The sequence below is a fragment of the Dasypus novemcinctus genome, chromosome 5, assembly GCF_030445035.2.
Source record: "Dasypus novemcinctus isolate mDasNov1 chromosome 5, mDasNov1.1.hap2, whole genome shotgun sequence".
Taxonomy (NCBI): Eukaryota; Metazoa; Chordata; class Mammalia; order Cingulata; family Dasypodidae; genus Dasypus; species Dasypus novemcinctus.
In genome coordinates, this window is record NC_080677.1 from 46,454,279 (window position 1) to 46,742,636 (window position 288,358).

General features: G+C 34.9%; 2 pseudogenes; both read left to right on the plus strand.

Moving 5' to 3' along the window:
• Window positions 1-1,137: 1,137 nt before the first annotated feature.
• On the plus strand, window positions 1,138-152,274 carry LOC131273009 (RNA-binding protein 3 pseudogene; annotated as a pseudogene).
• A 38,401-nt stretch (window positions 152,275-190,675) lies between these two features.
• On the plus strand, window positions 190,676-194,781 carry LOC111762951 (serine/Arginine-related protein 53 pseudogene; annotated as a pseudogene).
• The last annotated feature ends 93,577 nt before the right edge of the window (window positions 194,782-288,358 follow it).

The following is a 288,358-nucleotide window of genomic DNA, read 5'->3' on the forward strand; positions in this document are numbered from 1 at the left end:
CCTAACATACAGGTCCCTCCCCTGTTCCTCATTGATTGGGTACTTCAGGGGTTACAGCCTATCAGAGGGATCTAAGTAACTTACCCTGTTCCCTCTCTGATTCCCTGTCCATGTTCTCTACACTCCAGCGGGCTGGGCTGGCTCAGCTCCCCTTTCACCCCTGGCTTGCTTTTCAAATTTGGTACCACTTCCACTACTGGCCCCACCCTCAGCGCTCATCATTGGCACTCCCTTATTTCAGCACCACTTTTGAAATTCTTGGCGTGCCAAAGCCACTGGAACCCTTACCCTACCTACTCAAACAGCACAGCCAGCTCCAGCTGCCCCTTTGTGAAAATTAAACTTAACCTTTTCCCACATAAGTACTTAAGGACCCTCACTTGAGTTTAAAACCATTTCATATTGCTAAGAGGAAAACAGCAAGTTTTGGAGTAAATTGAAAATTATGATTCCCTTTTTCATAGGGATAAAATTTTTTGACAAATTAACAAATAATTGTGATTTAATGTGCCAAGCACTATTCTGAATCTTACATGTATTAACTAATTTAATGCTCAAAATAATCCTATATCATAGCTATTCTTGTCATATCATATATGAGAATATTGAAAAGCAGAGAAGTTATAATAACTCGCTCAAGATGATATATTCAGTAAGCGTCAGAGCTAAACTTCAGATTTAGTCATTTTGCTTCAGAAATTGCAATCTTAAATTTCAAATATAATAGTGTCCCCTTCTTTAAACACACACACACACAAACACATACAAAAATATTTATTTTTATTTATATAGTAGTTACAGTGATGCCTTCCAATGGATACCCATATCCTAATTTGGGGCTGGCATTGTGACTTGCTATAACTAATAAAATTTATAGGAAATGAAATGTGAAATGTTACTTTTGAGACTGAGCTCTCAGAGACTTTCTGTGTTCACTCTCTTGGAATGTTTATATCATCACATAAAGAATTCTAGTCTAACTTATGTAGGATGAGAAGTCATGTTGAGAAGAACCAAGGCAGTTCAACTAACAGCGGCAGTCAACTTCCAGGCATGTGAATGAGGCTCTGTAGGACAAGTCAGCCCAAGCTGCCCTTCCAGCTGACCACAAATGCATGGGTGAGACCAGCCAGCACCATGTGGCGAACAGAGACACTATCTCAGACAAGTCCTATCCTTATTGCCAGCCCACAGAATTATGAGCATATAAATGGTTATCGATTTGAGCCATTATGTTTTGGGCTGGTTTGTTATGCAGCAAAAGATAGCTGCTGTGATAAACATTTGCCCTTACCTGGAGAAAGTAAGGAAATAAATACATCAGATTTTATACTCGATAAATCACGGAAGGGGAAATTATTCCGTATGTATATGGAAGAGGAATTTGTTAACATTTTAAACAAAGCAGGAAATCAGGAGAGAATGCTTCTTTTATCACCTATTTACTCCTGTCCTAGGGGTGGTAACTGGTAATTTTCTGAAGAATAAATGTGTCTGAGTTGACAACTTCCATTATCCCTCTTTGAAGCTATTGACACATACCAGTAGCCTTTGTGCCCATCTGCACTCCAGGGTAGATTCTGTCCTCTGTGAGTAAGGGAGCAACAAGTGGGAAGACCTGCTTTGGTTCAGTATCACCATTTTTGTGTGGGTGGCTTTGACTACTACAGTTTTTGATACTTGTTCAAAACAGAAAAGTCATGCTCTCTAGTAATGATAATGGTTAAAATTTTGTCCCTATTGTAGCATTGTTTTATTTCTCAATTGGTTCAGAAATATGAAATACTTTATTATTGTATAATTTGCAAATATGTTCTATGAATATCCTTAATATGAAAATTAGTACTGTCCTACTGGGCAAGATGGTATAATATTTTGTTAAATTCATTTTTCAAATATATCTAGGTAGGTCTTCATTTATTTTTCCCTGAAACTTTCAGTGGCCAAGAAAAATATCTAAGAAGATGATCCATTTACTCATATTCTGTTTATATATCAAGAATTTGATATTGTGAAAGAAACCATGGTTAAATAAGTGTTTATTCATTTCCGGTATGTTTTGTGCTCCCCTGGGAACAACACAGAATAGTAACCTAGACAGACGTAAGTAACTGATCTTCTGGATTGGTCATGCTTCTTCAATTTTGATTACTATATAAAGCTTCAGACTTTCCCAAAATATTTTAGCAACACCAGGTTCATTCATTTTAGAAAAGGATACTGTTTCAAGCGGAACTAAATGGAAATATTTGAGTTTACAGACATTCTATACTGTGACTTTTAAGTCACCAGGGAGATGGCTCAAAGCAATGTCTTACTAGTTAATCAAATTATAAACCACTGAATTGCACTTTCTTCCCAGAAAAGAAAAAGCATACAACACTATGATGAAATAGCGCACTTCCCCACTGAACTAGATACTATGTAAAACATATTTTGTCCTTTTATGTATATCTATATTCTAGAAAAGATGGCATAGCACGTTCAGTCAATGTCTCCTCTCTTGACACCTGATGGCTCCATGTAATTGCAATAGCAGAGGCTGAATTTAGAAAAACTTCTTGAGTCTTTGAATAGGAATTCTCACTTTAGAAAATAATGTAATCATCTAGTGTGATCAGACCAGGTAGTTATTTAACCCATCTTTAAATAAACACTTTTAGTAAAATCAATGTGTCAGCATCAAGTTAGAGTCTGCAAACAGATTGTTTGGCCCTATGATTACCAATTTTGAAATATCAGATTTTAAGGGACTGAATAACAGAATAGAACCACAAAGCAGCCATCTGGAAATCAGCGCAGCACAGAGTATAGTTTGAATCTACGAAGGCGGCAGCAGCAGATCCACCTACAGACCGAAATATCATTGTGGTAGTATATGTTGCAACACCTTGCAAAGTCTAGCACAGGCCCCTCCTGCACTACATATGTTCACAATGAAATTTGGTTTTAGGAAAGTATTCAAGCAGACTCTACCACTAGTATGTCATCCTCTTGGAGGCGAATATTCACTTAGGGTAATTAGCGTGAATGGTGAGATTTTAATCATTTTGTTCTCAACATAAATATTTGGCTGATTGATAAGAAAGGTATTTATTTTCTCTATACTTGGCTTTGCTTCCCAGGATTAGTACTGTGTGACAGATGGCTGATGTCATCTCTGCTTGGAAGAACTCAGTTGGCAATATTACTGTGGCATATTTCTGGGGACTTGTGATATGCTATGAGATGATGAAAAATAAAAGGGTCCAAAAGGGAATTCCCCAAAGCAAATATATATCTATGATTTGATACCTTATCTTACTAATTCATTCTAAAAAGAAGTATAACCCATTTAATTAGTGTTTGATTAATATATTCTGGTAAACATTAAAGGTACTGTTGAACATACTTTTTACACACTGTAGCTTACAATCTCACAGCCTCATTGGTTGTTTTTGTTTGTTTTGTCCCCCCTTTATGTAATATATGCAGATAGAGCAATCTAAGTGCTAACAACTTGTGTCTTCACATAAGATACCAACAACTATTGCAGCAAAAGAGGACCTGCTGGAGTGAGTTTGTGTCGAAAGTTGACTTCTATGAAATTCTCAATTATTGAGTCTAAACTGATACTTTCTATTTGGTCCAATGCACTTGTATTTGTTGTTGCTGTTAAAGGGTCCTTTATTATACCATTCACTCTACCTCTCCTCCCTCTTATGCTGCCTACAACCAATAAGTGATTCTGACAAAATGTTTGGCTTATCCTTTGATAAAGAGGTCAGAAAATGGGTGCAAAGATGGGAGATGGGAGAGAGAAGGCTGTGGGAAATGTCTTTTTAAATGTTTAGTGGGAAAGTTGAGTCTTTTAAGTAATAATAGATACAATTTATAAAGCACATATTATGTTCTAGGCATTATAAAAACAAACAGGTCATCAGTGAAAGCAACGGCCAGTTAATAAAATATTTTGTGAGGATAAACGGCATGTTGTAAGTTACACTTTGCTTGTTAACATTTATTGAATCCTCAGAACAAATCTATGAGGTAGGGGTTATTATTATTTCTGTGAGGAATTTGAGGCACAGAGCTCTAAAGTAACTTGGTTAAGTTCTCAGAACTGGTTTGTGGTGGAATTGGACTTCATACCCAGGCAATTTGGCTCCAGAATTTTTGCTTTCTTTTGATAGAGATAAGAAAACAAAGCATCCATGCCTCAGAAGAAGGGAAGAATATCAACTGTTAGTCTGTCTTCTACCAACAATTATTTATTTGGTTTAGTGTCTTATAGACCTTGAAAAGGGATTTTTAAAATTTGTCTCTTTTGTTGTCTCCATAATATAATAAGCTACCTTAAAAAATTGATAAAATACAAGCAATGACCATAACAGCAGGGAAAGAGATATTTAATAGATACAAAATAAAATTTAAAAAAATATTTAACAATATACAGATTTATAGAGAAGAAAATGAAAAATCAAAATAATAGGACTTGATTTCTTTAATAAAGTGATAATTTCTTTTCTGGAACTGCTGTTTGATTGGAGGTCTGTACATGTTGCATACATTTGGAATTTGGTCACAGCAGTATTTTTAATATTTGTGTATTTGTGGTTAATTTAAATAAACCTGAAAAGTTTCCTGAGTTTAAGATCAGATTTCCGCTAGTAATTCCTTTCCTAAAGACCTGTACAATCAGAAGTAGAAGATCAATGCTTTCCTTTTCCTTTTTTCTCCATGGTTTCAACCATTGGAATGCCTCTGAATTATTCCATTTGCTGCTATTATTTCATTTTCCCCAAGAATCTTTCAAATGACACATCCATAGGCATTCATTAAATGGGAAGTAATTATAATATCCTAAGTAATTTTTCTACTTTGAGGATGATTTTCTAAGATTTCATGTTCCCGACTTTGAAAACTCATGACAATTACTTAACATAATAATGTGACCCAAAATATCATGTTTAAAATATATCTTTTTAGATGTCATAAGGGTTTACTTTTTAAAAATTTATCTTCAAATTAAAAGCTAAGGAACATGTATAAATATGCATACATATTCTATAATCAGAAATATTACAGGTGATAATACTATAGGGAAAGGAGATGTTTAGCAGATACAGAATAGAGGTGGTGAATACCTTGATATAGATGCTTTTATCCCTAAGATTTAGTTTTCTTTACGTATTCAAAATGTATAGAACTAAAACATAGCCATTTCATTTATAAAAAAATGTTTTTATTTATTTTGTTTCTTTTTAAATATAGGGAATAAAATGAAATTGTCATATATGACATCATTAAGAAAAGTTTCATCTTTATCATTCGAAAAATATTGCAACCAATACATAATAATTAACCCATGATAATTACATGTAACTTGGAAGGCTTTGCCCATTACCCCAGCAAATTTGAACGAGGTCAGTCTTATAATGGCAGCATAAACCTGTCACATTTTACCTTACTATTATTCACTGTACATTGCAGACAACACCATGCACGGCAACTGAGAAATGGAGACTCACAGGAAAGCGTTGAAACTGATTTAATGGTGCTATGTGTTTCTTCTCTAAGTATGATTAAATAATCATAAGAACTCCTGTAAGGGCTAATCTGCTCTATTTTCCAGATTTTCACCTTGGGGACATATTGTCCCTTGTCACTGAAACCTCGGGGACAGAAGGGGACGCCACAGGGTGGCACAGCAGGAAGCTGAGGCACTGATGAAACAGTGTTCAGTTAATGAAGGCATGGCCCATGGCCTCTGCTGCTCTGCCATATGTCTGAAGAAATGCTAATGAGTACAATTCAAATACCTTTTTCATCTTAACTGTATGTAAATGTGTTTATAAATGCTCTCTTATAAATATACGATCATATTTTTAAAAGCCAAGTGCTAATGTTGCTTTCAACATCTATAATACACAATAATTAAAACTTAAGCAATTCTGCTTAATTATACCGTATGGGAAACTGTACAGTAATTTATAGAAATTAAGCAGAAAAACAGAGATCAACAGAAATAAAGCAGGAGTTGAACAACTGAATAATAAATCACTTTGATCACTAATTTACAGCAGCAAAATCACTGTAAGTAAAAGAATTCGATCCTAATTCTTAAACAGCTGACATGTGAAAAAGGTATCAGAAATTTGGGTATTCCTTGGAAGAGCACAGCTTGAACTGATTTTGTTATTGTGTACCCTATTACTTTTTAATACTGCTCCCCAAAATCAAGCAGGACTTTTTGTTGAAAACTTTCATTGTTTTAATTCTGATGTGCGATGGCCTTCCCCATTGTGTACACTTGCTCCAGCACTGTAGGTGGTTATTCTCTAGAGAACAGTCCTTTATGAATGACCTGGGCCTGAATGTGTCTGTAGCTCCTTAATAGATGTTCATTTGGAATAACCAGTTGGTTCTCAGTTTGAGATGCCTTGAACATTATACATTTTTAAACTACCCTAAAAGCTCACTTGGTTAGATCTATGAAACATCAGCTAAATGAATTCTAATCAATACAGATGGCAAATTCTCAGAAATTTTTCCTCCTAAAATTAAAAATTCTCAAGGTTATGGATTAAAATGAGATCAATACGTATATGTGCATATTAATTGAAATAAATATGCTGTTTGAATGGCAAACAGTTTAAAACTTTTCAGTGGGAGAAGTTTCTATTATCTGCTGTTTTCGTTTCTAAAACAAAAGTATTTTCTAAAATTCTTGTTTACTATGACTTTTCTTTTGTTAATAGAAATATTTAATTTTTTTACTAGTTCTCTTTTTCTGTAAGACTGTGGAATTTCTAGCCTACTTAGAACTTCCCCACTCAGAGGCTGTGAAATTAATATTTTATTTTATTGTCTTCCAATACTTTATAATTTCAATCTCAACATTTATAGCTTTAATCCATTCACTTTAAAAAATATGATGTGAGGTAGTAATCTAGTTTTATATTCTTTTAGATAGACAATTTTCAACTGCATTTATCCTATTCATGACTCACTAAATTTATATGTAAATTTTTATCATACATTAAATTCCCGTGTATACATTGATCTGTTTCTGAATTTTCTTTCACACTTCTCTCATGTACTTTCTTCTTTGTTATTAACTTAACTTTTTAATTTCAGAAGCTTTTTGGAATATTTTCATACACAACAGAACAAATCCCTCATTCCTTACTCTTACACATTTTTTAATCCAAAATTTTCCTGTTATTTCTTCCACATTCATTTTCCCATATGAAGCTTATGATTTCTACCTGCTCCATACCTACACTCCCAATTATAATATTTTGTTCATAAAGAGAATTGATGTAAGGTATATGTAAATTATAAATCAGAAAAAAACTAAGAATCACTCTAAACTTAAGACTTGCTTTAAGAGCTAGACAATTACCAAATTGCATTTATCTGTGTTACTCCTGTCTCAGAATATTGTCTTTACCTAAGAGGAAGCCAGTTTTTTTGAAGTTTTTATTTGTTATTCTCTTGCTTTATTTTAAATTTAGTGTCTAAGTATATGTAAATAATGTATAACTATTTGGAGGATAGTTAATATAGTATCCTATTTTATTAGTCTCCTTGGACTTAATGGATTCCATTAATATTGTGTATCTGAGATTCGTCAGCATAGTTGCATATAACCAGAGTTTATTCACTTCTACTGATGAATAATATATTATATGGAAATGTGACACTTTATTTTTCCATTATTTTAGAAGAAATTTGGGATAATTTTATGATTTTCTATTTGATCAGAGTTGCTACATATCTTGGGGTACAAGTGAGGTAATTTCTTTAAGGTTGTGAATACCTGGATGTGGATTTGCTGAATCATAGTATATGTGAATGTTTGACTTTACACACTAATGCTGCATTGTTTGCTAGTGTTTGTATCAAACATCAAGCCTTTACTATTGGGTATGCATGTATGTGTGTAATGTTTTGTTTCTTTCCTTGCAATATTATGTTTTAAATACATATGAAATTCTTTCCATTTCATTCACAAAATATACTAATCAGAAATTTTGATATAACCAATGTTTTTTAAAATGTTTAAGCATTATTTCATGATATAAACATAGCCTTGAACAAATTAACACCTGTAAACTATTTTCTCTTCTAGGAAATGGATAAACAATAAAATCTAATGTATTTAGTCATTGCTTAAATAAAATGAGACAGTTCAGGAGAGCACTTAACACAAGATCTGGATATAATGAATGATTAATAAATGCTCAGTGTTTAGTACTAATACTAGTGATGGTGGTGGGGGGGGAATCAACAGAATATGTTGAATAAAATCTCTGGACTTGTTTTTGTTCAAGGACTTGAGGGAAATAAACCACTTGTATAAGTTTATTTGATATTGTCAACACTGGGGTAGGTGACCTAAGATTAACATATATAATTTCTTTTTGTTAATCTCAAAAACTGCAAACCCATTCTCCAAAGAAAATGTAAATTCAATTACTATAGTTTTGCTATATTGTCTCAATCATAAAATATGACTATAATGTGTATCTGGATGTTCAAGAATTACGTAGACAGCTTTGGGTGGCTTTTCTAGTTCCTCCAAAAATCTGTTTGCTTTGTAGCCCAAAAAGTGTATCTGGTCAGGAAGACAAGAATATTTTTAGTCAAGTGTTCAGAATAACAGAATAACAATAGAGGTGGGGGATGACTGTTGAGTGCATACTAAAAAAAAAAAAAAAGACAAAGAGCCTCTTCAAAGTCTCAAAACAGGCTAAAGAATGAGTGATGAAAAGATGTTGAACTGATTTTGTAGATCTAGAAAATAAAGGTTAATGATGCTTCTCCAAATGGGCTTGGCCATAAATATATCAGGATGTATTTTAAAACAAGCTGATGCATTTTTATTGCTTACTATGCATATTGTATATTACTGTTTTTCCTTCATATCATCTCTGCTTTGCTTTAGACCTGTAGTAAGGGATTCTGATGCATAAGGCATCCAATCCTTTCTCCATCAAAATCCTCTCAGTTAAAGAAATGTCACTTGGTTAAGACAAAAAATTGACATAAGGGCAAATTCTCCTGATTACAGGGCAGAATACATTCAAGGACTAAAATGTCTTGAAATTTACTTCCCAGACAAGAATTGCAGGGAAGAAATGTGAAATGACCAGTGATAGAACTAAATATTGTTTACTGGTAAATCATTTGCATAATTTTTACATGTGAATATATTACTTATGAATATGTACTTTTCTCATATTATTGTTTTTTAATGAGTTTGATTTGGATTTTTAGCAACAAGAGACAGTGTCTCTCTTTCTACCTCTGTCTGGTACTGTTCCGGGTCACAACAGACTCTGTCAATGAATATTTCTTCTCATGGCCACTTAAAGATGGAAAAGTTATGCCTTTGTCCCGGGGTTTGTGAAAATGGCTCAGTGATGCAAAGCATATGGAAATGCTTCCAAAGGGCATGGCATAGCAGGCTTAGGAAGTGCAATCTGTCTTGAAGTTCTATAACTTACTAAGGAATAAAGGTCAATTGGGAAATTTGGATGTTTATCAGGAGAGCATTGAATAATTTACCTACGTGACCTAGGAAGTTGACTCCTAATACTTGGGCCTCAGGAAAGATCTGTGATTCTGCTTTTGAGAAAAGCAATCTTCCTATGGCTCATTTTCTGCCTGGTGAACTCCACTAGTTATCCCTTCACCCTGAAATATGAAAATACTTCAGTCCAGATGATGAACAAAGTAGAGGTATTGGGAGGGCAGTCCTCTCTTTGCCCAGGGATAGAATTTAGGCAAGCAACTCAAAAAAAACTTTGCTTTGGATTCCCAATAATAAAATATAAGCTATATAGAGTGCATGAGAGAAAAGTGGGGTATTTTGCCCACATCTAGGAGGGCACTGCTTTCTGGCCATTGAACCCAGCTATACAAAGAAAGGGGGTCCTTCTGCTCAGACATCTTCCTGGAAAGAATGCTGTCTTCTTCTTCGCATCACTCATTATTTTCTCACCCCATCCTCCCCAGGGCCCCATCTCCATCTTTTTAACTCTTATCTTTCCCTTCCAGACATAATCTCTCTTCCAACAATGAGCTAACACCTACCCTTACGTCACCTTGTCTTAAATTATAGCTCTCTTCAGTGTTGGGATAGGGGAAATTTGAAGCCCAAGTGTGGAATAGTCATACATGCAATCCTGTTTTGTTTTTCTTTTTCTGTACAATATGTTTTAGTTTTAATTTACTTATCTAAAAATGAAACAAAAACTCTTCCAAACAAACCAAAACAAACATATTTTGTAGAAAAGTAACTTCTGTCAAAAACCTTCCCCAAATCTACATAGAAAGTAACTAACTGCAGCTGCCCTGGCTGCTTGTTAACTTAAGTATGGGAGCTATTAGACTGGAGGACTGAAGGTTCAAATTCCTATTCACTTTCCAAGACAGCAGGGAAGGCAGATCACTCAATTTACTCAACTGTGAAAAAATTGAACAATCACTGTAAATAAGCGATCAACTTGAGTCTTTCATTACAGTTAGTTGTGAACAAAAGATACTTCAAGAAATGAAAAAAAAATTAAAACAGAAGAATAAGGAGTATTTCTATGGTTCATTTATGTGGCTAAGTCTATTTGTTTTTCATAGTTTTATAATAATATTTATCTATATATGAAGTCTCCTAGTATTTTATATTGTTTGTCATGAAATGGAATTCAAAAAATAAAAGTTAAAAAGATAGATTCATTGTAGATCTTTTTTAAAAATAATGTTAAAAATTGGAAATTAAGAGTTTAATATCCAGAATGTAAGCTCTGGAAAGAGATTGAAACTCCAAGTGTCAGAACTTTGTCTAGTTTAGAAAAATATGATTTGCCATAACAAGAAGGAATCACATGAGCATGCATTTTTTTAAACAAAAATAGGTCAAGCACATGAATATTATTGATAAAAAATTTAGTTTTGTAAGAATATGTGTGTTGATGCATGGATATATTTATATAAAACCATTTCTAAGGTATCAATATAAAAATGTACTCTAACCACATTATAAAATATTTTAATAGGGTTATATACCAGATTTGAAATTAAAACTTGAAATGCTAAGGAAGAAGCCAATTATTATCATTAGTTCAATTTTTTTCTTCCATGATTACTGTTTCTATTTTTTAAGTTTTTTTACTAACAATTTTATTTCAAATTCACAAAAATAAATAACAGAAAAAGGCAGCTCCGTGCCATTTGTTGGCCAGCTTGTAAAAGGAAGGAAAACAGACTGGTCTTTCCTGATTCTTTCCCAGGCATGGTAGACTTGGTTGGGCCCCATTAGCAGCTCCCTGCCACAGTTTTGACTACTTAAACAGGATAATATTAAAGTTTTAGAATAAATTAAACTAAAAATCAAAGAAGAGTTGTGAAATAAAACCATTAAGCAAGAGAGAGAAGTTGATCAACAGAGCAAAAGCATCGTTTAAAAAACATAAGCAGTTGCCTAGATATCAACAAAAGATAACAACCCACACTAAGAAACAGGAAGATATGGTTCATTCAAAGGAACAAGCCAAGAATCTAGATTAGATTCAAGATTTAAGACAATATATGATGTTCAAAGAAACCTCCTTAATCAATTTAAGACGATGAAGGAAAATAGGACCAAAGAGGTAAAGGATATTAAGATGACACTGCGTGAGCATAAACAACAATTTGAGAGCTAGAAAAATAAATAATGAAATGAATGAATGAAAGACACAATGGATGAAGGAAACAGACTTTGGCCCAGTGGTTAGGGCATCCCTCTACCACATGGGAGGCCCATGGTTCAAGCCCTGGGCCTCCTTGACCCGTGTGGAGCTGGCCCATGCGCAGTGCTGACGCGCGCAAGGAGTGCCGTACCACACAGGGGTGTCCCCCGCGTAGGGGAGCCCCACGCGCAAGGAGTGCACCCATAAGGAGAGCCGCCCAGCATGAAGGAGGGAGCAGCCTGCTGAGGAATGGCGCCGCCCACACTTCCCGTGCCGCTGACGACAACAGAAGAGGACAAAGAAACAAGACGCAGCAAAAAGACACAGAAAAAAAACCAAACAACCGGGGGAGGGGAGGGGAATTAAATAAATAAAAATAAATCTTTAAAAAAAAAGAAAAGAAAAGAAAGACACAATGGATGAGATTAAAAATACATTAGAGGCATATAATAGAAATGTTAGAAGAATGAATAAGTTGCTTCAAAGATAGGATATTTGAAATAGAAAAGATAGGAGAAGAGACAGAGAAAAGAATGTAAAAAATTGAACATAGACTCAGGAACTGAATGGGAATACAAAGCACACAACATATTTGTTATAGGTGTTCCAGAATTAGAAAAGAATGGAAAGGGGGTAGAAGGAATATCTGAGGACTACTGACTGAAAATTTTCCAACTCTTATGAAAGACACAAATATCAACATACAGGAAGGACAACAAACCACAAACAGAGTAAATCCTAATAGACTTACTCCAAGACATCTGCTATTCAGATTGCCAAAGGCCAAAGACAAAGAGAATTCTGAGATCATCAAGAGAAAAATAATGTATTACTTAAGAGGGAGACTTAATAAGGCTAAATGCCAATCTTTCTTCAGAAACCATAGAGGTGAGAAGGCAGTGGTATGATATATTTAACTGCCAGCCATGAATTCTTTATCCAGAAAAGCTATCCTTCAGAAATGAAGACAAGTTTAAAGTCTTTACAGACAAACAAAAACTGAGAGAGTATGTTACCAAGAGACCGAATCTACAAGAGATATTGAAAGGTTGTTTATATCTAGAAGAGATATAAAAGTTGTTTCCTGATAAGAAACTACAAAGGAGAGAACCCTGGAGAAGAGTGTAGAAATGAAGGACATAAGTAAGAGAAATCTAAATGGTTAAAAGAGAGACAATAGTAAGATAAAACAACAGAAAGTTAAGGGATAAAATGGATGGAATAAGTAATGCCTTTATAGTAACACTGAATGTTAATGGATTAAATTTCCCAATTAAAAGTCATAGACTGAAAGAATGGATAAAAAAAGAATTATCTAACTGTTGTCTACAAGAGACTGATGTTATACACAAGGACACAGGATGAAAGTGGAAATCTGGAAAAAGATATTCCAGGATAATAACAAAAAGAGCAGATGTGGTGATACCAATATCAGATAAAATAGATTTTAAATGAAAAACTGTTCCAATAGATGAAGTATGTTACTATATATTAACAAAAGGGACAATTTGCTAAGAATAAATGACAATAAAAAATATTTAGGCACCTAACATAAGTACCCCAAAATACATGAGACACACACTGGCAAAACTGAAGGGAGAAATAAATGTCTCTATAAAAATAGGTGGAGACTTCAACGCTCTACTCTTATCATTAGATAGAACATCTGGACAGAGGAAAATAAGGAAAACTAAGAACTTGAATAATGTGATAAGTGAACTACATCTAATAGACATTTATAGAACATTATATCCCAAAGCAAGTGCTCATGGATATGATATATTGGAACATAAGTCAGATCTCAATAAATTTAAAAACATGAAATTATAGAAAACACTTTCTCTGATCATAATAGAATTAAGTTGGAAATTAATAACAGGCAGAAAAAGGAAAATTCACAAATATACAGAAATTAAACAATACACTCTTAATCAGTGGGTTAAAGAAGAAATTACAAGTGAAATCAGTAAATACCACAGGAGAAATGAAAATGATAATACGACAATACCAAAACCTATGGGACACTGCAAAGGCAATACGGAGAGGGAAATTTATAGACTACAATGCTTAAATTATAAAAAGAAGAAAGAGCTACAATGAGATATCTTACTGCACACCTGGAGGATTTAGGGGGAAAAACAGACAAACCAGCAAGTCAATCTCAAAGCGAGCAGAAAGAAAGAAATATAAAGATTAGAGCAGAAATAAATGGAAAAAAACACAATAGAGAAAATCAATAGAACTACAAATTTGTTCTTTGAGAAAATCAACAGATCAATAAACTGTTAGCTAGATTAACAAAGAAAAAAAAAAGAGTGAAGTGGAAATAAATAAATTCAGAAATGAGAAAGGTAACAATACCACTGACCCAAAAGAGATAAAAGAGATAATAAGAGAATACTATGAAATGGTATGCCAACAAATAGGACAAGTTTGATGAAATGGACACATTTCTAGAAACACATGAACAAACCACACTGACCCTAGAAGAAATAGAAGACCTAAGCATGCAAATCACAATTAAAGAAATTGAAGCAGTCATCAAAAACCTTAAATTGAAATGTTCTGGACCAGATATTTCACAGATGAATTTTACCAGACATTCAAATACGATCCGATACCGATCATGCGCAAACTTTTAAAAAATTGAACAGAAAGGAATGCTACCAAACTCATCTTATGAAGCTAATATCACCCTAATACCAAAGTCAAAGAAAGATATTAATAAAAAAAGAAAATTATAGGCTAATATCTTTAATGACTATGAATACTGTTTCTATTTTAAGAGCATTTCATAAATATTTTCAATGGACTTATTTGTTCATATAGAATGGCAGTGCATGGGCCAGAAACATCAAAGAATAGACCATGTTTGGGAAAAGGTAATGATCAACAAGCTCAAATGATCAGTAATATTTAATGAACATCAAGTAAGTTTTGAGGAAGATTATAAGGTTCTATATTAGACACATTGGCCATATGTAAATAGAACATATTTTGTTAGCAAATTCTTTCAGTATTTTCTGAGATGTATAAGTGTATAAGTATATAAGATGTATAAGTGAGATGTGTGAAAACTACTTTTAAGCTCCCTCATATTAACAAGAGTAAAACTAACAGACATGCATATAGATAGTACATAGCAAAGACAGGATTAAATCCAAGTTTCTGTCAACTCTTATAGGTTAATGAATAGTGTTTCTTTCTCATTAAAGACTCATTAGAGACTATGTTTTCATTTCAACGGGCTGAAATGTTACTGAATTAGCCCAGTTAGGGACTAATATTGTTAGAAGAAGTAAGAAGCATCCTGTGTATAGTGAATGAATTAGAATAAGAACACTATGAAAGTTAATTTGAACTCAAATGGTCATCTTCATGATTTCTGAGCCCAAGTTTCCTCACGTCACTTTCTGTGCCATTAAGTATTTCCTTCTGTCTAACTTAATTGCAACAGAAGGCTAATAGCTGGACATCATGCAACCACTATTCTCTGTATATGCACTCTTTTATGTTATATATTTTAGGTAGTAGAAGCAAATATTAATTCATAAAAATAATGCTTTGTTTTCTATAACTGAATCCAACTTCCATTACAAACCCTCATTTCACCAGTTGAAAGAAATTCAATTTTAATAAATTTAGAGATTCTCCACATCGTTCCCATAGATTATTCTGAGGGAGTTGGGAAGTTACACAGTCCTAAACCTTAGGGAGACTAGTGGTTAAACCTAAAATCTTATTACTCATTTAGAAATACCAGAACCATCATTAACAATAAGTAGCATATATTATTTTTAGATTTATAAAATGGTGGTAAGAGAAAGATGTTTAATAATTAAAAAAAATTTATTGATTACTAATTATTTGGAAAAATTAATAATGAATTACCATTGAACAAAGAAAATACATGGTTTTCTGTAAGGCATGGTTCCTTAATAAAATTTTCCCTGAAGAAAATCCTCCACAGGCAGTGTTTTAATAAGATAGTGCCAAATCCTAGCCTTTATGACACTTGGGCTACAAATATCAGTCATCAGCCTTGCTAAATAAATAATGTACAAGAGACTATAAATTGAGACTAACTTTATATTAACTGCTTTTTGATATGGAACCTCAAATGGTCAATAAAAGGGAAATGTGAAATTTGCCCATATTTTCCTCCTCAATGAGAAATAGCTAACTATGAATGTGATGGGTTAGTATTTCAAAACATTAAGTTTTTTGGTCTTTATTATCCTTTAATCCTTCTTCTATCTGAGAAGTTAGACCATGAGATAATGTCTGTTTCAGTGGAAGCTTGTTAGAATTTAGAATAACAAAAGGGCTTTTGGTTGTCAATAATCTAGGTCCTGGATGGTACACAAATTCTTGAGAATACATGGTAACTCAGGTACCAGCCCAGATAAAGACCAGTGAAAAATGGGTAGGAAGATTACAGTAATATAGAAAATAGACTAATACAGAATAAGGGACTAATCCAAGTGGGCTTTGATCCTATTCAAAATATAGTAGGGATATGAGACCTAAAAACTCAAACAGAAATGGGAGATCTTAATACCAATGTGACTTGCTTTCCAATTTTCTGAGGAATGCCAAGGAAGTTGCCAAGACACCAGAACAGCAAAAGCTGCCTGGTGAGAACAGGAAGATGGGCTCCACAGCAGCCTCGTATAGTTTGCCCATATCCAAGCATGACAAGACAAGAGTGAATTATTATAATTTTATGCCCTAAAGAATAACATGTGAAACCTAAAGTTGCAGAATCAAGGGCATGAACTTGCATGACTCAGAGGTTGAAACATGAGTGCTAAGTGAGAAAGACTTAAAGCTAAAGGAGCCTAAAGGCTGATGTAACCAAAACCTGTGTTCACAGCCCAGACTGGAACACAGACTTTGAGCAGATCCAGTGGGAATAAATGATGGGTCTGGGCCAGATAATCCAGATATTGTTCTTGATAATGGTTCTGAGGTATTTACAATTCTCCATTCTTGCTGCATTTTAGGAAGCAGATTTTCTTTCTACTATTCACAAAGAAGTCCACTCATTGAGGAAAATGAGGATGTTTTAATCACAAAGGAATTTTGCGGTTAAGGGTGACAGAAACCTAAGCATATATTAAGTTTAAATACATTGTTTTCAAAATCCCTTTGTTACCTACATGCCCCTTAGAGGTCCACATTGTAGAAACCCTAAGGCTGAGCCTATTTGTAAAAACAGTAGCCTTGGTACTTTAAAGTTTTAGAATCTCCCAGCCAAGTCAAAATTTCATCTACATTAAATTTCTTAGAATTCAATCAAGTATCCTACATGTGGAATAAGATTTTAGGTTCAGCTACTATTCTTCTTTTATGTTGTTTGCATCACATGATAAAAAAATAAGTTCAAGAATTTGACAATCTGCATATTTAATGAACTGACCTTCTCTTTGAACTAGGAATTGTATATTAGCCGAATTGTGGAGACTCAAGTAAATATATGCAACTTTTAACATTCCTTTAGAGTTGTTATTATAGAATTGTACCATGAATCATGGTGGTCAGGAATTATTTTCTGATGGAGTGTCTATTACCTGCCCTGAATTGTTTAAACTATGCTTGTCTAGGTATATGCAATTATTTACACCCTTGCAATAGCAGTCAGGAAGCTTTTCATATGGCATTAATCATTTTCCAAAATTAGTCTGAAAGGAGTACCTGAACATATTGGCCAATCATTATAAATGAGAGTTAAATAATATTTTTACTAAAGCCCAAAACATTACTTTTTGAAAAATAGAGCCTAGTGTTCAGAAAAACTACCCCAAACATTTTTTCCAGAGGTTCCTACATTTACTTAATTAATACCAATTTTGTAAAAAGATACAGGAACTTTATTATGATCATTATCATTTATTTATTTTTTAAATGAGCCAATTTTATTGATAGGTATTAATTAACATACCATTCATCCAAAGTGTATTATCAATTGTATAATCACAGTTATGCATTTATCACTTCAATCATTATTAGAGCACTTCCATTATTTCAATAGTAAAAATAATAAACAAAAAAACAGACAAACAAGAAATTTCCTCACTTCTCAATCTCTCTATGCTTCTCCCTATAAATAGCTGATGTTTCTGGCTATTCTATCCAAAGTGTATAATCAATGGCTTTTAGTATAATCACAATGTTAAACATTCATCATCTCAAAAATTGTAGGACAATTTCATCACTCCTAAAAGAAAGACTCCACACCCCTTAGCATTCCTTCCTCAGACCTACATAATCTCTAATTTCCTTTCATTTTATAAATTGGTTTATATTTACATTTAATATAAATAAAATCATACAATATGTAGTACTCTGTATCTGGTCTCCTTCACTTAGGGAAATGTATTTTTTTTTGTCTGATATTAACATGTACTATTAACTTACATTTGTCCAGCTTCAAAGAAAAATGGTCTTATATATGCATTTCTACTCATATTCATATTTCATATAATATATTAATATTTATATTTAGCATAATATATTTAGTTCATCATAGATTAATCATACAATATTTGTCCTTTTGTGTCTGACTTGCTTCACTTAACATAATATCCTCCAAATTCATCCTTGTTGTCATATGTTTCACAATTTCATTTCTTCTTACCACTGCATAATATTCCATTGTGCACATATCCCACAATTTGTTTATCTATTCATCAGTTGATGGACACCTGGGTTGTTTCCAACTTTTGGCTATAGTGAATAATGCCACTATGAACATCAAAGTGCAGATATCTGTTTGTGTCACTGCTCTTAATTCTTCTGGGTATATACCTCTCAATGGTATTGCTGAGTCCCATGGCAAGTGTATATTCAACTTCCTTAGACTACAAAACAGTCCTCCACACTCGCTGTACCATTCTACATTCCCAATAAAAATCCCAGCAGCCTTTTTTGCAGAAATCTAAAAGCCAATAATCAAATCTATCTCTAAGAGTAAGGGGCCCTGAATAGCCAAAAATGTCTTAAAAAAGAAGAACGAATTTGGAGAACTCTCACTTCTTGACTTTAAAGCATATTGCTTAACAATAGTAGTAAAAACAGCATGATACTGGCATAAGGACAGACAGATTGACCAATGGAACTGAATTGAGAACTCAGAAATTGACCTTCACACAGTCAAGCGATTTCGACAAGGCTGTTAAGACCATCCAGCTGGTCCAGAACAGTCTATTCAACGAATGGAGCTGGGAGAACTGGATATCCATATCCAAAAGGAAGAAAGAAGACCCGCATCTCACCCCTTATCACTTTTTTACTTGTGTCTAAAATTAAACTGTATAACAATCATATTAAGTTTCTATCATAGTGGATATGGATAAATTTCAATCATTCTTTTAAAGCCCTTATGCCTTTCTATATAAAGACTGTTTCTCTTCCATATAAAGCTAGATTCTGGAAATTTAATAGATAGCTAATTATGCCTCAGTAGAATAGAAGTGACTTTTGAGAAAACAATAGGTTACACAAGAGTACTCTTTTCTAAAGGTAGGGACAACCAGTAATAAAGCAGGAATACAAATCAGGCTTTTCAACTAAAAATCATTAATGGTGTCTAAAATTCTGAAATCCAGAGTATATAAAACTGATTTTCAATAAACAACATAAAATATCTATTTTTTAAGTGGTTACTGTTTACCTTAAATGTGGGTGATAAGTTTAGATTCAAGAGGAATATACTAAAGCAGTTTTTCTCAGAATATGGAATTTTCTTCAATGATGAAATTTCAAAAGATGATTAGTGAGCATGAGAGAGACATCCAGCTGACTAAAATGGTGACACAAGATGCTCCAAGCTGCCATTTCCCCAATGAATCTTTGGATAACTAGCAAAAAATGGTGGTGCCATCTTCCTTGGCAATCTTTATTTTCCAGAGAATAAAGGGTTGCAGTAACTTGGCAAGTGCTAAATCAAGAAATGTAATTATATAGGTAAGAGAAACCTTTGCTAGCCCCTATCCTAGCTCCTCCCTGGTGCAGTGTGATGTTGGCCTAAACATTCCCATTGGGGGGTCCCTGGAGATGTTCTGAAGGGAACAGAGTAAACCCTATGTGGATACTGGAGTGACTTTATGTCAGTATCAAGCTATCTGATGGCAGCCTGAAAAGCAGAAAGAGGACACCCATCTTTGTTCACCATTCCAGAATTTGCCATGCAGGAAGAAGCAACTTGCAGATAGCTAAAACCATGTAATAAACAATTAAATTGAAGCAGCATTGAGAAAATGATTATTGACTTTAAGACATATAACAGAGTACACAGAATGGGAGAAAGTCTATCTCATAGGGTGCAGAGGGGGCAATCATTTTCCTGAAATGGGGGGATTCCTAAGGCCATGAAAGCAAGCCCAGGAAAAGGTATGGACCTAAAAAAGGTAGTGAGAATCCTGCACTTTCACTTTGGGCTGATCTTCTTGATAGGAGCACTAAACTGTAAAGGAGAGCACTTGCGATGGGAGGTTCATGTTGTAAACTTGGCTGGATAATGGTGCCAAGTTGTTTGGTCAAGCAAGCACTGGCCTAATTGTTACTTTGAGGACATTTTGTGGACTTGATTCATCAGTACATTGATTGCATCTATGGCTGATTATGTTTACAATCAACTGAGAAGATTGCCTTCAGGAGTGAGCAATGTCTCATCCAATCAGTTGAAGACCTTAAAAGAAGTAATTTCATTAACCAGAAGAGAGAATTCCCATCTCTACTTCAGAAAGCCAGCTTCTTCTGGGAGAATTCACTGAGGATTTTCACTGGGGCTCCTGGCTTTGTAGCATGCCCTATGGAATTTGGACTCATGTATCCCCATGGTTGCTTGAGACAAGTTTATAAAAAATCTCACATTATTTACAGATATTGCCTGATGATTCTATTTCCCTAGGGAATAATGACTCACATAGCACCAGACATATAAAGACAAATCTAAAAGACTGTGAAAGGTGTTTTTGCATAGGATTGTTTGTTCTTGTTAGCTCCTGGTACTCAAGGAAATCTGTCAAATTATTAGCTGGATAAAATCTTAAAGAAGAGACAGCTCAGAGGCATAGTCCCAGATTTAACACAATAAAATATTAAAATGTATAAATGTGTGCAAAAAACCACTACAAGACAAACAAAGAAATAGGAAATGATGGCCCACCCAAAGCAATAAGATTAAATGTTAAAATCAACCAATGAGGAAAACAGACTTTGGGACATAGCAGACAAAGACTTAAAAACTGATCTTCAATATACTCAAAAAGAAAAAGAAAAACACAGAGGAAAAAAATCTAAAGAATATCAGGAAAATGAAGAAAAAAATAAAATGAGACTCTCAATAAAAAAAGAGAAATTTTTGAAAGAAACCAAACAGAAAAAAATGGAGTTAAAGGCCAAATAATTGAAAATAAACATTCCATAGAGAGTTTGAAATACCAACTATAGAAGGCAGAAGAAAGAGTCAGTGAACTTGAAGACAAGACAATTTAAATTATTCAAGCAGAAAATCAGAAAGGAAAAAAGAAATGAACAAAACATACAATAACTGTTGGATGCCATCAAGCATACCATAAATGCACTATGAGAGAGAGTCACAAAAGGAGAAAAAAGAGAGAAAGCGGTAGAAGGAATATTCAAAGAAATATTGGCAGGAAATATCCCAGATTTATATGAACACTGATGAAACTCAACAAACTCTAAATAGCATAAACTCAAAGAAAATAACACTGAGATATATTGTAGTCATACTGCCCAATGCCAAAGACAAGGAGAGTGTTATGAATGCCAAAAGTGAAAATCAACACGTTATGCACAAGGAGTCCTAAAAAAATTAAGGTCAGATTTCTCTTCATAAACCATGGAAGCAAGAAGACAGTGGGAAGAAATTGTGAAATAAAATAATTTGCCAACCAAGAATTTTATATTCAGCAAGACTGTAAAAATGAGTGTGATATTAAGACATTGTCAGATAAACAAAAGCTGAGGGAGTTCATCACCCTCAAGCAATGCTAAGGGGAGTTCTTCACACTGAAAAAAAATAACAATAGAGTTGATTGAAGCAACATAAGAAAAATAATTTCTTCAGTAAATGTAACTATTAATATGTGGATAATTATATGCCAGAACTATTGTTGTTTTTTGCAAGTAACTCCAATTTTTTCTTCTTAAATGTTCTAAAATGCAAAGGCATAGAAAGTAATGGTAAATGTTTTTGACATCAATGTAAAAAGATGATCTATAGCAAGTACAACAAAAGCAAATGCTGACAGAGCAATATAGGAATAGTGACTGTGTATGTTATTGAAGTTAAGTTGGTATTAGGATGTCAAATTCAAGCCCCATGGTAACCAAGAAAAAAAATACAACTTTGAAAAACATATACACAATGCAAAAAAAAATCAAGTAAATATGAAATTAGGCATTAAGAGAAAAATTGAAGGTCAAAAATGGTAAAAGACTTATAAAACAAAATAGAAAAATGGCAGAAGAAAATCCAGTGTTACCAGTAGTTACTTAAACTGTAAATGTATTACAATCTTCAATTAAAAGGTAGAGATTGGCAGAATGGATAAAAAGTATTACCCTACTCTATGTTGTTTACAAGAGATGCACTTTAAATTCAAAGACACAAAGAAGTTGAAAGTGAAATGATGGGAAAAATAACCATGCAAATAATAATCAAAGAGAACTGGGGTAGATATTATATCAGCTAAAATAGATTTTAAGTCAAAAGTGTTATGAGGGACAAAGTTCTGATAAAGCTCAATATAACAAGAAGACATAACAATTATAAATATATATGCACCTAATGGCAAAGCACCAAAATATATGCAACATATATTGATAATTTGAAGGGAGAAATAGATGTTTTACATTAACAGTAGGAGACTTCAATATAGCACATTTAATGATGCATGTAACATCTAGACAGAATATCACTAAGAAAATAGAAGACTTTAATGATACCCTAAACCAACTAGACCCAAGAGCAGAATGCATAATCTTCTCTACGGTACATATGTCATTCTCCACAATATATATTATATGTTAGATCATAAAACGATGTTTCTTCTCTGACTACAATGTAAAGAAGGAGAAATCAATAATAGAGGAAGACATGGAAAATTCAAAAGCATGCTGTAATTAAACACTCTTAAGAAACCAATGGATCAAAGAAGAAATAACAAACAAAATTAGGAAATAACCTGAGATGAATAAAAATGAAAACACAACATACCATATTTTATGGGATACAGGAAACTTAGTACTTAGAGGGAAATACATAGCTAAATATTTACATTAAAAATGAAGAAAGATCTCAGAGCAGAGATCTGACCTCACAACTGGAGGAACTAAAAAAAAAAAAAAGAAAACTAACACTGAAGCAAGCAGGAGGAAGGAAATAAAGATTAGAAGAAAGATAAATTAAATAAAGAATTAAAAACAATAGCAAGAATTAATGAAACCAAAAGTTGATTATTTGAAAAGATCAATAGGATCAAGACTACACCAACAAAAAAAAAGAGGATGCAAAAACTGAAATAAAAAATGGAAAGGAGGACATTAATACTGACCCCACAGAAATTAGAAAGTATTATAAGAGGATACTATGAATAACTGTATGCTAACAAATGGGATAAAGTAAATGAAATGAACAAATTTCTAGAACACATAGACTATCTTTGTTGACTCAAAAGAAATGGAAAATCTCAATAGACCAATAGAAGGTTTTACTGGTAAATGTTATCTAACCTTCCAAGAATTAACTCCAATCCGGCTGAAATGCTTCCAAAACATTGGAGACAAGGGAATACTTCAAAATTCATTGTATGAGTCCAGTATCACTTTAATATCAAAGTCAGATAAAGATACTACAAGAAAAGAAAATTACAGATCAATATTCCTTGTGAAAATAGAGGTAAAAATTGTTATCAATATACTAGCAAAATATCCAGCATCCATGTGGAATCTGAGCCTCCTCTTGACATAGAGGTGCAATGGACACAACCAATCCAATGTCCACATAGAAGAGGTGGCATTGGATTGGGAAAAGTGGACATGGTGGCTGATGGGTATGGGGAAAGGCAGGAAGAGATGAGAGGTGGAGGCGTCTTTGGGACATGGAGCTGCCCTGGATGGTGCTTCAGGGGCAATCACCAGACATTGTAAATCCTCACAGGGCCCACTGGATGGAATGGAGGAGAGTATGGGCCATGATGTGGACCATTGACTATGAGGTGCAGAGGTGCCCAAAGATGTACTTACCAAATGCAATGGATGTGTCATGATGATGGGAACGAGTGTTGCTGGGGGGGGAGAGGTGGGGTGGGGGGGTGGGGTTGAATGGGACCTCACATATATATTTTTAATGTAATATTATTACAAAGTCAATAAAAAAAAGTAATAAAAAAATATACTAGCAAAATGAATCCAATAACACATTACAATAATTACATACTGTGATCAAGTGGGATTTATCCCAGGTATACAAGCATAGTTCAACATAAGAAAATCAATTAATGTAATACATCATATTAATAGAACAAAGAAAAAAAAAACACAATCATCAATTTACATAAAAAAGACATTTGAAAAAAAATCCTCTCCCCCTTCTTGATAAGAACATTTAGAAAACTAGGTATAGAAGAAAATATCCTCAACATAATAAAGTGTATTATGAGAAACCCACAGATAACATCATAGTCAATGGTAAAGATTCAAAGCTTTTCCTCTAAGATCAGGAGTAAGACAAGGATGCTCACTTTCACCATACACAGGAAGTTCAAGGAAGATCAGTTAGGTGTGAAAAAGAAATAAATGACCTACAAATTTGAGAGGAAAAAGTAATATTTTCCTGTTTTCAAATTACATGATCTTATATAGAGAAAATCCTGAAAATCCACAACAAAGTTATGATATCTAATAAACACATTCAGCGAAGTGCTAGGGCACAAGATCAACACACAAAAATCATTAGTGTTTTTGTAAACTTGTGATGAAAGATCTGAATAGGAAATAAAAATAAATACCATTTACGATAGCAACTAAGAGAATCAGATATCTAGGAATAAATTTAACCAAGGATGTAAAGAACTTGTACATGGAAAACTACAAAACGATGCTGAAAGAAATCAAAGAAGACTGATATATTTGGAATGACAGTCCATGTCCATGGATTGGAAGCCTAACTATTGATAAGGTGTCAATTCTACTCCCAATAATTGGCAGATTCAATGCCTTCTCTGCCAAAATTTCAACAGCTGCATTGGCAAAAATGGAAACACCAATCATCACATTTATACATAAGGATAGGGGCCTCTAAGACCAAAACCATCTTGACAAAGAAGAATGAAGCTCAAGGATTCACACTTTCATGTTTTAAAATTTATTCCAAATTACCTTAACCAAAACAGCTTAGTACTAGCTCAAGGACAGATATATAGACCAATGGAATTGAAATGAGAGTTTAGAAAAAAACCTATACATCTACTAATTTTTGACAAGCATGCCAGGTTCACTCAATTGCAAAAGAATAGTCTCTTCAAATCTTCAAGAGGTGGGAAAACTGGATATCCACATGCAAAAGAAAGAAGGTGGATCCTTATCTTACACCACCTAAAAAATAAACTCAAAATGGATCAAAGAAAACATAGAGAAGCATCTTCAGGACCTTGTTTTAGGAATGATTTCTTAGACTCCACACCAAAAGCATTAACAATAGAAGGAAACATAAATCAATGGGATTTCATAAATATTAAAATATTTTGTACATCAAAGAACGTTATCATAAAAGGCAAATTAAAGAATGAGTGATAATATTTGGAAATCACATATATAAGGGTTTAGTGTCTAGAATACATAAATAAGTGCTGCAACTTAATGAAAAGACAACCCAATTAATAAATGGGCAAAATATTTTAATAGATTTTTCTGCAAAGAAGATATACAAATGGCCAATAAGCACTAGCAAGATGCTTAGCATCATTAGCCATTAGGGAAATGCAAATGAAAACCACAATGAGATACCATTTACCACTAACTATAATGGCTACTATTAGAAAAAACAGGAATATCAGTTGTTGAAAAGTATGTGGAGAATAGAAATACAACTTTATTGTTGGTGGGAATGTAAAATGGTGCAGGCACTATGAAAAACTTTTTGGCAGTTCCTCAGAAAAGTTAAGATTAGAATTACCATATGATCTGGCAATCCCACTGCTAGGTATATACCCAAAAGAATTGAAATCAGGGATTCGGCATTATTTACAATTACTAAAAGATGGAAGGAACCCAAGTGTCCATCAATAGGTGAATGGATAAACAAAATGTCATACACATACACACAATAAAGTAATATCACTCCTCCATGAAATAAATGAACTTGTTATACATACTACAACATAGGTCAGTCTTGAAGATGAAATGAGGAGTGAAATTAGCCAGACACTAGGACCAATTTTTTATGACCTCATTTATATGAAATAATCAGAATTAGCAAATTCACACAGTCAGCTCTAGAATTCAGGTTTAGGGGCCAGGGTGGGTTTGAGAATGCAGAAAAAATGTTTATTTGGTCTAGAATTTCTCTTTGAGGTGATGGACAATTTAAGTAATGGTGATGGTAATTACCGCCACTGGAATGCATATTTGAAAGTGGTTAAAAAGTGAAACCATAGGTTGTATGTGCATTAACAGAATAAAAGTTTTATAAAACATAAATCTATATAACACAAATGGTGAACCTGAATGAAAACTATGGACTATAGTTAATAGTATAATAATCATAATTTTGTTCAATCAGTTTTAACAACAGTACCATACTAAGACAAAGTCTTAATAATAAATTGTGTGTGTGTGGTGAAGGTATATGGTAACCCTTTGCTTTCTGCATGACTTTTCTATAAATGTGCAATTTCTCTAAGAAAAAAAAAGCATGAGATAATTTTAGTGATAATGAATATGTTGTTATCTTGATTGTGGTGATGATAGTTTCACAAGTATAAATGTATGTCCAAACTTATCAAATTGTAATATATGACAATAAAGCTCATGAATTTTTTAAAAAAAGATAATTAGGGAAACAGTAATATCAACATCCAGTAAACTTAAGACAACCAAGCATCCTTTAAAATTTTTCTGAGAGAGCATATTTAAAAACAAACAAAACAATTAAAACAAGAATATGGTATTTTATCACCATGACAACAACAAAAAAGCATTACATTGCTGAAAATTTAGGTCATAGCCTCAGAGTAAATGATCATCCCAAATTAAATGACATAAATATTTGATGAATTATTAAACTGTTCTTATTTTTCTTATGTGATGTGTATTATTGAAAGTGTCAACAGTATGGAGAATGCTTTCACCAATTTTGAGAAATCTTTATACAAATTGATATGATAGTCATGGCTCAAAATTCAGACTTCACTTCCTATTAAACCTCATCACCAGAAAGCAACATATATGGACACACTATTATTGCCAGCTATACAGTGATAACTAAGCTAATCCTTGATTATTTGTCCTTGGCTTTCATTGATTAATAAAGGATGTTGTACACTTTTGTAAAATTACCAACAAGTAGAATGTCTATTATGGTATTTAACATCCGTATACTTTTGTAAAATTACCAACAAGTAGAATGTCTATTATGGTATTTAACATCCGTATACTTTTGTAAAATTACCAACAAGTAGAATGTCTATTATGGTATTTAACATCCGTATTTCAATTTGGTCATGTTATAGTTCTCTAAGTGTCAGAAAATAATGAAATGAAATATATTTTTTGTAAACTGAAAAATTTCAGCTTTGACCTTTTTTAATGAAAATTAAAATTAATGTTTACTGCAGGATGACAACTTTTCTTAATCTTAGTTTGGAAACATTGAATTGTGTTATTTTTAAGTAATTGAAATTTGATAATTTTATCATTTATCTATTAATAAAGTATAAGAACAACATTCATGTTTTTAGTCAGGCCTATAGAATAATATTAGTATAAATTAATAGTATTGTATATAAAATCAAGTTTACTATTTTAGTTTACAACTTTGAGTATGCACCTGAAATGAAGACGAGTTCAAAAAAGATTCATGAAGCTTTTAAATTTTGATTTAGAAATAAATTAGAAATTGAAAATTTATTGCCAACCAACTAAATAAGAGTATGTGATAATATTCTGATTTAAATCAGTATTTGTATTGTGAAACAGTAAACCTCTCCTTGTGAGTGTGTGCTGGTCTGTGTTTCCTTAACTGGCATCTTTACTTTCTCTCTTAAATCTGAGTTTATTTGCATTAAGCCAATGTGAGAGTAAACCTATTTTGAAACTGAAATTAATAAATTTGTGTATATTTTCAATATTCAAAACTACCATAGTAGAATTATTTTAAAAAATAAAATTACTGCAATCAATTTTAGTCTGATTCTTCAAAATGAAGTTAAATTTGCCCTTTGACAAAGTTGTCAAAGTACTAGTCTTTAAATTATGGAAAAGTTGGAAAAGTTTAGTGCCTCTCTCTGACCCCATCTCCCTTATCACACCATCAAAAAAAAAGGCCTATATTCTATTCATGTCTATAAAAAGTTATGTTCCTTGGAGGTTTGAAAGTTGAAAATGTTCTATTTTTATCATGGTTTAAATACAATTATATAGTAGGGTGGTGGTAGTGGCAATTAAAATCATTTATAGTCCTTGGTAGAGTAAATACAATTCAGAAAGTGAGGAAAGATAAGTAAAGGGTGATAAAATTAACTTTTAGAGAACAAAAATCTATTTGTTTTTGGAATAAGGTATTAGAGTTGGCATGTAAATGTCTTTTATAATTTTTTTGTAATTTAAGCCACAGAATTTTTAACAAATCAATTTTATTGATTATTAATAAAGCATAAATCCATCCAAAGTGTATGATCAGTTGTTTTTGCTGTAATCACATATATGTGCATTCATTACTTAACTCATTCTTAAAGCATTTTCATTACTCCAATAATAATAAACAAAAACAAACAAAACTTATCACCTCTCAATCTCTCTGTGCTATCCTTGCTGTACATAGCTGCTATTCTTTTTCCTTCTCTCTAGTCTGTTTATATTTATATTTTGTAAAAGAAGTCTCATATAGGCAATATCACCCTTATTCATATTTTACATGAGGTTTTACTATCTTACACAGTCCCACATTATAGGATTTAGCTTTTCTTCTAGTAATATACCTGACCTTAGATTTCCCTTTGAACCCTGTCATAAACATACTGCTAGTTAAAAACACCATGATATGCATTAACCATTTCTGTTCATTTCCAAAGATTTACAAACAACGTCTATACCAATTAACCCTCGGCTTTCCATTCTCTACCCTCCTCCTATTTTCTGGTGACGTATATTCTAATTATTAACCCCATGAGTTTATGCAAAATATTTAGTTCATAATAGTGCAGTCATACCTATTGTCCTTTTGTGTCTGGCTGGCTTCACTCAATGTAAGCCCTCCAGTTTCATCTATGTTATCATATGCTTCACAACTCCATTTCTTTTTACTGCTGCCTAATATTCTGTCATGTGTATATACTACAAATTGTTTATCCGCTCATCAGTTGATGGACACCTGGGTTGTTTCTAATTTTTGATAATCATGAATAATGCTGCTGTGAACATTGGCGTGTAGATGTCTCTTCATGTCTGCTCTCAGGAGTTCTGGGTTTATACCTAGTAATGATATTGCCAGGTCACATAGCAAGTCTATATTCAACTTCCTTAGGATCTGCCAAACAGTACTCCAGAGTGGCTGTACCTTTCTGCATTCCTACCAACAGTGAATAAGTGTTCTTACCTCTGCACATCTTCTCCAACATTTTCTGTTTTTTTCTGACTTCTTAATAGAGGCCAGTCAAAGAGGTGTGGAATGATATTTCTTTGTAGTTTTGATTTGAATTTCCCTAATCGCTAATGATGTTGAATATTTTTTCATGTGTTTCTTCACAATTGGTATTTCTTCTTTGGATAATTGTATTTTGCTCATTTTTTAATAGGGTTGGTTGTCTATTTATTGTTGAGTTTTATGATCCATGATATCTTTGTATATCATGGATATTAAACCCTTATCAGATATGTGATCGACAAATATTTTCTCCAATTGAATTGGCTGCCTTTTCACCCTACTGACAAAGTCCTTTGAGGTACAAAAGTGTTTAATTTTGAAGGCCCCATCTATCTATTTTTTCTTTTTTACTTGTGTTTTGGGTGTAAGGTTTAAGAAACTACTGCATACCACAAGATCATGAACATATATTCCTACATTTTCTTCTAGGAGTTTTATGGCTATTTCTTTTATATTTTGGCCCTTGATCCATTTTGAGTAATTTTTAAAAATAAAATGTGGAATAGGGGTCTTCTTTCTGCATTTGGATATGGATATCCAGGTTTCCCAGCACCTTTTACTGAATACACTGTCTGGCCCATTTGAGAGAGCTTGACTGCCTTGTCAAAAATCACTTGACTGTAGATATGAAGGTCTATTTATGAGATCTCAATATGGTTCCATTGGTCAATGTGTCTTTCTTTATGCCAGAACCATGCTGTTTTTACCATTGGATCTAAATAATAAGCTTTAAAATCTGGGATTGAGAGTCTTCCAACATTGTTCTTCTTCATCATCTTTTTGGCCATTCCTCTTCCAAATAAATTTGATAATTAGTTTTCCCCCTTCAAGTTACAAAATCTTAATTTTCTTTTTGTACTTTTCACATAAAACTAAACAACCTGCTGTGAGATGAGAGGAATTACTTTGCAAATACTTAGAATGCTATTATTTTGCAAATATCAATGTATAGAGAGATATATTCCCTCTATTATCCTATAGACTATGCTCATTAATTATAACCATTCTTCCTTAACAATATATTGAAAACTTTAATTTTATTCAGATACATTGATCAGCTTGTTCTGTAATTCATAATGCTTCTACTAATTATGAATTGAAATGTTATTCTGAAGTAGGTAAAAACTATTTTAAAACACAGCCATTTGAAGGTGAAATTTTTATTGCTAATTTAGTTGTTCACATACTTTTCTGTTCCCTCATACTCCCACTTTAACAGTTGAATCTTAGGCATAATATTAAGTTACATAGAAATGTTTTCTAAGTTGCTAAGTGCATCTCTGTGAATGTTGAAGATAGAATCTGCCTTCTAGTTGTTATCTATTTTTATCTTCCTCAATTATTTACTAATAGTTTGTTTTTAATGAGATGAGTTATATATTTTAATTATAAGGTAGTCTCCAATTCATTTTGGAAAGATGTTAGAGGTAAATAAATAGATATCCTAGTGTTGATAAGAAATTAATTACTCTGTATCTTGATCATTTTTTTCTCTGAGTGAGACTTCTGCAATTTAGACAGTGGTAGGTTAATTTCTCATGTAACTCAAGCCCTTAGGTTAAGGTTGTCTACTTGCTTGTTTGTTGTGGATAAATATCACACTATTAAGTGTGTTATGCCATTAAGTGTAAGTTTCTTTCACCCTTTTAATGCTCAAAGACACTATGAATTTTTACTTCCTTAAGAATGAGCAACCAAACTAGGAAGCATTATCCTTAGTCTTTAATCCATAAGTAATTTTATACCTCTCTTTTTTTAGGGAATTTACCCTGGAAAAAGAGAAAAGCCGCAAATTTGTGGTCAAGATAATCAAGCAGATAGGCACACTAATATCTCATCATAACCTTACATGCTTCCTATATCTACCTGCATAATATGTGACATAAACAGTTCCAATTTTTGTTTGCTCATTTGCTTACTTGCTTGTTGTTACTGTCTTTGTTGTTGCTGTATGACATCTGGGTCATGTGATTTTAAGGTCCCAAGCTTAACAACGTAAGATGTTGGTAGGAAGAATAGCAAGTGAATACTTCAACTATCTTCTTGACCTTTTCAAGTATTGGTTTAATTTCGACTGCTCTCACAAGTCTGTATTGCTCTCAAGATGTAGCAAAGGGGTGAAAACTAAAGTATGTTTTCTCTGGAAATCCTAATTCATTCTGAATCGACTCAGCCCCTTTTGTGTACTTTAAAGCAACATTGAGCTTTCCCCTGAGAGAAGGCTTTAAATTCTTACATAATTCCTGGCTTTCTCATCTTGAATGTAAAGATACTTTAGAGGAGCCATGTAGGGATTGGCGAAGCAAGTGGCATGATCCATATTCGGCAAGTTCACTTCTCTGGTACCTTAGAGGCCATTTTTACTGGTAAAAGAAAAAAATTACCATACATTTATTTATTTTTTTCCATTTTTATTTTCTGAGGTTCTTGGATTTAACTCATTTAGAGCCATTTTCTGCTACTATTCCTGAGAGTCATTGCTAAAACACAGTTCATTTTATTATAGAAACAGAGTAAGCTAATTATCTCCTGAGAACTTGCTATCATTTTAAGGATTATGCACAAGATGTTAACTAATCACACAGCTCCCAGATATTTGTAACATGCATTGTGACTCTGAGGTTGCATATAAATGAGTGCTAGGCATGACTCGTGATGTGTTGTTTTGGATGCTGCATGGAAGAAAAATGGTGCGTTATGCAGGTTTAAAGTCACAATATTTGATATATCTTTTTCAGATAGAATAGAAGGGTACAATATTTCATTACTGTCCTACATTCTATACCATTTGCTAAGAAATTATATTTATAATTTTGAAATAAGAGAAAAAATGTAACTACAATTTGCAAATATGATGCAAATTAATGCAAACTAGCATGAATTCATGTACATGTGTTAAGATAAAAATCCTTTTGAGATAGTATTTAAAAATAATATTGGTAATTGAGTGGAAAAATTTGTGGAATTTTTTCATGTTGAAGTCAATGTCATTGTCACTAGTCAAATGAAATTCATTAAAAATGTCCATAATTGTCAATTAAAATGAAAAATGTGCAGAACTGACACATTTGATTTGCAAAGCTATTAACAGGATATCATTATATCAAGGCTAGTTATTTTTTAATTTACAAATTTCTTTAAAAAGATGTCTAAATTCTCTGCATTTATTTAGTCATTATCTTTTCATACTTTAATACTTTACAGTCTCACATATCATAACCAGCTATTGAATTTACTCTGCTTAAAGTCCTAATAACCTTCATTGCCATATACAAGAGCAAATGAATCCATAATATTCACCTCCTGAGTCTGTCAGAAGTTTGACATGGTTACTTTCCTATCTTCACTGAAAACTTCTCCTCTCCAGATATTTGTATTATGATATTATCTTGCTTCTTTACCTGTAATTTCAAACCGTTTTTTTTCCTTTCTTACACATGCTTTATATTTTTCTTCCAGCTTACATTAGTTGTTTTCAAATGTTCTGTTCTTAAAACTTTCTTGCCTTTCTCTTAATATTTTCCTTTAACATGTTATTCTCTCCTTATTTTAGTTTCGTCTGATACTTTGTAACTCCAGTGGCAGTTTTCACATCAGAATTTGCAATCAAGTTAACTATGCACATTTCTTTCCTCTAATATTTTACATACACGGCAAATTCATGGATTCATTATTAAAAACAACAATGCACATATGCATAGGAATTTTTAATCTTTCAAAATGTTTTTATATTCCTTTTCTCTTTAGAAGGCAAGTCTTGTTTATCCTTTCTTTTTAAAATCTAAGGCACTAACTACACTAGCTTTCATGTAACACTTGTTCAATAAATACAGATGATAGAGAAACAAAGGAAAAATATTTTTTATTTTGAAAGAATTTGGCCCTGGTATTTGATGGGGTCTAAATCACTTTAGTCACTGCTTAAAGACCTACTTATGGCTTGGAAGAAATAAACACCTTTCTTAACAGTGAAATTTGTTATTCAGGAATCACAGAATTTAGGAAGAATTCAAATCTCTTAATTTAAAAGGTTATTTTTCTTGTATCTGAAATACATTTTGGATTATTTTTAAGTTCTTCATAATAAAAATAATTGTATTTTTCAAAATGAATTCAAAAATAATTTTAATTCTTTCATGAAACAATTAATCAATCATTAACCATATGAAAGCAAAATTCTGCCATGATCCAGGAATGCAATTCTTTTCTTGACTATCTCTAGACGTAGCATTTCTGTGATACATGTATACTGGTATCAAATAGGAAATATAACTAACAACATAATTTACAAATATGATGTTTAATTGTAGTTTAGTAAATACATTTAGAAAATAATAAAATAAGCATAATTTAAATGTTTTTATTTTATTTTGAAAGAAGCTTTAGATTACATCAAAAATATGGGGGATTCCCATATACCTCATTCCCCCCCCCCGCCACGCTTTCCCACATTAACAACGTCTTTCATTAGAGTGGTACAATTGTTACAATTCATGAGCACATGTTGAAGCATTGCTACTAACTTGGTCTATAGTTTACATTATAGTTTATACTTCGCACCACACAATTTTACAGGTTTTGAGAAAATGTCACAATCACCAACTCGCTCCTCATGGTAAGTGGGGGTGCAGGCCCTCCTCCCTCTGGGGTTCAGGCCGTTGGTCCTGGTCCTGGGAACCCCCAGCGGGCTGCTGAGGGAGAGCAGATGGCCCTACCCAGAGCTGGGGCAGAATATACGTGTATACTTCCTCTTTTACTCCTTAATTATGCAACGATCCCAAACGTATTTATTAAGAATAGTATGCAGGGTATATCTGGATCTGAGGTAATTATCTTCATTTCATGATCCTTTTATGTTCTCTGTGTTTAGCTTATCATGTTCCCAGAAATATATTTTTAGCATAAACTCTAAGGTTTTTAATATGTGTTCCTTATTTAAGATTCTCTTGTCATGCTCATGTTTTCATGAGGAAAATAGCAAAAATTCTTTCTCCTTTTAATGTCTCTGACATAGAGAATATGTAGAATTCATATTAGGTGCAACTAGCATTAGAAGACTGGTTCTTTTTTTAAAACACTTTATTTTGAAATAATTTCAAACTTACAGGGCAGTTGCAAAAATAATACAAACCCAATTCAGAGAGCACCAACATAGCCCCCCCTCCTGCCAGATATCCAGACCCACCAATTTCAACATTTTGCCACCTTTCGATATCATTCTTTCATCTGTCTCTATTTATATCTCTTCGTATTTTCTTAATATTTGAGAGCCAGGTACACACATTACATTCCTTGAGCACATAATACTTCCATGTACATTTCCTACAAACAAAGATAATCACCTTAAGTGCAATTATGATCTTCAAGAAATTTAACATTACTATAAAGATTAAATTCTATATTCCAACTTTTTCTTATGTCCTAGAATGCCCTTTTGAACCATTTCCCTTCATTCCTAAGTCCCATCCAGAATCATGTACTTGCTTTGAGTTGGGACGATTTATGATGTATACATTTCTGCAATTTAAAAAAAAGGATCTCTGTTCCTTAAAACAAACAAGGGTTCTTCTGAGAACATCAGTTACAAATGAAACAAAACAGAAAGTCTCTCATTAAATGTGCCCACATCTCCCTTCTTCCTTCAATACCCACAAAAAACTTTCCTAAATTCTGGGATTTAATTTCAGAATACCTATTTCAGAAATCTGATTTATATATTGTTTAAGGCATCTCACATTACTTCATCTCTTCTGTGCTAATTCTGTCCTCACTCATTGAAGCACTTCCTCCTATTCTAATTTTTCTTTCTGACTCTGACCCAACCTAGCAAGATTATGTCAAAAGAACACAAAAATGGCTTTTTGGTCAAGTTTCTTGTGTTTTCAGACAATTAGCTGACACTAACTCACTCCAAAGCATCTACTGGTTTTCGTAATTTCCTTAAATGATGGCCCCTGATTCTCCCACCTAAGCATGCACAGAAACAAGAGAAACTTGTTGGAAAGAAAGCGAAGGCAATCGACTTGCTCTGAGGCCCTCATCTCTAACATGCAGGTAATCCAAGTCAAGGGTCAAATCATAAGGGAAATGTCCCTCAGTTTTGACAGTGCAAATGGAATAGATTTTAACAAACTGGTTCGACTCTTAAAAAAGCATAAGGAGACCAGATGTGCATGTGTTTACCTTCATTTCCCGCTTCATGTCCTGAGGGAAAGAAAAGTCTCCTGTTAATGCCTTGGCTTCTACTAAATGAATAGCACTACTTTTGGAGAGAATCCTTTTTTTCTCCCATAAATAAACTAAGAAAAACACCTTTTGATTGAGAAAGAAGACCTGACCTGAGCTGTTTAAATATTTTTAAAAAATCTCCCCAAGCTGGTGTTGGCTAGACCCACGTGTGGAAACCAAGGACACACAGATCCCTGGGATATTCAATATTGTGCTGGGTGTATATCCACTTGCAAGGATTGCAGCACAATCTTAGAGCATCAGGAAGGAAATTTGCAGGGGAAACATTGAGTAATTTAACTGACAATTTTTAAAAACATTATTTTAAATTGAAATGAACATAACGTATTATGCCAGTGTTGATCCCTGTAACGGGGCACGGGTCAATCCCCACCCTCTTTTTAATTTAGGTAGAATGTGTAAGCAATAAAATCAAAGTTCTCTCTCCACAGATTTAAGGTACCCTCATGCCATTTCATAATGAAAGAACTGTCTTAGCTTCAGGACTAACTGACAAGCTGGCTTAAACAAGAGACATGTACTATCTCCTGGAGATTAGGAGTCTGAGTTCAAGGTGCCATCAGGGTCCGTGCTTCCTCTTAAAGGGAAGAATCGATTCCATGACCCTCCTCTGGATTCTTGGTGCAGCTGACCATCCATGGCATTCCTTGCCTTGGTGCAGCATAACTCAATCTCTGACAGCCACATGGCAGCCTCTTTCTCTGTCTCTAGCCCTCTGTATGTGTCCAAATTTCCTCTCCTTTTTTTTTTTAAGATTTATTTTATTTATTTCTCTGCCCTCCATCACCAGGTCCCCCTCTCTGTGTCAGCTTGCTGTATGTTCTTCTGTGTCTGCTTCTATTCTCATTAGGCAGCTCTGGGAACCAATCCTGGGACCTTGCAGAGTGGGAGAGAGGTGATTACTCTCTTGCACCACATCAGCTCCCTTTTTTGCCACTCTTATTTTCTCTCCTTTGTGCCCCTTGTTGGGTCATCTTGCTGTGCCAGCTTTCTGCGTTGGTGGGCAGGAAAGTGCAGTGCAGCTTTCCTGTGTGGGACAGCATTCTCACAGGGTGGCACTCCTGTGCGGGCTGCATTCCTGCGTGGGTCAACACTCTGCATGGACCAGCTCGCTATGTGGGCCAGCTTGCCTACTCCAGGAGACCCTGGCATCGAATCCTGGACCTCCTATATGTTAGATAGGAGCCCAGTTGGTTGAGTCACATCTGTTTTCCAAATTTCCTCTCCTAATAAGGACTCCAGTCATGTTGGATTTGGGCTCACTCTAATCCAGTTGTTCCACATCTTAACTAATAACATCTTCGCAGATCCTATTTACAAATAAATTCACATCCACAGAACTAAGGGTTAGAACTTGAACATTTCTTTTTGGAGGACACAATCCTATCTATAACAAGAACTATTTGGGTTCTGTGCAACTTTTCTCTGTTTTTCATGGTCCTTATTAAAATAGTTGGTATAAATGATCTGGGACTTTAGCTGTTCTTAGGGAAGGAGTGATTGGGCATGGTCAGGGCTCTGGAGGTCTGGGTGGCCTCCCCTGATGTCATCAGGCAGATGTATGTTGACATCTCTGCCTTTCCCCTGGGAGTGACCAGTATGACCATGAGGTCCATATGTCTATAGTAATGACGGAGCAGAAGACCTCTCATCCCTGCAATTCCAGAGTCTTATCCTGCCTCTGTCCTGGTGGGCTGTAAGCAGCAAGACCACATAATTACCATCCATATTGTGGCAGATTGAAGGGTGAAAGGGGAGTTATTTATAGTAATGCAGAGATAGCAGGAATGTCCTGAGCAAACTGGACCCAATTTTCACCATAGTTACAAGGGGAGTCAGAGGAGGATGAATTAAAATTTTAGCTAATTTACTATACCAATTTTAAGAGTGTTTCTGAATGTACATATGTAAAATTTACATATGTAAAATAGAGAGACCTGATTCTTCTCAAAGGATCAGTCCCCATAACATGCAGCAGAATGTCAACATTACATCAGACTTAATAAAGAGTGCAAGGCTTCAACATATTTAATGATTTTGTCAGAGGTATTTCAGTTTACTTCCCCAAGGCTTTGCTTTTACTACTATTTTATTCCCCCTTGACCATGAAGAATTTTTCAGTAAAAAATTTAGTATACATTGAAAAAATTATGGAAGGCAAAGATGACTCTTCTATGCTGCTCTGCATTTCCCAGACTAAATAACTCATTAATGTAGTCCTAGAATGATTGTGAAAGGGGTGGGTGGGTGGCAGGAACTGGTCATTTGAATTAACTCTCCAGTTATTTGGTTAAAAAGGAATAAAAAAATTAAATAATGAAACTTCCTTTCAGATGCCATCAGCCAACAAGAAAATACAGAAGTCAACTCTGATATATTGGTGTTGAATGTATGGTAATGACAATTTTGGAAAACAAAAGCTAAGTGTTTTTGTCTTGGAGCTGATATAGCTCTTGTGTATATTTTTTATATTGTATATTAATATAATTTCAAACTTAGAGGGAAACATATATATGTGTATTATAATCATCTGATGCTAATATTTGTGTTAGTCTCAGCACAGCTACTTTAAACGTGATAATATATTTTTGTGCTGCAGTACCACTACAGTGTTTTGACCATTTGTTTTCCAAATTAAGTCATACCATACATATCTTGCAAAAGGTTTTGAATAATTATCCAGAAAATTAAACGTTGGAGATTGGAAATTGAATAATCAATAATTCACTATTGTGAATATATTTTTTTAATCTTTTTTTTTTTAGGAAGTACTGGGGATTGAACTCAGGATCTCAAACATGGGATGCAAGTGCTCAAACACTGAGCTATATCTGCTTCCCAATGAGAGCTGGGTTTTTTCATTTGTTTTCTTTTTAGGAGGTACCAGGGATTGAACCTGGGACCTTGCACATGGAAAGCAGGTCCTCAATCACTTGAGCTACATCCACGCCCCAGTGTATGTGAATATTTTTAAGTGTGTCTAAGCTACTCAGGACAACTACAACAGGGAACTTTTATTTTAAAAAGTGTCTTGGACCTCTCTAATTTCAGTTTCAACAAGTGTGAATTGGGCTAATAATTTTTCCTTCAGGAAAGGTTGAAAGAATGGTTAAGAGAAATATGACATTATTTTAAGTCTAATAGTCTTTCTTCAGCAGAGGCAGTGGCCCTGCAGAAATGGAATTCAAGAGAGAAGCAACTTAATTGTTGTAATGAGATGGTTAAGAGTTTGGTTATGAGGTGTTCAAGTGGGATGTTTGCACATGTTATCTCCTGTGTTTTGATGTCCTTTCTTCACTTCCTTCCAGTCTAACTCTGGTTTATCCTTCAATAAGGCTTAGGCATCACCTCATCTGGGAAGCATGCTTTCGTAGTACATGCTGTATTAAATTAATTTTTATATGTTTCTGTAGTATTACACATATATCTTTATCATGGAAATATCTTTTCATAGTATTCAGCATAATGCAGTGTGTTTACATGGGTCTTCATTCAGAATGGCGTTCCAATTTTCACATTGCAGGATTTCACATTGTAGGGTTGTCTTAATTCTGGAACAATTCCATTACTTTATTCATTGAACTCCTGCTATGTCAGGCTCTATACTAGGCTCACTGCACATGCTAAATCCAGAACACATGCTAAACCCCTGCTCTTGGAAAAGTGATATGTAACTTTTCAGAACAATGAGGATAGAAGGATCACACTCCTGATCTAGAAGCAAGAGCACTGAATGTCAGCCTTAAGCTGTGATATTGCTGTAATGGACTCTGGGAATTCCCAGCTATCAGAACATAGATAAACGTCAATGAAATTGCAGGTATGTGTGTGCATGTGTGTGTGTCTTGTAAATGTTGACTTTCTCATTCTCTTTCTCTGTTTGTCTCAAAAATAGGTTATCTTTTTCCCAACAGTAGAATTATTTGTTCCAGAGAAGCCATAAGCATGAAAGAATACAGGATAAGTACAGGTTGTTAAGTGAAACTGTACTCCAAAAATAGCATGATGTGAAATTTCTGCTAAAAGCAAACACTAGGGAAACACACACACACACACAATACTAGGCTCTAAGTAAAATAGCTATAAGTTGAAGTATTATTTTGTAAATATATTAAAGGCATAAGGAAATAAGATCATGCAGGTTAAGATTTGTGAAGTGACTCTGCAGTAGCTTCCATTATTTGTCAAACTTTATGGACTGCTTCTTAATACAAAGAGTAGTTAATACTGAAAATAAAGAATTTGGGAAACATAGTTTTTTAGATCAAAAAATATTTATTAGCATTATGATATTGCTTACTTTAGAAAATTCAGAAAAATATGATGAAGTAAAAAAGTCCTATATTCTGGCCATCCAGTGGCAATTGCTAATAATATTTTCGTATATTCAACCATGAATTATTTTCTAGGCAAGGATTTTTAAATAACATTTTATATAAACATATTCTGACCACCAAAAGGCATATTGTATTACTGAATTATATTCTTTTACTCATACAAAACTCAAACATTACATATACTTTTCAAAGGTCTGTATTAATCAGAACATGATAACCAGTTATTCTCTATTCCTAACAATGTCAGAATAAGATTAAACAGGCACTTTAAGTATAAGTCCTCATATGGTAATTCATTTCTGGAAGAGATTAATTAATGCAAGAAGTTGTGACATGTCCTTTAAATACCTTAAAAATAATTTTGCTTCTCTAATCACTGAAATATAACATTTTTACTCTACTAGAGACTTGTGGTATAGAAAAATAAATATTTAGAGGCATCATTTTAGAAAATCAATGCAAATTTTCAATCGTAGCAAAATTATAATGGTGCAAAAATATTTTCTGTTACTATTTTAACATTTATTGATTTCATTTTTTTGGCTTCTGAAAAGATTTTCACATGTGTCACTAATCTAGATTCTTAGATTCTTTTCTTTTCTGCTGTTATTTCTTTCTTGTTGTCTATAAATAGGTACTGTCTGCTTCTACAATAAACAATGATACATTATTTATATGCCAAGGTGTTTTTCCAATATGTCTAACCATATAATTAACATAAGTTTTGCAATATTTTCTATAAAAGTAATCATTTTTCTTGAAGTCTAATGGACATCTGCTTCCCCTTAGAATCAGGAGGCCAAGCTAGTCTTTGGCTAGGCATTTATAACCCCTACTGACTGTAGAGGGACTATCCAAAACTTATCCAAGAACAGAATTTATTTCACTAAAAATGAAACAGCAAAGTTTTGGACATTTATAGTCATGTGTGTGTTTTATTAATTTTAACATCAAATAGCACAGATATTGGGAAAGAAGAAACTGAAACTTCAAAAACCATGCAAATGATTGTTTTACTTTTGATTTTCTTCCTTGTTTTAGTGATGTTTTTATTCAAAAGTCTGATATCTTCAAATTATATAGCCTATCAATTTTATTACAGTTATCTAATCTACTTTAAGTTGAGTGGAAGGATGACTATAATAATTCATTTTTATATTTTGCTTCTATGATTATCTGCTTTTGGAAACACAACTCCTTTATTTTTATGAATTATATTTTTCTTTTTTTTTTTTTTCTCTTTCCATCCTTTCCTTACTCTGAGTTTCTAAAGCATTATTTTTTTATATATAGCCATTTAATTTGATATTACCCTCCACAGGAATTATGACATTTTGAATAATACATATCTTAGCTGAAACAGTTTCACAGGCAGGGAAGTTAAATAAAAGGTTTTGTATTCTTTTGTGTCCATGCTGATAACCCATCAAAACATAAACTGGTATTTTTTGTGTTATAAACAGGTTGCATTCTAGTCATCTGCTTTTAAGGTGGTTTTGTGAAACTCAAATGCATTTTTCTCTAGATCAAAATTCCCAGGACAAATTACAAAACCAATTTAAGTTAAATATACCAGGGGAAAGGAACTGATTTGTGCTACCAATAACCATTGTTATTATATTTTCACTGCCTCTATCTACCTTTATGACTTTATTATATAACATTTTTTCTGTTTTGCATTGTTTACTTTGGGAAAGCATGGTCAGTTACTTCTCTGTTGGATGGAGCTCTCAAAAGTGACCTTCCTGGTGTTTGTTTTCATAAGTCACAGGATATTTTCCTAGGTATTTGATAGTGTTCTCTCGGGTTACTTATTTCTTTTGTGTTTCTTTACCTTGTGGATTTTTTGCAGGGTTTAAGTTCACAAAGAGATACGTTTTAACTTTGTAAAAGCTTTAACTCACTGCAAAGATCACACCCAGTGTGTGAATGGGTATGGAGCATGTAATGAGAAATTATGCCTTGGAGAGGAAGGGCAAGGGGATGTTTTCAGAGATTGGGATCCATGGTTAGGGGTAACCATACACTCCCCTGTGTTAGCACGATGGAAATGCTGGGATGAATCAAGGATCTGAACTTTAGGTTAAGCTAGAGTCCTACAAATCAGGCAGGGTTTAATGCTGCAGAACCACTGGACTTTCACAAGGGAAATTTCAGCATTCATAGTTGATAACTGATCACTAGAGATATTGATAATTTATCATAATCTTAAGGGAAACCAGTAAAAACTGAGAATGAGTTTCTTGTTAGCATCTGAGGATGTTTAATTACAATTTCAGCAGATTTAAAGAAAATAGTTGTAATGGAGAGTGCAGGATTTCCTGACAATGACCCTTGGGCACTAAGTCCATGCTGTCTAGACAATGAATAAGGGGATCCCAGAAGAGGGGATTCCCCTTCACCTATCTGAGGGATGGCACTCAGCTTAGCTTGGTTTGGGACCAATGACTTTTCCCTAAGGGAGGAGAACTAGTTCATTACCTAAGCCCAATACTCCCAAATTTCTCTAATTATAGGGCAACTGCATTTTCCAGACAGCTCCTATAAAAAGCTGGCACCAAAACTCTGGTGTAAAACAATCTATTCTTTCACTGACAAGGTGGTACTTATGCCTGCAAAAAGTGGAAATCACCAACTGTTGGAACAAAACCAATCCCCTGTCTTGGTATGACTGCCTTCCTATAAAAAAAATGACATGTTGGAGTTTTGTGTGTGTGTGTATCTTTCTGAACTTCACCTGATGAGTTTTCCTTTTCCTTAGCAGAGCCATTGTCTTCTTGACATTGGACAATTTGTTCTTAACAATCTGCATGTCCCAGATGGAACTCACTATGCATGTCATTACTGAAATGATCTATTTCTGGCACAGTTGAATTTGTGGACTGATATTTATCCTTGGTACCTACGTATGACTTATTTATTCACAAGAAGAATGTCTATAAATGAGAGTCTGCCTAGTAGCTATATGAATGAGTCCATTTTACCCATTGGTTACAGAATCTATTAAAATGCCTCTTCGATAATGCATTAAAAATCTTGGTAGACAGAAGTAAATCAGACAAGACTGAAAGACATAAGCTAAGGCTCTAAAGCAGAGGTTGGCAAAGAATAGTTTTTATATTTTTAAAGGAAAAATAAAAAAGAGAAAGAGAAGAAGAGGGACAGAGACTATATGTGTCCCATAAAACCTAAAATATTTAACATCTGGCTCTTTACAGACAGAGTTTTCTGCCTCTTTTCTAACATAAAAGGAACTTTCTATTTTATATAACAATTTTGAGATTTTACAGTAACGTATATTTGTAATTTCAAGAGAAAGAGAAGCGTTTATTTTATTTGCTGCAAGAAAACATTTGTGGTTCCCTCTTATTAGCATAAGGAATGATATAGAAAAATGGATTGGAGCACACAGAGTAGGTAAACAACCTTAACTTTGAAAGATAAATGCAATTTTGTTAAACTTAAGTCTTGTACATCTAAACGTCATAGCATCCTAGCATTTAGTAGTACCTCAAGGCATCTGAGGAAATGTGGGAAAGTTCAGCCCTGTTATGTCAACTCTTGTACCCTACGTTTAAGTCCAGCCCTTGAATGGTAATAATGGTTCTTTAGGCTCTTAAAATGTTTGACAGTATCTTCCATTAAATTCTTGGAACAAGTTTCTTATACGTTCTCCCACTCCATACTGCCCTTCCAATCTTGAAACTCCTCAAAGGGTGAGGCAACTTCTGTCTTCTCCCTTTTTTGTATTAGTCCTAAGAACCCTTGTTATCCAATTCCTAAGAATTTCATTGTCTTCTTCAGGTGGCTTGAACTGAGAGTCTAGAAACATTCAGTGGTGAACAGTTTAGAGAATGTCCTCTCCTGGAGCTAAAACTACATAAAATATTTTTCTTAATTAGATGTAAAGTTGGACAATGTTTGTTTTATTACAGGACAATGTCTCATATAGTAGAGTTTTACTTATTTAGGATTAATATAGCATTATATTTCAAGCTAAAGTGTACTTTTTAGAAGAAAGTCAAAATAATAGTAGCTCATTAAAAGATATTCAATTCAGTAATTATTTCAGGTTCAAAGTACATCATCAAAATAATTTACTTTAGTCGAAAGAATATATAGCTTTTCAAAAGTTCTTTCACATTTTGAGATATAGTTTGTGTGGGTGGTTATCTATATTTTGAAAGTATAGAACTTGTGGTACAATAAGGCAGAATGACTCAAGAAGGGCTTTTTTGCATATCAGGAACCTAAACCTGAAAATTTACTATTAATTCCTATTTATTCGTGGAAGATGGATCTGAGTTTTAAATTAAGACTTAGAAGGTATTTTGGTTCTGTTGATGAATGCACTTTTGCCAGTAAAGGAGTATGATTGACACATTTTTCTAGAAGTAAATCAATTAAAACAAAATTAAGTACCATTAATGTTATTGAACTTTATCTGTTGTCTCTAGGTTGAGAGTAGAAATCCAATTGGCTCAATATAAAGGAGTATAAAATGTCAGGGGTAGTCCAGAGTTCTTAGCAGGTTTACAGACTTGAAGTTCACCAATTAACACTCAATTACTCTTTTTAACTTTGAGGGTAAGGATTATATATTTTCAAAATTCTCTTGATACTACTTTTAGCTTCTAAGGAAGATCTGTTGTTTATACAAAAAATATTATTTCCTCAGTGTTTCCAGTATATTATCTCTGTATAGATTTACAATCATTTTACATGAATTATTCTGTTTGATTCTCATCTTGTAAGGTATTTGTCAGAATATATATCTATTATTTCAATTTCGCAGACTGAGTAAATCTATTCAATAAGAGTGTGTATTTTGACTTTTTTTTCCCTCACTAAACTCTTTTCCTCTGAAAGGGCTCCATTGCTTTCTATCTTGAATAATTTAAATGGGACTGAAAAGAATATTTATTATTTTTTAAACAAAAAAATAGCTCATTGTACATGTTTGATATTATTGATGAATTCCAAAAAAAAAAAATATTAGATTATGTTTGTAAACTGATCTTTTCCTCTGGGAAAGCTAGATTATATTGTATTCATAGGTTTTCTGGATTAAGTAATCACATAAACCTCTTGTGCCAGTAGGGCATTGAGTCCCTACCCTTTGGTGAATGGGGGCTCACAGATAAAAGGCATGGCAAAGGACAGAGTTAGGGGCTTTTAATGTTGGAGTTTTGATGTTGGAGTTTGATGCTGAAGTCTTAAGCTGGAACCCAGGGAGAGAGACAGAGCTGTTTGCCTGATAGTCTACAGCTGATTGTGGAGAGAGGCAAAGCCTAGAGAGCTTCATAGTTTACAGCTGACCTTGTGGAGACAACGGAGAAGCTGAGCCCAGAGGAATGCAGGAAACCTGATCCCTGGCAGGTGTTGGCAGCCATCTTGCTCCAACACATAAAAATAGACTTTGGTGAGGGGTGTAACTTATGCTTTATGGCCTGGTATCTGTAAGCTCCTACCTCAAATAAATGCCCTGTATAAAAACCAACCAATTTCTAGTATTTTGCATCAGCACCCCTTTGACTGACTAATACATTCATAGACTTGTATTACAGATAATTTAAGTATAATTCTCATTAAAAGACATGAAAAGGAAGTAGGAAACACCTTCAAGTTGGGAATATGAATGAATGTCAGAGGCATTTAGCTGGAATACAATGGTGTTAGCTGTTAGGTGTTAGAGGTGAAGAATGTTTAGAATTATAACTTAATATATAGTCAAGTTTATATACAGTATACATTTTTGTTGTTAAAAACTTAAAGGAATTTATTAATGGCAATTTTTTTGTTTGCTTTACTTCTAAAGGGAACTTGGCACTGTTCACTTTATAACATCTGTAATCTCAGAAGGGTAGGCAAACTAGAAAATGTATGCAAGACAGAAAATAGTCTAATAATATATACCAGTTCTGTCAATCTTTTGAGCTGACTATAAGTAAGATTACATGTTCTTCCTCAATGGAAGAGCTTCCTCTCTCACCTTTGAAAAGAATAGGATATAATGTCATCAACTGAAAAAGAAAGATATGAAAGATTAGAATTAAATTGAATTTTCTTAGTTCAGAATGCCTCCTAGAAACTACATAAAAATAAAGCTTGTATTTGAGGCATTTTGAAGATTGAGAAATAGACACATAGAACAGGGAATTTTGTAATTAGATTCCAGTTGGTCAAGCCCATATTGAGAAGAGCAAGACATAAAAATAGGCAAGGCAAAGGCCAATCTCAGCAAAATGAGTGTCAATTTTAAAAAATGCACACAAATTCTAAGGAGTCAAGCTAAGAGAAAAATAAAAAAGAAAATCTGAGTTGAAAGTTACTAATCATCAAAAATGAAATGGACTACTAAAATACATAGGGGAGGGAATTGTGAGAAGCTGGTTTCAGATTAACAGGCAGAGCTCAATGCTCTCACAAAAACAATGGAGAAAGAACTAAAAGCTCCCCAAGGGAACTGCTTTAGGGGTGGGCAGACCAGGACAGTGCTACACAACTCCCAGGAGGGTGAAGGACAGAAAGCTAAAGGAGGAGTAACACAAACATGAGTTACCAATCCTCGATGGTGGCCTGGAAAGGCTCCCCTCACCCACCCCCAAGATATTAAGCTGGGATAAAACCCCTGGCTCACTGCAGCCCACTGAAAGGGAAAGAGACATCTTCCTCCTTGTCAGCTGTTTCATGGGAAAAGGGAGAGGGGGTTGGGGAAGAGGTGGTTCTTCACTTAATTCAGCCAGTAGAGCCTACTTTGAATCTCCACTCTGGAGAGTCAACACAAAACAGAGGAAAGCTGAGACTGAAATACCACTGTGAAAAGCTGCACTGACGAGTGCTATCTGTTGGGCTAGTCTGGATATGCATGGACAAAAACTGTTCTCAGTTCTGTCTTTATCCTAACCCCAGAGAGAAAATCTTCACCACAGTAGTGAATCCTGGCCTGCTTTTGATAACTTAGGCCAGGCAATTTTAAATACTTTGAGTAAATTCAACCAAATGTCAAAGAAGAGCTGTGAAAAAAAAAAGGCAAAAGAGAGAAATTAGGCATCAAAATAAATTCACCAACATATTCACATGCCTAGACATTAGCAAAAATGTGCAACCCTACTAGGAAACAAGAAAAGATGGACCAGTCAAAAGAGCTAATCAAATATCCTGAAGAGATACAGGATTTAAGAAAATTAATCAGTGATTATCACACAAATCTACTTAATCAACTCAAAGAATTTAAAGAAAATATGATTAAATAAATAAAGGATATTAAGAAGACACTGGGAGAGCATAAAGAACAATTTGAAAGCCTGCAAATATGAGATTAAAAACACTAGAGGCACATAATAGCATATTTGAATTGCTCGAAGACAGAATTAGTGATTTAAAAGACAAACCATCTGAAATGGAAACGATAGGAGGACAGAAAGAGAAGAGAATGGAAAAAATGGATCAGGCTTTCAGGAAACTGAATGACAATGTGAAATGCACAAACATTTGCGTTATTGGTGTTACAGAAGGAGAAGAGAATAGAAAAGGGCAGAAAGAATATTTGAGGAAATAATGAACATAAACTTTCCAACCCTTATGAAAGACATAAACATCAGTATTCGAGAAGGACAACATACCCTATACAGAATAAATTAAAATAGACCTATCCCGAGACACCTGCTATTTAGAATAACAAGTATCAGAGATAAAGAGAAGATTTTGAAAGCAGCAAGAGAAAAGTAAAGCATCACATACAAGGGAAATGAGTATCGACTTCTCATTAGAAACGATGGAGGAGAGAAGAAAGTGTATGATATATTTAACATGTCGAAAGAGAGAAGCTGTCAGCCAAGAATTCTGTGTCCAGCAAAGCTGTTCTTCAAAAATGAAGGGAGTTCAAAGTCTTCACAGACAAGCAAAAAATGATAGAATATGTAACCAAAAGACTAGATGCCAAAGGGAGTGCTGTTGCCTAAAAGAAAAAAAAACAAGGGCGTGAGATTGAGAGAAGAGGTTAGAAATGAAGATTTATAGGAAAGGTAAAGTAAAGGCTAAGAAGACAGACAATAGAATGATATGACAACAGAAAGCAGAAGAACAAAATGGATGAAGTAAGTAATGTCTTTACAGTAATAACATTGACTTTTAATGGATTGACTTCCCCAGTCAAAAGACATAGACTGATAGAATGGAAAAAATAATATGAGCTGTCTATAGCTTGTCTACCCATGTCAGATGTAAGGACACAATCATGTTAAAAGTGAAAGGCTGGAAAAAGATATTCCACACAAATAGTAACCAGTAGTGATACTAATATCGGACAAAATAGATTTTAAATGCAGTACTGTTATAAGGTATGAGGAAGGTCATTATATGTTAATAAAAGAGGCACTTCGACAAGAATAAAAAAATATTCTAAATATTTATGAAAGAGAAAGAGAGAATTTATCTTCCCTATTAAGTTTCTGATGATATTATACTGATCATCTCATGGAATCTGCTTAAATAGTACAATAATGTTTATGCCATTTATACCTTGAAAGCTCATAATCACCTTGACTCTTTTTCAGATATTTTCAAGGATCTATCAGCCTAACCTATTTCCTTTGACTTTAAATTAGGTCAGTTTTAGGGGTTATTTTCTAAAACATGCATAAAATGTCAACAGTGTTTTCATAATGCTGAACAACATTCTAGGTTCCTTGAAAAAGAAATTAAAAGTAGGAAGTGGAAGACATTAGCACCAAATCTGGCAAATTAAATGGATTTTAATTTGTCAGATATGGTTGATTTTCTAAGTTGTTTTATGACGGTTGCTCTAATTAGAGTTGTGAAACCTTAATGATCTCATGTATACTTTATGTAGCCCAATAAGGGCTATTATACAGGCTGCTTTATGTAGATAGTGCACAATGGTCTCATTTTTGTACCTTTTTCCTTCAGTAACTGCTGAAGTCTTCATTTACACTGAACAAATTATCTTGAGCAGCAGGTAGGAAGCAATCAGCAAGGTGTAGCTAGAAATAGGTCTATTTTCATTGTGTTGAAAAGGGCAAGGGGTCATGACATTTGTCCAGTCTGGCAAAGAAGGACTCTATTAGGAGGGGGTGGAGGAAAGCAGAGAAATAAATAAACACCCACTGTTGAGCCCTTGTCTTGCTGAGAACACATGATAAAGGGAAATTTGAATGAGTACTTAGTTTATGTTATAAGCAAACATTGAACTGAGGACATGTCCTAAGTACTGCCTTTTAAATGCAGATTTTCTCTCCTCTTCTTTCTTGGGTAATCTCAATTTCTCTTTCTCATAAGGGCTCACCAAATTAAAATTATATGAGTAAGTAAAGGATATACAGTATGCTGAGAAAAATATATTCAAGAGAAATTTGGAAAGCCATTTTTTTTAAAGGACAGAAATTTAACTTTATGATTAAAGTAAAAATAGATTATAAGGCAGATGTGAACACCCAAAACTGCTGACCTCTTCCTGAGCTTTTCTGAATAAAAAGATGGGTTAATCTTAGACCTACTACACGGAGTAAAAACTGGCAAAGCCCTGGAAGCATACTTCACTGCATCATGGCAAAAAAACTACAAAATCTTTTACCCAAAAAGATATGGTTAGAAAAATTAGTTCGTCACCTTTAGAAATAGTCTACAATTTTAAAAGGCCCAAATGAGTATAGAATCAACACTGTAATTAAAATGAGAATCATCAATATTCATTTAGTTTATTCATTTATATCCTTTGCTAATCCAAAGAAGATACATTTCCTTAAAATGACATTACCAACTGATGCTTGATTATGTTTCATTCAATTCCAATATCATGTTTTTATATACTGGCCAGAGAGAATCTGTTGGTATTACATTATACAATGTAATGAAATATTAACTTTCCGTTTGAAAATTTGAACAAAGGAAATTCAAGCTGGTAGCAGAGATAATGTTTCTTCTCTGGACACCAGCCCAGTACAGAGTGATGGTGAACACCAAATGATTTGGTAATGGCAAATTTAATTGCAAAACATTCTATTGCTTAAAGAGCATTATTTAGGATAATTAATAACCAAAAAAATTGCTAAGAATGAGATATCACTCAGAATTTGACTCCTCTATTGATGATAGTGGCTAGAGTGGAAGCTGGATATCTGGCTACAGAGAAAATAAATATGATTTACATTTGTCCTTGTTCTATAATTTATAATTTTAACATAATATGTATACTTCAAATAATTGAGATAAATTTAATTTCTGAATTAATTAGTGAAGTGTAAAATGTCTTCATAAATTTTTTTAATCTTTCAAATTTTCCCGCAATTCTCTAATTGATTAACATCTATATTAGGTTGACCTAATACCTAGTACACAGATAATATTAAAATAAATTTATGAACAATTAATTTTCTTTGTCCTTATAGGTCATATATAAACTTATTATTTGGATTCTTCTTTTGCTACCTTTTCATTTTCCTTACAATAAATAGAAAGATTTCTTGTGATTCTATTTACTTTTCTTAGCTGTATAAATTACAGTATATTTTACATTTTGTTTCACTTGATTTTTAAAAAATATTGCTTTTAATTTTTTCTTCCTGGCCTCTGAGTATTGCTGTTTTAGAAATATCATTGATAATTTTCCTTTAATAAAACTTTTTTATTGTGAAATATTACACTCATAAATGAAAGAGTGCAAAATGAAACGTATGGCTCAGTGAATTTTCACAAGAGAACATCTTTCAATTACTACTAAGACCAGAAAATACAACATTCTAATACTTCCTGAAGATTATAGGTTTCTACATGAAAACATATTCCTAAACACGATGGTTTAGTTTTGTTGGTTTTTTATTTTTACATACATGGCATCTCACTACATGTAGTATGTTGTATTTGGCTTCTTTCACTCAACATTTTGAAAGTAGCCATGTTTACTGTAACTGTAGTTTGTTGATTTTAATTGCTCTACTATATATACAGACATACTGTACCACAAATTCTTTCTCCAGTAACCATTAATGGACACGGAATTTGTTTCCAGTATCCAATGAATATGAATGAAGATGTGTTAAAAATTCTTGGGTTTGGGTAAAATGTACAGGTATATGTATTTCCATTGGTTATACCCAAAGTAATGTGCTGAATCATAGGCAATGCTTGTGTTCAACTCAATAGATACGATTTTACAGAGTGATTTGCCAATTTGTTTTCCCACCAGTAAAAAAGAACAGTTGTGTTTGTTGCACATTCTTGTCACTACCTGATGTTGCTGGTATATTAATTTAGCCAGTGAAGTGGCTCATAGGGTTCATCATAGGGTTCTGTTTATTTCCCTCATAACTAAAGATGTTGAAGATCTTTTCATTTGCTTGTTTTCCATGCTGATATCCTCTCTTGTGAAGTGCATGATCAAGTCCTCTACCATTTTTATCATAGAATAAATGCTTTTCTTATTAATCTGTAGGAGATTTTCATATATTTTTAATAGAAACCTTTTGTTGGTTTATGGTTGGCAATATCTTCACCCTTGCTCTTATTTGTCTTTTCATTATTTTAGTAGTGTCTATTTTGGACAGAAGTTCTTTAATGAAATATAGCTCATCAATCATTTCATGACTAATCTATGATATCACCTTTGTAATAAATTAAAGGTGCATATATCTAGAGTATGTTTCCAGACTTTTTATTTTATTTCTATGTTCTATTTGCTAATCTTGTACTCTCTTAATTAGTGTGGTTATATTAAGTCTCGGTATGTGGTAGACCAAGTCCTCTAACTTTGCTCTTGTTCAAAAGCATCTGGCTGTTATTGGTCATTTTAATTTCCATATAAATTTTCCTATTCACTTGTTAAATTTGAAAAATAGCTGAAGACAGTATTGCATCTTCAAATCCATAGACCTGATCTATTCCATCACTTATATATGGATCTTCCTTAATATTTCTCAGTTTTATACTTTTATATATTCTTTGTGCACAATTGATTACATTTTTCCATATACATTACATATCTTTATGCTATTTCAAATGTTATTCCTTTTAAAATACAATGTTCTGTTGCTACTAGATAGAAATGCAATTGACCTTTTAGTACTGAACCCATCAGTAACAACTATAATAAATACATTAATTTTAAAATAATTTTATCTGTACATAATTTTTGGATTTTATGTGAATATAATATATCATACTTAAGTGAGAAAAAGCCTATTCATTATTTTCCAATTGTTTTGCCATTTGTATCTTTTGTCTTTCCATATTGCACTGGGTAACATCTTCAGGACAATGTTGCATATAAATGATGATACAGGCATTGTTACCTTTTACTTGATTTCATTGGGAAAATGTTAATACTTCATCATTAATTATGCTAATGATATGGCCTTAAAATACTTTTATATATTGTTTCCATTATATTTCTAATGTGCTAAAAGGCTTACATGAAGGATATTTGCTTTTATAAAATAGCCTTTTTTTTTCCGCCTCTACAAAGATGATAAAATTATTTTTACTCTTTATTTCATTGCTGTGGATAAATATATCTATTAATTTTGAATATTAAAACAACCTTGCATTTCCAGATATATCCCATTCAGCTGTTAAGTTTATTAGTCCCTTTTCACAAATATAAAAAAATTGAAAATCAATAATATGAAGGGGAAACGGACTTTGGCCCAGTGGTTAGGGCGTCTGTCTACCACATGGGAGGTCCGCGGTTCAAACCCCGGGCCTCCTTGACCCGTGTGGAGCTGGCCCGTGTGCAGTGCTGATGTGCGCAAGGAGTGCCATGCAGGGGAGTCCCCCGCGTAGGGGAGCCTCACACGCAAGGAGTGCACCCGTAAGGAGAGTCGCCCAGCGCGAAAGAAAGTGCAGCCTGCCCAGGAATGGAGCCGCCCACACTTTCCGTGCGGCTGACGACAACAGAAGCGGACAAAGAAACAAGATGCAGCAAAAAGACACAGAAAACAGACACCCCGGGGAGGGGAGGGGAATTAAATAAATGAAAAATAAATAAATCTTAAAAAATAATAATAATAATAATAATATGAAGTAATTTATCAGCCAGTGACTGAAATATCAGATCCATATTTGCTGATTTTATAATCTTGAGCCTATTATTTAATCTCACTTAGCCTAATTTTTCTCATTAAATTGCGGCTTCTGGTTGGAATTAAAGATAAATATTTGAAAAGAAAAAAATATAGTGAATAATATGTAGATCTTTTTAAAATGTGCTTTTCACTTTAAAATTTAAATATTTGGTTTTTAATAACCTGTGAACCATATACACAAAAAAAGTGTTACAGAATTAACTGATATTCCCATGAATTTTAAATTATGTGATCCTGTGCTTTCTTGATGAATGAAAAAATTTTGTCTGTGTTATATTCTTACTCTCTCCTATACAGACCCTATATATTATAATGTAAGTCACTTGATCCAAAGGATGTTTTATACCTTTTAAAGAACCTGTAACACTTTCATTGTGAATTACAAATCACACAATTGAAACCCAAAAAGCTTTGGTGAAATAATGAAAAGGCAGAAACCACATATAACAGTCAAGATGGGTAAAACAAAATGCAGGGAAGGAAAAAAACAAGGTATTTTCGTTGACTGAAAGATAATATTGTTAAGGTAGTAATACTCACTAAATTTTTCTGTTAGAGTCAATGCAATCCCTACCAAAATCCCAGCAGAAATTAACAAGCTGATTCTAAAATTCGTATGGAAATGCAAAGAACCCAGAATAGCCAAAACAATCTTTTAAAAAATAGAACAAAGTTGGAGGGTTCATACTTGTTGATTTAAAAACTACAAAGCTACAGTAATGAAGACAGTGCGGTACTGGCAAAAGGAAAGACATAAAGAGAAATGGAATAGAACTTACAGTCCAGAAATAAACCTTTAGATTTATGGTGAACTGACTTTTGACAAGGGTTCCAAGATAATTCAATAGGGGAAAATAGTCTTTTCAACAAACAGTGCTTGTACAACTACATATTTATTCACATTCACAAGAATGGAATTAGAATCTTATCTCATACCACATACAAAAACTGCACAAAATGGATCAGATATTTAATATAAGAGCTAAAACTATAAAAGAAGAAAACAGGAGTAAATCTTCATGACCTTTAGTTTGGCAATGGTTTCTTAGATATGACAAAACAACGCACACACAAAAAACACATGCACAAAGACAATAATTGATAAATTGAACTTCATCAAAATTTAACTTTTGTGCTTTATACACTACTATGGGAAAAATACTTGAATGTTCTATATCTAAAAAACATTTTGCGTCCAGAATATATAAATAATTTATTCAATTCACTAATAAAAAGACAAACAACCTAATTAAAAAATAGGCAAATACTCTGAATAAACATTTCTCCAAATAACATATGCTTTTACACTTAAGTTCATAACAACATTATTCATACTATCCAATAAGAGGAAATAGCCCAAATGTTTAACTGATGAATGAATTAACAAAATGTGGTTTATCCATTCAGTGCATAATTGTCTAGCTATAAAAGCAATGAAGTATTGATATGTGCTGCAATGTAGATGAACCTTAAAAGCAAAACATTATGCTAAGTGGAAGAAGCCAAATACAAAAGTTGACAAATTCAAAGTTTTTGTTTGTTTGTTTGCTTTATTTTGTTTTGTTTTAGGAGGTATCAGGGATTGAACCCAGGATCTCTTACACAGGAAGGAGGTGCTAACCACTGAGCTACACAATGGAAGAAGTTGAATCGTTGATATAAAGGCAGTTGACAACAGAGTTTCTGAGGGGAGGGAGAGGGAAGAATAGGTGTAACATGGGGTAATTTGGAGACACAGGCATTATCCCGCATGACATTGCAGTAAGGATACAGGTTATTATACATTTTGTCATAATCTATAAAATTGTGCAGGCAAAGTAAAAATTATAATGTAAATTATAGTCCTTGGTTAGTAGCAATGCTTCAGTATGTGTTCAGTAATTGGAAGAAATGTACCACACTAATGAAAGACATTATTAAAGGAGTAAGTTTGGGAGGGGAAAGGGATAGGGTATACCAGAATACTCTATACTTTTTATGTAAATTTTATGTAATCTACAGCTTCTTTAAAAATAAAAAAAATTAACTAAAAAAAAATTCATAGCTGAGTCTACATTTGAGTTACCATTTTCACACACACACACAAACACAAAAGGTTACATATTGTGTATTTCTATTAATATTAAATATCCAGAATAGGCAACTCCATTGAGACAGAAAGTAGATTAGTGGTCACCAGCGGCTAGGGGAGGGGGGTGGGGAGGTGTTTGGGCAGGAATGAGGAATGAATATTATATTGTGCAGCATTTCTGTAAAAAAAAGTGTCCAAAAATCTAACATTGGTGATAGTGGCACAACTATATGAATATACTAAAACCATTGTATTGTATACTTTAAAAGGTTGAATTTTATGGTGTATGAATTATAACTCAAGTACAACAAATGTAGGAAAATATCAACTTTTGAAACTGCCAGATTTATTTCACATCCTTACTCCCACTTCTTAAAATTATCATTGGCGAGGTTATTTTGATATATTTGAGCCTTATTTCCTTTATTTACAAAATGGTACATTAGCTACAGTAGAAGTTAATGTTTAAATGAAATCTCTCTTTTTTGTTCTCAAACATTTTAATCAAAGACATCTTTAGCAGTTGCTAAATTACATATTTCTACATGTCTACTTTAGAATCTGATTCAGTGGATATTGAGTAAGGATCACAATTTTTCATCTAAACATGTGCCTTAAGTAATACTTATTATCATCAGACAAAACTTAGAAAAATAATGTTTGCATAGAGCCACGCTAACTGGGTGCTTAATAAATACTAGTTTTTCTCTATTTTCTTGTATACCAGTACTTCTTTTGAAAATAGGTGAGTTCATGAGTATATATTTATTATTTATATGACTATGTAGGTTTATATATATCAGGATTGTCATTTAGAAATTTCTACAAAATGTATGGCTTAGCTGCTAAGAAATGCCAGGCTGAAAATGGATATATGCATATCTAGCTAATATTTTTTAGATTCCAGGAAATGGAATCTGATGCAGAGCAACATTAGCAATACAACCATGGCTCACGACTGACACATTTCACCTTTTAAAGAAAGAGAATAACTCTGTAACAGGTTATAAGCATAGTGATCTCAAGCTATTCTTTGATAGAAATTTGTCTTCCTTCCCAAAGTACTATATAATTTAGTAAGGCTGACAGTCCTTGCACAATAGAAGCCAAGTAATTGAATAGCAGGGGTGTTATAGATTTGAAATGAGGGTGTGTGTGGGTAGAGATGTGTGAAGAAACCTGGAGATAGCCATATGCATTTTCCCTAACTGCAGTCAGGGTTATCAACAGCACATACTCTCATTAGCACCAAAATTTATGAAATTTATTTATATGTTATAAAAAATGTAGAATCAAATATAAATAGACTGGAATAAATAGCTGTGATTACTGAAATCAATGCATTTCCTCTATTAAATATGCTTTCCCTAAGGAACATCTTCCAACAGAGCAAGAAAATTATTCCAAATTCCCTTTAGGTTTGCATTGGAAGAAATAGCTTGTGTCTTTTCTGAAAAATGCTTGAATGTCAATCAAAAACAGTATTTGTTTTAAAAAAAAAAGCCACAAATTAAAAAATATGTTTCCAAGTAAGTAGCTTATGGGCAATGTGACAGGGAGAAATACATGATGTTCCCTTTCGAAATTCATTGCTGTATCGACTTTTTATTAACTTTATCAATTAATGTAAACAGAAAAGTCTGGATACATATAAATCATTCATTAACATTTAACATTCATATGTTCTATGACTTGCTTATTTTTTGGCATTTGGTAAAGTACCAACTTAGCTTTCACACACAAACAGAAGAATGTGCAGGCCTTGTGAGGACAGCTTTGGACCTCAAAACCATGGAAACCTGTATTTTAGAAACAGCATAAAATAAAGACAAGTGATCATATGGTAAAATGCTTTTCCTTTCTTTTTTATTTTGGAAAGTCTTTCTGTTTATCCCAATATCCTACCTGGTTTCAATTCTTCACAACATAATTTCCTTCCTTGAATTGGTAGAAAAAGCAGTTTTCATAATACAGAAACTCAAAATACAGTTGGTCTCCTATGATGTGGCTGAAAAATATTAAATAAAATTTTACATTACTTGTGCTTTACTGTCAGAATGTGTGTAATGGTAGAAGAAGCTACATTGTGTACATACCCACATACAATAAATATTTTTTTTACCAGATAATATTTTAAAAGCAAAATACAAGTAATTCAAACAGAAATTTGCCACCCTACCCACCTGTTTTTAGACAAGCTTCATGATTAGGAACAAAATATTGGAGATTATATTTTTCAATCAAATTTCTTGACCGGGTTTTTGACAATAGATGAAGTGACTTATCTAAGAACCCACAGCAAATCAGTGACAGAAGCAAAACTGTGACTTTGATATCCACTGTGATTAGTTCTATATGAGACTTGCTTCTTGATTTAATATATCTCCCTGGTTGCCTAAGTCAACACATATCTATGGCAAATCATGCTTTTGCCTTTAATTCAAGGAAACAGTTAGTGGTTACCAAAATATTTATAGGATCATCGTTAAGGAAAAAAAGTAAAAAGGCATTACAAACATGGGCATAGTTGAGATGGGAAATTTTGTTTCATATATATATATTTCCACAATTAAAGAGAAAGAGAGAGAGAGAGACACTAAAGAGACAATGACTATTAACTATTAAGTACAGTACATGGTGGTCCTGGACTGGATCTAATGGTAGAGGAGAAAATGCCCAAAAGGGCATTACTGGAGCAACTGAAAAAATTGGAATATATTCTGTATAATTTATCTAGGTGTTAAATTTCTTGGTCTTGATAATTTTAATAATGTAGGTATATAATTGAATATCTTGTACTTAGGAAATACACATGGAAATATTAAATGTTCAAGAAGAATGATATATGTAACCTATTCTCAAATGTTTTGAAGATAGATGGACAAATAAATAGAGAAATGATTTATAGATGACAGAATGATATAACATATGAGGCAAATGTTAAAAGTTGGTAAATCTGGATATCTGTGTAGAAGTTACGTTAGACTTCTCTATATTGATTTTGTATTATTGTTGCAACTGTCCTGTAAATTTGAAACTATTTCAAAATAAGAAGTAAAATAAAAGATATTATGTGAGTCATACACTCTATTTGGTTAATCCTCTAAAACCAACATCTTCCAAAATTAGTTTTCTCACTGAGATGAACAGTTAATGAAATTATTAATATTTCATATGTTTTTATTCTATATAGTACATTTATTTATACTTAAAATCACTGTTTTGCATACTGGAGGATGTAATTTGGAAAATAACATGTATGTTTAAGAAGATAGTCTTGTGCAGGGCTGATATGAAAGATTGTGCATGTTTTCATCTGTACATGTTCTGGAATGTCAGTCTCACAGATTGTGATATGAATGGCCACAGTGCAATTTACATCCTTCAAATTATATTTGGCAGTTCTAATGATGAGAGAAATCCTCACACACCACCGGCTTTCTCACAGGACAACCTAAAAACATTTGGTCTCTCCTTTGCTATTTCATTCTTAATGGATTGGTCCCCTCTGAAGTCACTGCATCTATTTACTTGAATGTATTTGTGTGTCTTGTGTGTTCATTATTATTTATTCATTTTTTTACTTTACATATGATAACCTTCACTTTTTTAGTATACAATTCTATGAGTTTAAACAAATACATTCAATTGCGAAGTGACCAACACATTCATCCCTCAAAAATCTCTTATGCTACCCTCTTTTCAGTAATCTCCCCCCATCCCAACCTAAGTTGACCATTATTGATTTTTTGCTCTCATAATTTTGCCTTTTCCATGATGTTATATAAATGGGATCATAGAGTAAGTAGACATTTGAGTCTGATCTCTTTCACCTTTGAGACCCATCTGTGTTATTTTTTATCTGTAGTTCATGCCCTTTTATTGCTGAGTAATGTCACATTGAAGGTTTGTAACATAGTGTGCTTATCCATTTATTTATTGAGAAATATTTTGATTATTTTCAATTTTGGGTAATTATGAATTGAGCTTCTGAAAATGTAATTGTACAAATTTATGTAAGAACCTAAGTTTCATTTTTCTTGGGTAAATGCCTCAGATAGGAATGTTGGATTATACTGTCATTGTATGTCTACCTTTATAAGAAATTGCCAAATTCTTTTCCAAAGTTGTAAAATTTTATATTCCAACCAGCAATGTATGAGAGTTCCAGGTTCTCCCTATCTATGCCATCACTTGGTATTTCAATATTCTTTTTCTATTTCCTTTGTGGTTTTATTTGTGTGTCTTTAATGCTAATAATACTCAGCGTCTTTTCATGTGTTTGTCAACCATAATTTTTTTTGCTGATTCTGTATTTTGTCCATATTTCATTGGGTTGCTTCCTAACAGTTGAGCTCTGAGAATTCATTATATATTTAGGATATAAGAACTTTTTCAAACATGTAATCTGCAAAAGTCCTCTTCCAAACCATAATTCATTTTTTAATTCTCTTAATAGTGTCTTTCACTAAACATAAATTTTAGAGTATTTTGAAATCCAATTATCATTTTTTTCTTTGATGGATCATGTTTTCTGTCTCATATCAAATATATGTTTGGTGGACCCTAAATCACAAAGATTTTCTCTTATGTTTTCCTTTATTTTCCTAGAAGTCTTTTATGTTAGGTTTTACACTTAGATCTGTGGTCCATTTTGAGTTAATTTTGTGTAAGTTTTGTAGGAGGTATGGATTGAGTTTCAGTTTCTCATTTTTTATCCACATGAATGTCCAATGGGGTGTGTGTGTATATAAATATAGAGAAAAAAAGGAACAAAATTATATAACAGATAACTGTATTCTCATTCTTACATTATAGATTGAGAACATTTTAAACTCATGCCTTATTTGTTTAAAATATTTTATTTATTAATAAATTTTACAGATTGAGTCCCCCATTTTTCCTCTCCAATTCTGGTTTGAGAGAAGTATTTGCCTTTCTGAATTCGGTTTTAATCAATCTAATGCATATTTATAAATTTACATAACTACATATTTTTAAAATATTGATTTTTGCATACTTAAAAAATATATATATTATACTGTCCTTATTCTGCAAATTATATTTATTTTGTTTAACAGTTGAGATTTGCTGATATATGTAGTCCTAGATCTTTAAGTATATTGCAATACAATTTATTTATCCATGTTTCTATTCATAAATGTTTATTTAGTTTCTTTACAATTATTTTTGCTAAGAAATGAAGTGATAGGGAGTGTTTTTGTACATGTTTACCTGTACATTAGTGCAATTTTTTAGATAGGTTGTGTAACTAGAAGTGGAAATTCTTTGTTATGGGGTATAAATAGCTTGAATTCTATACTTCCAAAGATGGACATAACAATTTACTCTCTCACCGAGAGGGTATGAGAGTTTTCATTTCTCCACATTTTCAACATATTGTATTATTGTATATTTCAAAATATTACTTTTATATTTCTTAAAATATCTTTTGGTCTTATTGTTTAGTTCACAAGTGATTAAGATTTTTAGAGCTTATAGAGGAGTATTCATTTCATTGTTAATGTCATGTCCCTCATCTTGACTTATTTTAACTGCAAATTAAATATTGTCTAAAATGTTGATAATTCAGCTTTATTTTGGTTATTTAACATTTTTACTGAGAACTTTAGTTTCTTTATTTGCTGTTTTGTGTGTATCTTTGAACAAATATGTTAGCATTTGTTGTGCTTAGTAATATTACTTAATTCTATAATCACATTTCTTTTATTTTTCTCTTACATCCTTTGTTCTTTATTTCTTGTTCCTTTGTTTTCCTTCTCTTTGTTGAATGTATACATTTCTCCCCCATTTTCAAATTTTTGCCATTTTTACCCTTTCCTGGTTTGCAAGTTATAGATTTCATTCTTTTTTTTTTTTTTAGGGGATTGGGTTAAACTTATTTTTCTATAAAAATTTATTGATATGTACATACATAGAAAGTACAGAAACTATTGTATATTTTATGAGTTTTATAAGGTTTGTACATGTCTGTAAGCATCACACAGATAAAATATATAAAATATTCTCCCAGCACAATATCCTCCTTCATTTATCCTTCCAGTAATGACTCATTCTACAAAAAAGATAACTACTCTTCAAACTTCTATTACTATAAATTATGTTTGCCTATTTTTGTCCATGGATAAATTGCATCTTACAGTATGTAAGCATTTATGCCCAGCTTCTTTCAGTCAACAATATGAGAATAATGCCTATTTTTTTTGGTAGCAATTTGTTCCTTTTTCATTGCTGTATAGTATTCCATTGTATGAATACATCAAAATGCATTTTATCCAATCTACTCTAATAGACAATGGAAATGTTTTCTGCTTTCCAATTTTGGGATATTATGCATTATGACACTATATATTATAAATTATGATAATAATGTTGCCATAAATATTACTATTTCTTGTGTCCATTGTTGTACACACACACAGCTTAAAATTTCATATTATTGTTTTATTTAACAGTATTTATTTAAATTTACCCACATAATTATAATTTCCTGGGATTCATACATTACCTTGCTTTCATTTAGGACTACTTTTCTTTTGACTGAAAACCTCCTTGTAGCAACTTCTTCTGGTGTTTTACTGGTGACTAATATTTTTTGTTTTGTTTGCTTTAAAACATCTTTATTTTACCACCTTGTTTGAGGAATGTTTTCACCCAATATGGAATATAATCTTGGTTCTTGTTTTCCTTAAGTGCTTTAACTGATACTGTTCCATTGTCTTCTGAATTCCACCATATTTGTTGATAAATTGCCTGTTAGTCTTCTTATTGCTCCTGAAGATGATGAGTCTTTTTCATGTATGGTTGCTTTTAAGATTTTCTCTTTGTGTTTGTTTTCAGCAGGTTATTTATGATGGTCTAGAGGTAGTATCGTGCTTAGGATTTATAGAAATTTTGCATATTTGGCTTGATGTCTTTTGTGATTTGTTTTAGTTTTCTAGGCTGCTTAAGCAAATACAATGAAATGGGTCAGATTAAACAGGGTAATTTATTCCCTCATGGTTTTGTGTTTTGGAAATGTCCATATCAAGGCATCACCAAAGCTGTGCTTTCTCCCTAAAGACCAGTGCTTTGGGACTGGCTCCAATTGATCGTTAGTTCCTCTGTCACATGCAAGGCATCTCTGGTCTTTTCCTTCTCTTCTGGATTTCATTTCCGCTTCTTGCTTCCTGTGGCTCATTCTTGGTCTCTGGCTGAATTTCATTCTCTTCTAAAGGATTTCAGTAATATTTTAAGGCACGTTGTGATTGAGATGGGCCACTCATTAACTGAAGTAACCTTTCAAAATCTCCTACTTACAATGGCCTTATACCCACAGGAATGGATTAAACTTAACATGATTTTCTGAGGTGTATATAGGTTCAAATCACCATGAGTTGAAGAAAATTCTCAGATATTATCTCCTCAAATATTGCTTTTGCTCCTTTTTCTCTTTCTCCTTGCCTCTCTTCACCTTTTTAGATTCAATCATACTCAATACATGCACCTTAATAATTTCATCATGTACTATATTATGTATATTATTTTTATGTTTTCATGCATTTTCCATATTTTTACATAGGTTTTAGCTCACTGGGTTTGATTTCTGTTTTGTCTATTATTTTATTAAAGATGAATTGTTACTGTTATTGTATTTTTATCTACTCGACATTATGTATATATCTCATTTCTTTGTTTAAATTTATCATATTCTATCTTATATTTTCATATTTGTGAACATATTAGTTATATTTCATTTAAATTCTGTGACTGATAATGCCAATATCATTATGGACTTTGGGTCTCTTTCTATGGCCTACACTTTTCTCTTGTTTTTCTAATATTTTGGCTTATCTATTGGCATGCTTGTTTATTATTTATTTAATTCCAGATACTGTTTATAAATGTAGATATAAAGGCTTTGAAGAACTTAATTCTCTTCTGTCAAGCAGATAATAATGTGTAGTTCTTCTTGATCAAGTCAAATCTAGTCCATTTCTAGTTTGTCACTACTTCTTGGGTTATAGACCTTCAATAGTCATCTCTAAAAAGCCTTGATGGACCTGAATTCTGAATGTTTCTCCAACTTTGGAGGCTTAAAAAATCTTTGCTTCACTTTTTAATCTCTCAATTGTTGCTTTGTTTTCAGTTTCTCAATCTTAGCCCAAGCACATGCAGATTAGGGTTTGACAAATGTCTTATGGGGAAAATTGCACTTAGAATAGTAAACTTGTATCCTTGCAGTTCTCTTGTCTCTGGTGTCTTGTTTCCTCTAATACTGGATTTGATAGACCTCAAATGCAACTTTTGTCTTCCAAACTCAGTGAGATTTCTATACATTTTAGGTCATTGTTTTTTTTGATTTCTGTGTCCTTCATAGAGTCCACAAATTATTAAATGCTCCTGAAGTTTCGGCAAATGTGAGTTCACCTCAGTGCATTTTGTTTTTTATTTGAGTTCATGATCTGTCAAGTCTTAGCTGTACTGTTTGATCTCTGATACTTTTAAATTGCTTGTTATTGATTGCTTATTTGTTGGTTTAGGTGTTTTTTTTTTTAATTATATTCAGCTTTTATGTTCATTCTCAATGGGAGTGTTAATCTGATATCAAATACTTCATCAGGAAAGATACTGAATTATATTTTTTCTGTAAAACTGGAGTTCTTGTTTCTTCATGTATTCAATCATTAGCATCCATTAAATACTCACTTTTTTTGACGTGACAAATTTCATTTTTTACTTTATTTATGCTCCAAAATAAATATATTTTATTGTAGTCAATTACTTTTATGTAATAACAAAAGTTTTTAAAATTTTTCACTTACCATTATTTTTTGCATCCAGGACTGTTTTCTTTGTTCACTTTTCTTTTTTATGAAATGCAACAATTTTTAGGACCTTTGGTAAGGGTGAGAGAGTATCACACCCCTACAAAATTTATATTTAAAGAATAATTATTTTGCTCTCTCTCTTGAATGGGTGTTTAGCAGGGTATAAAATTCTAGGTTGACTATTAATACTTAATTCTATATTACATTAATTATTGATAATAAGAGTTTTAAAAATTTAATTGTAATTTAGATTATATGTCTTTTATCTGTTATCTTTAAAATTATCTTGTTATTCTTAATGTTCTGATGTTTTACTCTTAGGTTTTATGTGTGGTACTCTCAGTGAAACTTAATCAGAGGACAAAAGTTTCTGTTCAATTCTGGGTACCTCTTGTCTGTTAAACCTTTAAATATAGAATATTTAAAATCTCTTTATTCTTTCTTCTGGAATTCATATTACATGAAAGCTGTAACATTTAAGTCAGGGGTTCCTAACCATGGGATCACAGACTTTGAGGGGGTCAGTGGAAAATTTCAGGGGGTCTATGAGCTTGAATTGAAAAAAAATCAACTCATTAATATTATCTTTATTTTCTCTTACCTCTAACTGAAATCTAATATTTTCTTCACTTATGAATGTATACAATAAATAAATTACAGTAGTATTCATTTCCTATGACTGGCAAAGGGATCCGTGGAACAAAAAATGTTAAGAACCCCTGCTCCAAGTCTTTCCTATATGCCCTTTGACTCTTCTTTCAAAATATTTACCTCTATGTTTTTCTATTCAATGCTTTTTTTACATGAGTATTCACTTTCAAAATGAAATTTTGTATTAGATTTATTTTCCATTACAATTTTTAATAACTTCAATGATTACTTTGCTGTTTAGTTGTCATGCTTATAATGGGTGTTTTTTTCATTTCCATATGCTCTTATTTACTTTTTGCCTAAGTTTACTTTATAATATCTTATTCCTTTTTCAATGAATATCAGGTATGTGTCATTTAAATATGATCACCATACTTATTTTAAAGTCTTGGTAGAGTTGTGCCACACATTAAATTTTATCTGCATTGATTTAAAATGCCAATTGATACATTTCTCCATATTTTGTTGTTGTTGTTGTTGTTCATCATGGGTTTTTTTTTTAATTTTGAAATTTTGCTTTAAGATCATTTTAAATGGAGTTTTTATTCCTCTTTTGTCCCTTTAGTGTTCATCCTTTTCTACAGCGTTTGCAGTTGACTGTGGCCTGGCCTTTGTGATCCCAATCTAGAACACAGGACCTTATAGATGTCACATGTGGTTTACCTCCTAGACATCTCAGAGATCCAGCCACTGAGGAAGAATTAAGATTGTTTTACTTCTTGGATGCAAGTGTGAATTTGTGTCCCACTTCTCTGGGTCATAGTTTGAAGTGGAAATTAGTTTTATATTTTTCAGTTTTATGCTTACCAATATCCTTCTTACCCTTTGTTTTATTCTGGCTTAGCCACTAAAGCTGGCTCTAATTCTTTTCCTGGGTAACTCTTCTATTCACCTTTCCAACACACAAAAACAGATGGCAGCCCAAAACCCTGGAACACGTAAGGCCATTGTCTTTAGTCCCAGTTAGAATTTATGCTCTGTTTCTAGGACATGAATATGGCTATCTTCTGTTCATAGTATATTTTACTGATTTTTCTCTTTACATTTTAACCATTATTAGTATGTATTTTGAGCAAATAGGTGATCAAGTCTTTTGCTGTATTTATTTTTCTACTTGACCTCTTCATGATATAAACTTTTGATATTAAGATATATTTTACTTGATGTTTTATATTATTATTCAATTTCATACATATTATATTACTAACCCCATATGTATGCATGGTTGATACATATACACGTGCATGTATTTAAATATTCAAATATGCTCATAGAGAAGAAAAATCTGTAAAATTTGAGATTTTAGTAAGTGTATGTTGTACCATGGTATAAGTCAACACAGTATTAGCACAGTTGATAAACTATAAGAAAAATTGTGACCACATTTCTGTAGAAATGCAAGTTGTAGAGAAAAATGAGGTACTAGAATATATCCTATGGTGAATACTGCATGTAATTAGAAGAAATATAACATTGACAATTCCACATATAGTAGGGAAAATTCTCAATTTACTCAAGATGCAGCAGTTTCTGGTTTTCTTGTATTGCTTTCATTCTACATATCAACCATCATCCGAATAAGTGTTTTTGTGGTTTGTTTGTTTGTTTTTATTTTTTAATTAAGATCATTTCCTTAAAGGAGATTCACATTCACCTGAATCACTCATATATCTTGGTTACCCTTGAGAGATTATTTTATGGCACAGAACACACAGAGAGAAATAAATCAATTCTATAGCTACTATTGCTACTTTTTAAGTCTTCTATAGGAATTATACAGACCAACTAGAAGTATAATTGTAACAAATTACTCCTGCCTTATGTCAGATGACAAACAATACTTTCTGTCCTCAACACTAAGATTTAAAAATTTTTCTCCCTATATGGTGTGGTTCTAATCAAACTGGAATTTTTGACACCGAGGCATAAAAACAAATACCTACATATTTGGTGCACTGCCAAACAAGAAATATTTTCCTTTCTCCCATTTCATTCCATATCTCCTAAAGAGAATATTTCTTATGATTCAGAGTCTATGGCCTCTTCAATGCAGAAAAAAATAAGTTGCTGAGTTCTCACAGCGTCTATATGTAAAAAAGAACAGAGTCTGCATTGACAGGTCTGAGGCTGCCATGAGCTATCCACGATAACAGACCAATTGCCTGACAATGCCTAAACTTAAACAGATTCATAAAGACCTGTGCTTGACTGGCTCACTCTTTCATGTAGCTCTGCACTTGAGCAGAGGGCTTTAGGCCTTAGTTCTGCTTCTTGACATTAATGATGGGGCATTCTGTTCATTTCCTTGTCCTACCTATGTTTAGAAATGGGAAAAAGTCCAAAATAAAATTAGTTCAACAACTTGTATGGCCTATGTTGAGAGACTGGGTATAATTACACATTTATCAAATAATTTGTTATCCATTTTCAGATCTCTCCTGGCCTTCCTACTTCAGGCTGTTCTCCTCTTTCCATACACATTCACTCAGTTCTGGATAATACAAAGTGTTGTCTTATTTCTCAGTAACATCAACTAATACTTGCTTTTTTTTTTCCTTTAATATTGTTTAAACATCCTAATAGCAAGATAACTAGGCAGAACACAAATAGCACAAGTTGCCATGCATATCTGTAGGTTAAATGTCTATAACACACTTATACTCAATTTCAGTTTTTTCTGCCCTTTCCTTATAGCAAATGATGTGTGGGTTTTTTGGTACCTTTAAGGAGAAAATAGTGAAAAATATTGAAGGTAATCTTCATGCATCAATTCCAATAGCACACAATTTACTGGAAGTTTATATTGGTGAATCCCAAGAAGGCATGGAAATGTAGGATAGGAATGGGTAGGTCTGTACTAAAAGCTTTGGGTTATGAAAAGGCATTTAACATGATGGTCCAATCTAACTAACTTGGCCAAAGCTGGACAGAGTTATTTTGATGACTTTAGTTGGATAAAAGTCTATGCACACATATATTTTAAAATCACTGTTTAGTATTGACGTTACTGGGTTATATATGAAGCAAGTTGCTTGGTAGTGGAGTAAATTAAAAGTTGCATATTTATTTAACAATGTAAGATTTATTGAAAGAGGGTGACTAATCACTTGAATAAGACTTTGAGTAATATGGAATTTTTGTTGGTTTATAAACATGAAGGATGTTAAAGGGAAGGGTTGAAATGAGATTGGATAAATTTAAATCTCTTTACGCAAGGTTGTTTGGATCTCTCCTACACATTTAGACTCATCCTGGACACAAACTTCCTTACATATTTACGCAAAGTTTGCAAGACACCTAATGAACATAAGGAGAACATTTTAAGGTAAATCCAATCACAAAGAACTTCTCATAGTTCCCAGAACACATCACACTCACTTATATTTCTGCACAGTTTCCATATGATGCTTTTCCTCAACCTCTGAATTTACTGTCAAGCATCAGTGAAAATTTAACCTTCATGGAAGCTGTTCTTAAGTCATTCAGTCCAACCTGGGAATTTTTTTTTATGTTTCCACATGGAAATATAAGAAATGTACTTTTCACCTTGAAACAATTTTATTTTCTGAGAAGAGTGATATTGCTTTAGGGACAGCTCCCTGAGGATTATGAGGACAGGATAAATTTTGGAAACCTGCAAACATGAAGAATGAATGTTCAAGCTCTAATTAAATGAAGATACCTTGTTGGAAAGACTATATGAAGCTATAACACAATTTAAGGATATTGAAAAGATCAATGAGAAACACATATTTTTGTAGTTCTTCTTACTTTGACCTAAATCATTTTAACTCTTCTCTTTATGCATATTTGTTTCCAAAAACTTCAGAAGAACTACATTTATTGGACAGGTTGTCACTCTGAAGTTTGTCTGTTAGAACATGCTTCAAAATTCTTTGCTTCACTTGTTAGAAAAATATGAAATTGTTATAAATATATTATCAATCTTCTTATATTAAAACTGGGATTTCAGAAATATTCAGATCTTCACTTAAACAATTAACTGTGTAATTCATTATTTTTTGATATATAAAAACCCAGAGTTTCAATTTAAATTGAGTGTGGGGGATTTTGCTTTGTAATTAAACTAGACTTTTTTATTTAAAAAATGCTACTAACACATTATTGCTTCATTTAGACCTCCTAATTTTACCATTGAAACTTCCTCTTAATTTTCCATGGATTTATTTATTTATTTATTTATTTATTTATCTCTTCTGTCATCAAGATAAAATAACAAAACCATTAAAGAAAAATGTGAAACTAAAGGTACAACCAGTCATAAATAACTTTTAATAACGTTTGTTAGTACTTTTTTGTATCTAACACATCCAGTTTTTCTTAGTTTTTATTTCTCTATATCCATTATACAAGTTATAGATATCCTCAAACTATCATCATACTCAGAATCAGTGAAAACTTCAAACAGTGGTTCATTAGCAAAATACATAAACAAAACTGTCTAACCAGAGAAAGTTACCCTCTCCCTTTTCTTTACTTGTTAAGTTATGAAGGTAAAAGAAAATGCAATTAGAATGATCCAGTAAGTGCTTTATTTGCCACCTGCCATTCTCTGAATGCCTGCTGATAAAAGTGAGTTTTTAACTTGCAGATTTTCCTTGATAGACTGGAATTAGGAAAGTTTCCCTCTAAAGTGAGTGCTCCAGCTGCCACATGGGGATAAATATAGAATCAATCAAATCAAAGTTTGGCGATATGGAAGGAAAAAATGCATTTGCTCTATCCCAAAGATTTGTTATTTGCATAGAAATAAAATCATTAACTCATTTGTTTTTTAAATCTTCCAAAGCTTAATTATAGTTTATTTGTTATTTGACCTGATTGTCTCCCACCTCTGGATAGGAAGGCAGATTTACCTGAGTTGTTCTGATAATTCTAACTACTGTGGGTAGAATTGTTTCCTTGGACAAAACCCAGGTTGCTATGGGGCAGTGATATATCACACAATTTCCTGAGCTGTACAGTTAGACTATGTATGAAGTCATCTGATTTTAGCAGCCCTGGACAGAGCCATGAAAACTCATATAGCAAAACGTTTCTATCGTTCAGCAGTTACAGTGCGTAAAACCAGTGTGTTTTGCTATTGGGTCAAGATTATTTCTACAAGGGTGCTGACCCTACTCCTTCATTCTTTAAATAATGACTGGCATACCAATTGCTCTGCATCAGAGAACTCCAGGCTTTGAAGGTTTTGGTAACTAAGAAACCACCTGTAAGAGGCAATCTGTTTAGATTTCTAGATATTTTGACCGTCTCATGGCTTCTCTAGGAAAGATGCTCTGGGTTGATTAGAGCCAAGAAAATTAAGTTCAGATGTTAAATTGGATACAGATTAGGTTAAGTTTTCAATGGCACCGGACCTAGTGACTCAGGTTATTTGGGCACTTGGCTACCTGCCCTGCTATTTCTCAGAAGATGCTGGCACTTTCTCACCAAGATGATCAGTGTTTCAGGAAGTAACCCTCTCTTACCTCCATTGTGTGTATGTGTGCATGCCTACCATCCTCTTCATTTACCACTCCCAGATAAAACAAGCATAAGAAAATCTTTAAATTTATTCTTGGCATTGCTTCAAAAACCCTTAGCAAAAATCATTTGAATGAACATATGATGTCACTTTTCAATTATTTTCTAAACCAGGCATCTAAGTGCCCAGAGAGAGGAAGTATTGTGGTGGTATTGCTTTTGTTGTACTTTTTCTCCTAGCACAGGGTCTGAGTGATTTTTTGCTTCCTTTATTTATTAGAGTAAGCACTCCAGGTTAATTTTCTCAAAGAATGCTTAGATAGGGAAGGAAAGAAATAGAACTATGTGGTAGGAAATGGGAGATGAGAAAGTAAATGGAAAAGAAAATACAGGAGCATTGTTAGATCACCAGTAATTTTATATACAGTGTAAAACCATACTGAGGGTATAATATGCCCTGTCACCAGGAAAGAAAACAACAATATATTTTCTTAGTCTGCAAGGCATGTCATAGTAACTCAGAAAGCAGTGTTATCTAGTAGCATCTAAATTTTAAATTTGCTTCATAAAGTTCAAGACCTAAAATTTTGTGTAGTTGATCAATAATTCACTTCTCTTCACAAAACTATTCTGCAATAATGACCCAGGAATTCACTCTTCTCTTCATGCAGAGGTTTTTCATACATGGATTACATTTTATAACCAATAACTTGTAAATTTTTGCAATAATTATATTCAGTTAAGCATCATTATTATCCAACATTATAAGTAAAGTGATTGAGGACTTTTTTTTTTACTTGCTGAAGATCAAACTGAAATCAGCAGCAAAAGTGGAGAGGCATGGATGTGATTCCATGACTAAACCCTAACTCACAGTGTTGCTCAGGAGGCTACTTTTTTAAAAATTTCAAATTCTTTTTTTAGTTCCTTTAAAACCCACACTTATTATATAATTAGAGCTAAAATGGCATTATGCCATTTTAGTAAACTGGGTGGGTCACCTCCGGTTAATAAAGAGAGCTCATCTAGAGGTTTCCTCCTCAATTCTAAATATCACTGCAAAGTGAAATCATAGTTTTAATCTTAAGAGTTTTAAAATTTAAAAATATCACCTACAACAAACATGAGGTTTTATATTTCAAACATATGGAAGTTGGGTTTAATTTCATTCTGTTCTTTAAAGTGTTGACTGGATGCTGTGGAATTTCCGTGTGAGAGATGCTAGGATCAATGCAAGATTATGACAGGGAAACAGGGGTGTACAATTGAAAGAAAGGAAAAAAGATGCCATGAGTTTCTTTCTAACATTAAAAAAAAAAAAAACTGTGTAAAAGTTTTCCTCACTGATGAAATGAGCTCTTTACATATAAATTATATTGTAATAACAGAGCTCCTGGGTGGAAAAGAGTTCCTTCTCCTGCTGACAAAAATTAAAATAATCACAGATGGCTAATGATCAAAAATACTGACTGACAGCTCTGAAGTATAAGACACAGAGAATATTCTCAGAGGAGTGAGAATGTTCTCAGAGTTTCTTAAGCCAAAACTCAAAGTTGGTTTAATAAACCCACAGAGCTTTTTCCTATAGGATATTCATATATAGTGAGTTTTTATTCTGTTTTGGAGAGTGCCATATACTCTCATAGTACTCTGTCATGAAAGTTAATGGAATTCTTTGTTCTTATTGTTATATTAGTAGTTTGGTATAAAATATGAGAATTCAGTAAGAATAGGGGTTCCCTAGAGCTCCCTGAAATGCTAAAAATTCTTTATAATTCAGGCATTGGGAATTCAGCCTTTTATTTAACATTATTGAGTGGAAAAAGGGGACTCTTCTCAGTACAATTAGCTAAGTCTTCATAAAGATGCCAAACAATGCCAATAATTGTAAAAACTAAAAGTTATTGATGGCTTATGAGTCTAGCATTCTTTTAAGCATCTTAATGATTTATTTTACTTAATATTAACAAATAGCCTTATGAACTACATCATATTATTACTCATACTTTTCAGATGAGGAAATAAAGTATAGATTTCTTTAAAAACTCAGCCAAGGTCACACTACAGCTGCTGAATAGTAAAACAGCCCCTTAAACTGGTTTCTAAGCCTGGTGCTTAATCCCAATATAGCTATTGCATTAATTATACTACAGAGTGATACATTCAAGAGCTTCTATGAAGAGACCAAAATAAAATGTCTCATTCTACATCACTTTAGAAATACTTAAAGAGCTATTTCATCTACAAATCACCCAATGAAACATGTAAGATATAACCACACCTAATAATGATTGAACTGTAACTTGTAAAGTTAAATACGTTTGTTTATTCATTTTTTGTGAATTCAAAAGACAATTTTTTAAGTTTCCATTGAGTTCTAGTTTTTGGAGATGCAAATATAGATAACACCATCTCTGTCCTTTTGATGCTGATTTTCTATGTGAAACACAGATATGCCAGGTATGTATCATACACTTTTGTACATGAATGATTCATAGTGGTGTATATGTCAAGGGCTACAAGTATTAAGTAAATAGAATTGATAACTCCATTCTACATGTCAGAGTTATTAAAGAAGGCATCGCATAGGACACGACTTTCACGGATGAGTAGAACCTTCCTAGAGAGTACACAGTTAAAAAGATATATGACTGGAGTAGTTCTGTGTATGTAAATGTATGCTAAGCATGTTTATTGAATGAATATTCCTGCATTATATATGACTTGGTAAATTATAAGCATATGTACATTAATTTTTTTGTAAAAACAATCACATTGTTAATAAAACAATGTGGAATACCATGAGCAAAAATCCTTTTTAAAGTAATTTTTTAATAGGACCTTATAAACCAAAACATCTGGGTGACAGAATATAGAAAAATATGGAATATTTTGGAAAAAATATTTTTGGTGTTTTAGCACTGGCTGAAAGAAAAACATGTTAATAACTATTTAAATGGTTGTTTTTTGAGATTCTGACAGAATTGCTTATAATGTGTGATTTCATCATTTGAATGTTACTTATTCCAACTAAAACATTTCCAATTCAACTCACTGTACTTCACAATACACTGAAATGAGTAAAAGTATTAAAAGCATGCCTGAGGCGACAGAAACTTTGAGGTTAATTTCCATTTCTTCAAGTATATTTGATGAATGATGTGACAAAGGAATTCTAATTAAGGTTGAAATCCTGAATACTAAATAAATGAGAAGTGTCACTACATTCATCTTCCACAGTGATAATACTGCCACTTCTGCTTCTCTTTAGCCCAGCCCTTGACTTTTTGGGAAACCTTTTCCTGTATACTTTCTTCCTCCATCACTTTTGCTGAGAGCAGATCATGAGTATCCTATTAGTTCTTAGTGAAGCCAACATCTAAAGAGACTGTCTCTCTCTTGCTCTTTTTTTGTCCCACTTAATCTTCTCTATTGAAAGCAAACATTTTATTCTTACATTTAGTCTCAAAAATGATTTCACTCCTAACATGACAACTCCTAGTTCTTCTTACATGACAGTATCTAATGGAAAACTTATGAGACAAAATCTTTTAACTTCTTCTAAGAAATAAAACTTAAAGTTGGAACAATTTCAATAAAAGTTAGCTAACTTAATATTTTCATTATTTCCGTTACTATTAATACATTATTGTTGCTGTTATGAGTCAATAGAAAAGGTGCAGATTGTTTCATTCCTCTTTAGCTGGATAACTTAGGCAAGTTACTTAATATTGATATAACCCCGGCAGCTTAATTTTGAACCACTCCTACCACTCCTGCAAGAAAAGCTATTGCCCCTAATGTTTTGATTGAATTTAATTTATTTTATTTTGAATGTTTGTATCAAAAGAGAGACTATTTTTATTTTCTGTTTTAATCTTTTTTGATCAGGTTCTAATTACTAAAGTTACATGGTCTTTATAAAAGCAATGAAAAAGTTTACATTTTTTGTCTGAAATAATTGCAACAATTTTGAAATTATTTATCATTTAAGGCTAAATAGAATTTAATTGGCAATCCATCTAATCCTGGAGCCCTTCACCAATTTGTACTGTGGCAATGATCCATTCAGGTTTTTAACTTCTTTTTAGGTCAATAGTGATAATGTACATTTAAGTGGAAAATCATTCTTCATGGTTTTCAAATTGCCATAGGTTTGCATGTAATATCCAGGCATAATTCTTTTCATTTCTTCTATACTAAAGCTGTTTCCTTTTTACATTCCCAAATTTGAGCTTTTTGTCTCTTCATTTTCTTTAACCAGACTCAAGAGGTTGTATCTATTTTATTATTCTTTTTGAATAACCATCATTTAAATTCACTCATTATTTCTGTTTTATTTATATATTATTTATTTATTTAACACTTATATGTAGCACTTACCCTATGCTTAGAACTGTTCTAGGCACTTTACAAATGATAACTCTTAATTCTTTATGACAATCCTATAGGATGATATTCATATTCTTATTTTTTAGGTTAGGAAACTGAGGCACCAAATACTTTTGTATTTCTCATCTAGTCTCCCACTTTTCCACTAGTGATTTTCATTCAGATCAATGTCTAGATGCTTTCAACTTTGAAATAGTTCTACTTGTACCTTTTTACATTTGCAAATTACTAATTCTACTTCACTCTTCTCAGTGGCCATCTTTTTCTTCAGTTTATTGTTTTTGTTTCTTCTCTCTTTCTCTCTCTCTGCGTTTTTCTTTTTCTTTTTAAATCTGCCTGTGCTGAGCAGGTGTAGCTCAGTGGTTGAGTGCCTGAATGCCTGTTTTGTAAGTATGAGGTCCTGGGTTCAATTCCTGAAACCACCTAAAAAAGCAAAGCAAAACAAAACAGAAAACATCTTATGTGTCCAGAATACTGGATGTTGGTTATGTATTTTAGAGGGCTCAGTTACTCTTGTCTGTCTAAGTTTTCCTTGGTTTCTTCCCAGTTGGCTGTCTATGATGATTTATCTCACTTTCAGCTAAGCTCCTTCAGTGTAATTATTGTTGCTTTTGGTATTGCTATTGTTGTTGGCTTCTGACGCTTAGTCCTACTAACTGGAAATATCTTAAATGGCGAGTATCACTCAGCTAATCAAAGGAGATGAGTTCCCTGTCCCTTTAATAACTGTCTGTCTTTCCTGATCCATATCACACTCTAGTTGGAAGAAACTCACCAGCTCCCTATGTTCTTTCTGTTATCTTAATCTCAAAAAGAGGAAGCCACAAGCACAGCTTCAGTCCCTGCTCAGTTTCTTGGGTTCCTAGCAAACTAGAATTTTCATGCAGGGCCAATACCATACATTCAGGATGCATGTTTTGAGTGTATGCAGGTGAGTATACGAGAGAAGCGGAAAGTGGAATATATGGGTTTGGTGTTTCTCAAATCTTTGAGTGCCTGGCTCTTCCAGTATCCGCAATTTTTATATCCTTAACATTGGAGCTAACCATCAGCCATTGTCATTCTTTCGGCTCTCCTCTAATTCTAGAAAGTGAACACTGCACATACCCCACACCCACAAAAGAAGTTCTTTTGTAAGTAGGGAGATCATATATCTCAGATTGTTCCACGCAGTTACTGTTCACATCTTTTTTCTTAGTAAAATTATTTCCTTTTAACTTTCAAAAATATCCTAATTTAGATGAGAAATTTTTGGTCACCAAACTAGAACACCTAAATTAAATTACCTGCAGACACAGCTACAGGAAAGCCACCAGGCTCAGTAATGATGGATAATCAGATATGGGATTAGAGGAGATGCATCCAGAAAAGGCTTCTGTATTTCCAGAATCCCTTTTCTCTTTTCAATAAATCTTAAAAGAGACTATGTATAATAAACAGTAATATTTATAATATTAAAAGAGTCCCGAATCCCATAATACCAACAAAAACTGGAAAGTGACACAAGAAGCAGTAGGAGATAAAAGTTTACTAATTTCCTTCTTCTGCACAAGAGGGAAACCATAAGTATTTAACCATTTATCATATTGATAATTAGAGTAGCATAACATAGAGTATGGTTTTAAACTTAAAGGAAATAGAAACAAGATATAAATATTCAAATTTCTACGTAAAAATTTCATGATAACTTAGGTTTTTAAAAATGTATTAGTAGTCCCTGTATTGTACTACTACTTAATAGAAGTGAGACAATATATGACTGGCCTGACTAGCAAAAGGTAAAAAAGGTTTGACTTTTTCTTCTTTTTTCATCATACCCTGCCAATTCTGGGACTTAACTGAACATCATATTCTTTGCATGGTATTTGTACTTAATTAAGGAACTCACATTACAATAAAAGTAGAGAGGCAAGAAGTAGGGAATATAAATGAATACCATGGTAGCAAAGTAGGTTTTACAAAAGAGGGAAATACATTTCCATCTTTTTAAAGCCACTAATATTTTGGATCACAGCAACTGAAACTATAACTTAACTAGTTCAGAGTAAATATCTTTGTGCTTTCTAAAATTTGTTAATTGGATTATTTTATATGGCAGTTGTCTTCGTGAGCATAAGGTTTTAAATGCTAGAAGTCAAAAAGAATATTTGTCAGTTATACCAAAGGGGAAACAACCTTGTTCACAATCATCTTTGAAGGATCTACCTAAGGGAGAAAGGTAGCCATGATCTTTCTATAGCACTTTGTTTTAGGGACGAGGACTTGGTACAAAATGAGTCAGTTGCCTGACATAAAAAGTTCTGAGGGTAGTATTTAGCTGAGTCATTCAGAATACCTGTTTCATTAGTAAGGAAAGAGGAAGCCCATAGGTTGTGGGAAGAGAAGAAGAAATAGGAAAATAGCATGTAATGAGATTTTAATTAAGATTTGATGGGTAAGGATCAACAGATTTCTTTCCCTATAGATATATAAATGTTGGAACCCTAAAGCATAGAGTCACAAGTTCTGAGATCCCAAGTTTGAATGAATGCTGAATGATAATCATTAGATCTGTCTCTACTTTGATTCTAAACTTCTTTGTATCTGATTATTTTATCTTGAATTAGTAATGTTCCTTCATTACTTAAAGAATTGGACTTGGTTTCTTCCAATTTAAATTAAAGCATGTAGAAGGAGAAGAAGAAACAAGGAAGCATAAAAATTTTAAATTAAAATATAATGAAATTAAGAGGAAACATATGAAATATGATATGACAATAAATATAAAAAGGTTTTACTTACATCAAATGGCAAAGAATTATAGATCTAGTCAGAACACATCAAACAAATAAGTAGTCACCATAAAAAAAATAACTAAAATGTTATGGGAACATTTAAAATAAAAGTACAAAAATGTAATGCATATATAAGAAAGAAAAAAATCTCAATACTAAAATTAGGCTAGACAAATTCAAAGCAAAAATAAATTAAGTATGCTAAAATGAATAATTTCAAATGACAAGGTATAATGCACAATGAAATGAAATTAGAATCAATATATTCTGAATATCATAGCATTAAAAGATATAAATAAAATTGTTAGGCAATTAAAATTATCTATATAAAGATATCTACATTAAGATTGACTATAATTAAGAAGCAGCTATATACTACAAAAAGAAAATAACTGTCTCTTCCCACTAACAGTAGAACATCCAAAATTTTATGTACTTGGACCAAAAAGAAATTCCAAATGAATCTCCCACAGTTAAAATGGTAAAGATAACATTTTTTAAACACTGGCATCAGTGATTTCACATAAAAATCTGTGCTTCTGTTGTTGTCAGAAGACAAAGAAGAACACACAGCAAATAGACACAGAGAAAAGACAACTGGAGGGTGAAGGGGAGAGAAATAAATAAAATAAATCTTTAAAAAAATAAAATAACAGTGGTTAGAAAAGCAGAAAATATGAACAGTCCATGGAAAATATGAGCCATGGGAAAAAAGAATTACCAAAATTTTCCTAAAGGCCCAAGCCCTAGTTAGTTTCACAAGCAACTCAGCCTGCAAATGAATAAATAAATGATATGCTTGCCTAAAAACTGTTCTAGAATATAGGAAACAATGGATGGATTCATAAATTCATTTTATTGAACTAGCAAGCATAATTATAATCTTAAAACCTGATTAATAGTATGCAATAATAAAGAAATACCTACATCACTAGCTGGTGTGCAACTAGAAAGAGACCTTGAATGAAATGGTCAACTCAGACCAGCAGTATATCTCAGCCTACATGTAGGATCATGTGTTAAAAACTGCCTTTTGATCTTGGATAAAAGGGGGAAATGGTGAAGACAAATGAGTTTATATAGCTAAAAGTCTTCAAAAAAGAGTTGGGAGGTCATCAGAGTGATCACACTTATGCTCGCCTCAGCAGGACCCCAGAAAAAGCTAAATTAGATACAACCCTAGGTACCGGTTCTCCTGAAGGCTATGGAGACCCACAGGGTATATTGTCATGGCAGATAGATTTGGAGTTCTGTGCCATGTCAGAGGACCCTACTTTGGAATTTGTGCTCCTGAGTGTGATGGAGCTGGACTCTGATGTGACCTTTCTACACATACTTCTTCTGTCGCTTTTACTGAACCTGTGGTTGGTGCTAGGGATAGTGTGTACTCAGGGGACTTGAATCTCTGGACTGGCCATGTACCAGCTGGGCCTTGAGCCTCAGCAGAATTGCAACTCCTACTCTCTGGTTTGTTGGACTTACTCAGGTCAGCTAACAGGGAGGTGAAGATGGTCAAACACCACACCAGGGAATCACGAGTGACTACAACTGCAAGCAGAAGAATTGCATCCATCAGCCATGTGGAATCTAAGCCCCCTCTTGATCTAGAGGTGGAGTGGACATCACCATCCCAGGGTCCACAGAATGGAGGAATAAAATATGGATTAGAGTGGACTTACTGATAATCTAGTATAAAACTATTGTGACTAGTAATAGAAGAAATTGTAGCATTGAGGTGGAGAAAGTGACCACAGTAGTTGCTGAGAGCAGGGAGAGGGAAGAAGAGATGTGATGTGGGCGCATTTTTGGGACTTTGAGTTGTCCTAAATGATATTGCAGGGACAGATGCTGGACTTGTAAATCCTGCCATAACCCACTGAATGTACTGGGGGAGAGTGTGAACTACAGGGTAAACTATTATCCATGTGGTGCAGCAGTGCCCCAAAATGTGTTCACTGACTGCAACTGTGTGCTACAATGATGGGGGAGGTTGTTGGTGTAGGAGGAGTGGGGTGGGGAGGTGGGAGGTATACAGGAGCCTCTTATGGTTTTTAATGTAACATTTTTTGAGATGCATATATCTTCAAAAAAATACAATTTACAAAAATTATGGGGATGGGGGAGGGAAGTGGGTTATATGGGAACCTCATGTTTTATAATGTAACATTCTTTGTGATTTATTAACTTAAATTTTAAAAAGTGTAAAAAAATAGTATTCAATAATAAAGAAATAGTTACATGACAACCTGTCATTAATATGATACAATTTTGCTAATTTTTTAAAATTCTTTCTTCCATTAGCAGTTTATAATCTCAAAAGAACTGTGACCATTACTATCTTGCTTAGATCAAAATGTGATAGCAGCAGTTCATACAGAAAGCAAAATCCTGATCTATATCTCAATGCATGAGACTCATCATATAATAATAATATCAGTTGCTGGGAGAGGTAAAATGCAGATCCACAAGGATACTTTCAAATTCATTTTCCAGTAATGCACTGTAGCCACAAGCTGTGTCGAGAGGTAGTAATAACAAGATAACTGGTATGGGCTTAAGGAATTGACTACAACAGCTTTTGAGCAAAATCTCAGGGATTCATAAATGTCTAAGAGGCAGAACTGCATTGAACAAAAGAACAAGTTCTACAAAACAGTTTACACTCTCCCAAATCATAGAGCAAACTTCTCTATCCAATGTTGTTAGGTACACTGAATAGTAATTGACTCTTTGATGACTGCTCAAGCACAAGCAGACAGTAATCACGAGTAGAATATTTTTGAATGTACAAAGAAGGAATGATGAAAAGTTTTCATTCAAAGTGAAACACTTTCAATTACTGATACGCAAATTTCAAAACATTTTCCATGTTATTTCTCCTCAGTGTCTCTCTCTTTTTCTCTCTGTGTAAGTGTGTGTAAGTAAGAGAGCTGGGGGTATGAATGAAGGATTAACAAAACAAAACGTTTCCCTATAAACCCATTGCTTAGTACTTATGTTTTCTGGAGAGAGAGAGAGAAGAAAGAGAGAAAGAGAGGGAGAAAACTTTACAGGATAAGTTAACTACTCATAGAATTTGGAGTCTTTTGCATCCTCATAGAATCAAGAAAGGCTCTGGTAGCCTCTATGTTTAAGGAATTTCACACCTTCCCTCAAAGTTTCAGGACTACTTTGACATTTGACTTGGGAAATATTGGAATGAATATAAACATGATACCTTTGAGACTTCATCATCTGGAACTAATATTTGAAGTGATTTTCACATGAAGTAGAAAAAAATAGAATCCATATGAATTCATAAATTATAAACCAAAAAATTAAAATAGACAAAGAATTTATTTACCGCTTCTAGTTTTACCTAGGTTGTCCATTAAAATCTATTCTCTTTGTCTTAGTTTTTGTACTGAACATTAAATAAAAGTGACTCAGGTTTTAAGGTACAGAGATAGCACTTGACTTTTGCTTCCTGGAATTACTTGTCATCAGACTGTTTCCCTACTCCACTATAACTCCCCTCTCAATTCATCCAACACACATGTATATCAAAAGCTTCTTAAATGCCATCATTGTGCTAGGTCTTGGGGGAGCCAAAGGTGAGTATTTTTAGACAAGAACCCATAACTTTTGGAGATTAAAAATTAGTTGATTGAACAGATATTAATCAATTACTCTCACAATTATACAAAACATATAACAAGAAAGAGTGCTGATGGTCTTATCACAGTAAATGTCAGTGGAAATTGACTGCTTAAGGAGTCATGGGAGACTTTCCAAAAGTGGTGATTAACAAGCTGAAATTACTGCATAAACTTTATTATTCCTATTTCTTAATATAGATGGAGTATATCAGAGTCATGTCAAAACTTAAACCAGATGTTGTCACCTTTGTTGTAAAACAAGGAAACTATCTGAATGAAGTTAAAAATATGTCAGCTGAATCAGGAGTCCCAGGTCCGCTTGAAAATGTAAAAGAAACATGGGTTACAAAACCATCACTTGTCTGGCTAATGCTGGGGAGAAAAGAATAAAAAAGTCCTTGATGCTGTCCCTCCCTCAATATTCCTCAGAACAATTCTACCTGCTCATTTCAGTGACTTTCCCAACAGTCTTCACCTCTGCATCTGATTTTGAAGAGATATATAGACTGTATTCAACTTTGCACCTTGCTCTCAATCACTTTTATAGACAATGCAAAATTTTTTGAGAGACTGTTAGAAAAAGCATTAGAATCTGCTCCGACTCTCTCTTTAATTTCCATGAGTTATTCTAATAACCACTTTAGACAATTCTCATTCTTTCGTTTTTCTAGCTCTATGGTGTTACCATTTATGTATAACTTTCTGATTGGAAGGATGGCAAGTCTAAAATGGAGAATTAATTATTTTTTCATATGTGAAGATAGATAAGTTTCAGCTACCTAATTTTTCAATTTGTTTTACATTGTTGTGAAGATATTATAAAATCTAATATGGCATATATGTTCTGTTTTAAATAGACTTTTACTTAAATAATTTGAGTAAAAACAATGTGGGATAGAAAGAAGAAGTGGGGATCACAAAATACTTAAAAAAGAACTTAGAGAAAGTATATGTTGTGAGAAGAGGAGTGGAATGAATATATTTTAAGATTATATTATGGAAAATGATGAAATTCCAAATGAAACCTCAAGGTAAACATATGTATATACGTGGCTTCCCAACACAGGGAAAGATAAAATGAAGAGAAGAAGCCTGATTAAATGAGTACATTCAAAGTACTGTGTAAATCTATTTTTATAAGAAGAGTTTTGGTAAAGACTGCGTCACTGAAGTCATATGTGTTAAACAATCAGAATCATACGTGATTGAGTGAATAGCCTCACGTTAGTGATCTAGGAAATTATTCAATATATCCTGCGGGTTCCTTCTCCCTCTTCATATGGAAACTCCCAGAAAAAGAATGCTGTATAATTCCCAATTCAGAAAGTATTTAAGTTGCAGATGAATCACTTTAATTATTCCAATTAAATTGGTTCCACCTTAACCATGGGTAGTACAAGCATGAGTAGCCTGTTTTGGCACCTAAACTGCATTATCATCCTGCCTCCTCGACCCTACCACCATCCAGACCATACGTACATTCATAAGTACATATCCACTCAGAGCTCTGTCTTTTGGCCTTCAATAAATATGCCCAGACACAGCAAAGCAATTTAAAGGGATTTCCTGGATGGATTTCAAATTGGATTAATCTAGAGGCTGAAGAAAACTATTTAGAACTCAGTTTCTATTTAAATCTCTTCTCTGCCCTCCCCTATGATTGTTTCCTCCTAAGGCTAGTTCCTGGTATTGCTTTACATTTTCTTCTGCTAGTGATTGGAAACCTATATTTTTTCCTTTAGTTCCTGATAGTAGGGCTGTCTTTCTTCCTTAGAATAACTTAGAATCACCTTGACTGGACCAATTAGATGGCGTGACAATTTCTGATACAATGACTATTTCTAGGGGAATGGAATGTGCTGATGGTTTAAGGCATCAGGCCTACTTCCAGAATTACAGAGGCTTCATGCAGAATAAAATCCTGAAGGGAAATCTGGGTGGTGTCTGAAATGGGATGGGGATAAAATGGGTTATGGATAGGCACTCAACCACATCCACTGTACCAGAGAAATGGTCCTGTTCTCAGAATCAAAGAAAGGGAGAAGTTCAAGTGGTATGTAATACTATTTTCTTCCAGCATTGCTCTAGGTTACTGAATCTTCCCACACAATGGGGAACCAAGCTCATAGTTACATCTACCTCTGACTCTTAGATGGTTATTTTTTTTATACATCTTTGTCTGCCAAAGCCTGGTAGTGGCCAATGGTAGATATGCTTATTTTTGACAATTCACATTTGCTGATTTCAAATTCTTTGCTAGTTAATTATAGGACTGACAATGAATCATATATTTAAAAGAGCCAGATAATGAGAGACACTGGCAATTCTGAATGGCATGTCGTCCAGCCAGTTATTCAGTAGCTATAAAGTGGGGTTTATAAAATATCAAAGTCACTATTTTGAGGGGAATCAAAGAATGCATTAGAGAACAGGTATCTCATCCATTGTAGTATTGCAGTCCTAAGGTATAGAGCAGCAAGTGATCACAGGATATAATAAAATAGAAATTTCATGCTTGTAAGTAATACCTTGACTACATTTAACAGTATCATTTTAGTTGAGACTAGTAAAACTTGTTTGTAATGAAAATGAACCAAGTTGTTATCTCTTATGTTTAACACTTATGATAGAGGGTCAGTTATCACACATGTTCCCAGATGGAGAACAAGTCTTTTAAATAGAAGTCTTTTCTATGAGTAATGGACTGGTGGATACTATCAAATTGTTTAAATAAGTTGACCAATGCTCAAAGAGATAAAGTAATTTACAGGATGTCTCCTGGATTGCAAATGATAGATAGCCTAGAAATACACAGGGATCTGACTGCAGGATAAAGCTAACATTAGGGAGGGAACTTGGAAGAGAATTGGAAAGAAATTGGGCTAGCTCTACCTGATTGGAGATTACATGCCAGTGTTAGTACACCATGCACATAGATATCTTGCTCATTTACCAGTTAGTTGAACAAAATAGGCCTATAAAGTAATGTGTCTGCAATTGTATCCTCTAGAGATAATCAGTAGGTTATTAACCTTAACTATAATAACACATTATCACTATTTTGTTTCAGTCAGCTCATTTGCAAAACAATAGTGAAGATCCTACCCAACATGTAAGAATTTATTCCTCAGTTATTGGCACTGAATAAATACAGTGACCCTCACTGGAAATGTCAGGGACTTGGGAAAGAACTGCAGTTTTCCAGGAAGGAAGAAGGAATCAGGGAGTGGAAGAGCACATGAGGAAGTCATAGTTGAACACAGACATGAGTAATCCCTTAGGCATAAACTCAGGGTAAAGGTCAGTATTACATGCTCCGGTTTATTATTCTGCTTTGCTAAATATAGGAAGCAATAAGTTATAAGCTTTGAGGTTTGGTCCATGACCTTTGTTGCTCCTAAGTTTCCTCTTGTGAACTGATGCTTTATTAAAATATAATATAAAACCCAGAAATGTTACATTATTTTCAAAAATAATGAGTCAAAAAATTGTTTTTAAGGCTAACCAAAATATCAGGTACTTAAGTTTCGAGATCATATCTTTTATGTGTTTTCTTTAGAACTTGGCCCAGACTAAAAGCAAGATTCTAAAAGTATTGGCATCTAAAAGCAACAATATATTCTATCTTATAACTAATTGGAAACCATAAGTCCTTGTGGCAAGCCTCATTCCTGACCTATAGAACTTAACAACAACAACAACAAAAAGTGAAATGGAGGTAGCAGGCCCAGCACCTCCTATTCTGCCCTTAAAGTAGCACTAAAAATGAATCAGGTGGAGCATGTTCCAGGTACTAATGAAAATTGTTCAGAATTCAAAAGATGCCAAAGGACATACAGTGAAAAGGGAACTTCCAGGGAATATGGCAGATTAGGAAGCTCCAGGATTCAGTTCATCATCCAAAATGACTAATAAACAGGTAGGAACTACATTTTAAAAAAAACTATTCTAGAGCCTTGGAGGACAAAAAACACTGTCCAGCATCCAGGGAATAGCAGGAGGAAAAGACTGATAAATTGTGGCAAAAAACTGTGAGTAGCACCCTCCACATGACAGCTAATGACACCCATCTCCCATTCTTGTGGCAGGCAACTCAGGATTCAGTCTCTGGCTAGCCTTGCAGTCAGAAAGAAACATAAAAACCCTCTTCCCCAAAGACATGGGTGGGCATGGCTGAGGATTGACCATGGTTTTTGATTAGCAAATTCAGATGGGTCTCACTTTTGAATTATTATCTCAACTTGCCCCAGAGAAAGAGCGCAGTGCATGACAGGAGAAGAAGCAGCGGAGACTTAAAGGCACAGTACATTCATAAGGCTGAAGACAGCCATCTACTGGATAGGCAGGGAAAGCACAGCATCATGGAGCCATCAAAGAAACATTCGATCCCCTCCCCAAGGTACTTTGGAACCAGTTACCACTCCCTGTGATCCTAGGCAACACCAGGCAAAAGCTGCTAGAGGGAGTGCTAAAGAAAACTATCGAAGGAAAACAAAACCAATTAGAACAGATCAAGATTTCCAGAGAAAGAACAGGAAAAGAAAAGTGCCCCTGGAGGTGAAACAATTGCACAAATAGTGCAATTTAAAAATTGTACTGCATATCCAGGGCAAGAATCAGATGAAGAGTGGAAAAAATATGATCAAATACAGGGTATTCTAAAGTTGAACCAAGTGTCAAAGAAGAACTTTAACACAAAGCCAATTAACAATAAAACCCCAGGCAATGGAGAGAAATTGACCTTCAGAGTAAAATCATTAAGATAATCAGATACTTAGACATCAGCCAAAGAAAAAATGGCAAGCCATACCAAGAAAAAGGAAGATACGGCTTAATTAAAGGAAAAAATTAAAACTGCAAAGCAGACATAGAATTTGGAACAGCTAATTAAAGAAGTTCAAACAAATCTCCTAAATCAATCAAGGAGTTGAAGGAAAATATGGCCAAAGCAACGAAAGGATATTAAGAAGACATAGAGAATAATTTAAAAGTATGAAAAGAAACATAACAGAAATGATGGGAATGAAAGACACAGTAGAAGAGGTTAATAATACACTAGAGACATGAAACGTCAGATTCAAACAGGCAGAAGGAAGAATCAGCAAACAATCCAGCATCCATGTGGAATCTGAGCCTCCTCTTGACATAGAGGTGCAATGGACACAACCAATCCAATGTCCACATAGAAGAGGTGGCATTGGATTGGGAAAAGTGGACATGGTGGACGATGGGTATGGGGAAAGGCAGGAAGAGATGAGAGGTGGAGGCGTCTTTGGGACATGGAGCTGCCCTGGATGGTGCTTCAGAGGTAATCACCAGACATTGTAAATCCTCACAGGGCCCACTGGATGGAATGGAGGAGAGTATGGGCCATGATGTGAACCATTGTCTATGAGGTGCAGAGGTGCCCAAAGATGTACTTACCAAATCCAATGGATGTGTCATGATGATGGGAACGAGTGTTGTTGGGGGGGGGGGAGAGGGGGAGTGGGGGGTGGGGTTGAATGGGACCTCACATATATATTTTTAATGTAATATTATTACAAAGTCAATAAAAAAATTTATTAAAAAAAAAAGAATCAGCAAACAAAAGATGGGACAATTGAAATCTTACAGTAGAAACAGATAGGAAAAATAATAGAAAAATTTGAGCAGGGTCTCAGAGATTTGAATGACAGCACAAAGTATACAAGTATACATGTCTTGGGTATACCAGAAGGAGAAGAGTAACTAAAAGGGCAGAAACAATATTTGAGGAAATAATGGCCCAAAATTTCCAGACTCTTATATCCAAGAAGTGTAATGTAGAGGACTCTAAACAGAATAAATCCTAATAGACCTACTCCAAGACACACACTAATCAGAATGTATTTGCCAAAGAGAAAAAGAGAAAATCCTAAAAGCAGCAAGGGAAAAGCAACTCATCACATACAACTGAATTGCAATATGACTAAGTGCTGATTTCTCATCAGAAACCATGGAGGCAGTAAGCAGGGGTGTGATATATTTAAGGTAATGGAAGAAAAAATCTGCCAGCCAAATATTCTTTATCCAGAAAATCTGTCCGTCAAAACTGAGGAAAAGTTTAAAAGTCACAGATAAACAGAAACTGAGAGAGTTAGTCAACAAGAGATCTACTCTGCAAGAAATACTAAAGGGAGCCTGAAAGGAAAATACAGGAGAGAGAGGGAGTAGAGTGTGGAAATGAAGAATATCAGTAAAGGTAACAAAAAGGCTTAAAAAAGACAAAACATAAGATATGATGCACTAAAAACCAAAAAATAAAATGGCTGAAGTAAATGTTGCCTTTACAATAATCACATTGAATATTAATGGATTAAATTCCCTGATCAAAAGTCACAAATTGGAAGAATGGATAGAGAGTATTATCTAACTATATGGTGTTTACAAGAGGCTCACCTTAGACACAAAGACACAAATAGATTGAAAGTGAAAGGTTGGAAAAAGATATCCCATGCAAATATTAACCAAAAATAAGTGAGGTAACATTACTAATATTGGGCCAAGTGTATTTTAAATGCCAAACTGTTAAAAAGACAAAGTAGGACACTAGAATTTTTCAAACAAAAAAAAGATAAGTAATGAGGAATAGATCATCAGTAGATCTCTTAAGAGTCAACATATTTTTTTAAAATAAGCTTTAAATCTAGTAATGAAATAACTAAAATAAAATATTGAATTTCCCATCTGTTTTAGTTTGCTAAAGGCTGCCAATGCAATACACCAGAAATGGGCTAGTTTTTAAAATAAGAATTTATTAGGTTAAAAGCTTACACTTCTGAGGTTGTGGAAGTGTCCAAATCAAGGTATCATAGAGATGCTATCTCGCCAAGTTGCAGCTGTGGGCAATCAGGTACATGACAGGGCATAATGGTAGCTTTGCAAGTCTCTGCCTTTTCTCCCAGGGTTACTTTCTCCCTGATCTCAGCTATGGATGGTCAGATATATGGATCCTCTCTCTCCTCTCCTCTGGGTCTTATCTCTTTCAACCTCTCAGGGCCTCTTTCTGTGCTTCTTGTTCCATCTTTTGGCCTCTGGGACTTCTCTCTCACCCTTTCAGAGATTCTCTCTCTCTGCCATTTTTTTCCTGTGTATCTCTACATGCTTCTTTCATTTATAAAGGACTCTAGTAAGAGGATTATGACTCACCCTGGGTTACGCTCTACTGAAGCAATCTAATCAAATGGCCCTTAACTGATTTATTCTAATCAAAGGTTCACAATCACAATAGGTTCAATTTAAAAACATAATTTTCTGGGGTCCATATAAAAGATTCAAACCAATTAACTATCTAAGAAAATATCCTGAAATAGCATTGTATGCAGCTTATATATTCAGCTCACAATGTTTTTAGAGTTGTAACAATTATGGACTTGGCTGAATGATTATTCTACAAAAATTTTTTTGTAATGTGTGAATATAAAGATACATGAATTTGAAGATATGTGCAAAGATGGAAAGGTATTGCTAAACTACAGGAAAAGAAAAGTTGAAACAACATTAAAATGTTTTCAAAAAATATAAAAGTATAATGGGACCTATATGGCAAAATCTTCTATAGCATAAAATTAAATAGACTGAAGACTCCATTGAAAAGCTATACTCCTGAAATATTGAGTACACCCAATTAAAAAGTGTTTCGTCTATATAAAGTCACAATATTATACCTTTTTTTGTTGTTGTCTTTTATCAGGGTAATATTTCCAGTGATGCACATTTTTTCCATAAAATTTATGAAGCACATCTACAAAGGCTTCATGTTTTATATTAAACAAAAATGTGAATTGGAACTTTGGATACAAAAATCTTAACCTAAAAATTATCTTTCAAGGGCTGAATGCTCCTATACAATGGTCCAAATCCCTGAAATTTGATAGGCTAATTTCCATTAAAACTAATGTGTTTCAAATTATTTATGATACGTGCAAGTCATATACAAACTATTTATCAAATCTTTCTTCTTTTCTCTCTACTCTACTTTCTACTACTCTCCAGCCACCATAATTTCTACCTGGAGAGCTATTGTAGCCTTTCACAAACACTGTTGGCTTATAGTTATAACTCAGTCAATTTGTTTTAAATATCCTGACATCAGAGATCTTTCTAAACACATATAGAATCCAATTAGAGACTACCAACAGTTTGCCAAAGACATTCAACTAAATGCCACTAAGTCAATATGGCATCACGGGTGACCCTAGAACATCTAGCATTATCATTAAACCCTTCCCTTACTAGAGCATCATCTAACCTAATTACAGCCCTTATTCTGTTATAATTTTCTATTTTCTTGTTTACCTCACTAAACATGAAAACCTGTTGAAGGGATGCATGTGTCTTTTTCTGGACTTTGGTTAAATACAGAGTGAGAGTGTTTGACATTTTTTGAATATCTGATAAAATGAACTGATTTGAAAGAAAAATAAGACTTTTGTTGTTTTCATTATATGTAATTCATGCAAGATGAGAAGACACAAAATTAAAAGTAGATGATGGGAATTGAAAGAGGGCATGAAAGTTTGTTTAAATTATAGCATAATTTAAAACTCATTAAAAGTGGAACTACCCAAGTAAAGTGTCAAGGATATTATTATTTTTTCACTTGAATATCAATAAATAACACACACAAGTCAATATTTTGAAGGAGTACATTGACCACTTAAAAAAGCTAATAAATAATGAAAATAATGATCCAAAATTATACTGTGGCTCTATCTTTTTTCACATTGTATTTCTGTTCTCTGTTTTCTGGGGGTTAACTTACATGCCATAAAATGTTGAGATTTTAAGTATACAGATCTATGTGCTTTGACAAATGAATACCCTTGTAATTAAGATCTGGAACATTACTATCACCCCGACAATAGTTCTCGTGATCCTTTCTAGTCAGTGGCCCTATTCCCATTCCCAGTCTCAGGAAACCCCAGTTTTAGTTTCCATCATACAGTTTTATTTGTCTGCGCTAGAAGTTTATCTAGTTTAAATCATAGTATGTATGCTTTTGTACTACTCTTTGCACATATTCTTTCAATATAGTGTTTTGTGCAACATAATATCTTTGAGATTCATCTATGCGTCTGCATAAATCAACAGTTCATTTTTTATTGCTGATTAGTATTCTACTGATTATTAATTCACATGTTCATGGGCAAATGGGGGCTTTCTACTTTCAACTATTATAACTAAAGCTGCTGTGAACTTATATGCATAAGTTTTTGTATGAACATGTTTTCTATTGAAATTGCTGGGACAGCAAAAGGTAGGTATATGTTTCACTGTATTAAAAATTATTAAGCCTCTTTTCTAAATTGATATGAGTTCTAGTTTCTCTATTTCCCCACCAATACTCTATATATCATTCTTTTTATTTGTTTGTTTATTTTTTAGCCCTTCTAGTGTATGAAGTGTTATCACATGATGGTTTTAATTTGCATTCTTTGATGACTGATATTGCTTAACATTTTTAATATTTTTATTGACCATTCCCATACCATTTCTTTAAGTCTGCTGAGACTTCTTCAAGTCTTTTGAGTTATTGCTGATGGTAGAAGAAGTATTTTATGATTCTTTATAGTTCCAGATAAAAGTATAGGTACATATATCACAAATATTTTCACCCAGTTCCTGGCTTGCCTTTTCATTTTTTAAAAACATGACTATTGAAGAGCAGAAGTTTTTGATGTAGTTGTTTTAATTTTGATAAAATCTCTGCCCCTAATTTAAATCTGGAATACTCAGAACCTCCATGGACACAGTGGTATTATTTATGAAATGAAATTTTTCATTTTTTCTTAAACTTAAATTCGACATATTGGAATTTTCCAATACCTGTATTATTGCCATTATATTCTCAGCTTCATTTAGATTTATCAGGATAGCTTGTCTGCTTGGGTTTTATGAGAAAGAAAAATTTCATTGCACCCAAACTAAAACCAGTTTCAAGAAATCCATAAAGATTTGGGATTTTCAAAACTAGAAGAAAATATATTTTATCTTCAAACTTGTTCATTTTGCTATTGTGCTTGCAATATTATTATTAAAATTTAATTACACATGAAAATGGTGGAAGTCCTGGGTATGATTAAGTACCAAATAAACTTTGAAGTAGGTAATTTTAAATGAGTTTTACTCTTTTCCAGAGGTGGGAGCTGTAGAAAAATACAGTTAAGCCACATTTTAATCTTGGTTCTCCATTAACTAGCTAGGTGGCCTTGGGGTCCTTGGTTCTTAGTAATGCCACCTAATAAAGAAAGCAATGATTCTTCCAAGTATACATACTATGACATTCTTGGTAAGCACATTTTGTAGAAAAATAGCTTTCTCTTTTTCTATTATACCTAAATCTATTATATCTTCATGTATTATCAGATTTGATATATTACTGATGTGTTTAGGTAGTCAACACAATATCACAGACAAGTGTTATTAAAAATTCAAATATCTTTTCTAAATTTAACATTCCTTTGAATTACAAGTTAGAAAATAAATATTTTTACTGAAGCGAATCCTATAATATGACAATAAGTTTTGAGACAAGCAGGCATATAAAATTAAAATGTAATTCTTAATAATAATAATAAAACTAAAAATACATAACTAAAGGAGTAAAAATGTTTTAGAAAAATAAACGTACAAATAATTCATGGTGATTATATGTATTCTCCCTTGCCACAGACAGTTAAGATAAACTTTATGCTAAAATATAGCCAATATTCATGCAAGAATATTGTGATTAGGGAAGGAGCATCATTATTCCAATCTTTGAGTCGTCAATTATTTATTAATAATTAATAATTACAGGAAATATGTTAGTTACCGTATTATCTTTTTCATACTTAAGTAGATATCCTCTAAGATTATCCTGGAGCACTCTTCTCTTTTTTGAAATTTGTTCACTTAGGCAACTCAAGAAAAGGAAGAACTCCAAGGTTGAGTGCATATACTTGAAATCAGAGGTAAGAGGAGTCAGGAAAAATGTCAGTGGAGTGGGCTCATCAGGTCAAATTATATTTTATTTAATACAGAAACAATAAAAATTCCATAAAAAAGTAAATCTTATGAATTTCAACTGCAGAGCCCTTAAAATTTTTGTGTTCTAGGATTTCCTGGAGACCTTTTGTTAGCATGTATTTTTAATATTACTCCTTTCTTCTCTGACAATCAAAACAAAATTTAGCATATCATTTCTGTATAGAATAGGTGAACATTTGGGGGAAATTATTTCTTTGTTAAGGGCCAAAGGATGAAATATATTTTAGTATTAGAAAATAAAAATTTCAGAAGACATAGGCTTTTCATAAGATTATATATATCTATAAAGGGGAAAAATTATTTATGGGGATTTTGAAAACTTTTAAATGTATAAAACTTTAGGTGAGCTCTTCAAGCAATACTTACTACCCAGAGTAGTAGCAATCAATTTTATGACAATTCATGTAATCTATTTGAAAAGGAGTTTATTTTAATATGGAACCACTATATCATTTTTTAAAATTTAATCATATCCTACAGAAATCCAAGATACAGCAGTGACTGCAGGCCTTCCATGAAATAAGAAGGATATGAGTTTGTTGTGATACTCATTTCCAGTGTGTCTATACTTTGAAATTGGTGGTAACTCAAATTCTTTCATGGATTCTTGATTCTTACTCTGCTTTGGTTTAGTTGCCTACTTCAAGGATCAGTCTCTGTTTTTGTACATAATAAAAATAAAACATGTGGTTCAAGTCTTTATCATGTCTTTTGCATGGAAGGCTTAGCTTTAACTGGCACTTGCACTGCAAATTACTGGTTTCCTTCCCTTCTAAAGCTGACTGCTCTCTATCTGCATTCTCTCTGCCAATATGAGCCTTTATTTGCATAGTAGTGTGAAGGAATAGTTAAATACCTTTAGACCTGTTTTACTGTGCCTATAGGACTTCATTCATATCTCACACCACTTAATTCCACAATTTTATAACCTATTGTTTATGAATATATTTTTTTCTTCTAGCATGTGGAATTCTACAGGACAAGAAGTGTGTTTCATTTGTCTTAGTATCTTCATGTCTATTATATTGTGTGGAACTCCGGAACAACTGAATAATTACATCATGTTGAATGAATACATGAATGAATAAATAATTCTCTAACCTGAGCAAAATGAAATGAGGGAGTGATTATTTTAAGGTCATTGGTGGTAGCAATAATGGGCAAAACGTAAAGGTAAAATGTTTCTTTTTATGTTCCTCCATCTCTTCTCTTTTGTATTCAGACCCTCTATGGATGTATAATGTTCTTGTATATCATAGATTAGCCTTTGAAAACAAAGAGATTAGAAATAAGATAAATATTCTCTTCTGAGGCCTATCCAAATTAAGCCTCCAAGATATTTGCTGCTATCTTGTGGAAGAGTGTTATTGGTGGGCTGGCAGGAAGAAGAGGTCAGGATGGGAGAAGATCACCTGGGGCAGGGATACCACAACAGGGTACTGAGTAAGCAACGGTGTTCTTTATTGGGAAGGGGTGGCCATAGGTGTCTCCATCCCCTTTGCTAACTTTTTTTTCTTAGCCTGTCACAGCTATGGTGTAGAGCTTAGGGAAGGGAAAGAGTATGTCTAACCTACAAATATGTCTCAACAATGAAGAAAAGGCAGAAAGAAAAGGAAAGAAAAGGAAATTCTAAATGTGAGTGTTAACAATGAAGACTTTTTTCTCTCCCTCTTTTCCTCCCTCCCTTCCTCCGTTCCTTCTTTCCTTCCTATTTTCCTTCTTTCCTTTTGTAATTCTATCTTTCTTTTTGGTCAGGAAGTCTATAATATCAAATTCAACAAAAATGATCATTAAATATTCATTCATTAATTATAAAAGAGATTTGAGTGGAGCATAGCTGCTAAATCTGTCCCTCTACTTTAAAGTAAAATTTGCAGACCATGAGCACTTAAGATTAGATCAGGTATTGTTTTATGGAGAAAAAATACCCAGAATGTAAACTGATTATTTGAGATATTTCCTTAATATCTCAATATGATAAATGGTGAAGATTTGGTGTGTAATCAAATCTCAAAGAATTGCTGTTTAGCTAATGATTTGATTGAAAACCCCAAATTGACGGTCAACTCACAATAGGAAAACAGACCCAAGCTTGCATTGCCACTGGCTGGTCTGCTCTTCTTTCATTAAAGAATAGGCTAGGGTTGAATAATTGATCTATATTGATTTACAATAAAATAGCAACATGTCCCAACATCATAAAAGATTTATGTTTTTATTCAGTGTTTATGTTGATACCTTAAGTATGAAGTACATCACACTTCTCCGTGTAGTGACAAGACCAAATGCGCTTTGGCAGAGCTTCAGTATAAAAATTAGAAGGTGTTGATTTCATTACCACTCTGGCAATACATTTGAAAGAGTGTTAATGACTATTAATGGCCTAGTCCTCAGCCAGGAGAATGCCTGAAGTCAGTCAAAGTGGCATTTCATCTGCTCTTAAACATTAAAAACAGAGGCTCCTACAGTTGCATTTGTAAGTGCCTTTCCTGCTCTACAAATAATCACATCCCCCACTTAACTGAGCTTTTAAAAAATGTTTAAATTCAATGCAAGCCCAATTTCTCTACACTCAAAGTTTATGCCCCTTCTTTCCTTTATAACAGCTAAGGCATTAGGCTCTTGTCAAAATGTAGTAGAAGGTGAATGAGAAACATTGTTTTAAAAAAGACCTTTTGTCTCTTTTGAACTTTTTGACAGAGAAACACCACTGTAAAAGGTTTAACTAAAACAGTTACTTATTTCCTGTTCTTGTTTATTTTTGGAGACACAGATGAGTCCAAACAATCTTATGATGGAATGCACTCTGAATCAATCCATGGTTCTGAAGCCCAAATGTTTTCAGGTTTTTTTCCCTTTCCTTAAACAAGTTTTTTTGGTCCCTTGAGAATCCCAAATCAACAAATTATTAGATGAGGAATGGAAGCTTCTGTTTCAGAAAACACAACTGCAGCTAGACAACAGAAAACAGATGCCAATTATTTGCCAGTGGCTGCTGGAAAACAAAACATTTTATGACATTTACTTTGCCTTAGCAGAACTGTCTTTGATGCCAGAAAAATATAAACTGGTCAAATTACTAGCAGCCGGTTTTGAAATGTGGGGTATTATGATTTAGAATCTGCTCTACATTTGGCCATTCTGTGACCTACATATTTCTTTTATATTCAGATTCCACATGTAACTTGATGTAAAACTCAAGCACTTTAGCAGAATATATGGGAAGAATATATGTAATTGGTATATATGATTAAGATTTTGATATATTTCAATATTTTATGCTTGTCTTCAAATTCTGCTATATTTTGATTTAGGGAATTAATATAATTTTTATATTTTCTATGGAAAGTGAATTCCTTGTCACATATTTTTATTTCATGTGGCAAAAGGTTCAAATTAAACATCTTTCTTACACTGAATCCAACTGAATTATTCATCGTTAATGTGATGTCACAAGCAATGTTTAAATATTTTTTCCTCTAGTAGTTAAGAGAACCTTAATTCAGTCACATTTTCTATCTTGCCCTCAAGCATCTAAGTCTTCAATATGTATTTTTAGTTTAAATGTCTCAACTTTGAAACACATTTCTGATAGAATATCTTAGTCTGAATTCACTGAAATCAGTACTTACATCAAATAAATTTATATTTTTATCAGTCATGATTGTGCTATGTGTGACAGAACTAGATTTGCAAATAAGGTCCTTCAATAATGTTTTGCAATAAGTGCCTTGTTCTCCGGTAGTCAATTGAGCTACCTTATAGGGTGTGAAAAAAAAGCATTTCATGCATTTTCCTTGATAGTATAGATTTACCATAAGCAACAGTGTTATAAAATCTGTCATAAGTGTCTACATTGCCATAAGAAGTATCCTGAATGACTGAGAAGTGAACTGAATTAGAAAGAGCACCCAGGCCAATATTCATTGAATAGAAAAGTTAAAAAATTGATGACCAAAATAACTGAAAACATACTATATTCTCAGTTTTTAATATGTATGTGAATCCCATATGGTCTTGTCAAATGCAGATTCTGACTCAGTGGTTTTAGGGTGGGATTCTGCAGTTCTACCATTTCCCTTATGATAGTGCCAAAACTACTAGATGACAGGGCATGCTTTGAGAGGCAGGAGTATGGATAACACAGGATTAGATCATCCCTCATTGAACACCAGCAGTTTTCTGAGATAGTCTCAGCCAATCACAACATGCAAGATGATTTTAACTAGCATTCAGGACTTGGAGAACCTGGACCAGCCCATACTATGTTTAATGATTGTCATCCACCACCTGGTTCCAGTGAAATATGAAGATACTAAATGATGGGCTACACAGGACCTGTACCTTCTCTTTGTTAAATTCAATAAAACTATGTTCTTCTATGATGTGAGTGTATTTGTGTGTGGAGGTGGAAGGAGTGAGAAAGAGAAAAGGGAATGGAGGAAGGAAGGGAGAGAAAGGAGAAGATTTGAAACTAGAGACAGAAAAATATGATCGCATCATTGGAGAAGAAGGAAACTATAACTAGGTATGATCCAAAATGTATTACATGTAGTCCCAATGGCATAGGGCTCAGTCACCCTGAACATCTAGGTAACCATCATGGCAAAGGCAAAGGAAATTTAGTCACATTTGTGTTTACTCCCATTCTCCATAGAAATATTATCTACAAGTGAACGTGAATTCTACATATTTTAGTAACCTTAATGCACAACCATTTGGCCTGCAAAATTAATTAATGTACTGGCAAGCCCCACTCTTCTTTTTTACTCTATCTCCATTCAGAGTCTTCCTCTCAAATCAAGACCCCACAAAACCATTTCACTTAGTCTGACCATTCTAGATACATTCTTTGGATCCCTATTCCCATACCACAATACTTTACAAACACCTGAAACAAAGTTATGGCTGCTTCTTCAGTAGACAGGAATTTTGGCAGCTTTCTTCTCTAACTAGTTAGCAGCTGGTTTGATGTTACAGATAGTAGGGGTGGGGGGGCATTTAATAACCCTTTGAAGGATTGAGAACTCTTAGCCACATCAAAAGGATGCTTCCTAACCCCTATCATATTCCATTCCTCCACCCTGCCCAGTTACCAAGTACCACTGATTCTCTTCACAGGTATATTTTCCCTTTTTAATTCATTTCTACCTAGCCTGACGTCGTCTTCTAACTGGTCTATCTAAGCTTTTCATAAACTTGAAGGGCACCATCTCATAAATCTTCCAACAGTCACTTGCCTGGTTAATAATTTTCACTGGTTCCATTTAGTTCCAAGAATAAGCTTGAATTCTAAACCTAACATGCAATATTGTTTTAAAAAAAGTGTCTACAATATCTTGGGAACTTCCAAAATATTGGCCATCATTCTGTGCCTCAAAAAAATCCACGTTTATTATCATGTCTACTTTAGATTTTCTTGACTGTGTAACCCTTAACTACAACCTAAACACTTCTCAATTAATTCTTCCCCCAGAAGCTCCGTTGACCACTCCAACCCTTATTGATTTCTCCCACAGCAGTTATTATTTTTTTTTAGTATTTATTCTTATTCTAGTTTGTGGATTTTTCTGTTGTTATTATTTGCTTTTTAAATGTTATGTTTGTTATATACAGGACACTCATTCCCCTATAAGATTTAGAAGCATAAGCACTGGAGTCAGTATAGATTTGAATATTTAGTGGGTGGACTGTAGTCCTCATCATAAATAAGTGATAGAAACATTTAGCTTTCAGGATCATTGTGGGGTGAGAGAGATAATAAATGTAAAGTAGTAAGAATATTTCTGAAGTATACTTTTATTCCTCCAAAACCTTAGCTTATAATCTTAAACAGATTAAAGACTTTGCAAGATATGGCCCATATCCATCAAAATACCTAGAAAAGTGCTTTGTATAAAGTAGATATACAAATATTTAATTTGATTGAATTGAATATTCCTGAATTAAGTGTTCACCTGTGGCTAAGGACTATTTTGTGTAATTATGGAATAGAGATTCTGGACAATTTACTATGCTGTCATTACTCTGCATCTATTGTTACCTAGAAAAGCTTATTACTGCCTTTATGGTTATAAATGCATGACTTCTATTTTTTGAAATATTGTCTTTTATTTGACACAAGTACACTATTTATAATCACTAGTATATGCAAAACATAGGATTATTTTAGCTAAATTATTAGTTGGAATCAAAAAAATATTAAATATATGGTCCCATAAATCATTTTTCTTTATGAAATACATAAATAATCTGGTCTCACCTAAAGTAGAATGAATAGGCTAAACTGAGACCTTTAGGAAGTAAGAAAATTTCATTTCTGCACAGCTCACAAAACTTGCCACATGCTAGATGCTCAATAAATTTTCATGTGAATAAATGAAAGAGCATCATCCTAAAGAAAGTCCTATGTATCTCTTATTGTTGAATAAATTCTTATCTATAATTGACTAAAAGAACTTAAATTTCTCAATAGAAGTATTAATTTCAAAAAATTTATTGAGGCTATTATATGTCACAGTATGTGTTAATGCAAAGATATAAAAATGGGTATCTTAAATGTCTGCCACTAAATATTGTTTAGCAGTGGTGGTAGGGTGCTCCCATCACTGAGTTAGTACATTTTTTAGAGAAGCTCCATGAAATGATTTGATTAGTAATTAATATTAGAGCTCATGGTTTATGTATTGCTGATAAAAATAACTTGGTTTCATCAAACTATGCATCTTGGCCATTAATTATCTGGCAGAATTTTCATGATGAAGCTATCAAGTTAATTGAAAATGTGATTTTGGCTAAATGTAGTTTTCAATACCACTGGCTATAGAACACTTCCAAAGTACTTGAATTTTATAGCAGTTTTCAGGTGCTTCTTTTGAATATTATACTTTGAATTACATTTTTATGTGGAATTGCTACACTGGATCTGAGAGTAGCTTTTAAATACCTTCTCTCACCTTCTTTTGAAGATATATTGAGAAGGAACTGGGATTAAGAACACATCTTTAAAAAAAAAAAAAAAGAGCACATCTTTGAATCTATAGTCATCCAAACAAATTGGCCTGCACAGTGAGACTGATGAGTGAGTACAAGGCATCTACTTGCTTCAGAATCAAGTCTGGCTGTGTAGATTTTCAATCCATATTTCCACAGTCTTTCTCTAGAGGTTTTGAAGCCATCCTTCATTTCTGTTTCGTTGAGTAGAATACCGTTTTGCTTAAATCAAATACCCAGAGCTAATTCCCTCCCTTTCTGTTTATTTCAGAAAGATGTAACTTGATTTTTGATCAGTACCCCATTTTCATTGAGGCAAAGATAAATCTCAATAAGTATAGTGGATTCATTCCATCAAATGTGAATCTAATTTCATTATTCTGAAAATCTGCATTGCACTATATAGAAATCAACAATGTCAATAAGAAGTTTCATTTACTTTTTGAAACCAACATGTGTGCCTTGAAAGAAAATATTTTTTTAAAGATAGTATATTGCAAGCTGGAACAGGTAGTCCTAATTTCAAATCTATATTTTCCATGCTATTTTTTTTTACTATTTTTGATTCACCAATATTTTTTAACTTCATTTTGGTTCAAATCTACAAGTTAAACTTCTTGTAATTATAGTCACAAAACTATCATTTCCATTTGTTCTTTTGTGAAGCCTGTTGGGAAAATGATAAATAGGGCATGCTAATTTATAAAATTTACCTTAAAGTTGAAGATAATATTTGGCAGCAGCTAAAGCAAACCTATGGACTTGTGTTTTTTAGTCAATATCTTCCTTTGGGCAGATTTTCCATGATCTGAAATTATATAAGCCAGGTGGGCATTTGGAATGGGAGAGAATGGGCTGGCCCATTATGTGTGTCATATAATATGGAAAAAATTAGTGCAGTTTGACATTATAAAATGCCATAAGTGTAGTGGATACTTTCAAATGTAAATATTTTATTGGTATTCCTATTCAAAGTTTGTCTCTTACTTGATGAATTCTTTCCATTAGATTTCTTTTTGTAATATTTGCATCATGTACTTGTTTCCTGAGTAAATTATTCCTTTTCTAAGAACAAGTCTCACTTCTCTTAATAAGTATCTCCAGGAATCCAGTATATTAGTTTTGCTTAATACACCTTATGGTCACCATCTAAATGAAAGCTTCCTTCATTGTCCAGTCACAATCTCTTGGTTTTCTAAGTTTTTGCATAGAAGGAGAACAGGGGGACAGAAAGAATTTTTGAAATAGTTATAGCTCAACTGTCTCAAATTTGATGAAAAACATTAATTTATACATCAATTATGCTCAATAAACTCCAAGTAGGATAAACTCAAAGGAAGTAGAATGCATACATATCATAGTCAATCTGTTGAGAGCCAAAGCCAAAAAGAAAATCTTAAAAACAGTGAGAGAAAAACTATTCAGGATATATAAGAAAATCATAATAAAATTTAGTAGTCAAAATTTCATCGGAAATAATGAGGGCCAGAAGGCAATGGGATGACATATTCAAATATCTGAAAAAATAAAGATACCAACCAATAATTCCTGAGTCAGCAAAACTATCCTTCAAAATTAGGAAAAATAAAGTCAAATAACAGCCCCTCCAAAGAAAAAGAATTGCAGTTAATTGAAATCTAAAGAATGTTCCATCCAATGATAACAGTATATACATCCTTTTCAGAAGCATATGTAAAATTCTCCATGATAAACCATATGGTATGCCATTACACAAATCTCAATATCTTTAAACTGAAAGACTCTTTTTAAAAACTTCTCAAATGCAAAAAAAATATTAAAATACAAAGGAACACAAGAAGACAATTAGGGAAATTAAAACTATTTGTAAAATAAACTATATACTACTAACTAACCCAAGGGTCAAAGAAGAAATTCACAAGGGAATTTAAAAAATATTTTGAAATTACTGAAAAGGAAAACACAATATATTTAAATTTATGCAATATGGTTAAAACTGTATTTAGAGGGAAATTTTTAGCTTAAAATGCCTTACTACTGGAAAAGCAGGTGTCAAACAAATAAATTACTCTTTTAGAAAATAGTAAAGAAAGAGAAAATTAAACTTAATGCAAGCATACAGAAAGAAAGAATAAAAATTAGAACACAGAACAGTGAATTAGTAAAAAGAGAAAAGCAACAGAGGAAAATCAAAGAAAATAAACTTGGTTACTTGCAAGATAAAAAAATTGACACATCTTTCTCTAGACTGAACAACAAAGAAAGAGAGAGACACTAATTACCAAAATTGGAAATGCAAGAGATCACATCACTTTGGAAGTCATAGAAATTAAATGGCATACAAGAGAATATTATAATCAAGTTTATGCTGAAAAATTAGACAACTTTAATGAAATAGACAAGGTTTTCTGAAGAAACAAATTACCAAAACTGACAAAAGAAAAAATAGAAAATCTGAATATACCTATAATAAGTAAATAAGTAGAAGAATTGGTACTTAAATCCCTACAAAAAAGGAAAAGAAAAAAAAAACAGGTGCAGATGGTTTAACATACATATTCTGTTAAATCTTTTTAAAAAGAAATAATACAGGAAACCAGCAAGATGGCAGCGGAATAAGAAGCTCCTAGAGTCAGCTCCTGCTACAAGGCAGTTAGTAAACACCCAGAGCTCTGTGGAGCTAGTTGAAGTACCTGTTTGGGGGCTCCAGGAAGCCAGAAGAGCAACTGGCACTGTCCTTGGGGGAGAAGAAGGAGGAGGCTGCCCATCTGCAGAGAGGACTCGTAAGTAGAGTGCTCCATGCCACAGAGGCTGGTGCCCATCCTCCACGGGAGGCACAAGCCACCTTGGGAGCTGGTCCAAGGCTGGAAATGAAAGTTCCACTTCCCCAAAATAGGGGAGGAAGAGACGGTTGGGCACCAATTTGAGCTATGATGCAGAAATCCAGTGGGCTGTAGTATGATCCTGAGAACTGCTAAGGTTTGATTGAGACTGTCCAAGTCAGAAAGAGGCCGGTAGCAGCCATCTCAACTCCACTCCTGGCATGAGGGGAAGCTGAGCAAACTGAAAATCCCAGTGCTGGTGGAGACCGGCTTCTTTCCATCCAGATCATATTACAGGTATAGCCTAGGCCCCAGTGCCACCTCCAGCAGGGAGGAAGCTGCCAGGACCTGTATCAGTCTCTCTGGGAAATTACTGGCCAAGCTGAGGAGGCTGGGGAATTGTCTTACTCTGGCAGCACAGCAGGAACCAGTTTCTTTCACTCAGATCAGCCTGCAGCCCTAACCTAGGCTTCAGCCCCACCTCTAGCAGGGAAGAGGCTGAGGAGCCCTGCACCAGCTTATTATACAGATAACTGCAGGGAACTTTGGCTGGCATAGACTGAAAATCAGAAGTCTACCAGGGCAACTGCAGTCATCTTAGAACCTGCACTGCATAGACTGTTGCCCACACCTGCAGCTTCCTCCCTGCCCCAGGCAGGGGAGAAAAGGATGTGAAGCTCCATTAGTCTCTCTGGGCAACTACAGTCTAGGCCTGCACATGGATTTTTCCACAAAGCTGTGACTCTGTCCCTACCCCTGGCAAAGGAGAAAGTCTGAAGAAGCTTCATTGGTCCCTGGTGCAAAGATGGCAGCTTGAGCCTCCATAGCTTACAGCACCAACGACATGCTTGACTCCTACTACATAACCAGCAAGGGAGAAATGATAGGAAATCCTAAACCTGAGAGAAAAACTGCACCCAGAATAAATACTCTAGTAAGACTGAGGCAAAGACACCAACCAAAAATTACAATCCACAACAACAAACAGGAAGCTATGGCCCAGTTAAAGGAACAAGATAAGCCTTCAGATGACATAAAGGAGTTGAGCCCTAATTACAGATGTTCAAACAAATGTCCTTAATAAATTCAGTGAGATGGTTAAAGAAATTAAGCATATTAAGAAGACATTGGATGAGCACAAAGAATTTGAAAGCACACATAGAAAAATAGCAGATCTTATGGGAATGAAAGATACAATCAATGAAATTTAAAAAACATTGCAATCATATAAATAGCAGATATGAGGAGGCAGAAGAAAGGATTGGTGAGTTTGAATAAATGGCCCCTGAAAATGAACATACAAAAGAAGAGATGAAGAAAAGAATGGAAAATATTGAACAAGGTCTCAGGGAACTAAATGACAGCAAAAAGCATGCAAACATATGTGTCATGGGTGTCCCACAAATAGAAGAGAAAGGAAAAGGGGCAGAAGGAATATTTAAAGAAATAATGTTAGAAAATTTCCCCACCCTATTGAAGGACATAGATATCCCTGTCCAAGAAGCACAGCATACTCCCGTCGGAAAAAATCCAAATAGACCAACTCCAAGACACATACTCATCAGAATGTCAAATGCCAAAGACAAAGAGAGAATTCTGACAGCAGTAAGAGAAAAGCAATGAATAACATATAAGGGATACACAATAAGATTAAGTGCTGATTTCTCACCAGAAACCGTGGAGGCAAGAAGATATATTTAAGATATATTTAAGATACTACAAGAGGAAAACTTCCAGGCAAGAATCTTATATCCAGCAAGACTGTCTTTCAAAAATGAGGGTGAAATTAGAATATTCACAGATAAACAGAAACTGAGAGAATTTCTAAGCAAGAGACCAGAGTTTCAGGAAATACAAAGGGTGTGTTAGAGCCTGAAAAGAAAAGACAGGAGAGAGAGGCCTGGAAGAGAGTCTAGAAATGAAGATTATATTAATAAAAGTAACTCAAAGTGTCAAAAGAATAGTGAAAATAAAATATGACAGACAAGACTCAAATAGTCAGGAATAAACTTGACCAATGATGTAAAGCAATTGTATTCAGAAAATTGCAACTCGATGTTAAAACAAATCAAAAAAGCCCTAAATAACTGGAAGAACATTCCATGTTCATGGATTAGAAGACTAAATATCATTAAGATGTCCCACACCAGGGAGCCAAGAATGCCTACAGCTTCAAGCAAGAGAATTGCATCCATCATCCATGTGGAATCTAAACCCTCTCTTGATTAGAGGGGGACTGGACATAGCCATCCCAGGTCCACAAGATGGAGGAATAAAGTATGGATTAGAGTGAACTTAACTGGTGTTCTGTTGGAGAACTATTGTGATTAGTAAGGGAATAAATTGTAGTAGTCATGTGGAGAGGGTGGCCGTGGTGGATGCTGATGCTTGGGAGAGGGAAGAAGAGATATGGTGTGGGGGCATTTTCAGGATTTGGAGTTGTCCTAGGTAGTGCTGCAGGGACAGATGCTAGACGTTGTGTGTCCTGTCATGGCCTACTGGGTGGACTGGGGGAGAGTGTGGACTACAATGTGGACCACTGTCCCTGTGCTGCATTGGTTCTCCAGAATGTATTTGCCTGGTGTAATGGATGTGCCTCAATGATGGAAGAGTTTGTTGATGGGGGAGGGGTGGCATGGGTGGGTTGGAGGGTGTATGGGAACCTCATATTTTTTGAATGTAACATTTAAAAGAAAATAAAGAAAATTATTTTTAAAAAGATGTCAATTCTACCCAAATTGATACACAGATTTAATGCAATCCCAATAAAAATTCCACCAGCATTAAAGAAAAAAATTGAAAACACGATCATTAAATTTGTTTGGAAGTGTTTCTGAATAGCCAGAAACATCACAAAAAGGAAAAGCAAGCCCTCATTTCCAGACTTTAAATCATATTACCTACCTATAGTGGTAAAAACAACATGGTATTGGCCTAAAGACAGACACAATAGACCAATGGAACCAAATTTATAGTTCAGAAACAGACCCTCACAGGTATGGTCAAGTGATTTTTGACTAACCTATCAAACTGACACAGCCCAGGTAGAACAATCCACTCAACAAATAATGCTGAAAGAATTCGACATCAACAACTGAAAGAAGGAAAGAAGACCCTTATCTCACACCTTGTCCAAAAACTAACTCAAAATGGATCAAAAATCTAAAAATAAAAGGAAGAACCATAAAACTTCTAGAAGAAACTATTGGAAAATATCTTCAAGACCTGGTGGTAGGTGGTGGATTCTTAATGGAGATAAGAGAAGGACAGAGTGGACTAATGATGTTTAATGTATATAGAAGTTTTAATTAGCTTTACTGAAAAATTGTGGAAATATATAGAGCGGACGGTAACACACAGTGAGTAACAGCTAGTTTATAAATTGGGATGTGGCTGAAAATGGTAGTCTAGTTATGTAAATGCCAATTGACAGAATATTTGAGAATAATCTAGGAAATGGATAGCACAGTAAACCAAGAGGTGGGTGAGAATTGTGGTTAATAATACAGATGCAAGAGTGTCCTTTGTTAGCTAGAACAAGTGTATATCACTACTGCAGGATGTTGGGAATGTGGGAAAACATGGGAAAAATACAGCTGAAGTGACCTATGGACTGTGGTTAGTAGTAATAATATAATATTCCTGTATCTATGCAAAAGATGTACTGTGTTGATACTGAGGCAGTATGGAAAATGTGACCCAAATGTACACTATGGACATGGCAATAACCAGATGATCTTATTCTATCTGTAGCAAATGACACACCACATTATGGTGTGTTGATGGCGGGGTGTTGTTTGGGAATGTTGCACATGTGATGATTGTTTTATAAGTTTACAACTTCTGTCAGAAAAAAATATATTTAAAAAATAATAATAGGGTGGGTTGGGGGAAAAACACACCAAATGTAAGAAAAGAACTATGATTAGTAGTAGGATTTTGACAGCGTTCTTTCATAGTTTGTAACAAATATCTCATGACAGTGCAAGATGTTGGTGGAGGGTTGATGTGTGGGACCCCTGGATGATGTTATGCATGTTTGCTTTGTAAGTTCACAACTTTTACTATACACTTAATTGTTTATGTCTGTTCATATATAAATGATATAAAGATAATAATCATCAGATTGCTTAGGGGAAAAATACTTTGTTTAGTAGTAATATTTTGACAATGCTCTTTAATCATTAGTTAAAAAGGTTTAAAAACAATACAGGTTATTGGTGATAGGGTGAGATATTATATATGTTTGTTTGATGTTATATATGTTTGTTTTGTAAGTTCACAACTATTACACATTTATTGTTTATGTATGTTTATGTATGATATATTTCAATAAATTTTTAAAAATACAATAAAAAATAATGCAAATCATACACAAATTATTCCAAAATTCAGAGACTAGAACACTTCTTAACTCATTCTATGATAGTTTGACCCCAGTGTTAAAATCATACCAAGACATTATAACCAAAGAAAACTACATAAAAATATTCTTCATGAATACAAAAACAAAAATCTTCATTGAAATATTTGCAATCCAAATTCAGCAACATATACAAATATTGTACATTATTACCAAGTGGAGTTTATCTCAGGAATGGAACATTGGTTAAACATTCAAAATCAATTAATGTAATATACAATATTAATAAAATAAAGGGCAAACCCTATAGTAGGATCACCCCAGTAAACACAGAATAATCATTTGACTAAGTGAATATATATTCATTACAAAAACTTTCAACAAACTAGAAATAGAATGGACTTCACCAATTTAATAAATGATGTCTATGAAAAACCTACATCTAACATCATACTTAATGCTGAAAGACTGAATGCTCTTACATTAAGATCAGAAATAAGGCAATAATATCTGCTCTAGCCACTTCTATTTAACAAATAAAATGGGCGTTCTAAACACTGCAACAGGCAGGAGAAAAAAAAATTAAAGTCACCCCATTTGGAATGAAAAATAAGTTATTTTCAAACAATATAATTAGGTACAGAGAAAACGCTAAGTAATTTTTTTAAAAATCCAATAGAACTATAAATGAATGCAGCAAGGTCAAAACCACAAAATCAATGTAAAAATCATTGTATTTCTATATGCTAGCAATGAACAATCCAAAAATGAAGTTGAGTTCCATTCACAAAGCATCAAAATATCAAACACATAGGAGTTCTTGTACACTGAAAACTTCAAAACTTTGTTGGAAAAAATTAAAGATGATCTTAATACAAAGAGAGAAATCACATTTTCATGAATTAAAAGATTATTTTAAAATGGCAATTTCTCCAAGTTAATCTATATAGTCAACACTATCTCTATCAAAATTCCTGCAGGTATCTCTGCAGAAATTGCTAAGCTGATCCTAAAATGTATATGCAAATACAAAGAACACAGAATATATGAAAATGCTGGCAAACAAGAGCAAAGTTAGAGAACTTGCATTTCCCGATTTCAAAAACATACTACAAAACTACTGTAATCAAGACAATGTGGCACCAGGGTAAGGATAGAATTATGGATCAGTAGAACAGAATTGAGAGCTCATAAATAAATCTTTATATTTAAGGACAATTGATTTTCAACAAAGGTATCAAGGTAATTCAATGAAGAAAGTGTTGTCTTTTTAATACATAGTGCTTGGACAATTGAATATCCACAAGCAAAAAGATGAATTGAGATCTTTACCTCTTACTATAAATAAAACAACTCAAAATTGATCATAGACCTAAATGTAAAAAATAATACTATGTAATTTTTAAAGAAAATATAGCTGAAAATCTGTGTGACTTTGGATTAAGTAAAAGGTTTTAAAAATATCAAAAGCATTTTCCATAAATTTTTTAAAAAAAGATAAATTGGACTTCATCAAAATTGAAAATTGTTAGGTTTCAAATACTTCATTAAGTAAATGAAAATACAAGTCATAGACTGGAAAAATATTTACACATCAATTACTTCATAAAAGGCTCGAATCCAGAAAATACTGAAAAAACACTGAGGAGTCAATTATTAGGGACAAATGACCTACTTTTAAAAATAAGCGAAATATTTCAGTGGATATTTCACCAAAGATATATGAATGGCTAATAAGTTTATGAAAACTTGTTCAGCATCATCAATCACTGGGGAAATGAAAAATAAAACTACAATGAAATACTCTTTTGTTCTTATCCACTAAAATGTCTATGTGCTAGACAGAATTCTAAGAATGATCCCCACTGACTTCCTTTTATAATTTCCTTTAGAAGTATGTAGAACCTATGAATATGATGAGAAATCGCTCCAGTGATTTGTTACATTGTATTGTAAAAAAAAGAAACTACCCATTAGGCCGAATAAAATCACATGAGCCCATCAAAAATAATTTGTGACCTTAGCTAGTCAAAAAAGAGGAACTTTTGCTAGTCAAAACAGAGGGAGTCAACAAGATTTGGAAATGAAAACTGAAGACTTCTCATGTGACCCCTTCAGGCTTCAAGCCAACAAGAGTGTATCCCATCTTCACTTTCAAATGTGGGTGGCATCTAAGAGCACAAAGTGACAGCAAGCAATAAAATGGGACCTCAGAACCAGACCCAAAACAACTGGATTCTGCCAATGACAGAATGAGCTTGGAAATGAATTCTTCCCCAGTACCTTCAGATAAGAACTCAGTCAGGCCAACCCCATGACTTTGGCCTTGTGAGACCTTGAGCAAGACCCTTAGCAAAGAATCCACATAAGCCTGCCTCAACTTCTTACCTACAGAACTAGGGGCTAATAAATGGGTATTGGTTTAAGCTACTATGTATGTGGTAACTTGTTATACCGCACTAGAAAACTAACGAGGCCTATAATTAAAAATAGCAACCAAAAAAAACCACGGATGTGGGAAACTAAAACCTTCATGTACTGTTGATGGTATAGTAAAATGTTAAAACCACTTTGGAAAACAGTTTGGAAATTTCCTAAAATTTAAATATAAATTTGTTATATGGCCCAGTAATTCCCCTCTAAATACCTACCCCAAAGAAATGAAAACAAAAATATTTATATGTGAATATTCTTAAAAGTATTGTTCATATTAGCAAAAAACTGGAAACAATCCAAAATGTTGATAAATTGATGATTGGGTAAACAAAAGGAGATATTATTCATTAATAAAAAGGAAAAAACTTCTAATAGGAGTGTAGATGTATTTCATTATGGTTTTAATTTCCTAATGACCAGAGAAGTTGAGCTTCTAATTATGTGCTTATTCTCTTCCATATATGTTTTTGGTGAATTGTCTAGGTCTTTTCTTTTTTTTTTTTTTACTAGGTTGATTGTTATCTTATTGTTCAATTTTGAGAGTTCTTTATATTTCCTGGCTATGATTACTAGCTCATGAATTTTAGGGAAGAATATAAACCAGTAGCCTACTTTGCTTTGTTTTATTTTTTGAGGAAATATTCTATATGATAATTTCCAGTGGTAGGTACACCATTGTCTAAAATTATCAAAATTCGCAAATCTGTACCCTTAAAATTAATGACTTTATTGCATGTATATAAAACCTTAACAACAAAAGACCATAAAAATGAAAATAATTTAAATGGTTAAATGTAAGCCAGGTCATAATATTACAAAATGCTTAATCTTTCTCTGGTTCACCATTTAAATGAGAGAAAAAAAAGCCTCAGCCCTTCCTTTGACTTACAAGGCCCTTCATAAACTGAAAATCCTCTAACCACACTGACTTCATCCCCATCTATTCTCTCTCTCCTTCTTCCTTAATATTTTCACTGGCTCTCTCCTCTATTGAAATGTCCTTCTCCAATATATTCTCTTGGCTCTCTGGCTTTCTCATTTCTGTCAGTTATCTGTCTAAATTTCATCTTAACATAGATGTCTTCCTAAATAAAACAAAAACCCTTACCTTACCAGCCATCCCCACCATTCCCTATGCGCTTTCCTGACAAGGTTTTGTTAAAGCACTTACCCATCAGTACATAAATGCATTTGTTTACTTGTTTATGATCTATCTCCCATTACAGTATAAACTTTATGAGAGCAGGGAATTTGTTTAGTTCACTGCTCTAGTTTGGGGTCATTAGAATGATATCTAACAGATTGTAGACTATCACTAAATATTTGTAAAAATATTTAATAAATAAAACACCAATTTTTTTTCATTATTGGCCAATCATTTGGGTTTAACCATTTAGTCAGGCATTATAAAAATAGACTGCTTCAATTTTAAAATGTGTGTGTGTATATTTCTTCATTTTTTTCCTGATCAAACTCTTAGGTATAAATTTTTGGATCCCAAGCAATCATTTCAGAATAGAGCCCTGTTTGTCTCTACCTCCCTAGAACATAAAAGAGTTTCATTAAAAGAGTCTCAGTTACTTTGTTCCTTCAAATCAGGGCTTATGAACATAGATTTTAATCGCTGTGATCCAGGCCATGAAGCTTTTACTCTTTTTAAAAATTTTTAAAAGAAGCTTTAAATTACATAAATATTACAAAAAAAATAAAGAGGATTCCCATATATACCACCACTTCCCCCTCCTACAGGTTCCCATATGGACATCTTTCATTAGTGTAGTATATTTGTTACAACTGATGAAAACACATTGAAGCATTGTGCTAACCATGGACTGTTTACATTACAGTGTACAATTTGCCCCACTTAATTTTATAGGTTTTTGACAAAACCTATAATGGCCTGTATCTATCATTGCAATATTATGCAGAACAATTGCAATGGCTCAAAACACCCCCCCCCCCCCCCCATTTTGCACCTATTCTTCCCCTCTCCCTCCCCTTAGAACCTCTGGTAGCCACTGCCTTCATATCAATGATACAAGTTCTTCCATTGCTAGAAACATAATTCTACTTTAGTCCATAGTTGCATTTCCCCCTTACGTTTGTTCATTCCACAGTCTTGAGGATTTGGGGATGGTGAGGCCCACCCTGCCAATTAAGTAACAATGGAATTCTGAACCTATAGGAAATTTACAAGTTTTTAAGTAAATTTAAGTAACTAGCTTAGTGGCTGCTTAAAAAACTAGCATAATACATTGCTTGATAAAGTGGATCCTTAATATATCCTTACTGTAAATTAATGAGCTAATTAGTGAATAAATATTTGTAGAGTGATTGATGTCACATAATAAAAACACTAGTAGGGAAAGACAATATTTGTTGAGAATTTCCTTTACACTGAATATCAAGTTAAGAGTTTAATTCTTGCAACAATATTATGATACAGTATTGTATTAGTCAGCCAAAGGGGTGCTAATGTAAAATAGTAGAAATTGGTTGGTTTTTATAAAGGGTATTTATCTGGGGTAAGAGCGTATAGATACCAGGCCATAAAGCATAAATTACTTCCCTCACCAAAGTCTATTTTCACCTGTTGGAGCAAGATGGCTGTCGACGTCTGTGAGGGTTCAGGCTTCCTGGGTTCCTCTATTCCTGGGGCTCCAGTTTAAAGCTTCAGCATCAAATTCCAACATCAAAAACTCCAACATGAAAAGCCCTTAACTCTGTCCTTTGCTATGCCGTTTATCTGTGAGTCCCTGCCTACCAAAGTGTGGGTACTCAATGCCCTACTGGCACAAGAGGTTTACATAATTACTTAATCAAGTAAACCTGTGAATACAAAATAATCTAATACGTCCAAGAGAAAAAGATCAGTTTACAAACATAATCCAATATATGTTTTTTGGAATTCATCGATAATATCAAACTGCTACAAGTATAGACAAGTTTATAAACTGTCTAAGGGAATACAGGTAGTATATAGAGGAACAGGCATTTCAACTTAATTCTTCTGACTCCAAAGTGTGCCTTTACAATTACTATCTTACGTCATAACCTCTCCTAATTACAGCTAAATAACTTAAATTGGAGCACTCAGGGAAAGCTTGTGCCAATTGTACGTTTTGTACCATCCCAGTGGCTACCTGAAATCTTTTGATTTCAGGATCCAGGGTCATCAAAGGACATCACTCTAACAGTGCTAAGTTAATTTGTGACCAAATCTTTGAGGAAAAGACCTGAGGAATTCTAAAATTGGCCTATGACTTTACCATCACCAAGGCTGTTCTTGATTTTCAGCTAGTAGCAGGCTCTATTTGCATTTTAAATATTTTTCATTGGTAATCATTACTCTTCACACTTCTTGCCACATACTATACAAAATTATTGCAACTGAAATAGGTAAGAGCACAAAGTGAGTTATTTCCACTTATTGTCACCAATATAGATAAAATTATTTCTTCAGGCATGACTTTGTAACCCCAGATCTGCTTGTTTTCTTTGGCATACACTATATGTTTTCATTCCAAAAGTTTTCTTTGAATTCTCTATGTCTTACTTTCAGATCTACTTTATAACACACCAATTATAAAGCACCTTACTTTTCAAGGAAAGAAGACAAATTTTCAAGATTCATTCATGTATGAAATCAAGCATATACAGTTTTATTTTAGTTATTTCAAACCACTTAGTAATTTAATTAGCTGGAAGTATACAATAGTATTTATTCTGTACTTTTAACTCCCAAGTTACCATATAATCATAATGTCATTCAGTTTATCTCAACCTAATTTTAATTTTGCAGTATTAATCCTGTCATACTTATTATATCCATTAGAGGTTTTAAGACATAAATCTTACAGATTCTCAATAAAGCACTCAGCTCCTCCTAGTGGATACCAAAGCTTAGCTAATAATATCAATATTTCTATACTTTAATAATATATTATTACTAATTTTAAGTAAGTTTAAAATTCATAAAGCATGAAGAAAATGTCTATGAAGTTGATGTCAAATTATGAAAAACATAAAGAACTATATTTAAAATTAAATCAGTTGACATTAAGAGGCACTTAATTACCTCCCATGCTATTAAATGTATTAAAAAGTCCCAATGGAGACTTAAAGAATTCTCTCATATTACACAATTCCCTATCAATGAAAAAAAAGAAATAAGTGGAAAAAAAGGAAGTAAATATCATTGAATGCTAGAATTTAAAAAGGTGGGGTAGAGAGGATAAAATCTCTAATTATTATATTAGTGAATGGTAATAACATACAGAGTGTGACTTGAAAGAAATGTACAGAGTTAGTGGCAATACTCAGCTCTTTCCCAGGAGGACAAACCTGCTTGTGCAGAGAAGGCAGGACTGGAAAACAATACCCACACGCAATGTGTGTGCCTCTGCTCAGTGCAGCCAAGCCAATATCTGCAGGGGTAAACATGCAAGAAACACAAACAAAATGATGGAAATGGAAACAAACTAACTTTTGGAAAAAACCAATATTCATAAATTTCCTCAATTTTGTATACGGAAAACATTTGTTTCCTCCCTCCCTTTATCTTGTCATCTGTGGAATTTTATGGAAGTCTAAAAATGGACCATGAAAATAGCTCTTTCTGCAATAAAGAAAGCAGCCAGATAAGCAGGCTGACCTCTCTGTTGTCCTTGCATAGCATCACCACCATTTTAATTTCTCCTAGAAAAGCAGATTGGAAAGACAAGGTAGGGCTATTCAAAAGAAACTTAGTTCTCATTATTGAAATAGAATTTTTGAGAGATATTTTTATAAAATGTGGAAAAGATGTATATAAATTTTGTGAAACTTTGGATCCATGGGTGCAGCCTGTGAAGCCAATCGAAATCACAAATTACAAACTGGATGCCCCACACACCTTGTTCTCAGGTCTGAAAAATTGCGCCAGATAACTTTATGAAAATGACACCCTGAATTATTTAAAAATAATTGCTCTTGATAAGTTGCTTTCTATGCCATTAAGTCTTGACTCTGTTGAACAATGACTTGCTGTGATGCAGAACATACTGTTTACAAATGTGCTTTACATACCTTATGTTCATTTATTACTCAAACAATATCATGACCTAGAAAGCCCTGACATTTTTATTGTCTGATTAGAGATGAGAGAAATGTAGTGCCTTGCTTAGAGTCACACATACATAAACGTTAGTGGCAAGACTGGAACCCAAATCTTTTGACTCTAATTCTAGTACTTTTTCTGCTATGCCATCCTGTTTTCATTGTTAAGAAATTAAATCTTTGTTCTCATAATCCTCATTTATAATATCCATAAATTCATTACCTAATAGTACATAAAACTACCTGTTTAGAAGTACAGTTGAATTTATACATTCTTTCACACATGCACAGGCCATACGCACCTACAGTAGTAATCCATTTACTAGAGTAAATAAAAGAATAAATGGATATAACCATCACTTGAACTTAGAAAATAAAGAAAAATCAGATAAATTATTTTAAAAAATTTAATTTAACCACTGATTTACATATACCATGTAATCAGAAATAGCAACCCTCAAGTGCTACCTGTAGATTTCTCCCTTTTCTTCAATAATACCAATAGATAGAATCTCCATGATCTACTTACCTCAGGAGGTCTTGGAACCATCTCACATTCCAGAGTCCTTTTAATTCTTATTCAATCTACAGCCTTATGTAGAGGTACTAAATAATCATTTTGTAGGTAAAGGAGAATGGAGAAGGAAAGGGAGAGAAAAATGGTTTATAGTAGCACAACTCCATTGCTGACTCATCACACCCATTTGAATTTTTTCCCTCTGCATCTTCCACAAATTTACCTTCTTCCAAATCCTACCAACTCTGAAGACCTCTTCCTGATTTGACACAATGCCACACAGAGGTAAATCAAAGTTTGCTTTTAAGAACTAAATAGATCATTCTTTAACATTTCATACACTCAAAAGTCTAATCCATATTCTGCATTGACTATACATAGAGAAGAAACCTGACTGGAATACCAAGTAGAGATTTGAAAGAAAAGGAGGTAAGTCCTAGGAAGAAACTAACATTTATTCATTTCAAAACAAACGGATGTTCAAGCATACCAACTTAATCCATCTAAGAAACTACCATGTGTTAAATAGCTGTAATTTATCATATGATCTCAAGGTAATCTGTGGAAATACTTGGGTTTTCACTGGAAAGAGTCCTATTAATTTTCAATGTAATGTTAAGAAAAGGTTTATAAACTTCATTTTCGGAACGCTCAAATTCTTGACTTTCTCCTACCCACATCCATCCTCTAGGGGTCTTTCAACATTGACATGGAGTTATGGAAAATCATATTCTGCCTCCTTCCAATAATAGAGCATGGATATAAGTGCCCTTGGCACCACAAGCTATTAGAGTGAATGACATTCCTTATGAAAGTATCACTGAACAGTTTCATAATTTGGGACCATTTAAATTCCAATGGTATTTGTAAAATGGTCTGTTGTGGGAAACTAGCTTACCTATTTGTTGCTTCCTGTTATTGTAGATGACATTGCAGTTGCTTCCTGTTACTGTAAATGTTACCTTATTATAGAAGTTGCAATTACTTCCTGTTATTGTAAATGTTACCTTATTGTAGATGTTGCAGTTGCTTCCTGCTATTTTAAATGTTGCAGTTGCTTCCTGATGTTGTAAATGTTGCAGTTCTGATAGCAAACATCCGCTCATTAGTTTCCAAATAAATACGATGTGGAAACTAGGGTTGAGGCTCTCAGTTCTAGAAGCTCTGAGTCCCCTAGTCCCATCTTTATCTCCTCTTTTGTGTGTCTCTCTCTGTCCTTTATTTCACAAAGTTCTGCATCACCTTCCCTTCGAGGCAACCGATTGCTGACTTAGTGCAGCACTGGTCTAGGTATGAACAGTCCAAGACACTGTGCCTTTTTAGTTTTCTTAGTAAAAGTGATGCACAGCTCTACAATTTAGTGTATTTGTAGGCAATATCTGGGACATTGAAGATGCAGCTCAGCTTTTGTTGAGAAATGAGTAAAGAGTTTAAGGTTTCCATACTAACATGAATAGTGGTTAGTGTGCCCCATTCAATTCAATTTAATCCTTAGACACTGGTGTAGTGATCTTCAAGTAATTGTTCTCCCCACTTCGGTCATATGGAAGAAAGGCAATTATTGGCCCCTTATGGTTTGATAGGGCAATGTCAATGAATTGTGAGCAGAGGATAAGTGTTACTTCTGCCCTGGAACCTCCAGAGCTCTCTTGCACTCTCACATAGCCTGAGTTCTGGATATTAACTATGATGAGCAGAGCCTCCTGCCAACCTGAACTGGATGTATAGCATAGCGAGCAAAAGAGCTTTGTTAATTTACATCACAGATATTTGGATGATATACTGAGCATCATCTACCTTTTCCCTGACTGATACGAATACTATTTTACCTTGTTCTCTGACTATATTTAATTTCATATCAAGCATAATAGATTATGTATCTCCAAGAGTCAAAGACAAAATCTTAGACTTTGCTTTTATTCTCCCACCTGTGATAATTCTAATATTTTGACCAAATTCTTAGATCATTGGTTAATAGTTCTATCATAATGAAAATATTTTTACAGTTTTTATTTGCTATTGGAAAGTACAACTTTCTTAGCATTGTCTATAACCTAAGCATTTTCTTAAAAATTTGATGTTTAAATTGGGCTTTTGTTAGTAAATTCAATCTGGCTATAGATACTAAGTCATTTAAGACTTTTAATAGATACATAGTAAAATATACGATTTTATTCCATGATTTCTAAGAGAGTCAGAAGTGCTTAAATTGTACTTTGTTTCAATTTTAATATCACTCAATCATAATTAATTCTGATCTTTGGTTAAATTAGAAGTAATGGGTAGCGCTGCAGGAAAGGAAAAGGATAAGGGCACCTAACAAAGTGCCCTGTAGGTAATCCCAACCTAATTTAAAGCTCACTTGAAATGTAGCAATAGACCCTGGTAAAATGGCAGGTGATTCTCCAAACAGAATAAAAATAGCAGTTATATCCCTCCAAGACACAGTAAATTTGGATGAACACGGTGCTTTTCATTAGGCAATCAATAATATATTTTATTGGTTCCAGAACACTGCACAAAACCCACTAGAAGTCATCTCACTCCTCTGTTTTAAGTGTGAACACTACAATTAAACAAAGAAAAAAATAAATTAGTTTTTCTGAAATATGGAGTTTTTCTAGTTATGAAAGCCCAATTACAAATTAGCAAGCTGTGAATAATCAGATTACAAAAAATAAAAATCTGTCTCAAAGCAGTGAGAGCTTCAGTTGTAAAAATTTGCAAAAATTCACAATGTTAAAATTATATGGTAATAGATGGCAAATGGGAATATCAATGCTATTAAATTGAATAATTATATTTTACCTCAAATGTCAGTAGGTTAATGTATATATCCTTGACATTTCCTGTTTCTGGGTTAAAGAAGTATAGAGATTTCAAAAGGTGAACACCAAGTTAAAATAGTTTTTACACATTTGACATTCAGGTATTTTGCTAACAAGTTACCATCTTTTATTTTATAAAAGATACATTCCCATTATGACACATGCTTGATATATCTTTTACACAATATCATTCAATTTCATTTCATATTCTATGCTACCATTCAATATTTCATAATATGGAGGCATATAGTTATTCTGCCTGTTCATATTGCACCACTGATAAAATGACATTTTGTTGTCCATCATTTTGCATTTTATTACCTCTAGAAAAGATTATCAAAGCAATGCTAAATTGTTTTAAGAGAAATAAATGTGAAATATAATCTGTTACATTCTGGCCTAATTTTATTATTCAAGCAGCTTTTCCCTACAAAACTGGGCTTCCACTAAAATGTGAGTATTTTCCTCAGTACTCTTTACATTCCTGCTTCTGTAGGTGCTATTTTCCTTACCTGAAATGATCTTTCAGTTAGTTTCTGCTTATCCCAACCTATTCTTTCTTGGTTCAAAACAGTTTTCTTATGTTTCAACATGTGATTTATAATTGTATTCTGTAAAACTTTTTATAAACTGTGAACTCTTATCTTTGAGTATCAGTGCAGGAGTCTGATAAACTTAAAAGAACAAGCCAAAAAATATTACAAAAAATCCCAAGAACATGGCAATTGTAGTTACACTCAATTCAATCTCCTCAAATTCCCCCATAAAACACAGAGATCAAGTAACATTGAAAAACAAACAAACAATGACAAAAGGGGGGCAATATATGCAAAAAACCTAGTATTGTCACAATATAGACAGGAGGATTTAGGTACGAGAAATAATGGAAAATAAAAATAATAAGGGATTTGATGGAAGTGAGAACAGTAAAAACTTAACAAAGTCAACAAGTCCTTATAAGAAGGGTCCAGGAGGTCATCTTGAGGGGAGCAGCTGGAAGAGGGAGAGGATCCTCAGGTAGAAAATGGAGTTCTTGGAAAAGTATGAGGGGACTGAAGCTGTCTTGGCCCTAAGAAGTCTCAAAATTAACTAAGTGAAGCTTTGTTTAAGGAAAATAAACCCTACTTTGAGAAGAAATTGTTGGGAAGAGAATTCACGTAAATCAGGACTGGAATAGTAACAACAGAAGCAAAGAAAGGAGAAAGTCTAGATAAAAGTTGGAGAAAGAAACTCTTTTAGGAAATCTCAGAAAGTAAGATGTTATACTTACGAGGACAATAAATGAAGAGAAAGTTGTAGAATCATGATATAGAAAAGCTATACACTCCAACAATCTACCAAAGTCTATAGAAAAATAAGCAAAAGAAAAGTTGATATATGATTCCAAACAAAGTATTATAGGAGAAAAAACAAGAACATTTATTCAAAAGTAAAGCATTTTTATGAAACACTAAAAATACTGACAACTATAGTTCAAGAAAAATAGCCTATATTAATGTTTAAAAATGCTTGAAACCATATATTAAAAGTCCATCCAGATTAATAGATATTATTGAGAGGACTGTGGAAAGATGGTGGAGTAAGGAGCTCCAGGACTTAGTCCTTTCACTAAAACAACTAATAAACAGGTAGGAACTGTGACAAACCAGTATACTGAAACTCCAGAGGCCAAAATAACACTGCCCAACATCCAGGGGAGAGCAAGAGGAAGAAGCTGACACATTAGAGTAAAGAACAGTAAATTAGTCTCTGTGCAGTGGATACCTGAACCCATCCCCTCACCCTCCCAGTATACTAGGTAGAGTCCAAACCCTGGCTGTATGCTGGTGACAGAAGGGGCCTTAAAAATACTCTCCCTCAAGAACACATGTGAGCATGGTTTATCATTGACCACAGCTTTTGATGGGCAAATTTAGTTCACTGGTGACACCTACTGTTTCAAACTGCCCTGGACAGAGGTGTTGACAGCCACTGTTTTAACCCACTCCAGAGAAGGACAGTAGCAGTAGAGCCATAAGGACTCTGTGCTTCCTCAGTGTTGTGAGATCAGTTAGCTGAAAAATTGCATTTTCTGGACAGGACAGGAAAGCTCAGTTTTGGAAAGTCATTGGAGAAGCTCTTGGCACCATTCCTGATCCATTCCCCCAAACACTTTGGAGCTGGTCAGTGCCTGCCTTGTGGGTTCCTGACACTGTTTTGGCTGGGAAAGACCAACTTGGGAAAGTCCTCTTCTTGTGACCTCCTCCCAGAATTTACCCTCCAAGCAAAAGCAGCTAGAGATAACAAAAGGACTATAAAAATCTATAGAGGTGGACTGTATGGAACAAAGTCCTGTCAGCTTCAAACACCAGAGAGGGGAAAGTCTGTATCCTGGGAAACAAAGGGGACAACCAAACTCTTACATGCATAGGAACTCCCAAACAACTAACAAGCAAAGCCCAGGACAAGACAGAGACCCAGAAAGACAGGGAAATAAACGCTGCACAGTGCATTCACCTTGGCCAGACCTTCCTCATAGGGGGCTGAAGCTCAAGAAAAGCTCTTCCTTTTTACCAGCTGGTTACAAAACCAAGAAATAGACACCTCAGGGAATAAAAATGTAGAGTTACTATTTTAAATATTAAAATGTATAGTATGCAACAGAAGAGCACAAGGCAAACAAACAAACAAACAAAAAACAGGGAATTATGGCTGTATTAGTCAGCCAAAGGGGTACTGATGCAAAGTACCTAAATCTGTTGGTTTTTATAAATGGTATATATTTGGAGTAAAAGCTTACAGTTAGAAGGCCCTAAAGAGTCCAACTCAATGTTGGTTTCTCACTAAAGTCTGTTGTCACATGTTGACACAAGATGGTTGCTGATCTCTGCAAGTTCAGTTTTCCTCTTTCAGCTACAGGTTGGCATAAGGCTTGTTTCTCTTCCTGGTGCCACAGGATCAAAATTCTCTCTTCCTATGTATCTTTTTCTGTGTGAGTGCCAATTCATATAGCCTCCAAAGCGGGTGGGAACTCAACTCTAAGTTACACTTTAGTGACCTGGTCAAATCAAAGCCCTAATTTTAACAAACTTTAATCAAGGACATCTCGGCTGAATCTAATACAATGAAAGGAGATCACACCCAGAGGATCAAAACAGTCTACAAACATAATTTCTCTTTTTGGAATTCATAAATACCATCAAACTACTGCAATGTCCTATCCAAAAGAAGAAGATAAAAATCCAGAATACACCAAAGATCAAACAGATGGAGTCATCTCAGGGGGAAAAGAAAAAAATGAAGAAAAAAAAAAAAAGCTGAGGAAGTTCATCACAACTAGACCTGCCCAACAAGCAATAGTAAAGGGGATTCTTCAGACTGAAAGAAAAGGACAAAGGACAGTGGTTCAAAGCAGCATAAAGAAATAGGTAAATGTGGTAAAAGTAACCAAGTGGGTCACTATAAATGCTACTACCATTGTATTGTAACATTTGGTATGTGACCTATTACTTCCTATGATTACTAAAATGTGAATGTTTAAAACATAATAATGAATCTACATTTTTGTGTGTACAATGTACAAAGATATAATTGGTAACAAATACAAAAAATGGTGGGGGGACAGAGAGATATAGAAAAATTATATAGTCATGCTATTGAAGTTAAGTAAGTATCAAATCAAATATGATTGTTAAACAGTTAGGATGTTAAGTTTTAACCCCATGGTAACACTTAAGAAAATAGATGAAAAATATATCCAGATAGAAATAAGAAGACATTTAATATGGAATAACACACACACACACACACACAAGAAATTTATAAGTAACCATTAACAGAAGAGAGGGACAAAAAAGGTGTACAACTTACAAAGATTAAATAAAAAAAATAGCAGAAGAAAGTCCTGTATTATTAATAGTGAATTTAAATGTAAATGGGTTAAACTTTCCAGTTAAAGGCAGAATTGTCAGAATGGATAAAAAGCTTGATGCAACAATATTCTGTTTCAAGAGACTCTCTTTAAATTCAAAGATACAAATAGGTTGAGGGTGAAAGGATGGGAAAAAAAGGTACCGTGCAATCAGTAACCAAAGGAGAACTGTGATAGCTATACTATTATCAGGTAAACTTTAAGTAATAAACACAAAGGACAAAGATGGTCATTAAATACTGATAAATAGGATGATTCAACAGGAAATGTAAAAATTATAAATATATATGCACCTAATAGCAGAGCTCCAAAAAATATGAAGCAAATGCTGATTGATTTGAAGGGAGAAATTCAGTTCTACATTAATAGTAGGAAATTTTGATATATCACTCTCAATAATGGAAAGAACATTTCTTCAGAAGATCAATATGTAAGTATAAGATTTGAATGATATACTCTAAACCAACTAGACCTAATATACATCTATAGAACACTTAACCAACAAAAACAGAATACATATTCTTCTCAAGTGCACGTGGTTCATTCACCAGGATATGTTGGGTCACAAAACAAATCTCAGCAAAATTTAAAAGATTGAATTATACAATGCATATACTCTGACCACAATGGAATGAACCTAGAAATCAACATTCTCTTGAAAAACTAAAGGGTAAAAGGAAATCAGAAGTGAAATTAAGAAGTATCTGGGAGGGATAAAAATGAAAAATATCAAATCTTAAGTGGTACAGCTAAGGAAATGCTGATAGAGAAATTTATAGCTCTAAAATCTTACATTAAAAAAGATGAAATACAGGACAACCAGCAAGATGGCAGTGGAGTAAGGGGTTCCTAGAGTCAGCTCCTGCTACAGGGCAGTTAATAAATACCTAGAGCTATCTGGAGCTAGCTGAAGCACCTGTTTGGGGGACCAGAAGAGCATCCTGCCATATCCTTGCAGGAATGAAAGAAGGAGATTGCCCATCTGCAGAGAAGATTCATGAGTAGAGGGCTCCACACCATGGAGGCTGGTGCCCATCCTCCAGTGGAAGCACAAGTTGCCTCAGGAGCTGTTCAATGGCTAGAATTGAATGCTTCACTTCCCAAAAATGGGGGAGGAAGAGACGGTTGGGCACCAACTTCAGCTACTGATGAGTAATTTGGCTGGCTAAAGTATAATCCTAAAAACAGCTAAAATCTGAACCTGTCCAAGTCAGAAAGTGGCCTAGAGTTGCCATCTTAACTCCACACCTGGCATGAAGGGAAGCAGAGCAGAATGAAAATCACGGTGCTGGTAAGGACTGGCTTCTTTCCATCTAGGTCAGATTGCAGCTCTAGCATAAGCTCCAGCCCCGCCTCTGGCAGGGAGAAGCTGAGGGGACCTGCACCAAACTCTCTGGGAAATTACTGGCCAAGCCATGGATGCCTGTGATTATCCTACTTTGGTAGCACAGGTTGCCCCAGGAGATAATCTGTGGCTGGGATTCAAAGCTTTATTTCCTAAAAATGGCAGAGGAAGAGACAGTTGGCCACCAATTTCAGCTACTGATTGGTGAATTCAGCTGGCTGGAGTATAGCCTGAGGAACAGCTAGAGTATGAACCTGTTCAGGCTGGAGGGAGGCCAGTAGTCACCATTTTGACTTTGCCCCCAGCACAAGGGGAAGCCAGCCTGGCCAAAAATCACAGTGATAGTAGGAACTGGTTTCTTTTACCCAAATTGACCTACAGCACTAGCTTAGGCTTGAGCCCTACCTCTGGAAGGAAGGAGGCTGGTGGGCCCTACACCAGCCTATCCAGGTAACTGCAGGTAAATTTGGCTGTCACAGACTAAATAATTTGAAGTTGACTGGAGCACCTGCAGTCATCTTGGACCCACACTGCATAGATTGCTGTCCACACCTGTAGCTTCATTCCTGCCAGAAGCAGGGGAGAAAGGAACTGGAAGCTTCATCAGTCTCTCTGGGCAATGACAGTCTAGCCCTACACAGCTTGGATTATTTACACAGCTGTGACTCTATCCCTACCCCTAGCAAAGGAGAAAGTTGGGAGGAGATCTTCAGTCCCTGGAGCAATGAGAGAAGCTTGAGCATCCACAGCTTACAGCACCAACTACATCCTTGGCTCCTACTGCATAATAACCAAGGGAGAAAGGGCAGGAAGCCCTAAACTAAAGAGATAAACTGCACCCAGAATAAATACTCCAGTAAGACTGAGGAGAAGACACCAACAAAAATTACAATCCACACCAAGAAACAGGAAGATATGGCCCAGTTAAAGGAACAAGATAAGCCTCCAGATAACATAAAGGAGTAGAAACAATTAATCATAGATGTTCAAACAAATCTCCTTAATAAATTCAATGAGATGGTTAAAGAGATTAAGGCTATTAAGAAGAAATTGGAGGAGCACAAAGAAGAATTGAAAGCATACATAGAAAAATAGCAGATCTTATGGGAATGAAAGGTGTAATCAGTGAAATTTTTTTAAAAATTGGAATCATATAATAGCAGATTTGAGGAGGCAGAAAAAAGAATTGGTAAGCTTGAAAAAATGGTCTCTGAAAGTGAACATACAAAAGAACAGATGAAGAAAAGAATGGAAAATATTGAACAAGGTCTCAGGGAACTAAATGACAGCAAAAAGCATGCAAACATATGTTTCTTGGGTGTCCCACAAGGAGAAGAGAAGGGAAAAGAGGCTGAAGGAATATTTAAAGAAATAATGTTAGAAAATATCCCCACCCTATTGAAGGACATAGATATCTCTGTCCAAGAAGCACAGTGTACTCCCATCTGAAAAAATCCAAATAGACCAACTCCAAGACGCATACTCATTAGAATGTCAGATGCCAAAGACAAAGAGAGAATTCTGAGAGCAGCAAGAGAAAAGCAATGAATAACATATAAGGGATACACAATAAGATTAAGTGCTGATTTCTCACCAGAAACCGTGGAGGCAAGAAGACAGTGGTCTGATATATTTAAGATACTACAAGAGGAAAACTTCCAGGCAAGAATCTTATATCCAGCAAGACCGTCTTTCAAAAATGAGGGTGAAATTAGAATATTCACAGATAAACAGAAACTGAGAGAATTTCTAAGCAAGAGACCAGAGTTTCAGGAAATACTAAAGGGTGTGCTAGTGCCTGAAAAGAAAAGACAGGAGAGAGAGGCCTGGAAGAGAGTCTAGAAATGAATATTTATATCAATAAAAGTAACTCAAAGTGTCAAAAGAATGGTGAAAATAAAATATGACAGACAAGACTCAAATAGTCAGGAATAAACTTAATTAACAATATACAGCACTTGTATTCAGAAAACTGCAACTCAGTGTTAAAAGAAATAAAAAACAGCCTAAATAACTGGAAGAACATTCCATACTCATAGATTGGAAGACTAAATATCATTAAGATGTCAATTCTACTCAAACTGATATATAGATCAATGCAATTCCAATAAAAAGTGCACCATCATTTTTTAACTGAAAAAAACAATTATCAAATGTATTTGGAAGGGTAAGTGGTCCTGAATATGCAGAAACCTCTTAAAAAGGAAAAGCAAACTCTCCTCTCCAGAATTTAAATCATATTATGTAGCTATAGTGGTAGAAACAGCCTGATACTGCATAAAGCCAGACACATAGACCAATGGAACCAAATTGATGGTTGAGAAACAACCCCTCACATGTATGGTCAAGTGATTTTTGACTATCCTGTCAAGCCCACACAGCACCAGTAGAATAGTCCTTTCAACAAATGGTGCTGGAAAAACTGGATATCCATAGGCAAAAGAAGGAAAGAGGACCCCTATCTCACACCTTATCCAAAAATTAACTCAAAATGGATCAAAAACCTAAAAATAAAAGCAAGAACCATAAAACTCCTAGAAGAAACTGTAGGAAAAAAAATATCGTCAAGGCCTGGTAGTAGGTAGTGGATTCTTAAAGGAGATAAGAGGAGGACTAAGATGGACTACTGATTAATGTATGTAGAATTTTTAATAGATTTACTGTATAAGAGTGGTAATGTATAGAGTAAAAGGTAACACATAGTGAGCAACAACTAATTTACAAGTGGGGATGTGGCTGAAAATGGTAGCCTAGGGATGTAAATGCCAGTTGACTGAATGCTAGAGAATAATCCAGGAACTGAACAGCATGGTAAACCAAGAAGTGGATGAGAATTGTGCTTGAAGGTACAGAGACAAGAATGTCCTTCATGAGCTAGAGCAAATGGACATCACTACTGCAGGGTGGTGGGAATGTGGAGAAACATGGGAAAAATACAACTGAAGCGACCATTGGATTGTGGTTAACAGTGATAATGTAATATTCTTGCATCTATGCCAAAGATGTACTGTGTTAATAATGGGACAGTATGGAAAATGTGTGCCAAATGTACACTATGAATTTTGAAACAATCAGATGTTATTATATTATCTGTAACAAATTCTCCAGCATGGTGTTGTGTGTTGATAGAGGGGTGTTGTTTGGGAATTCTGTACATATGCATGATTGTTTTATAACTTTACAACTTCTGTCATAAAAAATATATTACAAAAATAAGAATAGGTTGGGTTGGGGGAAAATACTTTGGTTAGGAGTAATATTTTGAAATGCTCTTTAATTATTAATTAAAAATGTTTAATAACAATGTAAGGTATAAGTGGTAGAGTGAGGGGCAAGGGTCCTGGTAATGTTATATATGCTTTTTTTGTAAGTTCACAACTATTACTACACACTTATTGTTCACGTATGTTTATGTATGAGTGATATACTTCAATAATGTTTTTTAATCTAAAAAACAATAAGATTATGTACTTCTAATCACAGGCCTAATCTGAACACTGGAAGAACTAGAAAATGAAGAGCAAACTAAACCAAAGAGAGTATAGGGAAGAAAATAACAAAGACTAGAGTAAAGATGAATGAAATCAAAACAAGCAGAGAAAACACTAGAGAGAATTAACAAAATCAAAATTTGGTTATTTGAAAAAAATCAATAAAATTGACAAAACTTTAGCTATGCTGAAAAAGGAATAAAGAGAGACAATACAAACCACAAAAATAAGAAATGCAAAAGACAGTATTATTACTGACCCCACTGAAATAAAAGGGCTATCCAGATATTAGGGATAATTGTATACCAATAACCTAGACAACCTAGTTGAAATGGACAAATTCTTAGAAACACATAAACTACCTACATTAACTCAAGAAAATATAGAAGAGTGCAACAAACCAATTACTAGTAAAAGGATAAAATTAGTCATCAAAAACTTCCCAAAAGAAAAGCCTAGAACCAGATGGCTTCACAAGGGAATTCTACCAAACATTCTAAGAAGATGGAACTTCGATTCTGCTCAAACTCTTCCAAAAAATTTTAAGAAGAGAGAACACTCACTAATTAATTCTATGGGGCCAACATCAACCTCATGTGAAAACCAGATAAAGATATCACCAGAAAAGAAAACTGCAGACAAATTACTCTTATGAATATAGACACAAAAATTCTCAACAAAATACTAACAAATGAAATCAATCTGCATATTAAAAGAATCATATAATGTGATCAACTGGGATTTATCCATGTTATACAAGGGAAGTTAAACATAAGAAATTAATTAATACATGTAATACACCACATTAACAGAATGAAGGAAAAAAACTACACATGATCATCTTAATTGATGCAGAAAAGGCATTTGACAAAATCCAGCACCCCATCATGATAAAAACTATTAGAGCACTAGAAATAGAAGGAAAGTTTCTCATCATGATAAAGGCCATATATGAAAAGCCCACAGCTCACATCTGCTTAGTTATGAAAGACTGACAATATTCCCTCTAAGATCAGGAACAAGACAAGGAGGTCTACTGCCACCATTGTAATTTAACATTATACTGGAAGTTCTTGCTAGAGAGATTTTGTCAAGAAAAAAATAAATTAAAGTCATTCAAATAAAAAGGAAGAAGTAAGCCTTTCCCTATTTGCAGATGACATAATCCTATTTACAGAAAATCTGGAAAAGTCCATATAAAGCTCCTAGAACTAAGAAATGAACTCAGCAAAATCAACACTCAAAAATCAATAGTGTTTCTATATACAAGCAGTGAACAGTCAGAAGAAGAAATCAAGAAAAACAATTAATTCCATTCATAATAGCAACTGAAAAATCAAATATCTAGGAATAATTCTAGTCAAGGATATGAAGGGCTTATATGCAGAAAACTGCAAGATGTGGATAAAAGAAATTTAAAAAAGACCTATATAAAAGGAAAGACATTCCTTGTTCATGGATTGGAAGACTAAATATTTTTAATATGTCAACAAAATCCAAAGCAATTATAGATGCAGTGTAATCTCAATCTAAATTATTCTTAGTAGATTATATATGAAATGGTAAGAGGCCCCAAACAACAAAAGCCATTTTGAAAAAGAATGATTTCCAATTTTGAAATTTATATATTACAACGCCACAGTAATCAAAACGGAATAGTATTGGCACATGGATAGAAACGTAGACCAATGGAATAGAATTAAGAATTCAGAAATCAGTCCCCACATTATGGCCAAACTGATTTCTACAAGGTGGCAAAGACCACTCAAGTAAGAAAGAAAATAAGAAAATCTGTTCAACAAGTGATGCTGGGGAAAAACTATCTCCAGTCACAAAAAAAAAAGACTCCTACCTGACGACATATTTTATATGTTGATATTTTCAAAATGGATCAAAGCTCTAACATCAGAGCTAGAACTATCAAATTTTTAGAAGAAAATTTTAACATCTTCATGGCTTTGTGTTAGGCATTGATTTCTTAGACTTTAGCACACAAAGCACAAGCAACAAAAGAAAAAAATAGATAAATGGAGTCTAGTCAAAATGAGCAAAACATTTGATAGACATCTCTTCAAAGAAGATATACAAATGGCTAGAAAGCACATGAAAAGATGCCTAACATCATTAGCCATGAGGCAAATGCAAATCAAAACTATAATGAGACACCATTTCACACCCACTTGAATGGCTGCTATTTAAATAAATGGAAAATAACATGTGCTGGAAAGAATGTGGAGAAATAGGGACACTCATTCATTGCTAGGTGTGATGTAAAATGGTGCAGCCACTGTGGGAAATTGATGATTCCTCAAAAAAGCTAAGTATAGAACAACCACATGACCCCACAATTCCACTATTTGGTATATACCCCCAAAAACTGAAACCATGGACTCAAACAGATGTTTGCACACTGATGTTCATAGTGTCTATATACAACTGCCAAAATGTGGAAGCGACTGAAATGTCCATTAACTGAAGAATGGCTAAATAAAATATGGTATATATAGTTGCAACACCTTCTCTCCAATTCATTGGAATCACCCAGGACAACTAACAAGGAGATGATGGACAATGCCCATCTGAAGGAACAGAGAGTTTCTGCAACTGCAAGCAAGACAGTTCCATCCATCTGCCCCATGGAATCTAAGTCCCCTATCAATTAGAAGCAGATTGGGCATCACCATCCTAAAATCCTCAATATTGAGGAATGAGCAATGGACAAAAGTAGACTTACTATTTTTCTATTATATACATTTTTATTTTAGCAATGGAAGAACTTTTATCACTGATATAAAGGCAGTGGCCACCAGAGGTTTTGAGAGGAGGGAAGAATTGATGTAACATGGGAGCATTTTCAGGACATTGGGATTGTCCCACTTGACATTGCAATGATAGATACAGGCCATTATGCATTTTTGTCAAAACCTATAAAATTGTGTGGGGCAAAGCAAAGTGTAAACTATAATATAAACTATGTTCCATGGTTAGTAGCAAAATTTAAATATGGATTCATCAATTGTAACAAATGTACCACACTAATGAAATATGCTGTTAATGTGGGAAAAAAAACATTGTGTGGGAGGGGGAGGGTATGGGGCATATGGAAATCCCCCATATTTTTGATATGACATTTATATAATCTAAAACTTCTTTTAAAATATTTAAAAATTTTTAAAAGGTAAAACGAATGGCGTCCTGTTGCATGAGACAATATGGATGAACTTTGAGGACAACATGCTGAGTGAAATAAGCCAGACACAAAAGGACAAACAGTATGGTATCTAACTGATTTGAAACAATTAGAATAAGCAAATTCATAGAGTTAGAATCTAAATGTAGGTTACTAGGGAATGGGATGGAGATAGGAAATGGGAAATTAAGACTTAAAATATACAGGGTTCCTATTTTGAATGGTAAAAATACTTAGGTAATGGATAGTGGTGATCATAGCACAACATTGTGAGCACAATTAACAGCACTGAGATAGGTATCTGATTATGATTAAAAGGGAAAATATTAGATCGCATATATGGCAACAGAATTAAAATGAAAAAAATCCATGGAACTCCATTACACAAACAGTTAACTCTAAGCTAAACCATGAACTTTAATTAATATTACAATTATAAAAGTGTGCTGTCATCAATTGAGACAAATATTCCACACCAATGCAGGGTGGTGATGACGGGGTGGTATATAGGAATCCTGTATTTTATGTATAATTGATCTGTAAGCCCATCATTTCTCTAATAAAAAATTTTTTTTCAACAAAAAGGGAATTCTACACACCTGGGTAAATAATCACATCAAACAATACTGAGACATAATTTTGTTGAAGTTATTAGACATTAACAAAAACAGAAAGACATATTTTGGTTATACTGGGAAGAAGACACTATCACTTACAAGGGAAAGAAAATTAGACTGTCATCACACCTTTTGATAACAACATTTTATGCCAGAAGTCAGTAAGTGACATATTTAAGAGACCTAAAAGAAGAAAACATAGGTTAATATTTTTTATATTCAGATGGATTTGTGTGGAGATATCTCAATCACAGACAAACTATAATGGACATGAAAGAACTCATAGATAATGTTTCATGAACACGGCTAAAGAATCCTCTTGAGCATGCATACTTCCAAAATCATCATAGAGCCTTTTATATAAAGTTTGGTGGTAAATATTAATTATATGTTTTATTTATAAAACAAAAACCAAACGGCAGTGATAACCTCTGTCAATGTTGATTCAATACAAACATCAAAAGATTGGAGAATAGAAAGACTATAGGTAAGCAGAATAACTTGCTATTGATCTCAAAGTTATTATCTTGGAGTTAAGGTTATTCACTTCAAACATCAAACATGTAATGGAGAAGAGGAGGTTACTAACTAATATCAGTATTAGTCATTGTAGGGAAGCAATAAACAGAAACAGTAAAAGAAGACTATTATAAAAAGATTGTTTTAAATATGAATATTAGAACAAAATCACAAACCTACAAAAATAACAAGAAAATATACCAAAAATTGTAAAATAGATTATGTATAAAAGACTATTTTATGAATATTTGAGTAAATATAAATATTCATAACATGACAGGACCAAATCCAACATACTGGTCATGCCAAGAGATTTTAAAGAACTTTATTAGCCTATTAAAAAAATAATTTTTCAGATTGGTTAAGAAACCAAATTCAGCATTATATACAAGACACTATAAAATAAAATGATTCAGCATGGCTAAAACTTAAAAAGGTAGACCTAAATAAACAAACAACGAAACAAACACATAAACAGAAATGAAGAGAAAGCAGTGATTTCAATTCAATTTTGATATCTTATGAGGTATAATACAGTTATAAAAGCACAAAACAAAATTTTAAAAGACTACAGATTATAATGATGTAGGTATTTAATTATTATGCAAAAATAAAAGCAAATTTTTTAGGAAGCAGAAACTACAATATATGCAAAAAGCTATCAACAAAAATGCACTAATAGTAGAATTTAACACACCTCTCACAATCCAAATATGATTAAGTGGATATAGGGTTGGAAAAGATGTCAAAGAAGTAAGCAAAATAATCCAGTGCATCGTGTGTGAGTGCGTGTTTGGGGGGGGGGTGATATATATATATATATATATATCACACATATATATTCCAACTCTGTACCCCCAGTAAAAGTGAATAAACTTTCTTTTCAAGTGCATTTGGAGTACTCACTTATTACCACAATCTATTAAGTCACATAGGAAATATTGATAAATTCAAAAAATATAAATAAATCAGTTTATATGATCCCATAAAACTAGAAATTATAAATTAACTTTAAAATGACTTTTCATACAGAAATTTAAAAGAATGCCACTGAACAAATCTCAGACCAAAAACGGAAGTACAAAACAAGATCATGGAATTGTTTGAAAATGATAAAAAGAACGGAACTTTTAAAATCAATAGGATGGGAGTGGGTGTAACTCAGTGGATGAGTGCCTTCTTCCCATGTATGAGGTCACAGGTTCAAGCTCTGGCACCTCTAAAAAAAAAAAAAACCAAACAATCAATAGGATAGAGTTAAAGCACTTACAGAGTACATCTGATCACATTAAATACTTACGTTTGTAAATTCAAATTTTATAAGTAAAAATATATTAATTAGTAGAATAGCTTCAAAAACCAGAAAATATACAATTAAATAAATCAAGAGAAAGAGGAAGAAAGCAAAAATTTATTAGGCAGAAAATAAACCACGAAACTACAGAGGAGCCCATAAATAAATCTCACATATGTATATTTGATAAAATTAACAAAACCAACTTGCAAAATAAACTAATTAAGGAGAAAAAAAGAAAAAAGAAAAGCATACAAATTTACAAATGAAAAGGAAAATAGATACCAACACAGAAGAAATGAAAGTAAAAGACATTACTTTTGCTAAAATGAGTATTTTAGAAAGATAACACTTACTAAAATTGACCACAGTAGAGAAAATCTAAGCAGACTAATTAGCTTAGATGAATTAAGTTGTAAAAGAAACTCCCCATTTAAAAAATTGCACTAGGCCTAGAGGTTTCACAGGGGAATTCTTCTCAATTATCAAAGATAATTCCAATGTTTAACTATTCCAGATCAGAGAAAAAGAAGGAAATCTTCCAACTTACTTTTCTGTAGAGAATGTTTATCTAATATATTACAAGGAAGACTGCAATAAAAAGGGTTACAACTCAACCTCATTTATGAATATCTTTGCAAGTATTTTTCAAAAGAATCCAAAAGGACATTAATAAGATTAATCTCCTATTAGGAAATGCTTTAAAAGAATTTGTCATATTAATGAGAACTAAGGAGAAAAATATATTACAATTTTTATAGAAGCAGACAATTTCCTTGGCAAATTCCAACTCCCATTTATGTTATAAAACATGCAATAAGATAGGAATTGGTTGATACATCTTAACATCATAACATAAATACATATCAACTCAATAGCCAGCATTCTACTTGACATAGAAACAATGAAGACTTTCCCTCTAAAATAAAAAACAATACAAATATGTTATTCTCTCTATTACTATTTAGTTTGTCTTGGAGATACTAATCATTAAATTGGAATATAAATAAAATTACAGGCAGAGATTTGGAAACATGAGGTAGAAGTATCCTTATTTGTCATACCTCAAGAGTGCTCAATTTACCATCTGTTTATATTTTTTCCCAGGTTTTTGTTTTGGAAGGAGAAAGGATATTTTTATATATTTCTTTTCATATTTTCCTTTTGCAGGGATAACTATTACATACATTTGAGTATATAGTAATTATTTATAAATGACAAGAGATGAGTGATTACTTTAAATAGTGCTTATTAATAAATATTTCAACAAGATAATAAATATGTAAATGTAATAAAATCTATTCTTATATAAAATGTAGTATGCTTGTAGCTGTCCTAATGTTAGTAAAACTTTGCATTTGAACTGATAAAACCATAATGCTTCTTCTCTACATGTTCTTTAAGGACTCAGAATTCTTCTATATATAAAATTTACGTCCTTCCGGGGTAAGCCCTGAATCTACTGATACCCAAAGAACTGTGTCCTGGGACATTCATGAAAACTCTCTCATGAAAGAGTTAATCTATCATCTTATCCCTTTGGCCACAAGACTTGTATTGCTTCCCCTAATTCAATCTTAGAGGAACTAAATTTAGTTTTATTAAGGAAGTCTGAGGATCACTTACATTACCTTTCATACCCTTCAAACCCATTCCTGCTTCTGGCATTTATTTTCTTTCATGTTCCTCACTCTTCAGACAACTGATGATTATCTCCATGATTTTGCCAGATCTGTGCACCATCTTCACTATTTAAATAAACTTAAAATAAGCTTATTTTTTACTTTGCCCTAAATATTAATAACCATAAACGTATTTGGTTTTATATGCAAATTATATTTTTTCTAATACACATTAAAATAAACATAATAAAAATGCAAAATGTATGACCCTATATAACCTGAATCCATGTTAAGTGCCAAGCTTACTAGTCCCAGCACTGCTCTATCCCACTGCTTGGCAAGTTGTCCTCCTTAGCATTTGCAGGATAGAAATGAATGAATATGTGTCCTTAGAGTTGTGAGAAACTAACCTGGAATAAATTGATGCAATTTCTTGATGTCTTCAGTTTTATCTTATTTTCATGTGAAAAAATCATTTACAACACAATATCTTCTTGTTAACATAGTAAATTAGAGGTTTTTAGAGTAATCTTTTAGTAAAATTTGTACTTCTAGAAAACATATTAATTGTGTAGCATTAAATTTAAGTGTTCATTTTGGTTCATTCATTCAATGAGTATTTAATTAAGTGCCTATTATGTTTCAAGCACTACTCTAGATACTGGGTCCAAACAGTGAATCTTACACTCATGGAGCTTATGCTGTAAATAGGTAATGCATTAATTAAATGAATAAATAGTTACATAATATCAAGAGTGACACTAGTTATGAAGAAGAATAAAGAAACAATAAGAGATAGCAAATGAGAGTGGTTCAGGGATTAGGTGGGCAAGTGCTAGAAAGATTTCAAAATGAAGAAACAGGATATGTGTAAATAGTTTTAGAGATGGAAACTTGGTTCTCATCTCTGAACTGGAATAAAGATTAAGAACATGTTCTACCTACATAAAAGAGGTTGTATCTAGAAGCAGATTTACAGTTCATTAGTACCTCCCTCACCACTACCATTAAACACACTAACCATCATTTTACAGATAAGGAACCTGAGAACTAAGGATGCTAATTGATTTTTCCAGGTTCATCAAGGTAATAAATGTAGTGATTAAACGAGAACAGTGATTCCTAAACTCTTCTGAAATTGGAATTACTTGTAAAAATGTAAAAAGTAAACTAAAAAGTGACTTGTGTGGGGTTCCCACCTCCAAGACATTTTAGTTTAATTGGCATGGGGTGTGACCTGGACATCAAGATTTCTAAATGCTCCCCTCATGATTCTTATGTGTTAAGAAGATTGGAAACCACTAAGCTCCTTCTTCCAGTCATGGGTTCCTAACATTACTTTTCGTTTCCCTTGGGTGCAAGACCTCCCTGGACCTGGAAAATACTGGCTGGATTTAGAAAACCCAAGTGTCTTCTGCAGGGATGGTAGTGATTAATACACTACAACCTTCAAAATGTTGTGAATAGTAGTGATAAAGTTAATTGAAAAATATTTGACTTAATCTAGCAAAAACAAAAGAGAATTTAAAAAAATCTTCTAACATCCATTACTATCACCTATTTTCTATCATCTATTTTCTTCAACCTAACCATTTATTAAGACTTAAAATAATTTTGTTAACAGTGTGCCTGGAAATCCCAAGGAATGTGTTTGTGATTGTGTGTGTGTGTGTTTGTGCTACTACAAAGTCTTGAGAGGTCCAAAGTAAGATTTTTGTGTCTTTTTACCTAGCAGTATTTGGCTAGAAATTAAGCTTTTGAACTGAATTTTTCAATCAAACTTTTTTCTAACATTACAGTGAACTGACAGTTTTCTTGTTTGAACTCTTAAGATATCTAGCCAAATTAACCTCCATTTAATTATATAGATAATGCTGCTTATCACCATTGGGAGTCTATTTCCATGTAGTAAATAGATCAGCTCAAAAGTCATCTAAAATTCACCAAAAGAGATACCTTTACCTCATTACAAAGAAGTAAATTGCATGTATCTGATTAAATCTAGAAAAAAAGTAGTTTTCTTCCTTCTTATTCTGTATAATGAATATTTTGCAGTAGTAAACTCTTGAGGATATGCCATTTTAAGCCAGAGCACAAAATATGAATTACCTAGTAGATCAGCTAGGATATGGACCTGAAGCATCATTATCAGACACTTACAAACACCAAATTTTATGTTTTCCTATTATACCTGAAATTCAAGTAAATGAAACTATGGATCAATATGGGAGGCATGAGAATACCTTAATTTAGTGTAGTTATATGGTAGAGTTATACTTCAATTGTTATATAATACTCTTTCTAAAAAATATATATATCTACCCCTCTCAGGCAGAAATGGAGTGGGCATCACCATGACAAAATCCTTAAGATTGAGGAGTGAACAAACATAAGGGGGGAATTCAACTATGGACTAAAGTAAAATTATTCTTCTATTATTCTTCTATTATAGACCTATTATTCTAGCAATGGAAGAACATATATCGTTGTATAAAGGCAGTGGCTACCAGAAGTTCTGAGAGGAGGGAGAGAGAAGAATAGGTGTAACATGGGTGCATTTTTGGGACATTGGAATCGTTCTGCATGACTCTGCAATGATAAATGCAGGCCATTATACGTTTTGTCAAAACCTATAAAATTGTGTGGGGCAAAGTGTAAACTATAATACAACCTATAGTCCATGGTTAGTAGCAATGCTTCATATGTGTTCACCAATTGTACAAAATGTACCGTACTAATTGAAGATATTGTTATGGTGGGAGAGTATGGGAGTGGGAGGTGGTGGGGTATATGGGAATTCCCTACATTTTTGCTGTAACATTTATGTAACCTAAAACTTCTTTACATTAATAAAAACAAGAGAAAACCTAGTGGGGTAAAGAAAACAAAAATATGTGAAACAGGAGCAAACACGGTGGTAAGCCAGGATATACAAGTGTCATAAGTCCAGTAGAGCTCAGGAGAAGGGACAACAGGGCATACCGTGATAAAAAAAAAGCAATGCAAGTTATGGTACAGTACGTTTAGTACAAGCCTCTTATGTAAATAAAGATTAAATGTATATGTATCTAAAAAGCCAAGACATGTATTGATTTTCTCAGGAGAGATAAGCTCTGTAAGAGAAAATAAGATATTGTGGGTATAAATGAGTTGTTTGGTTTTGATTTGATGCCCAGACTTAAGCTTAGCCCACTTTGGTCTCAGATCAAGAGTTTTTCAAGATGACTTCCAAACCTAAACCATAATCATAAGGCAGTCGTTAATCATATGCCATCTGGAGCCACTCATTTAAGAGTCACAGGTGCAGTCCAGGTGTGAAAAAGGAACGTACAGGTAGCCCTTAGAAAATTTAGTATTGTAAAAGAATAGAGAACTGAAAATAAATATAGTAATGGAGAAATCTCCCAATAAGATAGCCTCCTATCACCAACAATGTAAATTATGTTTAGGTGAAAGTTGAAAAAATGTTCAGTAAAATGTGAATATTTTGCCTGTAGTATAGTCACTAAAAAATTTCAGACAATTTCCACAATATTCATCAACCATTCTGACATATATTTATATATGTATAAATGTGCAATATTCATTGATAGATGATGTGCATGTGTGTGTTCTGACAGTGTGTGTTTGTATACATTCCTTGATATGAAAATGTAATTCGTCCCAACAATTTTCTCTAAAGTAAAAATTCATAATTGTTACTGTTGTAATACATTTTTCTTAAAGTAAAAAATCAGTGTTTTTATTAATGGAAAATGAAGTTAAAAAATCAGCTTGTAAAATAAACAATATGGATTCATAATTAAATCATTCAGACATCTATAAACTTGACAGTTGAATTAATAATATGCAAAGATTATTGAAGAAACTGAGGACTGGACAGCAGCTGCATCATCAACTACAGTCAGTAGTTTTGCAACTATACTAATTAATAAAAACAGCCTTAGAAAGATCTTGGTGGTCAAATGTTCACAAACAAGGGAAATCTCTCTTCTCTCTCTCTCATGTGTATCTTTTACCTTTTTAAACTAAAATACTTTTCTCACTTTCTCATACCAATACCTATGATTTGAGAGCTCACTAAGAAGAGCTCTATATCACAGGGGTGGTAGGAATGAAATGCATGATGGAAGCCATTGGTTCCCTAGCCCTGAGACAAGGCACTTTCTAAACTGCACACTCTCTAGTGATGTTGATGCTGTCTTTCCATTAATAATCGATTAATAAATCTATCTCTCCATCTATCTCTATTATCTATCCATCCATCCCTCCATTCACCCAACCAACCATACTTTTATCTACTCATCCATATATGTGAATGGCTATATAAGAAAAAATGAAGGATAGATGGGAATGAAAATCTGTTTGTATGTGTTTTTCTTCACTAAGTAAGCAGTGCTCCCTTGGGTGAGAAATTGGAACCATTGTTTGACAAGCATATGGGGATAACATTGATGTATAATAAATCTTCCATATACTAAAGTCATATTATAAGGATTTTATTTGATGGGTAATAAATAGAGTTAATGGTAATGCAAACAAGGGTCTATAAAACACTTGCTAAATAACCTATTTTTATAAAAGGTCACATAATAGTAATACATTAAGAGAGTCTCTATAAATTCACTATTTTATAAACCAGATATGTTTAATTCACCATATTCTCAACTTCTGAAATTAGTTTTTAACACTCATTTTGAAACATCATGCCATTGCACATAATTTGACTCACCTACATATGGTCAGATACTCGATAATTGTTTATGAATGTACTGTTTCTTCAAATTGATTAATAGCCCTTATAAGACTTGCTGAATTGCTTCATGCTTATGCTTCACAACAAACCTAGCATACATGGTAAGTTCCCAAGAAGATTGTTGGACAAATATTCATGAAAAACAAAATGCAAATTGCTAATAATAGGGAAATCTGTGTACATGAGGAGGTATATGGAAACTCTGTACTTTCTACATGATTTTTCTGTAAAACTATCTTCTCTAATAAAAAATAATGCATCTAACAGAAATGTTTGTTAGAAATGAAAAAATAAAATGAGGTTGTTGATACCATATAAAAATATTCATATATATTAAAAAGCAAGCAGTGAATATTTGACCCAAGCGATAAAGATTCTAATTAACTTTGTTGGTCATCATAATGATCTTCATTTCTGAGACTGTGAAAAACTTTGAAATATTGAAAAAAATTTTCATATACCGATTAACATGCTAAGATGAACAGAAAAGAAAAACATCACTTTAAACATCTTATATTAATGAACAAGGAGCAGCACCCTTCTATAAAAAACACCTTAGAATTGCAGTGTTTCCCATAGTAGACTCTGCTTTGAATAGATACAAATGCACTAATGACAAATAAGGTATTTGCAAATTTCAAATTGCTCCATTAGATATTTTGATAACAGCTGAGTGGAGAGAATATCAAGATTTTAAGATCAGTCTCCAAACTCATTGGTAAGTGGAGTTTGCCAGGCTGTGATTTTAAACACGACTATCTCATAACAGCTCATAGAGGCAAAAAGGCTAACAACTTCTGCATTCTGTTTTCTGTGGTGGAATCTTTTCTGAATATCCCCAGGCCACAGTTCTTGTTTATTTCTGCAAAACAAGATTATTTTAAGTTGTGAGAGAAGAAAAGCTTCACTTAATGAACATCATTTGGAGAATACTGTTTCGAGGTGTTTGATTCCATTGATTGTAAATGTTTCCGATCTTCACCAGAGGCTACAGACTCACACACAGTCCCACACATATGCATCTAAACTCCTTGATGAGAACAAATAAAAGAAGCCTATTGTGCTAACCACTTTTTATGGAGAAAGCCAATTACATTTAATTCTACATTGCTCATTGTATAGTTTGTCAAATATCCAGGAAATGATTTAAGCACTCATAAGCTTGAGAATGAGATCCCTTGGTTCGAATCCAGGCTCTGTCACTTACTGAAAGACTCTCAAAAAAAAAAAATCTTGTGAGAAAGGGAGATAACAGTGCTGATATCCTAGGTTTGGGTGAGGATTAAATAAGGTGTTATATACATAATTACTCACATTTTGAAGCCATATGAAAGTTAGTTGTAGCTACTCTTATTAAAGTGTTTTTAAGCAGCTTTGTAGCAAAGATTGTTGAGATCTCAACAATAAAGACGTGTGTGTGGGTAAATGTGGCAAATGAAGGGAAGTGGCAAATGAACTACCACAGAATCCCAGCAATTTCAATCAGACGACCCAAAACATAGCTTAGAATTGCAAGCATTGAAGGCAAGAGCCTTATCATGTGCATTTTTGGTTTCTGAAATTCTTGGACAGTACCTTACACAGAGTAGGCAATCAGTCATTGGTTTGCTTGATGCACAGTGCCCATGTGAACTGTTTGGTTTGTGCAGGTATCCATATCCATATACTAATACATTGCTAAAAATAATCAGTCTTTACACTTCTACATATTAAAATATGTTTTAACAGTAATTGATGATGCATTACATATCATAAAATATATTGATATGGATATATAATATATAATTATACATCATTATTATATAATGTATAATACCACATGTTATATATTATACTATCTTATTACATATTATGTACTATGTATTAATATATTTGTATAGTAATATGTCAAAGTATAAAAGCAGATTCGGAATAGCTTCCTATTTGAATGGGAGATAAGAGCTGGGATAGAACATTGGCATTTCAGAAAAAGAAAGATCGCTGCATTCAAGTAATAGGAGATGAAATCTGTAAGACTCGAGGATGCTTTGGGTGTTATAATTGCTAAATGTAAGAATAACTCCTACTTTTCAGACTTGTATAATTGCTGGAAAACCCAACTGGAGAGTCTGGTCTTAGGCTCTATTGTAAAAGGATTGAAGGAAAATAGTGTGGATATAAGTGTAGGAAGGCTTGTAGTATGCTAGGTAGTGGGACACTGAGATGGTGCTACGTGAAAGCTTCTATTTAAAAAATTTTTATTTTGAAATAATTGTAGACTCACAAAATAGTTTCAAAAAATAGCACAAATAGTTCCCTTGCACCCAGTACCCTGCTTCCCCTAATGATAACATCTTAACCAAAGTGCAAATATTAAACAAGAAAATTGATATTGGTACAAAGTTATTAACTTATAGACCTTACTCAGATTTCATCTGTTGTTGTAAAATTCCTACAAATTTTACCATGTGTATAGATTTATGTAAATACAATCACAAATCAGTTTACAAAACTGAGTTATGTTATCACTCCAAAGAAACTCCCTTTTCAAGTAGTAACTTCCTGCCCACACCCTAACACTTAACAATCATTGAGATCTTCTCCATCATTAAGTTTTTTTCTGTCAAGAATGTTATCTAAATGGAATCATGCAATAGGTAACCTTTTGATATTGTTTTTTTTTTTACTCAGCATAATGCCCTTGAAATCCATTCAAGTTGTTGCATTTATCACTAGTTGTTTCCTTTTTATGGTTGGGGTGTATTCTTTTGTATGGTTGAACAATAGCTTGTTTATCCATTCACCCACTGAAGAATAGCCAATTTGGAGCTATTAAAAATAAAGATACAATAAAAATTCATTGACAATTTTTTTGTGAAAACTTGTTTGTGTTCCTCTAAGGTAAATATCAAGAAAGAAATTGCTGGGTTGTATTATATAGGCTCTCTTTATTAGAAACGTCCAAACTGTTTTAGAATAAAGATTATCTGTTGAGAGTGAAGGGGGAAATGTGGGGTTAAGACAGTGGGGATAAATATTTGATGTGGGTGGGAAGTTTTGAAACATATGCTAGCTTTCATCAAAAAAGAATATAGTCACAGATACACATAGAATATATTCAAATAGTATTGAATTTTGAGGATATGTATCATGACTTCCCAGGGCTTATCATGTGCTCTATAAGTTTTTATCATGGGATAAGTGCATAAATCAATGAAAGGGATTCTGCTTTAAGAGATATAAATGACTGTAAAAATACTTTATAAAAATGATGTAGAATTTATTTGCTAATATCTTCACTATATTGCAGTTGCATAATTTTTTAAAAATTGCATGGGCATATTAAAATTATAACCATTCTAAGAATAAAAGGAAACTGTTACTTATTTGCATATACATTTATTTATTTGAATATATATTAAATATTATAAACATAATAAGCATTATATATACTTATAAATCACATGTATTAATTACAAAAGTTACTATATTTAAATGATAGTGGGAAGAAACTTACCTTATTCAAACCTGAAGTCAACTTTCCAATTTTAGATAAAGTAAAAAGTTAGCAAACATCAAAGGCTACAAAACACTTTTTGTGAAGTCAATAATCTAAAAAGACCCATAGTTTGAAATGTGTCTCTTTTTTTTTTTTCACTGTTATTATTTTTATTTTCTTACAAAATAAGTTTAACTGTAAGATAAAATTTAAAGATTTCTTTGAAGGCCCCTTTACTTACTTTAATTTTCACTGTGACCATGCAGTGAAAAAGAATTTTTTTCTTAGTTATTGGCTTACACCAAAATGTCCCCAATACTTTAATACAATTTTCCTTTTCAGAACTTTGTTTATTTTTCACTTTGACTTTAGCAGACCTTGGATGAGCAAGGCTCTCACAGCCTCAGGGAAACTGAGGCTCTTATAAATTGCCAACTTTAGGAACCCACAACAGTCAAGGCAGGAGGCCTCCTTCACTTCTCAGTCCTTGGAGATAACAGGACTCTGGTGACTCTGGACTGGAAGAATTGAAATTGAACTCTGAGGGTTGAGAATTCCACCACACAGCAGTTTAGTCCACCCTTGGAGCTATGAGAGAAAGCAGGGTCACTAAAAGCAGTAGGACAGGAGACAGGAATGTCTCAAGTTTGCTTTCCCCTGAATCATAGGGGCAGAAGCTGTTATAAAATAACCATAAGCAAAGGCAAGGGGTGAGGCTAGGCTTGTAGTGATCATAAATGAAAGTAAGGTCAGTTTAGAATTTATACTTACAATTGTAGGCTTAGGCTAAATCTACATAATTTTATTTTATTTATTTTTTTTCCATTCTTTATTTTATTTTATTTTCCTTCTTTATTTTTTTCAAATGTTACATTCAAAAAATATGAGGTCCCCATATAACCCCCACTCTCCTCACCCCACCCCTCCCACATTAACAATCTCTTTCATCATTGTGGCACATTCATTGCATTTGGTGAATACATTTTGGAGCACTGCTGCACCACATGGATAGTGGTTTACATTGCAGTTTACACTCTCCCCCAGTCTACCCACTAGGCCGTGGTAGGACATACAATGTCCAATATCTGTCCCTGCAGTAACACCCAGGACAACTCCAAGTCCTGAAAATGCCCCCACATCATATGTCTTCTTCCTTCTCCCTACCCTCAGCAGCTACTATGGCCAATTCCTCCACATCAATGCTACAATTTCTTCCATTACTAATCACAGTAGTTCCATAGTAGAATATCAGTAAGTCCGCTCTAATCCATACTCTATTCTTCCAGCCTGTGGACCCTGGGATGGTTATGTCCACTCCCCCTCTAGATCAAGAGGAGGCTTAAATTCCACATGGATGATGGATGCAATTCTCCTGCTTGCAGTTGTAGGCACTCTTGGCTCCCTGGTGTGGTGGTTAACCTTCTTCACCTCCCTGTTAGCTGGCCAGGGTAATTCCAATAAACCAGATGGTAGGAGTTATTAGTCTGCTGAGGCTCAGGGCTTGGCTGTCACATGGACTGTCCAGAGATTCAGATCTCCTGAGTATACACCAATCCCAGTGCCAACCACAGGTCTGAAAGAAGTAACAAAAGAGGCATGTGTAGAAAAGTCATATCTGAGTCCAACTCCCTCACACTCAGGAACACAAATTCCAAAGTAGGGCCAACTGATGTGGCACTGAACTCCAAAGCCATCTGCCATGACCACAGAACCTGTAGGTCTTTAGAAAATATAATGAGGAAGGTTACCTGTGTAAGTTGCTTAACGGGGGGCATCTGACACAGGGCAAGCTTCTAAGGAGTGTGTGAGTGCTCATTTTGTCATAGTGGGTTATATCATTGGGTGGAGACCCATACAATGAGAGTGAAGGTATACCCACATCCTGGGGAGGACTGATGTTCTCAAACAGAGGGAACTGTATCTCTTGAGAGAATTGGTGGCTCCCAGTGGGTTAGGGCAGTCAAGTATGTCAAGCCCTCAACATTGTTGCAAGTGTCTCTGAATATGATCCTTCAGGTAAAGAAGATTGACTGTCACTGTGGGCTCTGAGGGGAGGGAGAAACAGGTATTGAATAGATGGAATCAGTGTAACTGTGGGGCAATGGTAGTGTTCCACAAAATCATGCAATGATGAATATAGGACATGTTAAAATACACCAAAAATGTATAAAAGTCTATAGGCTAAAATGTAATCCAAAATGTAAAACATAAGATAACTAAAAATTTAGAAAATTGTATAGTCTAAAATATAAAACCATAATGTAAACCCAAATGGAACCATGTTTGAAAGCTATTGTTTCAATATTTGCATATCCGCTGTAGCAAATATAATATGAACATGTAAAAAGATCATTGCTGGGGAAGGGACAAAGTGTTTGATGTTGGATATATGGAAGTACCGTATATTGTATATTTGAATTACAGTGACCTAAAACTTTTATGAAGACAAACTTCATAATTAGAAAAAAAAAAAGGATGTAGACACTGAGGAATAAATGGAATAAATTGCCTTGCCACTGTACACACATCACAACACCTATAGTAGTGATGAAAGGCAAAACGACAAAAGCAAAGCTTTTTTTTTTCATTTTTTGATACCCCAATTTATTTGTACTTTAATTATTCTAAAAGTATTCTATATCTAGCTTTAAACCCATCACTATATTCAATTTTACTATTAATGACACCTGACAATATATTAGGCTTCATTTTTAAAGAAGTTTCAGACCACAGAGGTTCAACTATGGCAGTGGAGGAAGACTGGTGTGGGGTGTTATTGATAGGGGGCACATGGTTGGATGGGAGTTCTCCAGGCAGGGTACATAAAAGTGTTTGGATATTTTCATAGTGGTTTCAGTTAAAAATGACAACTGAGGGAGTGCTGAGTTCCTAGCCAGGGGAGCTCTATCACATGCCCCACTGGAATAGCAACAATCCCCTAAATGCAATGGCAAAGACCAATAAAGAAGGATGGTCCAACAATGAGCCCTTGATACTGATGGCTACAATTATGAACCTGTGCTCCTGAAATGTGAACTAGGCCTAGAGCTGCAGGGTGCCTAAGAGTTACCTCCTGAGAGCCTCCCTGTTGCTCAAATGTGGCCAGTCTCTAAGCCAAACTCAGCATGTAAATGCATTATGTTCCCCCTGGTAGGGGCCATGACTCCCAGGGATGAGCCTCGCTGGTGCTGAGGGATTACTACCAAGCACCCGCTGATGATGTAACTAGAAAAAGACCTTGAATAAAAGGGTCAACTCAGACCAGCAGAATATCTCAGCCCACATGTAATATCAGGTGTTAAAATCTGCTTTATGACTTTGGATAAAAGGGGGAAATGGAAAGGACAAATGAGTTTATATGGCTATGAGTCTCCAAAAAAAGGTCAGGAGGTCATCAGAGGGGTAATGCTTATGCACACCTCAGCAGGGTCTCAGAGACAGCCAAAGCAGATAGAAGCCCAGGTACTGGTTCTCCTGAAATGTGTCTCTTAATATGATATTCTTTGATGCTCAAAAAGGACACTTTGTTTTTCAACCTAATTTACTCAAATATATATAATAGCATTTCACTATGAAAATAACCTATAGGTTAAGAAAATAAGCATTTACTACTTACATTAAAGGCATTGAAATTTTAATACCATGAATTTATACTTTTCTCTGTGTTATTGTCATTTGTTTTTTTCCAAAGTTGGATTGGACAGGACTTGTATTTACAAATGCTAATGTTTCTTTTGGCTCTCAAGGACAAAAACATCAGGAAATCAACTTGAGTTATGTGTGTACCAGATTATATTAAATAACATTTCAAAGCATAGTTATTCTTTCTAATCCTGCTTTCTAATATATATATATATATTATATATATATATTAGAAAACCATATATAGTATAATGATACCATCTTTATTTGACATAAATACATCATAAGCTTAGTTCCAGATAAGTTAATTTTCCAGAAAACTAAAAATTTCCTGTTCCAGTTCCAAATGTTTAATTAAAATTTTTGATAGATCTTTTAATAATATATCATATACTTTTCCATTATATTAAAGATAATGAAACTATTCAATCTGTCCTAAAGACTGAAAGTTACTATTATAAAGAATCTGCTCTTTTGGTGGGGGTTGGTAATAGGTCTATATCTATTGTCAGATGCTCTCTTTTGTCGTTTCAGGATGCCACCTGACAATTCATTTGTTTACTCTGGGCCAGCCATCAAACAGAATTGGTTTTTCTTGCATCATATCTATTTTGAAGTAGAAAAACACAAACTAAGTAACTTTAAACAATACTAAACTAGCTTGACTGAAAACCTAAAAAGGAAGGAGTTAAATTTTAGATCAGGAATTCTGAATTGAAATTATATTCTAGAGAATAAATATGCTGAAAAACTGACTTTACTACAAGCTGTGTAACTTCTGGGGTAAACAAACCTAAATGACAGGTATACCATGTATGGCCTAAGGAGTCATGAATGAGTAAATGGTCAGAGTGTAAAAAAAGTTCTTCTTGGGAAGGTTCTTTTTTTCATTATGGTGTATATCTGCCACCATATTTGAGACAAATTCCTGCTTTAATTTCAGAAATACTGTCATAGATCCTGTTACAATTATTCATGTACATCCTCTCTTATCCTTTATATGGCAAGCTCAATAAGGACAAAGGTTTTTTCCTTCATCTTTGTACTTCCCAAGGGGACATCTGTAGACCTCACCCAAAGCAGTTAACTCAGATGAATGTGTATTGAATTTCAAAGGCTTCATCAGAGCTTTATAAAATTGAATTAGGACAGAGAGTGAATGACCACTTCCATAGAGACTAAATTTGGTGCTCTTTTGAAGCCTTCTATTTTGACCTTCAGCCATGTTTGAAGCTCAGTGGCCCTCTTATAGCTAACAGAAACTCTTTTTCCCCAAATTCCTACCTGTCCAAGGTAGTGCAAAATGAAGATCACTTTATATCTGGAAAATTTATTCCATCTAAAATCCATTTTCCTGAGATCTTCCACAAGAGAAGGAAATTTCAATGTTAAGCATGCTTTGGAAAATTCTTCTGGGATTTCCAGAGTTCCCTAAGGTAGATGATAAAACTGATTCTAAGGGAGCTGAGGTGGCTCAAGTGAGTTAGTGTCTCTCTCTCACATGGGTGGCCCCAGGTTTGGTTCCGGGTGCCTCCTAAAGAGAAGACAAGCAGACATAGAGAGCAGACAGTGAGCACAAAACAACAGAGCAGGGTGGGTAATAAATAAATTTTTAAAAACTGATTCTAATACAGGGAAACATACATATATATCTACTAGAGTGTGGGCACATACATCTAGGTATATTCCTGTGCTTAAATACAAGTTCACATATTTGACTTTGAACATTTGTTCCAGATATTTAGCCTTTTTTCTATAGTATTTTTGAGGGGACTTTTAACTTGTATTTTTATCCCGCAATATCCTGTTGTGGATATGATGAAATAAAGTATCTCTTACTAAGAAAAACTTAAAATAATTTTCTTAATGAGAGAAATATTTAAAAGATATGATGTCATCTCCCTTTATCATGCATGCCAACAAATAGAACAGGAATATGGTGGAAATAAGGCAGTGCTGGAAAGTCATTTGTTAGCTATTTTCAGCTTCAGAGAATGCAGCCAAACCTATTAGGTTGGCATGCATTAAGTAAAGTCCTAAAAGCTTTAACAAGAGTTTTACTTAGACATAAATATCTTGCTTTCTTAAAATCCAAATGAAAGATGAGAGATAGCAATCCAACTGGAGAATCATTACAGAGTTTCCTTTGTGACCCATCTTTATAACTTTCTTTTTAAAAGATCTTGCCATTGAAGGAAGAAGAGAAACTGAAATTCAGAGTCAACCTTAGAAAAAAAATGTAATGTCTATCAACCAATATCTTATTCCTGAGAGAGCTCACTTCTTTCTAGAAGGAAAGCAGACAGATAATGCAAATAAAAAATTCTGTCTCTATGAATTTTGTATTCATTGGTACTCTTCAATGAAGAAATAAACTTTTGACAAGAAAAACTGTTAGAGTAGAAGTTCTAATTTTGTGATCCTTGAATGTCTACATAGTCCACAGATTTGAAGAAAAAAGCCAAATCCTTTTGGAAGTCTATGCAAATATTGATATTTGCATACATGCATTTATCTGCAGAGAAATTCCATAAATTTCATCAGATTTTCCGAACTAATCATGATACAGAGAGGTTTAGAACCACCCACTGTTTTAGAGCACAATTATTCATTTCCTATCCCTTTAATACTTTGATTTATAAGACTTTCAATATGACAAATACAAAGTAGAAAACATAAATTGAAAGATGAAAGCAAAAGAGACTTTAGTAGTCATATTGTCCAATCTTCTAAAGGGGATACTAAAATAAAATTCTCAGTCACATATTAACTAATTATGGTATATTGTAGAACAGGGATACAAACTTTTCCATAAAGTACCATATAGTAAATATTTTAGGCTTTGGGAGCCAAGAGATAACATAGATACTTATATGGCCATTTAAAATATAACCATTTAAAAATGTAAAAAGAAAAAATGGATCATACACTTTTGAAACATTGATTTTCATGTAATATATGCAGATGTTTTCTGGTCAATAAATATTATTTTAACACATTATTAATAAATACAAGAAGTCCATTATATGGATATACCAAAACTAATATGATCAGTTTATAAAAATTATTTGGTATTAAAAAAATGAAAAAACAAAAACAGTCAATGGACCAGATTTGGTCTGAAGGCCCATAGTTTGTAGGATCCTGTCCTAAAAGAATAATTAAACCGCTGCAATATTAGGTGGATTTTGTCTTCATGGTATAAATTGACAACTATTTCAATTTTAAGGAAAGGGCAAAAGGAAAGAGTTGTATACCTTCCAGGTATATGAAGCACTGTGCTAAATATTTTAAGAATTTGCCTTTTAAAAGTGCAAAAACAAACTTGTTAGCAATGTGTTGTTATAATTATGTTGTAGATAAAGTATTTTTCCAAGATTATGTATTTAACTAAGATATTTTGAGACCAAGTACTATATTAAATGCTGGGGATGCAGTGATGGAAAAGAAACCATGCCTGACCTTAATATCTATGAGAAGTCAGACTAGTAATCAGGCAAAAAAAGAAGCATCTATCCCATAAATTGAGGGTCAACTAAGGCTTCTGAAAAAAAGTGATGTCTAATAGCAAAGGATTTTTAGTAGTTTACAGGAATGGGCGCAAGTGTTACTGGCAAACATAAATATGTTACAAATATCTGCATAAAAGAAAACCTATTTGGAGAACTGTGGATAGTCCATGTAGGGTGGAACAAGTGATAAAGGGAGAGGAAGAGTAAGATATGAGACTGGACAGGTGAACAGGCACAAGATCATAAAGAATTGTGCAGCTTTTTGTGGTTGACATCTGGAAATTTTGCTATCCGGTATTAATGCCTGTGTCATGAATTAGAAACAGTAGCTCTATTTTCAATGAAGAACCATCTTTTCCTAATCACAGTCAATGGATTTCAAGTGAATTTATCCTCATTCCCCAATTTTTGAGTGGGAAATCGTGCATGAATAAAGCCAGACTTTTACCAGAACAATTTAGAAAGAGGGTCACATTTTATATTATGCTTTTGAAACTGATAGACTGATAACTTGCACTGTACATGTTCATGTTTACTAGGAAGGACCTTCTACAAAATAAAGCCAATACAGAGTAAACCACTACTAGAGAAACCCAAATTAATAGATCGAACTTCTGAATTTAGTGATGACTAAAATTTACTCTGAAACTTCTTGGTTATGATAGTCAAAAAATTCCCCTCCTTGCTTAAAACAGTTTCAGTTGGTTTATGCAACTTATACCTGGAAGACTCCCAATATAGCCATGATAAATAAAAAGACAAAGAAAACATCTTTTTGCAAGCCAATAGGAAGCCTCTGCAAGTTTGTATGCAAAATGTAACATTAATAAATTTATGCTTTCAAAAGAAAAAGAACACTCTGGATTCATTGTGAAGTTATGATTGAGAGATAAAAGACTAGACACATGGAGAAAAGTCATGGGCTGTGTGTAGGTCTAGACAAGAGATGAAAGGTAATAACAGATGGGAATAAAATTACTGTTATTTAGGAGGTAAAGTATTAATATTCAGACTTGGTGACTGGGTATAAGTGAGGGATAGAGAGAAGTGGAAGTTAAGGATGCTGCTCAGTTTTTTTCTTTTGGTTTAAGACATTGAAGGGAAGCAGGTCCTAAGATATAGAACATAGACCGGGTAGTAGAAGATTTGGGGCAAGATTAAGCATTCAAGTTTAGATATGATGGTCTAAAGAAATCTGACTGAGAGACTTAGCCACACAAATGCCACCATGGCAAAACCTGAAGAGTCTACAATGTTACCCAGCATGCTGTTGGTATCGTGGTAAACAAGCAGGTTAAGGGCAAGATTCTTGCCAAGAGAATTGAGGTAGGTCATGAGCATGTTAAGCACTCTAAGGGAGGAGATAGCTTCCTAAAATGTATGAAGAAAAACGACCAGAAAAGTAGGAAGCCAAACTAAACTAAAAAAGAGTAGAAAGTCCAACTGAAGTGAGGCCTGCTCCATCCAGAGAAACACACTTTGTGAGAACCAATGGAAAAGAGCCTGAGCTACTGGAACATTTTCCCTATGAATTAATGACATAAGAGGTGCAATAAATAAATAAATAAATAAATAAATAAATAAATAAGTAGACTTGTGGATTAAAAAAAAAATAGTAATTTAATTGAAGCTAGAATGGGTGAATTCACACAGGAAAATCAGAGTGGGAAGTAAAAAGGGCCTAAGTGATCATTATGAGGAACACCAACATTTAAAGTGAGGTTATAGGCAAAGGGAATTAAAAAAGGAGATTGAGAAGGAGCGACCAGATAACCTGGAACGTGGGGAAGGATACTTTTCAAGAAGGAGGGGTCTGTGGTCAAGAAAGATATTTATGCTAAAGAGGTGAAGTAAACTCAAGTATTGTGCCTATTGAATTACACAGCTATGTAGTTTCTGGTGACCCTATAGTTTACTTTGCTCCAGTAATTACAAAAGTTCTATCTTGAACCCATCTTTTGAATGCTGCTTAAATATCACCTCCTTTGAGAAGTCATTCCTGTAGATCCTTTAATTTCAATTGGATCAAGTGTTATAATCTCCCAAAGATCTCTTCCTATACAATAATTATTTAAATCTGTGTTTATTTCTGCCTTCTCTATCAGAGTCCATGAATGTTTGGCTATGTGTGTTTATTTCAACAGTTTTTCTCCAGCACCTGTCAGATTGCATGCCACATAATAACACTCAATAATTATTTTAGTGAATGAATGAATGGAAGAAAATAAGAAAAAGACTGATTTCAAAAATCACAGCTGTTAAATATCACAGATTCAGTGTAGGTATATAATCTCTTTCAAAGAAAGGGACTAGAGGGACAATTTGTGCATATTTGAGACTTTACAGTCCACTCTGTGTCTCTACATGAATAAAAGAGTGGGATGATCTTGGCGATTAATAGTTAAAGAAAATGAATGTTTGGGGAATGTAACACAAACCCTGGAAATATATAGCCTAGGTTCAAATCACATCTTCTTCACCTATTTGGACAAATTGCTTATAACCTCTGAATCTTAGTCTCATCATATATAAATTAAATGGGTAAAAATAGTACCTATTTTATAAGATGCAAGAATTAATTAATGTAATATTGTTTAGTACATATTACAGAGCCAGGAAGATAGTAATACCTATTCAAGTGTTTACTATTAATAATATTACTGAATTGATAATGCATCCTATGTTTTCAAAGATTTGCCATCACCATATTATTTTTCTGTTTTGTTTACATTTCTAGATCACATGAATTTCATGGCAGAATGATTGGATTAAACCACCATAAGATTCAAACTTTTTCAGTCTCCAACAAATATTTATTTCAAACATGCATGAAAATAAGTCTCTATCCTTCCTCTCTCCCTCCCTCCCTCACTCACTCTCTTTCTCTCTCTCTTTCTCTCTTTCTCTCTCTCTCTCTCTCTCTCTCTTTCTCTTTCTTTCTTTCTTTCTCCCTCCCTCCATCTTCCCTCTTTGCCTCTGTCCCTTCCTCCCTTCCTTCCTACCATAAAAACAACTCTATGTTTTACAAGAGCTCAAATCCCCTTTAAATTGTCACTATTCCTGTTGATAACTTTAATCATCCACTCTCCTTAACCCCACCTATAAATAAAAAAAATACCACAGCCCATTCTCTCTGTCCCTCGGCGTTAGCTGTTAATCAGGCTGTTTTATTTTCTGATTTCCAGGACTCGAATTCCCTGCCCTGTCGTCTGAAGAAGGGAAACTCTTTGTGGGAAGGCTCAATTTCAACACCGATGAGCAGGCACTGGAAGACCACTTCGGCAGCTTTGGGCCTGTCTCGGAAGTGGTTGTCGTCGAGGACCGGGAGACTCAGCGGTCTAGGGGTTTTGGCTTCCTCACCTTCACCAACGCAGAGCATGCCGCAGATGCCATGCAGGCCATGGATGGAGAGTCCCTGGATGGCTGCCAGATCCGTGTGGACCATGAGGGCAAGTCAGCCAGGGGAACCAGAAGGGGCGCCTTTGGGGGTCATGGGCGTGGTCGCGGCTACTCTAGAGGTGGTGGGGACCAAGGATATGGGAGCAGCCGGTATGACAGTCGGCCTGGAGGTCATGGATATGGATATGGAAGGTCCAGAGACTACGGTTGCAGAAACCAGGGTGGTTATGACTGCTACTCTGGAGGAAATTAGAGACAATTATGACAACTGAGATGAGGCATGCACACATAATATACACAAGGAATAAAAATTCTTCTGATTCAGCATTGTCCTTCCAAATGGCTGTATTTATAGAGATATTTGGAGCTGCACTGAAATGTCTTGGTTTTAATACATCAACTTCTATTTTTGAATTGAGCTCCCAGGGTAGCCTGTCAAAGACCTTTTAAAAAGCTCCATGTGTTTCAAAAGTTTTCCCTTCCATTTAAAGACAAATCCTGGGACATTGTAAAGTCTGGGTATTTTTCTATTGCTAGTTTTTTATTTTGGGCTCTCAGGATTATTGGTTCTGGCAAAAAAAGTTTGGTCAGAAAGATTTTTTTTTTTTAAATTAATGTGTATCTAGGGATATTTTAAAAATTTGTCCACAATGTTTTCTTAACACAGTTAGGAAGCAGTTTCTGAATGTACCTACAAGAAATCTCCATCAAGAACATGATTGCTAAAAGACGTTTTTCACTCTATGGTATAAGACTACCACCCTGATTATACAGAAGAGCTTCTTTAAAATGTTTGTGAAAGTCATCTTTTTTAATACTGGAAGAAAGAAATATTCTGTTGTGTCTCATAGTATTTAGGATGTCCTTCATGGAGCTGATTAAAAAGATGGAATTTGAAAACAAACAAACAAAAAAATACCACAATTCTTGCCTAACACATAGATATATGAACATTATAATGTAGCTTAAAGTTTAGATTGCTCAGATAGATATTTCCCAAGACATCCTTTCTCCCTCATGCTGGGGAGGGAAGACTTTTTTTTGTGTTGTGTTTCTTTTAAATAGCCATAGTTTTTTATTTTTCTCATGGAAGTATGATATAATTTTGGAACTGCTTATGCTTTAAGCTGTTTTACTATGAAGGGATTTGGTATGTTCATAAGTTACTATATGGCCTCTTTTCCAGAGTAAAGCCTTGACCAGTCATTGTAATCTAGTGAGTACTCAAATGACATTGTGCCAGGCTGAAGATGTTGTATAATGATCTATTCATGTTGAAAGTTACACCACCTTGGACCTTGATGGATTATTACCGATGCCCTAAGGGAGTACCAAATTGTCAGTGAACACCTGACAGCCATTAAGCTGAGTCTGGCCGCCTATAAATACTCAGTTCCTAAGGTAGATGGAATGTCTGTGTGTAGTAGAGTTGATGACATTCTGTGTCTAGTCCATTTTTCATCACCAGTGGAGTGACACATGATTTGATAATTGGTTCAGTATTATTCACTTTCCCTTACGTGACCATGAACAAGAAAGTAGTAAAACAGCTGGAAATTGATTTGGAATATAAGTTTTATATTCTATAAACCTTTACTTAGTATACAAACCACTCCAAGTATTTCTGAATAGTCAACCAGGAATCGTGTTCCAGTCGTGATTATATAAAAATGCACACATAGAAGAACGTTCCAATAAACCACATTAAAGAGTTAATCAAATTCTAGGTGTTAATATCCTAGTAACCTTAAGAAGCATAAATATAAAATATATCATCCAGCAACAATGGAAAAAAATCTACACTAGCAGAATTTTAGTTATAATATGAAGATGAAAATTGAAATTAAATACATTGACAAAGCACTGTGTATCACCACTGGAATATATGTATCCCAATAGAGGATAATTCAACATAATGCATCATATCAAATATAATAAAAATTTATACTTAATTCGCTATATCAGAGAAAAATATTTATGAATCTTAGCTACAATTACTTTGTTTAGAACATTTCTATTTGAGAAAGTTCAAATGGTTAATAAAGTATTCTGTCATTATTAACATTTTCATGGACTATTACTGTATTCTCCTAACTGGTATCCCTATATCTACCCTTGTGAAATCCATTCAGCAACTAGCTGTCAGAAAAACCTTCTTTAAATACAGTTTTAAAAACTCTTATTGCATAGAGAATAAAATTGAGAGGAGAGGTATTATCCCACTCTAGATGTTTCAGATGCAGTAATCAAGTAGAAAAAACTGCTGAGTTGAGTTTTTAAAAGCATATTCTCGTTCCCGTGTGTCAAGTTTATCTTTCATTGCATTACGTTTTCAATTCACCCCAAAAGCGTCAATGCTAAGCACATAGGACATTGATCAAACAGATGACATAAATATGCAGTATACTCTACATACTCCTAAAATTTTGATGTTTCCTGAACTTAATCACTTTTGTGCCATTACTTATTACTTTTCTTCACTTGTCAAAATGTTACCAAAATCTTAATCACTTTTGTGCCATCACTCATTACTTTTCTTCACTTGTCAAAATGTTACCAAAATCTTTCAAAGCTTGATTTAAACATCATTTCCACCATTAGGCCTTCTCAGACTCACATTCCACCCCAATGGAATTGCATCTTCCATCCTGCAGCTTGTTCCTTCATTATTCCTTGTTTGCTTTTCTGCTGGCTTCCTGGCTTTCTGACTTTAATTATTACTTTTCGACTTTCTTTCCTTCTTTCTTCATTTTTTTCTAACTTTCTCTTTTATGACTTTTATAAATCTGTCTCACTTTTAAGTTAATTTCATATCTGGGGCAGTAAGTTGTGAGATCTGTGAAGCACACTAACTGCAGTGGGCTGAAACTTATTAGTATTCAATAATAGCTATTATATTGAAGATCAGCCCTGAAAATGAACAATGCCAAAAATAACTAGTACCTAAAAGAGAAGAGCTTAGAAACAATAAAACTTCTATACAAATATTGTTGTAGTACTGTGTATAAATAGCTCTTACCAAAACATTTAACATCATCCTCTCTCGACATCATTTCTACTAAACCAGGGGTTCTTAGCAAGGGGTCCAGAAGCTTGAAATGAAATTTTAAAAGTAATATATTCTTGTAGGGATGGGTTAGTGTGGGTGTGATGTGTTTATTAAATAATATGAGAGTATAGTGTAAGGATTCTGTGGTTTTTCAGCTGACTGGCAAAGGGGTCCATGGAACAAAAAAGGTTAAGAATCCCTGTTCTAAACGATGTAGATACATACAAATGAGAGAATGGTTATTTATCTGCTTGATTCATTAGGCAAATTTTCTTAGCTCATGCACAAACCAGACTTGGCTGTGTGGTTTCAGAGATTGTGTTGAAAATATAATCCAGTACTTGCATTAGAAAAAGGAAATCAGAACATTAAACCACTTGTTTTACCATCTCTGATCCCCCTGAGGCTCAGTGACATTTGGTGCATTTATCTTTCTTGTTAAAAGCAGATTCTCTAACTCCTTGTAGCAGGTGGAGGAAAGATGTAGCAGAATGTTTACAATAAGGCATATAAATCTGTTACAAGTGTGTATGTCTGAAGGAAGGGAAGGTCATTGCTTAAATTTCAGTTTACTTTCTCAATTTTCAGTTGTATTTTTTCTTCAGTACTCTGAGAAATGTGTATCTCAGAGGACTTTTGAAGAAAGAAAAGGAAGGTGAGAGGGAAGGAGGGGAAAGAGAGAGAGAGCATACACAGGGGAAAGAGCAAAACATAATGAAGTAATTGAGAATAAAATCCTTTACATAATACAGAGGTACTTATATTCTTTTCCAGGAATTTAATTCCTTAAGTTTTCAGTCCACATTTTTTTTGTATTTCAGTAACATAAGAACTGGTGTAAAATCTTATATTTTGTTTGATTTGCTTGCACTGGAAAATGTCAATGTGGGAATGTCCCCCCTCTCAGAAATATTGCATTGCACTGGGTTTAGTGGTATCACTGGCAATTTGATCTTTCACATTTAAAGATATCTTTAATTAGGCCTTTCTTCAGCTTCCTTTATAAATTCAAGTGCCTGTAAGTCCAGAATTTTTTCCTTTTTCTACTAAAGCAACCATCTCTTCTGGGATGCTTTTTTGTTTCCCTTGCTTTTTTGTTTCCCTTGCTTTTTTTCCTCACTTGCCTTCTGCATATAAATACACAAATTATGTTATAATTCAAAGCAAAACAATCTATCTCCAGTAGATAGCCCTCATCTATAATTTCTCTCTCTTTTTTCACACTCAACCTCTTAGAGAGAGCCTCATGACTTCCTCAATTCTGATTCTCTGTAGGTTACCCTCAATTAATTCAGTATATGTCATCAACTACTTCCAATAACATGTAAGTGGTCTGGCAATAATGCTGTGTTTGATTCTGAGGAAAAGCAAATAAACAAAGCATGGCTCTTAACCACAACGAAAATACAGACAAAAACACGGAAAAGTTCAATCTGTTGTAGAATTTGAGGGAGGTTCAATTATTTGCATACAGAAAGACCAGGACTCAGGAATGATTTTGAGAAGGAAAAATGGTTTATTGATGGCTGGCCAGACTCGGGAGCTTTCTGTTTCAAACCTGAGCCTGGAACAAGATTTTCAAGTTCCTTTTATACAGGGAAAGGGCTAAATCGTTCTTTGTTTCAGTGCTCAATAGGTTTGAATTAGCACGTATCTTCCACATCCTAGGTAAACTTTTAGCATGGACTTCATACATTCTGGATAAGTTTTTAGCACATTTGGTTTGCATTTTCCCTGAATATTTAAAGTTTATAGAGTTTGCATTGCTAAACTGTTTCTCCCAGGCTGGAGTCATTGCCATGGTCACCAAGGGCAGGACGGCAGCCTCTTACCATCCCACATCCGCAAGTCACAGACAGCTTAGGTTATCTCTTAAGAGACAAAGAGCCTCCCACCCGTAGCCCACATCAAATCCAATAACATAAAACCATGAAACAGTTTTTCAACCTTGGTAGTACATTAGCATCACCTTTTTAAACTTATAAAACCCCCAAGGTCCAGGCAGCAACTCAGCCTAATTAATCCAGAATTGCTGGTAGTGGGAGTCACAGCTTCTTACGTGATTATAATTTCTGGGTAAGCACGAGAAACAAGAATGTATAGATATGTACTGGAAGCTAAAGGAATGTGTGGGAGAGTAGTGTATCTTAAATAGGGCGAGTCAGAGAAACCTCAGAAGAGGTAGTTTCTGTTCAAGCTCTGAAGAACATGTTTTGGTTGAGGGAAGGATTTGGGTGAAGGGCTTTTGGGGTGAAAGATATGGGTTAAGCAACTGCACACTGGTGTGTATTATCTATGTGCTTTTGGAGAGCTATGTCAGTCATACTAGGCAATAATGTATGAGGATATTGAGGAATATGAAGTTTGAATAAATATCAGAGTCTTGTGTGAAAAAGAGCTTTGGGATTGAGGAGCTTTGAGAATCCTACCTCTTTGTAACTCTAGAGTGATCATTTAACCAATTTTTCAATATAGTCACTAACAATGACATTTTCTTATTTACTTCTCAGCCTCATGCCTCCTGATTTTCTCCCAGTTGTTTTGCCTTTGAAATATAGACCATAATATTTCCAAGTCAAAACCATCATCAGACTCCTAGTATATATATGATCGAATCTTCTCCTCACTAATCACTGCTTCCCTGAAAGCTATTTTACAGATATGAATGGCACTTTCCTTATTTTTATGCTTCCTATGGCTCAGAAACTTTCATATGCAGTCTTTAAGAACTAAGTGTTTGTTTCCAACTTGTGGCTCTTGAGTCAAATAAAACAAAATCACATTTAGATAGCACTACATAAACAAAGAAACAAACTTTCATGCACATCATTAATTGATACTGTTGTAGAATTTGAGAGAGGTTCAATTATTTGCTTATAGAAAGGCTGAGCCCGGAACAAGAATTTTGAGTTCCTTTTTTTTTTTTTTCAAGGTGTGACTCTTTTTTTTTTTTTATTGACTTTGTAGTAATATTACATTAAAAATATATATATGAGGTCCCATTCAACCCCACCACCCCACCCCACCTCTTCCCCCCCCCAGCAACACTCGTTCCCATCATCATATACAGAGGAATGGCTAAATTGTTCTTTGTTTCAGTGCTCAATAGGTTTGAATTAGCATATTATCTTTCACATCCTAGGAAAGCTTTTAGCATGGACTTTATATATTCTAGATAAGCTTTTAGCACATTTGGTTCGCATTTTTCCTGAATATTTAAAGTTTGTAGAGTTTGCATTGATAAACTGTTACCTGGGACTGGAGTCGTTGCCATGGTCACCAAGGGCAGGACTGCAGCCTCTCACCATCCCACACCCACAAGTCAGGACAGACAGCTTAGGTTAAGGTTATCTCCAAAGAGACAAAGAGCCTCCCACCCATAGCCCACATCAATACCACTTTAGATCACATGAAGATGCATTTCTTGACTCTAAGATAAGTTTCTTTACTCACTCCTGGATTTAATTTTGAATGAAAATATATACTTGATAATTCAAATAAAATATTTTGGTGTTATGAAGTGTTCGGCTCAGATAGTCACAAAATGGTCCGTATTTGAGTCCTAATCTCTATATTTGAAACATCAATCACTTCATCAAATTACAGACAAGAATATGTGGATGAAAAACATTGAGCCATCACTTTATTTTCTGCTGCAAGCAAATGCAATAAAATATTTTATTGTTCTATTTTAGTGCATCCTAACAAAGCGAGAGTGAATGTGAATAAGCACTAAAGACTTGAAATCCCGTTTTACAATTGTATTTCTCTAATTCCTAATAATATTTTTGGTTTGCATTACTGCGTTCCAAGGTCTGTCAAGTTTCTGCAGTCCACTAATATCTCACTGTTGAGGGAAATCTGTGTGAGGATCAACTTTTGGGAGGGAGAGGGATTAGGTTGATATGGGCAAACATGATACTTTGGATAAGTAAAGTTTGATCCTGCTTTTCAAAGTCCCAAATCTGGGCTCAATATAAAGAGAATCTCAGGTAGGATCATTTGTATTTTTAAGGCATTCTAAATGGCAAATAATCATTGTGCTTTTCTATATGGTGGGCCTTCTACAAAGCCCTGGGGCTATAGCAGTGATCAAGACAGGCTTGATTCCTGCATTCATTGACCAGTGAAGAAAAAAGAATTTGCAAACTTAATACAACAGCACTTGCCTTTAGAGCTAAAAATATTCCTACTCATCCATTCATTTAACCCTTACTTACTTTGGGTCATACCCTATTTTATGCATAGGTGCTAAGAGAGAATTTCCTGCCCTAAAGAAATATATGGAGGAATGTAGCATTTGTCAAACTTGAATATCCTGAGAAATCACTGATAGATGGCAATCTTTATGGCTCTCAGTTATTTTTATTAAAAGGAAATAAAAGATAAAAGATGTCTTCCCAGATGATTCTATTAATTGGCTAATCATGAAAACTTTTCTAATCCAACAATGTTAGAAAATACTGAATGACATTCTTTTGTTGAACTTGTGCATTTGGGAAATCTTCACCCTAATGTGCTCAAGGTTCTATCTCCTTTACTTTATTATACCTAGCAAATGCTACAGAGTGGCCATCTTTCTGAGGGATAATACAAATTCAGTATAAATGAAAATAATAACATACCACTTTTAAGCAATTTCTTTTAAAGGTTTAATATATTTTATTTGTGTTTTTAAACATTTCCAGTATTTTTTGTGGCTATTGGCATCATTTATAAAGAAAGAATCATGGCAATCAATATAAAACTATATGAAATATTTGAACTTTTTAAGCTACTCTGAGTCTGGCATATTCCTATGGTGTTATTGAATTATCATAACATTGAATTATCCTGGTAAGAATCATTTTTCAATTCTTGGACAATAATATGAGAAAAACTGCCGAAAACGTGCAGCATCTCCCCTGGTATCAAAACCCAGTCACTATGCCCATTGCTTCATAGAGTCTCTTTTTTTTTCCTGTATAAATATGCTGCCAATATGGAACCTCAAGGTAAACACTTGACTAAGAATCAAATCTTGAAAGGGCTCTATTTTGATGTACTGAGTTATTGGCATTTTTTACATAATTTCATGTAATCTCTAAGATACCTGTCACTACATGAATGTAGTAGCACTAACATTTTTCAGCTTGATTTATATTAATTAAAGGGTGAGCAAGCATATGTAAAACAGATACATTAATGTCTATATACATCACTAATTTTAAGGCCCAGGGAAGTCTGTTTAATAGCTGGAAATTTAAAAATTTGGAGTCATTCTTGCAGGTTTGCTAGGTCAAAAAAATAACAAATAAAAATAAAACAAACATGCACACAGAAAAAAACAAAAACTACACTTGTTTAACCCAAATGGCATTTTAAACGGGTTGAATTATGTTCTTCCTAAGAGTTAAAATTAAAACAAAGTGACCTCATTGGGGCTTAATCCCATCCTTAGATTGCTGCATGCTATATCAATTTTTTTCACCAGTTCAGCTATTCTGATATAACAAATTGGCTTTATCTCCATTGGTCAGCTTCTTCCTCTAATGCAGACAACTTAATGGATTTCAGTTCTAAATAGAGCATGGTTTGTTTCTGAGTATTAATTTCAACTTTAGTTATTGTGCAAATTATGCCCTAGCTCAAAATTGAACGGTGTTGACCACTAAAACAAAAGTCTAATATATGACCTAAATTAGCAAATTTTGCTCAGCCAGCAAAGTCAAATTGCCTTAATTTCTCCAGCCTTACATACTATTTTGCAAAGCAAGTTCCCCATCTAGTGGGTAGAAAGCTCACATTATGATTCTATCCCATTATCACAAATTTACTATACATTTACATAACTTTTAAAAATGAAAGGATCACATATATATAACATTTGATTATTTTCCTGCCTTCTACATTGTTTTTGGTGGAGTTGATCAAGGCTCTCTTCTTTCAATTTATGTAAGCCAGGATCTTCAACTTGTCAGCAGTTTTTAATGGTGTGGTGAAATAAGAATGAACAAGAATTTTGTATATAAAGGAACTTTTGCAAAATATAAAGAAGCACAACATATAAATATAAAGTGTGTGTGTATACTATATATATAGTGTGTGTATATATATATATATATAGTAGATGCTTCCTTTTATTATGAACCAGATGAAGTAACAGAATTTTTAAACTTTTCCTGGAATATAAAAGTTACCTCCTATAACCTGGATTCTGGGTCATGGTTCTTATCAAATACCTATTTCTTTATTTATTGGAGGTGATACTCTCTATCTGCACATTATGACCAAGAGCAGCTCATTCTTCTTTACTCTGCGCTATTACTACCAAAATGTTCCCTTCCATGTTATTGCACTAAATCAGCTCTCTTATTTTCCATCAATTAACATGTTCTTAGAATAGTTCTCATCCCAGATAAAAAACAGCCATGTTAAACACTACCAGAGATCAGAAGAGGGTATTGCTATTTTCACACAAATACTCATGCCAATTTTTTTCATCTGGAAATTTCTGAAGGTTTGTTCTTGTTCCTCTGATGAGTATTGGCTTTGGTGAAGTGTAGCTCCCTCAGTGATTTAGACCAGACTCAGGCAGAACAGAAAATCTTCTCTCCCAAAGCCAGAGAGGAAAGATTTTTAGGATCAGAAGGATGTTAGAATTCACACTCTGTAAACTGCCCATTTTGCAGGTGAGAAATGTGGGCAGCACTGTTAAGGGATAGAGCTAAGGGAAAGTAGGTTTCAGAATGAGACTTAGGACTAAACACACTAATTTGCTACTTACCAACTTTATTATTGCAGGCAGGTGACTAAAACCACTCCCATTTCATAAAATAGGAGTAATATTTGTTACCTGCAGTGAAAGGCTATTATTAAAATGAGGCAACATATGCATACAAAGCGATAATAAAAGTGCCTGGCACATACTTGGGTATTAAAAAAAAAATAGTTCATTGACATAATAAATTAAAATGAAAGACCTAGGTCTTGACCTAAGTCTTAAATCCAGACATCCCACTGAACCCACACTATACTTAAGTCTTCTAAAGACTTCCTTAAAATGGTAAATCATGAAGCTGAGTGACAAAGGAACTTAAGTCATTTGCCAACTTAATAACCTGATATCTCTGAAATTAAATAGAGGAGAAAACTTAAATATAGCTTTTGCAATTGAAATTTATTCTTCCACAGTTTAAAATCTGGCAATTAATAAAAACTATACTTATGACATATATATGTAGGACACACATTTCTCTGGAGTATGTGAAAATGTGTCAGAACACTACCTGCTAATGCTCTCTCTCACTTTCTCTCTCTCCCACAAAATCACTCAGGATATGATCCCTGTCAAATAAGCACTTTCTTTAAGACAAAAAGTGAAAAATGGCAGTTGACAATTACCAGACATATAGGACAGTGTGGTAGACTATTAAATAAACATCTGGAATTACTTTTCATTTTAAGCCACAGGTTTTTCCCTCTATGTTACCCAAAGTCATCAGGTAATTAGCAGTTTGACACTTCATTTTGGAGAATACTACACCTTCGTTTTACTGACATTATAGCTAACAACATTTGACACTATTGAAATGAATTAAAATATTTTATTAAAAAGTTGTGGACATTTAATAGAGCTTCCTCAAAATGCCAACGTTACCAGTAGGATTTTTACTTTCTTTTATTTGGCAAGACTTTTCTCTTCATTTCCTAGTATTCAAAGCCAACAAACACTTCTCTAATTAGAAGGGATATTTCTAGAAAGCAAGGACAACATTGTGTAAGTGTGGATATGTTATTGTAAGAAATGATTATTGGAGGAAGAAAAGTAGTAGAGTTTTAATCTACTAAAACAAATCGTTCAGCTTCAAGGTAGGCTTTTACTCTGAATGTGTTTTTTCCAACAAATATACTTTACATTTTATCTAGAAAAAGATCAGTGAAATTATTCTTTCTTCAGTGAAATTTTTAAAAAATGTATGCAGTTCTTGAAAATTACTCATTGATTCTCTCAGGTACCCTACTTTACTGTTTGATTTTTACCTCATTTTCTAAGTTCACCAGTTAAAACTGAGTAGGTTGAACATTTCCAATACACTAATATTATGCTTATCCTAAATTAAATATTTAGAGCTTTTCGCATAAGTTCATTCCTTTTTTTTGTTGACTGTAATAAGTTACAGTCTCTACGTTTAAAGTAAATCTCAGTGACGATATAGTGTAAATTTCAGTGACCTGTTGCGAATAAATTATAAGCTTATAAAAGCCAATCTTGCCACCTAGTGGTTATAGATAAGAAGTGTGGTTTAAAAGATTAAAAGTGTGATTAGTTCCTATTTTAGGACATTTCAAATACTCCAAATACATTTACTTATGCATATTTTTGACAAAGGCTCGAAGGCAATTGGATAGTCTTTTCAACAAATGATGTTGGAATAATTGGACTTCCATAGGCAAAAAAGATAAAGAATATCAACCTAAAACTCACACTTTATAAAATGATGACTAAAAATAGACTATGGACTTGGTATAAAATATAAAAATTTAAAACTTTAATAAAAATATAAGATATAATATTTAGGATATAGGATTTGGCAAAAAATTCTTATAATTGACACCAAAAGCACAATCTATAAAAGGAAAACATGTTATAAAGAAGCTCATCATAATTAAAAACCTCTGTGAAAGACTGTTAAAAGGATGAAAAGACAAAATACAGACTAGAAGAAAATATTTGCAAACCACGTATCTTGAAAAGTACTAGAATCTAGAATATGTAAAGGACTCTCAAAACTAAGTAAAAAAAAACAATCAAATTAGAAAATGGGTAAAAGACATGAATATACATTTCACTGAAGAGAATATAGAGATGGTAAATAAGCACAGGAAAAAATGTTCAGTGTCATTAGCCATTAGGGAAATGAAAGTTAAAACCACAATGACACATTGCTGTATGCCTATCAGAATGGCTAAAATGACAACATCAAATGCTGGAGAAGATACAGAGAAAGGTAATCACTCGTACAACATGGGTGGAAATACAAAATGGTACAGCCCACTCAGCAAAATACTTTGCTTCTTATAAACCTAAATATGCAATCACTTTATGACTCAGCAATAATATCTTTGAACATTTATCCCAGAGAAATGAGCATACATTCACATAAAAATCTGTACGTGAATGTTCATAACATTTTTTCCTTAAGAATCCCAAACTAGAAACAATCCATGTGTCATTCAATAGTTGAATGTTTATGCAAACTATCATACATCCACAAAATACTACTTGGCAGGAAAAGGGATTGAACTGTCTACACACAAAACTACTTGGTTGAATCTCATGGGAATTTTTCTAAGTGAAAAAGCTTATCCCAGAATGTTGTATACTATATAATTCAATGTACGTGACATTCTTGAAATGACAAAATTATAGAAAAGTAGAACCAACATGTTAGTAGTGATCAGAGGTTAGGGACCTTGGGGTTGTGGGAACAGGACGAAGGTGTGGCTATGACAAGGCAACAAAAGGGAGACTGGTAGTGATGGAACTGCCCTGTATCCTGACTATGGTGGTGGGTACATGAACTTACACATGTGATAATGTTGGATAAAATTTAAAACATGCGCATGCACACAAAAGTTCCAGTCAAGCTGGGGAGATCTGAGTAAGGTCATTGGAGTACATTGAAAAAAAGTGTGTGCAATAGACACTTTGAGTTATTTATTTTTCTTTTCTTTGAATACTTGCACTCTTTAAAGAGTGAGGAGATTGTAGATACATGGAATAAAAACAAATATGGATTCAAAAAAAGTAGAGATAGACATGGAAAGAAATCTTGACTGAAAGTTAATATTTGGGGTCTAATTAAACTAAAAAGAGAGAGTGAACTGTGTCATGTTGAGCAAATCACTTAACCACTCTGGGTCTCACTTTTCATATCCATAAAAGGAGGGAAAGAAGACATAATATCCAACATAATTTTAAACAAATATTACATGATTCTGAGCCTGGAAATATTGAGCTTAGAAATCATTGTGTCTTAAATTTTGATTCAAGTTGTTTATTTTTGCTATTTTGCTTTGTATCTGATGAATGCAAATGTATATTTAAGAAAGAGAAGGAATTTAGGCTCAACTTAATACTTACCCATTTTTTTTCAAATTTCACCCAAAAATCCTTTATAAGTATATTTAAAGTAGAATAAAACTTTATTATATGGGACTTTGTAACTGAGCCATCATAAGATATTAGAATATTAAAGATATTTACATATTTGCACACTATTAATGAACAATAACATGAAGATCCTTTCATTTAAAGAAAGGGGGTCTTGGGGGAATGACAGATGGCTCAGGTCTCCTTGTGATGGGCTGCACAGGCTAAGTCCTCCTAGGGAAGTCATTAAAATGAACTGTGGACACCTGAGTTGTGGCCTAAGGTCTACAGAAACAGTCCACATACTCCCTGCACAGCAGGACTGGACAAGAGAGCAGTCTCAGTGCATATAGACTTTTTTTACTGTATCACAAAACCGTGAAATAACAAATGGATGAAATGATGGAACAGCAGAAAATGGGCCATCAGCAAACCAAAATTTTTGAAGAATTCCTGAAAACAAAAATCATATGAGAAATAAGCAACTGAAGAAACCACAATCCAAAGTGCACAGAAGAAGACAGCTTCAAAGGTGGGCATGGTCCTGTAAAATCTGCAAGTACAGAATGAAGAGATATAAAGAGCAATCACCAAGAAATTACACAGAGAACTGCAGTTGGAGCAGTTGGGTCTCCTGACCCTATTTGTACTGAAGAATGGCTATAATGGTGTTTGCTTAAAGGTTAAAGCACTGAGAATGTGTTCTCAGGCTGAAATGTATCATGGTGCTTCAGGAAGTATTGAAGCAAATCTGTACTGGGAAGGTTGGTACACAAACATGCCCAACCCACTGGTCTAAATTCAGTAATGTTCTAAAAGTTTGAGTCAAGGGAGGCCGACTTGGCCCAATGGATAGGGTGTCTGCCTACCACATGGGAGGTCCACGGTTCAAACCCTGGGCCTCCTTGACTTGTGTGGAGCTGGCCCATGTGCAGTGCTGATGTGTGCAAGGAGTGCCCTGCCACACGGGTGTCCCCTTGTAGGGGAGCCCCACTCACAAGGAGTGAGCCCTGTAAGAAGAGCCACCCAGTGAGAAAGAAAGTACAGCCTGCCCAAGAATGGTGCTGCACACACGGAGAGCTGACACAACAAGATGACTCAACAAAAAAGAAACACAGATTCTTGGTGCTGCTGCTAAGGATAGAAGGAGTCACAGAAGAACACAGCGGATGGACGCAGAGAGCAGACCAGTGAGGCGGAGGGGAGAGAAATAAATAAATAAATAAATCTTTTAAAAAAAATTTGAGTCAAGTAATTCTCCAAAATTATTATGCAAATGTGAAAAGGCAACAGAAAAGGTATTAGGACACTTGGAGGATAGATTCAGAATTTCTAATAGGCATCTTGTAAAAGCTTCAGTAGTGAAGGGAGAGAATAGCAAGTAAGAAATAAAAGAAAATTCCCTAAAGCTAAAAACAAATATGTCTTCAAACTGTGTGTTTAATGAGATATATATTAGCAATAAATTCACAGATGTATCATTGTGAAAGTGTAGAGAAATGTTTACATGGGATTTCTCATTAGAAGGCTAGAAAATGGAGCAATTAAATTCAAAGATGTGAGAAAAAAAACAATTTTGACTTGATTCTGTACTCAACCAAACTAATATTTAAGTGGGAGGGCAAAGGGGGCATTTGGTAACAATGGTAAATCTAATATTGTCTCCAAACACTCTCCAGAAACCCTTTTGCATCTCCCTAATGTTTTCCGTTCCTGTTCTTACACATTGGCAGTTTCACACAATTTCTTTTCTTCTCCAACTTTGGGTCCCAGACCAGTCATCTTTCACCTCTTTGTGCTAATGAATTGCTTCATGAATTTCATTGAGCAAACAGAAGAAGTCAAATGTCATTTCTTCATCCTCCTAAAACTCAATCTACCATTCTTCCTATATGTGCAAAATAGACACAATATCTGTGCTCCCTCAGAGGCTCCAGGCCCTCTCCTTATGCCCCATATCCCTTTTCATCTTGCTATCCCAAGGGCTTAATTCTTGGTGTTTGTTATTCCTTCTCTCGTCTATAAAATTAGTCTCTCCCTCTCTATTGGATGGCTCCACTTGAATATGTTCTAATACCTCCCAAGCCCTGTAGCTAAGACCTTATTTTCTGTTTCCTTTTACAGGATGTGTTGTCTGTACAGGATGTGTTGCCAATGTGTTCTTTTCTCACCTCTCATTCTCTCTCTCTCCCACTGCAATTAAGCCTCCTTTCCAACCCACCAGAAAAAAAAAAAAAGACCTTTTTTCAATTCTCCAAAATAATTATGATTTCTTTTTCTCTCACCATAGCTTCCATGATGCTTTCCTGGTTTCTCTACATATCCCCAGACATTTCTTCTCATTCTCCTTTCTGGGCTTCTTCTTGTGCTCAATTTCTAAATGTTCAAGTATCAAGTGCTTACTTTGACCTCCCATTTCTTTCTCCATTCTTCCTTCTGCCTAGCAAGCTGCCCCCCAGATTTTACCTACCTGGTGCTTCATATGATTTAATTCCTAGCCAAAATATCTCTTCTTCCAATAAGCCTTGCATAAGTATCCAATATTTCTTGTATCATCTTGTTTATTTTCATAGCAGTTTTCCTGATAAGACTTTTATCAAATTACTTTCTTTCATCTTCTAGTACAATATAAACTTGGTAATCATGAATAAAAGAAAGAAACCCATTTGTGTGTTTCACCAAACCTTAATTACCCACAAGTATCTGTCTTACAGTAGCTTACAATAAGTGAATATACGAGTAAATAAGTAAATAAATAATGCATTAGTATCAACTATAATGTTAAAAAAGACAGGACAAAAATCTTCATGGAAAATTGGAAATCAATAACAATTTTAAAATACAAATGACTTAATTATATGAAAACTACTTTGGCCCTTATGTGTGACCAGGAAAATACAAATTAAGCCTATGATATTTTTTTATTTACAAATTAGGATATTGTAGATATATTAATAATATTGGAAATTTGTAGACCTTGTGAAGGTGTAGTTTGAATTTGGTGAATCCCAAAAGAATGTTCTTGAACTAATCCATTCCTGTGGGTGTGAGTCCCTTTTGATTGGACAATGTCAGTGAGGCATCACTCAGGTTGGGTCTCTACCCTCTTACTGGAGCTTTATGTATAAATGGAAGCACAGAGAGAGACACACACACAGATAAAGGAAGCTGCCATTTCTCATCCTGCCATGTGAGAGAGGACTTGAGAATTGCCAGTAGCCAAAGCTTAAGTAAAACCCTCAAGGGACTGGACCCACAGAGCAGCTCAAGCCTGAAGAAACCAGCCTTTGGCCTCATAGCCCACAGCTGAACTCAGGAAGAAAGCAGAGCAGCCGAGACTAAAGAGAGGAGACCCAGAAAGAAACAAGGATGTGCCTGGTTGCCCACAGCTGAGCTTCAGAATATGACAAATTCTGGAAGGGAAGGCAGGGACCTTGGCTGAGATCGGCCACCATCTTTGCTGACTTTGATGAGAAAGTATCTCTGATAGGGCTTTGACTTGGACATCTCATATCCCCTGAACTGTAAGTGTACATTCTACATAAAATCCCAATTATAAATGCAAACCCATTTCTGGTACTTTGTAGCCCTGTGATAAACTAAGACAATATTTTTGCAGTATTGATCAAAATTAAAAATTCATGGATTCTTGGCATAGACTTTAAGAAAGCATCCATGGTAACTCCAATGTTTGCACAGAGATTGTGCACAACAATGCTCACTGCAGAAGAAAAAAGGGAAACAATCTAAATATCCATCAACAGAATAGGTAGGTCTCTTTCTCTTTCTCTCTCTCTTTTCTCTTCCCACCCTCCCAGTCTTTCTGAAAATATATATTTTTTAATGAAAATGCAAGTTCATATATGCTCACAGTTGAAACAAATTATGTAAAAATATAATGACATGTACCATGGAAATGCACAAAAAAAGAACATAAGGAAAAAAAGTATGCAAACCTTTTCATCTCTGAGAAGGGGAAAGGAGGTGTATGTGTGTGTGTGTGTATATGTATGAGTATGTGCTGGGACATAGGGGACAGAAGAAATTTCACATTTTACTCTATATGGCTGTGAAATGTTTGAATAGTATACAAAAATTGCAATAATATATAAAAATACATTAAAAAGGAGAAAAATTATATTAAATATATAAAATATGGTTAGAGAAGTACTATGATAATTGCATGTAACTGGTGCTATTGGAGCCTGAGCAAGGGGTACATTAATCTAGTATGAGTTCAGGGAAATGACATTTAAAACCAGTGGCATTGTCATTGAATAACTGGATTAATGAAAGAATGGAAATTTGGTGTACAAAAATAGAAATCTAGACTGTAAATGCCAATTTGAGCTTGTCAGTTTATATAACAGTGTATATATATACAGTTACTATTTGAAATCATCAGATGGGATGAGCTCAACAACGGAAAGTGGGAGGAATAAGAACTCTGAAAAACAAACAAAAAATTAGGTCAGAGAAATATAATAAAGAATGGAAGACTGAGAATAAGTATCAGGGGAGACAGGCTGAAATCAGAAAAGTTTGACTTCTAAGACACTTAAGAGAGTATGTGTAGAATGAGGGTAAAATTTCAAATATTGCCACATGGTTAAGCAGGATCAATATTAAACCATGTCCACCGATTGTTTTAGGAATTAGGAAGACAACATTGACATTAAAGGAGAAAAAGCAGTTTCTATGGAATTTGTAGGCAAAACCTAAACAAACAGAGGAAGGAGAAAGTAAGTGTAGTTCCTCCTTTTAAGAAACTTGGTGATACAGGGAAAACTGAGGGGTAGTGGAGTTGTAATTGAAGGTGCAGCTGGTTGGTGGTTTCTTTGTTGCTATGGTTGTTGTGATGGAAGATTGTTTTGTTTTGTTTTTAAATATTTTGGGATGGGGGGAAGTTAGGAATGTTAAATCCTTATAGGAAGAAGCCAGAAAGCAGAAATGTTGGTGATACAAGAGAGAGAGGGGAAGATGAATTGACCACAAAACCAAGTAAAGAACTGGGAATTGTTCTGTGATGGGCCATCCATTTTGATTGAAAGGAAGAGAAAAAATGGAGGTAGATTTTAGATGAGGTCTTCTATTTGACGTATGTTGTCTTTAATAGTTTCAGTACCATGTCTAGGTTGGGACACTTAAATTTTATATTCAAAAGCCTGGGATTGAAAACCAAAGATGGATTATGTAATTGTAAGAAAGCGAATGGATTAGGTACTCGGAGGTTTGTGTTTCTTTAGTCTACTTTTTATTTAATCCAAAAGTTTTCTGTGTTTCAAAGTGTTAAATAAATTAAATATACTTCTAAATTTTAGGAGACAAACTTCTTTAAGACTATTTTTTAGTTCATGTTTTCTTTCTTCCAGCAGGTGTCAGTAAATCTCTACATGAATTTTACCTTCCTATGCAAATTGTCTGGATTGGTTGTAGCACCTGCTATTAGAAATAAAAATAACTGTGGATGAATAAATAAAACAAAAACCTTCTATTTTCCTCTACTTCTGTCCTCTCCTCCACCTACCGTGAGATGTCCAGGAATTATTTGTTGTTTAGAAGGGTGTATAAAGTGTGTAAGGAATCTTGTGTTCCAAAAATCTTGTGAAGCCACTCTAACCCAGTCTTATGTGAAGGAAAAATAATCTGTTGAGAGGAATGGATGTTTCTGAGAACGAACTAATTAGCTCTGTGTTTCTAATTCCTCTGAAGAGAAAAAGTAATGGAATACAAAAACTGTAATTCAGTTTGGGCTACTAATAAGAATCTCATACTTACGAGAACATAGATTAAGTGGGTTATGGCAGGATATATAATGTCCTGCATCTGTCCCTCCAATATCATTCAGGACAACTCCAAGTCCAGAAAATGCCCTCATTTCACATCTCTTTTTCCCTCTCCCTGCCCTCAACAACTCCCATGACTACTGTCTCCACATCAAAGATATAGTTTCTTCCATTGCTAGAGCCACAATAATTCAATAATAGAATACCAGTAAATCCACTCTAATCCATATTTTATTCCTCCATCCTGAGGACCCTAGGACGGTGAAGTCCAATCCATCTCTAAATTGAGAGGGGGTTTAGATCACATATGGCTGATGCATAGACTTCTCCTGCTTGCAGTTGTAGGCTCTCGTTTCCCTGATGTGGTGGTTGACCATCCTCACTTCCCTGTTAGCTGACCTGGGTAAGTCCAATAAAATGGAGAGGAGGGGTGGCAACTCTGCTGAGGCTCAGGGCCTAGCTGGCACATGGACAGTTGAAAGATTCAAGTCTCCTGAGCATTAACCAACCCCAACACCAGTCACAGGTTCAGTAAAAGTGACAGAAAAGGTATGTGTAGAGAGGTCACATCTGAGTCCAACTCCATCACACTCAAGAGCACAAATTCCAAAGTAAGGCCCACTGACAAGGCACTGAACTCAGAGCCATCTGCCAAGACTGTAGGACCTGGGTGTCTCCACAGCCCTCAGAAGGTACCACTATTCTGGGTTTGTATCTACTTTGGCTGTCTCTGAGATCCTGCTGAGATGTACATAAGCATGACCCATCTAATAAGTTCCTGACTCTTTTTGAAGTCTCTTAGCCATATAAATTCATTGTCTTTACCATTTCCCCCTTTTACTCAAAGTCTTTTTCTAGTTGCATCACCAACTGGTGCTTGGTAGTAATTACTCAGCACCAGGGAGGTTCATCTCAGGAGTCAGGTTCCACACTGGGGGAAGGTAATGCATTTACTTGCTGCATTTGGCTTAGAGAGTGACCACATTTGAGCAATATGGAGGCTCTCAGGAGGTAACTTTTAGGCATCCTGCAGCTATAGGCCTAGTTGAAATTTCAAGCACAATATGCTCATAAGCATAGTCAGCAGTATAAAGGGCCCATCATTGGACCATCCTTCTTCACTGGTCTTTGCCCTTGCAGTTGGGGGATTGTTGTTACTCCATTGGGGAGTGTGACAGAGTTCCCCAGAATGGGAACTCGGCACTCCCTCAGTTGTGTGAAACTCTACCCACTATGTCATTGCCCAACAAACATACAAACATATCTGTATACCCTACATGCATGCCCTGGAAAGAATGTAGACTACAATGTAAACTATAATCCATGCTGTGTGCAGTGCTCCAAAATTTATTCATTAAATGCAATAAATGTGCCACACAGATGAAAGCAGTGGTTGATGTAGGAGGAGTGGGGTGGGTGGGGAGTAGGGTATATGGGAATCTCTTATATTTTTTAATGTAACATTTTGTATGATCTATGTATTTTTAAAATAAAGATAAAAGATTTAAAAATGGCTAGAAAAGGAAAAGAACATGGATTAAGATGAAGACCATGTCTTTTGTGTTAGTATGTAATTCAACCTACCACATGCATATAATGTAAAATGCACTAACATATGTAAATATACATTTATATGGACCCAGGATTCTGTTATGTGTCAACTACATATGTGCACTATCCTTAAGGATATACAATTATGAAGTGCTGTGATAAATGGAGACATAAACTTTTCAGATTCTCCCATGTCATTGGTAACTTAAAAGCAAAAAAAGGGTAGGCTGAGTAAGAAAATAGAAATAAATAAGACTCTTTAAAAAGTATTATGACTAAAAAATGATATACAATATTTCCTTAAGTAATAACTGTAAAATATGTTAAGGTATATATAAATAAGGTATATATAAATATATAAAAAGGTATATAAAAATATATATAAATAAGGTATATATAAATAAGGTATATATAAAAATCTCATACCAATGTGTATATGTAAGTATGTGTGTATATGCAAGTTGCATTAGTATTTGTTGACCTACCTAAAGGTGTGGTATAGAAAAATATCTTATGAAACATTTAATGTAGTCAGTTACCTTTTTTAATCTACTCTAAAATGTAGGATAATAAAACCCCAACATTGTTTTTCTTCGAATCTACTAATAAGTTACCCAGCTCTTTCATTACATAAAAGTCAAAGAGTAAAGGAACTCTGAGGGCTGAGTCTTAGATTGCTCTATTTTCTTCAGTTCCTTATGGTAAAAATCTTTCATTTGTTGATTCTGTTTCCTCTTTTTTTTTAAAATTTATTTCTCTCTCCTTCCCCTCCCCCTCCCCACCGTCTGTTGTCTGCTCTCAGCGTCCATTTGCTGTGTGTTCTTCTGTGACCACTTCTATCCTTATCAGCAGCACCAGGGATCTGTGTTTCTTTTTGTTGCGTCATCGTGTGGTGTCAGCTCTCCATGTGGGCGGCGCCATTCCTGGGCAGGCTGCACTTTCTTTCGTGCTGGACGGCTTTCCTTACGGGGCGCACTCCTTGCTCATGGGGCTCCCCTCCGCGGGGGACACCCCTGTGTGGCAGTGCACTCCTTGCGCACATCAGCACTGCACTTGGGCCATCTTCTTCCTCTTATGGTGGGACATTTCCTCAAGAACTTAGTAATTAAAACCTGGGAGTTCAGTGAGAATTGTCACTCATGGGTGTTCTAAGCTTAACCTCCACTTTGGAGTCATTCTCAGGTGACTAGTTCTTATTTGCCTCTATTTGGGTCCCTGTTCCCAAGTTCCCAACCCCCTCCACCCACCACCATCTCCACATTCATCTATTTTTTACATCATTGTCTATGTTTGGGACTTTTCTTTGGTGATTTTTTTCCCCCACATAGGGCCTACAGAAGGTAGATTGGTTCCATGCTGTATTCTCTGGGCAAAATTTTTGAATTGGCAAAAGGAAAACCTCTTCCTGGCTCAGATTTTATGTAAGGATTTTAGCTAACTCCCAACCAGGCAAAGAGCATGTGTCCTGATTCCTTTCTCATATCCTATCTTAATCTCTGTGAGCTATTTAGCATTCAGTTGGTGTGTGACTTTGAGTTTTATGTTTGTTTCTGGCACCTGAAAATTTCGATTTTATTTCTTTGAACTTCCAATTAAGCATTTTGTCAACAAAGGTAAAATAATGTCAAATTTGTTCTTGGAGTCATTAAAGTTTGTTCAGACCACTATTTTGATTGAAAATTTAGCTTAATCTCTCTACAGCAAAAGAGATAACTAAATTTTCCATGCTTTTGTGTCTCTACAATGCTATCAAACACAGCTTTAGAAAAATACTGAATCATTAAAAGATAGAAGCACTCAAATATATCCTTAAAAAACTGTCTGCTTATCTCAGATGTTTGGGAAAAATAAAAGATAATTCTGTTTAAAAGGAACCTTCTTACATGAAATGAAAAAAAAAAGAAATTTAGAAAAATTTATTCATTCAGGAATTGAAATTTTCTCTCTTCATGTAATTTCATGTAATTGCTTGCCTTGACTCAAATCAAAGAAACTTGTGACTTTAGTTATTGCTACGTAGTAGCTTATGCACCCTGTAGGAAAGATATGTTGATATATATGCATGAAAGGAAAGGATTCTCTTGGTTTAGAACACTAAATAAAGAACAACCGAATGTAGTAGTGGACAGCCTGTTATTTCAGGCAAATAATTACAACCTCTCAAACTCAATTTGTAGGGACTCTATATGGAGAGAATTGAGGCATTTTCTAAAAAGTATGGGTGAGAAGAGGAAGTGGAGGAAAATAGAAGTAGCTTAGAGGTAATTTTCATAATTAGATGAACAAACATAATTCTGTGTCTCTGAAGGGATGAAAGGACTTCTGTGGATCAGGAAAAAGATCAATATAGCATTTTTTAGGAAAATCACAGACACCTGTTAAGCAGCCATAGCCCAGATCTTACCTACTCTCACCTCCTTCTCTGGGGAAGTCAGCAACACACTAAGCAGCCAACCTCCAGCCATCTGCTACCCCCAACTCCCTTTCTATTGTGTTCTGTTCCACATCCTGGGGGAGACGTCAAGTCTAATGAAAAGATCCTAGCAAACTTTAATCTCAAAAATCAGGAACAAGAAGTACCAAATAATTATGTGAACATGAATTCTCAGTGGCAAGGCTCACTTCCCCTGAGCTGGTTAAAAACCATACTCAAACAGTAAAGTATTGTTCTTTTTTCTTTGTAGCTGAGTGGGGTTTGTAGAGCTACCATCTACTGATGTCCACCATCCTGGAAGACTTGCCATGATGGGATTTCTTTCCCTGCTTTTTTGCACACTGTGCCATGTAAGAGACAAAGAGATTATTTACCTTTCTGGACTCTTTACACTGCACAAGGAATGAAGGGATGCTTTGCTTAAAGTTTCTGTTGTGTCCTGAACCTGTGTTCCCACTATGTACTGTTTTAGCAACTCACTCCACAGGATTCATGATATTTAAGTACAAGGCCTAAAGATAACTTTACATTAACTGTTAAAGGACAGCCCATAATAATATCTGAACAAAATTATAACTGGGAAGTGGATGTGGTTCAACCATTTGGCTCCCATCTACCAGATAGGAGGTTCAGGGTTCGATATCCAGGGCCTCCTGGTGAAGGCAAGCTGGCCTGTGTGGCGAGCTGGTCCAAGTGGAGAGCTAGCCTGCACGGAGTGTTGACCCATGCGGAGTGCTGAACCACGCAGAATGCTCCCCCAGTCAGGAGTGCTGGTCCATGAAGAGAGCTGACGCAGCAAGATAATGCAACAAAAAGAGACACAGAGGAGAGGCAATAAGAGACACAGCAGACCAGGGAACTGAGGTGGCTTGAGAGAATGATCATCTCTCTCCCACTCCAGAAAGTCCCAGGATCAGTTCCCAGAGCTGCCTAATAGGATACAAGCAGACACAGAAGAACACACAGTGAATGGACACAGAAAGCAGACAATAGAGGGAGGGGGAAGAAATAAATAAATAAATAAATCTTAAAAAAAAATTATAACCCGAAAGAACTTTAGTTTAATTTAGAAAGGAGACTATATGTTGGAAAGCAAGTACAGCAATAGCAGTAGCATTAAAACCACCTGAAGGATAACAAAAATTGGACAAAAGATGTATTTGAAGAATTAATGTGTGGATTTCCAAAATTTAATAAAGACAATAATTTGCAGATATAAGATTTTAAATAAACACCAATTGGAAGAAACATAAAGATATCCACACCACGCTCTAACACTTGAAAGTGAAAGATGCAGAACAAATTTTAAAAGCAATGAGAAAAACAGAATATTTGTGCATAACTGATGGAATTAATAGCTAATTTTTCATCAGAAACCATTGGTCCAGAAGAAAATGTAAGAAGAAAACTGTTTCCCTAAAATTCTATGAGGGGCGGCAGACTTGGCCCAGTGGTTAGGGCATCCATCTACCACATGGGAGGTCCGCGGTTCAAACCCCGGGCCTCCTTGACCCGTGTGGAGCTGGCCCATGTGCAGTGCTGATGCGCGCAAGGAGTGCCGTGCCACAAGGGGAGCCCCACGAGCAAGCAAGGAGTGCACTGGGTAAGGATAGCCACCCAGAGAGAAAGAAAGTGCAGCCTGCCCAGGAATGGCGTGGCACACATGGAGAGCTGACACAATGAGATGACATAACAAAAAGAAACACAGATTCCCAAGCTGCTGACAACAACAGAAGTGGGCAAAGAAGACAGAGCAAATAGACACAGAGAACAGACAACCAGGGTCGGGGGTGGCGGGGGGGAGGTAGGGAAGAGAAGTAAATAAGTCTTTTAAAAAAATAAAATAAAATTCTATGTGGGGGAAAAAAATCAAGAGTTCTAGTATGAGCTGTTATCATATCATAGTGTTAAGAAATTTTATTGTTTTTATTTATTTTTACTCATAAGCATTACCTTTTATACCTGGAGCTTTTTTTTTTCCCCCTGGATAGAACATTAGTAGGGCAATTAAATGTTCTAAGAGTCTGTTGATATTTACTGTACAGAATCATGTTATTATTATAAGAATGTTCCTAATCTATTCTCTCTTTTCATCTCCTAAAGAGAATCTGATTTGATACAGTCTATTTCATTCCCTCCCATTCTTTGATGAGGTCTGGATTATTGTCAGATTGGCTTGGATATAGAATCAGAAAGACAGAGGAAGGGGAAGAAGGAAGAGGTGTATAACTTAGAGTCTGAAGAAGAATTTCTAAGAAGACTGGAGGAGGGAGAGACTATATGTGTTATGGATTGCAGTGAAAGCAAAAAAAGGAGGAAAACTCTTTTTAAATGCATATTTTCTGTTGACCAGAATATCACCTTCTTCACATATGCGAAATGTGTAAAAATCTTGAATATTGACATTGTATATAATAACTAGTGCATGACTATATTTCTTTTACATAAGAAACCTCTGAATCTAGTTTTTGTGGCTTTGGCTTCAATGGTATTATATTTGTTTGTTCAAATGAAAAAAAAAGTTGAGATCTCAGTTATCAGTTTGAAAATAGACATATGAGCTATTCTAGCTACAGCCTAGAGAAAATGGAAGAGTTAAAAGGATAAGCTTAAAACTTAATAGAAAAAAGAAGAAAATACACCGGTAACTAAGTTGAGTGTTAACTATAAGGAAGATCCAAAGAATGAAATATGGAATTTCAGGGAAGAAGTGGTGGATTCCATTGGGAATATCACAAAAAATTTCATCATACATTTTAAAATAGGTTATTATTAAAAGGAAAAGTGGAAGATGGCAGTTTTACCCAAGTCAAGGTACAGAGTTCATTTGAGAAAGATTACAAGTAATTTATTTTAGTTGGAATATAGAGTACATATTAGAATAATGATAAGTAAAGAAAAGTAGGTTGGAATCAAAATAAAAAGAATTTAGATATAAAGCTCAGGAGACTGAACTTCCTTCAGCAGTTAATGGAATCTTTAGAAGAGAATAATTAAAGTGATAATTAGAATGAATTTGGTAGTGGTGTGTAGGATGGTGGGCATATTATAGCTAAAATACATGTCTCATACTATATTTCCATTGCAATGTTTTATATTTGCCAGTGGACAACCATGGTTTTCCCTAGAAACCTCCTAAAATTTTCAGGTTAGTTAATTGGATAACTTTGAAGAAAATGATAATATATAAAAGCTTAAGACACAAATTTTGGACCTTGGAAAACGTCCTTAATTTCAACTTTCTTATCTCTAAATAGTACCTACTATTATGTATCTCATTAATTTTTCAAGAATTAAATAAATTAGTACTTAGAACATTTTTTGATGGAAAGTAAGCAAGTAAGAATACATTAATTATTACTATTAGGTTGCAGGTAGAGAAACAAAAAAAGTTCATTATAAGACATAATCTAGCAGAAACTTTCTATTTACAAAGGTATATCAAACACATACAAAAATTTTGTTTGTAACAGAGATCATAAGGTGCGGTCACCCCTCGGGTTGAAGTGTGGTTTGCTGGCCTGGCAGGGGAGCGGCCACGGTAGGCCAAGCCACTGCCCCCATAATAGGGTGGCTGGTCGGACTCACCGCCACCCCTGAAGGGAGCTCGGCATGGGCGCAGAGTGCCCTCGGGTCTCCCCTTCTCGGCAGCCATGCTTCCGCGGCCGCCCCTCCTCCCGGATAGCGCCACACGATGCCTTATGAGGCAACACCCTTCTTCTTTCTCCCTATGCAGACGCAGGGCGGAAAATACCAGTCTGCCTTCCCCCCCCCCCCCCCCCCAGCAGCAACAGCCAGGCACAAGGCAGGAAACTCAAGTCTGCCCTCCACCCCAGCAACAGCAGCCACCAATCCCTAAACCCTGCCACTTCCCCCAGCAACAGCAGCCACCAATCCCTAAACCCTGCCACTTCCCCCAGCAACAGCAACAGCCAATCCCTAACCACCCCTCCCCCTTACAGTACCTCCCACCGACCTTTCTCCCCAGTAATTGCTTGCGGCAGCCAATCAGAACACGGCATAACTTCGACCAATCAGCCTTCCCCAGCCCCTATAAAACTGTAGCCACTTCCTCAATAAAGTTGGACCTGCATGTTTACCTCGTCTCCACGGTAGTTCTTCTGCCGTGCGCCCTCCAGTCCTGAGAGCCCCCGACAAGGGCCTGGCCTCCCTTGTCCCCAGTTCGTCGCCTGCTTCTCCGGGCGACCACTTTGTCGCCGGCTTCGCCGGGCGACCTCGTCAGCCGAATCGCGCAACCCCTGTGAGACCGACCCCTCATCTGCTGCTGGACTGACGGCAAGGTAACATGCCTATGTGAAATACACCCAAATGGAAGATAAAATCACTCATGGTCATACTTCAGATAAAATAAGAAATACCAAAGAATATAGAATAAAGTTGCAATATCACATATAGGAAAGTTTGTCCATATAAATGTTGGCATAAGAGAGTCTGAATTGATCAGCATAGTGGTAAACTCTTGATGAAACCATAAAATAAAAGTTTCCAACTACTCGCACATACACACATAAATATGAGTAGAATGTCTGTCAAGGCTTCAAAACAGATTTATTATTCAAACTAATCCTTCATCATTTTAGTTGTGACCTGCAAATATCATTGCAATTTATCTTTTTAGGGCAGTATCCTCTTTCCACTACCCTACTTAACAGAGTCCTCTTTAGGCAATTAACCTTGCATTAGATGAAAATGCTCATCAAAGACATACACCTTCCATCAGCTAATTTCAATTTTGTGTTAAAATTCTGTTTTAGTCAGGGTTATTAACTGCTGCATAGAAACTGATTCTAGATAATTAAAAGTGAAAAGAAAATTATTGGAAGACCATGAAGTAGCTCATAGAATATCCTGGAAAACTGTGGAAGAAGCAGGCTTTGAACTCAGGACCTAAGCAACATGAACCATAAGGATAATTACCATAAGGATAAGGTAACAGTATGGTAAGTCTTCACCACTGCTCTGCTGATGCTACCATTGTAGCACCAGAAATTCTTTATTATACTCTATGATCCACTTTTGATTCAGGTCCTGGATTGAAAGGTCAAGACAGGCTTCCTAGATCATATTCCTGTCCTCTGGTATGGAGGTGGGTGGGAGAAATGAGCATGTTCACATGCCTTCTGTGATGGAAGCCAGGCTCTGTGCCATGCCAAGCCTCAAAGAGAGGGGAATTACTTCAATAAAAGGAAGGGACAGCCAGGAAGGCAACTAATTTGCAAGGCAAGGCCATTATACAAATTGTATTTTTAAAAGGTAAGATTAATAATAATTATCATATTGTGCTGCTTATGAAACAAAAAAGTCATACTATATGACATAATTTAAAAATATTTGGTTGCCTAAGAAACAATTGTGGGCCCCAAAAATCTTTGTTTCTAAGTCATTACTTTCAAGTTCTCATTTTCTATTTCCTTCTCTCTTTCCCTCTTTTGAAGAGGATTAGTAACATTCGTGGGCATACGAAGTCTTGTGTATCAGTCCCATCATCTAAAATAGCACACGTAAGAGTTCTCCTTTTGGAAATGAATTGTCATAATAAGGGATAATTATGTCTGTCTCCAGATGCTAAGCCTCACCTGACAAGACAATCTTTAGTAACTATAGAGATTGTTTCTGGCACTGATGGCTAATTTTACATAAAATAGGCTTTATATTCAGTGTAGTTAAGCCTGTTAGAAGCACCATAAATAAAAATTTGGGACCTTCAGGTGAGATAAAAATGTGAGCTCATGGATATACTCTGTTCTCTCCAGCAATCCTCACTGGCATTTTGAAGTTAAACAGTAATGTTGATATAATTGCTCAAACATCAATGAAATGAGTTTTTACTTATCAAATTAGAAAACATTTTAAAAAATCTTAATATTAAGTGTTAGTGAGGATGTTGGTAAATGATAATAATCAGATGTCATCGATGGCTGTTCTTAAACTGCTAAAAGTGTTTAAAAGTAGATGCAGTAGACAGTATAATAAAAATGCCTATACACTTTGAACCAGCAATGCCACTTATTCAAATTTATTTTAAGGAACTCATAAGAGCAAAATAGATGTTGCAAGAATGTTTACTGCAATATAATTTTATTAGGGGACAACTCAAAACAAAGTAATGTCCAAAACTCTGAAATTATGTAAAAAATTATATGACTGACTAGAGATGAGTATTTAGATATTAAAAATCATGTATTCTTAGACTATTTAAAGATGTAGAAAACTGCTTAAGATATAATTTTTAAAAGATATGTAGTTATTCAACAGATATGTAGTTATTTCAAGTTGTTGCATTTTTAAAATCGAAAACAGATATTTATTGAAATTCTTGGATATGCTGCAAGAAATGCTCGAATTGCAGAGGATAGAATAGTAAATCATAAAATCATGATTGCCCTCACTGATTTTTCATTCTAGTGCAGATAAAAAATCTCTCTCTCTCCTACATACCACACACATGTGTCACACACCACACATGCACACAGGGTATGTCACAGGTGGTAAGTACTATGGAATGGTAGAGTCAAAGAGATGCATGGTGTTACAGTTTTGAATTGGGTTGTCAGAGAAAGCATAACTGAAAAGTTGACATTTGAACAGATTTAAAGAGGGTAAGTTCAGGAGAAGCACAAGGATATCAGAGGAAAGAGTTTTCCAGTATAGGGGAAAAAATGGAAATGTGAGGATTAATATATTCAAAAATACTATTTGAGGTGATGTGCAAGTTCATGGATGATTTTTTTTTCATATTGTCCATAATGAAGCCAAATTAAAAAAATTTTTGAAACACAAATGTTTGAGTGGTGAGCTAATTAGCAGCTTTTTTTCCATTCTATTTTGACAATTCTCAATAAAATGAGGATGTGTAAAAAACAAAAATAAAAGCTTACTTGTTCTACATAGTTGTGCTAATCTTGGATACTTTTGAAAAATCAGGCGAGCTTAAGAGAAATGTCTAGATAATGAGATAAAAGACATTCTATTAATGATATTGAACAATAAAAGCCCTCAGAGATAAATTTTTAAAAATATTTTATAGTATAAAATTAATCTTATCTATGGTTTCCTTGGCTCAGCAGAATTGATCTAGGAATAGAAATATACTCTTTTTATTCCATACCATTTCAATTATGGGGAAAATAAAAAGCATTACAGGTTTACTAGGAAGTAACAAGATTTAAAAATAATGTTTTGTAAGTAGCATTATCTTTTATTAACTGTAGATCATTAGCTCAAATTACACAAAAACATATGTTTTAAGAACAGTATTTTATCATTGGCATGGATACTTGATTGAATGTTTCCTTGAGGTAAGGTTTGCAGAATGATTTTCAACAGCAGGAGCATTCCTTGGTGTTCTGAGACTGCCCACAATGAGTCACTCAACACATTGGCATTGGCTAATAATTTTGACTGCCTGTGGCCAGAACCAAACCAGCACCTGGCACTGCACCTGGCCAGGAAGGTTTGCAAATCATTATTTAGGAAGTTCTCTGTGTGCATTTTCTATTTTAAACTAATTAGAATGATTTGAAGAAAATTATTCTATTTTAATCTACTATTCTGCAGCTGTATGGCTTTCATGCTTTGAGGACATAATCTTTGAAGGTTACACACTATCTCATAAGCCACAAAAATTCCTTTGTTACCCTAAAAGTTAACCATGAGTATAGCTATAAAAAGTATTATTAAGCTAATAAATTTTTATTTTAGTGGTATTTGAGTTAAGGGTTTTAAAAAATACTGTGTACATATTGATTGGTATATTGGTATACTTTAGTTGATATATTTGTATGGTTACAGATATATAGGTATTTCTTAATTTTCTATTGGTAAACTATCTCCCAGTCATTTCTGCCAGAAAGGCAATATTTCAGAGTGGTTAAAAGCATTTGAGGGGAATGTACCAGCAATAAGGCTAATCTCCTGGTAAATTATTTAATAATGTGAGAGAATTTTGATTTTGGCCAAAGTCTTGAATAACTTACAAGCCAAGGAGTGAATTTTATGTGATATTTAAAATAGTTTTTAAAGATCAATACTGACAAAGCAAAATAAAAATGTGTACGTAACTGAGGGTCAGAATAGGGTACATTTTAGACTGGTTTCATGAATCATTACTAAGTATTTTTATAAGTATGTTCTCGAGTAGCAAATAGCCCTGAGTTTTCAAGGGACAAAAGCAAATAAAAGGACACTAGTAGTTGTGAATTCATTATATTACATAAACTAAGCTATTTTCTGATCATGTTATATGTTTATCATTTTAATTATTTGAAAAACTTCTAGTGTCATGCTAAATACATGAGGTAAAATAATATTTGTAATAATAATATCATAACATAAATAACATTGTTTTAGTTCAATTTTCAGAAACATTGCTTCAGTCACTGTCAAAGGTCCTTTACCTTTGAACTCTAGAGATGTTGATCCTCTAGGTAATGAACATATGCTTTCCATCAAAGAAATGGATTTAATTTGAAAGTAGATATCAAGGTAGCATTCATTATTTTAATTATCAAATATTTACCAGGTACCTTCTATCTTCTAGAACTGCCATTAGAAATATTAAACATATTGAATTTTCTTTTTCCCACATATCCTATAGTTCAGAGGGAAGAAAAATGTGGGAAAAAATTTTTTTTGAGGTACCAGGGCAAAGGATTGAACCCAGGACCTCTCATGTGGGAAGATGGTGCTCAACTACTGAGCCGCATTGGCTTTCCTAAGTTGGTTTTCTCCTTTGTTTGCTTGCTGCTTGTCTTTTATTTTAGAAGGCACTGGCTATGGACCTGAGACCTTCCTTGTGGGAAGCAGGTGCTCAACCACTGAGCCACAATTTCTCCCCAGAAAGTTTTAGACTATTAAATAGATGTTTTTATGTAGAGGTAAAATAACCTAGGTTGAAGATTTAAATAAGCTTAGATGACTCCAGAAGGGTGGGGGAGTAGAGATTTTTGAGTTAATCTTTATTCTGGGAACCACTGGAAATATACTTACTGTCTACACCTGAACCATAGTCATACTCCTATGTGTCAACATAGGCATAGCAACAACTTCTAGAAGCAATTACTTTATCTACCAAGTAAGACTGATGCCTCTTTCCAGTACCCTTCACTAAACAGTAAGATCTAAGCACAGTTTTAGAAAAGAACTTTGTACGTAGTCATTAATTTTTTCCTTTTTATATGAGTCTGCTTCAAAACAGTGTCAGATGTAAGATCACTGGAGAGAAGAACTATCAGACTGATAGAGCACGTATATGCTTCCTTTCACGCTAAAGATATCTGGAGCCGCACTTGAGGGGAGAATCTAACACTGTGTCAAAAACTACAAATATTATTTTCCACTTTACAAACTACTACCCAGTACTCCAGGAGAAAAATTAAGAGTCACAGATACAAATTTCTTTTTTTATAAACTTTGAACTTGAGCTGCTTAGTGTAAGTCACCTCTACCCAATTACTGAGTACACCAGAAGATACAATGAAGGAGAATTTGCAGACAGGGAATTAATGTTCTATTTAACATTTAGTGATTGAATGAAAGAAAATTCTTGAAATCAATTTCTATCTGAAAACATGCCTTATATTCTTGACAAGATACCTGCTAGGATACTACTAAACTGTGTAGGAGGAATAAATAACACTGGATTTCATCAAATCTTCTCTTTTCCATACCATAGTCTTATAATAATTTCCTCTCGGTCTATAATGTGGCTTAACTTTCTGAAGCAGCGCATAGTGTTTTCTCTTCATGTATGAATGCATTTACATATTGACCTAAATCCTGTCTCATGCTGTTTAGAAAGAAAAAACAAACAAAAAAACCTCTTTTTTTTTTTTTGTTCCCTGATCTCATTTTTCTAGATGGCATTAATATTGAGTTCAAGTTACCCTACCACCTATGTGGCTGGTTCTGTTTTTGTTTTTGTAGGGGTTTTTTTTGCACAATTTACTTTTTTAATCTTTTTTATAAAAGATTTGCTAATTTAAAGAAGTAGTGTTTATACATATAAAGGAAAATAACAGAAACATTCAAATGATGATATAACACTATTCACATTTAAAATTTTTTTCTCTGTCTGAAATTGTTTTTAGAAAATTACAAGAAACAAGTAAATGATTCTGTTGAAGGAGGATCCCATTTATTGCATGGTTACATGTATTATGTAACTGAACAGCAAACCAATTAGTAAGAGTGAGTTTGGGAATCTAAAATAATAGCAATGATTTTGAGTTTTGATCTATTTTGCTACTACAATACAGCATAGTATTGTTGTATTGTTTGGTAAATGAGAGACACTCAGGAAGTATGTTCTGAAAGCATTGAAAAGAAAGAACTAATGAATTTGTTAATTAACTAATATATAAACCATGAAGATTATTAAGGGCCATTTTTTTCCTATGTTCCAGATCTTGAAAAGATATTCAGTGAATCTTTATGAGGAAGAGAGAAGCAGAAATAACTTTGCCATCATTTTTGGCAGAGAGCAATTATAAAAAATTAGGAGACTTGCCTACAAGACAAAGGATTCGTTAAAGAGGGTGACACTTTAACAGAAAATTAAAAATATTAATAAACAAACAAACAAACAAATAAATAAATAAAGGGAATAGCTGTGAGAAACTTCCATGAATGAAGAGTTCTTGAAGGGGAAAGTTTTTTTAAAGCAACTAAATATGGAATTAAGACAAAATGGATAAGAATATGATAATTAAACTAGCGAAGGCCCATATTTATTCTTTAAATAAAATTAATAAGGAAATAATAATTTGGTGATAGTAACCTGATGGGGGAGTATAGAAAAATATCCCAATTAATCATTTTTCATAGGGAAAAGTGAAAAATAACAAATCACACTTTTTTTCTGGGAGGTTGGACTCACACTTTTAAAGGATGTTGAAAGACTTTTCCCTATTGCCTTATCATTTTGAATATGTAGAGGGCAATGGAATGCCACAATCCCAACATTGCAAATCAGTTTGTCAATAACTGGTGTAGACCCCTTAAAACTAACTGGCCCCACTCCCACTAAGCAACAGTGAGCCTCCTCTGTAGTGCCAAAGGAGGACTGTCAGGAACAAAAGGAGAGGAAGGAAGGAAAGAGTCAAAGAGCCCCAACTTGTGGTGAGCACAGTGTTATGTTAAGAAACTTCGTCCATGTTAAAGGGGTGTGATGGGGGCTCCAAGAAAACCACTCAGAAAATTTGGGTATACCTGCAAAATAGGGAGCAGTCATTTGGTCAGCTGCTTGCAGAACAGGCTTGCTGTCTGATCCTGTTTCTGCCACAGCATGGGAAATGGGTATTGGTGTGAGATGGAAAGGGTCGGTCAAGGAAGAAAATTAATCAGAATGTTAAAAATGACTATTTCCTCAGTGGCTGGATATTAGAAGCTTTGGGAATTGTGTATTTTCTTTCATTTAAAATGATTTCAGCAATAAGTACATGTTTTTTTCCTATACTAAAACAAAGCCAGATCAATATAAGGCAATTATTTTCTTAAACTTAACAAAAAAACTCACTTTGTTGTTCTCTTTTCATTTACAATCTACTATTTTTAATAGAATGCTTTTAATCAGCTTAGTTGGAAAATTGCTGACTTAAGGACTATACAAACTAAAGGAAAATGTCCATATTTATTTTTAATAAAGTTGTTTGTATAAATATTTAATTTTGTAGTATTAAAACATCATGCATTCATGGTTATTATATGATAATTTAAAAATCGTGACTTGTACAAGGACAGTTTAAGCTTTTGTAGATCCTTCTAATTAGTATATTAATCAAAGGTAGAGAGACAGTCATTAACGACTACACTTACATTAATCGGTTACATGCATAAAGTACAGTTAAGTGGCTCACTCCCTTTTCACAGGGTAATTGGAGGACAGTTAAGGCAAAATAATGGGAGTGAGGACATCAAGAAGGTGGTGTAAGACACCCTCGTGAATGTCCCCCATAGAGATCTCTAAATAAAAGGGCAGATCCAGCTCTCTTGGAACTCTGAAGGATGATTGAGACTGGAAAAAACTCAACAAATATGAGTCATTAAAAAACAAACAAAAAATTGAAAAATGGTAGGGAGTGGCAGGACAAATTTACCAGTCCAGTCCTGTCATCCACATGCAGATCCTTACAGTTTATGCATCTCACAGTGGTGGCTTCCCAGCAGGGTCTCCTTCTACTTTGGTACTTGATGTCAGATTCACTCAGCAGCAATTCAGCAACCCACACGTGCACCTTAGCGATCTGTGTGTGTGTGTGTGTGTGTGCAGTCAAAGCAGCTCCCTGAAGGCACAGTGACCCATGGTGGAACTTTTGGCAAACTGTGGGTGCTCACGGCCCAGAACCTAATTGCTGGTGCATCTAAAGGAAAATACCAGGTGTTTCTGTTTTTGATTCCATCTGGATTGGAGGAGCACAGACTCAGGGCACAGGTCAGGATCCCCTTACCCAGAAGTTACCAACATCAGACAAGCTGCACAGAGAGGCGGAGTAGAGCTGCTGACTAGCAGAGCAGACCCAAGGCTGAAAGCTGGAGGGAAAGGACAGTCCCGAGCATGAGAGCATGAGAATAGAAGCAAGCAAACCACAGCTGCCAGGGAGGAAAAACTGTGTAAAAACAAAGAGAACAGCTCAGCATTCCTGGAGGAGTAATAGGGGAAAGGTAATCCTCTCCTCGAAGGAGACAGTTGCAAATACTAGGGTAATCATGAAAATTACTGCAAATGTCTAGGACAAGACACTGGCTCAGAAAAAAAAAAAAAAAAAAAAGAGAAGATCCAAACTGTTAACCATGGGCTGTTTTGTTCTAAAGTATAAACTGGACCAAGCATTGAAGAAGAGCCCTAACATCCAGCCAATCTACACTGAAGCCCTAGGCAAGAAGGAAAAACTGACTCCCAGAATTAGCACAACAAAACAATCATATGCTATTAATTATATCCACAATGTTGTGCTACTGTTGCTACTATTCTTTATCAAAATCTTTCCATCATGGAATTATATATTTGAATTCATCTAAAAGGGGAAATTTTAAGTTGTATATACGTTTCCAGAAATAAACACACATAGGACTGTATAATAAGTGAACCCTAATATAAACCATGGACTGTAACAATATTCTTTAATCAATTGTAGTGAAAGTGCCAGTGCCATACTCCTTGGCTTTTCTGTTATATGGCAATGGACATGGTGGTTTCTCTTTTATCTTCTGAGTTGCATTGACTTCCAGCTTCTGGTTGCTCCCCATGGTTTTGTCTTCTCTGTCCGATTTCCTCTGCTTATAAGGATTTTAACCATATCAGATTAATTCCATCCTCATTCTGTTTGGACACTTCATGAGTACTGGTAAAATCTTTAAAGGTCCCATTTACAAGTGGGTTCCAAACTAAGGGTTGCAATCTGAGCATGTCTTTTGCGGGGGACATGATTCAGTCCCTAGCACCATGATAACCATGACAAAATGTTTTGAAATATATACAGAAACAATGAGAAAGGTATCAATCAGTTACAATGCAAAAAATCATTTATATACAATAGAAAGGAAAATATAAACACTTATAGAAAGACGTAGTCATTGTGAAAATAAGTGTGGCAATTCCTCAAAATATTTAAAAGGCAATTACCACGTAACCAAGGAATTTCACTTCTTGGTATATACCCAAAAGAATTTAGAGAAGGGATTCAAACAGATGTTTATATGCCAAAGTTTACAGGAGCATTATACACACTAGTCAAAAGGTGGAAGCCATCCAAGTGTCCATCAACAGTTGGAAGTATATGGAGATGGATGGATACACATACAATGGAATATTATTCAGCTATGAAAAGGAAGGACATTCTGAGGCATGCTGCAACATGGATGGCCCTTGAAGACATCATGTTGAGTGAAATAAGCTGGACCCCAAAAGACAAATATTCTATGATCTCACTTATATAAACTACCCGAAAGAAAGCATATTTAGGGAGACTGATGGTGGTTTATAGGTTACCAGAGGCATGGGGACAGAGGAGGAAGGACTCATACCTTAATGGTGAATAGTTTGTATTTGAAGTAATGAAAAAGAGGGATAATGGATGCTAGTGATTAATATTAGTGAATTGTACACTTGAATATGGGTAAAATGGAAAATTTTGTGTTCCATATCAACTACAAGAATAAAAAGTGAAAAGAAAAGTGTAATGGTTGGATATTTTTCAGTACTCATTAAGTGCAAAATAATAGTGAGTTTCTATTTAAATAATATTACTTGTTTCTATCACCTCTATGCTATATATTTTTATTTTCCAGAATGGATGCACATCACAAATAACTAATTGAGATTGACAAAACTTTATCATCTACCACATGCAGTATATTGTTTTGTAAACAAAATTATGAATAAGGACTTATCTCTCTCCTCAAGGTGTTTTCATAGCTATAAAGATATTATACAAAACTTAGGACAAAACCCATATTTCAGCTTTTCTGAGACATAAAACTGATTTGAACGAGGCCAAGCCCTGGAAAGCTGGTAAAAGACAAGCAAGAAATACAGCCAATATGATTTGGCAATGCTTGACTACTATGATAGGCACATTGTATATAGCGTCTCAGTTAACCTCACTAACTGCAAATTAAGCATTATGTTAGTCACTTAACAAACCAGAGAACTGATACAAATGGATTAAATAATTTTACTCAAAATCACATAATTAGGAATTAATCTTTTTTCCTATGGCTCCTTCCACTCTACCTTCTAAGCTCATAAAGAAAAATAGTGTCCTTAAGATATCCCAGGTGCTCATGGCAGATGAAGTTCAGTGCCATGTCAGTTGGCCCTACTTTGGAGTTTGTGTTTCTGTGTGATAGAGCTGGACTTAGATGTGATCTTTGTCCACAAGTCTTTCCTGTTACTTTCACCGTAACTGTAGTTGGTGCTGGGGTTTAATGTATACCGAGAGGACCTGAATCTCTGGACTGACCACGTGATAGCCAGGCCCTGAGCCTCAACAGACTTGCAACCCTTATACTCTGGCTTATTGGACTTACCCCACTCAGCTAACATGGAGGTGAAGAAGGTCAACCACAACACCAGGGAGCCAAGAGTGCCTACAACTGAAAGCAGGAGAATTGTATCCAGCATCCATGTGGAATCTAAGCCCCCTCTTGATATAGATGTGGAGAGGACACAACCATTCTAAGGTTCACAGGATGGAGGGATAAAGTATGGATTAGAGTGGACTTACTGATATTCTATTCATGAACTATTATGATTAGTAATCAAAGAAAATGTGACATTGGTGTGGAGAACATGGCCATGGTGACTGCTGGGGGTAGAGAGTGGGAGGAAGAGATGTGATGTGGGGGCATTTTCGGGGGTTGGAGTTGTCCTGGGTGGTGCTGTGGGGACAGTTACCAGACATTATATGCCCTCCCATGACTCACTGGGTGGACTGTGGGAGAGTGTGAGCTATGATGTGGACCATTGACCATGAGATGCAGTGGTGCTCAGAGATGTATTCACCAAATGCAATGAATGTCTCATGATGATGGAGGAGGTTGTTGTTATGGGGGGAGGAGTGGGGAGAGGGGGTTGGGGGGTATATGGGGACCTCAAATTTTTTGAATGTAGCATTAAAAAAATAAATAAAGACAAAAAACAAGATATCCCAGGTGGTTTTTCCATTCTCCTTTCTCTATCCCCAGCTCTGTCTTTAGTATGGCTGATACCTCAGATCACATGGAAACCTCAGGGAGGGAAATAATGGCAAGTGAACTTCGTATAGAAGTTTTGAAAAAAGCATTCTGGTAAGGAAAAAACGGAAGTCATGCTGGTGGAAACTGTGACTAGGAAAAGAAAAGAGATGATTAACATCATAAAATAATGTTTGAGGGCTGTGGTAAATGAAAACCTATGGAAGCACAACAGGAAAAAGAAGAATAAATGAATTTAAATAGGAGAAAAATGGTGATTTAATCACACCTTTCTCCTGAGATCAAGTGAGTATAATTACCCTGGTCACATGCCTGTTAATCTTTCATGAATAGAAAAAATAAAACTGCATTTGCACATTTTAATGGCATTGGTTGACATGGGAATAAAACCTGGCTTAGTCTTGACAGATGATATACTTGCATTAGGATTTCTTAGTGAATGGACACCCCTTTAAGTACAAATCAAAAGAATTAAGGCATTAAGAGTGGACTTTCCCTTGTTCCATTCAGTTGAACCATGATCAGACATACTAATGAGCAGTTGATATTAGGCATCTGGGGAATAAATGCTGAATGGTGACCTTTAATTGTGTTATAGCAGACAAAGGAGAATGTAAGGTAAATTTTTCCTGGCTAATTACTTTTATTAATCATTTCATGTATTTAATTATTCATAGATTTTTTTTTAAAAGAGCAATGTTTATAAATGAAATGGGCCTTCCAGAGAATGTGATTTAGTCCCTTGTACTAAATGTACAAAAAGTTTTTAATTATAAGTTTGTGGCCAGTGTAGACACTGGTAAATTGGGGCGACATACTTTTGAAGATCAACACTAATTAAATGCTGAGCTCTTTGATGCAATACCATCTGCAGGCTCCGCCATAGAGTCTGCCGATCTCCGGAGGGTGACCTATTTGCCACTGTTTAAGTGCTTCCATCTGTAGGGAGAGGGAAGCTGTTTTCTAGCAGATCTGGCAATTGTGCCTCAGAGACCAATTTAAAGGGAACTCCCTTTGTTCAGAAATTTAACTCAAAATCTGGGCCTTAAAAGGGGGAAAAAACCCTGAAAAACGTTCCTGAGAAGCTCACAGACAAGTATATTTCTTTATTAATTCCAAAGTAACAAAGAATCAAAACTCTAGCCAGATGAGGTCCTAAATGTTATTCTTTATGTGCACAATATGAAAAGGCATTGTTGGAAATTTGCAACACAAATTCTTATCCAGGCTTGAAGGATGATATATCAGTTAGAATTCATCACAAGGATTTATTAATATTTAGTATGTATAAGCAATGGGCTAAGACTATGGCACTGAACAGATCAGCAAGAAATTGCTATTCTTTCCAGATAGATTATGATAATCATTATGATACAGTCAAGATGATGTGTATAAGCCATATTTTAAACTTTTTTTTCTGTAACAAATTGTAGAATACTTAAATACAAAATAAAGCATACCGAGAAACTAGATAATTCTTTGTATGACCATTTGGATAGATTTATACAAATTTATCCCCACCATTATTGTTCCATTTTGTTGTTCTTTACTGTGTGTTTCCATGGTGTGTTTTTTTAAGATATATTTTTTCCACAGTGTTTTGAGCAGGATCTTGAAGAAAGGCAATGCTCCACCCAAGCAGAATGGAATTCATATAATTAATGGATATGGGTCTGCTTATTTTAAAGATTTGCAGATAACTTTTTAAAATGAGGTATACTCTTTGTAATAGCTGTTAATAATCAAAATCAATTAATGTTATAATTTATATTAAAATTAATTTAATTTTACTCTTAAGTGTACTTAGATATTTCTAACTTCCAAAACTAGACAAAAGAAAAACTAAATTCTGGTGGCTAGAACAAATGTAAAAGTGAGGAAGAAGAGGGTGATCAAAAAGTGGAGAATGCATGAAAAGGAAGTTAAGAGGAGGAGAAAAGAATAAGAAATAAGAAGAAAAGTTGAGAAGAGTGTAACTAAAGGGGAATGGAAATGATGAACAATGGAGAGGGGAGGGGAAAGAAGAAGAGGAAAATGAACAAAGAAGGGGAAGAAGGGCAGAGAAAAGAGGAATAGAGAAGGTTTGGTGGAGTCAATGAAAAAGAGGGGAAGACGAGGGAGCAAAGAAGAGAAAGAAAGGGAAAAAAGAAGAATGGGGGAAGCAATTACATAAAATGATGCTTTATGAGGACATAATCCAATTAAATGAAAGACCTAAAAGAACTATAATTTGCAGTGTAGGGAAAACTTTTATCAATTATATTGAGCAAATATGACTAGTCCCTGGAACACTTTATGAGAAATCTAGATTTGAAGTTAAAACTGAATCAGGCTTAATTTAACTAACACCATTCTTATAACATATATAATTTTTGAAAAGGACCCCAAATTATGAACAAGTCCTTTTTAGTTTGATTTACATGCTAAGATGTATTTTCTTCTTCACTATGTAATAATGAGTTGCTATTGAAAACCACAAGTTAAAATTGTGAAGTGAGAAGAACTGCAATTATTAATTTATGATCATATTTTTTTCTTCTAGGGTACAAAATGTAATTTAAGGTAGATTATGTTTTATTCTAGGTAGACTCAATTAATTGTATCTAAATTCATAGTAGGAATTAACCTACACTTATGAAGTGCAAAAGGACACTAAATGTCAAGGTACTAGTTTGAGGCTGCTGTTAGGGTGGGTGAGACACTACCCCAGTTATATATATATTCATCCTCATATTTATATAGAAGAAAGAAACTGAGACATGAACCCCTGAAGTTTAAAGCTACTAACACATTTCTGATGGAAGGAGGTGATCACAATTAAGAACAGACCATAGGGAAAAAGCAATTGAGAAGGCAGGACTCTAAAAATATAAGGTAGGGGAATGTTTGAGTTGTGAAATTAGTTTTAACACTAGGGTCTAGCCTTTCAGAGTGCAATTTCGGGTGAAACTCTGGCAGGTGACAGAATCCCTCCTAATGGGCACCATAGCCTTGAAGAAAAGAACTATGTGGAGGTGAATTGAAGTCACTGACCACTATGAGCTAGTAGTAATGACAGTATGGCTAGAGTACCTCTGAATGATCATGAGCATGAAACCAGTTCAAGGACTGTTGATGAAACTTCAATCAGGGACAATGAAGAAGCCCAATACCTAGTAATACATTGAAAGCCATTCCTTAAAGTCATTCAATGCTGAAGTTTTGCCTTCTAGTGAAGGGCTGTGTGACTTACACTCATGTATTAACTGCTATGAATAAAAGCCATTCTCACAGGGGGTGCCAAAGCCACAGGACTTTAAGAAAGGAGAAGATGCCACTATTTCCACAGTTATGTGACATAAAAGCCAAGGACCTAGGATCCCTCACAACCAGCCTAGAACGCCACAATCATCAGGGAGAAAGTATCACATTGCTGATGTCTCAATTTTGTATGTCTCCTAGCCTCAAAACTCTCCAGGTCAAGACCTCATTCACGTTCTCCTAACCACAGCAGTAAAAGGTATAGTTACAGAAGAACCCATTGTCAGTCATGTCATTTTTCTCCCCAAAGGAAATAGGAGATGGATAAAGGAAAGGACAAACAATTGCACAATGTCATCTATGGGGATTCAGGAAACATCAAAGTTGGATTAGAACATCTGCCATCAGCTGAAAAAGTCAAAGCCATATTATATCTGGTTCTTGATGCTACCACAGAAAAACTAATGAAGCATTGAAAGCCAAAGAAATAAACGAGGAAGAATAAAAAATTAAGAAAGGATGAAGACCAAGCCACTCTAGAATAACAAGTAAAAGAAATAAAGGCTATTGAATGCAATCCTTTTGTTCAGCAGACATTCAGATCAAGTAGAGACATCAAAAAGCCAGTGGAACCTAGTGAAGCAAACCATGCAACTGCAACATCAAGACCATTATCAGTAGTTGCTTATTGACCAGATTTTGAGAAAGAAATATATCCTACAGCATCCCTACCACTATCAAGTATCACAACTACAGTTCTCTGACCCACACAAATTTCTTTTTTGAGATGTTGATGCTGAGGAAAAGTAGTTCAAGCAATTAATTGCTCTCCAACAAGAAAGTCTAAGGGTAGTCCTGTGGCCCAAATAATATACATAAGGTTGAATTGAAAGTAAAATTAAAAATTTAGGTTTTTGATCTTCTGGGAAGATGGCATCAGAGTAGGTAGGCAGGGCTTAATTCTCTCACAAAAACTATAGAGGAAGGTCAAAGAGCTATCTGATGGAGCTGCTTTGGGGAATCTACAGACCAGGGTGGTGGGGCACATTTTCCAGGAGGGAAAGGAATGGAGAGATAAAGAAGCTAAATGGAAACCTTGAGTTACTTGCTCCTGTGGCTGGGAATGGCACATATACCCGACCCTCAGGGTGAATAACTTCAGTAAAACCCCTGGCTCACTGCAGTCAAGAAGTGGGGAAAGAAGGTCCTCCTCCCTGGGAGGTAAAGGGTCCTGGTGGAGGGCAGAACGTGATTTTTCTTCAGTAAATTTGGCCAGCCAAGTCCCCTTTGAATCTCAAAAAGACCCTAGCCAACACTAAAGCAGCCCCAGAGAGAGGGGAGGAATGAAATGACCAGGTAAGCTGTCACATCCAACTGCCCTGGGAGAGAGAAAAACTAGGTCAGTGTGGGGGTAGACGGATAGGTGCCTAACTAGCCCAGGAGAAAAGGAAGCCAGGAGAGATGGCCAGTAAAGTGTTAGAAACCAAACCCACCTTCAGAAACCTCACTAACCTGTGGAGTGGGTTTATCTCATAGAGGAATACCTGTCTCAATTCTTGGTACCTCCTGAGAAGGAATCCAGAGAGTGATGGAGTGTCAGACACTAGCTGACACTCTGTGACAGGGAACTTATAGACTGACTTTTTTTGTTTTAGGTTTTTCTATTATTTCATATTTTTTATAATTATGGTTTGTTAATTTTTGTATTCTTTATCTTTTTTCTCTAAAACTGGGCACCATACCTGTGGAGGGCAGGCTGCAGTGTGATTGACTGATGAGCACCAGCAGACTGAAATGACTCCTAGGGGCCTAAGATGGAAGCCTGTTTTTCCTGGATTATTTTCAGATTTTTGCTTTTTCTTTGTTTCCTTTTTTTCTTTTCCTATTTTTCTCCTTCCTTCCTTCCTTCCTTCCTTCCTTCCTTCCTTCCTTCCTTCCTTCCTTCCTTCCTTCCTTCCTTCCTTCCTTCCTTCCTTCCTTCCTTCCTTCCTTCCTTCCTTCCTTCCTTCCTTCCACTTTTCCCTCTTATGTTGCTTTTCTTTCATTCTACCTTCTCTTGTTTGGTCTCCAATTTTTTTTCTTCTTCTTCTCTTCTAATTTTTCCAGTCTTTTATTTTATTTTATTTTTTCTTGTAACATCTTCTTATACTAACATTTTTTATTCTTATTCCTTTGTATTTTTAATGATTTTTCACACATTACCTATCTTTTCCTGGGTCATTTATGATTAATTTTCTATCTTTTTAAAATTATTACTGCTATTATTTTTCTCTTCTACTCTCTTTCCTTTGCTATGGTTTTAATAATTTTTCAAGGCGACACAGACAACTACAAGGATAAAGGACAAGTAGAAACAAGTGTAAAAGAGGAATCTTAACACAAAACAAAACAAAATAAAACCCTAGAGTAGAAAAAGAAGCTAACCATCTGAATAAGCCCATCAAGATAAACAGATGATTAGACACCAACGAAAAATTACAAGCCATACTAAGAACCAGGAAGACATGGCCCAGCTAATGAACAAACTAAAAAATAGTAGGAGATGTAGAATGTGAAACAACTAATAAAGGACGTGCAAGCAAATATCATGAATCAACTTAAAAAGTGAAGGAAGAGATAAAGGATATCAAGAAGACACTGGGGAGACATGCAAAAGAAATCATAAACATACATAAAAATGGATCTAATTGTGATGAATGGCACAATGCAAGAAATAAAAAAATATGTGGGAAACACATAACAGCAGATTTGAACAGGTGGAGGAAAAAATAGTGATATCAAAGATAGTACATCTGAAATAAAACAGATAGAACAGATAGATTAAAAGGTAGAAAAAATTTGCAGGGACTCAGGGAATTGAATGACAACATGAAATGCACAAACACACGCCTCATAGGAATCACAGAGGAAGAAGAGAAGAGAAAAGGAACAGGAGGACACAATGGCTGAACATCTCCTAACTCTTTTGAGGGACATGGATATATATGTCCAGAAAGTGTAGTCCACACCAAATGGTATAAATCCTAACAGGCCTATCCCAAGTCATATACTTATCAAACTGCTCAACATTCATGACAAAAAGAGAAATACTGAAAGCTGCAAGAGAAAAGAGAGTCATCACATAAAAGGGAAGCTTGATAACATCAAGCACTGAAACCATGAAGGTGAGAAGGCAGTGGCATGGCATTCTTAATGTGCTAAAAGAAAAAAAAAAAATTACCAGCCAAGAATTCTGTATCCAGCAAAGCTGGCCTTCAACAATGAGTGAGAGTTCAAAATATTCAAACATAAAAGAAAATTAAGAGAGTTTGTTACCAAGAAATCTGCCCTTTGAGAAATACTAAAGGAAGTTTTGCAGGTTGAAATGAAAAAACGGGAGAGCAAGGGTTAGAGGGAGGGTAGAAACAAAGATCATTAGAAAGAATAACTAAAAAGATAAAAACAAGAAAGACATATATAAACCTAAATAAAAAATGGCTAATGTAAGTACTGTCTTGACTGTAATAATATTGGATGTTAATGGATTAAACTTTCCAATCAAGAGACACAGATCAGCAGAATGTATCAGGAAATATGACCTATCTATATACTGCCTACAAGAAACTTACCTTAGACTGAGGGACACAAGGAGGTTGCAAGTGAATGGCTGGAAGACGATTTTACATGCAAACAGTAGACAAAAAAGGGTGATAATAACTATACTACTATCAGACAGAATTGACTTTAAATGCAAAACTATTGTAAGAGACAAGGAAGGACACTACATATTAATAAAAAGGGACTCTATCAAGAGGAAAAAACAATCATAAACATTTATGCACCTAACCAGGGTGCCTGAATACATGAGGCAAACACTGAAAAACCTAAGTGGAGAAAAAGATGCCTCTGCAACTATAGTGGGGAATTTCCATATACCCTTATCAACATTAGACAGAAATCTAGACAGAGGGTCAATAAAAAAACAGAAATCTTGAATAATATGTTAGAGGATCTAGACCTAATAAGCATATACAGAACATTACACCCAAGTATAGCAGGATATACTTTCTTCGCTAGTGCACATAGATCATTCTCCATGATAGACCACATGAAAGTTCACAGAAGACCTCTCAGTGAATTAAGAAATTATACAAAGTAATTTCTCTGACCATAATGGAATGCAGCTAGAAAGTAATAAGGGGCAGAGAACAAGAATAGGCACAAACCTGATACTAACGGCTATGCTTGTGAGCCTATATGCCTGAAATGAGAACAAGGCCTAGAGCAGCACTGTGCCTAGGAGTTTCCTCCTGACAACCTTCATATTACTCAAATGTGGCCAGTCTCAAAGCCAAACTCAGCATGTAAATGCAATGCCTTCCCCCACAGCGTGGGACATGACACCCGGGGATGAGCCTCACTGGCACCGAGGGATCACTGCCAAGTACCAACTGATGATGCAACTAGAAAAAGACCTTGAATTAAAGGTTCAACGTGGACCAGCAGAATATCCCTGTCTACATATAACAACAGGAGTTAAAAATGCTGTTTGACCTAAATTAAGGGGGAAATGGAAAGGACAAATGAGTTTATATGGCTATGAGTCTCTAAAAAAGAGTCTGGAGGATGTCAGAAGGATTGCCCTTATGCACACCTGAGCAGAGTCTCAGAGCCAGATAAAGTAGATACAACCCCAGGTATTGGTTCTTTTGAGGGCTAAAGAGACCCACAGGTTCTAGGGTCATGGCAGATGGGGCTCACTGCCATGTCAGTTGGCCCTTCTTTGGAGCTGGTGTTTCTGCGTGATGGAGCTGGACACAGATGGGATCTCTTTTCACAAGGCTTTCATGCTACTTTACTGGAATTGTAGTTGGTGCTGGGGTTTAAGATATATCTAGGGGATTTGAATCTCTGGACTGACAATATGATAGCCAGGCCCTGAGCCTCAACAGACTTCAACTCTTACACTTTGATTTATTGGACTTACCCCACTCAGCTAACATGGAGTTGAAGAATGTCAACCACCACACCATGGAGACTAGAGTGCCTACAACTGAAAGCAGGAGGATTGCATCCAGTATCCATGTGGAATCTAAGCCTCTTCTTGACATAGAGGTGCAATGGACACAACCAATCCAAGGTCCACAGAGAAAATGTGGCATTGGTGTGGGAAAAGTGGCCATGGTGGCTGATGGGTACGGGGAATGGGAGGAAGAGATGAGATGTGGAGGCATTTTCGGGACTTGGAGTTGTCCTGGGTGGTGCTTCAGGGACAATTACCAGACATTGTAGATCCTCCCAGGGCCCACTGGATGGAACGTGGGAGAGTATGGGCTATGATGTGGACCATTGACCATGAGGTGCAGTGATGCCCAGAGATATACTTACCAAATGCAATGGATATGTCATGATGATGGGAGTGAGTGTTGCTGGGGTGGGGGTGGTGGGGCTGAAAGGGACCTCATATTTTTTGAATGTAATATTTTTACAAAATGAATTAAAAAATTAAAAAAAAAAGAATAGGCACAAAGATATAGAATTTAAACAACCCTATCTTAGACAATCAGTGGGTCAAGGAGGAAATTGCAAAAGAAATCAGTAACTGCCTTGAAACAAATGAAAATGAGAACAAAATATATCAGAACCTATTGGATGCAGCAAAAGTAGTGCTGAGGGGCAATTTATAGCCATAAATGTTTATATTTTAAGAAGAAAGAGCTAAAATCAAAGACCTAATGACATACCTGGAAGAACTAGAAAAAGAACAAAAATTGACCCCAAAGCAAGCAGAAAGAAGGAAATAACAAAGATTATAGCAGAGCTAAATGAAAATGAGAATAAAAAAACACTAAAGCTAATGAAAACCAAAAATTTTTGAGATGATTAATAAAATTAATGCATCATTAGGTAGACTAACAAAGAAAAAAGGAGAAGATGCAAATACATAAAATAAAAAATGAAGGCAGAGATATTACCAATTTTCCCACAGAAATAAAACAAATCATAAGAGGATACTTCGAAAAATTGTATGTCAACAAGATGTCAACTTAGATGAAATGGACAAATTTTTAGAAACACACAAACAACCTACATTGATGAAAGAAAAAATTGATAAACTCACAGACAAATCACAAGTAACAAAATTGAGTCATTAAAAACCTCCCAATTAAGAGCCATGTGGCTGTACAGGTGAATTCTACCAATCATTTCAGAAAGAACTAATACCAAACCTGCTTAAATGCTTCCAAAATTAGTAGTGGAGGGACTATTGCCTTACTCATTCTATGATGCCAACATCAACCTAAAAGCAAAGTCACATAAAGATGCCACAAGAATTAAAAAACTACAGACCAATCTCTCTAATGAGCTGGGTGCCAAAATCCTCAACACAATACTTGCTAATCATATTAAACAGCACATCAAATGAATTATATACCATGATCAGGTGGGTTATATCCTTGATTTGCAAGGATGGTTCAACATAAGAGACTCAATCAATGTAACACACCACATAACAGACTGACAGAAAAAAAACACATAAAAACATTTGACAAAATACAGCATTCTTTCTTGTTTAAAACACTTCAATAGAAAGGAATGGAAGGAAACTTCTTCAATATGATAAAGGGTATATATGAAAAACCCACAGCTAACATCATATTCAATGGTGAAGGGTTAAAAGCTTTCTTTCTAAGAATTAGGACAAGACAGGGATGCTCTCTGTCACTGCTCTTATTTAATACTTGCTCAAGCACTTAGGTAAGAAAAAGATGTAAAAGACTTCCAAATTGGAAAGGAAGAAGTAAAAATTGCACTATTTGCAGATGACATGGTCCTATGCACAGAAAACCCTTAGCAATCTACAATAAAGTTTCTAGAGCTGATAAATGGGTTTAGTGAAGTGGTAGGATATAAGATTAAATGTGCAAATAACAGTAGTATTTCTTTAATGAGCAATCTGAGCAGGAAATTTAAAAAATTCCAGCTATAATAGCAACTAAAGGAATCACGTATCTAGGAATAAACTTAACTAAAGATGTTAAGGATGTGTACAGAGCAAACCACACAACATTGTTAAAGGTAATCAAAGAAGACCTAAATAAATTCCTAAATAAATAAAATATGAAAATTCCATATTCATATTGCAAGACTAAACATCGTTAAGTTGTCTGTCCTACCCAAACTGATCTACAGATTTAATGCAATTCCAATGAAAACTACAATAGCATTTTTTACTGAATTGGGAAAAACTAATTCTGAAATTTAATTAGAAAGGCAAGTAGCTCTGAATAGTGAAAAATTTATTGAAAAAGAGAAATGAAATTGAAGGAATAATGCTACCTGACTTTAAAACATACTGCAATGTTATACTGGTCAAAACTCTATGGTATTGGCACAAGGACAGACCTACTGACCAAAGGAACCAAATTGAGAGTTCTGATATAGATCTTCACTTATAAGGTCAACTGATATTCAAAAGGCCACCAAGCCCACTCAACTGGGACAGAGCGGCCTCTTTAACAAATGGTGCTGGGAGAACTGGATATCCATATCCAAAGGAATGAAAGAGGACCACCATCTCATGCCCTATACAAAAATTAACTCAAGGTGGATCATAGAACTAAATATAAGAGACAAGACCATAAAACACCTAGAAGATAATGTAGAGAAGCTTCTATGAGATCTTGAAGCAGGAAATGATTTTATAAACTTTATTCCCAAAGTACGAGCAATGAAAGAAAAAATAGACCATTTTGACCTCCTCAAAATTGAAAACATTTGGCTTTAAAGGAATTTGTCAAGAAAGTGAAAAGACAGCCTATTCAAAGGGTAAAAATATTTGGGAACCACTTATCTCATATGGGCCTAATATCCACCATGAATAAATAAATTTTACATCTCAAAAAAAAAAAAACCAACTCATTTTTAAAAAAATGGGAGATTTGAATAGACACTTCTCCAGAGAAGAAATATAAATGGATAAAAAAGTACATGAAAAGATGCTCAACATCACTAGCTATTAGGGAAATACAAATCAGAACTACAATGATACATCATCTTACATCTATTAGCCTGGTGGCTATTAAAAAAGGAGAGAACAATAGATATTAGAGAAGTTTTAGAGGAAAGGGAACACTCACCCACTGCTGGTGGAAATGTAGAATGGTGTAGCCATTGTGGAGGATTGTTTGGTGGTTCCTCAGGGGCTAATTATTGTACTGTCATATGATTCAGCAATCCCAATTCTTCTATATACCCTGGAGAATTGAAAACAGAGACACAAACAGATATATGCATACCAATGTTAGTAGTGGCATTATTCAGTAACGTCAAATTTGAAGGCAACGGAAGTGTCCATTAACAGATGAATGGGTAAGTGAACTTTGGTATATTCATACAATGGAATATTACTCAGCTGTAAGAAGGAATGAAGTATTGACACACAGGAAAACATGGATGAATCTTGAAGACCTTACTTTGAGAGAAGTAAGTCAGTAAGTAAAGAGCAAACATTACATGACCTCACTGATATGACCTTAGCATAAATGAACAGACTCACCGAGCTAGAGTCTGGAAGATAGGTCATCAGGAGCCAAAGGAAGAAGAGGTTGGTGAGCCAATGCTCAATATGCACTAAGTCTATGATAAGGTGGAAGGGGGTCGTTTTGCAGTGGATGGGGTGATAGCGGTGCAGGGATGTGAATGGAGTCAACAGTGCTGGAATGTGAGGGTGAGCAGGGTGGTGGGTCGTGTTGGACCATCCGTGGATCTGGAAGGAGAACTGGAGGAAGGACAGGTGTACTCTGGGAACTAGTAGGTCTGCATTTAAAACTATAATGGTGAGAATGTTTCCTTAGCAAACATGGAGGGGAGGGTTATTGGTACAAGGTGTTGGGGTTGGGGGAATATGTGAGCAAGGGTACACCTGGGTCATGCCTCTAGGGAATATGAATGTGTTAATATTGTCAAAGTTTGTTATATCGGTGGTTGAAGACTACACAATAAACAGGGCAATATTAAACTCCTATCCTGGGGAGTCCTGATGGAGTCTAAAATAGAGGGGCAAGAGTCTCTTGAAACATAGACAGTGCCTAATAAAAGAAGATGGACCAATATGTGAAGCCTTCAGTATTAATACATGTAATTATGAACCTTATTCTTCAAAAATTTGCAATGTAATGGTGTGAATAGGTTCCAAGGGGATAGGAAAGGAAGAATGGATGGAGAGTAGGGCATATTTAGGACATTGGTATTGTTCTGCATAATCTTGCCGTGATGGGTACAGGCCATTATATATTGGATGTGGAGGAAAGGGAACACTTATCCACTATTGGTGAGAATATAGAATGGTGCAGCCACTGTGGAGGACAGTTTGGCAGTTCTTCAGGAAGCTAACTATAGAACTACCATATAATCCAGCAATCCCACTGCTGGGTATATACCCAGAAGATTTGAAAGCAGACACACCAAAAGATATATGTGCACTAATTTTCACAGTGGCATTATTCACTATGGCCAAAAGTTGGAAAAATCCAAATGTCCATCAACAGATAAATGGACAAGTGAACTGTGGTATATACATACAATGGAATGTTACTCAGCTGTAGGAAGGAATGCAGTATTAATGCACAAGATAACATGGATGAATCTTGAAAACATTATTTTGGGCAAAGTAAGCCGGTCATTGAAGGACAAATATTACATGACCTCACTGATATGAGTTAAGCAAATTGGGCAGACTCACAGAGCAAAAGTCTGGAAGGTAGGTTAACAGGAGACAGAAAAGAAGTAGAGAATGGTGAACCCATGCCCATATAGTTAAAATCTATGATAAGATGGAAGGATGTGGAGGATGGAGTAGTGTAGCGAGTGATATGAATGGGTTTGGAGGTGTTGGTCTGTAATGGGAAAAAAAGATGAGAGGGTTGGGTTGGACTATCCATGGAACTGGGGGAAGGGTTGGAAGAAGGAACAGGTGAATTCTGGGGACTAGTAGGTCTGTGTTTAAAACTGCAATGGAGAAAATGTTCTTTTGGCAAATATGGCAGAGGAGGTTAGTGGTGTAAGGCATCAGATGTGGGGGTATATGCGTAATAGGGCATATCTCTATGGAATATGCAAGTGTTCATCTTGTCATGGTGTGTTATCTCAATAGGTGGAAACCCACACAATAATCATGAAAATATTTAACTCCCATCCTAGGGAGTCCTGCTGTTTTCTCAGTTATAAGGACAAGGATCCCTTGAGAACATGGGCAGTGGCTAGTAAAAGAAAACAGACCAATATGTTAAGCCCTCAATGTTATTGCAAGTAACTGTGAGTCTTATTCTTCAAAGATTGAAACTTGGTGGTCACCATGGATTCTGAGGGGAAGGGGAGGGAAACATAGAATAGATAAAACAAAGGGCATTTTGGGGGCATTGAAGTTGTTCTGCATGATCTTGCAATAATGGATACAGGCAATTTTAAATTTTGTCAAAGCCTATGGAAGCGTATAGTACAAAATGTAGACCATGATGTGAACCACTGACCATTGTTAGTAGAAATGCTTCAGTATTTTTACATCAGTTATAACAAATGTACTATCCACATGTAAAATGTTATTAAGGGGGGAACAGAAAAAGAGGAAAGTTTTGGGTATGTGTGAATCCTCTATATTTTCTATGTGAGTTTTCTGTAACATAAAGCCTCTTTGAAGATAAAATGAAAAAAAGGTAAGACACAAGGGGAACATATGGAAGAAATTGCCCCTGCACATACAAGATAAGAGAACTTACAGTGATGAAAGACACAATGTGTAAATTTTTTTTATTTCAAATTTATATTCATTTTTTAATTTTACTTGTTATTTTTAAATTATTATAAATATTTTATTTTCATATTAATTTTATTTGTTGTGGGTTTTTTTTGCTTCATTTTTGGAGAGATTTTGGATCACAAAAGAGACACAGCTGTGTCAGGGGCAGCTTACTGGTGCAGGGTGTTGGTGATGGGGGCAGTGTGGGGAGTATTGCACCCGAGGCATGCCTCTAAGGCATATCGATATGTTCACATGTTTATAGGGCATTATTTCAGTGTGTGGAGACCCACACGATAACCAAAAGAATATTGAATTCCCATCCTGGGGAGCCCTGCTACATTCTCTAATAGAGTGGCAAGAATCTCTTAAGCACATGCCCTTGGTATTGATGATTGAACTCATGAACTTTGGCTTGTGAGATTAAAGCTTAATCTAATATTATATATTGCCTAAGAGTTACCTCCTGAAAGCCTTCTTGTTGCTCAAATATGGTCCCTCTCTAGGCCAAACTCAGCATATAAATGCTCTGCTTTCCCCTCAGTGTGGTACATTACTCTCAAGGATTACCCTCCTTGTCACCAAGGAACTATTTCCAAGTGCCAATAGTAATGCATCTGGAAAACGACCTTGACTGAAATGGGGAAATATTAAATACAAATTAGTTTTTATGGTTAAGAGATTTCAAAGTGTATCAGGAGGTCATTCCAGAGGTTATACTTATGCACATCTCAGCAGGATCTCATTGACTGCCACACTGCTTCAAACAGCAGGGTTCTTGAGGGTTCTAGAGACATCTAGACAATAAAAGAAGAGCAGACAAGCTCAGGAATTTGGCACCTTGTGAGTGGGCCTTACCTTAGACCCTATGATGAACTATTCCCCCAATATATGGGAGTTGGACTCATTTATAATTTTCCTACACATGGTTCTTATGCCACTTTTATTTGAATTTATAATTAGCACTATATCTGTTAAATATATGTCCCAGGAGCTTAAATATTCAGGATGTTCATACACTGGTTGTGCCCTGAGTTTCAGCAGAGTTGCAGCCAAACACCTACCCTCCAATTCATCAGACTTACCCAGGACAACTAACAAAAGGATGATGATGGCTAATGACCATCCCTCAAACCACAGAGTATCTACAGTTGTAGCAAGAGAGTCCCAGCCATCTGCCACATGGGATTTAAGCCTCCTCTTACTTGGAAGCAGAATGGTTATCACCATCCCCATATCCTTAAGATTGAGGAATGAACAAACATAAAGGGGGAATGCAACTACGGACTAAAATAGAACTCTCGTTATTCTTATAACAAAAGAACTTTTAACATTAATATAAAGGCAGTGGTCACCAGAGGTTCAGAGGGAAGGAAGAGGGAAGGACAGGTATAACATGAGACATTTTGGGGACATTGGAATTGTTCTGCATCACATTGCAATGATGGATACAGGCCATTATACAGTTTGTCAAAACCAGGAAAATAGTTCATTGCAAAGTGTAAACCATAATGTAGACTATAGACCATGATTTGTAGTAATACTTCAATATGTGTTAATCAATTGTAACAAATGAATCACCATAGTGAAAGATGTTATTAATGGGGAAAAGTGTGGGAGGGGGAGGGGATAAGGTATATTGGAATGCTCTATTTTTGATATAACATTTATGTAATCTAAACCTTCTTTATAACATAATAATAAAATAATTCATAAATCAAAGGGAAAAAAGAAATTCAGGTTTTTAAATCCTGATGTAAACTTTTTACTCTTAAAACTTTTAGCTCATTATATAAAATAGTAATCTCATCCTTTCTTTTCTTATTTAAGTAGGTTTGAATATTTTATTTGAACGGAATATTAAAACTAGAGTAAAATTTTAAAATCCATAAAATGTCATATTGTTAATAAAACTAACCATAAATGTAATATAAACAGCAGCAAAGAAAACCACAGGATATTAAGCTTAAGTAATGCTAGGACTAGTAAATTATGCTGGGAGTGGGGGCAAAGGGGTATCTGAGAAGTCAGAGGAAGAATTTAGGAATCAAAGTAGTTTGTAGATCACAGAGCAGATGATGAAAAAGGCCTCTGGGATAGGTGAGGGCGGGGATGAAATAATGCAAGTTTAGGTCAGAAGAAGGCCACAGAACAATTCAGGGATGAGCATTCAGAGCAGATATTTGAAGTGTACTTTATCCAGACCTTTGTAATATCTCCCGGAAAAATTACCAGAGAGGTAGAATACTTAGATATACCCTTCTTAGAATAATATTGGACTTTTTGGCAGTTCATGGATATGCCATAATCATGTGCGTATAACAATTATGATTTGAATTATATGTCAATGAAACCTGGATGGGAGGGTTACGCTTCATCTTTTTTTGCCTTAAAATCTATTTTTCTAATATTATTTTTTTGAATTTTCTAATTATTAGTATATAATTTCATATGCTCTAATCATTTTATGTAGTTTTAAAACAATATATAGCTTGATTTTTAAATGTTTATTCTTTCTAATCATCTGTCATTTCTATACCCTCAATAACCACTTTAAAGATGAAATAACTTACTCCCTTTACAATAGCCACTAAAAGAATAAGACAATCTCGAATACCCTTACAAAGATATGTGACAAATATATATGAATAAAACAAAAACATTAAAATGCTACCAGAGGACTAAAAAGTGACCGAACACCCACCATATATAAAACATGAATTGTCTCAGAATTATTCTCCAAGTTTTATGCATTCACAAAAAAATACTGAAAACACAAATTTGGGAAAACTAAAATAACTGATTTTAAATTCCATGAGAAACAATATTAAAACATAAATCATACACAAAACTTTTGAAAAAAGAAATGTATATCAAACGTGATATTGCATATTATGGCAATGGTGTTGGTACATAAAAAACAGACTAGAACATGCAGAAATGTTCAAATATATATAGGAGTATAGTTTGTATATGAAATCAGTGGGGAGAGTAACGATTATTTAATAATTGTTGTTGTAAAAATTAGATAGCCATCTTGGAAAAATATTAGATCCTTACCTCACTCTTTTCTACATGGAACCTTCATAGCATCAGTATTAAACTATTTGTTGTGTTAAAAACACTGCCTGTCCACTTCAAGCATCAGAGATGGTATTGCAGTAGGGATGGGAAGAATTTGCTGGCAAATGTGCCATGACCCCCTCATCCCCTATTTTCTCCAACCTTCCATGGCTGTTAATCAACAGATGTCCCATCCAAGATCTATTTTCTTCTGGGCTCTTGGCATCTTGTGCTATATAACTGCTTGTTGCTTCATGAAATTTCTCTATGGATCAAGGGTCCTTGTGTCTAGATGGTGCTGAAAGATATTGTCTTGCTGATTATCCAGCAAACCTCTAGATGCCATCACTCACAGCAATGCCCTCATTATATGACAATAATTAAATGAGAACTAAATGTACTAAAATTAAAGTAAGTATGTGACTGAGGGGCAAATCAATTTTTTAAAAAGATTTATTTATGTATTTCCACCTGACCCCATTGTCTGCTCTCTGTGTCCATTTGCTGTGTGTTCTTCTGTGTCTGCTTGTATTCTCATCAGGCAACACTGAGGATCTGTGTCTCTTTTTGTTGCGTAATCTTGCTGTGTCAGCTCTCCATGTGTATGGCACCACTCCTGGGCAGTCTGCAGTTTTGCACGAGGTGGCTCTACTTGTGCAGGGTCCACTCTGTGTGCAGGAGGCACACTTACATGGGGCATCCCTGCGTGGGCCGGCACTCCTTGCACACAGCAGTACTGCGCGTGGGCCAGCTCACCACATGAGCCAGGAGGCCCTGAGTATCGAACCCTTGGACCTCCTATATGGTAGGCAGATGCTCTATCTGTTGAGTCACATCTACTTCCTCAAAATAATTTTTTAAAAGACAATACCTTAAGGGCAACATACAAAAGATCATAATGCAGTGAATTTGGGATATCTACTCTAATCCTTTGCCCTCAAAGGTGAACACCTTCAAATTATATTTTAGCATTTATTTCTTGCCACTCACAAAGAATTAAAGAAGTATTCAGGGTGTATAGAGGTATATTTTAACTTTTGGTAAGAGAAATAAAGGAAATGAAAGCACTTATTGAAATAAAAATATCTAATAGATGAAAGGTCTACTAGATAGTGGGATTTGGCTAATCTCTACAAACATCCATTCCTTTTCCAGAACATATTTCAGAAAGAGAATTCTGTTAGGGAACAAGGAGAAAGATGAGGAGTAATCCACTCACTCCATCTGTTGGAAAATATACCTACTTTCTCAAAGATGAGTAATAGAAAAAAACACCATGGTTTCCATAAAATATATCAACAGTACATAAAAAGGGAGATATTACTCTAAAAATATTAAGGAAACATCAATTTTAGAGAGGAACTTTTAAAAAATTCTTAATATTGGATGCAAAAAAAGGACACTGTCCATAATGAACCCAAAACAGAAATTTATAAGGACAAACAATGAAGATCTGATGTGTAAATGTAGATTGAGATCAAAAGGAGATGAGTGAAATAAGAAAACAATTCAACAATGTTAAAAATGCATATTATAGGAATAAAACTTAAATTGGAGAATAAAATCAACACTAAATAAAGTTAAATACAAACATAAACTTAAGAAACTCTCCAAGATTTATGCACAGATGCACAAGTATGCATACAAACACATAAATAGATTTCTGCAATCTTGAACAGTGTCTCAAATGTATTTACATATATAATATTTATACATATACAGTTATAAAATATTTAAAAATATGATAAAGTGGTTAAATTATATTATTAATAAGTTTGATAAAGATATTTATACTATATGTTAATTGCAAAACAAGATTCACTATTTCATGATCATGATACCAACCAAAAGCAAAAAATGCTTTTGGGAGAAATCACAAAATATTTAAAATAGTTATATATGAATAATTATGCTATGGGCTATTCAGATAGCATTCTATATATATTTGTATAATTTTCAAAGTAATCAACAATGGGCATGTCTTACTTTTTTTACTGGGGGTTTTTATTTAAGTTTAAGTGGGATATTTATTTAAGTTTTTTTTTTAACAACACTTTGTTTAGATCTAGGCAATTTTCCCAATAATGCCCTTTTTCTGTTCCAAAATACATTCCAAGATGCAATGTTAACATTTAACTGTCATGCCACCACAGTCTCCTCCAAGATGTGACAGCTTCTCAGTCTTTCCTTGTTTTTCATGTGCTTAAGACTTTTGAAGAGTACTGGTCACGTGTTTTGTAGAATGTTTCTCAATTTGGGTTTGTCTAATGTTTTCTCATGGTTAGACTGCAGTTATGAATTTTGTGGGAGAATATCACAGAGATGAAATGTCCTCATTGAATCATATTGGGGGCACATAATATCAGCATGACTTAACACTGGTGATGTAACTTTGATCTCTTGGATGACATGGTATATGCCAAGTTTCTCCACTGAAGTTACTATGTTTCCCTTTTAATCTTCTATTAGTTAGAAGAGAATACTATTAAATTAGAGGTAAGTCCATCCCACCCTCAGTGGGAGATGAAGTAAGCTTCACTTAGTAGAGGAGGCAGTTATCAAAGAATTTGTGAACATTTTAAAAATGTCTGCAGATAAAATATTTGGAGAGAGATAATCAAAGCTATGTAAATATCCTGTTTTTCCTTAAAGTTGGAGGTTTCTTTTATAGTTAGAAGAAAAAAAAAGATTACTTTAAAAAAATCACTAGAATATTTAAACTGCTGGATAGTATACAATATACAATTCCAGAGGTTTTCCATTGTATCTTCCCTGAAATCATCCTAGAAAAGTTAATTTTTTATTGCTTTTATTAAGGATTTGAACTTTAAATTTTCATTTTATAAGATGCCTGCAATATTCCCGCTTGAACTGCAGACAAAATATCCTGTTAACATTCCCCCAAAATTGGGAGAATCTACAACTTCAAGCAAACCAATTCATTCCATCTGCCCTATAATATTTAAGCTCCATCTCAATACAAAGCAGTCAGAGTGAACATCATCCCAAATTCCTCAAGAATGAGCAATGAATAAATATAAGGTGCTTAACCATGGACCAATGTAAACTTATTGTTATAGTAGGTGTTATCATGTGGTAACAGAAGAACTTGTAACATTGATGGAAAGATAGTGGTTACCAGAGGTGCAGAAGGGAGGGGGAAGGATGAATAGGTGCAACACAAGGCACTTTTAAGGCACTGGAATTGTTTTGTACACACGGCATTATACGTTTGTCAAAGTCTATAAAACTGTACAGCATAAAGTATAAATCATAAACTATAGACCTTTGTTAGTAGTGCTTCAATTTTGTTCATTAGTTGTACCAAATGTACCTCACTAATGTAATATGTGAATAATAAGGGAAAATGTGTATGTGGGTACATGCCGTTCCCTGTACTTTTGACATAAGTTCTCCATAATCTAAAATTTCTCTAAAAATAAAGCTTATCACAAGTAAAAAATATATACATGCTGTTACTACTTTATAGTCAGTTTTCCCCATGTACAGAGTTTAGAAAGTAACTCATATTCCTATTTCCCCAAAGCACCTAGGGAGTGTTGAATGAGACAGAGAGAGAGAGAAAGAGAAAGAAAGAGAGAGAGAGAGAAAGAGAGAGAGAGAGAGAGACAGAGAGAGAGAGAGAGAGAGAGAGAGAGAGAGAGAGAGAGAGAGAGAGAGAGAGAGAGAGAGAGAGCTTGAGATGATCTACAAGGTTTGGGAATATTTGACCCAGATAATTCTGCAATTTACCTTATACCTGAATGTATGAGAGAGAAATGACATACATTGGGAAGTCATTGGGAGATTTCTTAAAATGCAATGACATGACCAAAATAGGATTTGGAACTTTCAACTTGAATCATTATAAAATCCAGGAAAAGAAATCATTTCAAGCATGTGTAATTATTTCTATCATAGACATGAGAAGGACTATTACTGTAATTACTTTTGACTTTGGAAAGTATGGCCTATGAGTAAAACAGATTTTTTAAACCTAGATTGAGATGTAGTTTTATATTCTATTACTCTTAGATCGTCAGTCAGCCAGAGAAACATCATTAGAGAATTCATAGTTCTGTTTAAATATCATGGTAAGGATCTTAAAATGGGTTTCTCTGGGTCTGGCAGATTTTCATGAATGTTTTTTTCTTGGAATTTGCAAATACACCTTCCCCATCTCTAGTGCTGCACCACCCAAAAACTTCTTGGCAGGTGGAGATGATGTTTTAGGAGTCCACAGAGGATATAACAGAATCCTACTTCACACATTACTTTTACTTTTGACAAGTTATCTTTTCACCAATCAAAAACGAAAAATGTGGTTCCTAGACAACAGCACGGTAGTTACTCAAAAGGATATTTGCATAGTTTTGCTTTTGGATTTGCGTAAAAAATGAAGTGCAGAACTGCATGCAATTCTCAAAAGACCTCTAATCATTTCCTTGTTCAGTAAGTCTTTGGACAAGAATAGTCTATGTATCCATAGCAAAACTTGATTGTTTATGGGTTCCATACTATGAAAAAATTGTGCAGTTACTTTGATATTCATTATTTGGTGACAGGATGTGAAACTAAGTGTCTAGAGTAGTAATACAGTATTTATATTTGGTTGAATTGTTTAAAAAATTGAAATCTACAAATAGAAAGCCAAGTTATTCTGCTTTTGGCATGAGTTTTTCAAGATGTGCTTAGCAATCGCTAACTCTATGTGATCCAACAGACATAGAATGATTATTGAATCTATTCCAGTGTTCATGGGACAATCCAGTTTGTGATTTTAAAAAGCTACTGAAAGTAAAAATAGAATATAACAGCAACCATATTAGAAATGTTTCCTTTCCAGGATAACTTCTGAATTATGAATCATGATAGGGAAGAAAGTATTCAGTATTAGATTTACACAGAGTTAAATTCTGGATTTGAGGATAAATGGAATATGAGATAAGTAGAATATGGATGATAAATATAAATTTGAAAATATTTGAAGGATAAAACTCATTTTTATAAAGTCAGGCCTTGAGTGGAATGAATCTCCTGTTCTCTTGGCATCTTATCAGTAACGGAGAGAAGACACCCAAATTAAATAGAAAGTGAACCTGTCTAGTCAGAAGGAAGTAAAAAACTTTTCTGGAATAAGGTATTAACAACTCCCATATTGCTAAGCAGACAATACAGCTTAACAGTGCTATGCAGGTAAACTGGCTCTCTGGTGGTGAAAAAAAAACATCCACCCTGTTGTGTAGCATTTATTGATAGACAAATGTTGCCATCACAGCTGGTTTTGAATTACCAATGTAGTGTCATTGAACATGGCAGTTGGGAAAAGATGCAGAGAATAAGTCCTTCTGAGCTCAGATGAGTCAGCCCCAAAACACCATTTCAAAAGTGGCTTTTGAACCTCCCTGGTCTGAGTGGTTTCTTGACCTCTTAAGTTGGACCTGAATAGAAGTCAAATGCTAGAGAGGATCTTAATACTACTCATATTATGCCTATTTTGTTAAGTATCCTAACATACATGCTATCAACATGCTTTCATTAATGAACTTGTACTCTAAAAATTTGTGAGCTAATAATTTTATATACATCTGGAAAGTCCAGAATTTGGGAGGAATGGTTTCAAATGGTTTCAAGAGGTAGGCTGAAGATGGGACAGGAGTATGTGTTCAGACAAATTTGACCATGGGACTTGCATAAAATTCTCTTATACCTTCTGATGTCTCTTTATCATAACTACCCTGAGGGTAGCTTTTATCACACAGGAATGAAGTTTTCTAATTATTTTTATCTCTCCCCAATAGGTGGAACTAATGCCTGGCATAGTTGCATGACATACAATAGATGTTTCACATAAGTTTTCATATTCATTTGTTTATTACCTGACTGAAACTATAGAAAGTTTCTCAGAATGCTTGTCTTCTTTCTTCTTCTGAAATAATTCAAACTTTAAAATATACCTCAGACTTAAAGCATGATAAAATATAGTAATTTATCATCATTTGTTGAAGAGGGTGAGAAACATAGAAGTAAATTATGTTTACAATTTTAGAGGTGTATTACTACTAAAATAACAGAGGGCCTTGGAATTTTATATGGAAATATGATAAAAAGAGAATTTGTTTGTACTGGTCTCTTTCTCTGATACTTTTGATCATCATAATTATCATCATCAGACTATTTTTATAAATCAGCATTCTGTTATGACAACATTTTGGATGAAAATATTTCATTTTTTGTCTTGGCATAAATTATCATGTTTCATTCACTAGGTTTCTCTGGTCCAATTAGATTACATTTTAATAGTATTTATCTGAAATAGTGTTACTGAAAAGATACGACAAACAAAAGTGTGTGAGACACTGTATTCATTAAAAAAAGTCTAAACACATTTAGACTTTAATGGTAAAAGTATGCAAGACCAAGTATTGGATCATAGATGTGATAGGAATGAGGTGAAAGGAGCAAGTCAGGCTTTGGAGTTTAGAAAACTTGCCTTCAAAATTCTGCAAAGAAAGTCATTTTTGAAAAGTAAAGTAGGTCATACTGCAGGGATTCCAAAAACAAATCTAGTTTGATTTATTTTATAATTTAATGGCCATAAATTAGAACAATTAATGTTTATTTCTCTATAATAAATGTTGAGTTTTGCTTTAAAGAAATAGAAATATTATTTATTTTTGTCCAGATAAAGAACAGCTATTTATTGAGTGCTCTGATGTGCAAGGCATTATATTATGAAATGAAGTTTTAAAAATAATACTAATTATTTAGGTTAGTCGTTCCTCACAAGAAACTCTTAGCCAAGTGAGAATTCAAGAAAATGATATGATGTGTGGTAGACACAGTAAGAGTGGTAAGCATTCATTAAAATGTAAACACATGTTAAGAGATTATTATTTTAGTTGGCAATTGAGAGTTGAAGGGGCCAGGTAAAAATAAATAAGCATTTGTGATTGAACTGAGCACAAATAAACTTTTGCTATGGGCACAAAATTGAGAGATCACTTCAAGAGAGGGAAAGCATGAACAGCCACACCAAGAAATGGCAGTAAGGCATTTTAAAGAACACGAAGAGCATTGTAGAAAATTAGCTACAAAAAAGCAAATGTGCATTATGACTACCCTCGAAGAATGCTATATGCCACTCCAGAGTTGGACTTTTTTTTTAGGCAGTAATCTTTAGAGACCTGTGTGATCAGAGTTGTGATTTAGAAAGATAATGGTCAGCTATGGGAAAGTAAACTTAGAGAAGTTAGGGGGCTGTTACAAAAATCAATATGAGAGATGATGAGAGTTTAGACTATACATGACAGCAAACTTGTAAAGAGAGGACAGAATGAAAAAATATTTCAAAGCCCTCTTAAATAAGGCTTAGTAATAGATGAAATGAGAAGGAATAGTGGGGGGGAGCAAATGAAGGCTAAATTCATAAGTAAGTCATGAGTAAGTACCTAAAAGGTGCTAGCCATAAAATCTAGGGAGGAATGTGGACATTTTAAAATCATTGGTGATCTCTGAGAAAGCTGCTTTGAAAGTAGTGGAGGCAGATGCCCAGGTAATGATGACCTCTTGAAACATCAAATGCAGCCACACCTCTGGGCTACTCCTCACTATGATCTCCCTGTCCATAATGCATATGCTTCTTCTCACCCAAAACTACCTGTCAGCCAATGTCTACCTCAACTGTTCTACTTAAATAAAGGCATGGTTCAGTGTGAGAACTGCCTTGGTATAATAGAAAAATCACAGGCTTTAAAATCAGATGTGTCTGGGATCCCACACCAGCTCTTGCCACTTTCTAGCCTTGTAACTTTGGATAAGTGTATTCGTCAGCCAAAAGGGTGCTGATGCAAAGTCCCAGAAATTTGTTGGCTTTTATAAAGGGTATTTATTTGGGGTAAAAGCTTACAGTCCTAATACTGTGGAAAACTCAAGATACCAAAAAAGGTACTTTCTCACCAAAGGGAAAGTCAGCTGCCACATGTTGAAGCAAGATGGCAGGTGATCTCTCCCAGGATTCAGCCTTCTTTATATTAGTCTTGGTTCTCCTTCCAAGGTCAGCTGTAAGCTATCAGGCAAATGGTCTGTATTAGTCAGCCAAAGGGGTGCTGATGCAAAGTACCAGAAATTGGTTCAGTTTTAATAAAGGGTATTTATTTGGGGTAGGAGCTTACAGATACCAGGCCATAATCATAAGTTACTTCCCTCACCAAAGTCTGTTTCCACATGTTGGAACAAGATGGCTGCCCATGGCTGTGAGAATTCAGGCTTCCTGGGTTCCTCCCTTCCAGCGTCTTTCTTCTCTCTGGTTCAGGGTTTCTCCGTTCCCAGGGCTTGTTTCTTTCTGAGCTCAGGGTTCCTCTCTTCCTGGGTCTTGCTTCTCTTTTCTCTGTGAGCCTAATTCCCAGGGTTCCAGTTTAAGGCTTCAGTATCAAACTCCAACATCAAAAACCCTCAGCTTTGTCCTTTGCCATGCCTTTTACCTGTGAGTCCCCACCCACCAATGGGTAGGTTGGGACTCAACACCCTAATGATGTGGCCCAACCAAAACATTAATCATAACTTAATCATGCCCAGGTACAGACCAGATTATAAACACAACCCAATATCTATTTTTGGAATTTATAACCCTAACAAACTACTACATGGCCCATCTCTCCCCAGACCTTTAGCTGTTTGAGTCTTCTCCTTTCTGTCACATAGCAGTATAAAAATGACAAAGTTCTCTCCTCTGTGTGTGTCTCCTGAGTGAGTGTCTGTTTATATTGGGCCCCAGCAAGGTCAAGGGAGCAGGGACTCAACCTGAGTTATGCTTTATGGACGTAGTCCAATCAGAAGCCCTAAACTGATTTTATCAAGTAAACTTAATCAGAGGACCCTCACTGAATTTAATATAATCAATGGGTATCCCACCCAGAGGAATAAATTAGTTTCCAAACACAGTCTTTCTCTTTTGGGGTTCATAAATAATCTCAAACTGTCACAGTAAATCATCTCTCTGCTTCTATTGTTCCTTCTGGAACTACTTCACAAAAAAATTTGTGAGAAATAAGTTAAGAAATATATGTGATTGACTCACCATTTTATTGCAGACTCATTTATCCTTTCATAGAACTCTTGTGTGAACTCTTCTAATTATAATTCTAAATCACCAAAATTACTGAGAGCATAAATTTTTCTTTATTAATTTAAGCAATTTTAGTTTTTAAAAAAAGTGGCTTAGATATATCAACCTTCAGGATTTTGTATTGTTACTAAGGAAATTTAATGAGTATCTTGTAAATCTTTTTCCATTTGACTTTTTACAGTATTGAGACATTAAAACCATAATAAAGTCAAAACTAAAATACTTATCTTATGAAAGTGGATTTTCTTACTACACTTTTACTACTAAGCCATGATGTACAAAAAGAGAGGAAGGTAATCCTCAGACAAATACTTTTGTGAGTACTAATTGTTTCCCATGGAAATAATAAATAATTTCAGGGCTAATATTTGAACTTTATTTGCTTCTCACACCTTGGCTTTGGTTTGTACCTGAAGGAAAGTAAAAGAAAAAGAGGAACTCTTCAACCCAGATACATCATTGCAGTTCGTTACTCCTGCTTCCTGGTAGAAATATTTATCATAAATCCTTGGTGCTTAATATAGTACAAAGCACATAGTTGGTCATCAATAATATTTACAAATGGATGCATAATGAATGAAAGCATCATTGAAAATTCACACATTTACATGATCTTACCTGAAGTTCTCCATTGGAGTAAAACAGTTGTTTTCTACTCTTCTTAGACCATTTTTCAATTAAACAAAATAATACAAATGTTCATATGAAATAGCATTTTCCCATCAACACACATAGAATATCCATACATTTGGATATTTATTAACCTTCTCTACCAGGTTTCAGCTTTCCCCTCTGGACTTCTTTATATCTGTCTTGATTCTCTTCCCAAGGAAGAGAGCATTTAGTAATCTTGTAAAATGTATACAGCAGATGACTAGGCTCTGTTAAATGAATTGGCAAGGGCCTGGAGGCAACTTGTCTGCACCTGTTTAAAGCAAAGGCCAATTTATCTATCCATGACTAAAGGAAAAGCAACTTGTTTGTACATCTTGTAATTACCCACGCATGTCTGAGACAAGTTATCTGTGACACAGCTAAGACTCTCCAATCTTGCACAACTGCTAGGACATTCTGACATTCTTTAAACCTGCCTCTTGATTACCTTAAAACCAGGATTTTGTTGGGGATAAATAGGTTTTGTTAGTCAGCATGCCATCTCCTTATAAGGTTTGGTTTTCTTATTGTTTTTCCTAAAATAAAAATCTTATCGATTTTCTTATTGTATTTTTCTTTGGTAATCTCACTGTATTTGCTATAAAATCTGCCTCTTTCTCAGGGGAAAATGAAAGTCTTCTGTCTTAGAATAGAGAATTTCTCAATTTGTAAATTGTCTCCTTTTGACATATAAATAGCCACTCTTTTGTGAGTTATTAAAATTTTCTTTTATTTGACAGCTTAAAAGCAAGTTATAATCATTTTATAAGTATAGGCAGAAATATAAAGAAGGACATTCAACAAATTATTAATGGCAGTTTTCTCTAGGTTGTAGAACTATCAGTAATTTTACTTTTCTTCTTTGTTCAATAATTTGTATATTCTAAATGTTCCACATTAAAAAGGCAACATTATTGTACTTTTTCAATCATTCAACACAGACTTATTGAGTAGTTTCAATATATAAGGTAACTAACCTAGGTTCTGGGGATTTTTCAAAAAGCCCAATAACCAGTATCCTTGAATTTATCATTTACAAAGTTTTAAATTGTCATATATCATTTCATACCTGCTATCTTTTCAACTCTATAAGTCCACACAATGCACACAAACACACATATACATCTAAAATACCCAGTGTGGTGAATGTAGACAGGAAAATGGTGAGAAAATTGCTAATGGAAATGGAGAGTCCCTTAAAAAAATATGGGAATGCTTTTCAAGATTCATAAAAAATGTTTTCACTTTTTGACTCATTTATCCAACTGCAAAGAAATGTCATGACCAATTTTTTAAATGAGGGAAAAGTGAGTGCAGCAAGAAAATACACACACACATAATAAACAGAAAATTAGAAAAATACTCACAAGCAGAAAGAGGGGAAAAACATCCCTATTAACACCTCTCCAAGATACACTTTGAAATATGAATTCAGGTTATATGCAGGAATTTACAGAGTACAATACTGTTTATATTTTGGAGGTGTAAGCATTTCACCTTCACTGGCAACAAATAATGTATTATGCCTTACCCCTACACAAAATCATTTTGTCTTCCTAGTATTGAGGCAAAGCCAGATTAAGACACACCCTGCCCATTATCAAGTCATATAAATTAATCTCTCTCTTGCAACCCACTCCCAAATACACTCCACCAATGCATCTTTCTCCAATACTGCCTTATATGCCTTCTCATGGGTGTGCCCCTCTGACTCTTGGTCTTCCTTCATTTTCAATGATCTTACCTCTGAATATCCATTTACTGAAATCATATTCCTCATTATGGAGGTAGCTAAAATGCCAATTCATTGGCAAGCTTTTCCAAATTCTGACTCTGTTTCAATCTCTTTACATTTAGTATTATATTTTATTTTTTATTACATCTGTTATATTCCTTTTATTATCAGAGTTAGTCCTGTATGTTTTTCTGTCATCTAGAATATAAATCTTTCAAAGTAGAGTCTGTGCTTTTAATGTTACTGTCCTCAAACTAAGAACCAAACACTTAATTCTCCTGGGAATGCAATATTTGCCGGATTAAATTAATTCAGTTCAATATTGGTGCAGGTCTCTGTGAACATGTTTCCATAGGTAAAAAGAACTGAGGAGTTGATGCCAAAGAACCAGATTCCACATAATTTGAGTTGTACTCTGTGATGGTTAGGCTATTGTGTCAACTCAGCCAGGTAATTGTGCCCAGGTGTTTGGTCAAGCAAGCACTGGACTTTAGTCACCATTGACTTTACTGCAGTGGTAAATCATAGCTAACTGGTTATAGTTACATCAATCAGGGAGATTGCCATCAATAATGAGTGACGCTTAACTCAGTCAGTTGAATCCCTTAAAAGGGGAAGTGATTCCAGCATTGAGAGAGAATTTCCCAGCTCGTCTTTGGACAGCCAACACCTCCTAGAACTCTTTAAGAACCTTCACTGGACTTTCATTGCCTGCCTGTGGAAACTGGACTTGTACATTCCCTTGGCTGTGTGAGAGACTCTTATATAATCAGATACTATTGACAGATATGCCTTGTTGATTCTGTTTCCCTAAAGAACCCTGACTATACATGCATAAAAATATTTCATCAAAATATTGCAGAAGAAAAGTCAATAGTATATTTTGTTGAATGAATTGACTTTGATGTCTGTATTAGTCAGGGTTCTCTAGGGAAACGGAATCAACAAGAGGTATCTTTCAATAATAAGAGATTTTATCAGAGTCTCTCACATGACTGTGGGGATGCACAAGTCCAGGTTCTGCAGGCAGGCTGTATCCAGGAGCTCCAATGAAAGTCCAATGAAGGTTCTTAATGAGTTCGAGGAGACAGTGGTGTCCAAAGACAAGCTGGGAAATTCTCACTCAAAGCTGGAATCACTTTCCCTTTTAAGGCATTCAACTTTTTGGATATAGTGTCACTCCTTGCTGATGGCAATCTCCCTGATTGATGTAATTGTAATCTGCTAGCTATGATTTACCACTGCAGTAAAGTCAATGGTGACTAAAGTCCATAAATGCCCTTGTGTTACAGTTAGCCCAGTGCTTGCTTGACCAAACAACTGGGCACAATTACTTGGCTGATTTGACACAATAGCCTAACCATCACAATGACACAATGATTTCTGTGAGATTTTGTAGGTACCTGAATAATATAAGATTTGTGGATATGAAATTTTTGTTTCATATTTAACAATCAAGACTAAATGAGGTGTACATTGGCCTTGCCTTTTCTTGTCTACATTCACACTTGCCCTGGGTAGGTTCTGTATTTTAAATATCATTTAAATTAACTAATATTTATAGCTTTATTCTGCCTGGAATTTCAGACTAGTGTAGACTCTATGTAGTATCTTCACAAGCAAGTCTATGAACATTTTAAACTGTTGCCCAACACAGGATTTTAAGTCAAGATTGCTCCAAAATCTTGATGAGAACCAAGAGGTAGTTAATGTGTTCATGAAGAAATCTTCTATTCTGAGAAATCTTCTATTCTTTGACTTTTTTCTTGTTCTGGCTCTTATTACTACCACTCTTGATGCACTCTCTGATAAGAGCCCCAGTGAATATGCAAAGGGAAATATCTCACACGATTTGCATGTACATTTACTCATTAACATTTCTTGCTGCTATGCCATTGCTGTCCAATGAAGTTTTACAAGGCATAGTGATCCTACTATCCCATCTTCAATAAAATGTGGCTATTGCTTCCTTCCTGTTTCCTGTGCCACAATGATGTCAGCTGGCATCTCCACAGTCCCAGGATAAAAAATTAGAATTGAGTTTTATCTCAAGATGAGTCTCCTAATTAGTTATTCTACACTTAATTAAATTTTTCTTTTACTCAAAATCTAGATTGTATTTTAATAATATTTTCTTAAGAAAGTAAACTAGCATTTATTTTAACATTATTAGGAACAATTTAATTCTTCTCACCTTAATTAGAAATAAATCTATTCTGATTGAACATTAAGGACTGACTCTTTCCCCCAAAACTAATATTAACTGAATTAAAAATTTTGAACCCCTTAATTACATATTTGAATATTTGAAAGTACATTTTTAATGGGAGACAAATTATTCTTGCAAACCTAAGCCAAATCTTATTTATTAAAAATGTTCCTTTGAACTATAATCTAGTTAGGAATTAATCCCTCACTTTATGCTGTAGTATTTATGAGAATTTTTAAAAATCTATCATTCATTTCTAGGTCAAGGTGACTGACTACTTAGGTTTAACTTCTCTTCTCAAAATCCACTGAAGCTAAGGGCAAGCAATCCTAGAAAATCAGGAAGAATGCTAACAGAGGGCCAGGATTACTGAAAACATTCTTAAAGATAAAAAGCAGATGCTATTTAATTGAAAAAGAAACCCCGCAAAGCTGAGCAACTGACAACCCAATAGGGACTGCTCACAAATGAAAACAGAACACCAGAAAACTCCCCAGAATCAGAGAAAGACTAGCCTGGGAACCTGGGTAGTCCTTGGGGCAGTTGACCAGGTAATTAATTAAAACTCTATGGAACTTCAGTCTGAGATTCAGGTCTCAAGCTGGAGAATGCTAAATTAAGCGGGGAGGTGCCTCAGGGAATCTCGAGTGTGGCTGGGTGCCAGTGACAGAAGTAGGGCACACCCCAGTCAAAGTCAAGTTACAAAGTAGACACTGAATCCCTTCAAATGGATGAAAGGAACAGAACTGATCATCTATACATTAAACATAAATATTCCAATGGAAAATGTGGTAAATATGTTTAGAATCTTGAATAAGAAAAAGCCATCATAAGCTACCACAAATTACAGAAGACCTAATGGAAAGATTGAAATAATTGACCACATAATTAGTTTTAACTTCCCTATGACCAAATGTAGAATATAAATTTTACAAGACGAAAGTATGGGGAAAGAATACATATTATATTTTGCCAGACAATGATGTGATTTTAATATAGAAAGAACTGCTTTAAATAGATATAAAAAAGATAACCCAATAGAAAAAATGTCATGTGAGCAGGTAACTAATTAAAACTTTTTAAAACACAGATGTTCTCATACTTATCCATAATTAGGGAAACACAAATAACAATAATACTGTATTAGATAGGCAAACAAAAATATTTATAATGGATATATGTATATATATAATATATGTTTATTTTATATATATATATATATATATATAATATACTATCACTTATTTCACCAGGCCAACTAACTTATGGTAAAAATGCTCTTTCTATGCCTGAATTGATAGAATATGTCTGAATTAATAGAATTATATATAGTGAGAAGCCAGACTTTCTCATGGAAGGGAAACACCTGATTTCACATTCATGTAAAAGAATTTTTAAAATTCTCATACTATTTAGAGATATCTCCCATTGATTCTGTTTCCCTAGAGAACAATGACCAATACAGCTTGATACCAGGATTGATTCATGAGAAACAGAATCTTAAACATGGGATTTCTGAAGTGGTTTTCACAGTTTTTAAATTGGCTCTCTTCTCTAATTGGACTCAAGGGTACTAATGACTCCCTTTCCAATAATGAAGTCACTAACAGTCCATAGTGTGAGTTGGTAATGGAGTTAAACAAAATATCATCACTGGATTCCCCTACTTCCACACTTTTAAGAGGCAAGCATCTGGGTGAGAGTTTTTTTAAACACCTTAACAGAGTCATGTGGAGTCAGAATGGTAAAATGATATTGGCTGGCTCCTCCTGGATACTCTGGATACAGTTACAAAAGAAAGAGATGAGCTACAGTCTTCATATTTGCAACATAAATGCTGCATGAATAATGTGAAAGTTTCTCTGTGCACTCTGAAAGCAAATCTTTTTTTATGCAGCCACAGGCTTGAGATCACTGAAAACCAGACTCAGACACTCATTGTATCAGTAGTAGGGTTACAATGGAAACTAAAATCTCAATCTCGCAGGGTGTCTGCAGTTAAAGTGAAGGCATTGATTCGAAAGGAGTGGAACCCAGAGGACTGCGTTGGAAGATATATGGGATGAGGATAATATTGGTGGGGATATTGGAAATCTAAATTCTCCTGAGACTTTGCCAGATAAACATGTAATGATCTGCCCTGTGTAGACAGGCCTCCAGCCTGCCCCAGGGAGTCTGTACCTCCTTCCAACCCTGATGCAAGTTCCAGCCAAACTCCAGTGTGCTCTGCCCAATCTCCACCCTGCCCTGAGAAATCTGCCTTCCAAACCCTGCCTGAAGAGATTAATCCTGCTTTACCAGATGAAAATGCAAAGGAATGCCTTGAAGTCAGTAGTTTGCAAATCATTTCTAATCTTTCTCCTTACCCACCCCCACCACCCCTCTTCTCTTTGAGACCTATTACTAGACTAAAATCACAAGCCCCCAAAGGTGAAATACAATGTGTGACCCATGAGGAAGTATGCAATACTCTGAAAGAACTGCATGAGTTTTCCAACTTATATAGACAGAAATCAGGGGAATACGTGTGGGAATGGATACTAAGGGTATGGGATAATGATGGAAGGGATATAAAGTTGGATTGGACCGAATTTATTGACATGGGCCCACTAAGCAGAAATTCTGGATTCAGCAGTGTAGCTCCAGGGGATAGAAAGGGCTCTAACAGTGTGGGTGGCTGACTGAAACATGGACCAAAAGATAGCCCAGCATGTCAGAAGTTGAGATGCTCAATTTTCCCTGGTATACAGTAGAAGAGGGAATTCAAAGGCTTAGAGAGATTGGAATGCTAGAATGGATTTACCATCTAAGACCTGCCGACCCACCTCAGGAATGTCCAGAGGACACACCTTTAATCTGGACTGTGAGGAATAAATGTGTAAAATGAGTTCCATCTTCCCTGAAGAGCTCTGTAGTTGCTCTTCTCTGTACTCCAGATATTTCTGTAGGGAGGTCTATAATGGAATTAGAATCCTTAAACATTATGCGGATGGTTAGATCTTAGTCCAATGAAAGTCAAGAATCGGCAGTTAATCATCAAAGACAAAGTAAGCGTGGCTACCGCAATGAAAGACAGACTCAAAGCAGCAATCAAAATAGTCTGAGTCGCATAGAGATACAGTGTTGGCTAATAGATAATGGGGTACCTAGAAGTGAAAGAGATGTACAGTTTACTAGACTCCTTCTGGATCTGTATAAGCAGAAGAATTCTAGGTCAAGTGAACAGAACCTTATGGACACAGAGAACCACAGCCCCTTAATCAATGCCCAGAATTGAGGCAGCTTACAGACCCAGAACACCTTGAATGAGGAGAAGGCCAGGTCCTCTTGGGAAAGGATCCTGCTAAACCACCAATAATTTACACTGTTCATCTCCCTCCCAATTTTCCCCAAGAAGACCTATGACCATTTACCTGAGTGACTGTGCATTGGGAAAAAGGAAATGATCAGACATTTCAGGGATTATCAGTGGACCACTGGTCACTGGTTCAGAAGTGACATTAATTCCAGGAGATCCAAAATGTCACTGTGGTCTATGGGTCAGAGTAGGGGCTTGTGGAGGTCAGGTGAATGATGGAGTTTTAGCTCCAGTTCATCTCATAGTGGTTCCAGTAGGTCCCTGGACCCATTCTGTGGTTATTTCCCCAGTTCCAGGATGTATAATTGGAATAGACATACTTAGTAACTGGCAGAATCCCCCCATTGGATCCCTGACTTGTGGAGTGAGGGCCATTATGGTAGAAAAGGCCAAGAGGATGCTACTAACACTGCCCCTGCCTAGCAAAATAGTAAATCAAAAGCAATACTTGATTCCTGGAGGGATTCCAGAGATTAGTGCCGCCATCAAGAATCTGAAGGCTACAGGGGTGATGATTCCCACCACATGCCATTTAACTCTCCTATTTGTTCTGTGCAGAAAACAGACGGATCTTGGAGGATGACAATAGATTATCATTAACTTAATCAGGTGGTGACTCCAATCACAGCTGCTGTCCCAGATGTTGTATCATTGCTTGATCAAATCAGTACATTCCCTGGTACCTGGTATGCAGCTATTGATCTGACAAATGCTTTTTTCTCAATTGCCATTAGTAGGGACTTTCAGAAACAGTTTGCTTTCAGCTGGCACAGCCAGCAATATACCTTTACTGTCCTGCCTCAGGGGTATATCAACTCTCCAGCCTTATGTGGTAATATTGTCCTCAGAGAACTTGATTGTCTTTCCCTCCCACAAGACATCACACTGGTCCATTGTATTGATGGTGTCCTGTAGATTACACCTAATGTGCAAGAAGTAGCAAAGACTAGACTCATTGGTAAGGCATTTAACATGGGAGAAGATGGGAGATAAATCCAATAAAAATACAGGGGTCTTCCACCTAAGTGAAATTTCTAGGTGTTCAGTGCTGTGGGGCATGGTAAAATATCCCTTCCAAACTGAAGGATAAGCTGCGGCATCTGGCCCCTCCTATGACCATAAAAAGAGGCACAACACTTAGCTGGTCTTTTCAGATTTTGGAGACAGCATGTTCTTCATTTGGATGTGCTACACCAACCCATTCACCAGGTGACCAGAAAAGCTGCTAGTTTTGATTAAGAACTGAAAGAAGAGGAGGCCCTGTCACAGGTCCAGGATACTGTGCAAGCTGCACTACCAACTGGGCAATATGAACCAGCAGATCCAATGGTGCTGGAAGTCTCAGTAGCAGAGATGCTATCTGGAGGCTTTGGCAGGTCCCTAAAGGAGAATTGCAATGTAAACCCTTAGGATTTTGGAGAAAAGGCCTACCATCCTCTGCAGATAACCACTCTCCTGTTGAGAAACAGCTTTTGGCCTGCTACTGGGCCTTAGTTGAGATTGAACACTAAACAATACCCTATCATGAGCTGGGTATTGTCTGACCCACCAAACCATAAAGTTGGATCTGCACAGCAGCACTCCATAATAAAGTGGAAGTGGTATATACGAGACAGGGCTTAAGCAGGTGCTGAAGGCACGAGTGAGTTACATGATGGAGCAGCCCAAATGCCCATGGTCACCACCCCTGCCATGTTACCTTCTCTTTCCCAATCCACTGCTTTGCCTTCTTGGGGAGTCCCTTACAATCAGTTGACTGAGTAAGAGAAAACGTGGGCCTGGTTTACAGATGGTTCTGCATGATATACAGGTACCTTCTGAAAGTGGATAGCTGCCGCCCTGCAGCCCCTTTCTGGGACATTCCTGCAGGATAGTAGTGAGGGAAAATCCTTGCAGTGGGCAGAACTTTGAGTGGTACACCATATTTTTCATTTTGCTTGGAAGAAGTAATGGCCAGAGGTGCTTTTGTACACTGGTTCATGCCTATTGCCCATGGTTTGGCTGGATGGTCAGTGACTTGGAAGGAACATGATTGGAAACTTGGTGACAAAAAGGTCTGGGGAAGAGCTATTGTGGATAGACCTTTCTGAGTGGGCAAAAAGCATGAAAATATTTGTGTCCCATGCTCTCCAGAGGGTGACTTCAGCAGAAAAGACTTTAATAATTAAGTGGATAAGATGACCCACTCTGTGACTTATGCTCAGCCTCTTTCCCCAGCCACTCCTATCACTGCCCAATGGGCTCTTGAACAGAGCGATCATGAAGGCAGGGATGTAGGTGATACATGGACTCAACAACATATACTTCCCCTTACCAAGGCTGACTTGGCTACAGCCATGCTGAGTGCCCAATCTGCCAACAGCAGAGACCCACTCTCAAACCCTGATATGGCACTACTCCTTGAGGTGACCACCCTGCTACCTGGTGGCAGGTTGGCTACATTGGAACACTTTCATCAGAGAAGGGGCAGCGATTTGTTTTAACTGGAATAGATACATACTCCAGATATAAGTTTGCACTCCCTGCAATTTTTTATAAATACTTATTTGCCACATGGTCCAGCAGTCCCATTTATAGATATCTTCTCAAGAAAATTTAAAATGTGTGTCCAGGGAGCGGATGTGACTCAAGTAGTTGAGTGCCTGCCTTCCACATGGGAGGTCCGGGGTTCAGTTCTGGTGTCTCCTGAATAAACAACAACAACAAAAATATGACTAGCAAAATGGAATGAAAGAGCCAACTCAGAGAAGCTGATGTGGCTCAGTGGTTGAGCATTTGGCTTCCCCGTTTCAATCCCTGCCCCTGATACCTAAAAAAAGTATATCAACACAAAGTTCTGTACCTAAAAGTTTATTGCCGCATTATCATAACCTCAAACTGAAAGCAACTCACATGTCTTTCAACTGATGTAACGTTTAAAAGAAAATAATACTACTCAGTCACATAAAGGAAAGGCATAGTGAGATAAGCAACAACATGGGTGAATCTCAAAATATTGGGAAGCAGATGTTACTCAAGTGGTTGAGTGCTTGCTTCCCATGTACAAGGTCCTGGGCTCAATCCCTAATACCTCCTAAAGACAAAACAAACAAACAAACAAACAAAGAAAACAACTCTCATTGGGGAGGAGATGCAGCTCAGTGGTTGAGTGCCTGCCTCCCATCTACAAGGTCCTAGGTTCAGTCCCTGTTACCTCCTAAAAAACAAAACAAAACAAAACAAAAAGCCCAAACTAAAAAAAGCATTATGCCAAGTTAATGAAGCCAGTCTAGAAAAGTAAATATACTTCAGCATCAAATTCCAACACCAAAATTCCAGCATCAAAAAGCCTTCAACTCTGTCCTTTGCCATTACTTCTATCTGTGAGTGTCCACCCACCAAGAGGCAGGGACCCAATGCCTTATGGAAGTGGCCCAATAAAGGCCCTAATCATAATTTAATCATGCCCAGGTATGGACTAGTTTACAAACATAATCCAATATCTATTTCTGAAATTCATAACTGTATCAAACTGTTACATAGCATTTATTGGATGCCACTTTAATCCATTAGAGATTTTTCAGCAAAGGACATTTCTGTCATATTTAAAAAATTTTATCTGAATTACATGTCTGAAATTTATTCATCATTTTCCATTCACAATATTTCTTAATTCTGCATGTTAAAATTGAATATTGAGAAGCAATTTGTTATACTGTGGACCCTGTCATTCCTTTTCATTATTCCTTGAAAATTCACATTTGCTTTTTTTGTGATTTTCTGAGAACAGTCAACAGTCATGAACATGTGCTAACAATAGTATATTTTCCAACTTTTTCCTAGACCTACAAATTCGTAAGTACCTGATCTGCCATCCACGTTAAAATATGTGACAATTTTGTAAATGTTTCATCACTGCATAATGCAACTTTACTCTCAGTATTTCCCGCCCATTTGGAGACCAGCCCCAAAGCCAGTGTCAATTTGTGACTATCATTTTATTTATCACTTATGATGGGTATTAGTTTTCCAGTGCTACTATGACAAATACCACAAAATAGTTGGCTTAGACAATTAGAATTTATTGTTATATTGTTTTGAAAGATGAAGTCTAAAACCAAGGTCTTGAAAAATAATGCTTTCTCTTAGAATCTTTAATGCTCTTGCTTACTGCCATCCTTGGGTTCCTTGCATCTAAAAAGGATCTTTGAAGATCCTATTCACAAATGCAGCCACACCTAATCAATAATAAACCATCCCTCTTGCCCTAGAGGTCACTTTGGGAGAAAAAAAAAAAAACAGAACATATAAACTTCTTTTTCAGATTTTGATAAAAGGAAATTTAGAGTTAGATACATTCTCATTGCTTCCTATATTAGTTTCCCAGGACTACTGTAACAAAAGTAATACAAATTTGGTGCCCTTAAAAAAACAGAAACAGAAATCTATTGGCTCACAGTCCAACACTTCAATCTCTGTATCAGTTGTTACCGGGAGTCCTTTTTTTCTCTGTGTCTGTGTCTTCTTCACTTATAAACATACCAGGAATATTGGATTAGGGGCCCACCCTAATCCAGTTTAGCCTCAACTAATCACAATGTCACAGACCCTAACTCCAAATAAGGTCACAGTCAGAATTTAGGATTTGAACATATCTTTGTGGGAGACACAAATCACCCCTTTACAAGGACTCATTGCCTCATGGTGTCTATCAATTGGAGAAGGGTTAAAATTAATGATACTTTAAAACTTATTTATATATGACTATAGGTATGTATGTATAAAAAATATAGGCAGATAGAATACTTAGAGAAATATTTACCAAATGTTTAAATGTGGTAATCTTTAGGATTTATTTACTTGGGGCATTCATATTTACATTATAAATTAGATATATTTACTTTATGAAAATATATGCCAATATTTCCTATGAAATTATACACAAAATACTGAACAATGTATTAGAAAATTGGATTCAACAATGTAGAAAAAGAATTATATACCATAATCAAGTGAGTTTTATTACTAGCTCAACATTAGAAAATAAACCAGTGAAACCCAGCATATCAAAAGCTAAAGAAGAAAAACCACATAGTTTTACCAAGTAATGCAGGCATTTGACAAATCCAATACCTATTCATGGGTAAAAAATCATCAAATTAGGGATAAAGAGGAATTCAAGTTGATAAAGAGTATTTATAAAACCATTACAACTAACTCCAAACTTAATGGTGAAAGAATGAATACTTACCCGCAAAGATAAAGAGATAGGCAAGTATATTCACTCTAATCAAACTTATAAAACATAGTGCTAAGCAAGAAAAAGAAATAAAAACCACACAAATCAGAAATGAAGAAATGAAACTTTATCTATTTGCAGATGAAATGATTGTGTGTCTGCAAAATTCTAGGGACTCTACATAAAATCCTCCTGTTTCCAATAAATGAATTCAACAAGATTGCAGGATACAATGCCAAAACACAGAAATGAATTACATTTTTATGTACTGATATGTAACATATGGGAATTGAAATTTAAAGTACAACGCTATTTACAATTGATCCAGAGAAATGAAATCCTTAAATATAAAGTTAACAAAACATGTCCAGGATCTGTGTTCTGAAAATTAGAAAATGCTGATGAAAGAAATAAAAGACCTAAATAAATGTAAAGACATACTGTAAGTTTAATGCAATTACCATGAAAATTCCAGCAAAATGTTTGTAAACACAGATAAGCTTATTCTGAAATTTATATGGAAAAGTACAGATCTATGCTATCTAAAATTGTTTTGAAAAAGAGAAATTGGGAGGAATCATTCTACCACATGTCTAGTCTTACTATTTAGCTACAGTAATCAAGAGAATATACTATTTTCAGAGGGAAAAACACGTAGAACAATGGAAGAGAATAGAGAATACAGATATAGACACACACAAATATATGCCCACTGTCTTTTTTGGCAAATTTTTACAAAGATGCAAAAACTATTCAATGGAGAAAAGACAGCTTCCACAAATGGTGCTGGAGGCATCCATAAAAGAACACACACCAAAAAACCACCACCAAACAAACAAAAAAACCCTCAAAAACTGAACCCTAAGCTAAACTTTACATCTTAGATAGACATTATCTTAAAATGTATAATGAACTTATATGAATATCATACAACTTTAAAAATATTTGGAAGAATAAAAGGAGATACCTAGGAACACATGAAGTGTTCATAGTCTTAATACCTAAAGCATGATCCATAAAAGGAAATACTGAGAAACTGAATTTTACCAAAATTAAAAACTTTTGCTCCGCATAAGATACTGTGAAGAGTTTGCAAAGACAAAATATAAACTGGTAGAAAATATCTGTGTAACACAAATTCAGCAATGAATTATATCTAGAATAAAAGAAGAACTTTCAGAAATAAACAAAAACTTTCCATAGCAAATTAAAAATAAATTAAAGGGAAGCGAATGTGTTTCAACCAATTGGGCTTCCATCTACCATATGAGAGGCCCTGGGTTCACTTCCCAGGTCCTCCCTGTGAAGGCAGGCTGGCCCGCGCCTGCGGAGAGCTGATGGCCTGCGCCCATGGAGAGCTGACGGTCTGCGCCTGCGGAGAGCTGCCGCATCAAGATGACGCGCCAAAGGGAGACAAGCAGACACAGAAGAATGTGCAGCGAATGAACACAGACAGCAGGCAGTAAGCAAGCCACAAGGGGTGGATAAATAAATAAAATAAATATTTTTTAAAAATTTAATTACAAGTACAGATTGCACCAGTAAAAATAACAATCCAGTTCAAAATATGAACAGATATTTCACCAAAAGGGAGGACAAATAAGCACATTAACATCATTAGCCATTAGGAAAATACAAATGAAAACCACAATGATATATTACTACCTACCTATCAGAATGCTTAAAATGATTAACAGTGACAATACCAAATGCTGAAGAGGATGCAGAGAAACTTGATCGCTCCTACATTTCAGGTGGTAATGCAAAATATTATAGCCACTTTGGAGGACAATTTGGCAGTTTCTTATATAAACTTACATGCAACTACCGTATAACCCAGCAGTTACACTCTTAGACATTCATGTCTTAGAAATAAAAACATGTTCAAACAAAAGTCTGTGCACAAATGATCATAGCAGCTTTATCTGTAACAAAAAACAGAAAATAACTCAAATGTCCTTCAACAAGTGAGTGTTTAAACATACTGTGAGGTATATTCATACCATGGAATACCACTGAGCAATAAAAATGAACAAACTATTCGTACACACGGCAACTTAGATGAATCTCCAGATAATTATGTTGAGTGAAACATTTCAACCCTAAAAGGTCACATAATCTATGATTCCATTTATATAATATTCTTGAAATGACAAAATTACAGAGTTGGAGAAAGGAGCAATCATTGCTAGGGATGAGTGAGGTAGGGAAGGAGGTGGCTGTGACTATGGAAGGGTAGCAAGAAGTTGTCCTTGTGGTGGACCATTTCTATATCTTAACTATGATGGTTGATACACATTTTCAGGTATGTGAAAAATTTGAGTAGTAAACACACACAAGTATGTGCAGGTAAAATTGGTGAATTCAGAATAAGGTAGATGAATTGTATCAATGTCAGTTTCCTGGTTGTGATGGGAATTGAGTGAAGGGTGTATAAGATCTCGCAGTATTTCTGCAACTACTTGATAATCTACCATTATTTCATAAAGTTTAAAAAACAAAAACAGAATAAAATCATGACAAGGCTCCAACCCAGAGATTCTAACGCATTTTGTTTGTGATGAGACCCAAATGCTTCAGCATTTTTAAAAAAACTTTCCAGGCAAATCCATGTAAATCTCAGATCGAGAACTATTGCTAGTTGCTATTCGCACTATTTAGATTGAACCTCTGGACATGGCATTTCTCTGACTTTCAAGTGAATTTTCTGTCCATTTGGGGTTCAGTCATTGTGGCGGCATCCGTCTTTCTCTGCTCCAACCTCAAGCTAAAGTTCAATTCCAGCCTATATTACGCAAATATCTGATAATTTATATGACACGTATTGCTGTGTTTATCTCAATAATACTGTTAGTAATATTTTAATAAATTACGTGAAGATTACTAACAAATGTGATTTAATGTTAGATGTTCTTAAAAATAGTTAGGTGCCAGAATTTCAGTAGTTTAATAATAACTGTTTTCAGATTCATTTTGTTTTTACTACTTTCATGTACTAAGCATGATATTAGTTTAGCTTAATCTCATTAGGAGATATTTTAACTTAGAATGTAAATATTATTTTTATGTGTTTTTAAATTATTTTTCTAAAAGAAGTTAGCTTGTTACTAGAGATACCAGCAAATATTAGCAAATAAAAGTCACAAAATACAGGCTGAGTCCAATGTGCAGCAGTACAATTTTAAAGAAAATCTACATGTGCACATATACAGGTCATGTTTTTATCCCACTTATTTCAAACAACTCCTCATTAAACAAAATCCTATGACAACAAGAGAGGTTGAACAGTTTACAAAGCCCATGGTAATCAAATCAGTCTTGAGTCATAAGTGAAAATGAATTCAGAGTTCATGTACTCCGAAACATTTTTTCTATGCAACAGATATTCTGAAATAAAGATTGTGAAAGAAGGAACTGGAAAATAATTCTAGAGTATAATTCTAAAGCCCACATAGCTTCTTTATCACAGTTGCTTTTAGCTCAAGTAGTTTGGCTAGAGACCTCACACGGAAGGTAACGGAGGAATCTCGAGGTCTTTTTTTGATGACATAGCATTATACCTGCTTTGTGAAGTGTGATGGCTATTTCTTTCTATGATAAGCACTGGTGTTTTTTCTGAGAGCATCCTCTTCCAAATGGACTGTGGTGTGTTTCTTGTGAACCAACTGTAATTAATTCCCTCTGTGGTAATGGATGTCTTGGGTTATTGTTCTCTAAGCATTACCCTTTTTCTTTCCTCTGATAGATAGGCTAAAGAACATTGCTGTAATTAAGACTGCTGCAACTTAGAAAGGGAATCAAAGCACAGAACTGAAAGCTGGCCATGCCACCTCAAGTGCTCTTTTTTTTATGATTATGTGATATATTGTTCTGTATTTAAAGCTTGGTCTTGGGCTTTCGTCATTTAATGGCAGCAGCAAATAAAACATTGGGTTTATTAAAAGAGTATTTAAGTGGTTGAATGTTATAAGAATCAAAGGCAAATACCAAATATTTTGCAAATATTGTTTTTTTCACTAGGTACATAATCATGTCTTTACAAAAAGTAACATTTTCTCACAATATTTAGTTTGGGGTAATGTCTTTCTCAGCAAGATGTTTTCACATTCAGATACCCAAACCCTTGTCAGAGTGTTCAATTCCCAGACTCATTTCACAGAATATATGATTAAAATCTGTGAGCCAGAACAACCCTAGTCAGTGGGACCAATCTCTTAGACAGGAGGTATTGTGGATATAAATAAAGATTATCCACATGAGAACAAGTAAATGCTATGTATTCAGAGCTTGCTTAAGCAAGCGAGTCAGTTACCATCATTTGTATATGACAGAGACTCATAGGTAGGCAGAGGAGTGGGAAAGCTTAAAAAGGGAAAAAAGAAAGATTTCAGGGATGTCCTAATTAGAGGCTGTTGGCATGAGGAGGCTGGAGATGAGATAATTAGAAGGGGGCATCCAATGTGACTGATTAGGGAAGCATATTTGGCTTTCTCTGGTTGGTCCTAAGTTTAAAATGGGGCCAAATATTAAGGGAGCTACAGATTATTCATCAAGTCTTTACTATTCTGTGCTGATTATTAATGAGGTTGTAGTTTAGTTTCCTGTGTATGTTTCTGCAGATAGAAGACGAGAATTTCTGGGTGTTTCCTGCAGACAGTAGGTCAGAATTCAATTTTTTTAAAAGATTTATTTTATTTATTTCTCCCCCCACCCACCCCCTTTATTTGCACTTGCTGTGTCTGTCCATCTTCCTTGTTTCTTTAGGAGGCACTGGAAAGGGAGCTCGAGACCTCTGATATGGAAGGGAGGTGCCTAATCTCTTGAGCCACATCCATTCCCTGCTTTGTTGTGTCTCTCACTATGTTTTTCTTCTTGTGTCTCCTGTTGCATCAGCTTGCTACACCTGCCTGTCACATCAACTTGCTATCTTCTTTAGGAGGCACTGGAAACTGATTCATGGACCTCCCATGTGGTAGGTGGGAGCGCAATGCTTGAGCCACATCTGCTTCCCCAGAATTATTTTTTTTATGGTCTGTCCATTGTCCGTTTGTATATTCAGTCTCTTGGTATTCAAATGACTTCGCATAACTCTCTGACTCTCAGGGTCGTTATCCTACCTGGATCCAGTTATTACTTCTTAGATTTGGCCTCAATTAGAAGAGTCAGGATTCTGCTTTTCTTCTGCCTCACTAATCCCTGTAAGCCCCACATTCTTTTCTCTGCACTTTTTAGGGAGAAAAGTATAAATAATGTTCAATACAGAAACAAAAACTGGCAGAGTTCTTCTCTCCGTGGATTTAACTTTAACTCTAGATGCTTGACAAAGAGCCGATGGGGTAAAGGAAGAAGTGAAAGAATTTTTAATGTTATCTTGCATTCCCTTTCAATCATATTTTTCCTACTGAGTCAGATTTCAAGTAGTAAATCTTAGAAGATATATTTTGGGGTGTGAGCCCCATGTTTGTTTAAAGCTATGTACTCAAGAAAAGCACATTCTTAAACATAATCCATTCTCATGGGTGTGAAACCTTGTAAATAAAAGTTTTTGATGAGGTTACTTCAGTAAGGTGTGGCCTAACTGAATCAAGCTGGGTCTTAATCCTATTTCTGGAGGCATTATAGAGAAAGATGCAGCAACAAGCTATAAGTCAACAGAACCCAGAAGAGAAAGGAGAAGCCAGGATAGTCACCATGCGCTTTCCATGTCACAAAAAAGCTAATGGCCAAGGATCCTGGCAGCTAGTCCTGGAATACCAGTCTTCTGAGAGAAAGCACTGCATTGGTGACACCTTGATTTTGAACTTCTCCTAGCCTCAAAACTGTGAGCTAATAAATTGCCGTTTTTTAAGCCAACCCATGTGTCTGGTACTTGTTTTAGTACACAAGAAATTAAAGCAGGGTCTTTCTATTTGACTTTGTCTTCCAAACTGTAAAATCAAGGAAGCAGCCAAAGAAAGTTTAGTCAGAAGTTAGTAAGGGTTAGCTTCAGGTTCTAGACCTTTTTTCTAGATTTTCCATGGACTGAGTTTGCCTCATTTTTGTTAGTCTCATCGCATTTGTTTTGTGTCACATAGCTAGGTTCTCAAACCTTGATGTGTCTAAAAGTCACCTCAGGGGAACAGATGTAGCTTAGTGGTTGAATTCCCACATGGGAGATCCCAGGTTCAGTTCCTGCTAGCTCCTAAAGAAATAAAATAAAATAAAAGTCACCGCAGATGTTTATTTACCATGTCAATTCCTACCCCCACCTTCCAGAGATTCTGACTGAGTATGGGAGAGTACATAGGAATTTTAAACCTAGGTGAGTGTTAGGAATATGGTCTTCGGTCCATATATTTAAAATGCAGTTCTAACATTTAAAGGTAGAATTATATAAGCATACATCCTCACCAGGATAGAGGACCCGGTAAAGGTCCAGAGTAGCAACACTGTTCAGAATGAAGGAATATATATTTGTTTATACTTAGCACTCTTTATATCTCCTGGAAACCTGTGGGAAAATGGAATGCATTCAGGTACAATGGCTGAGAAAGAGATTGCCCATTTCCTCCTCCACTTTGGTTCACAGAATTCAAGTTTATTCTCAAACCATAGGTTTTCTGCCCCACATCTCACCCCAAACCCCAAACCTGCCAGGTATGCTAAAGCTCGAGTAACAATTGAACTTCTGTCTTAGCTCTTGTACTTGAGTTCTTTTTAACTTAAACATTTCTTAAGAAATATCTATTTTAGCTCCAATATTTTCCTAGTGTTATGCCCTCCCATAATTTTGTGTCAGTCTCTCTCCATTCTCTGTGAGACCACCTGGTTATGACTTTGAGTGTCTCACTCTTTTTGTGAGGGAGCTGCTCTGCCCTGCCCAGTCTATATTTTGCTAAGTCTTTTGTGGACTTGTGTGTGGTTGTTACCATACTTTTGACTTTCACATTTAGATCCTCAGAATACTTTCTCTCAGGACTAGGGTCTATCGTCTTAACTGATTAGTTCTAGAACCTTTCCCCAAACACTGTTAGTATGGCTGTTTCAATATAGTCACCCTGATACCCAACGTGTCTTGAGATAGAATACTTTGTCAAAGAAGGCCCTTAAATTTTCTAGAACAATTGAAGATGAATTATTGTAATCCTCCATAATTTACTCATTTGACTGAATTACATTAAGGCCTCAGTACCAGGTACTTAACAGGGAAAATAAACCTATTTTATTGGCTATAGGGGATAAAATATGTAGGAAGTAATGGTAAGCATTTGTTCCCTTTGTTTTCCCAGTTGTCTGCAGAGAAGAAAACCATTGAAATAAGGGCATTTTAACTCACAGATTGATGTGACCAGAAGAGATATCAGTATTCCATGCTGGTCCATGTCTTTTATGTCCTGGTCGAAACTAAAGGGTTCACTTAAGACTATGGAGAACAACTTAGTGTACATCCCTGAACATAGTTCAAGCTCTTACAGAATTGCCTCTTTTCTAGAAGAGCCAGGTCAGCTTCCCTTTGGCCCATCTATGCAAAGACTTTAACAACTGAAGGTAATGTTTATTTCTTATTTCCTTCTTAGAGCCATTCAGAAAAACAAGGGAATTTGTTAATATTGGATCAATTGCTTTATTTTGTAAGGTGACCATTTTTACACATCAGAATTGTTTATTATGAAGTAGGGATTGAGATTCATTTTATTGTTAATGGATAGCCCATTATTCCAGAATAATTTGAAATTATTATTCTTTCCCCATTTGAATGATTCAGCTCCTTTGATGAAAATCAAAACCAAATGATGTAGAGTTCTGTTTCTCAGCTCTTTATTCTGTTCCACTGATCACTGTATTGAGTACTCTAGCCTTATAGCAATTGCTGCAGTCAGTTAGTATAAGTCTTTCAAGATTTTTCCCCTTCTGTAGGATTCTGGTTCTTTTGTACTTCTATATGAATTTCAGCTTGCCAAATTCTCCCAAAAACAAAACAAAATACAACAAAATGCAAAACGTCTGCTGGAATTTTAAATGGGAATGCATTGAATGCATAGGTTAATTTGGGGAGAATTAACATCTTAACAAGACTAGGTCTTCTTTTTTTTTTTCTGTCACCCCACTGGTCAAGCTGTACTTTTTTATTTGCTAAATCCGGCAATCCTAGGCATGCCGCTTTCACAGCCATTGACCTCCAAAAGTAATGCTAGGTCTTCTAACCAATAAATTTGGCATACTTCTCCATTAATTTAGGTGTTCTTTAATTTCTCTCAGTAATGTTTTCAGTTGGAAGTCTTGTATGACTTCTATTAAATTTATTTCTAAATTTTTCATTTTTTTGCCATTGCAGGGAGTTATTTTTATTAATTTATATTTGCTGATGTATATAAAATGCAACTGATTTTTAAAAAAATAAGCTTGTTCCATGAGAACTTGCTAAATTCACTTGTTAGTTCTAATAGTGAACTATTAGATTAGTGATTGGCAGATTCTACATACACAACCAGGCCACATGGAAATAGAGTCTTCCTATCCTACTTATTGCTTCCTTTTATTGTTTCTTGTCCAAAGTGCATACTTTTATTTTCTTTTTCTTGATTTATTGCAAAGGCTAGGCTTACCAGTCCAATGTTTAAAAGAAGGGGCAAGAGTATCCTTGAGTATTTCACCATGAAGTGTGATGTGATCCACAGATGCCTTTTAACAGATTGAAGATGTTCCTTTCTATCACTAATTTTTGAAAATGTTTTTGTTAGTTTTCTAGGCTGCTGAAAGCAGATGCCAAAAAATGGGAAGACTTTTAGCAGTGGGGATTTATTAAATTACAAGCTTACAGTTTCAAGGCTAAGGAAAATGTTCAAATCTAGGTATCATCAGGTAGTTTTCTTCCCAAAGACTGGCTGCAGTAAGATTAAAAGCCATCCTGGGCCACACCTTAACTGAAGTAACCTATTCAGAAGTTCCTACTTTACAATAGATTTACACACAGGAATAGATTAGCTTTAAGAACATGAATTTTGGAGGTACATACAGTTTCACCACCATAGTGTTTTACCAGTACCTATATGGTTGAGGGAACAACTAAAAGTAAATTAGAGAAGAATTGTATACAGAATTAAGTGTTCCAACATCCTGGCTCTCTCCTTTCTGGGATTTCTCCCTCACTTTAGAGCATCTCTGTTTACCTAGAAATCTCTCCCCTCTAGTTTTTCAAGCTAGAAAGACTAAAATTTTCCTATGAGAATTTTAGATGCTGAACATGGTCACTACTGTAGCCTTTTCTTGTAGTAAAATCTATAACTATAGGAAACTTCTATGTGCATGTCCTTCTTCTAAGTATTGACTTCCTTCCTCCAGGATCTGCCTGCTTTTGTGCAGTCTCCATTGATTTTGGCTAGTTTTAAATGCTTAAAAAAATTTTTGGCCAGGATTTTATTATTTTTATCTACTGAAGTGTTGATCTGGTAGACACTTTCACAACCATATTAAAAGTCACTTCCTTATTAATTGTTTTAAATTTTTCTTTATTTTGAAGGAGATTTAGATTACATAAACATTATATGGAAATTATAGGTGATTCTCATATAACCATCCTTGTCCCTCTCCCACACTTTCCTCTATTAACAACATCTTTCATGAGGGTGGTACATTTGTTACATTTGATGAACACATATCGAAGTATTGCTACTAATCAGGGTCTATGGTTTACATTAATGGTTTAAACTTTGTGCCACACGGTTTTATAGGTTTTGCCAAAATGTATAATGGCTTGTATCCATCATTGCACCTGCATGAAGAACAATTCCAATGACCCCAAAATGCACACATGTTATACCTATTCTTACCTCTCCCTCCCCTCAGAAGCTCTGGTGACCACCCCCTTTATATCAATGCTACAAGTTCTTCCATCACTAGAAAAATAAAGTCTATTTTAGTACATAGTTGCTTTCCTCCTTTATGTTTGTTCATTTCTTTATCTTGAGGATTTGGGGATGATGATGCCCACCCTGCTTCCGACTGAGATGGAGCTTAGATCCCATGGGGCAGATGGATGGATCTGTCTGGCATTCAGCTGTAGATACTGTCCATTTTGGGGATGGGTGTTGTCCATCATCATTGTTTTGTTATTTGTCTTGGGTGAGTCTGATGAACTAGAGAGTGGGTATTGGATGCAATTCTGCTCAGCCACATATGAACAGTCAGAAGAATTAAGTTTCTGAGAAGTTTCTGAGACATATATTTGATGGGTAGAGTATTAATTATAAGTTCAAATAAAAAAGGCAGAAGAAGATTGTGTAGGAATATTATAAATGAATCTAACTCTGATACTTTGGGGAGATAGGTTATCATAATATTTGAAAGTAAGGTGACCAACGAGAAGCTTTAACTAACAGAAAAGTCACATAGAAAATATAGGGGATTCCAGTATACCCAACTCCCTCACCCTACATCCTTGAATACCAGTAATATGGTACATTTATTACATTGGATGAACAAATATCAAAGCATTGTTACTAACCATGGTCAATGGTTTATATTACGGTTTAGCTTTTGCACCATACACTTTTATAGGTTCTGGCAAAAGGTAAAATGGCCTGTGTGATAGTTAGGCTATTGTGTCAACTTGGCCAGTTAACTGTGCCCACTTGCTTGGTCAAGCAATCACTGGGCTAACTGTAATACAAGGGTGTTTATGGACTTTAGTCACCATTGACTTTACTGCAGTGGTAAATCATAGCTAGCTGGTTATAATTACATCAATCAGGGAGATTGCCATCAGCAATGAGTGATGCTTGACTCCATCAGTTGAATGCATTAAAAGGGGAAGTGATTCCAGCATTGAGAGAAAATTTCCCAGCTCGTCTTTGGACAGCCAACATCTCCCAGAACTTGTCAGGAACCTTCATTGGACTTTCATTGCAGCGCCTGTTTGCAACTTGCCTGTGGAACCTGGTCTTGTGCATCCCCATGGTTATGTGAGAGACTCATATAGAATCACATACTATTGACAGATATCTATTGTTGATGCTGTTTTCCTAGAGAACCCTGAATAATACAGCCTGCATCTGTCATTGTAAGATGATGCAGAACTATTCCTATGCCCCAAAGGTGCCCTATGCTCCACCCATTCTTCCTTACCCCTTCCCTCATAAACTATTACAACTTTAGTTTCAATTTTTGATGAATAAGAATCATAGTCACATGCATTTAGATTAAGAGCTTGACACACTGGTCTGTTTTCTTTTAATAGGCACTGCCTATGTACTCGAGATGTACATGTATTATATTGCCCCACTATCTGAGAATGCAGCAGGACTCCCCAGGATGGGAGTTTAATAATTTCTTGTTTATTGTGTGGGCCCCAACCCGCTGAGATAACACACTATGCCAAGATGAACACATTCATATTCCATAGAAGCAGGTCCCAGGTCACCCTTTCTCACATAGCCCACCACCACCACTGCTCTGCATCAGTGATTCTCCTCTGCCATATTTGCCAAAAACAAACATATTTCCACCAATGTGGTTTCAACCACAGGCCTACAGATCACCATAGTTCATCTTTTCCTTCCTCCAGTTCTCCCCTCGATTCCATGGAAAGTCTATCCAAATACCTCTACCCTGCTCACCCTCTCATTCTTCCAGCACCATTGGACCCACTTATATCCCTGCATCACCATCACCCCCCTCCACTGCCAAACAACTCCCTTACATGTTATCATGTGTTTTGCCCATATTGAGCATTGGCACACCACACTCTACTTCCTTTCTATCTCCTGAAAACCTATATTCCAGACTCTAGTCTGTGTGTTTGCTCATTTTGTTAAATTCATGTCCGTGAAGTAATGCAATATTTGTATTTCAATGCTGGCTTACTTCACTCAAAATAAGGTCTTCAAGATTCATCCATGTTGTCACATATCTCAAGACTTCATTTCTTCTTAGAGCTGAGTAAGATTCCCTTGTATATATATATACCACAGCTGCTTATTCACTCATCTGTTGATGGACACTTGGGTTCCTTCCAAATTTTGGGAATAGTGAATAATGCTGCTATGAACATTGGTGTGCATATATAAAATCATGTCCCTGCTTTCAATTCTTCTGGGTATATACCCAGCAGTGGGGTTGCTGGATCACAAGGAAATTTTATAGTTAACTTCCTTAAGAACCTCCACACCATTCTCCACAATGGCTGCACCATTCTACATTTTCACCAGAAGTGGATGAGCATTCCCATCCCTCCATATCCCCTCCTCTCACACTTATAATTCTTTATTTTTTTAATAGCCACCAGTCTAATAGGTGTAAAGTGATATCTCACTGTAGTTTTGACTTGCATTTCCCTAACAGCTAGTGATGTTGAACAGCTTTTCAAGTGTTTTTTAACCATTTGTATTTTCTCTGTGGAAAATTGTCTATTCAAATCTCTTGGCCATTTTTTAAATGGGTTGTGTAGCAGTTTGATATTGTTTATAAATTCCAAAAATAGATATTGCATTATGTTTGGAACTGGTCTGTTCCTTTGGGCATATTAGATTGGATTGGATTTGGAGGTTTCACTTTTACTTGATTAAATAATGATTAAGGCTTTGATTGGACCACATCAGTAAGACATTGTGTCCCAGCCCCCTTGGTGAGTAGAGACTCACAGAGAAACTGCACTGCAGAGAAGGGAGGTTGGAGTTTTGATTCTGGAACCTGCGAAGTAAGCAAACAGAGAAGACTCCATTAAACATAGCAGAGGCCCCAGGAAGAGCCGTGTGACTGTAAGCTTCTATCCCAAATAAATATCCTTTATAAAAACCAACTGATTTTTGGTATTTTGCATAAGCACCCTTTTGGCTTGTTTGTCTTCTATTTTTGAGATGTAGGATTTCTTTATATAAACTGGTTATTAAGCTCTTATCAGATAAGTGGCTCCCAAATATTTTCACTTATTGAATAGTCTGTCTTTCCACTTTCTTCACAAACTCCTTTGAAGTACAAAAGTTTTTTAATTTTGAGGAGGTCCCATATTTCTATTTTTTCTTTTTTTGCTCATGCTTTGGATATAGTTCATGAAATCATTTTCTACTACAAGATCTCATAGGTATTTCCCTATATTATCTCCTCGAAGTTTTGTGTCTTGACTCTTATGTTTAGGTCTTTGATCTGTCTTGAGTTAATTTTTGTATAGAGCATGAGATGATGATCCTCTCTCATTCTTTTGGCATTGGATATCCAGTTATCCCATCACTATTTATTGCAGAAGCCATTCTGTCTCAGTTGAATGGGCGTGGTGGCCTTGTCAAATATCAGTTAACCATATAGATGAGGAGCTATATCAGAACTCTCAGTTTGGTTCCCTTGATCAGTATATCTATCCTTTTGCCAATAACATGGTTTTGACCACTCTAGGTTTGTAGTACACTTTAAAGTTAGGTAACATAACTCTTCCAATTTTGTTTTTCTTTTTCAATAGTTTTTTTGCTATTCAGAGTCACTTGTCCTTCCAAATAAATTTCATAATTGGCTTTTCCAATTCAATAAAAAATGCTGTAGTAGTTTTTATTGGGATTGTATTAAATCAGTAAATCAATTTGGGTAGTACAGACATCTTAAGCTTGTTTAGTCTTCCATTTATTTTGTTCTAATTTGATTTCCTTTAACAAGGTTGTAAAGCTTTCTGTGTGCAAGTCCTTTACATCTTTAGCTAAATCTATTCATAGATATGTGATTCTTTTAATTGCTATTATAAATGAAATTCCTTCCTTGATTTCCACCTCAGATTCCTTTTTATTAGTGGACAGAATGCTACTGAAATTTCCATGTTGATCTTATATCATTTGTCGGCCTCAGAAGCATAGTCGTAGATTTTTCAGGGCTTTCTTTATATACGATCATGTCTTCTGCAAATAGTGAAATTTTTGTATGCAAGTACTTCTAACACAATGTTAAATAAAAGCAATGAGAGTGGGCATGGTTGTCCTGTTCCGTTCCTAGAGGGGAAGCCTTTAGCATTTCACCATTGAGTATGATGCTGGCTGAGGGTTTTTCACATTATTAATCTTGAAGTTTCTTGATTGGTTGATTTTTTAAATTTTAGATTCTGAAATCTTTCTCCATTTTTATGAATTCCAAATACATTCCTTCAGTTTGGGTATGATTTTTAATTTGCTTATGATATCCTTTGATGGCCAGAAATCTTAAACCTCAATGAAATTTAATTTAACAATCTTGGTTAAAAGTTTTCAATTTTAATGAAGTTAAATTTACCAATCTTGGCTAGAATTTTTATCTTTCATGAAGTTAAAGATAGCAAACTTAGATTGTCTTCAATTAAGTTTATCAATGCTTTTATTTATTAATTTGCTTTTTGTACTTGGTAAAGAAACACTCTTCCCTGTCCTAAGGTTTAAAATTACCCCTGTAAATTTTCTCTTGAAAGTATTAATTATATTTTATACATGAGTTTTACCTACCAAATATATCGTTTTTATGTTGTGCTAAGTAAGAATCTGATTTCATTTTATTTGTTCACACAGCTAATTTCCCTTCCTTAAGATACGTAACATAATTTCTTTTACAAATCATGACTTTACGTATGCCTGTATCTGTTTTGGGCTCTTTGATCTAATCCAATCATCTAATTTTTATCTTGAGCTATCGCTTTACTATCGTGGCTTTATGAGATTTAAAATACATTTTTGTATTTAATATTCAAAACAACTTTGTGAGAGAGATATTTTAAATCTTCCTGTTATTGTGTTTATAATTATACATTATGACATACATGTCTTAGTTTACCAGAGCTGCTATGGCAATACCATAGAATTGACTGACTTAACCAACAGGCACTTCATGGTTTTGGAGCTAGAATCCAACATCAAGGTATTGGCAGGGCTTGCTTTCTCCTGGAGTGTATAGAATGTTAATAATTTCTCTCCCATTATGTCTGCCTCCCTGGTTTCCATGGACAAAATGTGGCTACACTTTAACTAACAATCATCTTCAAAGGTTCTATTTGAATGAATACACAATCAGAGAAACATGGAATAAGACCTAGAACATGTCTTCCACAGGGTACATCATATAACTCCAAATAATATTCAATTCAGAAAATATTAAAGGTTATGAAAAAGAGAGAAAAATTATTCAGAAATAAGTTGTGCACATAATAGTTGTAATGAGTTTATACAGTGAGATCAGATTGCCACCTACCACAAGATCTTCAAGATGTTTTCCTACATTTTCTTCTAGGAATTTTATGGTTGTTTTTATATTTAAGTCCTTGATCCATTTTGAGCTAATTTTTGTATAAAGTATGAGATAGCAGTCTTCCTTCTTTCTTTTGGATATGGCTCTCCAGTTCTTCCAGCACCATTTGTTGAATAGACTGTTCTGGCCCAGGTGAGTGGGCTAACAGCCTTTTCAAAAATCCCTTGACTGTCAATTTGTGGTAAATTTCTGAGTTCACAATTCAGTTCCCTTGGTCAATCTGTAAGTCCTCATGCCACTACCATGCTGTTTCTCCCACTGTAGCTGAGTAATATCTTTAAAGTCAGGAAGTGAGAGTTCTCCAAATTTTTTTTTTTAAGATATTTTTTGCTATTTGGGGCCCCTTACCCTTCCAAATAAATTTGATTACTGGCTTTTAAATTTCTGAAAAAAAAGTATGTTGGGATATTTTTTGGGATTGTACTGAATCTGTACATCAGTTTGGGTACAATTAACACCTTAACGATATTTAGTCTTCCAATCCATGAACACGAAATGTCCCTTCATTTATTTAATTCTTCTTCAGTTTCTTTTAGCAAAGTTTTGTAGTTTTCTGAATACAGGTCTTTTATGTCTTTTGTTAAGTTTATTCCTAAATATTTGATTTTTTTAGTTGCTATTATAAATGGAATTTTTTTTCTGATTTCTTCCTCAGACTGCATGTCAGTAGTGTATAGAAACACTATTAATTTTTTTTTTTTTTTCAGTGTTAAAGGTTTTCCTTTATTTGAATAATAGAAGGTTTACTTTGGTCCATGGTTTCATCCCCTCTCATGTTTGTTCTTTCCTCAGTCTTTTTTTTTTTTTTAATTTTTTTATTTTTTATTGACTTTGTAATAATATTACATTAAAAATATATATGTGAGGTCCCATTCAACCCCACCCCCCACCCCCCCCTCTCCCCCCCCAACAACACTCGTTCCCATCATCATGACACATCCATTGGATTTGGTAAGTACATCTTTGGGCACCTCTGCACCTCATATACATTGGTTCACATCATGGCCCATACTCTCCTCTATTCCATCAAGTGGGCCCTGTGAGGATTTACAATGTCCGGTGATTACCTCTGAAGCACCATCCAGGGCAGCTCCATGTCCCGAAGACGCCTCCACCTCTCATCTCTTCCTGCCTTTCCCCATACCCTTTGTCCATTATGTCCACTTTTCCCAATCCAATGCCACCTCTTCTATGTGGACATTGGATTGGTTGTGTCCATTGCACCTCTATGTCAAGAGGAGGGTCAGATTCCACCTGGATGCTGGATGCAATCCTCCCATTTTCAGTTGTAATCACTCTAGGCTCCATGGTGTGGTGGTTGTCCTTCTTCAACTCCATCTTAGCTGAGTGTGGTAAGTCCAATAAATCAGATTGTAGGTGCTGGAGTCTGTTGAGGCTCAGGATCTGGCTATCACATTGTCAGTCCAGAGATTCAAATCCCCTAAATATATCTTAAACCCCAACATTAACTGCACCTCCAGCACATTAGCATGAAAGTCTTATGAAGGGAGATCCCATCTGAGTCCAGATTCATCACACATAAACACCATTTCCAAAGAGGGGCCATCTGCCCTGGTAGTTAACCCCATCGGCCATGACCATAACTCCCATGGGTCTCTTTAGCCCTCAAAGGAACCAATATCTGGGGGTTGTATCTGCTTTATCTGTCTCTCTGACTCTGCTCAGTTGTGCATGAGGGCAAACCTTCTGCCAGCCTCCAGACTCTTTTTTAGAAACTCGTAGCCATATAAACTCATTTCTCCTTTCCATTTCCCCCTTACTTTAGGTCAAACAGCATTTTAAAGTCATGGTATTTTATGTAGACATGGATATTCTGCTGATCCGCATTGAACCTTCCGTATAAGGTCATTTTCCAGTTGCATCATCAGTTGGTAGTTGATAGTGGTCCCTCGTTGCCAGGGAGGCTCATCCCCGGGTGTCATGTCCCGCACTGGGGGGAAGGCATTGCGTTTACATGCTGAGTTTGGCTTCGAGACTGGCCACATTTGAGTAACATGAAGGCTGACAGAAGGAAATTCCCAGGCACAAAGTTGCTCTAGGCCTTGTTCTTATTTTGGGTTTATCAGCTCACAAGCATAGTCATTAGCATCTGGGGCTCACTGTTGAACCCTCACTCCCTCCCGGTCCCCACCACTGTACCTGGGAGACTGTCGCTGCTCCCCTAGGGACCACGACAGAGCACCACTGGCCAGGAACCCAGTACCCCCCCTACTGTGGTTTTTAATTGTTGCCACTATGAGTATATCCAAACATTACCATGCACCCTGGACATATGTTCTGTACAGCTCCCTGTCAGTCATATATCACCTGTCATTGGTATCCCATACCAGTATCCCTCCATTGCCATTGTTGAAACACTCTGTGATCCAGAGCTCCCCGAAATTTGAAGCCCAATATAATGTCATGGTCCCTTACTAGGGAATGGCATATAGCGATGAGTTTAAAGGATAGATAAAGAACTTGGATAAAGTTAGATAAAGAACTTAGATAAAGAATGTTGACTTGAAAAAATTCCACATCCTATTTTTTTCCTTTCCCCCCCCCCCCCCCTAATTATTCAGCTTTTCTTCACAGGAGTCCTAGACCACAGCAATGTATATATATAATATACAGCACTCCCACACATCCACCAGAAAACCTTTTCCCTTCCACAGTGATACTCTTACGCCCTATTCATATCATATTTACTTAAAGTGATGTACAGAGTCTGAGACATTAGCTTTCTAACAAGGTGACATCTGTGCTTACATTATGGTGCATACTTTAGGATACACAGTTCTTTACATTTTTAGTTATCCTATGTTTTACATTATGGTTTACATTATCAGTCTGTCATCTCCTATATGTTATGGTGTAATATTACATGTTTTATATCCATCTTTGTGTACTCTCAAGAAACTCCTCTCTTACCCCCCATTTACTTTGGTTCCACACATTTAACGTCCATTTTCCCTTCCACCTTGGTGCCCTCAGTGATAGCCAACCTCCGTTTCCTGAGGAGCCACTTCCAGAGATAGATGGAATAGTGTTCAGGGCCTAACTTGCTCAACTGCCCCAATGCCCTGGGAGCCACCCTTTCTCTCGAGGGATACAGTTCCCTCTATTGGATGGCATTAGTCCTCCCCAGGATGTGGGTCCACCCCCACTCTCACTACTTGGGTTTCTACCCCATGGTGTCACCCACTCTGGCAGAATGAGCATTTAGACATTCCCCAGGAGCCCGTCCTGCATCAGACCCTCCCCTCCGAGCATTCTAAACAGGTAACCCTCTTTATTATATTTTGATATGATTTTCTCGGCATTTTACTCTCCACCAACACCTGACCCTCTCCTGGTTCGTATGCTACCCCTCCCTCCCCCCACTTTTGGGCAACGTTACCCATCCGTCCCTCCCCAGCCACCCTCAAACCCTCAAAGCCCCAAGCAAAGGCAACCCCTTACCCCCTTTTATCTCTTCTTTGTGTTCATACTTACCACCATCTCGTCTTAAATTCCACCCCTGCAGACATCGGCTCATATCCTTCCTCCACCCTCCGATTTCCTGCAAGCCTATCGTTCAGTCTCTTGCTATCTAGGGCAGCTTGTTTATTTCATATCATTGAGGTCATGTAGTATTTGTCCTTCAATGTCTGGGTTGCTTCACTCAACATAAGGTTCTCAAGATTCATCCATGTTATCACATGTGTTTGTAGTGTGTTTGTTCTTACAGCCGAGTAGTATTCCATTGTGTGTATATACCACATTTTATTGATCCACTCGTCTGTTGATGGGCATTTGGGTTGATTCCAACTTTTGGCAATAGTGAACAATGCTGCTATGAACATTGGTGTACATATATTGGTTTGTGTTCTTGTTTTCAGTTCTGCTGGGTATATTCCCAGCAGTGGTATTGCTGGGTCATATGGCAAATCTATGGCTAGTTTTTTGAGAAACCGCCATACTGTTCTCCAGAATGGTTGGATCCTTCTGCATTCCCACCAGCAGTGGATGAGTGTTCCCCTTCCTTCACATCCTCTCCAGCACTTGTATTCTTCTGTTTTTTTCATAGCTGCCAATCTTATGGGTGTAAGATGGTATCTCATTGTGGTTTTGATTTGCATTTCCCTGATAGCTAGAGATTTGGAACATTTTTTCATGTGCTTTCTTGCCATTTGTATTTCTTCTTCGGAGAAGTGTCTGTTTAAGTCTTTTTCCCATTTTTTAAATGGGTTGTTTATCTTTTTATTTTCAAGATATAGGAGTTCTTTATATATGCAAGTTATAAGTTTCTTATCAGATATATGATTGCCAAATATTTTCTCCCACTGTGTGGGCTCCCTTTTTACTTTCTTGACAAACTCCTTTGAGGTGCACAAGGCTTTAATTTTGAGGAAGTCCCATTTATCTATTAGTTCTTTTGCTGCTCGTGCTTTTGGTGAGATATTCATAAATCCATTACCTATTACAAGGTCCTGTAGATGTTTCCCTACACTGCTTTCTAAGGTTTTTATGGTCTTGGCTCTTATATTTAGGTCTTTGATCCATCTTGAGTTAATCTTTGTATAAGGTGTGAGATGGTAATCCTCTTTCATTCTTCTACATATGGCTATCCAGTTCTCCAGACACCATTTGTTGAATAGGCCACTCTCTCCCAGTTGAGAGGGTTTGGTGGCTTTATCGAATATTATGTGGTTGTATATGTGAGGTTCTATATCAGAGCTTTCAATTCGATTCCATTGGTCTATATGTCTCTCCTTATGCCAATACCATGCTGTTTTCACCACCGTAGCTTTATAGTATGTTTTGAAGTCAGGTAGTGTGATTCCTCCAATTTCGTTTTTCTTTTTCAGTATGTCTTTGGCTATTCGGGGTCTCTTTCCTTTCCAAATAAATTTCATAGTTAGTTTTTCTAGTTCCTTAAAGAAGGCTGCATTGATTTTTATTGGGATTGCATTGAATGTGTAGATCAATTTTGGTAGGATAGACATCTTAATAATGTTCAGTCTTCCTATCCATGAACAAGGAATAGTCTTCCATTTATTTAGGTCTTCTTTGATTTCCTTGAACAATCTTGTATAGTTCTCAGTGTATAAGTTCTTTACCTCTTTAGTTAAATTTATTCCTAAGTATTTGATTTTTTTATTTACTATTGTGAATGGTATTTGTTTCTTGATTTCCTCCTGATCTTGCTCATTATTGGTGTACAGAAATGCTACTGATTTTTGCGCATTGATCTTGTAACCTGCGACTTTACTAAACTCATTTATGAGTTCTAGAATCTTCGTTGTAGATCTCTCAGGGTTTTCTATGTATAGGATCATGTCATCTGCAAATAATGAAATTTTGACTTCTTCCTTTCCAATTTGAATGCCTTTTATTTCTGGTTCTTGCCTCAGTGCTCGAGCAAGTACTTCTAAGACAATGTTAAATAGGAGCGGCGACAGTGGGCATCCTTGTCTTGTTCCTGAGTTTAGAGGGAAGGAGTCTAGGATTTCTCCATTGTAAACAATATTGGCTTTAGGTTTTTCATATATACTCTTTATCATGTTCAAAAAATTTCCTTGTATTCCAATCATTTGGAGTGTTTTTATCAAGAAAGGGTGCTGTATTTTGTCAAATGCTTTTTCTGCATCAATAGATATAATCATGTGATTTTTTTCCCTCAATCTGTTTATATGGTGTATTACGTTGATTGATTTTCTTATGTTGAACCATCCTTGCATACCTGGGATGAATCCCACTTGGGTCGTGGTGTATAATTCGTTTAATGTGTTGTTGAATACGATTAGCAAGTATTTTGTTAAGTATTTTTGCGTCTAGGTTCATTAGAGAAATTGGTCTGTAATTTTCCTTTCTTGTGATGTCTTTGTTTGGCTTTGGTACTAGGGTAATGTTGGCATCATAGAAGGAGTTGGGTAATGTTCTTTCTGTTTCGATGGTTTGGAATAGTTTCAGCAGGATTGGTGTCAGTTCTTTCCAGATTGTTTTGTAGAATTCACCTGTGAAGCCATCTGGCCCTGGGCTCTTCTTAGTTGGGAGATTTTTAATAACTGATTCTATCTCTCTGCTTGTGATTGGTTTGTTAAGATCATCAATTTCTTCTTTTGTCAATATGGGCTGTTTATGTGTTTCTAGGAATTTGTCCATTTCCTCTAGATTGTCATTTTTGTTGGAATATAGTTTTTCAAAATATCCTCTTATGATAGTCTTTATTTCTGTGGGGTCAGTGGTGATATCGCCTTTCTCATTTCTTATTTTGTGTATTTGCATCTTCTCTCTTTTTTTCTTTGTTAGTGTTGCTAAAGGTTTGTCAATTTTGTTAATCTTCTCAAAAAACCAGCTCTTGGTCTTGTTTATCTGTTCAAGTGCTTTCTTATTTTCTATTTCGTTTAGTTCTGCTCTTATCTTTGTTATTTCCTTCCTTCTTCTTCCTGTTGGGTTACTTTGTTGTTGTTTTTCTAATTCCTTCAAATGTGCAGTTAGTTCTTCAATTTTTGCTCTTTCTTCTTTTTTGATATATGAATTTATGGCTATAAACTTCCCTCTCAGTACTGCTTTTGCTGCATCCCATAAATTTTGGTATGTTGTGTTATCATTATCATTTGTTTCAAGGTAGTTATTGATTTCTTTTGAGATTTCCTCTTTGACCCACTGTTTTTCTAAGAGTGTGTTGTTTAATTTCCAAATCGTGGTGTGAAATCTGGGCTTCTTTCCCTTGCAAATCTCCAGCTTGACTCCACTGTGGTCAGAGATAATGTTTTGTATGATTTCAATCTTTCTGAATTCGTTCAGCCTTTCTTTGTGGCCTAGCATATGATCTATCTTGGAGAATGATCCATGTGCGCTTGAGAAAAATGTATATCCTGCTGTGTTTGGGTGTAGCGATCTATATATGTCTATTAGATCGAGCTCCTCTAATATACTATTCAGATGTTTTGTTTCTTTGGTGATTCTCTTTTGAGATGTTCTGTCCAGAGTTGATAGTGGTGTATTAAAATCCCCCACTATAATTGTAGATGTATCTATTCTTTCACTTAGTTTTTCCAGCGTTTGCCTGACGTATTTAGAGGCACCCTTGTTAGGGGCATAGATATTTATGATTGTTCGATCTTCTTGACAGATTTTCCCTTGGACTAAAATGTAGTATCCTTCTTTGTCTCTCACAATTGTTTCACATTTAAAGTCTATTTTGTCTGATATTAATATAGCTACTCCTGCCTTTTTTTGGTTATTGTTAGCTTGTATGATTGTTTTCCAGCCTTTCACTTTCAATCTCCATGCGTCTCTGGGTCTAAGATGTGTCTCTTGTAGACAGCATATGGATGGGTCATATTTCCTTATCCAATGTCCCAGTCTGAATCTTTTGATAGGTGAGTTTAATCCATTGACATTCAGTGTTATTACTATCAAGGAATTATTTGTGTTAGCCATACTTTGATTGGATTTGTGTTTGTCATATTTTGTTTGTATATTTTTTTTTGTCTTTTTTTTTGTTGTTGTTGGTCTTATACTCTCCTCCAACTTTGCCTTTCCTGTTTTTTCCTTTCTTCCTGCAGAACTCCCTTTAGAATTTCTTGAAGGGGAGGTTTCTTGTTGGTATACTCTTTCAGTTTCTGTTTGTCTGCAAATATTTTGAACTCTCCATCATATTTGAATGCTAGTTTAGCTGGATAAAGTATTCTTGGTTGGAAATTTCTTTCCCTTAGTACCTTGACTATATCATACCACTGTTTTCTTGCCTCCATGGTTTCAGAAGAGAAATCAGCACTTAATCTAATTGAGCTTCCCTTGTATGTGATGGTTTTCTTTTCTCTTGCTGCTTTTAGGATTTTCTCTTTGTCTTGAGCATTGGATAATTTGACAAGTATATGTCTTGGGGTGGGCCTGTTGGGGTTTATGACTTGTGGAGTGCGCTGTGCTTCTTGGATATGTACATCTGTCTCTTTCAGTAGATTTGGGAAGTTTTCATTCATTATTTCCTGCAACACTCTTTCTGACCCCTTTCCCTTCTCTTCACCTTCTGGAATGCCTATAATACGTATGTTTGAGCGTTTTGCATTGTCATTCAGGTCCCTAAATCCTAATTGGATTTTTTCTATCTTCTTATTGACCCCTTCTACTATCTGTTTGATTTCTGATGTACTGTCTTCCACATCACTAATTCTCTGCTCTGTCTCTTCTAGTCTGCTGATATTTGCTGCAAGTGTATTTTTGATTTCTTGAACTGTGGTGTTCATTCCCATCATATCTGTTATGTTTTTGCGTATGTCTGCAATTTCCCCTCCAAGTGATGTCTTCATGTTGTTAACCTCTTTCATTACTGCATCAAATTTGTCGGTGATAAATGTTCTGAGATCTTTCATTGCTTGTGCCAAGTTTTGCTCCCCTTCGTGATTATTGGTTTGTTGACTGGATTCAGCCATGTTTTCCTGATTATTGGTTTGGTTCGTAGATTTTTGTTGCTTTCTGGTCATCTCTTTATTTTGACGATTTTAATCAGTTCCTTAGCTTCTTTGTCTGCTCTTGGAGGTTAATTAGTTGTTATTTTTGCACAGGTGTTATATCTTCTCTTTGTCACTTTTTTCTTCTTATTCTAGTTACTTGTTGTTGGTTAAGTTCACTTTAGAGGAAAGTATTAGTGTTGGGGAAAGGCAATTGTGTAAGCAAGGGAAAACACTATTAATTTTTATGTATTAACCTTATATCCCATAACTTTGCTGAACTTGTCTATTAATTCTAGTAACTCTCTTGTGGATTTTTCAGAATTTTCTAGATATTGAATCATGTCTTCAGTGAATAATGAAAATTTTACTTCTTCCTTTCCTATTTGGGTGCATTTTATTTCTTTGTCTAGTCTAATTGTTCTTGCTAGACCTTTTAGTACAATATTGAGTAATAATGGTGACAGTGGGCATTCTTCTCTTGTCCCTGATCTTAGTGAGAAAGCTTTCAATCTTTCATCATTGAGTACAATGCTAACAGTGGTTTTTCATATACGTACTTCACCATATTGAGAAAACTTCCTTCTGTTCCTACCTTTTGGAGTGTTTTTTTTTTTTTTTTATCAAGAAAGGGTGCTGCATTTTGTCAAATGCGTTTTCTGCATCAAATGAGAAGATCATGTGATTTTTTCTCTTCAATTTATCAATGTGGCTTAATACTTGATTTTCTTGTGTTGAATCACCCTTGCATACTTAGAATAAAGTACATTTAATTATTGTATATAATTCTTTTAATGTGCCTTTGGATTCTGTTTGCAAGTATTTTCTTGAGGAGTCTTGCATCTATATTTATTGGAGATATTGGTCAGTAATTTTCTTTTTTCATAGGAATTTTTTGATCCTATGGTTTTGGTATTAGGGTGATGTTGGTGTCATAGAATGAGTTTGGTAGCATTCTTTCTTGTTCAATTTTTTGAAAGAACTTGGTTCATCTTAGAATGATTGGTAGAAATCACCGTTGAAGCCATCTAGTTCTGGGCTTTTCATCTTTGGGAGGTTTTTGATGACTATTCCAATCTCTTCACTTGTGATTGGTTTGTTGAGGATTTCTATTTCTTTTAATACCAGTGTAAGTGGTTAATATATACCCAGTAATTTATCCATCTCATCTACAATTGTCTAGTTTTTTGGCATATAATTGTTCATGGTATCCTCTTATAATCTTTCTTATTTCTGTGGGGTCAGTGTTAATGTCCCCCCTCTCATTTCTGATTTTATTTATTTGCATCTTCTCTCCTTTTTTCTTTGTCAGGCTAGCTAAGGGTTTGTCAGTTTTGTTGATCTTCACAAAGAATCAACTTTTGGTTGTGTTGATTCTATTGTTTTTTTCCCTCAATTTCATTTATTTCTGCTCTGATCTTTACTATTTCTTTCCTTTAGCTTAGTTTGAGATTAGTTTGCTGTTCTTTATCTCATTCCTCCAGGTATGCAGTTAGATCATCAATTTTAATTCTTTCTTCTTTTCTAATGTGAGCATCGAGAGTTATAAATTTCCTACTCAGCATTGTCTTTGCTATGTCCCATAGGTTTTGATATGTTGTGTTTTCATTTTGATTCATCTCAATATATTTGCTGAATTCTCTTGCAATTTTTTCTTTGACCTACTGATTGTTTAAGAGTATGTTGTTTCATCTCCATATATTTATGACTTTTTCCTTTTTCTGTCCATTATTGATTTCCAGCTTCATTCCGTTATGTTGAAAGAAAATGTTTTGTATAATTTCAATCTTTTTAAATTTATTGAGACTTGTCTTGTGACCCAACATATGGTATATCCATTAGCATTTGAAAGTGTCCATTAGCATTTGAAAATAATATATATCCTGCTGTTTTGGGGTGCAATGCTCTATAGTTGTCTGTTAGGTCTAGTTCATTGATTGTATTTATTCAAGTTCTCTGTTTCTTAATTTATTCTATTTGCAGATGTTCTATCCAATACTGAGAGTGGTGTACTGAAATTTCCAAGTATTTTGTAAAGAAATCTATTTCTCCCTTGAGCTTTGCCAGTGTGTGCGTCATGTATCTTGGGGCACATATGTTAGGTGCATAAATATTTAGTGTAGTTATTTCTTCTTGGTGAATTGCCCCTTTTATTAATATACAATGACCACCTTATAACAGTTTTGCATTTAAAATCTATTTTGACCAATATTGGTATTGTTATTCCAGCTCTTTTTTTGGTTGCTATTTGCATGGGATATCTTTTTCCAACCCTTCACTTTTAACCTGGCTATGTCCTTACATCTGAGGTAAGTCTCTTACAGACAACATATACATGGCTCATATTTTTTAACCCATTCTATCAGTCTGTGTCTTATGGTTGGGGAGTTCAAGTCATTAACATTCAATGTTATGACCAAAAGGCATTACGTACTTCATCCATTTTGACCTTTGTCTTTCTGTTCTCAGAAAGATAAAGTATGATAATACTATAGTTTATATTTTTACCTTTTCTAATATTCTAATATTCTTCATTTCTATACGCTTCTCCAAGTCTCTTGCCCTTGTTTTTTGTTTTTTTTTTCCCTTTCAGACTGCAGCACTCCCTTTAGTATATCTTGTAATTCTGTTTTTTTGTTAAGATATTCTATCAGTTTGTGTTTGTCTGTGAAAACTTTGAACTCCCCTCCATTTTGAAGGACAGCTTTGCTGGGTACAGAATTCTTGGCTGGCAGTTTTTCTCTTTCAGTACCTTAAATACATTGTACCACTTCCTTCTTTCCTCCATGGTTTCTGATGAGAGGTCAGCACTTAATTTTATCACATTTCACTTGTATGTGATGCTTTGCTTTTCTCTCACTGCTTCAAAATCTTCTCTTTATTTTTGATATTTGTCATTCTGAACAGTAATTGTCTCAGGGTAAGTTTCTTGACCTTCCTGGATATTGATATTTATGTCTTTCATAAGGGTAGGGAAGGTTTCAGTCACTATTTTCTCAAATATTCTTTCTGCCCCTTTTCCATTCCCTTCTTCTTCTGGGACTCCAATAATGCATATGTTTTTACATTTCACATTGTCATTCAATTCCATGAAACCCTGTTCCAATTTTCCATTCTTTTCTCTTACTGTTTCCTGTCTTTTCCAGTTCAGATGCTCTGTCTCCAAAATCACTGCTTCTATCTTCAAGCATTTCAAATCTGCTCTTATGTGCCTCTAATGTATTTTTAATCTCATCCCTCTTTCTCTCATTCCCATAAGGTCAGTTACTTTTCTTTGCAAACTTTAATTTGCTCTTTTTGCTCACCCAGTGTCTTCTTAATATCCTTTATCTCTTTAGTCATATTTTCTTACCATTATTTAAAATTATTTAGGAGAGTTGTGTGATTATCATTGATTGCCTCAAATCTTGAATCTCTTCAGGATATTTGATTTGGCTGGGCCATCTCTTCCTGTTTCCTAATATGGTTTGTAATTTTTTGCTGAAGTCTAGGCATCTGATTTGTTGGTAAATTTACTTTGATGGCCAATTTCTCTTTCTTGTCTATTGTTATTATTTTTTCACAGCTCTTTGATATTTGGGTCAATTTTTCCTAAGTCTTTAAAATTGCCCAGCTTAAGTTAACAAAATCATGCCAGGGACTCACAAAGAAATCACAAACTTTCTCCTAGATTGGGGAAAAGAGAGCTCTAAAAGCAGTTTCCGTTCATGTATTTTGTAGACCAGTGAGTAGATGGTGCTTTTTGGCACACCTTTATATGGAGGTATATTTCTTGGTTTTCCTTTGCTTTCATCTGGCCAGAGCCAAAACTCAAAGCAGTCTCTGCTGGCCAAATTCACTGAAGAAAAGCACTCCCGTGCCCCTGATTCCCCATCCCTTTTCCCTTGTAACAGCTGGCAGGGAGGAAGACCTCTGCTCCCCTTTCAGTCACCTGAAAGGAGTTTTATACTCACTGAATATCTTGGGGGGAGGGGTGGGAGGAGAGCCCTTCCCAGCAGCCATGAGGTTTAGTAACTCACAGTTTGTTGTTTCAACTTGGCTTCTTTCTCTCCCTGTACCTCAACCTCTTGCGAGTTGTGAAGCAGTGTCCTAGTCTGCTGACCCCCAGAGTAGGTCCCTAAGATAGACTTTGCTGTTTCTCTGCTGTTTCTGTGAAAGCTGTGCCTTTTCTGTGTAATGGACTGCCATGTTCCCATAATTCTCTAAACAAATAAATTTTACTGATACATATTGATAAAGCATACAATTCATCCAAAGTGTACAATCAATGGTATTTTGTATAGCCACATAGTTGGCATTCATCATTTAAATCATTATTAGAGCATTTTCATTATTTCAATAATAATAAACAAAAAAACAGAGAAGCAAACATAAAAATTCCTCGCCTCTCAATCTGTCTCTGTTTCCCCTGCCATATGCAGCTATTATTTCTGGCTATTTTCACACAATTATTTATTTGTTTATTAAACAGTTTCATTGAGATTTTTTCATATACCATACAATCTATCAAAAATGTATAACCAATGGCTTTTAGCACAATCACAATGTAGTACATTCATCATCCCAAAAATTTAGAACAATTTCATTACTCCAACAAGAAAGACTCCACATCCCTTACCATTCTTCCCCAGTACTACATAACAACTAATCTAATTTTATCTTCATAAATTGATTTATGTTAACATTTTATTTAAATGGAATCATATGCACTACTCTATGTCTGTCTCCTTCACTTGGTATGATGTGAGGTTTTTTTTGCCTTTTATTAACATTTGTAGTATTAACCTACGTTTGTTCAGCTTCAAAGAAAAATCATCTTATTATGCAATTTTATCCATATTTATATTTCACATATTATATTTATATTTCACATAATATATTTAGTTCATAATAGTGCAATCATGTAGTATTTGTCTTTTAGTGTCTGGCTTGCTAAACTCAACATAATGTCCAAAGCTCCATCCATGATGTTAATTGCTTAACAACTTCATTTCTTCTTACCACTACATAATATTCCATCATGTGCATAAACTACAATTTGTTTGTCCATTCATCAGTTGATGGACACCTGGGTTGTTTCAAATTTTTGGCTATCATGTGTAATGCTGTTATGAACATTGGTGTGCAGATATTTATTTGTGTCACTGCTCTCTTTTCTTCTGAGCAAATACCTAGCAATGGTATTGCCAGGTCCCATGGCAAGCCTATATTCAACTTCCTTAGGAACTGCCACAGTGGCTGTACCATTCTATTTTCTTACCAACAGTGAATAAGTGTTCCTATCTCTCCACATCTTCTCCAACATTAACAGTTTCTTGACTTTTAGTGGCGGCCAGTCTCAAAGGTATGAAATGATATCTCATAGTAGTTTTGATTTGCATTTCTGCATGGCTTTTTTAAAAAATAATTTATCGAAGTTTATTACTAATGCATAAACATACATAAACAATAAGTGTATAATAATAGTTGTGAACCTACAAAACAAACATATATAACATCATACAGGATTCTCATAACTCACCCTACCAACAATAACTTGCATTGTTGGTAAACCTTTTTAACTAATGATTAAAGAGCGTTGTCAAAATATTACTACTAACTAAAGTATTTTCCCCAATCAACCCTATTATTATTATCTTTATATCATTTATATATGAACATACACAAACAATTAAGTGTATAGTAAAAGTTGTGAACTTAAAAGCAAATATGCATAACATACATCAACCTTCCACCAACACCTTACATTGTTGTGAGATGTTTGTTACAAATTATGAAAGAATATTGTCAAAATTTTACTACAAATCACAGTCCTTAACTTACATCTGTCTTTCCCAACCTACCCTATATTATTTTTAAAATATATTTTTTATGACAAAAGTTGTAAACTTATAAGTCAACCAAACATGTACAGAATTCCTAAACAACACTCCTTCATCAACACACCACACTGTGGTGGAACATTTGCTACATATAAGATAGTGTCATCTGATTGTTACCATATCTGTAGTGTACATTTGGCTCACATTTTCCATACTGCCTCATTATCAACACAGTACATCTTTCACATAATGCAAGAATATTATATTATTACTGCTAACCACAGTCCATAGGTCACTCCAGCTGTATTTTTCCCATGCTTCTCCATATTCCCAACACCCTGCAGTAGCAATGTACATTTGTTCTAGCTCACAAAGGACACTCTTACATCTGTACCAACACCACAATTCTCATCCACCTCTTGGTTTACTGTGCTATTCAGTTCCTAGATTAATCTCTAACATTGTGTCAATTGGCATGTACATCCCTAGACTACCATTTTCAGCCACATGCCCATTTATGAACTAGCTGTTACTCATTCTGTGTTACCATCCACTCTATACATTTCCAAACTTTTACATTAGAGCTCATTAAAACTTCTACACACATTAAACATTAGTAGTGCATCTCAGTCCTCCTCTTATCCACCACCTACCACAAGGTCTTCAAAATATTTTCCTACAATTTCTCCTTGAAGTTTTATAATTCTTGCTTTTATTTTGAGGTTTTTGATCCATTTTGAGTTAATTTTTAGATAAGGTTTGAGATGGGGGTCCTTCTTCCTTCTTTCAGCTATGGATATCCAATTCTCTCAGCACCATTTTTTTAATGGACTGTTCTGCCCAAACTGTGTGGGTTTGACAGGCTAGTCAAAAATCACTTGACCATACATGTGAGGGTCTGTTTCTGAACTAACAACTCGGTTCCCTTGGTCTATATATCTGTCTTTATGCCAGTACCATTCTGTTTTTACCACTATAATTAGGTAATATGATTTAAATTCTGGAGATGAGGGTTCTCTTTTCCTTTTTATGATGCTTCTGGCTATTCAGGGTCCCTCATCTTTTCAAATAAATTTGATGACCATGTTTTCAATTTTTTTTAACACTGGTGGGCTTTTTATTGGGATTGCATTGAGTCTAGTATATCAATTTGATAGAATTGACATCTTCATGATATTTAGTCTTCCAGTCCATGAGCATGGAATGTTCTTCCAGTTATTTAGACCTTTTTGGTTTCTTTTAACATTTAATTCCAGTTTTCTGAATACAAATGCTTTACATTGTCAGTTAAGTTTATTTCTGACTATTTGAGTTTTATCTGTCATATTTTATTTTCACCAGTCTTTTGATACTTTTAATTACTTTTATTTGTTATAATCGTCATTTCTAGACTCTCTTCCAGGCCTCTCTCTCCTGTCTTTTTTTTTTTTTTTTCAGGCTCTAACACACTCTTCAGTATTCCCTGAAAATATCATCTCTTGCTTAGAAATTTTCTCAGTTTCTGTTTATCTGTGAATATTCTAATATCACCCTCATTTTTGAAAGACAGTCTTGCTGGATATAAGATTCTTGGCTGGAAGTATTCCTCTTGTAGTATCTTAAATATATCAGACCACTGTCTTCTTGTCTCCATTGTTTCTGGTGAGAAATCAGCACTTAATGTTATTGGCTATCCCTTATACATTATGCATTGTTTTCTCTTGCTGTTCTCAGAATTCGCTTTGTCTTTGGCATTTGACATTCTATTGAGTATGTGTCTCAGAGTTGGTCAATTCAGATTTCTTCAGCTGGGTGTACGTTGTGCTTCTTGGACATGGATATCTATGTTCTTAATAGGGTTGGGAAATTTTCTACCATGATTTCTTCAAATATTCCTTCTGCCCCCTTTCCCTTCTCTTCTCCTTCTGGGATGCCCATGACATGTTTGTTTGCATGCCTTTTGCTGTCATTTATTTCTCTGAGACCCTGTTCAATTTTTTCCATTCTTTTCTTCTTCTGTTCTTTTGTATGTTCACTTTCAGAGGCCATTTCTTCAAGCTCTGCCTCCATAAATCTGCTATTATATGATTTCAATGCTTTTAAAATTTCATTTATTGTGTCTTTCCATTCCCATAAGATCTGCTATTTTCTATGTATGCTTTCAATTCTTCTTTGTGCTCATCCAGTGCCTTCTTAATATTCTTAATCTCTTTAGCCCTCTCACTGAATTTATTAAAGAGTTTTGTTTGAACATCCAAGATTAGTTTTCTCAACTCCTTTATGTCATCTGGATGCTTATTTTCCTTCTTTAACTGGGCCATAGCTTCCTGTTTCTTGGTGGGGATAGTAATTTTTTTGTTGGTGTCTTGGCATCTGTATAACTAGAGTATTTATTAGGGTAAAAGTTTCTCTCCTTAGTTTAGGGCTTCCTGCCATTTCTCCCTTGTTGGTTGTGCAGGAGGAGCCAAACTTTTAATTGGTGCTATAGGCTATGGAGGCTCAAGCGGCCCTCATTGCTCCAGGGACCAATGAAGCTTCTCCCAACTTTCTTCTTTGCCAAGGGTAGGGGCAGGCCACAGCTGTGTGGAATAATCCAAGTTGTGTAGGCTGAAACTATAGTTACCCAGAGAGACTGATAAAGCTTCATGCCCCTTTCTCCCCTGCCTGGGATGGGCATGGAGCTGCAGGTATGGGCAGCAATCTATGAAATGTTGGTCCAAGATGACCACATTTACCTTGGTAGACTTCTGATATTCAGTCTGTGTCATCCAAAGGTATATGCAGTTACCTGGATAGACTGGCCCACCAGCTCCTCCCTGCCAGAGGTGGGGTTGAAGCCTTCTCTAGGGCTGCAGGCCAATCTAGGTGAAAGAAACTGGTTACTACCCTCACTGTGATTTTCTGTCCTGGCTTCCCCTCAGGCTTGGGGCAGAGTCAAAATGGCAGCCACTCGTCTCTTTCCAACTTGGGCTGATTCACACCCCAGCTGTTCCCAGGTTTATGTCTTAGCCAGCTGAGTCTACCAATCAGTATCCAAAATTGGCAGCCAGCCATCTCCTCCTCCCCTCTTTTTGGGAAAGGTAGCTTCCAAATCCAGTCACAGAATAGCTCCTGGGGCAGCTTGTGCCGCCTAAGTAGGATAATCACCAGCCTCTGTGGCTTGGCCGGTAATTTCCAAGAGAGGCTGGCATAGGTCCCTGTAGCTTCCTCCCTGCTGGAGGTGGCACTGAGGCCTAGGCTAGAGCTGCAATCTGACCTCTATGGAAAGAAGCTGGTCCCTACCAGCACTGTGATTTTCAGTCTGCCCCACTTCCCCTTGTGCCAGGTGTAGAATTAAGATGACACCTCCTGGCCTCTTTCTGAATTTGATGTCTCATACTTTAGCTGTTCTCAGGATTATTCTTTAGCTCACCACCAAATTTATTCATTAGTAGCTGAAGTTAGTGCCCAACTGTCCCTGACTTCCTGTTTTTGGGAAATGGTGTTTTCAATTCCAGCCACAGAACAACTCTTGAGGCAGCTTGAGCCTCCAGGGCTTCGAACACTCTACTTATGAGTCTTCTCTGCAGATAGGAAGTCTCCTCCTTCCATTCCTTCAAAGATGTTGCAGGATGCTCTTCCGGCCTCCTGGAGTCCCCAAACAGGTGCTTCAGCTAGCTCCAGATAGCTCTGGGTGCCCTGCAGCAAGATCTCACTCTAGGTGCTCCTTACTCTGACAACATCTTGCTGGTTTCCCTCTGCATGGATTTTTTAATCAAATCTCTAAACATACCATTAAAGATGAAGATTCAATTATCCCAGTTTTTAAGAAGTGTAGTGTCTTAATTTCCAGTTGCTTAAACAAATATCATATAAGTTTTTGTCAGAAGAACAGGAGTTTATCTGCTCTTCATTTCAAGGCCAGAAGACTTGCTTCATCCTGGCATGGGTATGTTTTAGTTGACCAGCAATCCTTGGGGTTCTGTGGCTTTCTCCATTACATGGTTGTGACCTCTCTTTTTCTGTTCTGAAATTAATTGACTTCCTTCCTATAGCTCCTCCCTTTGGCATTCTTTATGTCATTCTGCTTATAAAGGACTCCAGTAATCTGAGTTAAAGCCCAAACTGAATCAGGAGGGCCACAACTTAACTGAAGTAACCATTTTAAGAGAGCCTATTTACAATGGATCCATACCCAAGAGATGTAGACCAAGACCAAGAACATATCTAAACTGTAGTACACAGTTCAATCCACCACATGTAATACCTACTAGAATATTGTGGGTCTATTCCTCATCCCCAGCAATTTGACTACAAAGTCCTTGCCCTTAACTGCCATACTGCACTGCAACTTGTTGTTCACAACTCCTCCCATTTTTCATAAAAAGTTCTGACTTCTTTGTAGACTAATTTCTCAACCCTTTTATACTTGTCTCATTAGAGCAGAGTGGTTGTCTGCCTATCCATTCACTCAATCAGAAATTATTTTTGAGCATGATCTATGTTGCTAGAAGTTTATTTAGAATGCAAAGTTGAAATGATAATGTCCTCCACCCTCTAGTACCTTAGAGTCATTCAGTGAGAAATGTAAGCAATTATAGAAATATAGTAATTATTATAATTAGTATATGCTAAAAATAAAATGAACAAAGGGAACAAGTGCCTACTGACACTTAAGTAAGATAGCAAAGTCATCAAGACATGCTTATAGTTTTAACTACATAGGGAGAATACAAAACAGTTAAAGAGGCAGAGGTTAGTGAGGGGAAGACAAAAGGAAAAGGCAGACATTCAGTCCAGAAATTCAGCACTTTTAGGCATATGGAAGCATATAGAGATTAAGGGAAAAGATAAAACCAGGCCATTATTACTGGAACACAAAGTAAAAAATTGGGAAAGGAAGACAGGGACCCTGTTATGAAGATTTTCTATGACACATTGAGTTTATAGAAGCACACTGTAAATTTCCCATCAATGGAGTGGTGAGTATAGTAAATTTCATATTAAAATTTAATTCTGGCCTTCTGGTTGCATAAGATGCTTCTGAGAGCAGTTCCACCACAATATCTTAGAACAACTAGCAAAATCTGGCATAACCATCATCCTCAAAGCTCCAGAGCACAGCTAAAGGGTTGCAGTACCTAGGTAGGTGCTGAATAAAAAAATATAAAGCTTTAAAAATGGTAGAAGAGTGAACTCCACAGTTAATAGTAAAATTATAAAAAATTTCTTTTATGAATCGTAACAAATGTACCACACTAATGCAAAGTTCCCAAAGGAACTTTGTATTTTATGCATGATTTTTTTGTAATCCTACCACTTCTCCAATTAAAGATTAAAATAATAGAAAAAAAAACATGGAGAAGCTCATGGCAACTTTTTCTGTCCATTTGTGGCTTGCTTGCCTCACTCAACATAATGTCCTCCAGGTTCATTAATGTTGTTACATGTTTCATGACTTAATTTCTTCTTCCTGCTGCATAATACACCATCATGTATATACATCTCACCCACATACTCCCCAGCATGATGTGAAGGCATCTACATTCCAGTAGTGGGCCCTTAGCTCTTTTCTGTGAGGAGAATATTAATCCCTGTGCATACTGGGATGCCTGTATGTCAGTACCAGTTTCTCTGAGTGTCCTAGTTCTGTCTTTCCAGAACCTACACTTCAGGCAGAAGCAGCTTGCAGACAACTAAAGAAGATAAGAAACAAGTAAGTTGGAAGGGTTTGGGGCAAGGGATTAAGACACACAGTCGAGCACCATGGAGGGGGGAATGTCTGTTTCATAGGGAATAGAGGAAGCATTCTGATTCCTGAAATTAGGGAATTCTTAAGGCCATGAGAGACTACAAACCCAGAACAAAAAGCAGGCACATTTTTGCCTCAGGCTTTTCTTCTGGATAGGAGGCTAAAGTGTGAAGGATAGAACAGGACAAAGCACAGCCAATTTCAAAAGACCGTGAAAGTGTTATTTAATATTGATTTGTTTGCTTTGTTAGCTCTTGCCACTCAAGGAAATCTATGCCATATCACTATCTGGATACATACTGAAGGAATAGACAGCTCAGGGACTAGATCTGAAAGTTAACTTAAAAATATTAAAATGTACAGTTTGCAACAAAAGATTAAAAAACAAACAAAGAAATCAGAAAATGATGCCCCATTCCAAAGGAAAAAGATAAAAATTCGAGAAACATTGACGATGAAGACTTTGGATGTACCAGACAAAGACTTTAAAAAAATGATCTTTAGTATGCTCAAGGGGATAAAGGAAAACAAGGAAAAAATAAATATCAGGAAAATGATTAATTAACAATATGAGAATATAAATGAAGAGATAGAAAATTACACAGGAACCAAACAGAAATATTAGAGTTGAAAACAGCAATAACTGAATTGAAAAATTCCCCTAAGGATTTCAAGAACAGATTCGAACTGACAGAAGAAAGAATCAGTTAATTCAAAGACAAGACAATTGAAATGATTCAAGCTGAAAAGCAGGAAGGTTAAACAATGGAGAAAAGAGAACAAAGCCTAAGAGACTTGTGGGACAACATCAAGCATACAAATATATGCATTATGAGAATCCCAGAAGGAGAAGAGAGAAAGGACAGAAAGAATATTCAAAGGAACTTACCAGATTTAATGAAGGGCATGAAAATGCACACTTAAGGACACAAACAAAACCCAAACAGGATACCTTTATGGAGAACCATGCCCAGACATATAGTAGTCAAACGAATGCCAAGGACAGCAGAGATTTCTGAAAGCTGCAAGAGAAAAGCAATGTGTTACAAGGGAGTCCCAATGAAATTAGGTACCAAATTCTTATCAAAAACCATGGAATCAGGTAAGCAGAATATTTAAGTGGTGATGAAATATTTAAGTGGTGAAAGAAAACAATTGCCAAACAAGAATTTCATATTTGGTGGGACAGTCTCTCAAAATGAGGAAGAAACTAAGACATTCACAGAAAAACAATAGGAAAGAATTTATCACTACTAGAACTTCCCTAAGTGCCATGCAGAAAGAAGTTCTTTAGACTGAATGGAAAGCAAACTAGACAGCAAAATCAAAGCAGCATAAAAAAATAAAAGCTTCTGGTAAATGTAACCATACAAGTGAAAATAAATGTCACTACTATGTCGTTACATTTTTTGGTATGTAACTCCACTTTTTTCTTCTTTCAAGTTTCAAAAATACAAATGAATAAAAAGTAATGATAAGTCTATGGTTTTGGATATACAGTACATAAATTGGTATCTTTAAATCAATTGTAACAAAGGTATCACAGTAACACAAAGTGTTAATAATATGGAAACTGTATATGTGAAAGGGTGTAGTTAGGAACTCTATTTTTCTGCTTGTTTTTTCTATAAACCTACAAGTTCTCTAACAAAAATTAAATATTAAATCTTATTTCTGGTAACCATGTGGATTTACATTAAAGTTGGTGAGATATAAAGAAGACTAGATTCAAGAATATCAGTATAAAGGCCATAGTAACAATCTGGGAGAGAGACTAACTATAGGAACAAAAGTAATACAAGGATGGAGAGGAGAGAAATGAGTAATAGAGGGTAACATATAAATGGCTTGGCAATTTATTTCATGATGCAGAGCAGGACAAGCATGCAAAGGGAAAGTCTGCCCCACTCTAAACTTCTGGTAGAACCAAATGAATTTTAGTCAAATCCCACTTTGGTTTTGCCATACTTAGGGTTCCCATGTAAGGTTTTGGATATGCAGAACCATAAATAGTGGCCCTGACTGTATTTTCCATTCTAAGGCTCCACTCTGTGCCTGGTTCTCTTTCCTAGGATTTGGGTAGATGACATAAGACCTAAAATAGTGACTCTTTACCCCTTAAACTAAGGAGAGTATATTTCTAAAACCTTCTTAGATTCAAATAAGAAATTCAATGTATTATTGTAAATTCTGATCTCTGCCAAAAGGTCCTACTTTTTGATTAGCTTGCAGTAGTAGAATTAAATTGTGATGAAGCAATTCAAACAGCAACATACTCCAGGAAGTTGTCAGTCAGGGAAAAAAAAACCAACTTCCTCTACAATACCGATTACAAATAGAAATCTTCCTCCTCACCCCACTCCAAGGTAGCCATAAATATACTTTGTTTATATATCTAGACCAACACACAAGATGTTTTATGTTTCTCAGCAGGAGAAAAAAAAGCCTTTCTGAATCAAGTTTTAAAATCTGATAAATAGATATTCTAGAGATAATTGTCCTTACATAGTGTGTGGAGATGATGGGGGAAAAAACGTCAAGCTACGATTCTAAAACCAGCAAAACTTTCCTTCAAACATGAGGGTAAAATAAAACTGTTTTTAGTGTGGTCAAATAAATATTCTGTATCTTGACTGTGCCAATGTCATGACCTGGTTGTGATATTGCACCCTAGTTGTACAAAATGTTACCATAGGGGAAACTGGGTAAAGGGTTTAGAGGATATCTCTGTATTATTTCTTACTACTGCATGCAAATCAACAATAATGTAAAATTTTTCATTAAAATTCTTTTCAGAAACAAAAGTTGTCGTTTCCTGGTAAAAATATTTTTTAAAAATTTGAATGAGATGCAAATGAAATCTACCAGAAAATTTCTGCTGATGAAAAAAGAGAATACGTATTATTCAGTGTTTTTAATGAGAGAAAAGAAAGACTGCTAATATTCATCACACCACAGTTTCCTAAGTATAAATCCACTTTAGAGGAAGTCGTGAAATATGTTGGATTGCCAGTATTCTAAAGAACATTTGTAATAATTTTGCACAGAATTTTATTAGGAAGAGATATCTGTTTTTTATTATAAAGTAAAAACTGAAAGAACATTGATTATTAGTTTAGAGAATTGATTTTAAGTCCAAACTGCCTGCATTTGTATTCTAATTTTGCTACTTACCAACTGGGTAACCCTAGGAAAGTTCCTTAACTTCTCTGAGCCTCATTTCCCTGATCTTGTAACATGGAGGAATAGCACCAAAATCATAGGGTTGTTATAAATATTGAATGAGATGATGTATGTAAAAGTGCAAATGCAACGAAAATGCTTGCTATGATAAGAATAACAATAATAAATATAATATTAATTGTTATTATATTAATCTCAAACAAGTTTCAACTGATTGCCATTATTATTATTACTAACAAGTTTCAACTGATTACCATTTCAAAATAACAGCATGGCTTTGCATGCCCCAGCTAAAGATAAATTCTGTATAAGATAAATATGATGGTAGAAAAATTAACACTTTTCAATAATAAATGACAGAAATTCAACTCAACTAAAGTAAGAATCCTGGATATATTAACTTCAATATCCAAGATAACTCAGTGAATTATAGAGTTCCAATGCAACTATCAAAGAATCTAAAATCTGTAAGTTTCTCTCCCTCTTTCTCTTCTTTCTCTGTTCCACTTCTGTCCACTTCCTGATCTTCTTTTGATTCTGTTTCTGATATCTTCCCTTTAAATCCTTCAGGTGTTCTATAGACTTTTCCCAGGAAAGATCTAGCAAAGGTAAAGAGATATTTCTGCTTGGTGCTGCTTGTGTCACATGCCCACCTCTGAATTTATAGCTGTATCTAGGGGTGGGGGTGGGGTCATCTCATTTTCTAGACAGAGTTAAGATTAAATGGGACCTTTCTGAAAGACAGCTCCACCAGATTTACCCAGACCAGTAAAGGGGTGTTCAAAAAAGAAGTAATGTAGACAAACTTAGGATTAACCCAAAAGGGATATGATAATGACAATGTTTACAGAAAAAGTGAAAAATAAAGGACAAACTGGAATTTGGCTATTGGTTAGAGAACAGCATCAACCAGAACTTGTTATATATTGGGATTTCGTCCAGAAATCTTAATGGTATCAACAGATTGTTATACCAGCACCCTGATATAAAAAAAGGTAAAAACTTTGATAATCTTTTAACAATCAATTTAGTTAGTATATTAGCCTTGCATATTTTCTTTTGTTTCTTCTTACATATTACATTTTGATGGTATTTTAGATAGGAGTATTACATTTTTAAAAAATATATTTTTATTGACATATGTAATTCATACATGAACATAAACAAAGAATAACTGTATAGTAAAAGTTGTGAACTTACAAAATAAATATGCATAAAATCATACAGGGGTCCTACACATCACCCCTCCACTAAAACTTTGCATTATTGTGAGACATTTATTACAATCTACGCAAGAGCATCATTAAAATCTTACTAATAATAAAGGTTCATACCTTACTTTTGGTATATTTTTCCCTCAATGAACTCTATTATTTTTTAAATATATTTTTATTACAGAGGTTGTGAATTTACAAAACAATAGTGCACATGTGTAGAATTCCCATACAAAAACTCTTCACCAACACACCATACCATGGTGGAATATTTGTTAGAGATATGTAATAATATTATCAGACTATTATCATGAACCATGGTCTATAGCATACATTTGGCATACTTTTTCCATACCCCCCATTATCAATACAGTCCATCTTTGGCATTGATGCAAGAATATTACAGTATTGCTGTTAACCACAGTTCATAGGTCACATCAATTGTATTTTTTCCATGTTTCTCCACATTCCCACCCCCCCATAATAGTAACATACATTCGCTCCAGCTCACAGGACACACTTGCACCTGTATCATCAAGCACAATTTTCATCCACCTCTTGGTTCCCTGTTATTCAGTCCCTAGATTATTCTCTAGTCTTCTTTCAATTGACATTTATATCCCTAGACTGCTCTTTTCATGCAAAATCCCATTTATAAATCAGGTGCTTCTCACTTTAATGTGTTACCATCAACTCTATCCATTTCTACATTTGACAGTCAAGTTAAATAAATCTTCTGCATACATTAAGCATCAGTAGTTCTTCTCAACCCTCCTCTTATCTTCTAATAACCTATACTCTTAAGTTTTAACTCCACGTGTTTATTCTTCATATTTAGTTCTTATTAATGAGACCATCCAATATTTGTCCTTATGTGTCTGGCTTACTTCACTTAGTTTAATGTCTTCTAAATTCATCCATGTTATCAAATATGTACCAATTTCATTTCTTCTTATTGCAGAATAGTATTCCATCATATGTATATACCACATTTTTTAAATTCATTCATTGGTTGATGGACATTTGGGTTGTTTCCATCTTTTGGCAATTGTGAATAATGCCACTATGAACATCAGTGTGCAAATGTCTGTTCATGTCATACTTTTTATTTCTTCTGGATATATGCCAGAAGAAGAATTGCTGGATCATATGGCAGTTCTATATTTAGCTTCCTGTGGAACCACCAAACTGTCTTCCACAGAGACTGCACCATTTTACATTCCCACCAACAGTGAAGGAGTATTCCTATTTCTACACAGCCTCTCCAGCATGTATTGTTTTCTGTTTTTTTCTTTTTTTAATACTGGCTGTTCTATGTGGTGTGAGATAATATCTCATTGTCATTTTAATTTGCATTTCCCTAATATCCAGTGATATTGAACATTTTTTCATGTGCTTTTTTGCCTATTTGTATTTCCTTTTTGGAAAAATATGTTTATTTAAATCTTTTGCCCATTTTTTGAATTGGATTGCTTGCTCTTTTATTGTTGAGTTGTATGATCTCTTTATATAGAATGGAAATCAAACCCTTTTTGGATATGTGGTTTCCAAATATTTCTCCCGTGAAATGCGCTGCTGTTTTATTTTCTGATGAAGTCCTTTGAATCACAAAAGAATTTAAGTTTGAGGAGGTCCCATTTACCTATGTTTTCTTTCATTGTTCATGCTTTCAATTTAAATTTTAAGAAATGCACCACCTATCACCAATCTTGAAGATGTTGGCCTCTATTTTCTTCTAGGAGCTTTAGGGCTATTGCTTTTATATTAATGTCTTTGATGCATTTTGAGTTAATTTTTCTGCAAAGTATGAGATAGGGGTCCTCTTTCTTTCTTTTGGCTTTGGATATCCTGTTCTTCCAGCATCATTTGTTGAATAGACCATTCTGCCCCAGCTGGGTGAGTTTGACAGCCTTGTCAAACATCACTTGACTATAGATGTGAGTGTCTGTTTCTGAACATTAATTCAGCTTCATTGCTCTATGTGTCTATCTTTATGCCAATTCCATACTGTTTTCACCACTTTAGCCACATAATATTTAAAATCTGGAAGTGAGAGTCCTCCAACTTTGCTTTTCCTTTTTAAGATGTTTCTGGCTATTTGGACCTTTTCCAAGGAAATTTGATAATTTGGTTTTCCATATGTTTAAAAAATGTTGTTGGAATTTTTATTGGGATTTCATTGAATCTATGTACCAATTAAGTTAGAATTGACATCTAGTGATATTTAGTCTTTCAATCCAGGAGCATGGAATGTTCTTTCAATTATTTAGGTCTTTTTTATTTCTTTTAAAAATGCATTGTAGTTTTCTGAATACAAGCACTTCACTTCCTTGGATAAATTTATTCTTAAATATTTCATTATTTTAGTTGCTATTATAATTGGGTTTTTCCCCTGACTTCCTCCTCAGATTGCTCATTATAATTGTACAGAAACAGCACTGATTTTTGGGTATTGATCTTGTATCCTAACACTTTACTGAAATGTTTTAACTTTAACATATTTGTTGTAGATTTTTTGGGACTTTCTAGATATAGGATCATAAGATTTGCAAATAGCAAATGTTTTACTTCTTCCTTTCAAATTTGGATGCCTTTAATTTTTTTCCTGCCTGATTGCTCTAGCTAGAACCTTGAGCTTTCTATGTTGAATGACAGTGATGACAGTAGGCAGCCTTAACTTGTTCCTGATCTCAACGGTAAAGTTTCTGGTCTTTCACCACTGAGTACAATGCTAGCTGTGGGTTTTTCATATATGGCCTTTATCATGTTGACAAAGTTTCCTTCAATTCCTATCTTTTGTACTATTTTTATCAAGAATGGATGCTGTATTTTGTCAAATGACTTTTCTGCATCACTGGATAAGATCATGTGATTTTTTTTCTTTGATTTATTAATGTGGTGTATTATGCTGATTGATTCTCTTGTTTTGAGCCAGGCTTGCCTGCCTGGTATAAAACCCACTTGATCATGATGAATAATTTTTTAATGTGTTGTTGGATTTTATTAGCAAGTATTTTATTGAGGATTTTTGCATCTGTATTCATAAGAGAAATAGATCTGTAATTTTCTTTTTTTTTGTAATGTCTTTATCTAGCTTTGGTATTAGGGTGATATTGGCTTCATAGAATTAGTTTGGTTGCATTCCTTCTTGTTCAATTTTTTGGAGGAGTTTGAGTAAGTATGGTATTAAATCTTTGAATACTTGGTAGAACTCACCTGTGAAATCATCTGATCCTGGTCTTTTCATTTTGGGGACTTGTTTGATGACTGTTTCAATCTCTTTACTTGTGATTTGTTTGTTGAGATCTTCCATTTCTTCTAGGGTCAGTGTAGGCTGTTTGAATGTACCTAAGAAAGAATATTTTCCTTCATCTACATTGTCTAGTTATTGATGTACAGTTGTTCATAGTATCCTCTTATGATCTCTTTTATTTCTGTGGGATCAGTAGTAATGTTCCCATTTCATTTTTTCATTTATTTCCATCATCTCTTTTTTTCTTTGTCAGACTAGGAAGGATTAATTGATTTTTGCTAATATTTGCAAAGAACCAACTTTTGCTTTTGTTAATTCTCTCTTTTTTTTGTTCTTAATTTTATTTATTTCTGCTCTGATCTTTGTTATTTCATTCCTTCTACTTGTGTTGGTATTAGTTTGCTGCTCTTTTTCTAGTTCCTCCAGCTGTGTATTAGGTCAATGATTATAGCTCTTTCTTCCTTTTTAATGTAGTTATTGAGGGCTACAAACTTCCCTCTCAGCATTGCCTTTGCTGCATCCCAGAGGTTCTGTAATGTTGTATTCTCGTTTTCATTCATCTCTAGATATTGATTGATTTCCCTTGAAATTTCTTCTTTGACATACTGATTATGACTATGTTGTTTAATCACCATATATTTGTGAATTTTCCCTTTTTCTGCTTTTTGTTGATTTCCAACTTTATTCCATCATGATCAGAGAAAGTGCTTCGCATAATTTCAGTCTTCTTGAATTCATTGAGATTTGCTTTGTGACCCAACATATGGTCTATCCTGGAGAAAGATCCATGAAAAGAATGTATATCCTGCTCTTTTGGTGTGCAGCGTTCTGTATATGTCTATTAGGTTTAGTCCATTTCTCATATTATTATAAGATCTCTGTTTCTTTATTGATACTCTGTTCAGATATTCTATCCAATGCTGAAAGTGGTGTATTGATGTCTTCAACTATTACTGTCAAGATATGTATTTCTCCTTTCAGTTTTTCCAGCATTTGCCTCATGTATCTTGGGACATCTGGTTAGGAGCATATACATTTATGACTGTTATTTCTTCCTGAACAATTTCCCCTTTTATTAATATATGACGTCATTCCTTGTCTCTAGTAATAATTTGGCTTTTAAAGTCTATTTCATCCAATATAAGTATAGCTACTCAGCTTTTTTTGTTGTTGTTTACTGAAGGCATGGAGTATCTTTTTCCAACCTTTCATTTTCAATCTATTGGTATTCTTGGGTCTAAGGTGAGTCTTTTGCAGACAGTATATAGATGTCTCATATTTTTTTATCCATTCTGCCAGTCTGTCTTTTGACTGGAGAGTTTAATCCATTAATGCTCATTGTTATTACTGTAAAGATAGCTCTTATATCATCTGTTTTGACCTTCAGGTCATATTTATATGTCATATTTTGTTTTCACCACTCTTTTGACACTTTTGTTACTGATAAAATCTTCATTTCTAGACTCTCTTCCAAGCTTCTCTCTCCTATCTTTTCTTTTCATGCTGTGACACTCCCTTTAGTATTTCCTGCAAAGCTAGTCTCAATATTTTAAACCCAGCCTCATTTTTGAAAGACAGTCTTGCCAGATATAAGACTTTTGGTTGACAGTCTTTTTCTTGCAACATCTTAAATATATCATACCATTGCCTTCTTGACTCTATGGTTTCTGATGAGACATTAGCAGTTAATCTTATTGGGTATCCCCTTATATATTAGGGATCACTTTTCTCTTGCTGCTTTCAAAATTCTCTCTTTGTCTTTGGCATTTGACATCTTGAATATTATGTGTTTCAGAGTTGTTTTTTATTTTTTTATTTTTTATTCTGACTGGAGTACATTGTGCTTCTTGGACATAGATATCTATTTCCCTCAATTAGGTTGGGAAATTTTCTACCATTATTTCTCCAAATATTCCTTCTGCCCTTTCCCCCTTCTTTTCTCCCTCTGGAACACCCATAACACATATGTTTGCAGGTCTTTTGCTGTCATTTAGTTCCCTGAGACCCTGTTCAATTTTTTCCATACTTTACTTCATGTTCTTTTTATGTTTGCTTTCAGAAGCCATGTCTTAAAGCTTACTGATCCTTTCTTCTGCCTCCTCAAATCTGCTCTTCTATGCCTCCAGTGTATATTTTATTTCACTTATTGTGCCTTTCATTCCCATAAGTGCTATTTTTCTATGGATGCTTTCAAATACTTCTTTGTGCTCACCCAGTGTCTTCTTAATATTGTTTAGCCAAAAAAAAAAAAAACTCATTGAATTTATTAAGGAGATTTGTTTGAACATCTACGATTAGTTGTCTCAACTGGTTTATGTCATCTGCAGGCTTATCTTTTTCCTTTAACTGGGCCATATCTTTCTGTTTCTTGGTGTGGATTATAATTTTTTGTTGGTGTCTTGGCATCTGTCTTACTAGAGTATTCATTCTGGGTGCAGTTCTTCTCTTTAGTTTAGGGCTTCCTGCTCTTTCTCCCTTGCTGGTGGTGCAGTAGGAGCCAAGGATATAGTTGGTACTGTAAGCTGTGGTGGCTGAAGCTGCCCACATTGCCCCAGGAATTGATGAAACATCTCTAACTTTTCTCCTCTGCCAGGAGTAGGAACAGAAATACAGTCATGTGTAATAATCCAGGTTGTACAGTATAATCCAGGTTGTACAGGACAATGTCTGTAATTGCCCAGAGAGACTGATGAAGCTTCAGACCCCTTTCCTCCCCAACCTGGGGCAGGGATGGTGCTGCATGTGTGGGCAGCAGTCTACGCCATGCAGGTCTAAAGTGACCACAGTTGCCCAGATAGATGATGTAACACTGCCTCCCACACCCACCAGAGGGAAAGAGTGCCCAGCAATCTAATTCATGTGGTCTGAATATGCCTGCACTTACCCTAAGAGGCTGAGGGTGTACTGTCCCTTCTGCTCTTTAGGGCATGGGAACAGAACCACAAACAGTTCAGTCCATGAAAGCCAAAAATGCCTGTTATTGCCTGGAAAGGCTGTGGAAACACCAGTCCCCTCTTTTTCTTTTGGGGGGTGGGAGTGGATCTACAGGTACCCACCAATCCAGGTCATGCAGGCTGAAAGTGTCTCCCATTGCCTGGAAAGGCTGAAGAAACCCAGCTCCTCTCCTGTCCTACTTGGGGGCAAGAATGGAGTTATAGATGTCTGACTATTCAATCTTTGTAGTTATCCAGGGAGGCTGGGAAAACACAATCCCTCTCTTGCACTGTTGGGGGTGGGGATGGAGCCATGGGTTCCCAACAATTGAGTTTGTACAAGTCAAAAGCACTGTCATTACCCTGAGAGGCTGAGGAAACACCAGCTCCCTGCTATCCTATGGCAGGGGCCGAGGTGGAGATGGAATAGAAGGCACTCAAAAAACCAGTTCATGTGGGCTGAAAATGCCTGCAGTTTCCTGAGGGGGTGAGGAAAGACAGGTCCTTTCCTGTCCCTTTGGGGTACAGGGATGGAGCCCCAGGTTACCAACTTTTCAGTTTGTGCAAGCCAAAAGCACCTCCAGTTACCCAGAGAAGCTGGTGCAAGTCCCCCAGCTTCCTCTCTGCTGGAGGTGAGGCTGGAACTCAGGCTAGCACTGCAAACCAGTCTTGGTGGAAAGAAGCTAGTCCCTAACCACTCTGTGATTTTCAGTTAGCCCTGCTTCTCCTCATCCAGGAAGAGAGTTAAAACAGCAGCTACTGGCCTCTTTCCAACTTGGACAGGTTTAAATTTTAGCTATTCTTAGGGTTATACTTTAGCTAGCTGAATTTACTAAGCAGTAGCTGAAGTCAGTGCTCAAATGTCTCTACCTCCTTGTTTTTGGAAAATGGAGCTTCCAACTCCAGCCACAGAATCACTCCTAAGACAGCTTGCACTATGAGCACCAGCCTCCATAGTATGGAGGGCTCTATTCACAACTCTTATCTGCAGATGGGAAGTCTCCTCCTTCCATACTTTCAAGGATATTGCAGGATTCTCTTCTGGTCTCCTGGAGCCCCCAAAAAGGTGCTTTAGACAGCTCAGGGTGATTACTAACTGCCTTGTAGGTGAGCTGACTCTAAGAGCTCCTTCTCTGTTCTCTTGCCCCTCCCCCAGGAGTATTACATTTTGATAAATTTATGTATGAAGTGACAAAGAAGGCTTCAAATAAACCTGATGACAAAAGTAATATATCTTACCAAATCCAATGGATGTGTCAGGATGATGGGAACGAGTGTTGTTGGGGGGGGGGGGAGAGGGGGGGTGGGGGGGTGGGGTTGAATGGGACCTCACATATATATTTTTAATGTAATATTATTACAAAGTCAATAAAAAATAAAAAAATTAAAAAAAAAAAAGTAATATATCGGGTTTAGGTCAGTGTGAAAAAGTAATTAGACAATTCTTATAGAATCTGTTTTTTAATTTAGAAATTTGATTGTCATTTGAAAAATGGTAGTCAATAAATTTTAGGTCAATTAATATTTATTAAATATCTAATATAAGCAAGGACTTATCAGAAAGTTATCCAAAAAATTCGAGTTTGGGACCTTTTCAGCAAGGTGGTTAATCATCAGGATGAAATAGCTCACTTGACTAAATGAGAAATTTATCTCCAAGGATTAAGTTGAAGTCAGTTCTGACATAGTGTAGAGCATAGATTTTAATATCAATATTGCATTTATTACAATACTGGCTATTTCCTTTACTACTTGGGTGACCTTGTGCACCTTTCTGAACCTAGTTTTGTCCTTCTGTGAAATGGGAATAATTATACACCCTCATATATTCCTCTGGGATTAGCTGTGATTTTAGCATGTTACATAGAACAATTGTCTTGATCCACTCCATGCATGTAACTTAGTCCGCCCAAATGTGATTTGTGAGAACAAAGTAGACTGTATTTTGAACACTTAAGAGTTGATAAACTTTATAAAATCAAACTATCTAAAAATCAATATATATTTTAAATGTTTTAAGTAATATCTTTTTATTATCAACTGACACAAGCTAATGCAAACAGTTTTTATTGCAACTGCAGTTATAACAGGCGGTCTGGACTTTACCTCCTACATAGATCTAAATTTAACCTGTATTTCTCTAACACCAGCAGTGAAATCATATTTTTAATATAAGGTTTGTAAGATTTTGAAACTCCAACAAACTATTCTGTTTGTTCAGAGGAAAATGAAAACTAAATATACTCTTTCTTATTAAATTTCCCTGGAAACAACTAAATTTAAAGGTGTGTTTGTTCCCACATTCTAATTTTACCACATCAAAATGGTTCCACTTACAAGTTTGAAAATATGTCACTGAAAATACTGTGAAATGTTTCTGAAGTGGTAAGATTGTTAGATATTTTGAATCTAATTTTTCTCTGTCCTAAAAAGGAAGAATATTAACTAGTGATTACTATTCTCCAAGACTGCATTCTATCTTTAAAATCAGTTATAAAATGCAATAAGTTAAAACTAATTCTACCAATACAGATAAGTGTAATAAAGAAAAGAAGGCCTTGTTAAATACTGAGATTTTAAAACAATTAAAATATTTAAACATGAAAAGTTAGTTATTTGTTTCGTCTCTGTGGTGGAGAGAAAGAGGGAAAGAAACTAATGTTCAGGATGTGGAAGGCAAGAGTCCTAGGCACTTGATAAGTTTCCTAGTGCAGCTGCAGCCCTCCCTCCAGCCCCTTCCCCCCACATCCTTGAAGTCCCCGGGAGAGATATGTGCACAGAAAACACGTTCAGACAAATGCATTTTTTCCTTTATCATTATCTGAGACTTTGGTCCCCAAACTCAATATAATCTCTATGGGAGCTGAACTGCCCAAAAGTGAGGATTAACTGGGCCTCCTATTCAAAAAGAAGGTTCCCTAGGTCAATTAGCCATTTAGTTGCATGGAATTCCAAGAGATAGAGAAATGCATTAGAAAGAGACACAAAGTCCAAGAGAAGTTTTTTTTATTTTTTAATTGGAATTCAAAGAGCCCACTACCAAGGAAGGCTAAATTTGAACTCTTCTCCTTGTTATACTAAACAGCTCATTGCCTGACATGTGGAACAATACATTTTCCTTAGTTAACAACCGTCTCTAGTTAACAACCATCTTCCTAAAAGGAGGAGTGAAGAGTTTTGACCAACTCAGAGCGGGAATACTTTGCTTCAATTTTTATTATTCTGTTAAGTAATTTAGGATGGCTAGATCTAAGACAACCAAATGATGAATAAAACTTTTCTGCTCTCCAGCTAATTTTTATAAATGCATTGTGGCTGAAAAGGGTAGTCTACTGTGATGTAAATGTCAATTGAAAGAAAGCTAGAGAATAATCTAGGGAATGAATAACATAGTGAAACCAGAGGTGGATGAGAATTGTGGCTAATAGTACAAATGCAAAAAACGTCCTTCTGTGAACCAGCATGTATGCACATCACTATTGCAGGGTGGTAGAACTGTGAAGAAGCATGGGAAAATAAAATTAATTTAACCTGTGGACTATGGTTAACAGCAATACCATAATATCTGTGCATCAATGCCAAAAACATACTGTGTTAATAACAGAGGGGTATGGAAAAAAGATACCACATGTTCACTATGGTCCGTAATTAGTGGTAATAGTATGATAATAGTATCTCATAATCTATAATAAATGTTTCACAAGAGTGTAGTGTTGGCATAGCATTGTTGCATGGGAATTCTACACATGAGCATGATTGTTCTGTAAGTTCACAGCTCCTGTAATAAAAATACATTTTTTAAAAAGAAAAGAAATATAAGGCCACCAGCATAATCCTTCATGTGAGTAATTTTAATAAAATAACAATAAAAATTTTCTGCTCTTAAAATTTGCAAATAATCCTATGAATTTCTCTCGGTGTAAATAAGATGAGTATGGTTTTAATGAATGTTTCCTTGTATTTCTTCCAAAATTTATTGAAATGGACCAGGAAAAGATTTTTCTGCCATTTTTTTTTAGTTCACATTAAAAAGAGTGTGGTTTAGTTCACACTAAGAAGAGTGTGGTTTAAACCACATTCTACTCTAGGCTGAAATATCATCCCTATTCTCTCATGTCAGAATTTATTCAGCACTTTTGCCCAGCTGAATTCAACATGCAGTCTAGGATGTTTATTTATACTCTTCACATAATATTTCTACTTCTTCAAAAATCATAGTAGGATTGCACTTCCCTGACTTGAGAAGCTAGGAGTAGTCTAGTCTTGTGTTGACCAATGTAATATGAATAGATATCCACATCTGGGTGGAAGCTCTAAGAAACAATTCGTCATGGTCTTTTCTCTCCATTACAGAAATATGGAGATTCTCTCAACTTATATTTCCAGGAGACTGTCAAGAGAATTCCTTGGCAATCCACACTGTATGTACAACAAGACTAAGAAATAAACATGTATTGTTTTAATTGTTTAATGAGATTTTGTCATTGTTTGTTACTATACACAACCTTGCCTATTCTGTTTAATATGTGGACTGATACAAAGAATATTCAAGGATAGTGAAGTCCAAATGACAAGCTAACACCTTCTGAATTTTTCACTTGACATAAAATTTAATAATATAAACCGCTTTCAATAAATCTCTTGATCCTAGAGAGGTTAATTTCTCACAAAATATAGTAAAAACATCACCTTAAAGCATTTCTTTCTATTCTGTTCAAATATAACTAAAGGAATTCATTAAGGCATGCAGTTGTAGTAAAGAGTTCTTCATTAGTATTTGAAGCCAGGGTTTTCTTCATCTAGAAGGGATGTAGCTCCTTAAGCATATCAAAGTTAGACTACCAAAACAGCAAGTATCCAATATGACTCAATTTTCTGAAGTTCCAGATAGACAAAAGGAAGCACAAGAAAATCACAGCACCAGATCAACACCATAGTTTTAGAAAATACAAGCACATCCAGAAACAAGTGTAAAGGCTACAGCAGTTTGCTTTCTTTAGACCAATTCAATCACTGCAGAATATTTTCCAAGCTAGTTTCAAAACCACTTAAAATTAGCAAAATTCTGGAGTGCCTCTTGGTGGCTCTTAAGATGTAGTTGTATTCCAAAGAAATACCATGTAAATATCCATTTTCTAAAATGGTGGGGGAAGTGGAGAAGGACTGCAAATACTCAGCCATTAATATTTTATTGATCCCTAGCTCATAATCCCATATATAGTTTAATCTCTGATTTAGTGCAGTATTGTCATTCTCAGTCCCTGATTATAAGGATGACAGTATCTTATATTTGTGAGAAATTGAGACAGGAAAAAGAAGAAGGAATGATTTTCCTTATTTAGCCTGTACTATGTGAAAATCAAATGAGATCACAGGTTAAAAGTTCATCCCTGAGGCTTCTGGTCTACCAAAATGGCTTCAGAAACTAGAATAAAGGTTACCAGGGGCCAGGTTTGGGCTAGAGAATGAGAATTTAATGCTTAATGCGGAATTTCTGTGGTGATGGAAAAAGTTTGGTAATGAATGCATGGTGATGATGCTCAACATTGCCAATGTATTTAACACCACTGATTTAAATAGTAGAATATACCTAAAAGAGTAAATTTCAGGTAGTACTAAAATATGTTGATCATTTTACTTTTCTCTGTGACTTTGTATACACAATCATGTATGTGTGTGTGTGTATAAATATATATATATTTACAAAGAGATAGAGACATATGTGTATACTCTTTCATTTGCAAACAAAAATCAGTGTTCATATAAAAAACAAATCAATATCAACTAGAAAGCATACTGTTGGCCTATCCAAGAGAAATTGCAAATAGGGCACACAAATCCCCAAATTCATTCCTACCCAATGTCTCTTAACTACATGGAATGTAATGTCAAAAAAAGCATTCAGGAGTAAAGTAAAGAACCTTGCAATCTGGAGTAGCTAGTTCTATGGCACCCACAAGTTTCTTAGCATCCCCATTAAAAAGCCAGTAACCTTCTGTATTAGTCAACCAAAGGGGTACTGATGGAAAATACTAGAAATCTGTTGGCTTTTACAAAGGGTATTTATTTGGGGCAGAAGTTTACAGTTTCCATAAAGGCCATAAAGACCATAAAACGTAAGTTACTTCCCCCACCAAAGTCTATTTTCACGTGTTGGGGCAAGATGACTGCTGATGTCTGCCAAGGTTTCAGGCTTCTTAGGTTCCTATTCCTGGGGATCAGCTGCTGTGCTCTCTCCACAAGGTCAGCTATAGGCTATCAGGCGAATGGCTCTGTTTTTCTCCCTGGGGCTTCTGCTGTGTCTAAGGAGCTGTCTCGATTCCTCTGTGTTCTTTTCCTCTGTGTTCACTTTCTGGGCTCCAGCTCAAAACTCCCAACTCTGTCCTTTGCGATGTCTTTTCTCTATTAGTCCCCATCCACCAAGGGACAGGGACTCAACACCCTACTGACGTGGCCCAATCACAGTACTAATCATAGTTCAATCAATTAAAAGTGATACCTCTGACAAACCTGTTTACCAACATAATCCAATGAATATTTTTGGAATTCATAAGCAATGCCAGACTGCTATACCTTTACACTGGATTTTTTCATGTTTGATGCTAAGCTGAATCCAGGTTCAAACAATTTTAAGAAATAAGTCATACTGTGCAGAGGTAGTTGTGAAGGCAAAAAGAGATTTCCTATATTGATCTTTGGCCACTAAATTGTGGCTAATCCTAAATTTTGAGGCCCCTCCTGCTCAATTTACATGTAATACTAGGCAACAAGCCTATAAATGATGAAGGACCTCACAATAAGGAAAGCATTAAAAAAATGAAACCACACATAAGGTTTCATTCCCTAAATATTCCCATTGCAGTCACACTCACGTCAATATGGCAATTGATGTCAGAGTAGTCTGTCTTCAAGCTGACAGAGATAGAGTAGCCCAGGATTTCAAATAACTCCCAGATGATAAATAGTAAGATAATTTTTGGAACAGTGGCCAAAGACTGTACCTTTATGGTTATCCCCTTTGTGGCCCACAGGAAATTAAAAACTCAGTATAAACAAATATCAGCTTCTTACCATTAGCTGGTACTTAGGCACCAAATCCCAAGGGGAAACAATCTGTGGTGATCTGAGCTAGGAGAGGTGATGGTTTAAAATATTCCCCCAAAATATTCTTAATGTTAACAAATAGACTTTAATATTATAATTAATGAGTTAGTGGTCAAGATGTGGAACACTATTTTAATCTTGACCATTTCCAGCGCATTCTTCCCAAATAAATGGTAACATAGCAAGAAAACCCATTTTTCCAACTCTGATCTCAATTCTAACACTTGATATCTGAAAGTATTTCATATCTGAAGTAGCTTAATCATAATAACAGATGAGAACAATTTATCAGCATGGTTATTTGTAGACATAATTCTTGAATTTGAAAACATGATGATTAAACTTCACTGTTACTCCACAGACATTTCAAAGAAGATACCATTATTAATATAGATTAAATCCACTCACAGGAGATATCATTTTGAACAAAAATATCCTCCCTCAAAAAAAAAAGGTTTAATTCATTGCCTCTGATATAACACATTTAGCACCTCTTTCAAGTTAGTCAGCCTTTAAAAAGTACTAGAAATGAAATATTTTCCTAATAAGGTTGAATGATTTCTCACATTTTTTCATGCATTATATAAAGTAGCACAACAGCCACAATTTGCTGTAACTGTACTTCAATTAAATAGATAAACATATGTTTTATATTTTTAATAACATGAAAGTATGAAAGGCTTAAGGTAGTATGTACATATGTCATGAGTGAGCCCATTGAATGGAGATTTCAGCAAAATTTCTGAAAATGGAATTCTATATTGCATCCCACCATTTTAAATTAAAAACAAACTTTGAATTTAATATAATTATATTTTTACCAAAACATTAACTACTCTATGTTAAGCTATATTATAGAATTATAACTAAATATGATTAAAATATATTAATATTAACTTAATAGTGTATATTTTTTCTAAAAGTTAAACCTATCATTGTTTTCAAAAATGTTTTTACATGATTGAACACAATACCAGCACTGATACTGGAATATATTTTGTAGGATTTATGCTTAATAAACACTGAAATTAAAATAGATATGACTGACATTGTAGAATATATGCGAGTGACTGTGTGTGTATGTGTGCACAAGTAGGTTTATTAGAAAGATAGGTCTTTTTCTTATCTAATTTCCCTAGGATTGAGGAAAAAATCAGACAAAAAGTGCCTTATGGTATGTCTTAGTTTCCAAGACTTTTTCCCCGTCCCCCACCCCCTCTTCCTCCCCGCACCCTGCTGTTTTTGCCATCTGTGTTCATTCATTGTTTGATCTTCTGTATCTATTTTTCTTTTTGTCTTCTCATTTTTTCTCCTCTATGATTCACCAGGATTCTATCCTGGGGACCACTGATGTGGGGAGAGGTTCCCTGTCACTTAGCCACCTCAGTTCCTGGTTTCTGTTGCACCTTGCCTTGACTCTCCCCTTTGTCTCTCTTTTGTTGAATCATTATGTTGCTGCATGACTCACTTGTGTGGGCACTGGCTTACCGTGTGGGCACTTGCAGACACTCGGCTCACCGCTTGGGTTCTCAGCTTGCCGTGGGAACTCAGCTTCTTGTGCAGGAATGCTTTTCTCTTTCTTTTTTCACCAGGGGCCCTCCCATATGGTAGGTGGAAGCCCTATCACTTGAGCCACATCCACTTCCCAGTTTCCAAGACTTTTATGACAATACCACACCATGGATTGTCTTAAACAATGGGAATTTATTGACTCAATAAATTGAGGCTAGGAGGAGTGTAAAATCAGGGAATCAGTAACATGATGCTTTCTTCTCAAAGTCGTATGTCTATTGATGGTTACTGGCAGTCCTTGGAGGACCTTTGGCTTGTATCTCTGCTTCCAGCATTACATGGTATGATAGTTAGGCTGATCTGTTAATTCCTCCAGGTAATGGTGCCCAATTGTTTGGTCAAGCAAGCATGTGGCTAATTGAAATACAAGGGCATTTCTTGGACTATAATTGTCAGTGATTTAATTGCATTGATGTCTGTTTACATCTACAATCAACTGAGGAGATTGCCATCAACAATGAGTGACATATCATTCATTCAGTTGAAGGCCTTGAAAGGAGAAGTGATCAGCATTCAGAGAGAATTCCCATCTCTACTTTAAAGAGCCAGCATCTCTGGGGAAACTCAATGAGGAGCTTCATCAGAGCCCCTGGCTTGCACCTGACCTACAGAGTTTGGACTTTGTACATCCCAATGGTCGCATGAAAGAATTCCATAGTATCTCTTACTGTTTACAGGTAACTCCTTTCAGTTCTGTTTCCTTGGAGAACCCTGACACATGGTGATATTTCCTCCTTTTGTTTCAGGTTCCACTTGTCTTCAGGCTCCTCCTTATGCCTGTCTCTATGTCTAAATTTCTTTTGCTTATAAAAGACTCCAGTAATCTGGACTAAGGTCCACCCTCATTCATTTGGGCCACATCCGAACTAAAATAACATCTTCAAGAGGTCTTATTTATAATACGTTCACACCCACAGGAATGTGGATTAAGATTAAGAAGATGCCTAAATTTGGGTGTATAATTCAATCCACTTAATAATATTAATTTTCTCCTTTATATTGATTTGATTTATGGTCAATTATGAATACTGATGTTAGTACAGAAAATAACACAATTGTCTCTGGTTCCCCATCCACACCACTTGGCATTGCCACTGTCACATCCTGCATTTTAAAATAAAATCTAATCACTGCATCTAGCTTGTGTAAATGAGTGAGGTTGTAGTATTTGATAGAGTGTTGGAAGTATTTAGAAGCAAAGAGAAAGCATTTTCAAGTTCTGTAACATTAAATGAATATTTTTGACATCTAATTACAAATTAAGCATTTTATATAAAAATTATGATTCTTAAAGTTTTAAAATGACTATGTTAATATCTAATATTAATGATGTAATAAATTAAGGAATTTTAAGAAGTTCTTAAAAAGAGGGGCTTATAAAACTCCCCAAATCAGTAGTAATACCAATGTTACATTATAGAGGAAATAGAATTCATTGTTATTTTCTCTTCACTTTTGGTGCCAATTCTACTAATTCAGTACTGATGCAAATTATGCAATCTGTCAATGCATATCTGTTCACTAGTCTCTGAGCTGTTTTTTATTTCCACCAAGCTGTTTTTTGTTGTCCCCATCCTTTCTCTCTTAATCTATACTTATTCTGTATGCTTGCTGTCCTTCGTATGCTTTTTTCTTACAAAACCCATTTAGGCTTTAAAACATACTCCATATAACTATTTGCCTATTCTGTGACTTCATGAGGATAAAGTAAAACTAAAATTTTATTGAGTTTGTTTTATGTCCTATGAAAAAAGCACTGTATAGCTATGCTATTCAGTAAAAATATAACGCAAGCCATGTATATAATATTACATTTTCTAGTAGCTATATTAAAAGAATGGGCATTATTTAATATAGCATATCAAAATATTATCATTTAATCAATATCACGTTATTACAATATTAAAATTATTGAGGCTTATTTTTTTTAACCAAGACTTCAAAATCCACTGTGTATTTTCTACTCAAAGCACATCTTAATTAAAACTATTCACATTTCAAGTGCTCAGTAGACACACTTGGGTAGTGGTTACAGAATAGCTGTAAAGAAAAAATTTATTAGAATTAGTTTGAAATTATATACAGATTTATAGTTTCTCATTCATTTTGCTTAATTCGTAGAAAGGTAGACTTATTACTTATATTATAAAATCAGGAGATTTTAAAACTATTTTTTCTGCATTAATTTACTGTAGTATTTAATACTGCCTAAGACAATTTATCTAAGATGGATTCAATATATGTGAGTTTCAGTATAGAGAATTGCCACCCAATAAATGCTTTCCATTGTCAGCCTATATCTTGGGATCCTGGAATTCAGTCTCTGTTATTTCACACTGAGGTGCTTTCTATTTAAATCAGTTTAATAAATTAACATTCCATTTCTGATCTTTCCTCCTACAGTTAATCAGTTGACTTAAAATCAAGAATTGCTCTCAATAAACTGAAATTTCTTGTTCCAAGCAATCCTAGAGGGTAACTATTTGCCATTCCCTAGAGGAAAGACTTGGTAAAAATGATTATTGGTTAATTTTCCTTTTCAGAATCCATAGCTCATTAATCTCTATCAAAGCCACCTGAGCAAAGTCATTTTTCACCAGCAGCAGATTGGGGCTAGTCCAGTGCTCCAGCAAAGCTGACAGTTGCTCACTGTGTGATTTGAAGGAATTCAAAACTCCTTCTCTGACTTCTATCTAGTTCTTCACCTTCCTGAAACAATTTCTAAAATTCACTGCATTGGCATTCTCTTCTAGTTTCAGACATTACTGAAAAGGCAAATGTGGGATAAGATATTCAACTTAGTAGTATTCAATATAGTATAATGAGTACTGGGATACAGTGAATTTTAGATTGAGAGAGGAAATTAAAGAGAAATCATGCTTGCTTGATGCTTCTACCTGGGGCAGTAGACAGACATGGAGACGTAGTGAGCCGGAATAGGTCTTGGGGCATGTAAGAGGATGATATGAAAAGAAAAAAAAAAAAAGAAAAAGAAAAAGAAAAGAAAAGAAAAGAAAAGAAAAGAAAATAGAAAAGAAACAAAAAGAAAAGAGAAAAGAAAAGAAAAGAGAAAAGAAAAGGAAAAAAAAAGAAAAGAAAGAATAGCCCATGCTGGCTGTTTTTTATTTTCATTTTTAGTTATTTTTTCCCCCTAAGAGATGTTGGTGTTGATATGTTTTTATATTTAGTTTGTTTATTCAGTAGGAGCATCTTTTCTACCACATAAACTGGTAAACCAGATTCTGATATTTCTAAAATTGAATTTATTAAGGAATTGAATAAGCAAGGAGTTTTTGGAATAATTTTTAAAAATTTAAATAATTAAGCCCACATTAACCTAGTGTTATTTTTGATGATGAAGTAGCAAAGTAACTGGCTACATAAAAAATTGGACTTTTTTTTTTTCTTCAACTTGAACAAGAAGGCTTTATGCTCTCTGTATTGCTTTCCAATGAGATACTAAATGTGCACTTCAGGAAAATGTTCAGAGAATCCTCTCCTGAAGTACAACTTTAGTGTGTCAGAAACTAAAATGTATTTCAGAGAACTAAGCAATTGGGTCCTTTGTGGGATTTTTAAACATGCCCTTAACGGTTTCTGAATCCTCTTGTGAACTATGTTAACGTGAAATGTTATTTATGTAATCAAATAGAGCTATTTGATTACATAAATACATTACTCACCAAAGAGAAAGTTCAACCCCATCTCTGCAGAGACCAGGAAAGAACTTCTAGAGTAATGGATGGAACAGAGCTGGTATTTCTGAGTAGAGGTAAAAAAAATTTTAAAAAGTAAATAAACTCAATGCATTTGATTCTCCCTTTCATGCCCCAGCTCACAAAATGAAAT